We start from the raw sequence: 278,174 nt of genomic DNA, 5'->3' as shown, positions 1-278,174 counted from the left end.
CTGTCTTAATTGCTTCTCCCGCTGCTGCGATAAAAACACCCTGCCTGACATAGTCAGGTGTTTTTTTTTTTTTTTTCCAAAAATTATTTATTTATTTATTTGGTTTTTTTCTTTTTTTTTTTCTTTATTTTATTCTTTTTTACTTAAAATAGCGCCACCTTAATCCCAGCACTTGGGAGGCAGAGAACCTAGGTGGTTCTCTGCGAGTTTAAGGCCAGCCTGGACTACAAAGTGAGCTCCAGAATAGCCACGATTGTCACACACAGAAACACTGTCTTGAAAAACCACACACACACACACATGCATTCACACACACACATTCATACACGTGCACACACTCATGCACACGCATACACACACACACATGCATTCACACACATGCACACACATGCAGGCACACATGCACATGCCTACACACACACAGACACACACACATCAAAGCAACAAAAGGATTTCTTTTGCCTCACAGTTCATCTTGGAGAGGAAATCACAGAGTCAAGTGCTTCAGGCAGCTGGTCATACCATATCCACACTCAAGAAATAGAAAGCAATAAGAGTTAACATTGTCGCCAGGCGGTGGTGGCGCACACCTTTAATTCCAGAGGCAGGCGGATCTCTGAGTTTGAGGCCAACCTGATCTACAAGAGCTAGTTCCAGGACAGGTTCCATGTAGGCCCATATTTCTGTATGGCACAAAAGCCATAGGCCCGATCTGAGGTGGTCACATAGCTCTGCAGACAAGCTGTCTTTGCCTAACAGCCAGAATGTGCTGCTCCTTCTCTTTTGTTATAAATGTAGATCGCCTGAGGAGAGGTGTTGGCTGAAGCTGGTGACCTAATGGTGCTTCTTTCTTTGTAATTTGGAGGATATCTTTTTTTTTTTTTGGTTTTTCGAGACAGGGTTTCTCTGTGGCTTTGGAGCCTGTCCTGGAACTAGCTCTGTAGACCAGGCTGGTCTCGAACTCACAGAGATCCGCCTGCCTCTGCCTCCCGAGTGCTGGGATTAAAGGCGTGCGCCATGGAGGATATCTTATAGAGATGCTAATTCAGGCCTATGTGACAGCTAGCATACTCAGCAGACAGGTAGATGCGGACCTGACTAAAGGCCATTCACCTGGTTGCCTAGGCAACAGCTTAATGTGTTTTCCCACTCAATTTATGTGATGATATATAAGCTGTTTGGATAATAAACGAGAGAGATCTTCAGGAGATCGTCAGGAGAAAGTCCCTGAGATGCCCTTCCATGATGACTATGTAAGTTGCGTCTGATTATTCCTCGCGACTCTGTACCAGTTCCAGTTAGAGAAAATAATTATCTGTGTTGGAGCGACATGGGCTCCAACAGGTCCAAAGCTACAGACAGTTGGAGTTAGCATTGTCCTCATATTATCCAGCCCACGCTCAGGGAGTGATTTCACCTAGGGACCATGTGGGTCTCCCTACATCAATTTGTCTAATCAGATAATCTACCATAGACATCCTCAGAAGTTTACCCTTCTTTTTATTACAATATTTGTTTTAAATTATTACAAGTCTACGTGAGTGTGGGTATGTGCACATAAGTACAACGCCATAGGAAGCCAGGAGAGGTAGATCCCTGGGAGCTGGAGTTATAAGCAGTTGTGGGACATGACATGGGTGCTGGGACCCAAACTCAGGACTTCTGGAAGAGCAATCCATGCTCTTAATTGCTGAGTCATCTCTCCAATCCCTCAGAGACTAATCTCAATCTAGAAACTCCTTCAGAAGTGTGTCCACAGGCTTGTCTCCTAGAAGATTCTAGATTCTGTCAAGGTGACAATCAACATTAATTGTCAGAAATGTAATTGCTCAGAGAACTAGAAAAACAAAGAATCTTAAAATTCATATATAAAGCCAGGCAGTGGTGGTGCACACCTGTAATCTTAACAGTAAGGAGGCAGAGGTAGGAAGATCTTTGTTAGTTCAGGCCAGCCTGGTCTACAGAGTTCCAGGCCAGGCTCCTAATCTACACAGAGAGACCCTGTCTTGAAACAGAAAAGGAAGAAAGAAAGAAAGAAAGAAAGAAAGAAAGAAAGAAAGAAAGAAAGAAAGAAAGAAAGAAAGAAAGAAAGAGAAAAAAGCAAAAGAAAAGAAAAAAATGCCATGGACCGGCTCAGGGGAGCCACTCAGGCCGTGGGAGAAGCAGGGTCCTGGTAACAGGAAGGCACAAGTTCGGCGAATGACAGACAGACACAACACACAAGAGAGTGGTTGGAATCTGCTGCGATTTTACTGAATTCATGTTTTCATTATATAGTATTCAAACAAAGAACAAATCAGAAGGTCATGTGTCATTGGTTGGCACAGTATGAAAGCTTCTTTTAGTCACATCAGCGATATTTAAGAAAAGCATATTATCAGGAACAGGTGTTAGACATAAAGCATCCTTAGAAGAGGAAATCTTGTCCTTGAGAATGTAAACCTCAGACAAGTGGTTTCATCTAAAGAATAGAAAGTTTCTGTCTCATTATCGCTATCATGGCCCCTCCTCTTTCTAACCCTTTCTTTATCTCATCTAGTGACCAAATATGCCTAATCAGTTCTCTGCACCTGCTGAAATATACTTTTTAGTGCTTTCTTATGCAGAGGACACCATGGGGTTGGGATCTAGGAAGCCTATCCATAAAGTTCAAAGTATAATATAACAGTCTTTGTCCATCAACATTAACCCATCTATTCCCTTGCTCATCATACACCCTGTGTATGACAAGGGTTCGGCTGTAGTCTTACACATCCCCATGCTGTGCTTCCCTAACACAGAGCTGTTCCTGAAAAGAATGATCCTTGTCTTGTATATATAAAGACTATCATTATTATTAAAGAGATTGTACAAAGCCCATAACTCACATAGCCAGCTAATCGGGAAACCTGTCTATGCCTCAAGGACGGCCAATACCGGGCCATCTGCCATTGACCTCCAGGAAGCCTAGTCCCATAGGACACGTAGCTCCCGTCCGGCATAATGACATATGTCATGTCACACAGACGACACTGGAGTTGGTGTGGCAAAAAAAAAAAAAGCCCAACAACTAAACATACAGAATTAGACAAGGACAGTATATAAGAAAAAGACTCCAATAGCACAGGAGAAATTCCCAAGAACTGATAAGATCTCATGAAATAAAAATGTTTTCCATCATAAAGGAAACATATTGTTGTGAAGAGTCGGCCTATTAAGTAAGAGAAAATCCTCTGTGACTATATATTCAACACGGGGATTAATATTTAGGAGGTACAAAGAAATGGAAAAAAGCCTATTTTTAAAATCATCAACTTAAAAAAATTTACTGATGAATTATTTTGGGTGGTGGTGATACACTCTGTTAATTCCAGCACTCGGGAGACAGAGACAGGCAAATCTCTGAGTTCCAGGTCAGCCTGGTCTATGGAGGAAGTTCCAAGACAACTTCAAAGCTATAGAAAAACCCTGTCTAGAAAAAAGAAGAAGAAAAAAAATGTACTGATGAATTAAATTGGCGATCCTCAAAGAAGAAGTACAAATTTAGCCAGTAAATATTTGAAAAAAACATCCAACAACTTTAGTAACCTGGGAAATTCAAATTAATGAAAAAATGCGGATATTCTGTCTCACCCAGGTAAGGACGGCTGCATCAAGAAAACAATAGTGGAATGGTGCTGTGGGAACTCCTTCAGCCTTTAAGATAGCAGCCCGCTTTGGGAATGGTCTCATGTACTAGAAACACGATGAAAAGCTTTAGGGGGCCTCTTGGCTGCTGGATACGGTCCGGTTCCCAGTGCACACAGAGGACTGCGGATCACCCACAGAAAGTGGTCGTGCACACCTTTAATCCCTGCTTTTGAGAAGCTGAGGCAATCTCGGATCTCTGTGAGTTCAAGGCCAACCTTGTCTACAAAATAAATTCCAGGATGGCCGGGGTTACACAGAGAAACTGAACCTCTGCCTTGAAAACAAACAAAGAAACAAACAAAAACTAACAATAAAAGAAAAAGAAATCAATGACAACAAATACTGGCAAAGACGTGGGAGTCATGTGGAATGATGAATCCTTGTGCGTTGGTACAAGACTTGTAAATTTGTGCAGTCATGATGAAAACCACTTTGAAGTTCCTCAAAAGACTAAAAATAGAGCTATCATATGATTCAGCTACATCACTTCCTGGTATATGCCCAAAGGGCTGTGTCTGCATACCACAGAGATAACATGCACATCTGTGTCTACTGCCGCTGTATCGCAATAGCCAAGACACAGACCATTCACAGGTTTTGAGGAGATTTGTATTCATTACTTTTCTTTGTTTCTTTTTATTGCCCCAATTTTTCAAACCTTGTGTGTGTGAGTACATGTCTGTGTGCGGGTATGTGCACATGAATGCACGTGCTCGCTGAGACTAGGCACATTACATGTCACTGCAGCTGGAGTTGCGTGGCATGAATGCAGAGAACTGTACTCTAGTCCACTACACAAGCAGTGCATGCACTTAACCAGTGAGTTGTCTCTCCTGTCTGCCTTCATAGAGATATGATAATTTTAAATTAAAAATAGTTATATATATTATAATATATATAATTTTTCATTCCTCCTCTTTCCTTCCTCCAATTCTATGTATTCCCCACTTGTTCTTCCTCAAATCATTGCCTCTGCTTCTTAAATTATTACATATATGTATGATACATATATAGATTCCAAAATATGCAAATACAACCTGCTCAGTCTCTATAATGTATTTGTATGAACATGATTTCAAAGCTGACCACTTGGTATTTGATAACCAGTTGGGGAGGTCTTCCCTGGAGAAGACTGTTTCTCCTGATAGTTTCCTGTAATTCTCTGTCAAGGGTTAGACCTGATGGATCCCTCTTCCATGTTAACATGTCTACTGGTGTCCTCCTTCAGGTTTCGGTTGGGCAGCCATGTTGATGAAACTTTGTTAGTGAGGCTTCTCTGACAGACAAGTCTAGGAGATGGAATCTCACAGCACGCTTCCTGTTTCTCTGGCCCTTACAGTCTTCCTGCAACGCCCCCGAGCCTATGGTGCAAATGCTACACTGCGGATCTCCCAGTTAGAGCTGGGTGCTACCTGCTTACTTGTTCTCCACATTTTTATTCCTTGTGGTTTTCTGTAATGGTTTCCACATAATGCAAAGCAAAATTTCTTGATCAAGGGGTGAGAGCTCTACTTCCCTATGGGTATAAGAACATGTATTTAGAATGGAGTTAGAGATTCTGCTAGCTTAGTAAAGCGGCAGTCGTAGGTTCTTCTCCAAGATCCATGAGTTCATTAACCCCGAGTAGCTGGCTGAGTTTCCACGATTTCTCTCTGGATGGGTAGGCTTTAAAATTAATTTGAAAGCTCTTGATTACCACCAACTACACATTCTGTCACTGCACCCTTAGGGTTATTGTGCAACGCTGGCCAGTGTTGTGGTTCATAGCATCACAGCTGGGCAGGATCATTGACTGCTCCTTTCCTTTGGAAGCTTGCATGGCACTTTCTGGTATTGTGAAAACAGTCCTCGGGAAAGAGGCTTTTAGGTCATAACAAGCTTCGATCGACTGGGTCTGATGTTTGAAGCACATGGTTTGTTTTTTTGTTTTGTTTTGTTTTGTTTTTTGTTTTTTAAGACAAGGTTTCTCTGTGTCGCCCTGGTTATCTTGGAACTCACTCTGTAAACCTGGCTGGTCTCAAACTCAGAGATCTGCCTGCCTCTGCCTCCCAAGAACTGGGGTTAAAGGCATGCACCAATGTGTGTATGATGTCTTTAGCAATGGGGACTTAGCTTCAAGTTCTGGGAGGCAACCAAGAAAAGCAGCAACAGCCTGTAATGTTTTGGGAGACTCTTGAGCAACAATTTAAAAGGGCTTTTCACTCCTGGTGTTTGGGACTTTTCTTAAATAATTTGTGGCTCTTGGAGGAAGAGGCACTGTCAGCCTAGGTGGGAATTTCACTCAAACTATCTATGTAATTTTAAGTAGATAGATAATAATATGATTCCTTATGACTTTTCAGACACCTTAACAGTTATTTTACCCTTTTCTTCTGATTAATTTACGGTTCCCTAAAGTCTCTATTCTTTATTTTTTAAAAAATATTCCAATCAGGCAGTGGTGGCACATGCCTTTAATCCCGGCTCTTGGGAGGCAAAAGCAGGTGAATCTCTGTGAGTTCGAGGCCAGCCTGGTCTATAGAGTGAGTTCCAGCACAGGCTTCAAAGCTACACAGAGAAACCCTGTCTTGAAAAATAAAAAAAAAAAAAAATTACATAATTTGCTTACCTTGTATGTATGTATACATGGTATGGGTGTGTAAGTACGTGTATGTGTGAGAGAGCTCAGATGCCATGGTAAATGCGTGGAGATCAGAGAAATATTTACATAAGTTGGTTTTCTCTCTACCATGTAGGTCCCAGAATCAAACTTAGGTTATTAGGCTTGATCACAAACACCTTGAAGTGACAATTAATATTAACCAGCATTGAAATCATCTTAGCTAGGGTTTACTATGGCTGTGAGGAGACACCGTGATTATGGCAACTTATGTTATAAAAAAACATTTAATTGAGGGGACTTGCCTACAATTCAGAGGTTCAGTCCATCATAGTAGGGAATATGGCGGTGTGCAGGAAGACATGGAGCTGGAGATGTAGCCGAGTGTCTTTCCCCCAGCAGGCAACAGGAAGTCTACTGACACACTGGGTGGTATCCTCAGTGTATAAAACATCAAAGCCCGCCCCCATACTGACACACTTCCTCCAGCAAGGTCATACCCACTCCAACAAAACAACACCTCTCAATAATGCTACTCCCTATTAGATTATGAGATTAAGGTACTATGGCCTTATAGGGACCAATCATATTCAAACTACTCCTGGGATGAATGAAGAACTTGTGCTATAAGGGACTGAGGAGATGGTTTGGTCAGGAAAGTACTTTGTGGCAAACAGGAGGACCTGAGTTGGATATGAGGCCCATATTTAAAGAAAAACATCCAGATCTGGTGGCACACATTGATAATCCCATTGCTGGAGAACACATTGGCTATCCTGGTCTACAGAGCCAGTTCCAAGTCAGACAGGGCCACACAGAAACTCTTCATCTTGAAAAACAAAAAACAAGCAAATTAAAAAAAAAAAAAATCATGAGCTATTTCTAGCATCCTTTTTTTTTTTTTTTTTTTTTTTTTTTTTTTTTTTTTTTTTTAAGTTTTTCGAAACAGGGTTTCTCTGTGGTTTTGGAGCCTGTCCTGGAACTAGCTCTTGTAGACCAGGCTGGTCTCGAACTCACAGAGATCCACCTGCCTCTGCCTCCCAAGTGCTGGGATTAAAGGCGTGCGCCACCACCGCCCGGCTCTAGCATCCTTTTTTAAAAAAGTATTTTATTTACTTTTTATGTGTATGGCTGTTTTGCCGGCGTGTAAACATGATCAGTGTGTGCACGTGTGCCTGATGCAGGCAAAGGGAAGAGGAGGACACCCAGACCACCAAGTGGGTGCTGGGAATCTACTCAAACCTGAGTCCTCTAGAAGAGCAGCCTGTGCTCTTAGCTGCTGAGCCGTTTCTCTAGCCCCTATTTTTAGTACACTTAATAACCATTTGTTTGCCAGCCATAACTCTGACCTAATATCCTTTTCAAGTATTAGGTAAAACCTTTGAAGTGTCTTTTAGTCAACTACTCCTTGCTACCAATCTAAAAGTTAAGAATGCCATCAGATAGTAGCAGAGTTTATTTCCCTCACTTGTCTAATTTTCCTTCCTGAGGTGTATCTGGTAAAGACACTGACTTATTGATGTGGCAAGTTCTTCTGTATGTTGTGAATAAGTTTTATTACCATTGGTTAATAAAGAAACTGATTTGGCTAATAGTCAGGCAGAAATAGAACCGGATGGGGAAATCCAAACAGAGATACAGGGAGAAAAAGGATGGAGTCAGGGAGATGGCAGCAGCGGCTGGGGAAGGAAGATGTGAGGTAAAGCCACAGGCCTCATGGTAAACGATAGAATAATAAAAATGGGTTACTTTAAATTTTAAGGGCTAGGGACTGGAGAGATGGCTCAGAGGTTAAGAGCACTGACTGCTCTTCCAAAGGTCCTGAGTTCAGTTCCCAGCAACCACATGGTGGCTCACAACCATCTGTATTGAGATCTGGTGCCCTCTTCTGGCATGCAGGCATACACACAGAATATTATATACATAATAAATAAATAAATAAATATTAAAAAAAAAATTAAGGGCTAGTTAATAGTAAGCCTGTGCTAATAGGTCAAACAGTTTGAAATTAATATTAAGCCTCAGAGTAGTTATTCGGGACTGGCAAACAGGAGAGACCCCTCCAGTTACAATTTATTAATTTATCTGTTTCTGTAACTAATAACAGCTCTAAACATAGATATAACTGCTTCCAAGATGGAACAGTGTAGTGGCATTTCAATTGTATTTTGATAAATAAAGCCTGCCTGAAGATCTGAGAGTAAACCAGCCCCACTGGTCAGCCTTACAGACCAGATAATGGTAACACACACCTCTAATCCCAGTAGCCACAATGACATGCACCCTTAATCCCAGTAGCCACACTAGTTGCCATAGAAACCGGGTGGTGCATGCCTTTCATCATGGTGCACGCCTTTAATCCCAGCCCTAGAGAGGAATATAAAACTGGAGGAAACAGCTCTCAACACACAGTCTCATTCTAAGATTCGTAGAGACAGAATTGCCATTTCAGTCTGAGGTCGAGGTAAGAGCCAGTGGCTGACTCTTTTGCTTTCCAGATCTTCAGGTTGAACCCCAATTTCTGACCATGAGTTTTTATCTTTCAGAATGTGTCTTTTTGTATTACCTATTTATTTATTTGTGTGTGTGTGTGTGTGTATGTGTGTTGCAATTCCAGTGACCATCCAGAGGACAATCTGCATGAGTTAATTTTTTCTTCCCCTCATGTGGGTTCCAGGATCAAGTTCAGGCTGTGAGGCTGTCACCTTCAGCCCCAGAGACAGCTCACTGGCCCTAAAACTTGTATTTCACAGTAAACTGATCCTGCATTCCTGGGTCATTCATATTTGGCTCAGAATAAACTACGGTGGTGCTTGACTGTAATCCTAGCACTCAGGAGGTGGGAACAGAAGGGTCACGAGTTCAAGGTCATCCTCAGCTACCTCTTGAGTTTGAGGCCAGCCTGCACTATACATATACCCTGTCTCAAAACAACAAACGACAAGCCAGCAACAACAAAAATACTGTCTCACATTGCCTTTGAGGTGAAAGCTATATTTTTCTGGAACAACACGAAGTTATTGAAGTTAGAAAGCTTATCGTGAACAGGAATAAAGAAAACTAAAGGGAAGGGGAAGGGAAACAAGGGAAGGTACCAGAATGTGAGTAACATGGAAGCAGAAAGAGAGACTATGTGGGGTCAGCAAGAGCAAGGGGGCTGTGGAAGGTAAAGTATAATTATATATAAGATACAAGTGTGATATATCGTATATACGAAAATGTTACTATGAAACACATTACATTCCATGCTAATCAAAAAGAAATTTAATCTTAGCATGGTAGCACATACCTATCATCTCAGCACTTGGGAACCAGAGGCAGGAAGTTCACTGAAATTTTGAGGAAAGCCTGGTGTGCAGAGCAAATTCCACCCCAGCTAGTGTGTGGGAAAAACTGTTGTTAAGACAAGCAAACAACAACAGCAACAGCAATAAAAAAAAAACAGGACAATGTATGCGACTGACAAAACTCATAGTCTATTTTAATAAATGTTTCAGAGCTCTTGGAAAACAAAACAAAACCAAAAATGAAGAAAAGAGCAAAACTAATTTCTGTGATAAGTATGATCTATAATCAAGCAATACCAAATGGATATACTCCTATAATCTCAGCACAGAGGAGGCCAAGGCAGAAGGGTTACTGTAAAATAGAGGGCAGCCTGGGTCACATAGTGAGATCTTGTGTAAACAAAACAAAACACATAGTTGATTTTTAGCAGTGCAAATCTATAATTCTAACACTTGAGAAGAAGAGAGAGGTCAGGAGTTCAAGGCCAGCCTCAGCTAAACACTGAAATACTGTTTAAACAAAGCATCCAAACACCATGTGTCTGTCAATGGCTAAGAGCATTTGTGCTCTAGCAGACAACTTGGGTTCCCAGCATCCACACAGTGGCTCACAGCTATCCGTAACTCCCAGTTCCAGGGTATCTGATGTCCTCCTTGACCTCTGTAGATACCAGGCATCCTCATGGTGTAGTAGGAGATGCTGGCTGTGTTACTGCCGCCTCAGCTCCTGGTCACCTGGCTAGCTTATGCCCCGAAATAACAACACTGTATTCTTTTAAACACTGCTTGGCCCATTATATCTAGCCTCTTCTCGGCTAACTCTCGCACCTGGACTAGCCCATTTCTAATAATGTGTGTAGCACCCCAAGGTGCGCTTACCGGGAAGATTCTAGCCTACGTCCATCCTGGGTCGGAGCTTCATCGCATCTGCCCTGGGGAGCAGCTGCTTGGCATCTGGCTCTGAGAGGAGCTGCCCTGCATCTAAGCTCACTTCCTCTTCCTCCCTGCATTCTGTTCTGTTTACTCCACCCACCTAAAGGCTGGCCAATCAAACCGGCCAAGGCAGTTTCTTTATTAGCCAATGATCTTCCTCCATCACTCATGCATGGTACAAAGACATACACATGGTCAAAACACGCATCAAATAAATCTAAAAAGGAAAAAAAAAAAGAAAGTAAAAGAAAAGAAAAACAAATAAATAATCCTAGCATTTGAGAGGTTGTGTTCACAGCCAGCTTGTCTCAAAAAAAGAAAAAATAATTATGTAGGAATACAATTAGAAAACAATGCACCGCAATCAATGGCTCTCTACCTTTTTTTACCCTTGAACATGGTTGAAAATAATAATAAATAGCTGGGCCATGATAGTGCACACCTGTAATCCCAGCACTTGGGAGGCAGAGGCAGGTGGATCTCTGTGAGTTCAAGCCCAGCCTGGTCTACAGGGCAAGTTTCAGGACAACCAGAGTTGTTACACAGAGAAATCCTGTCTCAAAACAAAACAAAACAAAATAAGAAAGAAAAAGAAAAAATATAGAAAAAGAAAGAAAGGAAATAGTAATAAATAACATCCAATGATTCAACTTGTTCTTGAGAGAGGGTCTCATATATCCCAGGCTGGACTTGAACTTCCTTATATGGCCAAATACAAGCCTGAACTTTTTTCTTTCTGTTCTCAATTTATTTCACTAAACATGGTTATCTCTAGCAACCTTGAACCTTCTTCCAGCACTCAAGTGCTGGGACTACAGGCTGGTACCACCATACCTTGTTTAAGCAAGTAGACTTAATGACATTAAGAGCATTGTGCTAGCTTTTCAAAGTCCAGCTTCCAATCGATGATATGCAGAAATCTCCATAATATGTACATTCATACCCTCCATTAAGTTAGTATTTTTATATGCAGTTTAATACAAAGAAATAACAATGGGATCCTTTTTTTCCAGTGCTAGAATACAACCCAGAACTTCATCTATAAACATAAGTACTCTACCACTAACTTACATACCTAGTTCATGAAATGCCGTTCAAAGAAGTTCCAAGGAGTTGAAGAGATGGCTCGGTGGATAAGAGAATGGGCTGCTCTTGCAGAGGGCCCGAGTTCAATTCTCAGCACCCACATGGTAGCCCACAACCAATTCCAGTTCCAGGAGATCTGACGCCATTTTCTAACCTTTGTGGGCACCAGGCATGCATGTGGTACACAGACCTACTTTTGGGCAAAACACACAGTCATATAAAAAAACTGGAAAAAATTGCAACGGAGGCAGAAGGATTATGAATTTAAAAAAAAACAAAAAAAAACAAACAAGAGCTGGTAAGATGGCCCCGAGGGTAAGAGTGCTTACTGTGTGAGCTTAAGGACCTGAGTTCAAGTCCCTAGAGCCCACGTTAAAAGGCAGGGTGACTATGTGTGCCTGTAACCCCAGTACCAGGAGGCAAACCCCTTAATTCACTGGCCAGCCAACCTAGCCTATATAGCTGGAGTCGGCTTTAGTCAGAGACCTTGTCTCAGTGAAATAAGGCTGAGAACAATAGAGAAAGTGGCCCGGTGTCCTGCTCTGGCCTTGGAATATGTGTACAAAGGCACATGAACTTGAACATACGCCTCTGGGTGCGCCACACATAAGGAGGTGAAGAGGAAGTAGAGAAGAATTGAAACAGAGCTCTGGGGAGAGAGTGTGATGCATAAACAGACGCTCATGCCGTCATAAAGACTTTAGCTCCAGATAAAGAAGTATTTTACAGACAACTGCTTCTGTGTTTCCTCAGTCTCTGGGCTCACTGGCCAGATGAATGAACAACAGCCAACCAACAAAAACTTCATGGTGAAAGGCTCCTGAAGAAAGAGGCCTAACGTTGACCCCTGGCTTCCACACACAGCACAGATTTATGCACACACACACACACAAAAAAAAAACAATAAATAAATAAAATAAAGGTTGGGGAGAGATCTCAGGAGATAAAGTGACCTCCTGCCATCACAACACTTGCAAGACAAAGTCAGGGGATCCCTAAGGCAAACAGGCCAGCTAGATGAGCCAGATGGGGCAGCAAGACAGTTCAGCAGGTAGGTGTGGCTGACAAGCCTCATGAGGGGCATTAGATTCTCAGACCTATGCAGTAGAAAGAGAGAACCAAAGGGTCTCTGACCTCCACATGTGTGCTATGCTCATCCTCTAGAAAACACGTAATGAATAAATGTAATTTTTAGAAAAGAGAGAGAGGCTCTTTCCTAATAAGTAAAGTGGAGAGTGGTTGAGGAAAGTATCCTACAGGAACTTCAAGTCTGCACAGGAAACTGTACTCGTCCACTCATGGACCTGCGTGTGACCACACACACACACCCTCACACCACACACACACACACCCACCCTCACACCACACACATACACACACACACACACACCAAGGATAAAAGAAAAAGAAACTGCAGTTAAATAAAGAGTAACAGTGTTTATATTTAATTAAATGACAATTGCCAGCATTCAGCCTATAAATCAGACCATTTATTTATTTACTCATTTAATGAGACACGTCTGTTGTAGTCCAGGCTAGCCTCAAACTTAGTATGTACCCAAGGATAACCTTGAACTGCTCCTTGTGCTTCCATCTCCTCAGTATTGGTACAGCAGGTGTGTGCCACCACATCTTGGTTTTGCAGTGCTGAGGGTTAAACTAGGGCTTTGTGCATAGTAGGCAGGCAAAAACCAGATAAGCTATGTCCCCAGCATCTGTAACTTTTATTTTATGGACTTAAGTGAATTAATTTGGTAATGAAAAAAGTTTGTGAACTACACATTCTGGACATATGGAAGAAAATTTTACAGATTGAGCTTTAAAATATTATTCAAAATATTGCTGACAATAACAGACTTTGCTTCTGAGTGATTACGAGATATGCTACATAGCTGAGCATGGCAATTTACCCTTGTAATTCTAGCCCTGGGGAAGTTGAATCAGAAGGATTGCCTGTTGGAGGTCAGCCTGGGCTACAAGACAAGTGACTTTATCAGAAATCACTTAAACAAAACGAGATGTGAGATAGGCAAAAAAAAAAAAAAAAACAAAAACCATAATTTGATTATTTTGGTTCATAACTGCTGATGTTATCAGGCACACAAAGAATACTGGAAAACTTCAGAACTCTGGTTTGTTGATTGTTTTAACTTCAGAATTCTGTATAGACAATTCGCAATGCTACATCCCAGGATGCTAAGTTGGTGGTCAGCAACCTAGAATACAGAAAGCCAATGTTAGGTACAGGAAAGAAGCTACAGTCAGGAAGCCAGGGCTCTTCCCAACTGGTCCTCCACCCTCAAAATGCTCCCACCACACCCACTGAAGTCATCCCCACAAGGCAGAATTTCTTGTGTTAGGGTAGGGTTATTTAGGGAAATAGACTCAAAGGAAAATGCATAAAGGGTATTGTGGTGGTTTGAATAAGAATGGCCCCAGAGGCCCAAATATTTGAATGCTAAGTCACTGGGGAGTGGAACTGTTTGAAAGGATTAGAATGGAGGTATGGCCTTGTTGGAGGAAATGTGTTACAGGGGTGGGCTATCAAGTTTCAAAAACCCACACCACACCCAGTCTCTCTCTCTCTCTCTCTCTCTCTCTCTCTCTCTCTCTCTCCCTAAGAATTAGGATGTAGCACTTAGCGCTTAGTTACTACTCCAGCACCGTCCCTGCCTCCTGCCATGGCAGTAATGAACTAACCCCCGAAACTCTAAGCAAACCCCCGATTAAATGCTTTCTTTCATAAGAGTTGCCGTGGCTATGGTGTCTTTTCACAGCAATAGAACAGTGACTAAGAAAGTTATTTGGTTGAAGAGGATAGAAGTGGGGTGGTCTAGCAACTGCTGTCTACACAAAAAGGAGGCAGAGAACTCAGCAGCTGCTCAGTCCACGAAGCTGGATGCCTTGGCAACAGTCAGGCCTGGAAGCTCCCAGGAGAATTACAAGTCAATTCATGTTGGAAGGCCAGAGATTCTGGAGTCTGGTGGCAACAGCATTCACTTAGGAAAAAGTGGAGAAAGGCAAATGACATGGCTTTCTCCTCAGACTTCTATCTGAGCCACCCATTGGAAAGGTGGGTCAATCTCCCCTTCTCTGAAAGTTAACTCTCTCTGGAAACACACACACACACAGACATGCCCAGGGCTCTGTTTCCCAACAAATTGACAAAATACACCATCACACCTCTCGTCTATGTGCATAGAAAGTGAAGACGATTGTATTGGTTCTGAGCCACTGAGAGTTAGCTTGGACCACAGAAAGGTATTTCTCAAGTTCTGGTCCTTGCAAATCCTAATCAAGGTTTCTCCTGAGGACTCCCTCTTTGCATGATAATGTGTGTGTCCTCATATGGCATTTTTTCTGGACACATCAACCCATGTTTCTTTCCCTCTTAATTTTTTAAAATTTTTTATTTTTTTAAGATTTATTTATTTATTATGTATATAGTCTTCTGGTGCCAGTAGACCAGAAGAGGGCACCAGATCTCATTACAGATGGTTGGGAGCCACCATGTGGTTGCTAGGAATTGAACTTAGGACCTCTGGAAGAGCAGGCAGCGCTCTTAACCACTGAGCCATCTCTCCAGCCCCCTTTCCCTCTTTTTATTAGGACATAAAAACCTCAGTGTATTTAATTAGGGCCCTACTCTAATTACTTTATTTTTCCCTTAATTACTTATCTTAAAACCTGACTCTGAGTATAGTCAAATACAAAGTATAGGAGGTTAGGAATCCACATGTAAATCTAGGAGGGGTACTAGTTAACTGTTCATCACTGTGGCAGGACACTTGAGAAAGAAACTTAAGGAGGGGAAGTTACCTTGGCTCTTAGAATTCAAGGTTTTAGTCTATGACTTGTTTAGCCCCAGTAATGTGAGCTTGTACTGGGGTAGTGCATGGGGAGTGCATGCTGAAATAAACGTACTCATTTTATGAGGAGAGAGAGACACTCAGAGAGAGACAGAGAGAGACAAAGAGAAGGAGACAGGGAGAGAATGAGTCCTAGTGACCTATTCCCTCCAGCAGGCCCTTCCTCCTAATAGCACACTCAGCTACAAACTCATTCATGGATTAAACTGACGATAACATCAGTGCCTGATGATCTCATCATCTCTTAATAGTATAAACAACTGGGGGAAAAACTTTCAACAAATGCATAAGCTTTTTAGGAGGACACTTCATATCAAACCCATAAGAAGAAAGGACACAATCCAGTTCAAAATAGGGAATTCACTAACATTCTGAAATTCTGAAACCCTGAATTATTTTCTCTTTGCTATTACTATTGATGCTGCCACTGATGCTAGTATTGCTTCTTCCTCCCCTGGCCACAAGAATTGAGCCCAGGGCCTGGTGCTGATGAACCAGCCTGGCTCCATCTTAAGATTAAAACCCACCTTGTCACAAGGTCAAAATAAGTTTATTTTTTTTTTCTGTAAAACTTGGGTTTGACCATGTCTTGACCTATTTACTAGAATTTGACATGTTCCACACCCTATACCCTAACCTCCACCCTGATAAGATGTCTGCCAAATAATTTTGAAATGTTCTGCTAAATTCTTACATAACCAAACCTTTGAAAAACCCCAAGCATTGAAGTTTTGGGGCAAATATCAACCCCACCTTCCCCTGTGTTTTATGCTATTTTCTCAAACCCCACTTTAGGGAGATAACTGTGTCTCACAAAAAAAATAAAGCTTGCTTAATTCATCTAGAAGAATTTGGAAAGCCAGGCAGTAGTGGCACTTGAGAGGTAGAGACAGGGAAATATCTATTAGTTCGAGACCAGCCTGGTTTACAACGTGAGCTCCAGGACAGATTCCAAAGCTATAGAGAAAACCTGCCTTTAAAAAACAAGAAACAAAAAATAGACAAAACAAAACAAAAAAATTCCATCCCCCCAAAAAGAATCTGGGCAATGGTCTTTACTCTCATTCTGTGGGACTGACAGCACATACCAGTCATTCTACTACTGAGTTCTCTCTCTCTCTCTCTCTCTCTCTCTCTCTCTCTCTCTCTCTCTCTCTCTCTCTCTGTTTCTCTCTCTCTCCCCTCTCCCCCCTTCTTTTCCTCCTCCTATTTTTCCTTCTTCTTCTCGAGAAAGGATCTCACTATGTAGCCCAGGCATGCCTCTGTGGAGCAACTCTGTAGACAACTCACTCTGTAGAACAAGCTTCCCTTAAATTCACAGAGATCTGCCTGCTTCTGCCCTCCAAATGCTGGGATTAAAGCTGGGAGGCGCCACATTTAGCTTCCCCTTGCTTCTTGTCAAATTGATAATAATAGAGTGATAAGGGCTGGAGAGATGGCTCAGAGGTTAAGAGCATTGCCTCCTCTTCCAAAGGTCCTGAGTTCAACTCCCAGCAACCACATGGTGGCTCACAACCATCTGTAATGGGGTCTGGTGCCCTCTTCTGGCCTGCAGGCATACACACAGACAGAATATTGTATACATAATAAATAAATAAATAAATAAACATTTAAAAAAAATAATAGAGTGATAATTCAGCTCAGAATAGGATATGTGTCTCGAAGGCATAAGGTCTTGGACTTTGTGCTCAGAATTGAAGGGAAAAAAATAAAATTACTATCCAGGAATCTCCAGAAAGGAAAGATTAATAGAACATTCCTTCTAGTTTAGCAAAGCCCATGAGAGGATTTCAGAAGCCAGAATGAGGTATGAATGTCACTTCAGTTTTTATTACAGTTGATGGCAGAAGTCATTTTATGTAGCTATAATATTTGAAACATAAAAGACCCACAGGCTAATTTTCAGGCAGATCTGATTATTATTTTAACATGGGAAAGAAGATCTGTAATGAGCATTATGTTGGTAAATCATTGTATGCTTTCCAAGTCTACTGAGCTGCTGGCTCTAGAAGCAGGGTTTCCCCCTCCCACTCACTTCAGTTCCCAATATGTTTACATCAAGAGTTCTCGGAGACCCCCTTATCTGGAGAGGATCTGGGGTAGGGAGGAGAGAACAACAAAACAACCTGAGAGTTAGAAGGTAAACTATCTAAAACCGATTGTCTCTAATCCCATGACATAAAAGTGCTTACAGTCCAAAAGGGAATGGGGTTCACCCATGGGCAACTCATCCATTGGAGAGAAAGCTCGCTGGGAACTCCAACTGATAATGACGACCTCATCATCCACTCTGGCTGGGTGTCTGCAAATGCCTGCCTCGATGATGTCATCTCTCTGTTATTTGTTCTTTCACTCAGAAGGCTCACTTGAGCCTGAGGAGACAAGCTCCACCAGGAACAGAAGCCAGGAGCAAATCCAGCCCTGGGAGCCAACCCAGTCCTGGGACACTGGCAGACCAGCATTGAACCAAGACCCAATGAGTCTGAGATCTCCACTGGAACAGAGAGAACAAGCTCCACCAGGAGCAAAAGACAGGAGCAAACCCAGTCCCGGAACACAAGAGGATCACAGGAGATCGAACCAGCAACCAGATCCAGAGTCAGCAATCACCACCAGAACAGGTCCAACTCCAAGCCAGGGACTTCTGCAAGAGGAGATCTAGACGAAGATTTATAGAAACAGATCAAAGCCAGCAGCGTAGGCCAAAGTAGGCCTGAGACAGCAAACTCCAAGGGAGCAGACCAAAGCACAGGAGCACTGAGCTATCTCCAGGAACAGGAATAACCAACGGGGTAACTAGAACTGTGACACTGACTGTACCACGAGGAACAACCATCTGAGCTTTGGATCCACTGGCGCCTAGAAGATTATTCAACAGAATCTCAGACAGCCCCAACCACACTTATTAGAGGAAAAAATGAGTAGAAAAGGTAAGATCACATGCTACATCACAAAGAGCAACACAATACCAGTAAAACCTAAAGACCCTACAAAAGTAAGACCTGAACACCAAATATGGATGAACCAGAAGAAAATGATCTAAAAAATAATCTCAAGAGAATGTTTGAAATTCTTAAAGATGAAATAAGAAATTACCTTAAAGAAATGGAGGAAAAAGCAAACAAAAAATTGGAAGATATCAGCAAATCTCTTAAAGAAAACCAAGAAAAAGAACTCAAACATATAAAAGAAACTATTCAGGACTTGAAAACTGAGGTAGAAAAAAATAAAGAAAACACAAGTCGAAGGAATTATAGAAACAGAAATCATGAGAAAAAGATCAGGAACCACAAACATAAGCATGAACAACAGAATACAAGAAATGGAAGAGAGAATCCCAAGCGCTGAAGATACAATAGAGAAAATAGACTCATCAGTTTAAAAAAACATTAAATCTAACAAAAGCTTAACCCAAAATATCCATGAAATATGGGACACCATAAAAAGGCCAAATCTTAGAATAGTAGGTATAGAAGAAGGAGAAGAAGTTCAGCTCAAAGGCACAGAAAATTTATTTAACAAAATCATGAAAGAAAACTTTCCCTACCTACAGAAAGCTATGCCTATGAAGATACAAGAAGCTTACAGAACACCAAATAGACTGGATCAAAAAAAAAGTCCTCTTGCCACATAATAATCAAAACACTAAAGATACAGATTAAAGAAAGAATATTAAGAACTGCAAAGGAAAAAGGCCAAGTAACATTTAAGGCAGACCTATCAGAATTACACCTGATTTCTCATTGGAGACAATGAAAGCCAGAAGGTCATGGTCAAACATTATGCAGACATTAAGAGACCACGGATGCCAGCCCAGACTACTATGCCCAGCAAATTGTTGATTGCCATAAAAGGACAAAACAAGATATTCCATGACAAATCTAGATTTCACCAATACCTAGCTACAAGCCCAGCCCTACACAAAATAGAGGAAAATTTTCAACCCAAGGAAAATGGCTACACCAACAAAACCACAGGCAATTGATGATCTCATTACAGCAAATCCCAAAGAAGAAAAAAATTCACAAATTAACATCACCAACGATGAAAAATAAATCGACAGGAGATAGCAACCATTGGTCATTAATATCCCTTAATATAAATGGACTCAATTCACCCATAAAAAGACAGGCTAACAGATTGAATAAGAAAACAAAATCCATCCCTCTTCTGCATACAAGAAACACATCTCAACCTCAAAGACAGATATCGTCTCAGAGGAAAAAGTTCGGGAAAAAATATACCAATCAAATGGACCTAAGAAACAAGTGGGTGTAGCTATCATAATACCTAACAAAATAGACTTCAAGCTAAAATCAGTCAAAAGAGACAAACAAGGACATTCATATTATCACAGGAAAAATCCATTAAGAAGAGCCGGGCGGTGGTGGTGCACTTTAATCCCAGCACTTGGGAGGCAGAGGCAGGCGGATCTCTGTGAGTGCGAGACCAGCCTGGTCTACAAGAGCTAGTTCCAGGACAGGCTCCAAAACCACAGAGAAGCCCTGTCTCAAACAAACAAACAAACAAACAAACAAAAAATCCATCAAGAGGAAATTTCAATACTGAACATCTATGCCCCAAATACAAGGGCACCCTCATATGTCAAAGAAACACTAAACCCTACACACTAATAGCGGGAGACTTCAACACTCCCCTCTCACCACTGGACAGGTCAGTCAGACAAAAAAAATGAACAGAGAAATAAGAGAACTAATAGACGTTATGACTCAAATGAACTTAACAGACATCTATAGAATATTCCATCCAAACAGAAAAGAATATACCTTCTTCTGAGCACCTCATGGAACTTTCTCAAAAATTGACCACATACTCAGTAATAAAACAAACCTCAACAAATATAAAAAAACTGGAATAGCCGGGCGGTGGTGGCGCACGCCTTTAATCCCAGCACTCGGGAGGCAGAGGCAGGCGGATCTCTGTGAGTTCGAGACCAGCCTGGTCTACAAGAGCTAATTCCAGGACAGGCTCCAAAAACCACAGAAAAACCCTGTCTCGATAAAAACCAAAAAAAAAAAAAAAAAAAAAAACCAACTGAAATAGCCCAATGTACCTTATCAGATCACCATGCTTTAAAACTAGAAGTTAACAGCAATACCAATTCCAGAAAACCCACAAACACATGGAAATTAAACAATGCTCACCTGAATCCTCAATGGGTCAAGGAAGAAATAAAGGGGAAAATTAAAGACTTCCTAAAATTCAATGAAAATGACCACAGAACATACCCAAATTTATGGGACACAATGAAAGCAGTGTTAAGAGGCAAGTTCATAGCACTAAACGCCTACGTAAAGAAGCTGCAAAAAATCCCACACTAGTGAATTAACAGAATACTTGAAAAGTTTAGAACAAAAAGAAGCAAACTCACCTAAGAGAACTAGATGGCAGGAAATAATCAAATTGAGAGCTGAAATCAACAAAATAGAAACAAAGAAAACAATACAAAGAATCAACAAGACAAAGAGTTGGTTCTTCTAGAAAATCAACAAAATAGACAAGCATTTATCCAAACTAACCAAAAGTCAGAGACTGTCGCGGCCCCCCTCGTCCAGCGAGGATGACGCGACCACCGGAGCTCTTCTCACTGCAGTTTTATTCAGGACCTTTTGACAATTGTAAAATCTCTCTCTCTCCCTCTCTCCCTCTCTCCCTGGGCAAACCTCTCCCAGCCCTTAAGTAGGCCTGGGCCGCCAACTTCAGATTGCCAGGTGGGCACTGCCCATAGGTCCACGCATATGCAAGCAGCTGACAGTCATTGCGTGATAATAGCATAAGTCAGGCCTAGTTGATATTAGGAGTTGATTATCACAGAGAGTACTCGCTTTCGGGATCGCAGAGGGCGGGAGCCAGCACCATCAGGTGTGACTCCACACAGCTCTCTACATTGCCAATCAGGTGTGGCTTCACGCAGCTCGCTACAAGAGACAGAATATTCAAATTAATAAAATCAGAAATGAAATGGGGGACATAACAACAGACACAGAGGAAATACAGAGAATCATCAGGTTGTATTTTGAAAACCTGTACTCCACAAAATTGGAAAACTTAAAGGAAATGGACAACTTTCTGAATAAATATCACTTATCAAAATTAAATCAAGACCAGATAAGCAAATTAAACAAACCTATAACTGCTTAAGAAATATAAACAGTTATCAAAAGTCTCCCAACCAAAAAAGCCCAGGACCAGATGGTTTGTTTCAGTTCAGAATTCTACAAGACTTTCAAAGAGGAACTAATACCAATACTCCTCAAATTGTTCCACACAACAGAAACGGAGGAAACATTCCAAACTCTTTTTATGAGCTACAATTACCCTGATACCCAAACCACAGAAAGTCAATACTAAGAAAGAGAATTACAGACCAATCTCACTCATGAATATTGATGCAAAAATACTAAATAAAATACTAGCAAATTGAGTCCAAGAACACATCAGAACCATCATCCACCATGACTAAGTCGGCTTCATCCCACAGATGCAGGGATGGTTCAACATATGAAAATCTGTCAATGTAATCCACCATATAAACAAGCTGAAAAATAAAAACCACATGATCATCTCATTAGATGCTGAAAAAGCATTTGACAAAATACAACAATGCTTCATGATAAAGGTCTTGGATAGAGCAGGGATACAAGGAACATACCTTGCCACACCAACTCCAGTGTCGTCTGTGTGACATGACATATGTCATTATGCTAGACAGAAGCTATGTGTCCCAGGAGACTAGGCTTCCTGGAGGTCAATGGCAGACAGCCCCTTATTGGCCGCCCTTGGGGCATAGACAGGTTTTTCAATTAGCTGGCTATGTGTCATATGAGCTTTGCACAATCTCTTTCATAATAATGATAGTCTTTATATATACAAGACAAGGATCATTCTCTTCAGGAACATCTCTGAGATAGGGAAGTGTTGGGGACCCTTCCCCAACCTCCTCGGTTATGGGTGACCCTGGGTAGTGCCGCAGAAATCAGGACACAGGGGATGCAGAGCAGGAAATACAACTGCATACTTTATTGCAAAGCAAGTGCTCTTTTTATAATACTCAAATCATGACTCAAACTAGGTTCCCATAATACATGAAAATAGTTTCATAGACTAGTCGCTTGGTTGCAACTAATTTCAAAAGCTTCATGCCCTAGTTAATCTAAACAAAAGCTCAGTGTTATGGGAATAACTCTTGTTGTAAAATAATATGCAAAAACACCTCATCAGAAGGCAAAACACAACCTAATCAGAGCCTTTGAACTACAGTGCACATCTGTGTTCTCAAGGACTGACCATTGGCAAGGCACCCCACTGGTGGGAGAAGTTTGCCTCTTCTTGACTTGGTTTGCCAAGTCTCTCAGTAAGAATGCTACCTCAACTCTCCCTTGCACAGAGTTTCTATGCAGTTCAAAACCAGCCCTTTACAGGGAAGCACAGTATGGGAATGTATAAAACTACCGCAGAACCCTTGTTATACACGGGGTGTATGATGAGCAAGGGAATAGATGGGTTAATGTTGATGGACAAAGACTGTTATATTATACTTTGAACTTCGTGGATAGGCTTGCTAGATCCCAACCCCCATGGTGTCCTCTGCATAAGAAGGTACTTAAAAGTATATTTCAACAGGTTCAGAGAACTGATTAGGCATATTTGGTCACTAGATGAGATAAAGAAAGGGTTAGAAAGAGGAGGGGCCATGATAGCGATAATGAGACAGAAACTTTCTATTCTTTAGATGAAACCACTTGTCTGAGGTTTACGTTCTCAAGGACAAGATTTCCTCTTCTAAGGATGCTTTATGTTTAACACCTGTCCATGATAATATGCTTTTCTTAAATATTGCTGATGTGACTAAAAGAAGTTTTAATACTGTGCCAACCCATAATACATGACCTTCTGATTTGTTCTTTGTTTGAATACTATATAATGAAAACATGAATTCAGTATAGTTCTTGAGTTCCTAGCTAGAGCAATAAGACACCAAAGGGAGATCAAGGAGATACAAATTGGAAAAGAAGAAGTCAAATTCTCACTGTTTGCTGATGATATGATAGTTTACATAAGTGATCCCAAAAATTCTACCAAGGAACTTCTACAACTCATAAACACTTTCAGCAAGGTTTCAGGATACAAGGTTAACTCAAAAAAAAAAAATCTGTAGCCCTTCTGTACACAGATGATAAAAGGGCCGGGAAAGAAATAAGGGAATCAACACCCTACACAATAGCCACAAATAGCATAAAATATCTTGGAGTAACTCTAACCAAACAAGTGGAAGACTTGTATGACAAGAACTTTAAATCTTTGAAGAAAGAAATTGAAGAAGACACCAGAAAGTGGAAAGACCTCCCATGCTCTTGGGTAGGCAGAATTAATATAGTAAAAATGGCAATCTTACTGAAAGCAATCTACAGATTCAATGCAATGCCCATCAAAATCCCAGTAAAATTCTTCAAAGACCTTGAAAGAATGATACTCAACTTCATTTGGAAAATCAAAAAACCCAGGATAGCCAAAACAATCCTGGGCAATAAAAGAACTTCTGGAGGCATCACAATCCCTGACTTCAAACTCTACTACAGAGCTACAATACTGAACACAGTCTGGTATTGGCATAAGAACAGACAGGAGGACCAATGGAACCGAATAGAAGACCCGGATATCAATCCACACATCTTCAAACACCTGATCTTTGATAAAGAAGCAAAAAATATCAAATGGAAAAAAGAAAGCATATTTAACAAGTGGTGCTGGCATAACTGGATATCAACATATAGAAGAATGAAAATAGACCCATATCTATCACCATGCACAAAACTCAAGTCCAAATGGATCAAAGACCTCAACATAAAGCCAGCCACACTGAACCTTACAGAAGAGAAAGTGGGAAGTACACTTGAACGCATTGGTACAGGACACTACTTCCTAAATATAACCCCAGGAGCACAGACACTGAGATAAACAATCAATAAATGGGACCTCCTGAAACTGTAAAGCTTCTGTAAAGCAAAAGACATGGTCAACAATACAAAATGACAGCCTACAGAATGGGAAAAGATCTTCACTAACCCCACATCAGACAGAGGTCTGATCTCCAAAATATACAAAGAACTCAAGAAATTGGACACCAAAAGATCACATAATCCAATAAAAAATGGAGTACAGACCTAACCAGAGAACTCTCAACAGAGGAATCTAAAATGGGTGAAAGACACTTTAGGAAATGTTCAACATCCTTAGTCATCAGAGAAATGCAAATCAAGACAACTCTGAGATTCCATCATACACCTGTAAGAATGACCAAGATCAAAAACACTGATGACAACTTATGCTGGAGAGGTTGTGGGGTAAAGGGAACACTCCTGCATTGCTGGTGGGAGTGCAAGCTGGTACAGCCCCTTTGGATGTCAGCGTGATGATTTCTCAGATAATTAGAAAACAACCTTCTTCAAGAACCAATAATACCACTTTGGGGTATATATCCAAAGGATGCTCAACTGTGCCACAAGCACATGTGCTCAACTATGTTCATAGGAGCTTTGTTTGTCATAGCCAGAACCTGGAAATAACCTAAATGCCCCTTGATTGAAGAATGGATAAGAAAAATGTGGTACATTTACACAATTTACACAGCAGAAAAAAATAACGACGGCTTGAATTTTGCAGGAAAATGAATGGAGCTAGAAAACATTATTTTGAGTGAGGTAACTCAGACACAGAAAGGCAATTATCACATGAACTCACTCATAGGTGGTTTTTAAACATAAAGCAAAGAAAGCCAGCCTGCAAACCACAATCCAAGAGAACTTAGACAACAATGAGGACACTAAGAGAGACTTACCTAGACCTAATCTAAACAGGGAGTAGAAAGTATAAAAAGAGGGGGCTGGAGAGATGACTCAGAGGTTAAGAGCATTGCCTGCTCTTCCAAAGGTCCTCAGTTCAATTCCCAGCAACCACATGATGGCTCACAACCATCTGTAAAGGGGGTCTGGTGCCTTCTGCTGGCCTGCAGGCATACACACAGACAGACTATTGCATACATAATAAATAAATAAATAAATAAAATAAATATTTTTAAAAAAAGAAAGTATAAAAAGACAAGATCTCCTGAGTAAATTGGGAGCATGGGGAGCTTGGGGGAGGATTGAAGGGGGCAGGGGAAAGGCAGGGAGGGGCAGAGAAAAATGTAGAGCTCAATAAATATCAATTTTTAAAAAAAGAAGGCTTACTTGAGAGGACAGTGCCCAGTTCTTCTCTCTCTATTGGAATGACAACTGACTACCTTCACAGGAGCTCCTCAGTCGGTTTTCACTGCTTGTTTTAAGCAGATGACTAGTGTTTTGATCCCTCCCTCTCGCTCTTTATTTTTTAATTTTGGTTTGCTATACACATCATAAACTCATCCATTTAACATCCAAAGTATGACTATCTTAGCACAATCTCCAGTGTGGGCATTACAATATCTTACTTGAGATTTCAGAAGATCTTATGCCAAGCCACAACAAAGGTAGTTTAGTGTGGGAAAACTATAATCAAGAAGCAATTAAAATTATCAAGGGATTAAAAAATGCAATGTACATTGTGTCCATGCAGAAAAACAAAGTCTGTAAGTGAAATGCTCTGTTGCTTTCCCTTCTTTTCCAGGAGCTGAAATATTTGCAACCTGGTTTGAAGGAATTAGCCTTGTTAATTTTGGTAGTTGCTCAATCAATACACCCTCTTTCACCTCTCTTTCTCAACTTAGAAGATACGATTGACATTTATAACAATCAAAGCAGTTTCTGTGGCAGTTGACCTGGATAGCACAAACAAGCACCTTATTCATAAAACTGGGAGCTAGTCCCAAAAAAGTCCCTAGCTTTGTCTTGCCAAACTTTTTTTTTTATATATATAAATGCCTAGCACAATTTCCCTTTTCTTGAGTGAATTCTGAGAAAGTTGGACAAATCACAGTAAGATGCTCAAAGGTAAGCAGCTGGGTGTACAGAGACGGAGGAACATGTGCTTTATATACATACACAAGGTCCTGGGGTCAGTACCACGAATAAAAACAAAAGACTGTAAGAACAAATGGCAATCCATGCCATAGTTATTTAGCTGAGCATTACAGACAACAGCTTAATCCCAGCACTCAGGAATTTGACACAGAAGGAGCTTAGGTTCAAGTCCAGTCTGTGTTACACAGAAAGAACCTGGTAAGAAAGAAAGAAAGAAAGAAAGAAAGAAAGAAAGAAAGAAAGAAAGAAAGAAAGAAAGAAAGAAAGAAAGGAAGGAAGGAAGGAAGGAAGGAAGGAAGGAAGGAAGGAAGGAAAACGAAAAAAGGTAAGAAAAGGAAAAAAAGAGAAAAATGAAATGTCAAAATCCCATAATAATAATGATAATAATTAAAAATAATAATGGTAAAATATGAATAAGAGTAGAAAGTGAAGAAAAACAGGGTTTTGCTGGGACTATTGTTTCACATACAAACACAAAAGAAAGTTCTAGAACAAATCATTTTGAAGCATAGAAAGTTGGGTAATATTCACAATTAATGTTATATTAAAACTCCAAGGGTTCATAGTCTTTACATTAATCAATGAAATTCTGATAAGCTATTAATCTAGCTCGGAAGTGCACTACCACGATCATAACTGTAAGATCAAGATTTTAAATTCCCTTTGGTGGCTTCCTAACTATAGACCTCCAAGATACTTTTCATTGTGCAAAAAAAAAAAAAAAAAAATGTGTCATGGTCATTTATGGCATAAATATACTGCCGTTTATGCAATGAAAATTTCAGTACAGATTATAAACAATGGAAATGCTGATGTGTCTAAAACATCTTTTCACAAACTCAAAAAATTCTTTTAAGTTTCAACCGGCCAAATGCACCCCTCCTTCAATTACTAGGCCCTATGAGATTAAGCCTCCTCACCTTTTCCTGGTCCTGACACCCTCCCCCTCAATCACATGAACCTAAAGAAACTTTTTTCCCTAAACTTAACCTTGTCCTCTGCTCTGCCAGCACCTCGCTAGGTGTAAGAGATACGGGACAGTCCCACAGAGCTGGACAGCCGTGAAACAACCAGTTACCTCAGGATGTGGCCAGCATCCGAATTTTCTTAGGTCCCCCCAAGATTTTAACTCCCACAAATCAGCAGAAAGGAGTCCCGAGAACTCAATGCCCTCATTTCCTTAACCAGTCACACCTAACTCATCACCTTTTTAATAATAAAAATGTGCTTAATGTTAGTATCCAGGCAGATCTTGGCCCTGCCCCTTGGGAACCTGGTACAGTGTCACACTTCATTCCTCTGTGGCTGGCAAGCAGTTCCCTGATTGTATGCAGATGCAAAATTCCTTTAAGAGACAAATTCTGCCCACTCCCTGATGGGGAGGCTCAGCCAATCACATTTGGCTAGGGTATGGCCACCTGGGGACAGGGAAGAAAAACGGGGGAATCCAGGTGCACTTGTTCTCTTCCCTCGGTGTTTTGGACATCGGAACTTTTACCCCGGTTGTGTGAGTTTTCCCCGTTTCCAATTATTAAATTATATTTGGTGTTTTTGAGCTGGTCTGGTTAATTCTAGTGCACCAGTCAAATACGCCTTCAACTCCATCTCTCTTTCCTGCTGCTCTTCTGAAGAGGTGGCAGACCTTTTCCCCCTCCTTCCTTTCCTTCTACCTTCCTCTCAATACACTCAAACTCTGTCTGTATGGCGGATTTGTCACCCGCACCTGTCACAAAGGAGTCTCTCACATAGTCCTCACCTGCCATGGGACCCGCTAGGGTCCCACTCATGCCGTAAATCATAACAAATGTCTTTTTTAAAAAGATTTATTTATTTATTTCTTATGTATACAACATTCTGAGTCCATGTATGCCTGCATGCCAGAAGAGGGCACAAGACCTCATTACAGATGGTGGTGAGCCACCATGTGGTTGGTGGGAATTGAACTCAGGACCTCTGGAAGAGCAGCCAGTGCTCTTAACTACTGAGCCATCTCTCCGGCCCCAAATGTCTTTTTTTTTCTTTTTCTTTTTAATATTTATTTATTATGTGTACAATATTCTATCTGTGTGTATGCCTGCAGGCCAGAAGAGGTCACCAGACCCCATTACAGATGGTTGTGAGCCACCATGAGGTTGCTGGGAATTGAACTCAGGACTTTTGGAAGAGTAGGCAATGCTCTTAACCTCTGAGCCATCTCTCCAGCCCCCCAAATGTCTTTTTTAAAATAAAAAAATAATCAAATATGTGCCTAAAATTTTCTGATAGCCAGGTGGTATTACAGGACATCTGCCTGTAATACCAGTGTAGGGAAAACAGTGTGACAGTGGACAAGATTTAATGGATGTGGTGTTTATGGGGCTCAGGGCAGCCTGGCCTCATGTATGGGGCCCTGTCCACACAGCTGCCATGGCAGACTTGATACAGACAAGCCAAGAAATTAGGCCTGAGTTTCCATTTACTGGCAGGCAGCACCCAGTTCCAGGGAAAGTCATAAGCTGATACCACCAGGAATGGTGGCATCTAAGGGGAAGTACCTGACATTCCAAATATCCCAACCATTAGATAAGAGTACTTAAGATCACCAGATGTCCCTGAACTCAGCACATACCTATTTCCTTTCACCAAGACACCCCTAGATAAATGTCAGCCAATTAGAGTCTTGAACCCTGAAAATCCCCTCAGCCCAACCTCTACTATAATAAAAACTCTACTCCACCTGGGTTGGGCATTCTCCATTTCTACTGCTGCATCAGACATTCAGAGGGTTCGAGCCTGAACTTGAATAAGGGTTCTTTGCTTGTGCATAGGGATTCGGACTCCTTGGTAGTCTTTGGGGAACTCGCAATCTGGGCATAATAGTGTTGACCTGCATTAATAATTAGTGTTGCTGAGCACTTTACAGGATTATTGACCCTCTGTGGTATTGTGCCTGTGCCACATGGAACCCCCAAAGACCACCACAGGGCTGGCATCTGATGCAAACACACTGGGGTTTATTGATTACAAGTTAGCTAACTCGGACCACAATCTGACACTCAACACGAGCAGCTCCGAGTCTTCAGGATAGGGGATTTTAGAGGGAAAACTGCAGGCAGGGTGGTAACAAGGCAGGGTGGCACAAAGCCTTGGCATTTTGGGATTGGGTAAAAGTGTACAACTTTTGAATTTGTTGGTTGGGGTAATGGGAAATTCGAAACAATGACTGTCAGCACAGAAGAATTTCAAAACAGCGGTTACTCAGATACCTACAAGGATGAGGCAAGCAGATATTGTTTGGACACCCTGATGGGTCACTTTGACTCAGAGCTGGCACAGTTTCTTGGGAATGTTTATGACTTTGTCTGGGCTGCACTCACACTCCCCCTTTAGTAAGAGGCTGCTTGTTTGTTCCTGGCTGCTCAGCCCTGAAATAATCACACAGAAACCATATTATTTGCAATACTGTTTGGCCAATAGCTAAGCATATTTATGGCTAACTCCTATCTTAAATAAACCTATCTCCATTAATCTGTGTATCACCAAGAGGCTGTGGCTTACTGGGTAAAGTTCCAGCATCTGTCTCTGGTGGGGCTACATGGCTACTTGCTGACTCCACCCACTTTCTCCCAGCATTCAGCCTAGCTTTCCTGGCCTAGTTCTGTTCTTCCCTGCTATAGGTTCAAAGCAGTTTTTTATCAATCAGTGGTAATCACAGCATACAGAGGGAAATCCCTCATCACCTCCCCTTTTCTGTTTAAATAGAAAGGAAGGTTTTAACTTTAACACAGAAAAATTACATATAACAAAACAGGTATCAAGCAAGAGTTACAGTTTCAATATTTATAGCTACTTTATCTTTTATCATAACTAAAGAAAACTATAACTATCTATTCTTTAGCTCCATCAAAGACTCCAGAAGGATATAATATTACCTAAATAAACAGGATGTACATTGTAAGTAACTTACAAAAATCTAGAATTGACAGAGACCAAAGTTCTTCTGTACTGTTGAGGGCATCCATCTTCAGCCTACAGGCTCATAGTATCAGGCAGACTTTTCCATGAAGCAGGAAATTTCAAAAATAGTTCTGCCTATATTGGCAGTTTGTCAGTCACTTTCTTCTGTGTCCTGCAGAATGTCTAGCAGACTCTTTCATCAAGTAAGAACCCCAAAGAATTGTTTCACCTTTAGCCAAATCAGTAGTCATTTCTCTGTGGGCCCTGCATGTCCACTTCATACAGCATAGCATCAAGAAGTCCAGGCAAGAGAAGTTTCTTACCTAAATGGCTAGCAAACTCCATAAGAAGCAACTTCAATGCCCATCATCCTCTTGAAGTAGATTGGTGCTGCTATGAGATGTGTCTCATTGTCATGAAAAGTTCTAAGTTCTTAAAACATTTTAAATGCCATATTCTGTAGTCTTTGAAAAGTTTAAAGAATGCTTATCCATCTGAAATAGAAAATCTAACTAACATGACTACAAGCTTGACTATTATAAATGATTACCTATTAATCTATATTTCTTAATTATATATTACATTTTTAAATGAGCTGCACTGATGGAGGAAGGTCATTGGTTAATTAATAAAGAAACTGCTTGGCCCTCATAGGTTAGAACATAGGTGGGTGGAGTAAACAGAACAGAATGCTGGGAGTAAGCTTAGATGCCATGCAGCTGCTCCCCAGGGCAGACACGATGAAGCTCCGACCCAAGATGGACGTAGGCTAGAATCTTCCTGGTAAGCACACCTCAAGGTGCTACACACATTAATAGAAATGGGCCAGGTAGTGTTTAAAAGAATACAGTTTGTATGTTGTTATTTTGGGGCATAAGCTAGCCAGGAGGCCGGGAGCTAGGTGGCAGGAACGCAACCATGTGGTTGCTGGGAATTGAACTCAGGACCTTTGGAAGAGCAGGCAATGAATGCTCTTAACCGCTGAGCCTTCTCTCTAGCCCCTGTCATGCCAATTTGTTGTAGGAGGTTTCGGTACTGCCCCTTGGTGGGCACCAGATGAAGTCGGATGCTAAAAAGAAATCCCACACTAGCTCAGAATTGAGTACAATAAAGAGTTATTTACTTAGGGGTAGACTCACCGATCACAGTTCTCTGCTTGAACAGGAAAACAACAACCCAATCAAGTGGCTGGAAGAGAGAGTGAGCATGCACTTTACATTACATTTATAGTATAAGAGGCCACACCCAAGTGGGCGGGCAACTTAAAAGCTACTGGCTGAAGGATTTTCTACAGCACCCCACCCCTTAGTTAGGTCCTGTCTAAAATGGAGTTCTTTCTCAAAATGGAGTTTGTTTTGCTCCTTCAGTAGAAATGCCTATCAAAGTCTTTTCCATTTTAAAAACTGATTTTTTTCATTGCTGGATTTAGGGAAATGTGATATTGTTGCCCTGGAAGTGGATGCCAAGAACAGATCCTAGATCTCTCTGCAAAACCTAAAACTAGTATTTTAAAAGGTATGATGTATATGATTTTTTTTGCCTGCCTCAGCTTTTTCCTTAACGCTTTGTTTCACCTCCTGTATCTATGGAAACCTGCTTTGGCAGGGTAGGGGCATTCAGATCCCAAGGAGATTGAGTGGAATTGTGGGGAGAGACATGGGCAAGATCTGAGGGTGAATCAGGTTAGCTGCTGGTGAGTTTAACTAAAACAAAACTACACTGTTTATTGTACATAGGATTAAATGGAAAGAAAGTGGCATATAAACTGGGGTGTGGCTTGAGATCAGGGGTTGAAGAAGAGAGCCTTGATCTTGACAAGAGGCACCAGTCACACGTTAATAAAAGGGCCACAAGTTCCTCTTGCCAGAGAGAAGAATGACCCTTTATCAAGCAGAAAATTTCCTCAGGCTCCCAAGGGAATAAAGGCCCTTATTCAAATGCCTGACCTTGAGAAAAGGACTTCTGGGGAACAGATGCTATACTACACTTTCTTAGTGTTACTGTTCTCCTCATGAGACTCCCAAAAGGGAAGGTCCTAATGTATTACCCATTTCCCATCAAACTGTGTGATTCTGATTTCTCTGTATTTATTAATGGATCTCTTGCCCTAATGACCTCAGGCTTGGGATCTGAACTGTAGGCATTTCATCTTTGGGATCAGGTGTGTCTAGTAAATCTCTAACTTTCCTATTCTTGGTATAACTTAAAGGGCACAATGGAATTCCTGATACCATGGTGTCAGAATTTTTTCCAAAGAATTATTTTGTTTAGAGAGGTTACCATTGTACACATTTTTATACTTTACCAAAGCCCATACAAAATTTCCAAAGGGACAAGCATTAATAGTGAGAATCATTAAAAACAAGTAAAAAGGTGCTGGAGAAGTGTGGTCTGCGATGCTCAAATGCTAGAAGTTTGTCAAGCAGCAAGGTTTGTCTAGTCAATTAATGCTATCCATCACATAAGCAAGCTTTCTGTTTCTCAGTTTTAGGTGATTTTTTTAGCTTTTCCCCTCTTCTTAGTGAAATTACCTGGCATGAGTGAAAACAAAGGACAAAATGAAACCTACTTAAGAGTTTATCAGAGGAGAGGCACATGTACACAGTTCTGAGGAAGTACAGAAAGAGAGCTTGGAGATGGTGCATCCAGCTTTTAAAGTCTACCTAGTACATGCACATGGGGGTTGATGTAGCTGTGTCACATGCAGATGACCGAGCTCACGCATGCATGCAAGGACTCACGTAGCTGCGTCATATGTAGGTGATGCAACCATACCACATGTAGGTCATGCAGGGCCTTTTAAGGTCTCAGGGTGGCTAAGTATTTTGCCTGAGCACTTGTCTGCACAGTCATGGCCCTGGAACCCAGAAGTTTCCATTACCGTTGTGTGGCTGGAACCATAACATTCCACCCTTTTGTTTATTATAAAAATTTGGAGAGTTTGGGGTCTTTAATGGGTAAGAATGGGGTGTCATAAGGTCTTTTAAGAGTGCTTCCTGCTGATTTTGTGGGCATTGGAGAGTTGAGGTGCTTGACCACGTCCTGCTATGGATGGTTACTTTCATGTTTTTTGGGCTCAGTGGAACTGGCTGTCTGGCAGCTTGGACCTCGCAAGATGCTGGCAAGGCAGAAGATTATGTCTGAAAAAATTTAGATCCTGGTGATTGAGGGAGGAGAGTCTTAACATGGAAGATGGAGGGGTTTTCCTGGGGTTTTGAAGCAGAAAAGGGAGTGGGGTTCCCAAGACCAGGCATGGTAAGGGAAGAAGTAAATGATATTTATTCTGTACAAGTCTGGTTTGTTTAGGTAGGTCCAATTTGGCTCCCTGGAGCCTATAAAAATTTTTTAAAAAGGAAATAAATTTTAGACATATTAAAAGCTTATGGTTACGATAGTATACTGTTAGAATAGAAGATGATGGGAGGGGCTGGAGAGATGGCTCAGAGGTTAAGAGCACTGCCTGCTCTTCCAAAGGTCCTGAGTTCAATTCCCAGCAACCACATGGTGGCTCACAACCACCTGAAATGAGATCTGATGCCCTCTTCTGGCTGCAGACACACAGACAGAATACTGTATACATAATAAAAAAAAAGATGATGGGAGGAGGGAAGACAAAAGGGGGAATTATTAGAAAGGGAAATTATTAGACCCCTTAATGTTTTACCTGAAGCAAATCTTTTTTTAATATTTTTTTATATTTTATTTATTTATTATACAATATTCTGTCTGCTTATATGCCTGAAGGCCAGAAGAGGGCGCCAGACCTCATTACAGATGGTTGTGAGCCACCATGTGGTTGCTGGGAATTGAACTCAGGACCTTCGGAAGAGCAGGCAATGCTCTTAACCACTGAGCCATCTCTCCAGCCCTATACCTGAAGCAAAACTTAAGGCACTTGTTCTCTTTAGCATCATGGTATTACCTTAACATCCAGGAGACACTGCTGTAGTCAGTGATAAACCTGCTATGTCAAAGTCTGTTTTGTAGCTTGGCGGTGGTGGCTCACATCTTTAAGACCAGCACTTGAGAGGCAGAGGCATAAGGATCTCTGTGAGTTCAAGGTCAGCCCGATCTATAGAGCGAGTTCCAGGACAGGCTCCAATGCTACACAGAGAAACCCTGTTTTGAAAATCTGTTTTAGCATCATGGTATTACCTTAACATCCAGGAGACACTCCTGCAGTCAGTGATATACCTGTTATGTTAAAGTCTGTTTTGTGAGTTTTTGGAGTTTGGGGCTGTGAATGTCCCCAAATTCATTATTGTTTCTTACCACAGGGGCTCTTGGCAATCCTTGTACCTCTGGCTCTATCTTTAATGATGGACCCTGTAATAACAGCTGAGTGGTTAATCTGGAAATTTAAGCATGACATTGGAGATATAGAGAAGTTGGTAAAGCAGATAGTAGTAAGAGGAAGAGGGAGAGTATATGAAGTTTTTGGCACAGGAGAGTTAAGTACAATGATGAGACTTTTATTTTTCTGGAACTGGAGAAAGAGTGGCTGATCTTGGTGTCCTCTGGAACTTAAGGGAACAGGGCCCTGTTTGGGTTACCATATATGAGGGGATATCTTGAGCTGGAAGAGTAAAGGTTTAAGGTGAGACATGTGGATCCAATGAGAGAGTCCCTCGAGCTTGGCAGTTGTGGGAGGTACAAGAATTACTTTAAAGAGGCCCTGCCATTTAGGGGAAAGGAGTAAAGGGTGTTGGTCTGGGGAAGAGAATAGTACCTGATCTCCTATTTTAATTGGTGGTAGGCATGAATTGGCACATGGTTGAAGTAATGAGTAGTGGGTAAAATCCCATAATAAGGAGTGAAGATTGGATAACAGTGGAGTAAGCATGTGAACAGGAAGGAGAGCGGTTTTAGGTGAGTGGCTGGGGGTTAAAACTGGCCACCCATACATGAGTTCAAAGAGAAAGATGGAAAGAGGGTTTTTGGGGAGAGCCCTAAGCCTAAGAAGGGCCAGAGGCAAAAGTTTTACCCAGTCAAGGTGAAGCTCCTATAACATCTTAACAAGAACATTTTTAAAGGAATATTTAGTTTGTTTTACCTTCCTTTAAGACTGAGGATGGTATGGGGTATAAAAATGCCAGGGAATGTTAAGAGCCTTAGATAAAGTTTGAGAGATCTGGGAGGTAAACTCTGGGAAATTATCTGACTGAAGAGAGGTTAAGATTCCAAACTTGGGGATCAGTTTCTCAGAGAAGAACATCAGGAACTGTCTGGGCTCTTTTTTAGTCAGGGGAAACACTTCAATCCACCTAGACATGGTGTCTACCACATCCAGGAGATATTTAACTCATCTGACTGTGGGCATATGAGTAAAATCTAGCTGGAAGGGAACCCCTGGTCTGGTGAGTGGGAAAAGGGAAGCTATGATTTGGTCTTGAGATCTGACTTTTGACAGATTTTACAAGAGGTAGTGATAACTTTTAAGAACTCTAAGTCTACGGGAGTGGACTGGAGGTGAGTCTTGACAAAATGAAACAGAGCTTTGCTATTAGGATGAAAGAGCTGATGTAGGTAGGACAGAATTTGCTGGATGCCAGGGGGTGTCTGTGAGAATGTGGGCTGTACCGTATGAACCCCCTGAGGTGATTGAGGTAGGTTTGGGCTCTGGAATGCTGCTGTTCTAGCTGCTTGGTCAGCTTCATTATTTCCCTTGGAAATAATTTAACTGTTAGTGTGATGAGACCGACAGTGAATCATTCCTATAGCTTTGGGGAAATGGGAGGCTTTTAGCAAGTCCATGATGTTAACTGAGTTAGTTATGGATCCTCCTTTCATCGTAAGAAGCCCACACTCCTTCCAGATAGCTGTGTGGGACAAAAGGATACGAAAGGCATATTTGGAGTTTGTGTAAACATTTAAAGATTGTCCCTGTGCTCACTGGAAAGCACAGGTAAGGGCTATTAATTCATCCTGCTGATTAGTGTTATGGGCAGGGAGTGCCTGTGCCTCCACCACCTCAGTGCCTGACACTATATCATATGGGTTCCCTCACATAAAAAGGAGCTGTCATCTGTGCATCAGATATAAGTGGCCTGGGACAGTTTGCCCTCCTGTATATGTGAGGGGGGCACTAGATCCTCTAAGGTCTCTGTGCAGGAATGAGATGGGGAATAATTAATGTTGGGTTGAGGTAGGAGATTTGAGATGTTAAGGGGTAGCCAGCATTGGAAAGTGAGTGTGATATCTTCTACTAGTAACACCTGGAGGGAAAGAACTCAGGAAGAAGGTAAGGTTTGTAAGCCTTTATAAGTTAAGAGATGGGACAGATTGTGGTGGGAGAAGACAGTGGTAGGTGATTCAAAGATTAGTTTCTTTGACTCATGAACAAGAAGCTCAGTGGCCACTGAAGTGCATACGCAGGGTGCCCATCCCTGAGTGGTGAGGTGTAACTTCTTTGACAGATATGCTACAGGTGCAAAGGAAGGTACCAGCTGATGTCCTAGGACCCCAAGGGCATATCCCTCCTTCTCTGTTACATAGAGGGAGAAAGGATGAGTTAAATCTGGGAGATGAAGAGCTGGGGCCTGGATAGGGGCTTTCGGGAGTCTATGGAAGGATTTAGTAATGGGAAAGGGAAGGGGCTCATGTGGAGAGCTGAGAGGCAGGCGAGGAGATCCAGTAACACAAGGAAGCCAGCTATTCCTAGGAACAATAAAACCTCTTCTTTTGTAGAAGGAACTGCAAGGGACTGAATTAGGTTTTTTGTCTGTCTATGGTAATAGGCTTTTTGGTGGGGGTAATAGTTAATCCCAAGTAAATGACCTGAGAGGTAGAGAGTTGGACCTTAGAAGGTGAGACTCTATAGCCCTTTTTGGACAAGAAATTTACAAGAGCAGAGGTATTAGTTTTGCTAATCTCTAGGGATGGACTGCAAAGTAAAATATCATCTACACACTGTATGAGTTTAGACTATGGAGAGACAGTGAGAGTAGATCAGAAGCTAAAGCTGACCAAACAGGTGTGTGCTGTCCCAGAATCCCTGGGGAAGGACAGTCCAGGTGAGCTGTGTGGAGAAGTGAAATATCAGGGTCAGTCCAGGTGAAGGCAAAGCTATTTTGAGATTGAGAGCTGAGAGGAATAGAGAAAAAAGCATCCTTGGGTTATAGAATTGAGAAGTGGGATGTTCCTGGAGGGATAGTAGAAAGAAGTGTGTAAGGGTTAGGCACTATAGGATAAAGAGGGACCACTGTGGAGTTAATGAGCCAGAGGTCATGAACCAGATGATAGGTTCCATTAGTTTTTCTAACAGCAAGTGTAGGGGTGTTAAAGGGAGAAGAGGTGGGGCGAAGTAGCTTTTTTCTTAGAAAGTCAGAGATGATAGACTTAAGTGCCCTAAGGCTCTGGAGAGAGGGAGGTACTGAGCTTGGGTAATGCACTTAGTAGGGTCTTGTAATTGGATGACAATGGGGGAATGGTGCTTCACAACAGAGGGGTTTGGGGTGTCCCAGACTTGGAGGTCCACCTGAGAGGCTGTTAGAGGAAAAGACACAATGGACCTGGGAGGGTGGGAGGCTAGAAGGAGGAGGAGGGGAGCTGTTGGCTAGTCTGGGGTAAGGTGAATTGAAGGAGCAAACAATGTGGAAGCTCCTATTTTTGTTAAAAAATCTCTTTCCATAAGAAGTACCAGGCAGGTTGGCATGATTGAAAATGAATGAGTGAGATAAATACCCATAAAAACACAGTTAAGTGGTAGGGTCTGCTGAGGTAGATAAGGCTGTTCCCCTGTTGTAGGGGAGACCCAGCCAATCACCTTGCTAGCAGGGGGTGGGGTCCCCCGAGGATATTTTTTACTTATAAAGATTGCGGGCGTGCTCCCAGATGCCCCTTCTTCTGCTTTCCTGTTCTCCGCTGGAACTTCGGTTCTGTGAGTCTTTCCCTAATTAAAGTTGAATATTTTATTATAATTTCCGTCTGCTGTTCATTTATGCCGCGACACCTGGCGCCCCACGTTGGGCTTTTTTGCCCTGCCCTGAGCGGCTCGGGATGTAGTCTTGAATTTTAGTTTGAGAGAGCTACACGCCCCAATCTCATAGCCCTCTGCCTGGGTTCTAAAATCACAGCACGACCCCGGCCCGCTGCCAGATGCCCTGCTGTTTGTCCCGCTATTTTTTAGTTCTTGACTCGGGCCCCAGTGCTGAGTCCCGAGGTACACTAGGCACGCACGCACGACATAGCCTGTGGGGCCCATTCCGCCCCGCCCACCAGACATACTCACGGGAGCACATTGGCCCCTCCCTACCTGAATTAGCTCAGGTACCTGCGGTTTTGCAGCGTTAGGGTGGTTCCCCGTTTGCACCACAGCAGCAGATTTGGTCTGATACAAAGGGACGGCTTCCGCTACCACTCTAACTCCTCAGGCAGAACAATAACTTTCGGTTTTGAGTTGTTTCAGACCGGCTCTGACTTCGGCCACGTGGACTCAGGTGCATTTCTTTCACCACCACTGGCAGGAACCGGTCATTATAGGTAAAAAATTTTCTTTTAAATACTGATTTATTGAAAATGTCTGAAAACATTACCATTCAAGACTTTAACAGCCTTTTTGATTGTACCATGTGGGAGATTTTACAAGAGGTGTCTGTCACCCCACATCTATGGATTTTTCTGGGATTCGTAGTCTTTCTTGGTACTATATGGCTTGATAATAGAAATATGATAAAGTCTTTACGAGACAAATCCAGGATTCTTAAGGCAGAAGTTGAACACTTAAAAACAATTGAGAATGACAACAATCTTCTCAAGAATCAGTTTGAAGTTCTCCAGGAAGAGAATAGATCTTTGTCTAACATGACTCCGGTCAACTGAGCAAAATTTAGAAAAGGTACAGGCTGATGTTAAGGAGAAATTCATTACTATGGAAGAGGGAACAGCTGATTTGGATCATAAGCTTCAGTCCCTTTCTGTAGGAACTGAAACATTAACGGCTGATATTAAGGAGAAATTCATTACTATGGAAGAGGGAATAGCTGATTTGGATTGTAAACTTCAGTCCCTTTCTGTAGGAACTGAAACATTATCTGAGAGAATCAAAACTGCTGAATGTGACTATCGGATTTTTTGTAAAGCCTGTGACAGATTGGCAGAAAGATTGTCAATTCAAGAAGGCATGGCTTATGCCATGAAAATTCTGTCCAAAGATGAGATGTTATCTCTAATGGACAAACTTCATACTTTAGAATCCTCAATGAAGGCTTTGGAACATAATTCTGGACAGGAGATTCAGACATTGCAGAAGGCAATGGTGAATAGAACTGAAAAGATTGAGGAATTTCTAAATTCTGATGAAGAGGAGCTAGGGGTAGAAAGGCAAATTTTAACTCCACCTGTGGGTAAATCTCTTCGGGACAATTCCCACAAAGCTCGACCTACAGCTCTACCTGCATTTCCAGTAATAACAACAGAGAAAGTGATTGGTTCCAGAAACCCGAGGGTCATCAAGGAAGATACATGGGAGCCTGTCCGTATGAATGATCTCAAAGAAATTAAACAGGCTGTGATGACTTTTGGGATGCACGCCTCCTTTGTTACAGAGATGCTGAAATCTTGGGCCACAACAAACAAAGCCACGCCCTTTGACTGGCTACAATTGAGTTCTGCGGTCCTTGAGAGTGGACCGCAATTGAAATGGAAATGTTTATTCAGGCAAGAGGCTAGACTTTTAGAACAGCAGGAAAGAGCGAAGGGAATTGAGATTTCCATAGATCAAATTCTAGGTGAAGGACTCTTTTCCAACCCTCAGGAACAGGCTAATTTGGATGAAAACACACTCTCCATATGTACTACAGCAGCCTTAAGGGTTTGGGACAGGGTGCAAGACCCAGGACAGAAATTGGAATCATTTGTCAGAGTTAAACAGGGTCAGAGAGAACCCTTTAGTGACTTTTTACAGAGACTAACTAAGGCTGTACAAATAGGGATATCTGACCCAGAAGCAAGACGTATAATGATTGAGTCTTTGGCTTATGAAAATGCAAATGTGGAATGCAAAAGGATCTTGGGGCCTTTAAAGCTCAGATCAGCACCCTTGGAAGAATGGGTCTTGCATACACTGAATGTTGATACATTTGACTATGGCACTGAAGCATGGGTAGAAGAAGCAATTTCCAATGGTAAAAGGAGACACCAGAATACCAAATGTTTTAATTGTGGCAAAATGGGTCATATGAAAAGGAATTGTAGACAATGGATTTTCAGAAATAATAATAATGCATCTTCTAGAAATAACAGAAATAGGAGAACTCAGCCTTCAGGTTTATGTAGAAGATGTGGAAAAGGCAGACAAGAGATAGACAAGGCAACCTGATACAGATGGGAAACATGAGAGGGGGGGCCTCACAGGCCCCCATGGCAAACATGGTTCAGTCATTTCCAGTTACTGCAGAGAACGTGACTCGTCAGGACAATTAGGAAGCCCCATGCCTACTGTTACAAGCAATAATGATCAGAAAGATGTTTCATTTGTTTTGGCAAACTTCTATAAATGATCAAAGACCAAAGCTGAGAGTGTGTGTAAATGGCATTTTTATTACTGGCCTGCTGGACACAGGTGCTGATGTAGGTATCATTACCCCAGAATCTTGGCATTTGTATTGGCCTCTTCAGAATGTAAATGTTCAGCTCCTGGGAATTGGAACCCTATCTCAAGTAAGGCAGAGCACGAGATGGGTTGACTGTATAGGGCCAGAGAGACAAATAGGAAAATTAAGGCCATATGTAGCCAATATTGCAATGAATTTATGGGGTCGTGACCTATTACAACAATGGAATACCCAAATTAACATTCCTGCTACTTCTAGAGCCTATATTTCTGAGAATAATATTAAAAGATATTACAAACGGAGAAAACTGGTCATTCGGGCTGTACAAGAGCAAGCAATTGATGTCCCTTCAGAGATACCAACAGCCTTGCCCCTAAAATGGTTGACTGAGAAACCAATATGGACAAAGCAATGGCCTTTAGCTGAGGAAAAGTTACAGACTTTAGAACAGCTGGTACAAGAGCAATTAGATGCTGGACATATAGAAGAATCTACCAACCCTTGGAATTCTCCTGTATTTGTGGTTAAGAAAAAATCAGGTAAATGGAGAATGGTGACAGATCTCAGGACTATCAACAAAGTTATTCAACCTATGGGCCCTCTGCAATCTGGAATTCCTTTGCCCTCTTTATTGCCAAAAGGATGGCCTCTCATAGTTATTGATTTAAAGGATTTTTTTTCATTATACCTTTACAAAAAGAAGATAGAGAAAAATTTGCCTTCACAGTGCCTACTTATAACAATTCTCAACCTTCAAGGAAGTACCACTGGGCTGTCCTCCCCCAGGGTATGTTAAATAGCCCCTCCCTGTGCCAATATTTTGTGAATCAACCATTACAAATAATACGCAAGAAATTTCCCAAATCGATAGTATATCATTACATGGACGACATTTTGTTATCCGATTCAAACATGGATACCTTAAACAAACTGTTTGAAGAAATAAAGATACTTTTACCTAAATGGGGATTGCAAATTGCTCCTGAAAAGATTCAGAAGGGAGATTCTGTTAATTATTTAGGTTATAAAATAGGTTTGCAAAATTTAAGACACAAAAGGCACAAATTAGGAGAGATCGCCTATGGACTCTTTTTTCTTCTTCTTTTTTTTTTTTTTTTGGATTTTTCGAGACAGGGTTTCTCCGTACCTTTTGGTTCCTGTCCTGGAACTAGCTCTTGTAGATCAGGCTGGCCTCGAACTCACAGAGATCCACCTGCCTCTGCCTCCCGAGTGCTGGGATTAAAGGCATGCACCACCACCGCCCGGACTCTTAATGACTTTCAAAGACTGTTAGGAGACATTTCCAGCCTACGACCAGCTATTGGGATAACACCTGATCTAATAATTCATTTGAACAAAACCTTGGATGGTGATAAAGATTTGAACAGTCCCAGAGAATTAACAGCTGAAGCAGAAAAGGAACTTACAATGATTGAGGAAAAATTACAACAGGCGCATGTGGACAGGGTGAATCCAGAGCTCGATTGTATTCTCGTCATACTACCATCAAAAATTTCTCCTACAGGAATTTTAATGCAGAAAGATGATATTATCTTGGAATGGATCTTTTTACCACATAAACCAAGTAAGAAACTGAAAACTTATGTGGACAAAGTCTGAGTTAATTATAAAAGGCAAGTTGAGACTTCGTCAACTAGCAGGCATAGACCCAGCAGAAATTATAGTGCCTTTCACTGCTGATGAACTAAAGAAATTATGGGAAGATAATGAACCATGGCAAAGAGCTTGTGCTAATTTTTTGGGAGACATTAATAACAACTGATGGAGGAAGGTCATTGGCTAATAAAGAAACTGCCTTGGCCCATTTGATTGGCCAGCCTTTAGGTGGGTGGAGTAAACAGAACGGAATGCTGGGAGAAAGAAGCCGAGTCAGAGAGTCGCCATGATTCTCCCACTCCAGACAGACGCAGGTTAAGATCTTTCCTGGTAAGCCAGCTCGTGGTACTACACAGAATATTAGAAATGGGTTAGATCAATATGTAAGAGCTAGCCAATAAGAGGCTGGAAATAATGGGCCAGGCAGTGATTAAAAGAATACAGTTTCCGTGCAATTATTTCGGGGCATAAGCTAGCCATGTGGGCGGCCGGGTGCCGGGGACGCAGCCCTGCCGCTCTTATTACAACAGAGTGGCACCCAACGTGCTAATGAACTCCACGTAAAACCTGAGAGGGCTTAAAAAGGACACAGAGAGAATTTAAGACAGCTTTTTGCTGTTTGTGGGTTGCGTGCGGCAAAGAAATTGTCCTGACTCAGCAACAGGAAAAAACTGGCTGTTTTAAAATGCCGGCTTTCTGGGCTGTGCCGCCATCGCGATCTCTGTCTGGCTCCTGCTGGAGACAGAGCTTTTGAATGGATCATTTGGAGTAAAGTGCTACGGCTTGCTTGATGGCAATGTGGACTGCTGTGTGCCTGGAACTGTGTGTGACTCAGGGGCACCAAATGGCTCTGAGGCAGGAGCGGCTCAACTCCGCCATGCTGAACTGTGGTGGTCTCAGGCAGGAACTACCGTAATTACCATAATAACAGCACAGTTAAGGTTTCAGCTGGGCAGGACACAGGCAGTACCGTATTACCCCTACATGGTGCAACTTAAATTTTTGAGAAGTGCTTTACACTTTAAAAAATGCTCCTGGATAGTAAAAAAATTACAGATTCACAATAGAACTGATTCAGACACTGTTGGATGAATGTACGTAGGCTTGAGAGAGAGAAAAAAATATATATAAAGAATAAAGTTAATGTTTTACAAAAAGGGTAAAGTCTTTAAAGAGACAGAGTACAGATAGTTATAGATTAAAAGAAATAAAGAAAAATAAGCCACGTAAAAATGGAAAATTCACAGAGAGTCTGGATTCTTTGTATTATTGTGTTTTCTTTAAAATTTTTGACTGTAAAGGAGCTAAGTGCAGAGAGACATTTCATTATATGGGCTGCCAAGCTAATCCAGAATGGATATAAGGGTATTATGTTTTCAGAATATGGGTCTAAGGATATAATGCTTTGGAGAGGGTCTTCTTTTGTTTTCACAGAGGATAAGACTCTGTGGATTGCGTCTATCCCGATATGGTATGATAGACCACGCCCTCCTGAAAGGTTGCTGTGAACACCTTCAGAAAATTACTTCACTCAACTGCCGACTGAGATGACCCTGGCACACAGGTTACACCATGAAAAACCTAATTAACGACGACCCCATTCAGCAGGAAGCAGTTTGGAGAGAAAAAACTGCGCCCATGTTCCCAAATATTGTTTATAAATGTTCTTTTACATTTAAAGGGGGATATGATATAGATATGAATAATTTGCATTGGTGTGGATTTGAAGGTCAATTTTGTTATATGTATATGCATATTTCTAATCTTGATTAAGGTATTGTGATTGTGTAGTTCATTTAAAAATGTAATGTATATAGGTTGTTAATGGATAATCATCAATAATTGTCAAGCTTTTAGTCATGTTAGTTAGATTTTCTAGATGTGCATAGATATATTTCAGCTAGATAGGCATTCTTCATATCTTTCAAAGACTGCAGAATATGGCATTTAATGTTTTAATAACTTAGGACTGTTATAGTGAGATACGTCTGCTCCTGGCAGTACCAATCTACTTCAAGAAGAAGATGGGCATCGAAGAGGCTCCTTAAGGAGTTTGATAGCCATTTGGGCAAGAAACTGCTCTTGCCTGGACTGTTGCATAAACTGGACACAAAGAACCCGCAGAAAGAGGACTGCTGAACTTGCCTAAAGGTGAGATGTTCTTTCGGGGTTCCTGATTCATGAAAGAGTCTGTGAGACATTCTGCAGGACACAGCAAAAAGTGACTGAACTGTCTTTGGAATTTCCTGCTTCATGGAAGAGTCTGCTGGATACTATGGGCCTGAAGGCTGAAGATGGATGCCCCAACGGTACAGAGGAACTTTGAGTGACTGTCTAGGCAGTGAAATGTCTCTTTCATTTCTAGAGTTTTGGATCTCTTGTTTACTTAGGTAATATTATATCCTTCTGGAGTCTTTGGTGGAGTTGAAGAATGGATAGATAGTTATAGTTTTCCTTAGTTATGATAAGAGATAAAATAGATATAAATATTGTAACTGTAATTCTTGCTTGATAATTGTTTTGCTATATGTAATCTTACTATGTTAAAATGAAAGCCTTTCTTTTTTGTTTAAACAGAAAAAGGGGAAATGATGGAGGAAGGTCATTGGCTAATAAAGAAACTGCCTTGGCCCATTTGATTGGCCAGCCTTTAGGTGGGTGGAGTAAACAGAACGGAATGCTGGGAGAAAGAAGCCGAGTCAGAGAGTCGCCATGATTCTCCCACTCCAGACAGACGCAGGTTAAGATCTTTCCTGGTAAGCCAGCTCGTGGTACTACACAGAATATTAGAAATGGGTTAGATCAATATGTAAGAGCTAGCCAATAAGAGGCTGGAAATAATGGGCCAGGCAGTGATTAAAAGAATACAGTTTCCGTGCAATTATTTCGGGGCATAAGCTAGCCATGTGGGCGGCCGGGTGCCGGGGACGCAGCCCCGCCGCTCTTATTACAACAAACAACTATCCAAAAAGCAAGAGGCTTAACTTCATAAAGAGAACTTCTTGGATCCTTCCTCGAATCGTCCATGATGCTCCACTAACTGGAGCCTGTACATTCTATACTGATGCCAATAAATCAGGGAAGGCAGGTTACTAATCAGAAGACTTGGGTAAGGTGGAACAAAGTCCTTATGATTCTGTCCAGAAGGCAGAATTATATGCCATTCTTATGGTGCTAAGGGATTTTAAAGAACCTATTAACTATATTAATAGTTACTGATTCACAATACGCAGAAAGAGTTATTTTACATATTGAAACTGCTGAATTTATACCTGATGATACAGAACTAACCTCATTGTTTATCCAGGTACAAGATTTGATCAGGAATAGGCTTTGCCCTATGTATATAACGCACATCCGATCCCATACGGGTCTGCCAGGTCCTCTAGCACAAGGTAATGCAGAAATTGATCAATTATTGATTGGTAGTGTGCTACAAGCCTCTGAATTTCATAAAAAACATCATGTTAATAGCAAAGGCTTGAAGAAAGAGTTTTCTATCACATGACAACAAGCTAAGGAGATTGTAAAGAAATGCCCTACTTGCTCTTTCTATAACCAAATGCCACTGCCTGCAGGGGCTAATCCTAAGGGCACTCAAAGGAATGAAATTTGGCAGATGGATGTGTTCCACTTTGCAGAATCTGGCAAATTAAAATATGTTCATCACACCATTGACACTTATTCAGGCTTTCAGTGGGCAACTGCTTTAAGTTCAGAAAAAGCTGATTCAGTAATCACTCATTTATTAGAAGTCATGGCTATCATGGGTATACCTACACAAATAAAGATGGATAATGGTCCTGCTTATGTCTCTAGGAAAATGAAACGTTTTTTTGATTATTACAATATCAAGCATGTTACAGGTATACCTTACAATCCTACAGGTCAAGCAGTCATAGAAAGATCAAATCGAACTATAAAGGATATGTTGAACAAACCAGTTCTACATATCAATAAGACATATAAAAAATTAATACTTACAGAACATGTATATTTTTATTGTAGATCCTTAGTGGGTCGTAACTAGTTTCCATCCATCAGTAATTAAATATTCAGGGTCCCATAACAAGCAACAAATTTTCCTACAATAATCTTTAGAGTTCCCGATGAAGATAGGGCCCCACAACATCAACTCAATCTGGTTTTTAATGACACCATGAATTTTTTTTTTAAGCGCTAAAATTAGACCTGTTTTTTGGTACCAACTGCACGAGACAATTTCGAATGGTGCACATTTTTGACAACACTCTGGCTGGGCCTTCTCAAAACACTCAGAGACTAGTTACAATTTTCTTAGGTCAAAGGTTAATTTGGGAATTTTACCATCATTTGCTTTCACAGGAGCCCCTAAGGATAACATCGCCCCCATGTCAGCTAGAAGCAATCTTAGAGGACGATGTCCCCTCTCCCAACAGAGTTTGCCCTCAGGGTTAGGGACATCTTTTAGTGGTTGGTTTAGGGTTGAGGGGATGGAGAGATATTTTATGGAATTAGGGATATTTTCAAAAAAAGGGGGGGGGAGATTAACTGGTTTGATGGGATGATTGGTATTTGTGAATTACTGTTCTTAGAAAATTTTATTGGTACTGTTTTTTGTATATTGATATATTGAATATTGAATGTGAGTGTTCCTACCTCTATTTTTGTATAAGAGTATGCTTATAACTTTGTCTATATTATATTGATACATCTACCATATTACAATGTACATTTCTACCTCTGATACTATTTATATAATAACATTGTTTACATTTGATATGTAATGACATTGTTTACAGTTGAAGATCATTGTCTTCATATATTGCACGGTTGTTTATTCTCTTAGTCTTCAAGTTAGATAGGTATTGAGAATTATATGTTTGTCATTTTTATTTTTAGGTTAATCAGGTTTTTTAGATACATAGAGATTATATTTAGTATAGATAGTATGATCTTCAGCCTCTTTGAAGAACTGTAGAAAAATGACCTTTAATCTAACCTAGAATTCTGTGCCAACGAGATACAATTACTCCTGGCAACATCACTCTACTCCCAAGAGAACATTGAGCACCAGAGACACTCCACTGGGAGCTTGTCTTCTTGGCAGAACTGGCCTTTGGGCTAAGAAAAGCCCATACCTCAACTACTGACAAAGATACAGACTATCCCTAAGTGGATGAAACAGGATTGTCTTATCTTGCCAAGACAGGGTAGGATAGTTCTAAGAAAGTTCCTTGCCTTTAATAATGGTATGTCAGTTATGTTAGGCCTTAGCCAAAGTTGGTTGACTCAACATTGCAAACGAGACTTTGGGTGATTGCCCAGGTAGTTAGTTGTCTCTGTCAATTGTTGCACATTTTGGATATCTCTTGTTTGTTAGGTAATATTAATTTCCTTCTCAGACCTTTGACGGAGTTGAAGATTAGATAATTGTAGTTACTCTCTACATTTAGATTCTTTGAAATGGAACGTTTAGTATATTTATTATTTGTTTCTATTGTATATAGTTGTATTTGGTTTGGCTCTATCTTATTTAGACAAAAAGGGAAGATGTAGGGGAGACCCAGCCAATCACCTTGCTAGCAGGGGGCGGGGTCCCCCGAGGATATTTTTTACTTATAAAGATTGCGGGCGTGCTCCCAGCTGCCCCTTCTTCTGCTTTCCTGTTCTCCTCTGGAACTTCGGTTCTGTGAGTCTTTCCCTAATTAAAGCTGAATATTTTATTATAATTTCCGTCTGCCGTTCATTTACGCCGCGACACCCTGTCCCGACAATAGGGAAACTAGAAGGAGAAGTCGGCCCCCAGAATTCCCTCAGTACTGAGTATGTGCTTCTGATGTTCAAGAGAAAGGAGATGGACCATCCTGACACTGTTATGTTTACCTGTGGCTCCCTGTTACAGATGGCGGTTGTGGTCAGGTCAAAGGAGCCCAGGCAGCCTCACTTGTTCATGGCCAATTATAGAAGGTCAACTTGCGAATTTTCTGGGTTTGATGTCTAGTCACAATGTGCATGAGGACAATTAACTGCTCAATGTCCTTCCCTGTGGTATCTTGTACAAGGTCTTGCGGAACCAATATGAGGATTAGGGCATGCTCCGGCATCTGACCAGTTTTACCACATTTGAAACATGGGCCTGGAGGTTCTTGAGCCCTAGGGGGCAAGGGTGGACAGCACAGATGGGGAGACTGGGCAGTCTGTTGCCTTGACAGTCGGGGGACAATGGCTAGCATTCGACAGTTATGATTACAGGCTTTGTCATTCCTTACATGGTACACCTCAAAGGCCAACTCTTAAGACTTCTGCCTGTGGGGTCAAGGGGCCTTTCTCCAAACATCTAAGTTTAGCCTTAATGTCGGGGTAGCTCTGAGAAAAAGAATGAGTAATGTGTAACTGTCTGTCCTCTGTGGTTTCTAGATGTAAGTTAGTATAGTGTAACAGAGCTTTAGTGAGGTGTTCCAAAACTGCAGAAGGATTTCCCTTCACATCCTTAATAACCTCTGAGAGTTTATTATAGTTTACTGGCTTGAGGGCAGCCTTACAGAGACCTGACAGAAGGCAAGTCAAAATCCAGTCTCTAACTAAAATTCCACCTGTGGTGTTATAATCCCAGTGTGATTATCAATGGGGACCACCTCTGCCCCCAGGGGGTGTGCTGCATTAGTTTGGTGAGCCTCATCTGCATGTAGTCTGCCCTGCTCCCAAACTTGCCTTCACTCTTCAGGAAGTAGGTTATTAAATAGGATCATATAGATATTATGAAAGGTGAGATTATATGACTGGGTAATGTATTGAAATTGCTTTATGAAAGAGGTAGAATTAGACGTATAAGAACCCAGTTTTTGTTCTATATGGGAGAGTTCTGAGAGGGAAAAAGGGACGTGTACCCTGACCAATCAATCTACTCCAGCCACCTCTCACAAAAGGAGAACTGCAGCTGGCTTGACTTGGTCAGGGTTGGGTTCCTTAGCAGCACTTGAGCACATGAGAGGAGGGGTAAAGGTGGGTGATAGGCTTCCTAGCATCAGTGAGTAGGAAGGATCTGAGGGGTTGATGGAGTACTTAGTGTGTGTATGGGAGAGAGATGAAGGAGTGGAAGTAGCTTCCCGCTGAGGTCAGAAAGGTAGAGGTTTGTTAGCAGGGTTCAGAGCAGAAGTGGGGTGTTCCTCTGTCTTAGTTGGCATAGTCAGGAACATGTGAGCAGGTGAACAGTTTGCAATGAGAGAGGACTTAGACTTAGAGCTTAAATAGTAAAGGCTTGTATATAGGGAAACTCCTTCCATTTGCCTGTGTGCTGACAGCAATTAGAAAGCTCCTGTAGAATATCGGGATCAAAGGTGCTGTTAGGCAGCCACTTTAAATTGTTATCTAAAGGGTAACAAGGCCATTTGTTCAAACAAAGATGGACAAGCATGAAAATCTGTAAGTAGGGCATTAAGGCCTGGGGTTTTAGGGCCTCTAAAAGGTGGGGGGGGGTAGGGAAAAATTGGACTGATGGGCTTTGAGGATTTGTTTTCCATAGCTGAAACCATGAAAAACCGTGAAAAAAAAGAGACGATAACACAAGGCCTGTGGGAGAATTCTCTGTATAGGTTGGGTGATAATGAAGCCTGACTGGTTCCAGTCTGGGTGACTTGAAAGCCAGAGGCTAGAGGCAACCCTGGCAGTCTCTCATAGCAGGGACCACATCTGAGTCATGGCACCAATGAAATTATCCAGCGCAAGTAAAAACAAAGCACACAATGAAATCCACTTAAGAGTTTATTAGAGGAGAGACACATGTATGCAGGCCTGAGGAAGTTGGTGTGGAGAAAGAGAGCTTAGATATGGCGTGTCCAGCTTTTAAAGGCTGCCGAGCACGCACGCACACACACACACACACACACACACACGGGGGTTGATGTAGCTACATTATACGCAGATGACAGAGCTCACGCGTGCATGCAAGGTCGGAGCTCACGCATGCATGCAAGGTCTTATGTAGCTGTGTCATATGTAGGTGACACAACCATGCTGAATGTAGGTCATGCAGTGCCCTTTAAGGTCCCAGGGCAGCTATGTATTTCGCCTGAGCACTTGTCTGTACCTGGGAAGTTTCCACTACTGCTGTGTGGCTGAAATCAAAACATTTAGAATGGTTCTTCTTCCCATAATTTCTGCATATAAATACCTTCTCATTCTTGAAAAGCCCACTCAAATGTATATCTTTCTTCTTCATTTTTTTTTCCTTTTTGACACCAGGTTTCTCTGTGTAACCACAGCTGTAGCTGTCCTGGAACTAGCTCTAGTAGACCAGGCTGACCTTGAACTCACAGAGATTCGCCTGCCTCTGTCTCCTGAGTACTGAAATTAAAGATGTGCACTACCACCACCTGGCTGCACTTTTCTAATCTTTATCTTTAATCAAGTTTTCTTGCTTCCATAACACCTTTACCCAAAAAAAAAGAAAACATTCAATATACACTTACTGTAAAATTACATGTGTCCTCACACATTTGTGTGTATGTGGGCATGTTTATTCTAGAATAAATGCAGAGGTGAGATCACGACCTTAGGTATTGACCTTTGCCTTCTACCTCGTTAGAGACAAGGTCTCTTTGCTGGTTTTCTGCTGCATATGCAGGTCATCTAGTCTGGGAGCTTCCAGCTATTCTCCTGACTCCACTTCCCATCTACTTGTAAGAATACTGCTATTACAGATGTGCGTGACCACAGCAGGCTTTACTTGAATTCTGACAATTCCAACTGAGAGCCTCACACCTGCCAGGCAAGTGGTTATCCTATTGAGCCGTCTCATTGACCCTCAATGAAAATTTAATAGAAACAAGACATTTTCAAAAAGTACAATTCAGTAGCTTCATAAAGTCCATGATCCTCCTGCCTCCACTTCCCAGTGATTGGGCTCCATGTATGTGCTGCCACACTTGACTTCCTGCCTCAATTCTAATATAATTACTTTATATATTGGAATCTTATAATATTTTTACTTCAGAATTCAGACTGTTTTCCCCTTGACTATATGACTGAGCTTATGAGATATTTAATAGTTTCAGTTCATTTGGTCTCAGTGCTCTTTAGTAGCTAACTTTATCTATTCCATTGCTGATAATAATAGCATTGTTTCTGAGTCTGGGATATTAGTTACTCGTATTGGTGCTGTAACAATATATCTGAGAAAGACATAAAGCAAAGGATAACCAGCCTACAGTCCACAAGGCCAGAGAAAATAGAACCCTTATCCAAAAACAGATGGGAGCAGATGCAGAGATCCATGACTAACCAATGGGCTGAGTTACCAGAGTACAACTGAAGAGAAGGAGCAGCAATAATATGAACAAAAGGGTCAAGACCACGAGGGGAAAACCCACAGAATCAGCTGACCCAACCTATTGGGAGCTCACTGACTCCGGACTGACAACTGGGGAACCTGCATAGGACTGAACTAGGTCCACTGAATGCAGGTGACAATGGTGTGGCTGAGCAGCATTTGGAGCTACTGACAGTGGGACCAGGATCTAACCCTAATGCATGAACTGATGTTTTTGAGTCCATTCTCTATGAAGACACACCTTACTCAGCCTAGGCACAGGGAGAGGATAGGGGAGTAGGGGACAGGGCCTTTCTTGGTTCTGCCTTAATGAGTTGATGGGACAAACTTAGTTGACTTCCCAGAGGAAGCCTTACCCTTTCTGCAGTGTGGATGGGGGTGGGGGTGGGGGTAGGTGGGGGAAATGGGAGGAGAGGAGAGAGGGGTAATTTGGATTGGTATGCAAAAAAGAAAAAGAAAGAAAAAGAGAAAAACAAAAATATCTGACAAAAGCAACTGAGGGAAGGAAGAATTTACTTTGGCTTAGAGTTCTAAGAGATATAGTCCATTGTGGAGGGCAATGTATGGCTGTATTGTCGAAGGTGGGAAAAGAGGCTATGAATTTGAAGGAGAGCACAGAGAGGTATATGAGAGTGCATAGAGGGTGAAGAAAGAGAGAAATGATGTAATTATGTTAAAATCTCAAAAATAAAAGAAAGAATTTAAGGAAAACAAACAGAAAATGGTTGGTCACATTGCATCCACAGTCAAGTAACAGAGTGATAAATGTGGGTGCTCAGTTTTCTCTCCTTTTTAAAAATTAACTTTTAAATATTTAGTTTGTGTGTGTGTGTCTCTCTCTGTGTGTCTGTCTGTCTTTATGTGGGCATGTGCGTGTGGGGACCCATAGAGGTTAGGTGCTGGAGTAACAAGCAGTTGTGAGCAATCTGACATAGGTGCTGGGAATTGAACTCAAGTTCTCTGGAAGAGTAGAACACACTCTACATGAGTGAGACATCGCTCCACCCCTCTTTTTCCTTCTCTTGAAATCTGTGCCATGCCTAAAGAATGGCTTCCTTCTCACCTCAACTCCCCTAATCTAGATGATTGCTCATAGACAGGGCCAGAGGCATCCTCTTAGAAGATTTCAGATACTGTCAAATTGGCAGTCAATATTAAATATCATAGGATATTGTCAAATGGAGGTATTTTAAACATTTTTTTGTTTCTGTTTTTCTGAGACAATGTCTCATATTGTCTCTCAGGTAGGCCTGGAACTTTGTAGAACAGGTTTGTCTAGAACTTACAGCAATTCTCCTGGCTCAGCTTCTTTTCCATGCACTGAAATTACTAACATGGACAACCACAATGGACATTTTTGACATCTTTACACACAGATTTTGGTGAACATAATAAAGTTGTTTTATATCCTTCAATATTTTTATATATCTTCCCATTTTCAAGACTACTACATTGTTTTAATTATGTTTTGTTTGTCACACTTAACTATGCTCCTTGAGATTAAATAAATTTGTTTGTTTTCGGCAGAACAGGAAGCCAGTTCCAAAGAGGTACCCAGATATGTGGGGGAAGAACTCTGTCACTGAGACATACTCCCAACCACATTCAAACATAGTGGGAGTTCCAGAATATTTGTAAAGGAAGGAGCAACTAGAATAATTATTAGAAATAATAGCTGTAATGGGCATACTAATGCAAATTAGCTAATGCCCCAGCTTATGTTTCCAATAAAATAAAACAAAATTTTTATGCATTACTATATCAGACACATTACAGGGATACCAATACAATCCTACAGGGCAAGCAATTGTTGAGAGATCTAACTGCACCCTAAAAGAGATGGTTGTTAAACAGAAGGGGGATATGAGGACCCCCAGAGATACTGAATAACTTTTAAAATAATTTTTAATTCTAATTTGAAAATTTTTAAACACTAATGAAACAGGGACAGCAGCTGTTGAAAGGTATTTGATTATGGAAAAAACTGCTGAATTAGGTCAGGTTGTGTAAAAGCAGGGAAAGTATTAAGTTAGGGCTGAGGTTATACTTATGTTTCCACAGGAGATAATAAATTGTGGATTAAGAAAAAAGAGAAAAAAGACAGAAGATAGAATTGGGAGGGCTCTCAGTGAATACTGAAGAAGCCCTGAATTTATTTCTCATACCCCTTATATACCCAAAGCAAAAAGGGGAGGGCAAAAGATTTTCTTATCATGGCTCAAGGAACAAACAAGGTTAATTCCTTAATTCTCAAAACAGCTAGTAACTACACCTTTTGCCAAACAGACTGTTATTTGGCCTTGGGGAGCAGAACAAGCATGAACTCTCTGACCTTACGTCAACATGGAATAGATTCACTGTGGGCTCCCACAAATTTCCCCTTTTTAAATTATTTTTTTAATGCCTGTGTTTTTGCCTCAGGACAGATTACTAAGCCTGTCTTAGATTGTCTTTTTCAAACTTCCAGACTTACCTGTCATTGATACATACATTATTCCATGTGTGTCTTGTTTTAGATTGACTAGAGGCAAAAAGATCTTACCTGTCTTTTACTACCAGCCTCTGTTTATAAAGGATTATGGGAGAGTACATAGCTTGATGCCATACACCTCTGAACCAACTTTCTACCGACAGATCACAAGTAACTAGACAAGCAAATAATGCCTAGCAATAGGCATGCTCTTATGGCTGCAATACTTCCTAATACGGGAGTAAAGGATGACCAAGATGGTCCAGGATGTCTTCAGCAGTTATAGCTTTATCGAAATCCGAATTTGCCTTTTAAATCCCTTCGAATCTAAGGTCTCATTAGCATCATGCCAAATTCCTCTCGGATGAGTTCTAACCTTTTTCCTTCCAGTAACACTGTCACTGTGAACAGAAGAGGTTACAAACATTAACAGGTTAATACCATAATTCTAGTCTGATGATTAACAATGGACACACAATTGGTTAAACCACAATTCTTGTAAGTTCGATCCAATCAAGGGACAAGAACATGTTTTTGTTGTGGTGAGTATGAGTAACTCCACAGTTCTGAGCCTTTTCTTTCCCTCTCCTAAAATCCAGGGCATTGCTGCCACCAGCTTCCAAAGGTATGTTTCAGCTGCTCCCGTCCCGAGGACCGAACGACAGCAGCAAAACTTTTATCCCACTCTTTCTGATCAGTGTGGGGGGGGCCTCCTCGGCACCTCCAGTTTGGTTTCCTGAGCAGTCTAGTGCATATTTCTCTTTCCACAGAGGGGAAATTTCTGAGGCCCCTGCTCTCCAGGCCTTTTTTTTTTTTTTTTTTTTTTTTTTGCTAGTTTGTTTTCGAGATTGGGTTTCTCTGTAGCAGGTGCATCGAAATGAGCTTTTTTAGACCAGGCTGGCCTTGAACTCATAGAAATCCGCCTGCTTCTGCCTCTGCCTCTCAACTGCATGCGCCACTACCGCCTGGCTCAGGCCTTCTATTTCAACAGCAGATGGGCACTATACTGGCAAAGGTGACCTCTGCGTCCCAAGGTATAGTATGGATAAACAGCCAAACACTCAGTCACAGATTTATTTTTGGAAAAACAGATAGGCATTCCTCAGCTGGATCAAGAATAATCAAAACTTACAGATATATCTGGGAAATTTGTGCAGCAGGTTTATCAAGAAGCCAGGAATCATTAACTGTCACTATAATCACCTTCCATTCCCAGAGTGCAGGATGCAATACCAGAGGATCAGGAACATAAGTTCAGTAAATCTCGCTCCGACTCCTCTGGGAGAGCATCAGCAGCCACAATACCCTCGGCCAGTACTCCTCTCTTCCACACACCACACCAAGCTCAAGCAGCCATCAAGTTTCATTTTCTTCCTGTGAAAAACACAAACATGGGGGCTGGAGAGATGGCTCAGTGGTTAAGAGCACTGTCTGCTCTACCAGAGGTCCTGAGTTCAATTCCCAGCAACCACCTATAATGAGATCTGGTGCCCTCTTCTGGCCTACAGGCAGGATACTGTATAAATAAATCTTAAATAAAACAAAACAAACATGCCTCAACCCTATCAGAACAGGCTTGCAGCCCTGCTACAACCCAGTGTAAGGACCCTTCCATTTCACCTGAGCAGAAGTTGCTCGAGTGCCACGATGCCAAAATCTGCTTGCAACAGACTGTGCATGGGCATCCACATTTAGGAAATGTAAAACAAAAAGGACATGATTATGAGTCACATGCATTATGTGGTGACTGAGAATGTAACTTCCCCTTTTATATTTTTTTGAGCCAGGCGGTGGTGGCGCACGCCTTTAATCCCAGCACTCGGGAGGCAGAGGCAGGTGGATTCCTGTGAATTTGAGGCCAGCGTGGGCTACAAGAGCTAGTTCCAGGATAGGCTTGATAGCTACAGCCAAATCCTGTCTCGAAAAACAAACAAACAAACAAACAAAAAATAAAAGAAAAAAAAAGATGTATCTTGAGACTGCCATGGGCTTGATGAACAATACCTTGTCCTTGAGGATTATAAAGAATGTCTGTTTTATGTCAGTTTTCCATTGGGAATATTTCTGAAATGCTTTACCAGTATATCTTGATCTATTATCCATTTTTATAATTTTAGGAATCCCCATATATGAAAATCATTTTAAGCAATTAGCTATCACATGCATCCCAAGTTTGCATAGTGGCTATCAAGAATCCTGAATAGGTATCGATGGTCACATGCACAATCTGTTTGGCTGATGGCTCAGGCTTACTGCTGACTAGATTTTACATTTTAAATGAACACATTTCTATTATTGTATATTTTACCACAAGGCTCATGACCTGTTACCTCACATCTTGCTTCCCTAGAGGCTGCTGGCGTTCCAGACTCAGCTCCCCCCATCTTTGTTTGGATTTCCTGCTTGGCTTATTCTGTTCTGCCATAGGCCAAAGCAGTTTCTTTACTAACCAATGGTAATAAAACATATCCACATCAGAACCTGGAGGCAGGAGTTGATGATGCAGAGTCCATGGAGGGGTTGCTTACTGGCTTCTTCTTCATGACTAGCTCAGCTTTATTTCTTATAAAACCCAGACCAGGGATGGTACCACCCACAATTGGCTGGACCCTTCCATATCAATCTCTTAATAATAAAATGTTCTACAAGATTGCCAACACACTGACCTCACAGAGGCATTTTCTCAATTGGGATTCCCCCTTCTCTTAGATGACTCTAGCTTGTGTCAGTCAAGTTCACATAAAATTAGCCAGCACAGCGGCTCCAACCTTGTTTTTACCTTCTGAGATTGGACCAGATATGGTCCCATTAGGGTGGTATGCCCAAAAACTACTTTCAACCTCTCAGATCAGTGGTTTTTATTTTGCACTCAATGAGATCATGCAATACTTGTTTTCATGTGCTTGATTTATTTCATTTAGCATAATTACCAGTTCCATTCATTCAGGAACAGCAGCATTTGTGACCTCTGAAGTGCTTAGTGGGCACGAATATTTTATGCCAAGCCTGATTACCTGAATTCAATCCCCAGAGTCCCATGGTAGAAAGGGAGAACTGATTCTGCAAGTCGTCCTGCCCGGCACTTTTGTGATATGCATGACCCATCTTCCATATACACAAATAAATGGAACAAAAAGAAGGTGAGGATTTAATTTTCTTCTGGTTCATCAGTTTTCCATGTATATGTACCACATTAAAAAATCCACTTGTTGGTAGACACTTAGCTTGCTTCTACTTCTTGGCAAAGGAAAACTACTTTAAACATCTTTTACCTAAATAAATATCAATTTCCTTTATCCTTATGTTATTCTATAACTGGAAATTCATACAACCATACAATAAAATTCAGTGCAATCACCGGCAAAACATTCAGTTATTATTATCTAAAGGTCAGCAGAACTGGCAGGGCGGCTTATTACAAAAGTGTAATTAACAGTTGTCAAAATGAAGTATTAAAAATAAACACCCAACCCTCCTTTTTTTGGGGGGGGGGGTTTGTTTTGCTTTTCAAGACAGGGTTTCTCTGTAGCTTTCTGAGGCCTGTCCTGGAACTCACTCTGTAGAACAGGCTGGCCTTGAACTCACAGAGAGCCGTCCGCCTCTGCCGCCCCAGGGCTGGATTAAAGGTGTGTGCCTCCACTGCCTGGCCACCCAAATCCTTATGTTTATGAATAACTGAGTAGCCTAGGACTGAGAAGCACCTCACTCCAAAAAAAGGGCAGGTAAGGCTAAAGGTATTAAACACACAAAGCTATCTTATCTCGAGAAAGTTAGAAAACTTGTGTCTTCCTTTCCCACGATTACGAAATTCTAACTTATTGCAGATTTTATGGTTTGATTTACACTCAGCTTAAATTTCAGGACCTTGGGCAAGTCAACTTACATTTCCTCATTTGTAAACAGCCTACAGTGCTTCTGGAGGACATCAAATGATATTTGCCAAATAACAGACAGACGTAGGTGGTGAGGCACTCGTCAGCGATTCTCTCCCGATGCCTGCGCTTACTCTCAAGAACGTTTTGTCTTCTGGTTTATCAGTGAGCCCTATATTTTTTCTGGGTTACTTAACACCTGGCCACTTTCGAGTACGGGGGAAATGAGCCCTGAGAGAACTCTTCAGGTGACACTGTTCGCAACACCAACCTCAACCTGCTGTCAGGGAATACGCCTGTCAGAGAAATTACCGATATTCCTTTTTGCTCCCAGTACACGATGCGCTTCGGAAAAATCTCCCAAACGAAACCCGGAAGAAAGGCACTTCCGCCAGACACGGGGAGGGTGGGCTACAATGAGATACCGAACCGGAACAGGAGGAAGATGGCCGGAAGCGCCGGGGGACTACAGTTCCCATAAGCCCGCGGGGCAAGGTGAGGGGCAGGCGTCGAGACAAGGCGGACAGGCCTTGCCAGTCATTTGGCTATATCAAGGTAAATGCCGACACCGCGGCTCCAAGGGAAGAGTTGACTTATGGTTCGCAAATAGATTGTACGAGTAACCCTCCCAACCCATCCTAAACCGACGAAAATGACGCGTCCAATAGGGCGTCCTTGAGATTTCCGGGCACAGCACCCCACGTCCCTGCGAGCTTTCCCAGTGCCGACAACGCGGGGACTGAGGTCCCACGCGCGCTTCTTCTCCAGCCCTAGCCCCTGGCCGGGCAGGAGGTGGGCGTGAGGAGTGGGTGGCAGAGGACCTGAGTAGCAGGCGACCGCCGCTCATCTTTGCTCGCTCCCCGGCCACCCTTCGGTGGAAGCCGTCGCAGTCTTGTGCTAAGCACCTCCATCCTTGTTCTTAATCCCCTTTTCTGCCCTTCAGTGCGGTGTAAATCCGCCGGGGAGGCCGAGCGACTTCCCCTAGGTCACAGAGATTAAGTGGCAAAAAGGAAGTTTTGAAGCGAACTTTGTTGTGACTCAATACCCTCCAGAGTTTAACCCGAGCCTTGAGGACCGCGAACTTTTTTTTTTTTAATAAACACTAGCGGTATCCTGGGGGCACCTTTGGGACCCGGCGTAGAATCCTAGCGCGTCATCAGCCTCGGTCCTCCCAGCCGGAACATAAACAAGCACAGGGCCCTCCGCTGACCACCCCGCCAGCGCCGGGCCTCTTCTCCGAGCACCTCCAGTCCGCGTCACCGCGGCGGCGGAGCGGGTGGGTGGGGTTTGCTGCTCCGCGGCGGCGGCGGCGGCTAGTGGGTCCCCCGGTGACTCCGGGGCGGGGCTGTGGGGAGGGTGCCCCCCGACTGAACGACTTCTCCGGAATGGGGGGTGTGGCTGGTCGGCCCGCAGCATCCGGGTGGGAGAAAGGGTCCGCTGTTACCGGCGGCGCAACCCCCAAGGCCTGCTGCTAGAGATGCTCTTCCTCTCGGTGAGTTGTTTTGCTATTTTTGTTGGCTGGGATGTTCTCTTAGTCACGCCCCACGAAGGAGGAAGGAACAGGCCACCTTGGTCGGTGTGGCCTTGATTGGTCTGGGCAAAGGGGACTTGACCAGCTAGCTGCCCTCCCCGGCCTCCTGACTTCGGGCTATCTTAATCCGCGGCTGCGCTCGGTGTTCAGTTTCATGCAGGCTCTTGGGAAAGCTGGTGCTGCTGCTGCTGTCTGATTCCCGCGGACAGACCTTGGGACCGGGGCCGGTACTGGCAGCTGGAGATGGCGGACACAAGATCGGTGTATGAAACCAGGTTTGAGGCGGCCGTGAAGGTGATCCAGAGTTTGCCGAAAAATGGTAAGTGCACTTGGCTTCCCCTTAAAGCCTCTCAGCTGGTTTTCGTTTACCTTATTTAGCGCCCCCTCCCATTCAGTCATTAAAAGGCGTGTAATTGAAAGGATGGTATTGAATGTGCGTTAATTACCCCCATCTTTGAGGCCAAAGGTGAATGTACTATTTAAGTAGTTTATGTCGTTGAAAAGAAGTCCTCTTAATAACTGTGAATTTGGGTATGTTTAAAAAATCTGGGGTGAGCTACATCACTCAAAAGTGTGTAATTCAAACCATTAGAAACTTTTGATATGAAACATGAGGAAAGAACAAATATATTCACGTATAAAATGATTATTTTGACTATGATGTGCCTAGATACGGTTTTCTTCGTATGTGTCCTGTTAACAATTTGCAAAAGTTTTTGTAATTTTCTCTGACTAGTGTTAAGGAATATTTTCCATTACTAAGTTTTATTTTTCTTTCTATTCTAAGAGAAGCTCCAGAATGGAGACTTTCACCTTTTACATTCATATCCATTTGCATTATAATTTATATTTTATAATAAGTTAAAAATTATCTTAAGCATTGTTATGTGTGCTAGGTTTGTAAGCCAAGACAAACATAGCATTCCTATATTACTATAGTATTTCATATTTTCTCACATTTCATTTATCATCTTTTGGCCAAGTAATGAAAGTCAGCATAGTTCATTTCAATAAAAACTCTTCAAGTACACTTCTGAAAGCTTGTAGGGCATGCGTTACTATGTACAAAGCCCGATTCAGGTCATGCACACCTCCAAAACAGTGGCACAGGTTGTAATCCCGGCTTCTTTGGAGGAATAAGAGGGCTGGAGTACTTGCTCAGTAGTGGAGTACTTGCCTAGTGTGTACAAGGTCTAGGCTCGCTGTTTTGTTTTTTTTTTTAAGGTTTACTTATTTATTATGTTTACAGTGTTCTGTCTGACTGTTGCTTGCACACCAGAGGAAGGCAACAGATCTCATTATAGATGGTTATAAACTGCCATGTGGTTGCTGGGAATTGAACTCAGGGCCTCTAGAAAGAGCAGTCAGTGCTCTTAACCTCTGAGCCATCTCTCCAGCCCGGTTCAGTGGTGTTTTATTGTATACCTTTAACATTGTATTGGAGGAGAATACATGGAAAACTAAAGGATACGTACAAATAAGCTAAATGAAGGAAAGTAATAATAAGCCCAGTGTGGTGGCACACACCTTTAATCTTGGTACATCAGAGGCAAAGTCAGGTGAATCTCTGAGTTTGAGGCCAGTCTGATCTGCATAAGGTGACCCTATCAAAAAACAAAAAAGGAAATAATATAGGAATTAATTAGATATTGATATTTTAAATGTTCAATTAAGAAAATTTACAGGAAGCCGGGCGATGGTGGCGCACGCCTTTAATCCCAGCACTCGGGAGGCAGAGGCAGGCGAATCTCTCTCAGTTCAAGACCAGCCTGGTCTACAGAGCTAGTTCCAGGACAGACTCCAAAGCCACAGAGAAACCCTGTCTCGAAAAACCAAAAAAAAAAAAAGAACATTTACAGGAAAGTATGATTTAAGGGTTTTATGTAAGTAATTTTTTTTTTTTTTTTTTTTTTTGGTATTTTGAGACAGGGTTTCTCTGTGTAGCCCTGACTGTCATAGAACTCATGCTGTAGACCAGGCTGGCCTTGAACTCACAGAGATCCACTTGCCTCTGCTTCCCAAATGCTGGGATTAAAAGTGTGTGCCACCCCCGCCTGCCGTATGTTCACTTTTCTAAGCTATTCATTTTATAATTTTTTGAAAATTGATAAGCTAGACCTGATCTTTCAATCCTTCCTACTTTATTATTTTACATTCTACTCACTATTAAGACACACACACACACGCACACACACAGACTGGATACATGTATAGATAATGGATTTCAGGCCAGCCAGTTTGGGCTACATAGCAAGATCTTGTTTAAAACACACACACACACACGAACCAAAGTATTGTAAAATTAAGATAAACGTGTTAAATGGCCCTTGTGACAGGTATTTTTGTAGTTTTTTCATTTTTTGTTTTTTGAGACAAAAACTTACTAGGTAGGCTCAGGCTGGCCTTAAGTTTGGGAGATCCTCTTTCTCCTGCCTCCTAAATTTTGGGATTATAGGTATCCTTTACCATGACTGGCTTATAATATTTTAATTTATTGCTTGTTTATTTATTGGCAGTATTAGGGATTGAACCTTGGACCTTGATCCTCCTAAGCAAGTTCTCTACCGTTGTGCTACATCTCCAGTCCTTTTATAAATTGTTCGGTTGGCTTGGAATAATTTTGCGGTGAGATCTTGTGGCTTTTGCTATTTATTGCCTAATTTTTATTTAAAGCCTAAAGTAATGAGGGTTTGGAGAGATGGTTCAGTGGTTAAGAGTACTTGCTGCTTTTTCAGAGGACTCAAGTTTGTTTTCTAGTACCCATCCCACCAGCTCTAGGGGACGCGATGGTCTCTTCTGGCCTCCACAAGTACTGACATGCATATGCATATACACAGGAGCACAAATAAAAGTTACAAACAAATCCAAGTTAATGAGTTACATAAAATATGTGTTTGATAGAACCTTTGATTTTTTGGTTTTTCAAGACAGATTTTCTCTGTGTAACAGACCTTGGTGTTGTGGAACTCGCTTTGTAGACCAGGCTGGCCTGGAACCCACTGAGATCCTTCTGCCTCTGCCTCCCAAGTGCAGGGATTAAAGGCATATGCCACCATCACCTGGCATTAGATAATATTTCAAATACATATGTTATATATGTCCTAGGAGTGTCTTTAGGACAGAAGTAATGCTGCCGTATATGTAGTATATTCAGTGTATGTTTTCAGTTTTGTTTATATCTCTTATAATATGTACAGTTTACTTAAGCTAATAAACTTGTACATTTTGTTAGCTTACTGAAGAATGAGATAGTTGTTTAATTAAAATTTTTTATCACATTTATTTTGTGTGTGTATGTGTGTTAGTGCACACGTGTGGAGGTCAGAGGACAACTTACGGGAGTTAATTTTCTCTTTCCATGGTATCGTGGTTACAGGTGCCTTAGATGTGCTCAGTTGTCTCACCACCCTGCCCCTTTTACTGTTTTTGAAATTTTAAATTTACATTTGAGTTATTAACTCATTTTAACTGTGGTTTTTCTATTTTTATTCTTTGCTATATCAAGAATAACTATCTTGTTGAAATACTGTGCCTAAGAAATACTCCTAAATGTTCATATATTATATAGGTAGTTATTACTGTGATTTCGGAATTAATTATATACTCTTGGCCAAACCTGAACTACCAGTTTTCAATTTGTATATGTTGTAATTTCTAGTTAAAAAAATTCTATTAGCTTTTGATTACTTCATGTAATACTTGATATATAATCTATTATCTTTAAACTACCTTTATAATTATTGTTTTTATAACTATTTTCATTTTTAAAAGTAATGAGCAGTATGATGGAGAGATGGCTCAGCAGTTAAGAGCCTTGTTGCTCTTCTGGAGACCTGAGTTTAGTTCCCAGCAAGCATAGCAGGAGGTTCACAAATTCCTGGCATGTGACTCTAGCTTCAGGGGATCTTACTGCAGAAACCTACACTCACTTTCAGATACCCACAGACACACACGCATAAAAACCAAAACAAACAACCCTGAGATTTATTTTTTTCTGTCAAATACTTTTTTATTCAAAAGTTTTTTTTTTCATTTTACATACCAATCACAGCTCCCCTCCCTCCCCTCATCCCATCCCCCTACCTACTCTCCCACCTACTCCCCACCCAATCCTGCATCCACTCCTCAGAAAGGATATGGCCTCCCACGGGGAGTCAACAAAGTCTAGCAGGACCAAGCACCTCCCCGCTGTATCAGAGGCTGAGCAAAGTATCCCTCTATAGGAAATGGGCTCCAAAAAGCTAGTTCATGCTCTAGGGATAAATCCTGGTCCCACTGCCAGCAGACCCGCAGACTGTCCAAGTCACAGAACTGTCACCCACATTCTGAGGACCTAGTTTGGTCCTATGCAGGTTCCCCAGCTGTCAGTCCAGAGACAGCACTGAGTTTCTTTTAACAGGAAAAGGAAAATGAAATAATAATCTGTATACCTACCTACTATCCAGCAACATCCCCTTGTAACATTTTCATGCATATTGTGTTGTACTCCTTGGTAGGAGATAAACTGTTCCTCTGTAGACTGGGTTGGCCTGGAATTTACTGTGTAACCCCTGGTTATCCTATTCTGGCCTTTGTCTGTAATCCTTTTGCCTCTCCTTCCCAAGGTATTCTCACTTGGTATACTGTACTATTTACACACACACACACACACACACACACTCACACACTCATTTAGGTCTTATTGTATCTGTTTTTTTTTTTTTCTTTAATGTGTTTTACTGTTCTGCATGCTTGTATGCCTCTGTGTACCTGTCTGGTGCCCATGGAGGCTAGAACATGGTATCAGAGTTACAGATGGTTGTGAGTTGCCATATGGGTGTTGGGAATCGAACCAAGGGTCTTTGTAAGAGCAGCCAGTACTCTTGGCTGCTGAGCAATCTCTCCAGCCCCTGTTTATGGTCTTTTTCTTTTGTGAGTCAGGGTTTCTCTATGTAACATCCTTGGCTGTCCTGAAACTCGATCTGTAGACCAGGCTGGCCTCGAACTCACATAGATCCACCTGCTTCTGCCTCCTGAGTGTTGGGATTAAAAGTATGAACCACCATTGCATGGCTGTTTATGACCTTTTACTTACTTACTTACTTACTTATTTATTTATTTATTTATTTATTTATTTATTTATTTATTTATTCATTTTGGTTTTTTGAGACAGGGTTTTTCAGTGTAGCTTTAGAGCCTGTCCTGGCACTAGCTCTTGTAGACCAGGCTGGCCTCGAACTCACAGAGATCCGCCTGCCTCTGCCCCCAAGTGCTGGTATTAAAGGCGTGCGCCGCCACCACCACCTGTCTGTTTGTGGCCTTTTAAAGATGTTTTCTTCCTTTTCCTATTTAATAACAGGTCATGAAACTTCTTCTTTTTTTGGGGGGGGGGTTTTCGAGACAGGGTTTCTCTGTGGCTTTGGAGCCTGTCCTGGAACTAGCTCTTGTAGACCAGGCTGGTATCGAACTCATAGAGATCCGCCTGCCTCTGCCTCCCTAGTGCTGGTATTAAAGGCGTGCCGGCTGGTCATGAAACTTCTTATGCCATTATTAATATTTCTTTGCAATACAGATTTTAACATTTATATGTATGGCTTTTACTGAATATTGTAACTTATAATTTGAGGATTTTAAATATAAAAATGTTAAAATGTTTGAAACATAAAAACAAATATATTAAAATGAATAGTAACTCATTATGCAAAGTATAACTCTAATAACCAGAGTAGGCATGTGACTTTTGAAGATAAGAATGGGATGAGCAGTGGGGTTACATGGTAAATTCCAGGCCAGCCCAGTCTACAGGGAAACCAAGCAGCATAAGAGAAAAACTTGCATGTTTACCCTGGTCACTAAAATTTTAACAGTAAATATTAACTTGTTGGCCAGATTTTAAGTTTCCACTAGATAAAGGACTTTGGGAGAGCCAGTTAGTGTGAACTTTGGTTAATAATAATAATAATAATAATAATAATAATAATATATAACATTTTTCATTTCTACCTCTAATTTTGGACACATTTTTTTTGAAAACAGTTCTTCATATATTTCTTTTTAGTTTAATATTTCAGTAAACTGGTTATTTCAGTTGCATTTATAAAATGGTTGCTAATTTATTTATTGAACTGATACTGTTCTTAAAAGTTTAAACTTGTCAGGCAGTGGTGGTGCACACCTTTAATCCCAGCACTTGGGAGGCAGAGGTACGTGGATTTCTATGAGTTCGAGGCCAGCCTGGTCTACAAAGGGAGTTCCAGGACAGGTGCCAAAGCTACAGAGAAACCCTGTCTCGAAAAACCAAAAAAACCAACAAAACAAAACAACAACAACAACAAAAAACCCAACCAAACAAAAGAACAAAAAAAAATATTAAAGTTTAAGAACTTTCTGAAATCAAAGGAAAACGACTAATACCTGATGTTTTTCAGGTTGAAATAAATTATCTGAATTTCGGCCTACATAGCAGTTCCAGGCAAGCCTGAGCTACAGTGTTAAGACTCTATCTGAATAAATCAAACCAAAAAAGAAAACCACTTCTAGTGTGGTGTGGCTAAGCTAATACACAGCTTTATGTTATAAGTGACAGTCCCAAGTGATCTGTATTTAATGTTTGTTTCCCATAGGATCATTTCAGCCAACAAATGAGATGATGCTCAAGTTCTATAGCTTCTACAAACAGGCAACTGAAGGACCCTGTAAACTTTCAAGGCCTGGATTCTGGGATCCTATTGGAAGATATAAATGGTAATTTCACTTATAGAGTTAAGAAAGAATTTTCATTTATATCAATTAATTATACAGCTATTATGTATTTTGTGAATAAAAGCCTACTAGGTATTTGCTCACAATTTTATTCTTTAAATGTCCTTAATATACTTTTTCATAATTAGGAAAATCTTGGGGAAGATAGGAAAACAGCATTGTTGTGGGTAGGTACTCTATAGATGGAAAATGTTTGCACTTATTCTTCCTTTCCTTTTGTGGCGGTTCCTCCTTCCAACCTTAGATCAATCCCACATATTAAATGAACACATTTGCTGATGGTAGTACAATTCAGTTAATTCTAACAGTCTGAGATAGAGGCAAGAGGATCAGGAATTCAAGGCCATTTTTTGCTATATAGTGAGTGTGGGGCCAGCCTGTGCTATATGAGACCGCTTCTCAAAAAAAGCAAAAACAAGCTTCCTTATCTCTTTGACCTGCCAAAGAACATAGTAGCTTTTGCTTGTCAAGTGAGCTGTTTGCTTTGAGACTGAGGTAATGTGTAACTTGGCTTGACTCAGTGACTGCTACTTACCTTTGGTCTAAGATGACTTCTGACCCACAGTACTTGAGTTGAATATTGGCTTCTAATGTTCTAGTTAAAAGAATCATGAAATATTTAGATGCTCTACCATTTTCTGCATTGACTACCATGAACATCTTAGTATGTTTACTACTGCAGATTTACAAAGGTTAATTTTAGATTATACTTTATCAATATAGCATGGTAATTAGTGCATCATGTTTTTCAAATAATTAAGTTTTTGAATTCATAGATGGAAATTATTTTTCCCCCTAGAGTTGACCTGTGGCAGAGTTAACTGCTACAAACAATGTATAAAGAGGGGATTTGTGTTATCTTTTGAGACAGTCTCATTCTAAAACTCATATGTAACCTTGAACTTTTGTTCTGTCTCTGCCTTCCCAGTGTTGAGGTTACAGGCAAGATTATAATACCTACTTTATTCCATGCTAGGGATTGAACCCAGGGCCTTGTGCCTGCTAGACAAATACTTTGACCAACTGAACTACATCCTTAGGCCTATTTCATCTTTATTTTTAGTATATAAATTAGTTATACATTTAAATTAATAGGAAAATTTTAACCAAAATGTCTATTTCTGTACAACATGGCTTTCACAGTTCCTATGACATGAAAACTTTACTAAGGCTGGAGAGATGGCTCAGTGGTTAAGAGCACTTGGTACTCTTGCAGTGGTCTTGGGTTTGCTCTGAGTAAGGTAGCATCCACACTGGGTGTCTTACAACTGCCTGTGGCGCCAGTTCCAGGGGATCTGATGCCTCTTCTGGCCTGTCAGAGCAATTGTCTGCAAATGGCACACATACATATACTCAGGCTCACATACATATACACATAAAGGAAAAAATAAGCTAGATCTTTGGGGCTGGAGACATGGCTCAGTGGTTAAGTGTATTTTTTGCAGAGGACCTAGGTTTAGTTTCCAGCACCCATGTGGTGGCTTACAACTGCCTGTAACTCCTGCTCCAGGGAATCTGGCAACCTCTTGGCTTCTGTGAGTTCCTGCACACAATGGTACACATAAACTCCTGCAAACATACACTCATGCAAATCAACTTTTCTTTTTTTTTTGTTCTTTTGTTTTTTGAGATAGGGTTTCTCTGTGTAGTAGTCCTGGCTGTCCTGGAGCTCACTTTGTAAACCAGGCTGCCCTTGAACTTGAGATCTGCCTGCCTCTGCTTCCTGAGTGCTGGGATTAAAGGTGTGTGCCACCACCACCTGGCACAAATACATTTTTAAAAAATCCTTAAAACCTTTTAAAGGATTTTTAGGAAATATTTAAGAATAGTGTATAATCTTATGTGGTCTACACTTATGTGAATGTGTCAAATGTTTAATGTTTAAAATTTTCTTATTTTAGCCGGGCGGTGGTGGTGCACGCCTTTAACCCCAGCACTCGGGAGGCAGAGGCAGGCGGATCTCTGTGAGTTTGAGACCAGCCTGGTGTACAGAGCTAGTTCCAGGACAGGCTCCAAAACCACAGAGAAACCCTGACTCAAAAAAACCAAAAAAAAGAGCTAGTTCCAGGACAGGCTCCAAAACCACAGAGAAACCTTGTCTCGAAAAACCAAAAAAAAAAAAAAAAAAAAAAAAAAATTCTTATTTTATATTTTTAAAAATCATTATAAAAGGTTATAAAAGGCCATGTGTATGATATATACTTTGAGCACATTCCTCCCATACTTGACTACCCTTCCTTTCTCCTTCTTGTTCTTTCTTTTTATTTAATTAATTAATTTTTATTTTATGTGCATTGGTGTTTTGCCATGGATGTCACGTTCCCTGCAACTAGATTTACAGTTGTGAGCTGCCACGTGGGACCTCTGGAAGAGTGGTCAGTGCTCTTAACCACTGCGCCATCTCTCCAGCCCCTCTCCCCTTCTTCCATTAGTCCCCGGTTCCTCCATCTCACTTAACTCTCATGTCATCAGTACAGACATGATTTTGTGTGTGAAGTGTAAGATCAATAAATGGGAGAAAACTTGATGTTTGTCTTTCTGAGATCGATTTAATTCATGTCATATGATTTTTTCTAGTTGTATCTATTTTCCTACAGTTAGCATAACTTTATTATTTAATGGGTTCAGGCATGAGCTAGCATACCTAGCTCAAAAATCAAGTAGCTTTTGTTTTTACTTTTATATTTTCATTTCTAGGGATGCTTGGAGTTCATTGGGTGATATGACTAAAGAAGAAGCCATGATTGCATATGTTGAAGAAATGAAAAAGGTGGGGGAAATTATTCATAGTACAGAATAAAAAAATAATAGTTTTTTTGTTTGTTTGTTTTTTGGGACAGGGTTTCTTTGTAGGCTTGGAACCTGTTCTGGAACTAGCTCTTGTAGACCAGGCTGGCCTCGAACTCACAGAGATCCTCCTGCCTCTGCCTCCCGAGTGCTGGGATTAAAGGCGTGCGCCACCCCTGCCCAGCTAGAATAAAAGTATTCAAAACATCTTGAATTCACTTTTTTTGTGTGCCGTCAGTTGCTACTATCGAGCTGCATGTCCAGTATCTCTAGTTTTTTTGAGACAAGGCCTTAAGCAGCCTCAGAGTTGTCTGTGCAGAGATGACCTGGTTCCTTTGCCTCTACTTCCTAAGTACTGGACTTATGGACAAGCTCCTCGCAGCCCAGTTTTATGTGGTGTTGGAAATAGAGCCTCAGGTTTCCTGCATGCAAGCCAAGTATGTTAACTGACTACATGCCCAGCCCTGCCTTATGATCTTAAAGAAACTGCTTTTGAACATAAAGTCTGAAATAAGGGAGTTAGTCTCCCTCCCCCCAGAGGATTTTTAATAATTTTTATTTGGCAAATTCAGAATATTTTGCTGTTTCTTTTTCATATTGCCTGTGCTACTTATTGTGTGCCCTTCGTTACATTTTCACAACTTTCTTTAGTGGACTTTAGAGTAGAGGGTAGAGTTCATTTTTTTTTTTAGCTGTTATCTGTATCAGCAGCACAAAAACAAAGGAACCCTTCAAAAACAGAGAAAATTAAAAGCCACTGTGGTTTGATAATTCTTTTTTTAAAAAAAGTTACACTTAGGGCCAGGCGATGGTGGCGCACGCCTTTAATCCCAGCACTTGGGAGGCAGAGACAGTTGGATCTCTGTGAGTTCGAAGCCAGCCTGGTCTACAAGAACTAGTTCCAGGACAGACTTCAAAGCTACAGAGAAATCCTAAAACCTAAAACTCAGAAAACTAAAAAAAAAGTTACATTTAGTTTATCAAGGTGATCAAGTTAAAAAGAAGTTACACTTAGTTATTTTGTGGGTGTCATAGTGCATGTGTGATACTCAGGGCAGCTTGTAGGACTTGGTTCTCTCCTTCTGCTGTGGGGTCCAAGGATTAACCTCAGGTTGTGTGGTTGGCAGCAAGTGTCTTTACTCACTGAGCCATCTTGCTGACCTCTTTCTTACCTCAAATAGTGTATAACTTTCAGGATATGTTTCTATAATTCAATATAAAATTGAACTGACATTAATATTTATCCATTTTTTTCCTATCCAGTTTTATTAAATAATGGTTTAGCCAGTTTATAGTAATAAAGGGAGTTGGGAGTGCTGACTTGTGCTTGTAATTCCAGCAACCTGGACTGTGAGCAGGAGTTAAGGCCAGATTGTGCTACAGTAAGACCCAATCTCAGCAGGGCATGGTCAAGAACATCTTTAATTCCAACCCTTTGGAGGCTGTGGCTAGAGGGTCTCTATGAATTCAAGATCAGCCTGGTCTATATAGGGAGTTCCAAGGACAGCCAGGGATACACAGTGAGATCCTGCCCCCCAAACAAAAACACCCAAACCCCAAAGCAAATGAATGATTCTGAATTGTCTCATAGTTTTGAAGGTATCAAAGAGTTTATCAATGCTTTATCTTTATGTTCTCTTAGAAACTTTCTTGCTATCAAATGGCAGATATAATTTCATTCTAGCTCTACTGTTTTCTGTTTTATATAAACCCCAGATTTTAATGTAAAACTTAAAATTATTATATAATCTTTTCGTCTGAAGTCTACGTAAAATCGTCTTCAAATGAAAATATTTTTTTAAATAAAAAAGGTTATTTTAATTTATGTATATGTGCCTGAGAATATGTGGACCACATGGGTATAGGAGCCCTCAGAGGTCAAAAGTGGAGCCACAGATGGCTGTTAGCCACCGTGTGGGTGCTGGGAACCCAACCTGGATCCTCTTTAAGAATATCAAGTTTTAAGCCGGGCGGTGGTGGTGCACGCCTTTAATCCCAGCACTCGGGAGGCAGAGGCAGGCGGATCTCTGTGAGTTCGAGGCCAGCCTGGTCTAGAAGAGCTAGTTCCAGGACAAGAACCAAAAAGCTACGGAGAAACCCTGTCTCGAAAAATCAAAAAAAACAAACAAAAAAAAGAATATCAAGTTTTCTGTAACTAACAGCTTAGTCACCAGCTCCAAGAATGCTTTTAGATCATTAGTATATACATCTTTAGTATGACTGAAAAAAATTAGTTAATGTTCATTATATAACTAATGTAGTCCCTTTGGGAAGTCTGCTAATGAACTTCAAATCTGCAAATGATTGACAGACTGGGAATAGTAGATTTTGTACAACTACAGACCAAGTTAATAGTTGGTGATTTTACAGTATTTCTTTCTCTTAATTATAGATTCTTGAAACTATGCCCATGACCGAGAAAGTTGAAGAATTGCTGCATGTTATCGGTCCATTTTACGAAATTGTAGAAGACAAAAAGAGTGGCAAGAGTTCTGACTTGACCTCAGGTTGGACAGTCTTATGTTTCTTTTCAAGACATGGTCTTGTGTACAAGGTTGGGCCAGGCTGGCCTCGAACTCATCATCTTCCTTCCTCATTCACCCATATCTGGGATTACAGACATGTGTAATCCTGCTCAGCTGTTTTACCTTTTTTTCCTTACCTGAGCAGCTGATACAATATGCATGCACGAATACCTATGTGTCTAATTTTCTCTTTTACTTTCACATGCCAGTCCGACTGGAGAAACTCTCCAAATATTTAGAAGGTAGGAATAATGAAATCCATGTAAAGCCCTTGCTTAAAATTTATAGGGCAACGGTAAAGAGCACTTCCTGCTCTTCCAGAGGACCTGGTCATGTCAGGTGGCACCATGTCAGGTAGCTTACAACTGATTCTTAGAACTACAGAACAAACTATGGTGAGGTCATGATTCTCTAATAGAAAATAGACTTGAAGTTTTTGTCTTTCATTTGGTTTAGTACCGTAGCACAATGCCTGCTGTATGCGCTACAGTACAGGCAAGGGGCTGGAGATCGAAACGCATACATAGAGACATACATACATCCTTGGTAAGGCCAAGGATGTCCCGAATGCTCTTTACTGTGTTCCAGGGCAGCTTATATAGGGCCTCCTTCCATGTGGTAACTCTCAGCTGCAAGCCCACCAGAAGCCACTCCCCTGTCATCAGGAACTCCTGAGGGTCTCGTGCTCAGAGCAGCTACAAAGCAAGTTGTTTGTTCAGAGCAGCTGCAGGCATAGGAAAACAAGTTGTTTACTCCGGCAGGCAGGGGGTCACAGGAAATTCAGGGTCTGGGGATCCACAGTCCCCAGCACCCCACTGTTAAAGTGTATGGGTATTTTGGAATTTAATGTAATTGGATCTTTTTCTTTTTAATGATTGTTAAAGTTAGATTCTGTGTGTATGCGTGCACACACACACATGCCATGCATGCATGCATGCGTACATACCCTAGTGTGATTGTGGAGGTCAGCGAGCAGTTTGCAGAAATTGACTTTCTTTCCATCCTGTGGTTCCTGAGAATCGAGTTGAACTCAGATCAGGTTTGTGTTGGGTATCGCTGCCCAGTGAGACATATTGCTAGTGCCAAAGTGAATTTTTGTAAGAGAAAGAAAAAATGTTTATGGTATAAGATCACTTCTTTTTTTCTGCTTTTTGTTTTGTTTTTTTGTTTTTATTGTTGTTTTGTTTGATTATTTTGACAGGGTTCAGTATATAGACTGTGCTAATCTGAACTCAGGATTCCTCTTGCCTCAGCCTCCTGTGTGCTGGGGTGACAGCTAGCACACCTAGCCTTTTCTGCCCTCTTCAGTATCTGTTCACTGTTGGTTCTCAAAGTGTGCTCCAGAGCCCGCAGCACTGTAAAGCATGACACCCTCACGGATGTGGACAGTCTTAGCTCACTCTAAAACTACCAATTCCAGACCTGTATCCTCGTTAGATCTCAGCACGGTAAAGCATGACACCCTTACGATATGGACAGTCTTAGCTCACTCTAAAACTACCAATTCCAGACCTGTATCCTCGTTAGATCTCAGTTGATTGGTAAGCATATTGCAGTTTGTGTCTTCTCTTAGGGTGAACTTTGGCCAAAGTTTATATCACTGGTAGTGGTGGTGCACACCTTTAATCCCAGCACTCAAGAGGCAGAGGATCTCTTGGATCTCTTGAGTTCTAGGTCAGCCTGGTCTACAGAGTGAATTCTAAGACAGCTAGGGCTACACAGAGAAGCCCTGTCTTGAAACTTCTTCACAAAAAGTCAGTCAGTCAGGCTGCCTGCTTACCTATCTACTGCCTGCCAGCCTGTCTGCCTGCCTATCTATTTATCTATCTATCTGTCTGATGGTCTATCTGTCTGTCTATCTATCTATCTATCTATCTATCTATCTATCTATCTATCTATCTATCTATCTATCTATCATCATTCACATTATAAATATATAAAAATTAGGCTTTATACCTCAAGCCCTAAAGATAATACAAAAAAATGTAAAAATTTAAATAGTGCCTGATTCTGCAGCACAAATGCTGAGATTGAATAATGCAGTGATTATCATGGCTTCTGTGCCAGGATGATGATACAGATTCATGTAGCATTCTGTGTCTGATAGGAAGAAGTTAGGCGGGCATGGTGGTGTATGTCTATAATCCCAGCTCGTTGGAAGCAGAGGCAGGAAGCTTGTTGCAGGATTGAGTTCAGTCTGATCTACATAGTGAGTTCTAAACCAGCCAGGGCTGTAGTGTGAGGCTTTGTCTCAACAATTAAAATGGAGTCCAACTATATTATCAGGGAGACTGTTGGTAGGACTAAAATATCATATTGATGCTTTTGGCAGGCTAGCAAATTGTTTTTCATTTACTAAGTATAAAGGTCATTTATGTTCAACTTTGTTTTTTTGATTGATATTAACTTCAAAATTAGTTCTCACTTGGCTTCAGAAAGGATAGGTAAGACAGCATTATCATTTTTGTTGTAAACTGGTAATTGAAGTAATTTGTATAGCTATAAATGTGTAGAGTAAAAGAATAACATTACATTTATATATTTGTTTGTTTGTATGTTTTTCAAGACCGGTCTTCTCTGTATCTCTGGCTGTTTTGGAACTCTGTAGACCAGGCTGGCCTCAAACTTGCAGAGATCCACCTGCCTCTACCTCCGAGTGCTGGGATTAAAGGCGTGTGCTGCCATCACCCAATTTATATTTTTAATATATATATATATTTATGTGTATGAGTATTTTGCCTGTGTGCCTGTAAGTGGAGCTAAAGTCTAGACAGTTGTAAGCCACCACCTAGTGCTAAAACTGCACCTAGGTCCCTCGGAAGAGCAGCAGTGCTCTTAACCTCTGACTCATCTCTCTAGCTTCCATTTTTAGTATTGTAATTTAAAAAATGGTTTATTGGTTAGTAAATTTTGTTTTGCAAATTCCAACATTAAGAGTTTTTCATTTCATGATTTAGATCTTGGTAATGTTCTGATCTCTTCAAATGCCAAAGCTGTTAATGGTAAAACTGAGAGCAGTGATAGTGGAGCTGAGTCTGAGGAAGAAGAGGCCCAAGAAGAGTTAAAAGGAGCAGAGCAGAGTGACAGCAATGGTAAGTCTGGAGTAACTGGTTAATACAGTTAATAATCTTGTACCAGGTAAGATAAAAGGATGTAACATTTGGGGTTTTTGTATATTACTAATGCATGTGATGGCATTTGGAGTATTTTCAGTGAATCAAAATGCTCTCCTATGGAATATACAGGCAGCCAGCCTTATTAATGAAATAAGGGCTAGAGGAATGGCTCAGTGGTTAAGAGCACTGGCTGCTCTTCCAGAGGAACCAGGTTCAATTGCCAGCACCCACACGGCAGCTCACAACTGTCTGTAATTCCAGTTCCAGTGAATCTGGCACCTTTATACCACATGCACATAAAATAAAGTTAAATATTTTTAAAAAATTAATGAAATAGGTGTTAATTGAGGGTGGACAAGAGTAGGCTATTCTCCCAAAGCATAAAATGATGTATTGTGTAATTTAAAAGGGGTATTTACTTTTATTATGCGTATGGGTATTTTGTCTGCATGTATGTCTGTGCACCATGTGCATGCTGTGCCCTCAGAGGTCAGAGAAGGCATCAGATTTTTGGAACTAGAATTATAGATAGTTGTAAGATGCCATGTGGGTCAGCCAGTGCTCGTAACTGCTGAGCCATCTCTCCATCTCTGTATTATGTAATTTTTTAATTTTAATGTTTGGGAAACAATGCTTCACTTATCCCTGACTGGCCTTGCATATGCTCTATAGCTGAGGATGACCTGAACTTCTCATGCTCCTGCTGGGTTATAGGTGACTGCTACCATGCTCAGTTTATGCATTGTCATTAAGGCCAGGGCTTCATTAGTGTTATGCTAGTACTCTACCAACTGATCTATATCCCTAGCCCATGTATATATTAAGGTGTTATTTTTAGCATGGATATATGCATATACACTTTTTTTTTTTTTAGCATTTTATCAAAATTAAATGGACTATAGAGAATAGAATACAGGCATAAACTTCACTTCCTGAGGATTGACTCTAAGGCTTGGCATATGTAGGCAAACATTCTACCCTTGAGCAATGCACTCAGCTCTTAGTATTTTGAGATTGAGTTTCACTATGTGGCCCAGGGAGACCTCAAATTTAACAATCCTTATTCTTTCTCTCTCTCTCTTTTTTTTTTTTTTTTTTTTTGGTTTTTTGAGACAGGGTTTCTCTGTGGTTTTTGGAGCCTGTCCTGGAACTAGCTCTTGTAGACCAGGCTGGTCTCAAACTCACAGAGATCCGCCTGCCTCTGCCTCCCGAGTGCTGGGATTAAAGGCGTGCGCCACCACCGCCCGGCCCTTAATCTTTCTCTTGAGTGTTGGGATCACCTCAGGTGTAAATTTTGATGGTGGAATATTGGAATCATGGGGTACCACGTTCTGTGTTAGCAGAAGGACAATCACTGGGAAGGAAAGAGATACTTACTGAAACTGCACAGCTTTAATTTATTGGTTATGTATATAGTGTTCTATCTGCCTGTATGCCTGTAGGCCAGAAGAGGGCACCAGATCTCATTACAGATGGTTGTGAACCACCATGTGGTTTCTAGGAATTGAACTCAGGACCTTTGGAAGAGCAGCCAGTGCTCTTGACTGCTGAGCCATCTGTCCAGCCCCCACAATCTGTTCCTTATGGATCAGTTTAGCAGTCTGGTAATCTTCATTTCTTTGTTTCTAGAGCAATTTGTCTGAGATAATGTAAAAGCATTAGGACATTATTCTAGGAACTGGATAGGTGGCTCAGCAGTTAGGAGCACTGACTGCTTTTTTAGAGGACCTGGGTTCAGTTCCCAGCATGCACAGGGTATCAGATGCTCTGGAGATGAAGCTGTAGGCAGTTGTGAACCTGACATGGGTGCTGGGGACAGAACTTGAGTCCTCTGGAAAACCAGGAAGTGCTCTTAACTGCTGGGCCAAGATGCAACCCAAGATGATGATGATAGTGATGCGTTTTAAAGTCTTTTCATAAGAGTCATGGAGAATGGGGGCTTTTTCTTTTTTATGTGGGGGGTGGTTTCGAGACAAGGTTTCTCTGTAGCTTTGGAGCCTGTCCTGGAACTAGCTCTGTAGACCAGGCTGGCCTCTAACTCACAGAGATCCGCCTGCCTCTGCTGGGATTAAAGGCGTGCGCCATCACCTTGTGGAGAGAATGGGAGCATTTTGAAAATTTAACATGAATTTTGGGTGAGCTTTGGCATGCAATAATAGGACCCCTTTTGAAGAACCACCCATTTCTCCCATCCAAATAGGAAGCCCTTCAAAAAAGATTGTGGTAATTTGGGAATTGACTACAGATTCTAGAACATCTATGTACCCCTCGCCTGGTACTCTCTACTCTCTATCTAGACCTCAGGTTCACAGAGAGTGCTAGAGTGCTAGATTAAAGACTGAGTCACCATGCCTGGTTACGAGGTACTTTATGCATCTCACCTTTTTTTTTTTCCGTACAAGATAAGAAAATGATGAAGAAATCACCAGATAAGAATTTGGAAATCATTGTTACCAATGGCTATAAGGATAGCTTTGTGCAGGATACACACAATGATTTTCATACCGATTCTTCCCCAAATGTCAGAAACAATGAAGAAGCAAAGCCTGTAAATCAGAGCTTGGAGCAAACTGGAAACACTGTTGTCTATGTCCACCAAGGTATTGTTCTCAGATATTCCTTTGCCTAATCCTTTTCTTATACCTAAAATCCTCTTCTAACAATTCTAGGGTGTTGAAAACTTACAGTCTACTGTTTAGAAATGTCTTCTTGGGGTTGTTAATGCCGCTATAAGGGTTTGTTACTTTAAAACAGAGAATTAGAGCCAGAATGCTTTCTTATATTTGGTTCTTTTTTATTTGTTCATAGTGTGTAGTTGTGTGTGTACTATGTTAAGTCTTTGGAGGGTATGTGGAGGGTAGAGAATAACTAGATAGAGTTGGCTCTGTTTTTCCATCATTGGGGTTTTGAACTCAGATAGTCAGGTTTGACAGTAAGCTCCTCTATTTTACCAGCCGTGGTGTGTTTTATCAGGACCCACCTGTGTAGACCTGGCGGCCTAGAACTGCTAGTGGTTCTCCTGCCTTTACTTCCTAAGTCTAGCTGTATATATACACACAACACATATATATGTACACACTATATATATTTATCTTGACCTGGAGCCAGGTGTGGTGGAATACCTGTAATCTCAGCACTTTAGAAGCTGAGGCAGGAACACTGTGGATTTGAGGCTAACCTATGATGACTTGGTAAGACAGACTTCTTTGCCAGAATGAGTATAATAGAGGACTGATGAGTTGCGAAAAATAGAATGAAATATGTTTTTATTGTCCTAGAGTATAAATATACTGTCTGGACATTTGTTTATATTTAGATACAAATGATGATCACAGTGAGGATGCTTCAGGAATTCATCATTTGACAAGTGATTCAGATAGTGAAGTATACTGTGATTCTATGGAGCAATTTGGACAAGAAGAGGTAAAGATGACATTTTACAACTGACAAATTTTCAAAATGATCTATCCAGTATGCAGAATACAATATGACATCCATACAGTCATGCCATAATGAAAGCCATTACTTTGTATGCTAAGAAGACTAACAAAACCCAAAAAACCAAAAACCAAACCCAACCAACCAAACAAAAAAATCCCCAAAATACCAATGTATAACCTCTTTAGTAGCTAATAATTAATTTGGAATGAACCTGCTGTAGAGCAAAGTGCTTCCTCAGAACCTGTGTAAGCTAGAGGACATGTGTAACCTAGTGCCCCTTTAGTGAGATGGGAGCTGGTGACAGGAGAATCCCCAGGAGCTCACAGGCCAGCTAGGCTGCTGTATGTAGTGACGGATGACAGATGACCCAGGTTCAGGTGGGAAGGCAGCGCAGACATCTGAGGTGGTTGATGTTTAAATACCACATGTACGCTGTGACACTCACTGAGGAGATAACAGCCATGAACACACTGGAGAATACAAACACACACGTCACACACTCTAAAAATGTCTTGAAAATGTTTAAACATTTATAGTTGTGTGTGTGTGTGTGTAAATTAAAGTGTATAATGATTATAGTAAATTATAAAGTGTATGATAATAATAGCTGAGACTGGCTTTGTGGGTAAGATCACTTGTTCCACAAGTTTGAGAGGAAGGAGAAGGACTTGAGTTTGAAATCTCAATGTCCCTATCAGAAGCCATGTGTGGAGGACAGCATGGTGGCACACACCTTTAATCCTAGCACTCAAGAAACAGGCAGGCTGATTTCTGTGAGTTCAGTTCAGCCATGGTTATACTGTAGGAACCTGTTTCAAAGACAAAAGAAGCTGTGTGACTCTGTGTGCCTACTCCTCAGTACTGTGTGGAACAGAAAAGAGGAGGATGCCTAGGGTTTCCTTGTTGTCAGCTCTAGGTTCAGTGAGAGATGTGTACCAGGGAACAAGGTGGAGAGCGGCAGGGGTACAGTAGGCTCTGGTGACCCTCTGCTCTCTGCGCGTTCATGCGGGGAGCGCATGTCTGCACTGACGCATGGCCATAGCCAGCACACGTGCTTTCACACACACACCAAAAGAGAATTAGTTTTAATATAATACTATAATAGGAGAATTAGAATAAAATTATTTTATAAAGATACTATATTAGAATACCAATATAGACAATAGACAACAATATAGACAATAGACAAATGTCTATTACAGTAATACAGCATTCCATTTTAAGTTATCTTATGCATATTTTATAAATAATGTGTCATAGGTAGAATGGAGGTGCAGAGGGTAAACTGTTTATGCTGCTGTCCTTGCTAAAACATTGATTAGCAAAGAAAACTGAATAATCTTCAGCATAAATTAGTTCTTTATATTGACTATACTTCAGTCAGTTAAAACTTTTGGTTCAAGGGCTGGAGAGCTGCTGGTTTAGCAGTTAAGAGCGTATACTCTGTCTTTCTTTTTTTTTTTCTTCTGAGACAGGGTTTCTCTGTGTAACAGTCCTAGCTGTTCTGGATCTAGCTCTTATAGACCAGGCTAGCCCTGAACTCACAGAGATCCTCCTGCCTCTGCCTCTCAAATGCTGGGATTAAAGGTGTGCACCGCCACCCTCTTAAGAGTGCTCTTGCGATGACCCAAGTTTGATTCCTAGCACCACATCAAGACAGGTCACAATTGCCTGTGAATCCTACCCCGGGGATCTGATGCCCTCTTCTTACCTACAAGGGCATCACTCTCATTTACAAAAACCTCCACACAAACCCACATACAAGATGCACACATATCTACATAGTTAAAGTTAAAAATAAAAATAAAGCCTTTAAACTGGGCAGTGGTGCTGCACGCTTTTAATCCCAGCACTCGGGAGGCAAAGGCAGGTGGATCTCTGTGAGTTCAGACAGACTCCAAAGCTAAAGAAAAACCCTGTTTCGAAAAACCAAAAAAAAAAAAAAAAAAAGCTTTTAAAACAAAAACCTACTTAAAATAATCTTCAGATTTCAGTCAAGATTCAGTATTGGAAGAAGAACAAATTACACATAGGTCTGTGATTGTGTGTGGTGGCCTACAGCATTTGGGAGTAGAGGCAATTGGCAATTATATCCCCAAGTTTACTGGAAAGTTCCAGGCCAGCTAAGGGTACATAGTAAGATGCAGTTCCCTCAGGGAAAGAAAGAAAGAAAGAAACAAACAAACAAAAAACCCCCCCCAAAACTCAACAAAAGAACAAAAAGGAAGTTGGTTATTAGCACCTTTTTCTTTTTCTCTCTAAGGCAAAATTGTACTAAATAGCCCTGGCTGGCTTATAACTCCATGTGTACAAGGCTGGTGTTGATGGAGATCTGCCTGCCTGTCTTCCCCTAGTGCCTCCGTCATGCACTACTGGACAGTTCATTTCAGTCACCTTTTCTTGGTGATCCAGGAATTTAGTATTTTTCAGTAGTACAGCCTTGGCTACTGATTCTTTGGGTTCAGGCAGTACTGAAGGTTGATAACTATCAAAGTAATAAATTCAGTGTTTTCTTTCTTCTGAATTGTAACTGCCATACTCTTTGCCTAGTGTGATGGCTAGTTTTATGTTAATTTGACACAAACTAGAGTCATTTGGGAAAGGGGACCCTTGGTTGAGACAGTGTTCCTACCAAAATATCCTGTGAGGTATTTTCTTCATTATAATTGATGTGCATGGGCCCAGATTACTGTGGACAGAGCCACCACTTGGCCCATGGTCTTGGATGATATAAAAAAACAGGCTTAGCAAGCTGTCAAGAACAAGCCAGTAAGCAGCACTTCCTGTCCTGACTTCCCTCAGCAATGACTTACATGCATATGGTGAAATAAACCCTTTCATTCCCAAGTTGCTTTTGGTCATGGTGTTTTTAGCACACCAGAGAAACCCTAACTGAGACACCTATGGCTTCAGTTTTTACTTACCTGTATCTGAACCATTATCTTTCTTTTGTTATCCTACAACCTTATCTCCTGTATTTATTTTAGTATGTCACCAAACTGTCTAGTCATTAGATTTCCTTTCTCTTGCTCTCTGTGCTCAGTTTTTTAAGACCAGTACTATTCTGTTGTAAGTTCTCAAACATCTTCCATCCCAACTACATTGATGGTTCGTTGTCATTATGAAACCTTTGATATGACTTATATTCATTTGTTCTTTTTTGATTTTGTTTTGAATCGGGGCTGACTGTAACTTTGGCTGGTTCCGGAGCTCACTATGTAGAACAGATTTTCCTGTAATGCACAGAGATCCGCCTGCCTCTGCTTCTGAGTGCTGGGATTAAAGGCGTGCACCACCATGCTTGGCCCATACTCATTTGTCCTCAGTTGAACGTCCATCATCATTTTTTGATTGACTTCTGAAGTATCTGCCACATACTGTTTTTCATAAATCTTATTAGACAATCCTGCAATAATCTCTTAGGACTCCCTTACTAAGGTTATGAGCCAGGATCCTTTTTCCTTATAGTTGTCTAGAGTTAAGTATAGTAACTAAGGTGAGCATTTCTTTAAATCTTGGGTGACTGGTTGACTCTTGGGAACCCTTACTTTTTGCTCATAGAGAAAATCATGCCTACTCAATTATGTCTTGTATATGGGAAATTGAGTTCAAGTTGAAGGATATTTTAAAGAAAGGAATATTTCCAGCAGGAACATGAGAGGACCCTTTTAGAAAACAGTATTTTGATTACCATGAAAACTTTTGCTATATCAGTTATATTTATAACTTGTAACTATTGTTTTAAATTTGTAAGTCTTTAGACAGCTTTATGTCAAACAATGGACACTTTCAGTATTACTTAGGTGGTGATCCCAGTCAGCACTTGGAACGTTCTGGTTTTTGTGAAGATGCTCAAATCTCTCCTGGAAATGGCAGCACTGGGAAAATACGGATGGTAGCAATCGAGGGGAAAGGTGAAGTAAAGCACGGAGGAGAAGATGGCAGAAGCAGTGGAGCTCCACACCGAGACAAGAGAGGGGGAGAAAGCGAGGACTTCTCTAGTGTTCGAAGAGGGAGAGGTGTGTACTCCTCCTTTACCGATTCATGTCATTTCTGAGACAGTCTCATTATCTAGGTCTGGCTGGACTGGAACTTGTGATCCTTCTACCTCTGATTGCCAAGCATTGGTGTGGTAGTGCCCAACTTATTTTTTTTTTATATTTATTTATTATGTATACAATATTCTGTCTGTGTGTATGCCTGCTGGCCAGAAGAGGGCACCAGACCCCATTACAGATGGTTGTGAGCCACCATGTGGTTGCTGGGAATTGAACTCAGGACCTTTGGTAGAGCAGGCAATGCTCTTAACCTCTAAGCCATCTCTCCAGTCCCCAACTTAATTTTTTTTAATCTTTTGTGCAGTGTTCTCTAAAATAACGTGTGTGTGTGTGTGTGTGTGTGTGTGTGTGTACACTCTACATGTAATGTCATGCATGTGAAAATCAGAGGACACCCAGGTCTGGCAACACATGTCTTTATTTGCTGAGCCACCTTGGCAGTCCATGATGCAGTATGTCTAAGGAACCACGTTTATGCTCTCTGAACCATCGCTGCTCTAACTCTGCTGCCACTTTGAGTCCCAGTGTAAGGCAGTCTGAATTATAATTATTTATCTTTTCCTTACTTGACTTGAAGGAGATCTTTTTTTTTTTTTTTTTTTTTTTTTTGGTTTTTCAAGACAGGGTTTCTCTGTGGCTTTGGAGCCTGTCCTGGAACTAGCTCTTGTAGACCAGGCTGGTCTCGAACTCACAGAGATTCACCTGCCTCTGCCTCCTGAGTGCTGGGATTAAAGGCGTGCTCCACCACCGCCTGGCTGAAGGAGATCATTTAAAGCCAACAAATCAATAACTGCTAAGGAACAATGAACACTAAAAATACTGACAGTAGTGATGTGGGCTGGTGAGATGGTCAGCAGGTAAGTATGCTTGCTGCCAAACCTGAGAACTTGGGTATGATCCCTGGATGGAAGGAGATATAACTGATTTTCACTAGTTGTCCTCTGACCTCCAGTGTGCACCTTGGCGTGAGCATGCCCTCCACCCGGACACAAAGTAAAAAAAAAAAAAATGTAATAATAATAAAAAATAGTGATGTGATTAGGGAGTAGACTAGATATGAGTGTGGAAAAAGTAAATATATTTGTTATAATTATTTCTGGTAAGAAATAAAGATACTATAAAAAGAATGAGAGAATGAATATAGGATAGAGAGCCAGTTGGTGATGGTGCAGACCTTTATTCCCTCCTCTCCGGAGTCTGAGTTTGAGGCCTGGTCTACAGAGCAAGTTCTCTGTCTTGACAAACAAACAAAATGAATGTAGAACAGGAAGTGTAGCTCAGTCATAGCTATGTTTGGTCCCCACCATTGAATGAGAAAGGAAAGGGAAAAGGATTGAGAAATAACCATTTGGACAGAGTATGGATATTTTCAATTTTCAATAGAATTATGTCCCAATACAACCCTTATAAATTGTGAATATTGTAAGCTGAATATGCATATAGCCTAATGCCTTAATTATACTTGGAATACTTGCATTGGCTTGCTCTTAGGCAAAATCATCTCACACAAAGCCCATTCAAAAAATATACTATACTTCAGGGGCTGGAGAGATGAATGAGATAGAGAGATGGTAGTTAAGAGTATTTGTTGCTCTTGTAAAGGACCTGGGTTCAGTTCCCAGCATCCATATCAGAGGGCTCACAACTGCCTGTAACTTTTGTTCCAGGAATCGAGCACCCTCTCTGTCTCTTTGGGCACCTGCTTGCATGTGGTGCACAGACATAAACATTCTCTTTCTTTCTCACTCTCTCACACACAGATAAATCTTAAAAAAAATACTGTAATTCAGGTGAAAAGCTCAGTTGTTATATGGGTATACTTTTGTACCATTTAATGTTGAAAAATTGTAGGTAGAATCTTTGCCTTCAATAGAAACATTAGTACACTGAATGCATAAAAGTAGAAAGGAAAACCAATAAGGGGTTGGATTGGATTTCCTAGTACTCAGTTCATTGAATTTACATAAGTCTTGCTCTTTTCTTGTATTATAAATAAAACTGCATCTAGAGCACAAATTAACTCAAATTTCACACTTGATCTCCTTATACCTCTGGCCAAGAGGATTGGAAAGGCAAGAAGGAAAAACCCTTGACTTGTGTTATGAGGGAAGATCTGTAGCACTCCATTTCTGCAAGAATACACAGCAATACAAATTGTTAGCTGTGCTGGGGATGCAGTTAAGGGTCGAGTACTTGTCTCATACATGTGAGGACATAGGCTCAAGCCCCAGCAACACACATACAGGGAGAGAACAAACACAACAAAAACAATAAAAAACCTCTTGTTAGCCTTCTGAAAAATAAGTTGGCAATACTAAGAACCTTTACAAATTTGTTATCTTTTGATCCAATAATTATTATTATTGGAATCTGTACTAAAGGAGGTGTGATGGTTAATATTGGTTGTTAACTTGGAAGGATTTTGAGTCACCTAGGAGACAAGCTTCTTGGTATGAGTGATGTCTAGATGGGGTTAGTTGGGTAGGAAGACTTTCCTGAAGTGGGGTTCTAGATTAAATACAAAGGGGAAATTGAGCTGAGCACCCGTGTTCATTGTGCTCTGTTTCCTACTTGAGACCAATGTGGTCAGTAGCCCCATGCTCCTGCTGCCATACCATTCCTGCTGTGATGGAATTGACCTTGACTGGAAGCCAAAACCAAACCTTCCTTTCTGAGGTTGCTCAGGCACTTTGCTGCAGCAACCAGGGAAGTTACCAACATAGGAGACAACAAAAATTTAGAGATGAATTGAACACAAAGACATTTATTGCAACATTATTTGCATTAGCAAAAATTTGGTTTTGAAGCCTGAGAGATGTAAGATCACTTGCTACAACACACACTTGATGGCCTGGATTCAGTCCCTTAGAACCCACAGAGAAAGCTGGTCCTGAACCTTGTCTTATGACTTTCACACATGTTCCATAGCATGCACACACCCATACATATCTTTCAATCATACACATACACGTAGGAATAATTGAAAATTTTAAAAATAATTGTGGGCTTTTTCTTTTTGAGACAGGGTTTTCATATAGAACCCTGTTATTCTGGGACTTTCTATTTCGACCAGACTGGCCTTGAACTCACAGGGATCATCTGCCTACATTTGCCTCCCAAATGCTGGAATTAAAGGAGTGTACTACCATGCCCAGCCTTGAAGTAATTGTTTTTTGTCATATATTTGATTTGATGTCTCATTTATCCTAGGCTAGCCTTGAACTCTTTCTGTAGCCCAAGCTGATTATGAACTTCTGCTTCTCCTGCATCTACCTCCCCAGTGCTAGGATTACGAGCATGTGCCACCCTGCCTGTTTTTTTTTTTTTTTTTTTTTTTTCTGGTTTTTCGAGACAGGGTTTCTCTGTAGCTTTGGAGCCTGTCCTGGAACTCCCTTTGTAGACCAGGCTGGCCTCGAACTCACAGAGATCTGCCTGCCTCTGCCTCCCGAGTGCTGGGATTAAAGGCATGCGCCACCATCGCCCGGCTCCTGCCTGGTTTTTATATTAGCAAAAATTCATAATCACTTTAGTCAGATGTGTAGAATGGTTGGTTAGTTACTTCATGCTTCATATTAAGGGATTTATGGAACCATGTAAATGTTCTTGGAATAAGAGTCAGTGATGGAGATAAATGTTTGTAATATGATTTAAAGATAGCACATAATTATGAGGTTAAGCCAGTTTTTAAATCTGTGCATATAAAAAGGAATAAATGGCAATATAGAAAAATCTTAGTAGTTAGATATTTAATATGTATAAGAAGTATGCAGTTTACAATTAGAAAACCCTTTTATGAGCTTAAAAGGGTTTTAATTTTTAAACCAAGAAGAAATTTTTGTTTTCTAATGTAAATTTTAATAGTTTAAAACAAGTGCCGGGCGGTGGTGGCGCACGCCTTTAATCCCAGCACTTGGGAGGCAGAGGCAGGCGGATCTCTCTGAGTTCGAGACCAGCCTGGTCTACAGAGCTAGTTCCAGGACAGGCTCCAAAACCACAGAGAAACCCTGTCTCGAAAAAACCAAAAAAAAAAAAAAAAAGAAAATAAAACAAGTTACGTTTTTAGAAGCAATTTTAATTACCTTTACAGTAAAGAGGGTTTAAATTTTTTAAAAAGATTTATTATAGTGTTCTGCCTGCATGTGTGCCTGCAGGCCAGAAGAGGGCGCCAGATCTCATTACAGATGGTTGTGAGCTACCATGTGGTTGCTGGGAATTGAACTCAGGACCTCTGGAAAGGCAGCCAGTGCTCTTAACCCCTGAGCCATCTCTCCAGCCCCCTGGTTTAAATTTCTATACAAAGATTTATTTTATTGTATGAATGTTTGCTTGCATGTCTGTATGTGCCCCATGGGCATGCCTTGTGCCTGTTGAGTTCAGAAGGTAGTGTCGGATCCCTTGGAATGGAGTTACCATGCAGGTGCTGGGAACCAAACCCAGGTCCTCTACAAGAGCAACAAGTTATAGATCAGCTGAGCCGTCTCGCCAGCCCCAGTAGAGTTTTTAAACATGTACTCTGATCATGAATCGTTCTTATGAATTGTGTAAACATTGTCATACACTAGTAATAATGTACACTCTTCCCCTAATATAGAATAGATTCCATTAATGTTTTTTTGTTTGTTTTTCGAGACAGGGTTTCTTTGTAACTTTGGAACCTGTCCTGGAACATACTCTGTAGACCAGGCTGACCTCGAACTCATAGAGATCCACCTGTCTCCCAAGTACTGGGTTGAAGGTGTAAAGGTGTGCACCCTCTCCCCCCGGCTCCTAATGGTTTATTTTATGTGCTTCCTGGTTGCTTTTACTTTTCTTTGTTTATTTATGTATCAAGGAATTATGAAGGAAAATGAATAGTACACTATTTCTATTTTAAAAAGAACCCTTTATTGATAGGTAACTTACTTTATTCTCTCAATAGGGCATAGAATTCCACATTTGAGTGAAGGAACCCAGGGTCGGCAAGTAGGAAGTGGAGGTGATGGAGAACGCTGGGGCTCAGACCGAGGGTCCAGAGGCAGCCTTAATGAGCAGATTGCTCTTGTGCTCATTAGATTACAAGAGGACATGCAGAATGTCCTTCAGAGACTTCATAAACTGGAAACACTAACTGCTTCACAGGTAAGCTACTAGTCTGTTGTTATCTTCTGTTAAGCAGTGTAGAATCTGTATTGATAATACTTGCATAAATACCAGGTGTGGGGGGGTGTGATGACATGGGTAACTCATACCTGTAATCCCAATAATAGGAAGGTGGAGGCAAGAAGGATCAGAAGTTCAAGTTCAACTACATTGGGAGTTGTAGGGCCACTTGGGCTAGGGCTAGAGACCCTTTCTCAAAATAGAAATGAAAAACCCCCAAAATTACACACTTTTTTTTTCATTCATTCAAAGTTGTTACTTTTCATTTGGATTTAAAGGCGAAATTATCATTGCAGACAAGTAATCAGCCCTCCTCATCACAGGTAAGAATTTTAAATGAATTATAATACATTTATGGTTTTTGAGCTACTTAATATGAAATCTACCTTTCAGAGCTTTGAAGCTAAAAATGTGTGTTGGGCTGTGTCCCTTTGGTCTTTGGACACTCTTTTCCTTGAGAGTGCTTTACCTTATCCTGTAATAAACATTTCCAACAATAAAAAAGTTGGATATGTTTATTTAAGTCTTAGAAGTCTGCTTACTGAGCATAGAATATTCTGTCAGAGGAGAGATTGTTATTAGTTTTAAATTTATGAATTATGTATTAAGAAAGCTGGTCTGGGGTGTCTCATGCCTTTAAACCCAGCACTCGGGAGGCAGAGCAGGAGGATCTCTGTGAGTTCGAGGCCAGCCTGGTCTACAGAGTGAGTTCCAAGACAGCCAGGACTGTTACACAAAGAAAACCTGCCTTGAAAAACAAAACAACAAAACAAAACAAATGTCTTCAAGTTTCTCGATGCAGTACTTAAGAGATAAATGACAAGCTTATTATGTTTTCACAGAAACCATCTTGGTGGCCCTTTGAGATGTCTCCTGGTGCATTAACTTTTGCTATAATATGGCCTTTTATTGCCCAGTGGTTGGTGCATTTATATTATCAAAGAAGGAGAAGGTAATACTATAGTTCTATAATTGAAATGGTTCATGGACTCTTATAACTTGTAGTAGATACAAGGAGATAGGTCTGCTTTATAGATGCATTGTCATTCTGAACATCCAAGGACTAAAACTACCTTGGCAAATGTTTCTGTGGATTTCTATGTACTTGAATACAGAATATGTGATGGATTTGTACACCTTTAATTTATGTACATGACAGTGACTGTATGCTTTATAAGTTTTATGGCTAGTGAAACACGATGCTCTTAAAGACCATTTATTTCTAAACAGCGTTAATAGAATTTCAGAAGCAGCAGCCACTGTCTTGGTAGCACTTGCCCCTTCAAAACTGTGTATAAGTATGCTCTTTGCAGATACAGACCTTAGTTTAAATCACTTCCACCATAGTTACAAATTTTAGGTGCGTTTCAACGCCCTTTTATTTTTTATTATTTGTATTTTATTTGGGTATATTAGGTGTAGAACCCAGGGCCTCTTACTAGGCAAACAGTCTACCACTGTTCCGGCCCCCAAACTTCTTTTCATGTTTATTTTGTAGAAAGCCTGTGGTTAAGGCTGTGCAGATAGCTTAGCTGCACAGCAAGCACGAGGGACCTGAGTTCGATTTTCAGAACTACCAAACAGAGCGGGGCATGGCTGTGCATGTGCGAAGGAGGCCGTCCAGGGTGATAAAATGGTGGTTCTTGACCTTCCTAGTGCTGAGGCCCTTTCAATACAGTTCCTCCCGCTGTGATGACCCTCAACTATAAAATTACTTTTATTGCTACTTCATAACTATAATTTTGTTGCTGTTATGAAACATAATGTAAATATTTGTGTTTTCTAGTGGTCTTAGGCAACCCCCATGAAAGGGTCATTTGACCTGGTAAGGGATTTGGCCCACAGGTTGAGGACCATTGCTCTAAAACATGAATAGCTTCTAAAGCAATGTTCTTAACCTGTCACAGCATTAGGAAAGTTGAGAATTACTACTCCGAGGACCGACACCTGATGTTGACTTATGGCTTCTTCTGTGCATCTATCACATACACATGCACCACATACATGTGAATACGTACACGCATATATACACAAAATATATAAAATGAAGGTAGTTGAGAAATTTGGCATAGAATAATAATTATTTACTTATTTTTTAACTTAAGACTGAAACAGCTTATTCAGCTTATTACATCATGAAAGGTTAAAAAAAATGATATATCCAACCAAGCATTATAATCTCAGCACTTGTGGGGTAGAAGCAAGAGGAGCACGAGTTTCAGGCTAGCCAGTTGCATAGTGAAACTCTGTCTTACAAAAACAAAAAAGGAAGAATTTTTTTCTTTTTTGAGACAGGGTTTCTTTGTGTTGTGTAGCTCTGGCTGTCCTGGAACTAAGTTTGTAGACCAGGTTAGCCTCGAACTCAGACATCCGCCTGCCTCTGCCCCTCGAGTGCTGGGACTAAAGGGGTGGGCCATCACTGCCTGGTCTAGAAAAATTGTTTTAGCAGTTATAGAAAATTGGATGGGGGAGGGGGCTAGAGAGATGGCTCAGCAGTTAAGAGCACTGGATGCTCTTTCAGAGGACCAAGTTCAATTCCCAGCACCCACATGGCAGCTCACAACTGTCTGTAACTATAAGATCTGACACCCTCACACAGACATATATGCAGGCAAAACACCATTAAAAAATATAAGGAAAATTGGATTTTTTTAAAAATTTCTTTTTGCTCTTTGAGCTTGTGTTTCAGACTTTGCTTATGCTGGCTTGTGCTCAGGCCGGTGTCGAACTTGCAGTGGTACCCGGCCTCCCGAGTGCTGGGGTTATGGGTTTGTGCCATCACCCCCTTTGAAAATTGAACTGCTTTTGTAAAATTACTTCAGGAATTCATTTACTTTAGTACTTCATTGCTGCCAGACATCTAGTAAAGGAGGCTCACTATTTCTTCTAAGTATCCCTTTTTGTTGTTCAGAGATGGAGAAACAGAGTTTCTGCTTTATTGTTGAGTTTTTCACTGTTAAGTGCTCCTTCCAATTGCAAATTCTTCAGTACAGCATGTTTTACTGAGACAGGTTTAAACATAGTTTGGTTGTGTATGTGGCTGATAGTACTGGGTTGGAGATAGAACCAGGTAGATTAGATATCTTTTTTTTTTTTTTTTTTAGTTTTTCGAGACAGGGTTTCTCTGTGGCTTTGGAGCCTGTCCTGGAACTAGCTCTTGTAGACCAGGCTGGCCTAGAACTCACAGAGATCCGCCTGCCTCTGCCTCCTGAGTGCTGGGATTAATGGCATGTTCAACCACTGCCGGCCTAATTTTTATTTTATTGAAAATAGATTGTTTTTTCATATAATATAACCTGATTATAATTTTCATTCCTTCTATTCGTCTCAGTACTTCCCCTCTTCCTTTCCCCTCTAGATATATTTTCTTTCTGTCTGTCATTAGAAAAGAACAGGGCTACTGAGAGATAACAACTAAATATGACAAAATGAGATATATAATTTTATGAAAATGAAAATATGAATTAATCCCCCCAAGTATTAAGTGTATAGTAGCCAGTTAGAAAAGTATGAGAATTAGAAGGTAAAATGAGAGATATAAAATGAAAATTATTTATTAAAAACTGCTTGCACGCTCTTATATAATAGCTTGGTATACTAGAACATGAAAGTAGTCCCCAGCACCAGCAGTAAATGAACCAATACACAGAAAACTGTCTGATAATTTTGGCACCCGTGGTTCTATCTTTCCTGCCAAGCTGAGTAATGATAATGATTATTTGTAGTTTTATCTTGAGTTTGAATGCCGTGTGCTCACAAAATCTTTTTGGTATGAATTTGCTTGATATTCATTTATACTTACATGATTGGTTTTTACTTTCTTTTTAAAGAAAACTAAACTGAAGAAAATGGCATTTTACTCAAGAAGATTGGCTCTGGATGACCTAAGAAATGAAATGAATTGTGGATTTCACAAGAAAATCTCAGTTTGTGATGATTATATTTCTTTTCTCCAATAGTTTGTTTATATACATATGTATTCTTTGCACTACACAAATGGTAACATTTTAAGGACTAATATTGCTGATACTTGAACAATCAATCTCAACTAGGTGTTTTTTTTTTTTATTGAAAAAAAATTTTCCGCCTCCTCCCCGCCTCCCATTTCCCTCCCCCTCCTCCCACCCCTCCCCCCTCCCCCCACTCCTCTTCTTCTCCCTCTCCAGTCCGAAGAGCGGTCAGGGTTCCCTACCCTGTGGAAAGTCCAAGGTCCTCCCCCCTCCATCCAGGTCTAGGAAGGTGAACATCCAAACTGTCTAGGCTCCCACAAAGCCAGAATATGAAGTAGGATCAAAACCCCGTGCCATTGTCCTTGGCCTCTCATCAGCTCTCATTGTCCGCCATGTTCAGAGTCCGGTTTTATCCCATGCTTTTTCAGTCACAGTCCAGCTGGCCTTGGTGAGCTCCCAATAGATCAGACCCACTGTCTCAGTGGGCGGGTGCACCCCTCGTGGTCCTGACTTCCTTGCAAATGTTCTCCCTCCTTCTGCTCCTCATTAGGACCTTGGGAGCTCAGTCCGGTGCTCCAGTGTGGGTCTCTGTCTCTATCTCCATCCATCGCTAGATGAAGGTTATGGTGATATGCAAGATATTCATCAGTATGGCTATAGGATAGGGCCATTTCAGGATCCCTATCCTCAGCTGCCCAAGGAACTAACTGGGGACATTGCCCTGGGCACCTGGTAGCCACTCCAGGTAAAAGTCTCTTGCCAACCCTTAGGTGGCTCCCTTAACTAAGATATGTGCTTCCCTGCTCCCCTATCCAACCTTCCTTTATCCCCAATCATCCTGTTTCCCCAAGTTCCCCCCATCCTCTCCTTCTCACTTTTCTTTCCCCATCTCCCCTTACCCCCATCCCAACCCACCCCCAAGATTCCAATTTTTTGCCCGGCAATCTTGTCTACTTCCCATAGCCAGGAGGATAACTATATGTTTTTCCTTGGGTTCACCCTCTTATTTAGCTTCTTTAGGATCACAAATTATAGACTCAGTGGCCCCTATCCATGGCTAGAAACCAATTATGAGTGAGTACATCCCATGATCTTCTTTTTGGGTCTGGGTTACCTCACTCAGGATAGTATTTTCTATTTCCATCCATTTGCATGCAAAATTCGAGAAGTCATTGTTTTTTTACCGCAGAGTAGTACTCTAATGTGTATATATTCCACACTTTCTTCATCCATTCTTCCATTGAAGGACATCTAGGTTGCTTCCAGGTTCTGGCTATTACAAACAATGCTGCTATGAACATAGTTGAACAAATGCTTTTGTCATATGATAGGGCATCTCTTGGGTATATTCCCAAGAGTGGTATTGCTGGGTCCAGGGGTAGGTTGATCCCAATTTTTCTGAGAAACCGCCACACTGATTTCCAAAGTGGTTGCACAAGTTTGCATTCCCACCAGCAATGGATGAGTGTACCCCTTTCTCCACAACCTCTCCAGCAAAGGCTATCCTTGGTGTTTTTGATTTTAGCCATTCTGACAGGTGTAAGATGATATCTCAAAGTTGTTTTGATTTGCATTTCTCTGATCACTAAGGTGGTTGAGCATGACCTTAAGTGTCTTTTGGTCATTTGAACATCTTCTGTTGAGAATTCTCTGTTCAGTTCAGTGCCCCATTTTTTAATTGGGTTAATTAGCATTTTAATGTCTAGTTTCTTGAGTTCTTTATATATTTTGGAGATCAGACCTTTGTTGTGGGGTCTCTACTAGGTTTTAAGTAGCATATGTAGACTTACTCTTTTTGAGCTTGACAGACATTAATTTATTATCGTTTAGTAACATGTTTACCTAATTTTTTTCTCAAAGAAATATAAGCTGCTTTTCTAAGGCACTGTTATGATTATAAGATTTATAATATTTACTTTTCTAAATTAAACACAAGAAAGAATACAACACAAGTGGATTTAAATGAGGTTAAATCAATTTTGTATCAGTCACTGAACTGTTCACAGGTAGCTGCAAACTGATGGAAGAGTCCTCCGCATTCTTTGTGGTCTGCCCAGTTCAGAAAATCCTTGTCCTTTGTACTGTGGCCATTGTCTCACAAATGAGTCACTGAACAGACTTGATGAGGGAAATGAAGAATAGGCCCAATGGATGTGGAAAAGTATATTCCAAGCTGACACAGAGAAGTCATCAGATTTTTAATTCAATCATATGCACTTAATATTTTTTTTTTTTTTTGGTGAGGATATCCAATGTCTGCTTCATAGGGTGCTTTGCAATAAAATGAAAACTTACTTATACTGTTTTTACTAAGGAGCAAACGCATGAAAATCTTTTTTTTTTCTTCAAGTGGTAAACTCCAGTCTGGATTCTTAACCTCTTAGTGCCTCAGGTTTTCCTTTGGGGTGTACATCACAAGGTATTAGAGGGATTTTAAATATACATGCCATCTTTGTTCGCATAATTAAGGGATGCCTAACTAATGAAACCTAAGTTTCTTTTGTTCTTTAGATCAAAATGAAGACTGAAAATAATCCTTTTTGTATATTTCCCAAAACCTGTGCTTATACACCTTATGCTTTGAAGATGTAATTTACAAACTTTATAGCAAATTCCCCCCCTTTTTTCCTTTTGAGACAGTCTCAGTAGCTCTTGCTACTGATGTTCCCATCGTTTCTGGGACCACAGGCATGCACCACCTGACTAGCTTTGTATAGTAAAAAAATTTAATGCATTCTTGATATGGGATGTTGGGGGGATTAGCATTAGGTATTGGACATTTTCAGTAAGAGCAAAAGAATCCTTCTCTAGTGTATAGGGTTGTTCTTTGAAGAAAAAAGTATGACAACATTATTTGCTTGTCCCAGACTTCTCAATTTTTTTTTTTTAAATTGTGTATCACATCTTGGTTGAAAGGAACTACTGGTATTTGCTTAAGATATGAAACAAACAGACCCAAATCTACCTTCTACTTATTTAGAAGGAAAAAAAGGAAATAAGTGAATTATCATAGGTAAAGTATGGATCAAGAGTTTATTTTTTTTAATTAGACAAGTTGGTATCATAAAATGATGGCTTTTTTCTTACATAAATAAAATGCAAATCAAGGATGTAACAAGTTGTGATTCATTGCAAGTAGTCAAGGTAACTAACTCCTAAGGGCAACCATTTGTATCATATATCAGAATTACTTTATAGCTTGAAAAGCACTTTGCACACAGTCCCTGTATATAATTGATGTAATTATAGGATATAATGGTAATGCTTTAAAACATAACCTCATTTTAAAAATTGACAGCTATGGTATTTTTTTAATGATCAGCTTTTCTGTTTATTGTAAAACTAAGTTAAAAATAAAAGGTTAATGAGAAATGAAATATTTTCTTATTACTGGTTAACTGTATTGATTGTGTACAGAACTGAAGCGAGAGCACATAGGAGCTGCTATGAAGTAATCCTGAGTAGCAGGCAGGGGATAGCAGCTCTCCACAGCACAAGCATGTGAGGTCCCCAGCAGTTCCCAGAACCATGCAGAGAAGAAATTCACGAGACTAAATGAAGCCATATTATGTGTAATTTGATAAAAATTTCAGAAGTGAATGCAGTTTAACTCATTTGTCATCTGAGGACACCAGTAATAGTTTAAAAAGAGGTAGGGTTTTACTCTGTAGCTCAGATTGGCCTCAGCCTGGAAGCAGTCCTCTTGCTTCTGCCGACAAAGGACACAGAAAAGCCATTTTAATTTTCATAGATATGAAGCTTGGGATGTAAAGGTGTAGAGTAATGTTTGTTTCGATTCCTCTGGTGCTGTCTCTGACTCACAATAGCCGTGTCTCCAGTGAAGGAGAATTTATACCTACTTGAATGCAGGGGAGGGATGAGTTCCTAGTGTTTCTGTTTCAAATTGCCTTTAGCCCAAACAATGTTTATGCGAGAGAGGCATATTTGGGGGGACATTTCTTCAGACTGATTTCTGTGGGGAACAACCAAGATCATTTATCTCCGTTTCAGTTTCTCTTTAACAAGTCTGAATGTAGTTTATTGACAGGTGTAAATTTAGATGAGAAATCATTTATTCTCAATAAATACCATTACAACTTACCAATAATTACCATTACATTATCTGGTGGCAGAATTTTAAATGACTGTAGCCTATGACATGTCTGTGATAGCAAATTGTAATTTTCTACTCAGAGCTGTGTTGGCTAATTTTATGTCAACTTGACACTAGCTAGTTATCTGAAAGGAGGGAACTTCAACTGAGAAAATACCTCAAGATCTGGCTGTAGGGCATTTTTAAAATTAGCAATGGATGGAAGATGGCCCAGCCCAATGTGGATGGTGCTATCCTTAGACTGGTGGTTGTGGGTTCTGCAAGAAAGCAGGCTGAACAAGCCATGCTAAACAAGCCAGTAAGTAGTACCCCTCCATGGCCTCTATATTAGTTCCTGCCTCCAGGTTCCTGCTCTTGAGTTCCTGTCCTGACTTCCTTTGATGATTAACAGTGATATGGAAGTGTAAGCCAAATAAGCCCTTTCCTCTCTAACTTGCTTTTTGATTCATCACATCCATAGAAACCCTAAGATAAGGCCCCTGTCTTCTCTACTAGAATTAAGTCCAATTTTGTAATGCTTTAGGTTTTAGTGTTTTTCAGAGTGCATGTGTCCATGCCGTAACAAACATATGGAGGTCAGTAAATAGTTTGCAATTATCTCCACCCACTGTGTGGTTCCTGGAGACTGACCGTGGTCAGGATTGGTGGCAAGTGCCTTGCAGTCCTCTCCTCCCATTGTGTGGTTCCTGGAGACTGACCGTGGTCAGGATTGGTGGCAAGTGCCTTTACTCACTGAACCTTCTTGCTGGCCCTAGTTTTTGTTTTCCTGAATGTTTGATTCTTTTCATTTTTTACTCTTTTGGTTTTTCAAGACAGGATTTTTTTTGTAGCTTTTGAGTCTGTCCTGGAACTCACTCTGTAGACCAGGCTGGCCTTGAACTCACAGAGATCCACCTGCTTCTGTCTCCTGAGTGCTGGAATTAAAGGTGTGTGCCACTACTATCCAGCCAGTGTTTTAAATACTCATTTATGTATATCTCATTTAGTCAGTTGAATAAGTAGGTGATCTGAATTAGTTATTTTTCTATTGCTGTGATTAAGACAATATGACCAAGATAACTTATTAAAAAACACTTTATTTGGGGCCTATGGTTTCAGAGGGGTAGAATTCATGATGGTGGAGCAGAGGTAGCAGGCAGCATCTGAGCATTCATATCTTAACCACAAGTAGGGGCAGAGAGCACACTGGGAGTGACCTGAGTCTTTTGAAACCTTAGTGCTCACCCCAGTGACATACTAACTCTCCTTCCCAAACAGTTCCACCAACCAGGGACCAAGTATTCAAACGTGCGCCTATGGGGACCATTCTCACTGAATCCATCACACAACCAAAAGAAACAACACTGTTGGAACCTTAGGTTAAATAATCGTGAAAGAAGAAATACTTCTCTTTTATTATTTTTTATTCTTTACATTCTGTACAGACAGGCAAAATAAAACATAAATGTGCAAAGTGTTTATGACTCACTGTCAATGAAAAACACCACCAACTACTATGGAAACAGGCCAATTTATGAGAACCAAAAAGTAGAAAAAACATTTTATAAAAAATGCATTTATGGAAAGAAATGTTTCTCTTCTGTGTACTTACATATAACATATTGTTTGCTTTAATAAATGTATCCCTATGTTTATTCATCCATCTGTTGACACACTTTTTTGTCTAGTCCAGTGCTTTATTCATGTAGTCCCAAGGAGGTCAGGACCTCTCAGTAGTCCACAGCAGAATTAAATTTTACTGTAACCAACTGTCCAGTGATTTGCTTTAAGAAGCCATTAGCGGTTTGCTTCTGCAGACTCATTTTTAACTAACTGGGATCCAGAGTTCTTAGAGGCCAGACTTCCTTGGACCCCTAGTTTGTTAATCTGACTCTGCTTATTCTAATTCTACAAAGTAAGTATGTGTGTTACTGGAGCTTGAAGCCAAGGTCCTATGCATACTAGGTAAGTATTCTCTACCTTCAGCCTCCAAAGTAATTATATCAATCACCAATATATTAGTGCTCAATATTAACCTGTCCGTGGCAGCACAATTGTTTAACCAGGTTTAGATTCCAAAGGCTTTTTTTCTACTACTTGAAAACATTATAAAAGGACTATAGATTGAGTAAATAGCCTATAGAATATGCTGTCACCTGAAAAGTGTGACTCACTTTAAATGAAGTTGTAGTAACTATTTTGAATATCTTTATTTAAAAGGGTAACTGGAAAATTAAGTAGTCATTATAAAATAGGCAGAGTAAAACCTTTAGCCCAAGGATTCAATACCCAGCACCAATTATGCTGTGTCTTTTATTGTAACAGATATAGGCTTGTCTCATCTTTGCAAACTACATTATAGCTGAGCGGTGACTAGGTGGTAAAGTAGAAACACTAAAGTCAGTGTGCAAAAGGTTATTAACAAAACCTACCTATGGTACATTTAAATTGTAATTTCGTTCTTCTAGGGAAATGCTAAAAGTCTCAGTTTAGCTGATTCTTAGTATTCTTCAAAAAGAGTGATGCTGACAATCATTAGTTAACAGCTATTAAACAAAAGTAGATTATTACTATCTTTCTCTGATAAAACTGAACAAGCTACTAAAACACCCAACCTTTCCAGAACTCTTAAACAAACAGGAATTATAGAAGAGAGCACCAAAAGCAGTCAGGTAGCAAAATTCTATCACTAGGAAGGTAAGGTAAACCCTTAAAATCTTAGTTCTTTTGAATAGGCTGCATTCTGCAAAGTTTTCTAGCTTTTTTTTTTTTTTTAAGTTTTACAAGACAGGGTCTCACTATGTAGTCCTGAATGGCCTCCAGCTCAGAGACAGACCAGGCTGGCCTTAGTTTTGAAATTGCAGTTATATTTCTGTCTTGCATCTGTCTCCTGAATATGGGGGCTTCTGGCTTGCGTGTCTGGCTCAATGTCTGATATTGACAGTCATGTATTGTCTTGTATGACTGCCTTGAGACCACAGTTTTGCAGGCAACCATGTACAAATAAATTTAAATGAAATAGTCCTTTTTTATTTGTTTGATATTAACATTGAAGTGAACAGAACAATGAAATCTGCATAGAAGCTTATGGCTCATTCCCTCTGTATTGAGTAGTGGTGTTTTAGTTTATTGATACGTTAGTCTTCATAAAGTGCAGCTAATAAATAAGACAATAAGATGAAGAAAGCTGTGATGATTTATATCCAGGTTATGGTAAAGATAAATTACATATATTTCTCATAGTATTTTAATTTCGTAAAAGCTGTTGTATTCCTTAATTGAAAGTTCATTAGCCTAGGCACGATAGTGACTTCTCTCCTGTTAGGTCAATCTAGTATTGAACATAATATTGCAAAACTTAATTCTATATTACAAGATTAGATCAAAATGATATGTATGTTCTACAGACTAAACCCAGATATGGTCAGATGCTGAGCAGTATTCCTGGCTTCAAAATAGGATGTATCTGTTTCGTCATCTGGCTGTGGTACGAAAGGCATTGTTTGATGTTGCAGATTTTCCCAGTCCACTTCACTGAAGAGAGGATGATGTTTCAGTTCTTAAGGGGAAATATGTAAAAAAAAAAAAACCACCAAAAACAATATTAGGACACCATCATTTAAAAGTATCTTGCCCTATTCTATTATACCAAATTTCGCTGCTTTGTTTAATGTTTGTCTCCCTATTAGACTACGTATTTTACACTGTATCATTTTGCATATCACCTGGTAGGTGCCTGGTTTCTATTTGTCTAGCGAGTGAATAAATGACCTTAGTAGAAGTGGCTCTTTCTTTTTTTTTTCAGTTTGCCAAGCTGTGACTGTTATTAACTGACCATATTACAAAAATACCATGGGCGACTCCTTAGTTCATCCGTCTAATAAGCCTGTTTATCTTGTCTTCCACAAAATGAGTTGTCTTTTTCTTCACCACCTCATGGAGAAGATAATTTGAAGGGCCACAGGAAGTTATTTGCTTCCTTGAAGCATTTTTCCAACTGTATAGATCTCATGAATTAGATCCTCCATGCAGATGATGCCATATTTACCAAGAGATTGAGCAATCAAGGAATTATCTGTCAAGACAATTCTCTTCTTATTAATTTTGCTATAGCTACATTTGTAGATGAGCTCATTTACTGACTTCAGATTGGGGTACCCCCTTGCAATATATGGTTCCACAATCCTCAGCATGTTAACTGAAGCCTTGTTGAGCTTAACAAAGGTGCCATTGAAGATCTGCAGAAGACGGGGAAGCTGCAACACCTTGCACACCTTTGGGCTTTACACCTCTGATACCTCGGATTCTGTTTGTTTTTTTGTTTGTTTTTTTTTTTTTTGTTTTTCGAGACAGGGTTTCTCTGTGGTTTTGGAGCCTGTCCTGGAACTAGCTCTTGTAGACCAGGCTGGTCTCGAACTCACAGAGATCCGCCTGCCTCTGCCTCCCAAGTGCTGGGATTAAAGGCGTGCGCCACCACCGCCCGGCTTTTTTTTTTTTTTCTTTTTTTTTTTTTTTTTGGTTTTTTTGAGACAGGGTTTCTTCGGATTCTGATGACAAGTGCCAGCTTCGGTTCTGCTGGCATGTTGAAGTTCCCAGCTTGCCTTGCCATCCTAGCCATGCAAATCTCTGTTTACTCCTTGTGATAGTGCTTTGTCTTCTCATAGATGAGCTTCCTCTAGGCCCTTTGCAGTGACTTCAGGGCAGTCTTCTTCCAAAGGTGCTTCTCCTTCAACTCTGCAAAATTCCTTCACGTTTTCTTAAGGGTTTCTGGCACAACAGGAACCTCCTTTTTCTTCTCTGGTACAGTCTCCATGGTTCCAGTGTGGGGCAGGGGGAAGAGGAAGGAAGTGGATCTTTCTTGATGCCATCAGCTTCACATGCTCCCTCATTTGCAGACGGTTTGGCTTACTTCTTCACTACCGTTGGAGCTCATCTGACTAATGCTCCAGTTCATTTCACCTCTTCACCCACCTGTCACATGACAGTCTTTAAGCACCAGAAAATTCATCTTTTACTCTTTGCTTTGAATACTTATCTTCCTTCATGCTGATTCCACATATACACTGGTGATGATTGGCTATATATTTAACTTACTGTCCCTTTGTTTTTGGTCTTGTTTATGTGTCTGAGATAAGGTCTCAGTAGCCCAGGCTATCCTGGAACTCACTGTGTAGCCCAAGCTGAAAGTTTTTACAGTCCTCTTCCTTAGTCTTATAAGTGCTGGGTTTCCTGGCATGGACCACCATGGCTTGGTTCTAGTCTTTGATGACATTTCTCACACATTCTCTCCATATTCTTCGATTTACTTGGTTCCACTGTTACATCTTTAGAGTTTACTAGCTAGCATTACAGGTACATCTAGAATCTTTCCATCACAGCACTCCTGCTTATAAGATTTCCAATTCTTCAACTTATTGTTTTGTTTTGTTATGTAGTCTTGGCTATCCTGGAACAGGTCTCTATATAGACCAGGTTGGCCTCAAACTATGCCTGCCTCTGCCTCCGGAGTACTGAGATTAAAGGTGTGCACCAAAATACCTGGCTCCGTTGGTTTTAATTACTTCTACCTACTAAAATAAAACCATGTTCGCTTGTTTGACTAAACTGTGATATTTTGTTGCTAGAAATAAGCTCCCTTTTCCCTAACCTTCATGGTTTCTTTGCAGTGATTGAACTGTGGCCTTGCATTCGCTGTGCAAGTGTCTACTGTGGGCTACACCTCCAACCCCAACCAACTCCTCACTTTTCTTTTTCAAACTATGGAGCTAAGCTGGCTTTAAACTCACAGCAATCCTGTTGCAGGCTCCTTCCTAAGTGCTGAGATTATAGGGAGGAGCCACCATGTCCAGTTTTCAACCCTTTCCCTTTTTTAAATTTATTTTTAAAAGATTTATTATATATAAAGTGTACCATCTGCATGTATACCTGCAAGCTAGAAGAGGGCACCAGATCTCATTACAGATGATTGTGAGCCACCATGTGGTTGGTTGCTGGGAATTGAACTCAGGACCTCTCTTAACCTCTGAGCCATCTCTCCAGCCCCAACCCTTTACCTTTTAAAGCAACAGTACAAATGTTAGTAAATTAAGAAGTGACAAGGCAGTAAGTAAATAAAACCAAAAAAAGTATATACTTTTAAGGAGAATCTTGGAGGATGTCTACACAGAGTATTTATATTGGGAATCTTGATTTAGGAGACTTATATGCCTATAAATTGTTTTTCCTCTAAACTAAAAGACTGGTAGGAGCCAGGCATGAGTCTGAACAAGGACTGCTTTAAGTTCAGGGCCAACATGGATGATAGGAGTTTCTTGGTCTCATACACCTGTAATCCTGGCACTTAGGAGATGAGAAAGAACAGGAGACTATGTAAGGGACTTCTAGGCTATAATGAGACTGTCTGCAAAAAATATGAGGGATGTAGGGAGGGAAAGAAAAAAGAATAGAAAAAGGGATACAGTTGCAAAAATAATTTTCACTTCTTTAAAATAAGTACCTAAGAACAGATACATTTAAAAGTTATTTTGTATGATGGTTCTCAACCAGGGTGGCTTTTTCCTGTACAGAATATTGGCATTGTCTGAGATACTGTTTTGGTGTTATAACTGTATACTCAACAGAAGCATCTGTTGAGTAGAGACCGGCTATTCTGTTAAATATTCTGCAGTATGTAAGACAACCCCATAACACTTGACTTGAAAGTTGAAAAATTATTTCAGAAAATAGTTATATACTATATGCCCCCCAAAAAGTAAGGTTATAAGAAAATCTTCTAGCCAGTAGCAACAGTGGAGCCTGATTTTGGAAACTTTCATTTTTTTCTAATAATTTATTGTTTCTAATTGAGCTATACATTTTCCCTACTCCCCTTCCTTCCTACCCTCTCCCTTTCCACCTTTTCCCAACCCCTTATCCACCCCTCCCCCGCCCACCTCCCATGCTCCTAATTTACTCAGGAGATCTTGTCTTTTTCTCCTTCCTAGGCAGATCCATGTATTTCTCTCTTAGGGTCTTTGTTGTCTAGGTTCTTGGGCTGGCTATTCTTTGCTTTATGTCTAAAAGTCACCTATGAGTGAGTACATATATTTGTCTTCTGGGTCTGGGTTAGCTCATTCAGTATGGTTTTTTCTAGTTCCATCCATTTGCCTGCAAACTTCAAAATGTCATCATTTTTTACCACTGAGTAGTACATTTTCCTTATCCATTCTTCAGTTGAAGGACATCTAAGTTGTTTCCAGGTTCTGGCTATTACAAATAATGCTGCTATGGACATAGGTGAGCAAATGTCTTTGTGGTGTGATTGAGCATCCTTTGGATAGATGCCTAAAAGTAGTATTGCTGGATCTTGAGGTAGATTGACTCCTAATTTTCCGAGAAATCGTCATACTGATCCAAAGTGACTGTACTCCCACCATCAATGGAGGAGTGTTTCCATTACCCCACATTCTCTCGAGCATACATTGTCATCAGTGTTTTTGATCTTGGCCATTCTGACAGATGTAAGAAATAAAAATTTCAGAGTTGTTTTGATTTGCATTTCTCTGATGGCTAAGGATGTTGAACATTTCCATAAGTGTCTTTCAGTCATCTGAGATTCACCTTTTGAGAGTTCTCTATTAAAGTCTGTACCCCATTTTTATTAGATTATTTTTTCTTTTGATGTCAAATTTCTTGAGTTCTTTGTATATTTTGGAAATCAGCCCTCTGTCGATGTGGGGTTGGTGAAGATCTTTTTCCATTCTGTAGGCTGCCATTTTGTCTTGTTGACCATGTCCTTTGCTTTACAGAAGCTTCTCAGTTTCATGAGGTCCCATTTATTTTTGCTCTCAGTGTCTGTGCTACTGGAGTTATATTTAGGAAGTGGTCTCCTGTGCCAATGCGTTTGAGTGTACTTTCCACTTTTTCTTCTATGAAGTTCAGTGTGGTTGGCTTTATGTTGAGGTCTTTGATCCATTGGACTTGAGTTTTGTGCATGGCAACAGATATGTATCTATTTTCAATCCTCTACATGTTGATATCCAGTTATGCCAGCACCATTTGTTGAATATGCTTTCTTTTTTCCATTTTATAATTTTAGCCTCTTTGTCAAAAATCAAGTGTTGATAGGTGTGTGGGTTGAAATCTGGGTCTTCAATTTGATTTCATTGATCTTCCTGTCAAAAATACCAGGCTGTTTTCATTATTGTAGCTCTGTTGTAGAGTTTGAAGTCAGGGATTGTGATGCCTCTAGAAGTTCCTTTATTGTACAGGATTGTTTTAGCTATCCTGGGTTTTTTGTTTTTCCATAAGAAGTTGAGTACTATTTTTCAAGGTCTGTGAAGAATTTTGCTGGGATTTTGATGGGCATTGCACTGAATCTGTAGATTGCTTTAGGTATGAGCGCCATTTTTACTATGTTAATCCTATTTATCTAAGAGCATGGGATATCTTTCCATTTTCTGATGTCTTCTTGGATTTCTTTCTTCAAAGATTTAAAATTCTTGTCATACAAATCTTTCACTTGTTTGGTTAGAGCTACCCCAAGATATTTTATGTTATTTGTGGCTAATGTAAAGTGTAACGTTTCTCTGATTTCTTTTTCAACCCGTTTATCTTCCGTATATAGGAGTGCTACTGTTTTTTTTTTTTTTTTTTTTTTAAGTTAATCTTGTATCCTGCTATATTACTGAAGGTGTTTTTCAGTTGTAGGAGTTCCCTGGTAGAATTTTTGGGGTACCTTAAGTATACTATCATATCATCAGCAAACAGTGAAAGTTTGACTTCTTCCTTTCCAATTTGTAGATCGCTTTGAGTTTCTCTCCATTTAGTTAGATGTTAGCTGTAGGCTTGCTGTATACTGCCTTTATTATGTTTAGGTATGCTCCTTGTATCCCTGCTTCTCTAAGATCTTTATCATGAAGGGGTGTTGTATTTTGTCAAAGGCTTTTTCCTGCATCTAATGAGATGATCATGTGTTTTTTTTTCTTTCAGTTGGTTTATATGGTGTATTACATTGATAGATTTTTGTATGTTGAACTATTCTTAAATCTCTGGAAGGAAGCCTACTTGGTCATGGTGGATGATTTTTCTGATGTGTTCTTGTATTCGAAACTTTCATTTCTTAAAAGTATTGTTATTACCAGTGTAGCCAGAAAAAAGAATCTTAAGTTTCATACATTTTCTAATTTTGTCTATTTTCTTCCCTACTAAGTTAGAATTTTTAGCCTCAAATGTGCTTTAAGCAGATATGCTTTTTCTTCAACATTTATAAAAATATTTATTTTTTATCTGGACCTGGTGTTGTATGCCTTTATTTCCAGAACTTGGAAGAAATAGATTTCTTGAGTTCAATGCTGGCCTGGTCCACATATTGAGTTCCAGGTCAATCACAGATAACATAGTAAGACCTAATCTCTAAAATTAAATTTTTTTACATGTTTAAGTATTTTCCTGCATGTATGTATGTGAACCACATGTATGCCTGGTATCCAATGAGGTAAGAAGAGGGCATCATATTCCTTAGAACTGGAGTTGAAGAAGGTTGTAAAGTCATCATGTGGGTGCAGGGAACCTAACTGGCTTCTTCTGCAAGAGCAGCAATTGTTCTTAATGGCTGATGCATCTCTCCATCCCCATGATAGAATACTGTGCATGAGAGTAACTGAACTCAGGTCCCCTAGCAACAAAAACAGTGGCTCGTGATCACTGAACCACTCTCCAGTCCCTCTAGAGCCTTTTAATGAGATCCCTGGGATGCTTTGCCTCTGCTCGTGCCTCTGTCTGCTGAGCTATCTCAGCAACCTCTTTACTTAAAGTCTGTATTTACAAGGCAATGCCTAGTATGTCATAGGTATTCAATGAAAGTTAAAGGGATAATGACCCTAGCTCCCCTCAAATGATAGTGTTTTATTATTTTTTATTGCGTTTGGCATGTATGTATAATGTGTAAGTGCAAGTTTGTATGTGAGTAGAAGCCTGTGCAGCTATAGTACATGGGTGTTGGTCAGTAGACAACCTTTGCTGTCAAGTCCAAATCTTCTACTCTTTTTTTTTATAAACATATAGGTTATTTTATTTGCTTCTTTGTGTCTCAGACTAGCTAGCTCATTGAGCATTTGAGAGTTCTTAGTCTTTGCCTCCCAACTTATGTAGACACATTGGGATCACACATGTGTGCTACTACATCCCAATTTTATGTGGGTTCTGGGGATCCAAACACTGGTCCTCATCCTTCCATAGAAAATTCTTTATCTACTGAGCCATCTCCCCTGCTTATTTTAAATACTTTATTATTATTAGTTAGCTAGTTATTTTTTGAGACAGGGTCCCGTTATATAGCCTGGCTGGTGTGGAAGTCACAGAGATCTGCCTTTCCCTGTCTCCCAAGTGCTGATACTGAACATGTGTTAAACCATATCTAGCTAAGATAGCATTTTATAATAGCAACCTAACCAATATGTAACATTCAGATACTTAGATGTATTAAAAATAACATTTGAAGGATGCAAAATGTCCAAATAACAATGTATACTCTTTGGAGCTCAAATATGGGATTTCTAGTGTTAAATGTGGCTTAATTATTGCAATTTTGAAAAAGCCCAAGGGGAGTGGTCAGGTATGTACAAGTTTACTTTACACAGGATTCTGCTCAATCTCATCCCTTAAAGAGGTGTTCCCAAGAACTCTAAGCAAATTTGTCTCTAGGACTCACTTTGTATCTGCCCACTCTGCTTTATTTTTCTTCATAGTACTTATGCCTACTTGGTATTACGTTAACAACTATTTGCTTAAGGAAATATTTTAAAGTAAGTCCCACAATGAGAGAGATTTGAGTAGCTCATCCCCTGGGTGGCCCCAGGACCAGAGCAACATTCACATTCAATAGGTTTAGTTAAACCAGTAACTATTGATATTTATTCATTTGTGAGTGTGTTTACTTGTCTGCCTTATGTTTGTTCACAAGTAATCATGAAAACCGAGAAGGGTGTTGTTTGCCCTGGAATTGGAAGGTGCATGTTGTGAGCCAGTCGGTGGTGTTGGGTACCAAACTTAGATCCTAGAAGAACAGCAAGTACTTGTAACTGCGGAGTCATCTCTCTAGATCCCAAACTTATGAAAAGGTACGTAAAAGCTGATTCAAGTAATACTCTCCTCTCCTCTCCTCTCTCTCTCTCTCTCTCTCTCTCTCTCTCTCTCTCTCTCTCTCTCTCACACACACACACACACACAAATTGCGAAATTGCATGTGAACATGGGCACAGGTGCCATGGCATGTGAGTAAAGGTCAGAGGACAATTTTGATGAGTTGCTTCTGGGAATTGAACTCAGGCTGTGTAGCAAGTGCTTTGGCCTGATGATCATTTCTCCATCTGACATGACTTATTTTCAAAGTTCATTCTTTTGCATATCCTCTGCTTCATATAGAAATGCATTTTTGGGCACAATGCTTATTTGTCTATATTACAATAAAAATGTTGAAGTTTTTAGGTGCTGAAGAGTGACCCTGGGGCCTGACACAAAGTAAGCATGACCTTCATATCTTAGCCATATCCTTAACATTAAGAAAAATTATTTTAAGGCTGCTGTCAATGAGATTTACTTCAGTTTCAAAGGTAGGATCAAGTATATATACCCAAGCATTAAAAAAAGCCCCCGAATGGTTCATAATGTACTGAATAAGTCTTATTTGAGGCAACCTGGGATGGAATGCTTTGTAATGGAATCAGAAATTAAACAATAAAAAAAAATACACAACAGGATATTCATAGATGTGCTAAACTTATAGATAGTTGACTATCAGGTATAGAAAACCCAAGATACGATACAATATGGTTTCTGGTGCCTCATGGAAGGTTACAAAATTGAGTGTGTGAGTTGTGACTACACTGCATTGAGTTTAAATTAAAGATAAATATACAAATGCATTATCTCAAGAAACTATCTTTTTACCATTGAGCAGTCAGATTATTGTACTAGAACTTGATGTTATAATTACTACCTGGAACCAAGCAAGTGTAAAATAGTTCATTGACAAAAAAACCTTACCTTTCATTCCAGCTCTCTTTGTATCATCAATGGTTAACAGCATTTCCACTGCACTTTGAGCATCATCAGATAGCTTTTCTTCACCTTCTGGCCAAGGGATATCTACAGATACACATATATAAGTAAAATTATTTGATTTTCCCTTGGGGATCCACACTTGGGTATGTCTTACTTTCTGCAAACCTTGGAGAAGCTGACACCCATAATCTGGGTGTATCTAACTTTGTTTTGAATGCCTCTTATTTTCATACCTCTCTGTCTCCTTAATTTTATATTAAAATACCTGTATTAGGGGGCTAGAGAGATGGCTTAGATGTTAAGAGAACTGGCTGCTCTTCTAGAGGTCCCGAGTTCAATTCTCAGCAACCACATGGTGGCTCACAATACCAGAACATGTAATAAATACCAGAATAATAAATACCAGAATAATGTAATAAATACCAGAACATAATAATAAAATAAATCTTAAAAAATACTTTTATTAAACAGGTTTGTTAATCATTCCCAAATAATAAAGATAAATGGATTGTTTTGTTCTATGTATGGGGTCTTGGGTATGCTAGACAAGTGTTTTACAACTGAGCTACATCCTCCAACTCTGACTCTATCTTAATAGAGAAAAAAATGAGAATCACCTCTTTTTAAAATATTCTGGAATACTTGCTGTGGAGTTTCATCATTAAAAGGGGGAATTCCAGTTAGAAATTCAAACAAGCAGACTCCAAGTGCCCACCAGTCTACTGCAGGACCTGAATTTAAAAGGAGATAAGTTGATTTTGCAATCATTTTATATAAATATTTTACAACTGAAATTTGACCAATCAAGATCTTCTTGATTTAGGACTTTCTTCTGTTTCTATACAGTAAAAAAATCCAGCCGGGCGATGGTGGCGCACGCCTTTAATCCCAGCACTCGGGAGGCAGAGGCAGGCGGATCTCTGTGAGTTCGAGACCACCTGGTCTACAGAGCTAGTTCCAGGACAGGCTCCAAAGCCACAAAGAAACCCTGTCTTGAAAAAAAAAAAAATCCAGATTATCTTCAGTTAGGCAATGGGTTAACCATCACCTTAGTTTTTAAAAGGCTTAAATTAGAAGTTGCTACAAATACTTAAAGAAATTTCAAGGCCACTTTTTGAATGAAGGAGTATATTTAAAGAATATATTCTGAAATAGACTTTTTTTTTCCCCAAGACAGGGTTTCTCTGTATAGTGAAATAGACCCCTTAATTTCAAGTTAAGAAATGACAACATAGCTGGGACTATGGGAGGCAGAGACAAGCAGACCTCTGAATCTGAGGCCAGCCTCGTCTACAGAGAGTTCCAGGATAGCCAGAGCTACAAAACAAAAACAAAAAAAAACCAAAAAACAAAAAAAAGAATGACAATTTGAAATGATTATTGCATTTTACTTGTTTCACCCAAATTTTGACTAGAGGAACCTCTGGTAATTATTGAATGTCCTAAATAGTGTTTTACTATGTGTTTTGTTGATAAAAAAATAAAGCTCTAATCTCACAGGGAGTGAGAGCTATCTGTGGTCAAATTTGAAGTACCATGACTCAGGGACATGAATTCAGTTTGCTTTGAAGAACATGGTCCAGGCTGAAGAGATGGATTAGTGATTAAGAGCGCTGGCTGCTCTTCCAGAGGTCCTATTCCATTCCCAGCACCCACATGACAGTGCACAATAATCTGTAACTCCAGGTCCAGGGATCCAATATCTTCCTCTGGCCTCACATGGTGCACAGACATATATGCAGGCAAAACACCCATACAGATAAAATAAAACTAAGTAAAAATGTCAAAAAAGAAAAAGACATGCTCCACGGTAGAAGTGGTTCTATGCGACTATATTAACTACAGAACAAAAAGTTGGGGCTGGAGAGATGGCTCAGTGGTTAAGAGCACTGGCTGCTGTTCCAGAGGACCTGCGTTCATTTTCCAAGCATGCACATGGCAACTCACAGCTGTCTAGAAAGGATCAGACACCTCCTCTCACAAAGATTTATATTCAGGAAAAACATAAATGCACCTAAATAAATAAATAAACATTAAAAACAGAACAAAGTCATAAATCAAGCTTGTCCAAATACACTGATGGTGCCCACAGGTAGGCCATAGAAAGGCAGGAAAAGCTCCTTTATAGTTTCAGATGCTACCTGGTGATATTCTCCAGCTTTTGGATTGGTGAAAGCTAGTGGTTTGTCAAGAATGCACTTTTGATTTTGTCCTATAACACATTTTAGAGGTTTTTATAGTCCAGGGTATTAGGTCAGCAACAGGTGGGCAGGGAATGGCTTTCTGAAGCACTAACAATGCCCGAGACAGCTTGACTCTGGCCTGCACTACCTTACCGCTCCATAACCACTATGTTCAATCAGTTGGTCTTGCAGAATCTTTAACACAGACGTGGACTTTTCTTTCTGGGAAGTTTATTCACCAGTCCCCATAGTGGCCAAATAGTCACATTTTGTGGAGGCAAAGGCCAAATGTTTTTTGTCTCACAAGGCTAGGAAGTCTAAATAATGCTGTCTGAAATAGACCGGACTGAATAGACAGAAATGCAGTATTGGAGGAGGAACACTTACTAAAATCATCAAGAAATAAATCCACCTATTACAGCCTGAGTCTGATGTTTTTTTCTTTGTATCTGACATTATAGTATTAATATCCTTACAGTTAAAATCATTAAGAAAATAGGCAAGGCGGTGCATGCCTTTAATTCCAGCACTCAGGAGGAAGAGTCAGGTGGGTTTCTAGAGTTTGAGCTAGCCTAGTCTATACTGCAAGTTCCAGGAGAGCCTGTCTCCTCCTCTCCCCGCAATTAAGATGGTGGCTAAGATATGGAGCTCAATTTTTGGAGTGCTTGCCTTTCATGCTGGGTTCAAGTCCTAGCGCTCTAGAACTGGAGGCAGAAGGATTAGAAAGTTCAAAGTTTTCCTTAGCTACAAGATGAGTTCAAGGTCAGCCTGAGCTACATGAGATCCGGTCTTGAAATAATAACAGTATGGCTTAAAGAAGTAAAGATAGCAGCTGAGAGGAACAATCAATTTAACAGACCAGGTTGAATGTATGTTTCCCTATGTGTCTACAGTCCTTTGAACTATATGCAATGTTTTGTTTGGAGTATTTTATTTTTCCTTTTTACTAGTTTGATTGCATTGCTATGACCTCATGAGGAGTGGCTAGTTCAGACTTTAGGAATGATCAGCTTTAAATATCTACATAATTATAACTCCTGTTATTATTAACTATATTTGTCCCATTATCTTGTTATTATATTAGATTTTAATTCAGGGATATAAATGAAAAGTCACAGAAGAAATCAGATAACAATATCATTTTAAATTTTCTTCTAGAAAAATTATCTTTTTCCAGTGTGCCAACTATTATTAGCGACAGGGACAGAAATAAGAGGTTAGGTCCCTTGGAACTGGAGTTACAGAGTTGTGAGCTGCCATGTGGGTGCTGAGAATTGAACCTGAGTCCTCTTAAAGAGCACTACTGGTGATCAATTTCCCCCAGCCTATTTAAGGAATTTTTAATAAGTTTTAAAGGTTAACTATGGTAAAATTAAAGAGTATATGTATATAGTAAGTATGTTTTTATTGTTTGTAAACTTGCTCATGTTCACTTCACCCTTCTAGCTTTGTCTTTATTCCTTTTCTATTTTGAAAAAAACTTTTAGTATAAAATACATTTTATTGTAGAAAAATCTGTCCTTAATATGAGATAAAGGTAGTACATCTCAGGCAGACTTCACTGCTGTTTGGATTCTTAGAAAGGCTCTTAACACGTTTTTCTTGGTCTTTGAGTCTGAGAGTTAAAGAATGTCTCATTTCCACAAGAGCTGGCTAAAATAATAACTGACATTAAGACAAATGTCTTAATTTTGTTTTAGCAAAATACACAGGAGGGGAAAATACTGTCTGACATCTTTCTGTGTTATCCCTGAAGTTGTGATTTCAGACGGAAAAGGGAGGAGCTAACAAATGGTTACTTTTTTTCTGGAGGAAACAATGAATAGACTACTGCAAGCAGAGAAAGTGGGAGAGCATCAGAAGTCAGAACAGGTAGATCAGGTAGTCGGGAAGCGATGAGAGCACAAGAGCAATTCAGTAAAATGGGGCAGGCAGCACACAGATCGAACTACACAGCTCTACAAGGGGCAAGGAAAGCAGAGGCCTTATCCAAAAGGTGAGCCAGAAAATGCTGAAGAGAATGGCAGTCCTATCCAGAGCAGCCCACAGATCCTTCAGTGCAGTTAAGGTTCATGAGACATGGACTCTAGTGCAATTAATGAGATAGCAGAGAAGCCTATTTTCTATTGTGTAGGACTGAGTTGCACAGGGGCCATACATCAGGAAACAATCGTAAGTCAGGGATCCTAGAGTCAACCTGCCCTAGCCTTAGGGCTAAGAGACAGCTGGGGGAGGCAAAGTGGACGGGGTGAGCTGGATGACACATAAGTCAGGGATCCTGGAGTCAACCCGCCATGGCCACAGGACTAAGAGACAGTGTAGAACTCTAAAATAACTTTGAGGCCCCTCAGCCTTAGTGTTTTCCCCCTTCCCCTGGTAACCAGGAATCTAACAATTACCCACACACATACTGAAATGTTAGAAACTTTCCATCTCCCTGAGTCTTTGTGAATGTTCTCCAGACAGAACTCAGTTGTTAAAATTGGGGCAAGATAACCCTTAAGATGTTGACTCAGTTCCTGATGTTTTGACTCAGTCCCTGGAAAGGGGTCAAACTAACCCTCAAATGTTTCCTCTTACCTCACCTGATCTGGCAGCTGCCCTCCATCCCTGGCTCGGACCAATTATTGTTAGCAGCCCTTTGAATAAGCCCATCCCAATAGTTGGAAAAGAACCCCGAGTTTCCCCTCCCCCTTGTTTCTATGGCTTTTTGCTTTAAAAGTAGCCTGCACCAGGTATTCGGGGTCTTTCTGGCTTCTCAAATGCTGAAAGAACCTGTCACAACAGAATTAATTAAATCCTCATGCTTTTACATCAACTGCGGTGTGAGAGTGTCTTCTTGGGGCAACTCCTCCTAGGTAATTGGGCTCTAGGGTCCAACAACAGTTGTGGGTGGGGTGGGCAGGACGACACAAAGAACAGCTCAGGCGGCAGTCAACTCACATGAGTCAGTGAGGTGGGGCTGGAGCAGACTCCTTCACCTGTAGCCTTGGAGCCTGATGCCAAGTCTAGGTCAGAAGGAAATCAGTTTAACACTTTTCTATTTGCTCCTGCATTACTTATTTATTTTGCTTTGTGTGTGTGCTGTATGCATATGTGTAGTAATATTTTGTTTATGTTTTAACCAATAAAGCTTGTCTAAAGATCAGAGTACAGACATAGCCACACTAGTCAGTCATAGAGGCCAGGGAGTGGTGGCATACTCCTTTAATTCTAGGACTCAGGAGACAGAGGCAGAGCGATCTGTTAGTTCAAGATCACCCTGGGCTACACAAGATTGAATCTGTCTAAAAAAGAAACAGAGCTGAAACAAAGGTAATCCCAGCATTTGGGATCACACACCTTTAATCCCAGCACTAGGGAGGTGGAGAGAGAAATATAAGGTGGAAGGAGACAGGAGTTCAGAGCAGTCTGAGGTTTGGTGGAGACAGTTGCAGTCTGAGGATGAAGTCTGAGAAGACAGTCTGAAGACAGGATTGCCCCTTTGGCCTAAGCATTGGTAGAGGTAAAAGAATGCTCTAGTGGCTGTCCTTTCTACTTCTCTGATCTTCAGCATTAACCCCTATATCTGACTCTGGGTTGTTTTTTTTTTATTATTTTTTTATTTTTTCAAGACAGGGTTTCTCTGTGGCTTTTGAGCCTGTCCTGGAACTAGCTCGTGTAGACCAGGCTGGGCTCGAATTCACAGAGATCCGCCTGCCTCTGCCTCCCGAGGGCTGGGATTAAAGGCGTGTGCCACCATCGCCCAGCCTGACTCTGGGTTTTTATTATTAAGACCAACTAGAATTCGTGCTACATGTGGTGCCCAACTATTGCAGTATGAATTCATGAAAAAGCTATTTGCCTGTGACTTTGAGACCACTGGCATAGGCCGGAGCTACATGTAGTCAGAGTCCTGCCCTACCCACTAGGTTTTCCTTTCTTCTCTCCTGGTAGGCTTTGGACCTCCTTCTTAGGCTGTTGCCAAGCTAGGTAGCTGCCTTAAAATCCAGCCAGGCTTCTGCTGTTCTATGCAGCAGCCATCAGCCTCACATCTTCAACAGCATTCTAGTGGAGGAAGGTCATTGGTTACAAATAAAGAAACTGCTTGGCCCTCATAGGTTAGAACATAGGTGGGTGGAGTAAACAGAACAGAACATAGGTGGGTGGAGTAAACAGAACAGAATGCTGGGAGGAAGAGGAAGTGAGCTCAGATGCACGGCAGCTCCTCTGAGAGACAGACGCCATGCTCTCCTCTCCAGAGCAGGCGCGATGAAGCTCCAACCCAGGATGGACGTAGGCTAGAATCTTCCCGGTAAGCGCACCTTGGGGTGCTACACACATGAATAGAAATGGGCCAGGCAGTGTTTAAATGAATAGAGTTTGTGTGTTGTTATTTTGGGGCATAAGCTAGCCAGGACCAGGAGCTGGGGCAGCAGAAACGCAGCCAGCAGCTCCCACTACAGAATGGCGCCCAACGTGGGGCTTGAACCCACGACCCTGAGATTAAGAGTCTCATGCTCTACCGACTGAGCTAGCCGGGCAGCCATGAGCCGGGCTGTGGGAAGAGGCCCGCAGCTCCCCACTACAGCATTCCTAGAAACAATGGTTTTTCTAATATAATCCAAATAGTACGCTCCTCCCTTCTGGATTATGCAAACATTAGACTAATAAATACAGATCAACAAGGGACAGTAAATGTAACACTTTAGTGTTGGGGAAACTCTTTAAGGGGCCCCTTGCAGGTCCCTATGCTAAATTCTGTCAGTCATTTCCTTTCATCACAGAGGAAACTCCTTCTCAGAGCAATTAAAAAACCTAATGCCTATTGTAAGAAGCCATAGTACTCTGGATGATAGAACAGCTGTAGAAGAGAGAACAAAAAATTCAGGAAAAAGCTTAAAGCCACTATTTTGGCAAGCATTTATAAATGAACAAAAAACAAAATTAAAAATATGAATAAATGACATCATTAATGGTCTGGTAGACACAAATGTGGATGTAATAATAATTTTATCAGAATCTTGACATCTAAATTGGCCTCTTCAGGAGGTAAATGTTTAGCTTTTAGGGATTGCAATCTTAGGTAAAACAGAGCACAAGATTCGGGTCAGGAGGACAGAGAGGTAAATTAAAGTCATATGTGGCTAATATGGCAATGAATGTGTGGGGACGTGATTTTTTACAGCAAGAGAACACTCAGATTAACATTACCCAAATCTGAGAAACAACCATATATTTACATATATTTCTGGGAAAAATATTGGAAGGTATTGTAAAGAACAGTCACCAATCATTCAGGTTGTATATCACCAGGGCATAACAGCTGCTGATCTTCCAAAGGCACCAAGAGCCCTACCTCCAAAATGGCTGACAGACAAACCTGTATGAGTTGTACAATGGCCTTTAACAAAAGAGAAAATGCAGGCTTTAGAACAGCTTGTACAGGAGTAACTAGATGTTCACCATATTGAAGAATCAACCAGCCCTTGGAATTCTCCTGTATTTGTTGTTAAAAATAAATCTGGAAAATGGAGAATGGTAACAGATTTAAGAGCTGTTAATGAGGTGGTTCAGTGAATGGCCTCTCTACAGTCTGGCACTCCTTTGTCTTCCCTATTGCCTAGAAGATGGCCTCTTACAGTTATTGATTTAAAAAGATTGTTTCTTCACAAGAAAAGGACAGAGAAAAATCTGCCTTAACAGTACCTACTTATAATAATTCTCCACCTACTAGAAGATATCAGTGGAGGGTCCTTCCACAGGAAATGCTCATAGCTCCACCTGTGCCAATATTTTGTAAGTCAGTCATTAAAAATAATCCATAAACAATATCGTAAATCTGTAATTTACCATTACATGGGTGACATTTTGTTATCTGACTCAAGGACAGATATACTTTAGAAAGGATGTTTGAAGAAGTAAATAAAGTTTTGCCTTGTTGGGCATTACAAATTACAGAGAGGGCATTACAAAATACAGAGAGGAAATTCTATCAATTACTTAGGTTATAAAATAGGTTTATTGAAAATTAGAACACAAAAAGCACAAATTAGGAGAGATTGATTGCAGACACTTAATGACTTTCAAGGATTGCTAGGAGACATTTCCAGTCTACTGTTGGGATAACACCCAATTTAATAATTTGTTCAAACAAAACCTTAGATTGTGACAAAGACTTAAATAGTCCCACAGAATTAATAGCTGAAGCTGAGAAAGAATTGACTTTGATTAAAGAGATTTAAATAAAGTAGAACAAAGCCTTTATAATTCTGTCCAAAAGTCAGAACTATATGCTATTCTCATGGTACTAAGGGATTTTAAAGAAACTCTCAATATATTTACTGATTTGCAATATGCAAATAGAGTTGTTTTACATATTCAAACTGCTGAATTTATACCAGATGAAACAGAATTGACTTCATATTCATCCAGGTGCAAGACATAATCAGGAAAAGGCTTCATCCCATATACATTACACACATCTGATCCCTTATGGGTCTGCCAGGCCCTCTAGCACAAAGTAATACAGAACTTGACTGATTATTGAATGGAAATGTGCTGAAGGCCTCAGAATTTCACAAAAAAACATCCCGTCAATAGCAAAGGATGAAAGAAAGAGTTTCTATTACATGGCAACAAGCTAAGGAGATTATAAGGAGATGTCTTACTTGTTCTTTATATAACCAAAGACTGCTACCTACAGGGAGTAACCCAAAGGGTACTCAAAGGAATGAAATTTGGCAGATAGCTATATTTCACTTTGTAGAATTTGAAAAATTAAAATATGTACACCACACCATTGATACCTATTCAAGTTTGTCATGGGCAACTGCATTGAGCTTAGAAAAGGCTCATTTGCTAGAAGTTATGGCCATATGGTTATACCTGCACAAATAAAGACAGGCAATGGTCCAGCATACATCTGTAAGAAAATGAAACAGTTTTGCTTATTATAATATAAAGCATATTACAGGTATTCCAAATAATCCTACAGGTCAGGTCAGGCAGTTATGGAAAGATCAAATTGAATTATAAGGGACATCTCAAACAAACAGAAAGGGATTGATAATACCCCCAGAAATAGATTGTATAATGCTTTATTGACCTTGAATTTTCTTAATGCTAATGAGAAAGGAACAATGGCAGCAGAGAGACATTGGATAATAGGAAAATCTTCTGAATTAAATCAGTGTATTTCAAGGATGTGTTGACCTGAGAATAGAAACCAGGAGATGTGCTATGCTGGGGAAGGATTTTGCTCTTGTTTCTGTAGGAGAAGAAAAACTATGGATATCACCAAAATTAGTAAAGATTAGGTTTGAAAAGAGAAACCTCTTGAGAAAGAAACAAGAACTCATTTACAGAGGTGAAAATCATACAGGTGGTAAGAAAAAAGTTGAGATGCCTTGGACATCTAGATGACTAAAGAAGAAAAGACAGCTATCTAGAAAGGATCACCAAGCAAAGAGAAATTTGACTTGTGGTACCATATCCTCTGAAGGGTAAAATTTCATTACCTCAACACACACACACACACACACACACACACACACACACACACACACACTTTTCAGTATAATAATAAGCCTAAATCACTTAAAAATCATTGGAGTTGGACAATGGCTATCCTTCTCTAGATCCAAGCATGTTATAAGAAAAATTCAGCATTTCTGTCTCATATCAGGATCCATCTGGTATGGGACAGAAAGAAGAAAGAATTTAGGCAAAATTTTACTTCTTCTCATACCTATTTTTGTCTCTATAGTATCTTTTTTTTTGAATATATGTCTACATGAATAATGTTTGAGTTTTCCACAATGAACAATAAATTTTCCTGCAGTAATCTTTGAAGTTTCTAGGAAGAAGATGGGGCCCAACAACAACCATTCCACCTAGTAGATAATGATGTCATAAAGCTGATATTACCACTTTAAGATTGGTTTTCGGTTACAGGCTGCTCAAGATGATTCCAACTTGGTTAGCTGAGATGGTGCACCTTTTTGTAATGATCTGGCTAGAACTTCAAATTAGAACTTCAGAAAAACCCTACTGACTACTCAGAGACTATTTGCAATTATACCAGACAGTAATCTTGAAACTTAGCCATCATTTTAGTTTTTACAGGATTCCATAGAAATAAATCGCCCCCATGACAGTTGGAAGTAATTCTAGAAGACAAAGTACCCTCTCCCAACAAAGTTTGTACTCTGGGTTAGGAGATCTATAAGGTATTAGGGGTGATTATAAGTAGTCTACGGTTTGGGATTGGGGGTGAAAATTAAGTAGGCTCAGTGATCTCTTTTCAAAAAGAAAAAAGGGAGACTGGATGGGATAATAGGTAATAAAAATAGGGAGAAATATAACACTTGTGAACTATTATTTATAGACAGTTTACATTGTTATAAATTCTTGTATAATGATACAAATTCAATTATATTTGTTATATTCAATATGGCCCTATTTCTGTTTATAATATTTGTTCAACTGTGCAAAGTTATTTTGTCATATTGTATGCATACTGTTTCTATCTCTGCTTAAGATATTTTCTATCATATTTCACTATACATTTCTACCTCTGATCAAGATACTTATTTTTTTTTTTGTTTTTCGAGACAGGGTTTCTCTGTGGCTTTGGAGCCTGTCCTGGAACTAGCTCTGTAGATCAGGCTGGTCTCGAACTCACAGAGATCCGCCTGCCTCTGCCTCCCGAGTGCTGGGATTAAAGGCGTGCGCCACCATCGCCCAGCTTCAAGATACTTATTATATATTGTTTACATTTTGAGGTCATTTTCCTAATTTTCTGCACAGTTGTTTATTTTAATATGAAATCTTAGTCTTTAAACTATATAGGTATTAAGAATTATAGGAGCTTTTTTTCTTATTGGCAAAACTGGCCTTTGGTCAAAGAACTGCCCCTGCCTCCACCACTGATGAAATGAGCAGTGTCCAGACAGGACAAGCAGGATACAAACAAAAAGACTGTCAAACCTTATCAAGACAGGATAAGACAATTTTTCAATTTTTTCCTGCCTCTGAAAATGGTCTGTCAGTTACTCTAGGCCTTAGCCAAAGTTGGTTGTCCCAACATTGCAAATGAGACTTTGGGTGATTGTCCAGATAGCAGGTTGTCTCTATTATTGCACCTTTTGGAAGTTGTTTGATTGCACTTCCTGTTTACTTAAGTAATATTATTTCTCTTCTCAGGTCTTTGGTCAGTTATATTCACTTTCCTCCCAAGCCAAGCCATTTCTAATACAAGACTTAGACTCCTTAGGATGGATAACTAGTGAAACATTTAGCATATGCTTCTTGCTTGATATTGTTTATGCTGGTTGTGATTCTAATTTTTATACTTGATATTTGTTCTTATTGTATATAGCTTTGTATTGGGTTTGTAACTCTCTTATTTAGACAGATATTTAGAAACAGTTTAACCTGTCTTTCTTGAGTTCTGCAAGGTACCTGGAATTCAGGGTATTTGTCTATGCTTATCTTGCAGTTCCTATTATATAAATCCAGAGGATAAAAGAGTTGTACAACTCTTAACTGTTTTAGTTGCTTTTTTCATTGCTGTGACCATAAAATGAGGTTAAATTCTGCAGCCTGAACAGAAGTTTAGGGCTAACTTTATAGTCACAAGCACTTTAGCACAGAGTAAGGTGGGCTTTTCTGCATCAGTGAGACTGCAAAGGCAAAACCACTGGAGGTGCAGATGTGGCCCAGTGGTCAAGCTCTTCCTTAGGGAACATTTAAGGACTTTTTCTTTCTTTTTTAAAAAAAAATCATCAACCCCAAAGTGAACAAACATAAAAGCTATGGCTACATGCTCTACAGTGTTTACTCCCCTACACCCAGAGAGGTTTCTTTGAAATGTATATGTTGTGAAAAATGCATATTTGTGTGTATATGGGAGTATGTACACATGTGGTCATGTCAAAGGTTCATGTAAAATGTCTTCTTATATGCCTAAGTTTTTGAAATAGGGTCTCTGGCTAAACCTGCAACTCACTGCTCTGTTAAGTCCTCAGGCCAGCATGACCCCAAATCCTCCTGTCTGTCAGGCTAAGATTATAGGCACTGGCCACCATACCCCCTTCCTCACTTCATGGCTCATTTTTATGTGGATTACTTGTGGGATCTGAACTCGGGTCCTTATGCTTGTGTGCCCAACACTGCACTAACTGAGCCATCTATCTCCTCAGCCCACGTTATTTCTTCTTTCCATTTGACCACTTTAAATGCTATATGGCAAAGAGATGTCATGCATTCCCTTACATAAATAGCAAAGACATGTATTTATTTAAACATTTACTTGACAGGTATAGTGACACATGCCGGTAATCCCAGGACTTAGGAGGGAAGTTTGAGGCCAGGCTGGTCTACACAGTAGGACTGAAGGAACACTAGCTCACTAGAGCATGTGGTTCTGGCAGGCCTTGCTACAACTATTGAGGAGTCCAGGAATAGAATATAGAAATAAAGGGTCCAGTCCAGGAACATAGAAATATAAAGTTGTAAGCACAAACACATTTTGGAAGAAAAAAAAATAAAGCTGGTAGCCACTGTTAACCTTTAACAACACTTTTTGCCTTAAAAGCAGACATCCTGGCAGCCACTGTGTACAGAGGTAAACCTTTTAACAATTATCTCCTGCTTTCCAGCTTCCCAGCTAGGCAGGTACTGGGGACAAAGGTTAGCTTCTAACTGTTGCCTCTATGGGACCCTCTGCTTGCATTCCCTTAATTTTTAACTCTCCCCTATGTGACTCTACTCTCTGCCTTGCATTCTCTCAGGGACAGTGAGAAGTGGCTGTGTCAGTTACAGGCTTCCACAGACACACTAAGTTAACATTCTACATCCTGTAACCAAAAGCTGTAAAACTTAAAATATAATGTGACTTTAAGTCTGACCTCAAGTTTGTAAAAACTCTTTGACCCACACCTGGTACTTGATTTTATTGTAAGAGGAGGCTCAAAATCAGCCCCCACTGCCACAGCTACAGAAGCCCAGTCTCTGGCTGTGGTCATAGCTATAGCTGATAAGTTTTGTGTGCCTCATAGAGTTTTCCCCCCTGGTTTAATAGACTTGGGTGACCTGTGCTCCCATCAGTGCATGCCCCTGGACCCATCAGGTCTATTCCCTTATTTGACTACTTCTTTCTCTTGAGGCTAACTACCAAAGCCCAGCAATCAGAAGCCCCCTTTGGGTCACCTAATTAACACGCCCAATTAAAATTAAACAGCTCATCCTAACACGGAGTTTCCCGTTTCCCCTTTACCTTTATAACCGCCATCTGTCCGTGTGCCGCGTCTCTCTCCTCTCTATCCAGAGGCGTCCTTTGTCCCTCCAGGATAAATATCCCCACCGCCTCTCCTTGGTCCCCTTCTCCCTCATCTTCCAGCTCCTTTACCACCCCATCATAGTTTAACACATGTCTCCTCTTTTTCTCGCCCCCAACCTTTTTTTTTTTTTTTTTTTTTTTTTTTTGGTTTTTCGAGACAGGGTTTCTCTGCAGCTTTGAAGCCTGTCCTAGAACTAGCTCTGTAGACCTTACAGATCTGCGTGCCGCAACCTCCTAAGTGCTGGGATTAAAGGCATGCGCCACCACTGCCCGGTCCCCTTTTCTCTTCTTAAGAATGATACCTGCAAGATCACTTGCTGCTGTTTTCAGAGTCAGAAAGTAGCCACTTTAACTTTTCTTTCCTGCTTAATAAATGATCTATCCGTGCAATCAGGTTTGGGTGTGGCTTGTGCAGGAGTCCCCTTCAAAGATCCTGTCTTCAACCAGCAACAAAAGTAAACAAATAAAACACATGCCACAGTATGGATGTTAGAGGACAATTTCTGGGAGAAGAGGAACCATGTGAGTTCTAGGGATTGAACACAGATCATCAAAGAAATTTAAAACAATTTCACATAAAAGGGTAATGCAGCCATTAGTAAAAATTCGAAACCTAAGACACACAATCTACACCTTACCATGGGCTGTACCCAGTAAGAGCTCGGGTGCCAGGTAATCTGGAGTTCCCAGAATTCGTCCACCATCCACTGGGGCTGCCCCTCTTCTCACACTCTTTGGAGTTCTGTATGATGTTCCTAGCTTGACTTGATTTGGAGTCTGCTAATTCAAGAAGAGTTCAAGATACAACAAATATTAATTTCTTTTAGATGAACAAAAGCATTGAAGCAACAACAAAAAGCCTCTAGGTATAAATGACACATTCAAAACCTTGATTATGGATTTGAAAATAGACTCATTGGTTGCAATTATGAAAAGGTCCATACATAATAAAATTCAATAGCTCAGATAACATCAATCATTTCAATAAGATGACTTTAAAAGAAAAAACATTTAAAAATACCCAAGAACAAAATTTTCTTTTCTTTTGAGATAGTTTTACTATATAGCCCATACTGATTTCAAACCTACGATCCCACTGCCTTAGCTTTTAAGAGTTAAGATTATGGGATTATAGCAAGGTATGCTGTCTAAGAAAAATATCTTGACAGTCTGGATTGATACAAAGACTAAGAAAAGCCATGGCTGACAAACGATTGAATTATTAAGACAACCTGTAAGAGCTGTCTCACACAAGTGTCAGTCACCTCTTGTACTAAGTCATACTTAAAAGGCTTTAAGGTAATTGCTGCTTAACAACAACCTGTTAAAAGAAGTATGAGGGGCTTTTATCCCTTACAGGGAGATGGAAAATAGGGTCTGAGGTTAAGTGACATCTAAGCCCTTAAAGGAAAACATAAATCTTATAACCTAAATTTGGAGCTTAATCTTTTTATAATGACTCTTTAAGGGAATAAAAGAAATAGAATTTTTGGCTTATACAAGTATAGAGAATAAAGACAAATAATCGAAATATATATGTTGGAGGATAAGATAGATTTCAATTTCATATTTCAAAGTACTTGTTAAGATCAGTGAAAATATGTATTTTCTTAGAAAAGCATAGTTATTCAACTGTTATGATTAATACACATTACTATCAGCTTTAAATTTATATGTGAAAAATCTCCAGCAATCCATTGGAGATCAAAATTGTATAATTCATAGCATATAACCTAGCAGAGAGGCAAGAATGTGTTTGAGGTTGTTACTCTAACATCCAAGCAGTGCTAGCAAACTGTAATATACCTGATGTGACACACAGGACCTTCCTCTCTGAGTCGGGGTCACAGCCATGGGATAGGAGCCACTGTAGTTACAGGAAATGTCCATAGTGTCTAAAGAAGCTATGCTCATCTTGGATGGTTCTGAATTACTGGATGCATTAATATGGCTGTTAAAGCTTCGAAAAGCTACAACATTTGTTTTACAGGTTAGCGGTTTTAATGCCTGTAAAGAGGGAGCTAACATTTGGCTATTATCTTGGATAGAAGTATGACAATCATCTTTTGGCAAGGAGTTTTCTTGGCAGTTTGATAATACAAGTGGATCTTCGATATTTGATTCTTCAAAACAGCATTCTTTGTTGCTTTTATCAGGTTCTGAGGTCTGAATTTCAAGTGAACTTTCCATCATGGAAATTTCAGGAAAAGATGAATCTGAATCCACAGTTTTCGGAGCTCTCCCCTCAACAGGACACGCAGAATGAGAACTCAGGCAGTCCTTCTTAGTAGTCATCTCATAGTCTTCATCTAGCTCAGACATAAGGTTTTTTGCTATTATTGGTATATGTAATTCTTCAGGGGTTTGTTTGTCAGTAAAATAGGTGACAATGTTCTCCTTATTAGCACAGTCATTTTGCTGACTTCTGTCTACTGACAGCCTAAGATCCTGAACTTCAGTAGTTAGGCCCGTAGTTTGATTTGCATAGCAACCTACCATTCCCTTGCTATGCTTACACTCTATACAGTTTTTTTTACTTTGTATAATTTCCCGACAAGGACTAGAGTCAACCAATTGGAAATTTCTTTTAAAATTTCTTTTACCAAGGTGTTCTTCAGACATACCACTAGAATTTCTAGCCCACTGATCAGACTGAAGGAAACCAGGCTGTCTCATATCAATGGTCATGTTCTCATTATTTACATTCAGTTCTCTCCCTTCCCAAGAGACTTCCTCAGAGAAGCATTTTCTAGGGAGGTTCATGTGGTGGCTTCTCGTGGCAGGGATGGCACCGCTGTCATGAATGGGAGAAAGCGCTAATTCAAGATCTGTTTTTGTCTCAATGGCATTTATAGATTTTGTATGAGGCATTTCCACTGCATTCCAGCTCATTGTACAGTCCGATGACTTGGTACTTTCCTAAGAGAAGGAAAATGCTACTTTTAGTTATGGACCTTAGATTCTTTAAAAGCTTCTATTTTATGACCACTTATATGAGATCAGTAATCTAATGAACTAGAATGCTACCTTTCTTGTTTTTAAATGAGACAGAAGAATTGTAATAAGAGAATTAAAAACAATTATAGCATAAGCTTACTATACTACATTACTTATAATTACATTGTTTCAAATGAAACACTGGTCAAAATTTAAATAAATTATGTACTAATACTTATTTTGATACCATATTACATAGTAAATAAGAAAAATTAATAGAATATATGTAGGTAAATTTAAGGTAGGGCTACATTATAAATAGAGTACATTATCTGTTTTGCAGTAGAGGTATGGTGATTCTGTTTAAAACAACACAAAATGCAAGAGTTTAAAATCTAGTTCACTGAAAAATTAGAGGGCAAACATAGCTATTGTAAACATGTATCTCTACATAAACAATAAAATAAAAACAGAAATACCTAGGAACTAAAATCCATTGTTGGAGATATAACTCAGTGGTAGAGTACTTTCTAACAAACAAAAATAAATAAACTAATAAAAGAAAATCATCAAGAAGATCAATTGACACTGCATCAAAACAAACGCTTTTCTTTCTTTTCTCTTTTTGAGATAGTTTCATGTATCTCAGGCTTTACTTATACTAACTGTGTAGCAAGAAGATAAGCCTGGAATTACAGGTATGGTCACCAGGCCCAGATGCTGGGGATTAATCCCAGAGTGTTGTGCCTGCTAGGCACGCATGGTACCAACTGAGGTATGTCCCTCTGAGGTAGAAGCCTTTCTTGAAGCTTTTCTTGAAGACCGAATTGAAATATCTGAGGACACGTGTGTCAGAACTTAGTACCGACACCGGTACGTGGTGACTAGGATTGTTTTAAAGGACACTTTCATAGCATGAATCTTCAGCAATCTCTAGTACTGCCTTTTCTTTTTTTGTTAACCTCTTGGTATTACTGGGGACTGAAGCTAGAATCATATGAAACAAGTACTCTACCACAAAGATACAGCCCACCCTTAACAGTGTGTATTTTTATGCATAAACACCCCACCCTTAACAGTGTGTGTTTTTATGTATAAACATCAAACTTTAATAACTACCATTAATTTACGTAGTAGTGAGGAATACTTAGTTCTAAGTAAAAAGAAGATTTCTGAATTACAATTCACTGGTTTTCTGGTATAGAAATGGATGAACCTAGGGATCAGCATAGTATTACACTCATATGATCATAACTGTCTACTACATATGATCGCCTATATTCTCATCATTGCATTCTTCAGTACAGAACTAAGTGGGGGAAGGGGAGCTATGCACAGACAGAGTGCACATTATGATCTCTAGAATACGAAAGGGATTAAATGAGAGTTCTATAACATATAGTATCTATAGCACAGTTGAAAAAGAAAAAAGATCAGGAGATCTTGCCTTATCTATGTTTGATTTTGCTCTAAAAACATAAATCTCCAACAATGAGGAAGGTCATATTTCTGAAAATAAGCAAATATAACCTAAATTACTTTACTAAATGAAAGACTTATTTTCATTTTTATCAACCTTCTTTGGAGGAGAACTTAACTATAATTTTCTATCTAAGTTCCTATCACCTTTTGTATTTATTAGCACTAATAATTTTATAGAAAAAGCAAAAACAAATTAAGTAAAATAATTTAAAGTACATCCATCCATTTGGATAACAACTGCCCTGGAATATATACTTTTAAGGACATATTACTATAAACTTTATGGTCTAAAAGTTATTTCTAAAGAGTTTCCATTCCATTTAATGAGAAATTGGTGGGAAACAGTACAGGAGATATTATGAGCTTTAAAACTATGTAGGTAAACAAAAACAAACAATTATTCCCATCTTTATTATAGAAGGAAATTAAAAAGTCTGCCAGGAAGCCAAACTTTTTTTTTTTTTTTTTTTTTTGGTTTTTCGAGACAGGGTTTCTCTGTGGCTTTGGAGCCTGTCCTGGAACTAGCTCTGTAGACCAGGCTGGTCTCGAACTCACAGAGATCAGCCTGCCTCTGCCTCCCGAGTGCTGGGATTAAAGGCGTGCGCCACCACCGCCCGGCGCCAAACATTTTCTATTGGTTTACTTAATACTCACTCATCATACTTTAAGCAAGACTCATATCATAACTGAATAAGAAATGAAATAAAGATATTAAAAGAATTTGACAGAATGTCCAGAAAAATAAAGAGCTTTTATAATACTGCAACTGGCCGGGCGGTGGTGGCGCACGCCTTTAATCCCAGCACTTGGGAGGCAGAGGCAGGCGGATCTCTGTGAGTTCGAGACCAGCCTGGTCTACAAGAGCTAGTTCCAGGACAGGCTCCAAAACCACAGAGAAACCCTGTCTCGAAAAACCAAAAATAATAATAATAATAATAATAATAATAATAATAATAATAATACTGCAACTGTGCCCATATGACAATGCCACTTCCTCATGGGTTTTACACGGATAGGCATGGTGCGGCTATCACCGGTTTCACCTGTACCACCAGCTTGGGCTTCCACAGACGCCCTCCTCACCTGGCAGTCTCTTTCCCACTTGGGACTGCTGTGGCACTCTGACTCCACACCGGACACGAAGGTCTGGGACTGACTGCTAGTGTCCGATATACCCAGCCTTTTCCTGCACTGGAGCAGATTGGAGGTCAGACATTTCACAGGGGCTTCTGGATTGGATGCAAGTCTTTCAAGGCCTTGGGGGGAAAAATACTTGTTTATTTTCACAGCTATTAGTTCTTTATGAAACTTGACTCTTTCCAGGTAACTGCATATTACATTACATATGATAACTATTGTAAACATTATCTAGTCCCCAAGGATGGTAGTGTGCCTGATATGATTCTTATTACGTTCAGATTCATGAATTATTTCACATGTAGGCAAAGCTCCAACAGTTATAATAAAAGAAAATCCATTTACATTTGTAAAATAAAAGCCAGGAGAAGGAAATTTAAATATAACTAGAAGGAAATTTATTTTGAGTTATATGATTTATTTTATTTTATTTATTTTTTATTTTTTTTATTTTTTTTGGTTTTTCGAGACAGGGTTTCTCTGTGGTTTTGGAGCCTGTCCTGGAACTAGCTCTGTAGACCAGGCTGGTCTCGAACTCACAGAGATCCGCCTGCCTCTGCCTCCCAAGTACTGGAATTAAAGGCATGCGCCACCACCGCCCGGCGATTTATTTTAGAGTTATAAATAAAGGACAATTTACTGGAGTGCATTATTGAAATATGCTATAAACTTAGAATGTTACCAGATTTACCCAGATCAATTTATGTTTAATTAAAACTGTAGCAGTAATGGAGATGTTGAAATTTATGATGCTCATCAGTGTGAATTACACAAAGCCATAGGCATTTGCTTTATTTATTTATTTATTTATTTTATTTATTTATTGCAGTGCTCAGGATTGTACCCAAGGCAGTGTATATATTTAACAAACATTCTACCGATGAGCTTCACACTTATACCTCCATTGGGAATTTTGTTACATGATGGAAAACTGCTTGCCTGCCAGTGTGCACTGCAATAAGGCAGTACCTAGAGTATACTTGCCCCTTCATCCTACATAAATATGGTTAGAAATGCCTACTCCTTAGCTTTGTGTGCGTGTTCATTCGAGTTGGAGGCAGAGAGTCTGGGCAGGCACCATGTATCATCATCATCATCATCTTCATATGTAGTTTCTGATTTTTTTTTTTTTTTTTTTTTTTTGGTTTTTCAAGACATGGTTTCTCTGTGTAGCTTTGGAGTCTGTCATGGAACTTACTCTGTAGACCAGGCTGGCCTCAAACTCACAGAGATCTGCCTGTCTCTGCCTCCTGAGTACTAGGATTAAAGGTGTGCACCACCACCACCTGGCATATTTTTTGAATTTTAGTTTATTTTTAGTTTATATGTATAGGTGTTTTGTTTGCACGTGTGTCTGTACATCATGTGCATGCCTATAGTACCCACTGAGGTCAGAAAGCGTGTTAAGATATCCTAGAACTGGACTTACAGACGGTTGTGAGCTGCCATGTGGGGGCTGGGAATTGAAGCCAGATCCTCTGGAAAAGCAGCCAGTGCCGTAACTGCTGAGTCATCTCTCCATGTTTTTTAAAGATAAGATCTCTCACAGGCTAAAAGTTACTCAAGCAGGATAGGTTGGCTGACCAGTCAGCCCAAGGAATCCCTGTCTCCGTAATTCTGGGATTATAAAAGCACCATCATGCCCTTTTCAAGTGGTTTTGCATACAGAATAAAGGTCCTCACTTTACTTTCAATTAAACACAAGACAATTGTGCTTCTACTAAATTACGTAGACATCTGAAGATTTTATATGTCTGTAAAAATGCGTATTGTGGTAACCTGAATGAGAATGACCGACATTGGCTCATGTTTGGTCAGCTGGTCCCCAGCTAATAGAAGTGTTCGGAAGGATTAGTTGTAGCCTTAAAGAAGAAGGTGTGTCACAGTGACAGACTGAGGTTTCAAGCTGAGACAAGGTGTTCTCAGCTTCTTGCTTGTAAAGATGTGACCACACAACTATTGTTCAAGTCACTATGTACCAGCTCTGCCATCAACATCTCTAACCTCTAGAACTGGAAGCCCAATAAACCCTTAAACATTTTTGTCAAATTGCCTTGACCATGGTGTTTTATCACAGCAAAAGAAAAGTGACTAAACACACACACACACACACACACACACACACACACACACACGACATTAACACAATCTTTATGTTACAATTTTACAATTAGGAAGGGAATTTCCAAGCCCATCTAATCCAACTTAATTTTTCATACACAAATCCTCTAGGTGGATCAAGTTGGCCTTGAACTCAGAGATCCACCTGTTTTTGGTGTTGCTATTAAAGGTGTGTGCCACTATACCCAGCATTTTCTCTTAAATGCAAAAATACACTTACTTTGAAACACGTTGTGGAGACACATACCTGTAACTTTAGTACTCAGGAGGCTGAGGCAAGAACACTGAAATTTAAAGGCCAACCTGGGTTCAACATTAGCATGGACAACATATTAAGAACTTGTCTCAAAACACCAACAAAACAAAATAAAAAGAAGCAAGCAAACAAACAAAAACGCCAAAGCAATGAACAACAACCAAACTCAGCCTCTGTTTTGAGTTTTAAATTTAAACTATCTCAGAATCTTTTGGAAATAAATTTATAAAGACAGACACTGCAGCTACTTTATCTTTTTCATATACAATTTTCATAAGTCAAAGTTTAGTGACATTTACTCAACCATCATTCCTAAATTATAGGTAATTAAATATGATTATTAGCAACACAGTTTATTCTGTGGGATTTATAAAATCCACTGTGATCATCATTTAAGGAATAATATAGGAGTGCCACAGACTGTCTGACTATTGGCATTTTTAAGTTATTAAATTGCTAGTAGGAATTTAAAATTTTGAGATGTTTTTTAAAGTACACACTTGGTGGAAAAAAATAGTCTTTTATACTTACATGGCTTTAGCAGCCTGCTAGAATGAGAAGGCTCCTTCTGGTCTATGGACATAGGGCAAATTAATTCTTGAGAAAGTTGTGCTTCAGACTTAGGGGCTGAAAACACGGTTGCAGAGTCTTGATCTTTTTCTCCAATTGGTGTGAACTACGAAAAAGCAGAATTATTTGGGGCCAGTGAGATAGTCGTGGGTAAAGGCACCTCCCACCTGAGGACTTGACTTCAATCCCTGGGTCTCCCATGTGGTGGAAGGAGAGAACTGACTTCTATAAGTTATCCTCTGCTTCCATTTGTGCACTGTGGTGCACACACCCACACCCTCATGTGATAAAAATGTTCTAAAAAGAAAAATAGTAAAAGCAAAAATTAAAAACAAAAACTAAGGCCGGGCGGTGGTGGCGCACGCCTTTAATCCCAGCACTCGGGAGGCAGAGGCAGGCGGATCTCTGTGAGTTCGAGACCAGCCTGGTCTACAAGAGCTAGTTCCAGGACAGGCTCCAAAACCACAGAGAAACCCTGTCTCGAAAAACCAAAAACCAAAAACAAAAACAAAAAACAAAAAAAACAAATACTAAGAGATTCATTTTCAGATGAATACAGAAAATAGATGTCCTACCACCTGGTACACAAACTGCCAAAAGGAAGGCCCCTCACGTTTGATATATACATCTATTTTATTTTTATCTGAAAGCAGGTTAACACTTTAAGTGGTAATGATGAAAAGGTTTTCCTTATTAAGTACTTACAAATCCCAAAGAACTGATGAGAGATAAGACTTGTCCTGGGGTTCGTGAGTAATCCTGCTTAGGCTTAGCCATGGATGGTGTTGTAAGAATATCCATCATATTGATATCTATGCAAAGAAAAATATATGAATATAGTTAAAACCATTGCTATCATTGACTATATCAGTAATTATATGTTCTGAACCCTTACCTCTCTCTGTTTTTTGAGACAGGGTTTCTCTGTGTGAAGCTCTGGCTGTCCTGGAACTCACAGAGCTCCGCCTGCCTCTGCCTCTTGAGTGCTGGTGGCATGCACTACCACCACAGGTCCTTTGTCTCTCTATGTTATTAACTTTACCTACAAAACTGGCTAGTGTAGGATACATATATGCAGAGAACGTTCTGAACTGCAGAGGCAACATTTATAACTAATTAATTAGTTGAAATCATTAAAAATTGAGAGGTTGAGATATGGCTCAGTGGTAGAGTGTCTTGTCCAGCAGAACATGCATAAGGCCCTGGGTTCTAGCCTCAGGATGGGAAAAACATTTTCTACAACAGTCTTATAGAATAGATATAAAACAGCAAAATAACTCAGAACACTATCAGCTTTTTAAGAAACAGTCATTGGGAGGCAGAAGCAGGTGGATCTCTGTGAGTTCGAGACCAGCCTGGTCTACAAGAGCTAGTTCCAGGACAGGCTCCAAAACCACAGAGAAACCCTGTCTCGAAAAACCAAAAAAAAAAAAAAAAAAGAAACACTTAGTCACTAATTATCAGTTATTTCAATACAAGCAATTGGCTAGTCACCAAAACAAAACCTCATTGTTGAGAGCAGCACACTCTCTCACTGTGTGATATAGAGAAGTTGCAATGAAAGTGAGGTAGGAGTTCCTTCCCTGCTGGCTGGTCCTCACAGAACCAGAGGGTGCAAGGGGGCCGCTGGGGGGTGGGTGGGTGGAAATCCCTGCTGGCTGCCCTCACAGAACCAGAGGGTGCAAAGGGGCCTCTGAGGGTGAATCCCTGCTGGCTGCCCTCACAGAACCAGCAGGGCCAGGGGGCTGCTGGGGTGGGGGGAATTATCAATTCCAGGCTTACCCAGCAGTAGATGCTATATACAATAATACAATACTGCTGTCAGACTAGGCCAGGCAGGCCCATTGGTGCAATAGTGGCACCATATGTTAAAGGGTAACTTACCATTCTCTGAGTGGATTTCAGGCCTGCTCTGAGGGACAGAATCCTTGTCTGATACTTTAAACTCAATCAAAAGTCCATGTTTGGAAATGTCATAGACCTTTGGGAGGGAAGTTCCTCTGCTCTAATTCTGACACATGGATCTGATGTACCTATCAAATTGCCTTCAAAATAATTATGTTTATATCCATAGATCACTGCTGCTGTCATTTCTGGCTAGAGAAGTTTATCTTTGTAGTGGGTTCAGTAATTACAGATGCTCATAGCTGTCAAAGTGATGAGAACAAGTGACTACTGAATGCCCAGCATGAAGAGGCCATTTCTGGCACATATCCTACCTCCAGGTGCAGGGAACATCACAGACAGGACGGGAAGCACTGCTAGAGCTGGAGAGTGGGGTATGGATGATGTGGGAGGTTGACTTACAGGAATGACTGAATATTCTTGAGTTCAAACCAACTGTGATCACCTGAACAAGAACTGCACAAGATGGGCCTACCCACATCACGACGGGTAGGGAAGGGTAATAAGGTCTTCCCTTCCCAAGGATCCGTGTGCAGTTATTGGTTTCCAGGGGAGGAGAGACATTTCCTTCAGGGATGTAGCCACAGGGAAAGTCTCACACTCCTTCAAACAACCCTACTGTAACTAACTGGGCTTTTAAGAGAACACAAAAGATATGAAAACATTATAGAGGGACTAATTGGGACAAGGAAGGTAATCAGCGGAAGTGGGATAACAGGGTAAAGGGCGTGTGTGAATACGATCAAACACATTATAAGCATGTATGAAAAACATCAGTGTTATATGGAAGACCTAAAAGTTATAAGCTCTAAAAATAGACAAGATATAAATAAAGTATTGGGGTATTTATTTGTTATAAATAAAGTATTGGGGGGGAAGAAAATAAGGAGTTAATTCAATTATGGTTCCTTTATATTAACTCATATGTTAAGCTTAGGTCAAGAGAAAAACTGATCTACTTTATTAGAATGTTTCAATATATAGTATTTGTGGTGGTTTGAATATGTATTTCATATATTAGAATGCTTAGACACCAGGGAGTGGCACTGTTTGAAATGATTAGAAGGATTAGGAGGTATGGTCTTGTTGGAGTAGATCTTGCCTTGTTTAAGGAAGCATGCCACTTCAGAGTGAGTACTGAAGTTTCAAAAGGCCATGCCAGGCCCAGTCTCTGTCTCTCTCTCTCTCTCTACCTGCAGATCAGGATGTAAGGCTCTCAATTACTTATCTAGTGCTTACCAATGTACAGCCATGCTCCATGCCATGATGACAATGGACTAGCCCCCTGAAATTGTAAGCAAGCCCCCAATTAAATGCTCATTTTACAAGAGTTGACTTGATTGTGGTGTCTCTCATAGCAATAGAACAATAACTAAGGTAATACTTTAAAATAAATTCAACATTGGGACTGGAGAGAGGGCTCAGAGGTTAAGAATACTGGCTGCTCTTCTGGAGGTCCTGAGTTCAATTCTCAGCAACCACCTGGTGGCTCACAACCATCTGTAATGAGATCTGGCGCCCTCTTCTGGCACGCCAGTGTACATGAAGGCAGAACACTACATACATAGTAAACTTTAAAAAATCATAAAGAAGTCTGCTCTCTATATAAGCCCTGTTCTATACTTAAGTAATTGTAGACCTGTATGTATGTTCAAATGCTTACAATTTCAGAATTTACAAATTTAGATCCAATTTTACATTACTCTTCATTTACTAAACAAACCTTTTTGAAAAAGCTGGGTGTAGTAGCACATGCCTGTATCCCAGTGCTCAGGAGGCAGAGGCAGAATTCTCACATGTTCAAGTCTGTCTGGTCTGTACAGTAAATCACAGTCTAGCCAGGGCTACAGAACAAGAACATGCCTCAAAAATCCAAAAGCAAGAGCCAGTGAGATGGCTCAGTGGGGTAAGGTGTTCACTTCCCTAGCTTGGTGCCCTGAGTTTGATCCTTGGAATCTAAGTAAAGGTAGGACAAAACAAAGTTGTCTTCTGGCCTCTGGCACTTGCCTCCACCCCATATTATGCACATATACACAATGAAAAAAATGCAAAAGCAAAATAAAAAAAAATCTACCTTTTCAGCCAGTCCTTTAGTGTGTGTATCTGTGTTGCTGGAGGGCAAACCTAGGTCTTCACATAGACTCTAGGCAAGCACTGCCTCAGAGTCACGTTAGCACTCTGTGTACAGTTTGCTTGCTTCCTTCCTTTAGGTTACACACATGGGACTGGATTTCACCACAGCATCTTCATACATTGTGTTCTATACTTAGTTCTTCTTCCTTCCCCTCCCCAGGATCACTTTCACATCTTCCCACATTCTCTCTCTTCCTCATCTACACTCCTTTTTAAAAAGATTGATTTTTATTTATGTGTACATGGGTGTCTGAGTGCATGCAAGCCAAATGTATGTGTGTGCATGTGGAGGCCAGAAGACAGTGTCAGATCCCATGGAGCTGGATTACAAGCTGCTGTGAGCCACCTGATGCCAACGCTTGGAACCGAACTCTAGTTTTCTGCAGCAAGTGCTCTTACCTGCTAAGAGATCTTGTCAGCCCCTCTTCTATATTTCTTTTTTTTTTTTTTTTTTTTGGTTTTTCGAGACAGGGTTTCTCTGTGGTTTTGGAGCCTGTCCTGGAACTAGCTCTTGTAGACCAGGCTGGTCTCGAACTCACAGAGATCCGCCTGCCTCTGCCTCCCAAGTGCTGGGATTAAAGGCGTGCGCCACCACCGCCCGGCTTCTATATTTCTTAATAGAGAATCCACTCTACTTGCAAGATCTTTCCATAAGTCTATGATGAACTTAAGTAAAGTCTTGCTTCAATTAATTATACAATGGTACTGCAAATCATTTTAGTCTCTTAAGTTTTGTTCTCTACACTCACTGCTATAGAATAAATTCTAAAATGTAAGACCAAGAGGCTAGGAATGTAGTTTAGTGTCAGAATGCTTGCTTAGTGTACAAGAGACCTGAGTTTACTCTCTAGGATTAAGAACTCAACGCATCAAAACCAGATACAGTGGCATCTGTCTATAATCCCAGCACTTGTGAGCTGCAGGCCCGAGTTGATGGTTATTTGTGGCTACATGACAACGTTAAGATCAACGTAGGCTGTATAAACCCGGTTTTACTGATTGTACCCTCTTCTAAAAAACTCCACACAAAATCAGAGAGAATTAAAATCTTCTGCTTTCTTAAAACATAGACAATTTTTCTTTTGAAAGCACTAAGCTTTCAAAAAAATACATACTATAAATGTAAATAATCTCTTTAGAAAAACAGTGTTCTTTTGTGTAGTTTTGTTTATGGACCAGTATTTCTTTGTAGTATTAATAGTGTAAATTTGTTATTTCTTATATTAGAATTTTAGAAATTACTCAGAACAGAACTTATTTCCATATATATGAATGAATTGCATCTACCAAGGTCATGGTGGTGGCAGGATGTATTAGCATAAGTATTTTAGTAATCAACTCTGGATCATATTCTGTTTCAGCAAGGAGAAAGAGAACAGCAGCTGTCAGTTCCTCTTTCAAGATCTATGAAGTTTTAAGGACTTTTGAAAATCCAAGAATGGTTATGTTCTTTCTTATCTTTTTTCTTCTTTTTTTTTGGTGCTAGGATTGGATTCAGTTAGCAAACATTCTGCCACAGACCCCAAGGCCCCTTCTGACGGGGAAAACACTATGACACACTCATTTCAGCCTGTCTCAGAGTACCCACCACGTTTTGTCTGATGTAAATTAACAAAAAAAGTTAAGTTAATGAAATAGAATGTCTGAAGTTGGCACTTACCTGCCATTATTCTTACCTCTATTCAGAGTAACTTTGGAAAGGCCAAAATCTGTCAGCTTAATATGACCCTCGTTGGAAATAAGCAGATTGTCTGGTTTCAAGTCCCTGACATACAAAAGACAAACAGACACAAAAAGTAGTCTTAATGCTAAAGTATCAGATGGGAGGGGGTTGGGGAATTGCAAGAGGAAATGCAATTATTTTCTTTAAAATAGAAGTCCTCATGAGTGGCTCAGTAAAGTCTAGAAAACAGTCCTCAAAACCATCTATTACATATTGGAATCTACAAAACAATTATATGATTCAATACTAGATTCTGTTTGGCATTCTATTTAGATGTCTTATCCAGCACCAATTCAAATGTATATTCACCCCTTTAAAGCAAGGTGTGGTTAAGTTTTAACACAGCAGAGCTATTAAGTATTTCTCTGAGCAGAGAAGGGCATGCACATCAGCTGAGACCACAGACCATCGCTTCTGTATGGGCGTGGAAAGAGATTAATAAGCTTCATATTAAACTGTTTATGTTCAAAGCGACATTTAACAAAACATAGGGTGATTACACAAGAGCCAGTGTACTTTCTACATGCACATTACAACTGAGCTGTAGGTAAACTAGAAATACCAGCAAGTAGTTTCTGTATATATTAAAGATTCAAACACAATACATTTTAAGTAACAATGTACAGAAAAGTCAGTCTTACCTATGGATGATTCCATGTCTATGCAGATAGTCTAAAGCCAACGCAACTTCAGAAATATATTTTATAGCCATCTCTTCATCAAAATAACCATATATATGTAGGAGAGACTTGACATCTCCACCAATAAGATATTCCATTATCTATCAAAAAATTCAAAAATAATATACTTGAATGTATAGTGTTTGGAGATTACACTTTTATTTTTTAGAGGAGTTACACAATAAAACGTATTTTTTTGTTATCACTCATTGCTTTCAACTTATTTTTCTGCCTCAGTTTTCCAAGTACTGGGATGATAGGCATGCACCATCAATCCTGGCTTCTCATATTATTTTTCTGGTTAAAAACTGAACTGGTCAGTTTGAACAAAAACCAGAGTTACATGAAAGTTCAAAGACTATTATTAGAATTCTATTTTGCTAGCATCTCAGTGCACACATTTTTATAATTGGGCCAGGTTTGGTTTCTCCTCCACATACATATTTTAACATTAATATTATATATTGTGCTGGCTAGTTTTTATGTCAACTTGACACAAGCTGGAGTCATCTGAGAGGAGTGATCTCATCTGAGAAAATGCTTCCATAAGACTGGGCTGTAGGCAAGCCTGTAGGGCATTTTCTTAATTAGCGATTGATGTAGCAGGACCCTGTTCATTGTGGACGGTGCTGAATGCTATAAGAAAGCAGGCTGAACAAGCCCATGAGGACAAAGCAGGAAGCAGCACTCCTTTATGGCCTCTGTATCAGCTCCTGTTTCCAGACTCCGGCTTCCCTCAATGGACTGTGGCTTAGGACATATAAACCAAAAAAACCCTCTTTCCTCTCCAAGCTGCTTTTGGTTATGGTGTTTCATTACAGCACTAGAAACCCTAAGACATATATTAATATCTGCACTCTAATAAATTAATAGTTATTTTATATGGATGTAATTTTGTCTAGATTAAGCTTTTAAATTTAAATATTACAATTACCGCAGCAAGCTTGGTATTAGTATGTAATTTTATTTTATTTCTTTTGTGGGGGGGGATCTTACTATGCTGTTCTGGCTAGTCTTGAACTCTTGGTTATACAGACCCTTTGGCCTTCATTTCTCTTATATTTGTACTCCCAAGTGCACACCACTGTAGTGTGTGTTAGTGTTTGCTGAGTAATTTGATAATAAAGTTCAGAAGTTAGTGACCTGTTCCTGAAGCTTCTGTTTGGAGATGATATTCCTCTGTACACCTGGTTGGCCTAGGCTGGCCTAGGCTTGCGATCCTCCTGTCCTTACCTCTCAAATCTGAGACTGCAGGCTTGTTCTGTGACATCTGATGGCCATTAAACTCATCATCAATTGCTGACTAAGGCACCCTTACATAAGTACAGAGCAATAAAGTTCTAACATGTAGTATATTGATATTTCTATGACCATCTCAATATTGCCCTTCATAACTTCCCTCTCATAAGCCATAACACAAGGCAGTTTCTTGTTATATCTCTCTAGATTCCTCTAGTCCAGAGCAAATTTTCAGTGTGCATCTTTCATGATAAAAATAATGTTGAAGAAAACAGGCTTGTTGACAGAAGGAAGCTTTTTAATTTGAGATTATTTGATGAATTTTCTCATGATTTGATCCATGTTATGAATATTTGGCATAAATATAGAGGTGATACAGTCCTCTCTGGTAACGGCCACCAGATGAGACTATAATTAGATGAGTTTGAGCTTTGGTTTTCTTCTTGAGCACCTCCCTTGCACACCCAACCTCACTCCTGCCAACATACCTGGGGATAATCTCTGGGTCCTGCGGATCTTATAGGAGCACTCTACTACTGAGCTATAGCTTCAGGTCTCTGGATCACTAATAAACCCCTAGATAGTGTTGCCATCTTTGTCTATGGACCACATTTTGAGTACCAAGATCTAAACCAGTAATAAAGTAGGATATGTAAGATATGTCTATTACCAATGAAATGTCTAGAATAAATGAAAATAGAACTGGAAATACAGCTTAGTGGCAGGATTCTTCCCTATCATGTGTAGGGCTCTGAGTTTGCACCCCAGCACCACATATAAACAATAAACCCAAAACAAAAGAAATAAAAATACTATACCTGTTTAGTAATTCTAGAGTGAGAACAAAAAGCTACAATGCTGAGCAGTCACACCTACCACTTACCTACTGTTTTAACAGAATTGGAAGCTACTGGCTACCAGTGAGTTAAATCAGGGTCAACAACAGAGACACAATCATGGTTTTTATACACATACATGTAAAACAGGATGCTGTGAAGACATTTGAAGGCCTCCGGAAGAATTAAAGGATTAAGCAGAGGCAGGTAAGCACAGATAACTTATCAACCCATCTGCATCTAGCTGCACGTACAAATCCTCTCCAAACAAAGCAGTTAGGTCACCCTGACCTATATATACCTCCCTGCCAATCCTTATTAGCTCCTCTTTTGTCGCGAAACACATCTTGAAACCATAGGTGGTGGGTCAGTCCAGTCTACACTGGTGCAGTCAGACAATCCATGTTCTAAACATGAAATTTTAAAGACCTAATGCCTATGCATAATTGGGCATGTATAGAATTAAAGTCAGATGCATCACACAAAAGGACATGCATAATAGGCAAAAGCTTACGTAAGCCAAGCTTTCAATCAGAGAAGCACCACACCCCTCCTCTAGGAGCCCCAGGCAGTAACCAGGGAGCTCTGCAGCAAATTTCTCAGTGCTGTTATTCCTTCCAGCTATCTAAACCACACATCCACTGTGTCTTTGCATAACACTTTGCTTGGTGTTGGGTGGTATACGTGTGTGTGTTTCTTCAATTCTTGGAGCAAGATGCTGACAACCAGGAAACATCTGGTTCAGGCGGATAACAACTTTCCCACCTTCTTTGGACATAGCATTCAAGGATATTACCCTTTTTTACTTTTTTTCTGTGATGAGCCAGATAATAAGCACTTCGTTCTCTGTGGGATTCTGTTGCGGTTCTTTCACTCTGCCATTGTAATACTGCTGAAGACGTAGGTAACAAAAGGATGTGGTTAGGTTCCAATAAAACTTTACCCACTGACTAAAATTCAAATTTCACTGTAATTTTCAAGTAACAAAAAAAGTATTTTCTTGGTGTTGTGTGGTATACATGTGTATTCACAGGGCCAGGGGACATCAGGAATACTACTCTGTCCCTGTCTTTATTCTCTGACTCTGGAGCCAGCTTGGTGGGCAGCAAGCCTCAGTGATATTTATGTTTTGTGACCCTACATCTAGCGTTAGTATTACAGGGCCATCTATGATCACACTTCGCATATTATGAGCTCTAGGAATTTGAACTCAGGTCCTCATGGCTATGCAGCAAGAACTCTTACCCACTGAGCTATTCCAATTTCCAAAAATAGTCTTTGAAGTTTTTTCTCAATGTCCTCCCACACCCACCTTTTCTAAAGTATAGTCTTCTGTATCCAGGATGGCCTCAAACTTGTTTGAACGCCCAATCCTCTTGCCTCTACCTTCTCAGTGCTGGGATTAAATGTGTATACCAACACATCCAGTTTATTTGGTGCTGGGGACTAAACCCAGAGCAAAAATAAATAATTAAATTAAATTAAAAAAAAAAAGCAAATGTTCTTCTTAGCTCCTAACAGTCAGACTTGGTCATAGGTCAGTGGTTTGTAACCACTAGCTTAGCAGATGGAAAGTCAATTGCTCTTCTATTTGGTATTCATTTTTTATAGTGAATCACCTGAAGAACAGAATGCTATTTCACACTGTTTTATAACCTAAACATTTTCCGAAGGTGCTCTGCTTGATCTCTCTCTCTCTCTCTCTCTGAGGCTCAGGCTGACCCAGAATGTGCAATGTTCTTGCTTCTGCCCTCCAAATGCTAAGATTATAGACCTGTGCCATCTTGCACAGCTTTTAGCTTTGTTTTGGAGCTTAGCTTTCCCACACAAACTTGTATTCTCACACCAAAACTACTTCCCTAGCACCGCCAGGGATCAGCTTCATCAGTGGAGCTTATTACAACGCAACACCGAAATTCACTTGACTAAAGAAAACAGAACCAGACAAAGACCTGAAACAGTTTCATCAACAACATAATCATCAAAGAAATGATCAAATTCTAGATTAAATAATGAAATGCTTTGTTGTCAAAAGGTTGCTGCTCCCATTTGAGGAGAGAGGCAGGACTTACTGTATGATCCCGTGTACCATTTATTTGAACTGTGGCTTATTAAAAAATAAAAAGACAACAAAAATGCCTTGATTGTAAATTCATCCTGATGCAATAAAAAAAAGCACTCAGCACTATGCTACCAAACCTTCTTCCTTTCTAAAATTCCTGACTATATTATTAGATTTTTGTACCACATTTAACACTAGTCCAAATTTACTTGAAGGTTTCCTAAAGTTTGGAAGCAGACTAAATCATCAGGTACCAGACCAGTTTTTAGACTAGATATCATTTTTATAACTCACTTAAAGTATCCTTCAGGTAAACATTTAAATCAGTAAACTTTGATAAAGCACATTTTCCCCACAATGTCAACAGCCTTCAAACAATCAGTTGAAGGCCAGTAGCAGGAGAGAGACTAAAATCCTCAAAGTAAAGGAAGCCTGCCTTCAGATGGCTTGTAGAACTGGCAGCATTAATCCTTCATCAGCCTCGCAAGGAACAATCTACCTAGTAGTTTCGACTACCAACCAATTAAGAGCTGAATAATTGGATTCCTTAAAACAAATCCCTTTTACTGTGTCTTTACATACATACAAACACATCCTATTGGTTCTTTTTCTTTGGAAAACTCTCACTAAAACAACATGTAAGTTGCTGAAGGTCATTAAACTAGCAAGTGGGAGAGCAGAAAGTTAAATGCAAGCATCCTAGACAGAGCTGTGCTCTGGGAGAGCAGGACTCGGTGACTGCTGATTCACAGAGGGCATCAAGCCGTTCACTCACCAGGTAGACGTTGCTGGCTGACTGCAGTGAGTAGTAGAGATGCACGACAAAAGGGCTTTTACTCAGAGCCAGGGCATCTCTCTCAGCTTGCACCTGATGAGTCATGTTTTTATTGATCATGTCTGCTTTTTTGACAACCTATAAAAGAGGACATGACACCAAACACATTTACCCCCTTTCTTATTAGAAAGGATTCAGAAGTTTCAAAGTTGCTATCATAAAAACACCAAGATAAGAGCTATAGATGTCATTTAGATTTGACCAACATTAGAAAACTGCCAGATGAATATCTCAGTTGTTAAAGAAGAAAACATTTTTTTAAAAGATAACACTGCTTGCTGTGGGACTAAACAGCAAATGTACTTGAGAAAGAAAAGGAATTAAACTCTTTCTGACTAATCTGTTTGTTTGTAGGAAAGTTTTATTAATAACAAGGTCAAAAGATAATAATGTTTCTAATAATCCCACCAAATAACCAGGAAGATGAATAGTAATATGTTTATATGTATACATACACATATACATTTTAGCTTCTCGTTCTTTAACAGAGAGGAATAGAGCATAATTGTCGAGGACTGGAAAGATGGCCCTGTGGTTAAGAGTGTGTATTACTCTGACAGAGGACCCAAGTTCAATCCCCAGTACCCAGGTCAGAAAACTCACAACTGCCTGTGAGTCCAGTTCCTAGGAATCTCCAACGCCTTGACCTCTACAGGCATCCATGCATGTGGCACAGACTCACACACATACACATACCCTTGACAGATGGGAATAGAGTGAAAACACTGCGGGCTGGAGAGAGTGCTGAGGGGCTAAAAGTACTTTTCTTATGGAGGACCTGAGTTTGGTTCCCAGCATATGGCGTCTCACAACCATCTGTAACTCTGCTTCCAGGGAATCCAACATCTGATTGGTCCACATACATACACTCAGCCAAAATGCTCATACACATAAAATAAAGAATTCAACCCTCCCTTTTTTTAATGTTGAAGTCTGTTTGTCTCAGAAACGATGACAGCTGGTCATGGTGGCACTTGCCTGTAATATCAGCATTTAGGAGGCCAAGGCAAGCATGGACCACAGAGCAAGACTCTAATCTCAAAAAATATAAACAAAACAGAATTCTGAAATATTCTCAAGTGCTGCCTTACAGAAAAATATGAGCTATATTCTCATCCTTATGAATCTGAGGCTGACCTTGAATTTACTATGCAGCTGAGGATGCCCTTGAACTCTCAATCTTCCCACCTCCACCTCACAAGTGTCAACTGTACAGGTGTGTGCTATCACATCTGGCCAAATTATACCTTTTAAGTTTCAAGGTAATAGGTAAGAAACAAAACTATACATTCAAGTTGGAGCAGTAGATGCAATAGAAATATTGGGATCATATAATTTTCAAAGAATTAATGAAAATATTAAAATACCCACTGGAATCAATGCTTATTATAAAAAGGCATTCATTTAATGTGTTTAATAAAATGATTACTACATAATAAAATTCTAGCTTTACCTCATTTTCTTAAGAAAAACCAAGGGAGGGCTAGGGATGTAGATCAGTGACAGAGCACTTGCCTGTCATGGGTTAGGCCCAGGTCTGTCCTTCCCAGCACTGTAGAGATAAACACAGCAAACCTACGATGTGATTCTACCTGTTATCTCCCGGGACTGGCAGAATGTCCATGGAGGCCTGTTTGCTTTGTTTACCACTATACCCCAGATCCAAAAACTATTTATTGGACAGATTAATTGGTGTTTTCAGATCAACAATCATTGCTTGAGATGCTATCGAAGGAAAAACAGTTAAGGAACTGGAATAAACAAGTTCTGAGTCACAAAATATAATTCATGGTTTTGAGGAACCAGTTGGCGGTTTGGGCGTTGCTAGAACATAGATTATGTGGAACATATAGTGAAGGTCTAGGGCCAAAAATTGGGAGTATGACTGACTGCCTAAGGATTCTGGATTTTGGCCTGCACAGCACAGCCCAAGAATGGATTAAAAGTAAAAATAATGATTCGAGTTAAGGGACTATTTCAATCAACTAGGTATAGAAATGAAGGCCTGATGAACCTCAGACCACCAAGCAAATAAAAAAAAAAAAAAAGAAAAAAAAATAGGATGCAAAAGACCATACACTGTATGATTTCTGTGAAATGTCCAGAAAAAGCAACCTTGCAGAGACATAAAGTGGGTTGGTGCACACAGCATGTAATCCCAGCACTTGGAAGATGGAGCCAGGAGCATCAGCAGTTCAAAGCCAGCCAGCCTTAGCTACATCATAGTCTAAGGCTATTTGGGACAAATTCGGGTCAGAGAGAGAGAGAGAGACAGAGACAGAGAGACAGAGACAGAGAGAGACGGGGGGCAGTGCAGAGGGGAGAAAAGGGTTAGCAGTTAAAGGAAGTGGCACTAGGTTAGGCAGAAAAGGTCATTTCCTGAGCTAGGGAACTATCCTAATATTGGATTGTGATGATGGTTATACAACTACTTACTAAAATCATCACTGAACTGCACTTTTATAAACAAGTAGGGAGAAATGGGGGCCTGAACATAGCTATTAATTTGAGAATGAAAAACTAAAAATAAATAATGTCTTCCAGAGGGAAAACAGGGCTATTAAAAGATAAGCTACAGGGATGAAATATAAGAAGGAACACTGTCTCAAGCCTCTAGCCTGCAGGGTAGGTAGGATGTTGGAGGTAGTGAAGGAAGAGAAGGAACACAGGCGGCAGCCTTCGGTCAGCCGCAGAGGACCGCTCACCCTGCCCTAGTCACTCAACGGTGCACACCAGAAATCTCAATTCGTCCACAGTCTGCTTCCCTTTGTTAGTTTCACTATTGGCTGAGAACCAAGAGCCGACAGAACAATTTGAAGCTCATATGACTGTTTTTAAGATTACATACAGGCCGGGCGGTGGTGGCGCACGCCTTTAATCCCAGCACTCGGGAGGCAGAGGCAGGTGGATCTCTGTGAGATTGAGGCCAGCCTGGTCTACAAGAGCTAGTTCCAGGACAGGCTCCAAAACCACAGAGAAACCCTGTCTCGAAAAACCAAAACCAAACCAAAACAAACAAACAAAAAGGATTACATACAGATAATATGGCTTGATTTTGGACACATTTCTTTTTACTTGCTCTATAAATGATCTTAAAATCTAGATATCACTATGGAAAAATTGAAAAGGAAAAATGAAGTTTAATGAGATCTTTTGGTTGTACAGCACTTGCTCCTGCCTATTAATCTATTATCAAATGGATGGAATTAAAACATAATCTGAAAGTAACTATTACAATCTTAATGAAAGTATCGAACTTAATCCTGGCGAAGCCCAAGTCAGTAAAGAACAAAAGTTCAGATGATACATAAATGATACTTTAATCAAAAATTTCACAACATAAATCTCAGAACAAAAAAATTAATATAATGCAACTTTCTCTTGGTAAGAGTGGGATTTGAAATTAGCGTCTACAAAACAATCATGTTTGTGAAAGCAAAATTCCGTACGTCAAGCAAACAAGGAAACCATAACCAACAGGTACTTAAGGCCTTTTGGATTTTGAAACATGAGTCAGGAATCACGGCTGTGGCTCCAAGTCTCTGCGTTTAGCCTCGGTTTTATCATTTGTTAACACTGGCCAGGACAACGTTGAATAAATTTTGCTATTTTCACTGGGCAGTGATTCTTGGGATACAGGAAAGAAGGACAGGGAAAGGGAAAAGACACACCTGCTCACTGCAGTCAGCCCAAACGCGGCCGCCAGCACGCAGGACTGTGCAGGCTTCGGCAAGCAGGGCCAGGCAGCAGCCCCAGAGCCTGTCCAGCAACGAGGAAGGAGGACAGCAGGGGAGGACCGTCTAAGACCCTCTGCCTTCTATCTAGGCTTCCTACCTTCACTGCGTACAACTTGCCGCCTTTCTGCCCCAGGTACACTTTCCCGAATGCACCACGGCTAATGGGCTTCACTATGGTGAACTCCTCAATGGAGGGTGGTCTTGGCACCGGAATTCTATTCACGCACTCCTCTGTCGCTGAGCCTCCTTCATTCTCCTCACTCCCTGAAACGGACTCCATAGCCGTACAGGTCCCACTGCAGCTGCAACTCCCGCCAATTAGATTCAAATAGAGGCTTCGCCTACGCCGGACGCCTCCCGTGACGTCACCGCGCGGCTGCGCCCCGGCGGCTCACTTTAAGCCGGCACCGCTGGGCGGGGCCGATGGGTTGATGGGCGGGGCCGGAGGAGCGTTGGGCGGAGCACTGGGCGGGCCCGGCTGGGCGTTGGGCGGAGCACTGGGCGGAGCCGGCAGGTCGCTGGGCGGGGCTCCAGCTTGGTTCGCGTTTGGCCAGCTCTGCCCTATGTTCCCAGGCCGAGTGTGACGGGATGGCGCGGTTGCTGGCCAACGAGCGAAGGGACTACTAGGACTTTAATGTGGATCGAATCCAGTGGGGTCCTTCCAGGTCCCAGTCAAGATCTGCAGTTCTCCCTCCCTCTGCCTGAGCTAGAAGCCAGGCCGACTGTTAAGTGAAGCAATGGCTAGGGATGAGGTGTGGAAGCTAGCGAAGTCACAGAATGTGGAGAACCTGGGTGAGCGGGGAGCGCGGCTGGCCCCGTACTGAATTTAGAAATAGACTAGGAGAGACTAAAACAACACCCAATTTATTGTGGGGAAAAAAAAACCCAAACAAACCCTAAATCAACTCCCATAGTAAAATACTACCGGGAAGAGGCAGGAGGCTGACGGCAGTGGAGGTGGGGTGAGCGTGGGGGCGGTCACTTGCTCCGGAAGTACTGTTTTGTTAGCCTCTGGTCTTCCGGGGCAGGTGTCGTCGTAGCAGCTGTAGGGCGGGGAAGCCATTTTTTGTTTCTGGGAAGAGTAAGGAAGAAACCGGGACAAAAGCGAGGGGACAGAAAGAGAAAATAAAAGGGCTCAGCCCCTTTCCTCTGAACTGAAGCTAGGAAGCAGTTTCGGCTGGCGGCAAGGTCCCGAGGGCCCAGAGATGTTCTCCCTGTCGAGCACTGTGCAGCCCCAGGTGAGCCCAGCATTTAGCCGTTTTCCTGCGGCCCTTTTGCGACTGTTTTCCGGATGCTGCCGTAGAACCGGTTTTTCCGAAGCGAGGTAGTGAGGGAAGCGACGAGCTCAGTGTGAGTCGCGGCTGAAAGTAGATCAGGGGACAATCCTGAGACTAAAATGCAAACTAAAAAGCGTTGGCAGCCAAGCCTAAGAGGGCAGAGGCGTGATCTTACGGTGGCGGATCATATCTTATCCGACGGCTTGTGCGGGGTTTCTGTTAAAGAGAATTCAGGCATTGTTTATGGTCGTACATTCTGAGATGGTGGTTTGTGAAGTCTACACGAGAGGTAAAGAGGACAAGTAATGTTCTTTCCATCTACCTCTTTCTCAACCCCCTTTTTTTCTTCAATCCGAATGTTGCTTAAACAAACGTACCCTAGTATTTTGAATAGCCATCATTATTTTTTTTTTCTGGTCAGAATTAACTCGTGTACATTTTTGAGTCATCAGATTCTTACTATTAAATAGTTTAAGAATTGATTTGTATTCCTTATTTTTAGGGTCTTTCTTTCAGGACCCAAATGGTGTTAATGTCTTTTTCCTTGATTAATTTTTTTTTTTTTGATGATAGCAGACAGTGGTTTCTGTGACCAGATTTTCGTTTGTAGGCTTTCTCCGGCTTCTTGTTGTGTGGAAAATAGGGGAGGGCAAAAGTGGAAGGGTTACGGATTAAGGATGCCGCTGACCTAACCCAGGAAAGGGACGCCACTCCAATCAATAGTGTTCAATAATTATGGAAAAGAAATACAAATGTCTATTGTAGCACCAGTCTTGAGGGAAGGGGGAAGAGGATTAGGAATTGACATCCAGTCTATCTCAGGAAAAACAAAATAGAATTTCACTTGGTTCTAAGTGAGGAAATGGTGGAAAGTGATGTTTCTGCTTTGGTCAACTTGATACAGTAAAGCGACTGTTTTCCAGGATGGCAGTGTCTGGGGAAGTTCTAGCAATTGAAAAAACAGTAGATAGGGACTGTTGAATATGAAATTAATTAGTTTCTGTCAAGAAGACATGATGGATAGTTTACTGTCATGGAGTAGAAGACATACATGGTAGAGGGGCCAAAGAGAGCAAGGTGGGAAACCCCCTTCCGTAACAGCGTCAATTTGTTCCTCAGGACTGGACTTCCATGACTTAAATCTTGATTGTTTTGGGTTTCATAAAACTGGATCTTTCTATGTAGCATAGAACAATTGGCTTGTAGTAATATAGTAAAATAGACTCCTAGCTAAACACCTATAACACTGCTGTTATAATGGAAACTGAATTCAGCATGAATTTTAAAGGGAAGAAATACAATAATAGCTAATTTTTATGTCCTAGGTATTAAATTATTTAAATTATGGGCTTTGGTATATAATCAGAGCCCATTATTTTATTCACTCAACATCAGACCTGTTTGTCATTCCCTTATACACTGTTATGCACTGAGTACTAAAATACAAAAGAATCCTTGCGTCTTATGGAGTTTATCTTTTAATTGGGTAATATGATACAATAAAAGAAATACTTTATTTTATGGTCTTCCTGATGACAAGCTTCTGTGAAATTCTTAGAATTTCTTGAGGTATTGGTAAATAAGCCCCCATGGATTACATACATCTGTGTTTGTCCTAATGAGGTGACTTTTAATCTGCAAATAACCTCTGAGTGGAACTAGTCAGACCAGGTAATCTTAGCATCCTGTAGTTCCCACCTCTTCAGGCAGTAATTGAGCTGTAGGAGGGTGTTAATCAGAACTCCAGAGAGGATGTCCTCCACTAGGTGTTCTGTCTGGCCTTGTCCTGTGTACTTCTTCATGTTCATTTCTGTTTCTCCTTATAGATGGGCAATGTAAATAAAGTGTTTTCATGTGTTCTTTGAGCCCCTTCTAACCCAGAAAGTGAAGGGCATTTAATAAAGAACCGAACTGGAGACGATGTTCAGGTTCTACAGGTGTTAGATTTTTAAGCCAAAGGGTGACTAATTTTAATATGATCATTTTATCTCGGGCTGGGAGTGTGCTGGAGCTGGGTAAGGGCAGGAGCAGGCGAGTAGGTGGCGGGGGTTAGGACAAGATGGTGGCGGTGGGGAAATATAACATTAGAAAATTTTTGCTATTCTGTGGAAGTGACTTTTATTTTTCCACTTCCCTCATGGTGGTTCTCTTCAGCTTTCCATCTACTTTAAAATTATGCTGTTAAAATTATCTTATTAAGGTGCATGCATTTGTCAAATCATTTCCTTAGAATAAATTTCTAGATAGTAGATTTTGGAGGCTGAAACATACATATTTCAAATTTATTAATTTTTATGACATGGTCACTGTGTAGTTCTGGTTGGCTTTGAACTCTATGTAGACCAAGCTATCCTTGAACTTACAGAGATCTGCTTGTCTCTTCCTCCGCAGTGCTGAGGTAAAAAGTGTGTACCATTGTGTCTGACTTTTAACATATCCAGAATAGTATCATGAAAGAGTAAACTAATTTTCTTTCTACCGCCAGCAAATGTTTTTGTTTTGTTTTGTTTTTCAAGACAGGGTTTCTCTGTGTAACAATTCTGGCTGTGCTGAAACTAGCTCTTGTGGACCAGACTGGCCTCGAACTCACAGAGATCCACCTGTCTCTGCATCCTGAGTACTGGGATTAAAGGTGTGCGCCACCACTGCCTGGCAAGGATGGACAGTTTTTAATGTCTAGTTTTGTTGATTTGTTTTTTGCATGTGTATGTGTGTTTATTATGTCTGTCTCAATTTTTTTGTTTGTGTGTGTATGTGTTTGAGTGTTTGGTGCTGGATCTCAAGACTAGATCATCTATCTCTTCAGCTGTGCATGGCTCTACTCCTGAGCCTTATCTCAGATTACCCATAATTTTGATATCTGGTATATATTTAACTTTTTTTTTTTTTAATCAAGACAGGGTTTCTCTGTGTATCTTTGTCTGTCCTAGAACTCATTCTGTAGACCAGGCTGGCCTCAAACTCACAGAGATCTGCCTGCCTCTGCCTCCCTGAGTGCTGGGATTAAAGGTATGCGCCACCACCACTGCCCAGCTGTTTTGACTTTTAACAGATCCTAAATCCTGACCAGAAAAGAAATTGTTTCTGTTTTCTAGGTTACAGTTCCTCTCAGTCATCTCATCAATGCTTTCCATTCACCGAAAAGTACATCTGTTTCTGTGAACACGCCTGTTCAGAAGCAGCGCCGAGACACAGCTCCTGAGCACGACACTCCGAGTAGTGAGGTAATAGTTACTTGAGCTACATGAGAAAATTTTAATCACACTTGGTCAAGTGTTGTCTGACTACAGGGCAAGGTCAGTTCGGGCACCCTCTCCTCTATTGCTTAGCGTCTTAGCTGGGGTCATCCTTATGGACTCCTGGGAATTTCTTTAGTGCCAGGTTTCTTGCTAGCCCCATAACAGCTCCCTTAATCAAAGTATCTCTTTCCTTGCCCTTCATCTCTGGCCTTCACTCCTCTTGACTATCCTGTTTTCTCCAGGTCTCCTCCCCCTCCCACTCTCCCCTCCTGCTGTCCTTCCACCCTCCCTTCTCACCTCCCCACCCCATGCTTCCAGTTTTTTTCAGGAGATCTTGTCTATTTCCCCTTCCCAAGGGGATCTATATATTTTTTTCTTAGGTTTCACCTTGTTACTTAATTTCTCTGGGGTCGTGGACTCTGTAGGTTCGTTATCCTTTGCTTTACAGTTAGTATCCACTTATGAGTGAGTACATACCATGTTCATCTTTCTGGGTCTGGGTTACCTCACTCAGGATGTTTTTTTCTAGTTCCATCCATTTGCATGCAAATTTCAAGATGCCATTGTTTTTTACTGCGTAGTTCTCCATTGTGTAAATGTACCACATCTTCTTTATCCATTCTTTGATTGAGGGGCATCTAGGTTGTTTCCAGGTTCTGGCTATTACAAATAATGCTGCTATGAACATAGTTGAACAAATGTCCTTGTAGTATGATTGAGCATCTTTGGGTATATGTGTAAGAGTGGTATTTCTGGGTCCTGAGGTAGATTGATTCCCAATTTTCTGAGAAACCGCCATAGTGATTTCCAGAGTGGTCGTACAAGTTTGCATTCCCACCAGCAATGGAGGTGTGTTCCTCTCATCTTTGGGTATATGTGTAAGAGTGGTATTTCTGGGTCCTGAGGTAGATTGATTCCCAATTTTCTGAGAAACTTGTTTTTCCCTATTTGCCCAGTTTTTTTTGTTCATTTTTGTAGACACACCATTGCTTTTCTTCTCTTTTGATAACCTTGCTCTCCAGTCATACAGCCCTAGAAAACCTTATTACTGAAAGTATTATAAAGTTGAATTTATAAGTTAAACATAGTAAGAGATTAATAGCAACTAATAATAAAAATAACAATTATATTGCAATGAAAGTTACATCAAATTGATCTCTCTTAAAATAGTCTGTTTTACTATACTCCCCCCAGCCAATACTATTCTTATGAATGACAGATGATGGTTAGGTTGGCAACTAGGCCGCAATGCTTTCTATGCAGAGAGGGAAAACAATGTAAAGTCTTTCACGTCATTGGGAATCATAATGTTTAACTAACTGGTGCTTTTGTTATAGTGAGAAATGTCATCTATTTAGGGAGACTGTTAAGGGCTTTTTTTTTTTTTTTTTTGATCAAACCCATAATGAACCTTAGTAAAACTAGAACCATCAGAATATTTATATTAACTTATTTTAATAATTAAGATGTCAGTTCTTTTTTTTAATTTAAAAAAATCCTTATTGTTTTTTGCTAAGTATCTTTTAAATGTCTCATTAATGTTAATTTGGCTGTTTTGTCTTTTATAGCCTGTACTTAATTTAAGGGACCTTGGATTATCTGAACTAAAAATTGGACAGATTGATCAACTGGTAGAAAATCTACTTCCTGGGTTTTATAAAGACAAAAGAGTTTCTTCCCATTGGCATACATCTCATGTCTCAGCACAGTCCTTCTTCGAAAATAAATATGGTATGTTATTATTCTTGAACTTACTGATGATGTTTATACTATATTAACATTTACTATGGGCCAGTTCTTTTTTGAAGTGTTTTTTTTAATTTGTAATTTTTCTTACAGCTATAATGTTATATTTATAGAAAAATTGTAAAGTACAGAGAATTTATCTGTACTCTTTTGCTTCCCGTAGTATTGATATCAGGGCTTGCTCATATTATGTAAGCTTTTTAACCACTGAGCTACATGTCCAGTCTATGAATATCTTTTCTGTGGTGCTCAGTGGGATTGAACCCTTGACCTCACTGAGACTAGGGAAGCACTCTCCTTGTTGTACTGAGTTATATCTTTAACACTTTAATTAATTTTCATTTTGAGCCAGGGTTTTGGCAAGTTATTCTAGCAGGTCTTAAATTTGGTGTCTTCCTGTCTAAACCTCCTGAAGAGCTGGGATTATAGGGCTGTGCCACATGTGATTCCGCTTCCCCCCCCACCCCCACGCCAAAACAGGGTTTCTCTGTGTAGCCCTCACTGTTCTGGAATTCACTACGCAGACCAGGCTGGTCTTGAACTCAGAGATCTACCTGCTTCTGCCTCCTAGGTGCTGTAGTTAAGTTAAAGCTGTGTGTGCCATCATTGCCTAGCCTACAACCTTCTTAAAGTATCAGAATTCCAGGGCTGGAAAGATGGCTCTGAGCTTAAGAGCACTGGCTATTCTTCCAGAGGTCCTGAGTTCTATTCTCAGCAACCACATGGTGGCTCACAACCATCTGTAATGAGATCTGGTGCACTCTTCTGTCATGTAAGCATATATCCAGGCAGAACACTGTATACATAATAAAACAAAAATTCAAAATACCTGTTTCATATTGATGGAAAAACACGTTTTAAAAGTCAGTATAAATTGTAGGATTTCAAGAATAAAAAAGACTGAAAAATGTAAGAGTGAGGAAAAAGTAGAACGGTTTTAAGGCTCGAGGGCTTAGACTACAGTCTTGATTGAGTCGTTTGTCTTTGACTTCCTAAAGTGTTGGCTCATAGTAAATCTTCAGGGCACATTTTTACTTTAATGTTTTAATACTCTTATTTTCCTGTTTTTCTAATCTCTAATCTGCATTTTTACAATTTAAGATTCTTCATTCTGTGAGCTGCTTGGCTCCACTTGGGCAGGCAGAAATATTAGAAATGAGTTTCTTAGTTGGACTCGTGAGAAATTTTTGAAAAATGCCTTAAGTGTTACTGGAACATAAAAACAGATACTAACTGAGACTGGGGGTATAGTTCAGTGGTTCTGTGAGGCCTTGAGTTGCAAGCCTGGCTGTCAGAGAAAACCTTTTCATACTTGGCAATTCTTTATAATTTTGGTTTTTTTGAGACAGGGTCTCTCTATGTAGCCCTAGCTGTCCTGGAAGTCACTATGTAGACCAGGCTGTTCTTGAACTCAAGAGTTCCACCTGCCTCTGCCTCCAAGCTTTGGATTAAAGATGATTGCAAACACACCTGGCTTTACTCTAGATCCTTTCAAGTCAGAGCAGAAGCTGTGTTTGCAGTGTTCTATGATAGAGAGCTTTGAAATGGCCTTTAAGCAATAGCAGTAGTTAACCATTCTATCCTTTGAATAAAAGAGATTGCTTTTCCTGTTTTTAACCTCTAAATTTGAATTTGGTTTCATGGGCAGCTGTAAACACATGCCAGAGAAAAATAGTAACCTAAGATAAGTGATAGTGAAACGAGGGATTGTGAGATATAAAGGAGTTACATTAGTGCATCAAATGTCTTTCTTAAAATACTCTGTGATACATTGTCACTTTTCCTGGTATTTATAAATTTAAAATTTATACAGTTTTTCATGTGTTTTTGCCTTGGCTTGACAGCTGGAGAATAACTTCTTTCATTTTCCTTGCAGGTCACTTAGATATGTTTAATACACTACGTTCCTCTAGCCTGCACAGACAATATCCAAAAACTCTTCGAAGCATTTGTTCAGATCTTCAATATTTTCCAAGTACGAAAAAACTGTATATTTTGAAAAATTTGATAAGTATATTTAATAAGACTTGTTTTTGTTAATGGTGATAATTATTTATAGTGTAGTAGACTTAAAAGTATTTGTGATTATTAATTTGGTTAGTTCTGTAATTTTTAAGACAAGGTAACTTGTAATCTTCAGCCTCTTATGTGTTGGAGGTTACAGATATATGCCACCATACTTGACTTTATGAACTTTAGAAAATAAAAGTATTTCTTTTTTTATGGTTTATTTAACTTTATTTTATGTGCATTGGTGTGAAGGTATCAGATCCCCTGCAACTGGATTTTTAGACAGTTGTGAGCTGCTATGTGGGTGCTGGGAATTGAACCCGGGTCCTCTGAAGAGCAGTTAGTGCTCTTAACCACTGAGCCATCTCTCCAGCCCCCTAAAAGTATTTCTTATTTGTAAGTTGTTCTACCTGCATGTTATGTCTGTGTACCATACCATACTTGCCTGGTTTCCCGAGGCCAGAAGAGGGCATCAGGTCTCCTGAAACTGGAGTTACCGATGGTTCTGAGCCACCATATGGGTTCTGGGAATTGAACCCAGGTCCTCTGGAAGAGCATCCAGTGCTGGCAACTGCTTACCCATCTCTCCAGTCCTCTTTATAAATGCTGAGTCACAAAATAATAATAGAAGCTGTGTTATTGCTAAGAAATACAGTAAATCAGACCCGGGAAACTCATCTATACTTGTTTCAAAATAATTAATTAAGCATGTTTGTCTACTTACCTCCAAAAACCCACAGAAATGTCAGGAAAAAGTTAAAGAAAAAAAATTGGAGAATACCAGAGTGTTTTCTTTTTTTAGACTTTTATTTATTTATTTATTTATTTATTTATTTATTAAAGATTTCTGCCTCTTCCCCGCCACCACCTCCCATTCCCCCCCCCATACCAGAGTGTTTTCATTAACATCCCAGAAATCTGAGGACTTTAAATAAAGCCATAAGCTGGGTGATATCAAATTGATAGCATTGTTTGCTACTTTCATACAATTTAGGATAGTCGGTGGTTCTCAACCTGTGGGGTCCACATATCCTGCACATCACATGTTTACATTGTGATTCTTAACAGTAGCAGGATTACAGTTACCAAGTAGCCGTGAAATAATTAATGTATTAAAGGGTTGCAACATTAGGAAATGTCATAACTATTTCTAGTAGAACTTAAAAATAATAAATACCAAACTGGGAGTCAGTAGGATGGGCTTTGGTACTTGTCTTAGTTTGGCTTTTGTTGCTATGATGAAACACTGGCCAAAAGCAACCTAAGGAAGGAAGTTATTTATTTGGCTTACAGGGCCTAATCACAGTCCATCTTTGAGGCAAGTCAGGGCAAAAGCAGAAGCACAAATCTGGAGGCAGGAACTGACGCAGACGCCATGGAGTTGTCCCAGGGTCTCTGTTGTCTTTCTTGTGTGACCCAGCATCACTTGCCTGGTAGCGACAACCCCTTTGTGGACTGAGCCCTCTCAGTTGTTCTTTAAGCCAATACGTGAAGACTTGCCTCGAGGCCAGTCTTATTTCTCATTTGAGGTTCTTTCTTATTATATTGTGAAATCCTCTTTTTCCTCCTCTCAACACGAAGTTAAATGTTCAAAGTTCTTGGAAAAAAGGGTAATAGAAAAAGGTGAAGCAAATTGAAATGCCAGCTGAAATAACTGTATCTAGAACTTGGATTCTAATTGTGATGTACCGTTATGAGTCAGACTTTACGCTTGATCATTTTCTCTTGCTATAGCTACCAAGTAATTGGTACTGTTTTGTTAGTTTTCACACAGTCTCGGGGCTTTAAAACTTTGAAATCAAGGACACGGCGTTTGCAGTCTACTTCTGAAAGATTAGCAGAAGCACAGAATATAGCACCATCCTTTGTGAAGGTAATTAGTTATTTGTGGTTTAGAAAATAATAAGTAACAGATACTGGGACATCAAAACCTTTAAGTATCTCATTTTTCTGGTTGGTGGAGCGCCCACTCAGTTCTGTCTACCTACAATAATTAACTATTTGTGTATTTGTTGTGCCTCTAAAATCTTTAAAAATGTTTTCGTTTTTGTCTTTATTCTTGACAATGTCGTACATGTATACAATGAAGTATGATATCCACCCCCATTCTCTGCTTCAGCCACCTTTATATCTCCCTCAACATGTCTGCCTCCCAAACTCATGTCTTTAAAGTTACTGGGTTTTTTTTGTTTGTTTGTTTTTTTTTTTGTAACCTACTAAGTCCAGTTAGTGTTGCTTATATATGTATGGGTGTAGGAGTATCCACTGGAGCTTGAGAAGCCTACCAGGGGCCACATCCTCAGAAAAGAGTAATGGCTACTCAATAAAGGGTGGGCCCCGGAGATTGTCTACCCGACCTATGTCAGAATTTTGGTTGGCTTGTTCTTGTGCAGGTAATTTCAGTTGCTGTGAGTTCATGAAAGTTATATCCATGTCATGCCCAAAGACAACATTTCACAGCATTTCTCCTTACGTGTTGGTTCTTAAATTCTTTCTGCCTTTTCCTCCATGTTCCCTGAGCCTCTCTGGAGGAGTAGTGTGCATGAAATAGAATTCCTGTCTAGGGATGAATGGTCAGTCTCTTCTTAGTGCTATTACAGTTTTGTATTGCTGCATTGACTACTGTGCTGTGCAAAAAGAAGCTGACCAAGGTTGAAAGCAGGCCAGGTCTATGAGTATAAACATAAATTAATATTTAGAAGGTGGTGTTTGGTGACACACATCTTTAATCCTAGCACTTGGGAGGCAGAGGCAGGTGGATCTCTGAGTTTGAAGCCAACCTGGTCTACAAAGCTTGTTCCAGGACAGCTGGGACTGTTACACAGAGAAACCCTGAATAGAATTACCAAAATAAAAAGCAGATGTTTACGCTAGGACTTATAACCATTCTTACCATGGGCTTTTTGAGCAGGATTAAGGTACCAGGCATGGAACTCCCTTCTGTGGAACAGGTCTCAAACCCAGAGAGAGGTTGGGCACCCTATTGGCTGTCACGCCTCTGTTGCACAAGTAGGCATTTCTTGTGTGGCTAGTTGGTATTAGAGCATGCAGGGTCTAGATCTGGTTAAAACCACTGATGTACGTACCTTCTCTCCCTACCACCTACATTGCACCTTTCAACACTGAAAACTAGCAATTAGGGATGAACTTTATCAGTCATTTTGAGATTGATTTTTCTATGTCCTGTGTCCAAGATGTGCAGTATCTTCAGCCATTGAGGTTTACCTTGTAGTTATGGTGGGTAACTAACAGTAATTAATGGCACTAGCCTGTGTTTTGGAAAGCTCTAGGACCTCTCTGACTACGTGTACCTGTACTGTCACTTGATCGCTTATACACTCAGAGTTGCATTGGCCACTCATGCAGGACAGTTCCATTGGGCTATGTTTAAGTTAGTTTGAAATTCGTGTACTAGCTACTGGTTTTTCATAAGACTTTTGCATACATCCTTGGTTTTGGTTAACCCAACAACTCCCTCCTCTCCCCCGTCCACTTGCCCATATCTGGTTAAGTCTTCAGCCTCTTCATTCATTTCACGTGTGTTTTATTACACCTCCAAATATTTTTAATTGGCCTGTGAGTTTATAGCTTTCCATATACTTCTTGTTAGCCCTCCTTCCATTTCCAGCTTTCCCCATACTCCTTACCCTGCCCTGTTAGAGCCTTTGTGCCTCCACTATTCCACCTTTCTCCTTTTACCTACAATATACTTAAACGATATACTTAACTCTTCCTTAAGGTATGATAGTTTCCTCCCAACTCCCGTCCTCCCAAAAGGTCCCTCTTTGGTTTCTTGGTTTCTACTTGGACTTCAAGTTAAGTACACAAAACAAGATTTATAGCTGAAATCTGCATAATGGAGAGAACATGACTTTTGTCTTTCTGGGTCTGTTACCTTAGTATAATTTTTACAGTTTCATACATTTAACTACAAATTTAATTTGCCTATATAACTGAGTTCACTGTGTATATGCATCATATTTTTCTTTTTTGAGATATGGTTTCCCTATATATCCCTGGCTATCCTGGACCTCACTATGTAGACTAGGCTAGTGTCAAACTCAGAAGAGATTCACCAGTCTCTGCTTCTCAAGTGCGGGGATTAAATGCATACACCACCATGCCCAGTCTACGTTTTTCTTATCCATCCATCAACATGTGGTTGAGTCCATTTCCTTACTGTTGTAGTAGAGTAGTAATGTAACTATTTCTGTAGCAGGATATAAAGTCTTTTGGGTATATGCCCGTGGCTATAGCGCAGCCATGTGGCAGTTGTAGTTTTAGTTTTTGAGGATTCTCTAGATTGATACCCAGAGTGGCCATCCTAGTTCCCGCTTCCAGCAACAGTGTGGGAGAGATCCTTCTTGCCCACGTCCACACCAGCATTTGTTGTCATTTGTAGTCCTCAAATCTCAAAATCCTTTCAGTTTCCTTGATGACTAAGCACGTTTTAAAGCATTTAGGAACTGCTTATATTTCCTTTGAGAATTTTCTGTCCAGGTCGTTCCATTGCCCAGTTTTTGATTGAACTGTTTATTAATGCTTGGTATTTTGAGTTCTTTGACTTGTTCTAGACAGTAACTCTGTCAGATAAATTGCTGGTAGATTTTTCTCTCATTCTGTGCGCTGCATCTTCGTTTGCTTGAAGTTTCTTTTGCTGCACAGAAACTTTGCAGTTGCACACGATCCTATTTGTTGACTGTTGTTCTTCTGTGCTACTGGAGCCTCACTCAGAACTGTGCTCATGTCCACCTGTGCGCAGAGCAGAAGCGCGGGCTTCCATTCTTCTCTACCAGTTTCAGGGTATCAAGGCTTAAAGGTCTTGATTCACTTAGGGTTGAATCATGTATAGGATTCAGAGATAAGGTTTTTTGGGTTTGTTTGTTTGTTTGTTTGTTTGTTTGTTTTTTGTATGTTGTAGTCCAGATTTCCCAGTACTGTCTGAAAAAGCTGTCCTTTTTCCAGTGTACCCTAATAAGTATCATTGGGGAAGTGGTGGTCCTAGAGATTGAACCTAGGTTTCATGGTTTCTAGCCAGGTGATCTACCACTGATCTATACCACTAACCTGAAATGTTTCTCTTTTGTTAGTGTTTTATTTGTTTGTTTGGGGGGGGGGGGCTGTCTTGATTTTTAGAGACAGGATCTCAGTCTACCGCACAGGTGGTTCTGGATCTCAATGTGTAGCCTAGTCTGGCCTCAAACTTAAGGCAATTCTTCTGCTTCAGATTCCCATATCTTATTTCAAGTGTGAACCCTTTGCCCAGCTAACGTTTCTTAAATCTTTCCCTTCATCCTTGTTGCACTGCCGTTCATAGACACTTTAACATTTTATTGCCTCAATTATTCTAGCAAGTACTCATTTGATACCTTTGCTTCTCTTTGTAGTTGTGTTTGGTTTTTTTTTTTTTTTTTACTCTTTGCTCTTTGGGGGCCCACCACCCAGCTCCCAAATAATCGCACATAGTCTTACTTGTGAATGCCCAACTTAGCTTGGCTTGTTGCTAGCCAGTTCTTCTTAAATTATACCACCTATCTTTTGCCCCTGGTCTTTTACCTTTCTCTATTTCTGTATATCTTTTCTTTCCATCTTATGCTGTGTCTGGCTGGGTAGCTGTCCCTTGACATTTTCCTCTCTTCCTTTTCTCACTACTCTTCTCTTGTTCTCCTATTTAATCTGTTAAATTAAAGAGCAGCCCTGCCTGTCTGTCTCCTGCCCAGCTATTGGTCATTCAGCTCTTTATTAGACCAATCAGGTGTTTTAGGCAGGCAAAGTAACACAGCTTCACAGAGTTAAACAAATGCAATATAGAAGAATGCAACACATTTTTTGCACTATTAAATAAATATTCCGCAGCATAAACAAATGTAACACATTTTCAGCTAATATTCCACAGCATATATTCTTGCTAATTTCAATCTTGCCTCCAAACTTGTATCATCATTGTTTCTTAAATGATAACCTATTAATTTGGATATTCTGCTTTCTTACCCAACTCAGTCTTATTTAACAGAGTGTTTTATTGCACTTATTGACCATTTTTCTGTTCTCAACCTTGCATATGCTGGTCACTAAATACCCTTATTTTCTTGGCATTGACTCTTACCAAATTTTTTTGGACATTATTTTATATTCTTTCAAATTGTTCATTCATTATGTTTATTCCCTGTGTGTGTATTTGGTTTTGTTTTGCTTTCGTGTGTGTGTCTGTGTGTGTCTGTGTGTGTCTGTGTGTGTCTGTGTGTGTGTGAGGGGGGGAGGGAGGGGGGAGGGAGAGAGAGAGAGAGAGAGAGAGAGAGAGAGAGAGAGAGAAAGAGAAAGAGTTTGCATTAGTTCAGGCTGGCCTTGAACTCATAATCTTCCTTTTCAACTGCTGCAATTATAGACCTATTACATGGTGCCCACCTGTATGACTTTCAGGAAGGAGGGTGAGGAGATTGGAGACATGGGTGGTCTCATATAGCCCACGCTAGCTTCTAACTCTTTCTGTATCTAAGGATTGCCTTAAACTTAGGATTCCCCTGCCTCAGCCTCTCATGTGCTAGCATTGCATATGTGTGCTGACAAGTCTAGTTTATATAGTTCTAAACTGAAGATCTCATGTATGCTAGGCAAATACTGCCAGCTAAAATATATCTTCAATCCTCTATGTGTGGTTTTGATGTTCCATTCTTCTGACATTTTGGTTGCAAGCCTCGCCTTTAATGGCACCATCTCTCTGGCCCCAGTGTCCCATTTTCAGTAAGGTATTTCTGTTTTTTACAGGTAGCATTTATTTATTTATTTTATTGTCATATCTACTGCTTCTAGCAGAATATCAAAATTATTTATAAAGTATAGCTGTTTGACTTTGTCCAATAGACAGAAAATCTTCAGAACACTGCCTTCTTTATGTTTGCATTTTTATTTATTTATCTATTTTAGGTTTTTTGAGCAGGGTTTTTCTATATAGCTCTGGCTGTCTTTAAACTCCTTTTGTAAACCAGGCTGGCCTCGACCTCACAGAGATCTGCCTACCTCTGTCTCTAGAGGACTGGGAGTAAAGGTGTGCGCCACTACTGTCCGTCCTTTTTGTATCTTTATAACTCTGCTGTATTTTCTTTGATTTTTTAGGGATTTCTGTTGCGGGACAGAGGAACGGATCTTGAGAGTTTGGACAAACTTATGAAAACTAAAAACATACCTGAAGCTCACCAAGATGCATTTAAAACTGGTTTTGCAGAGGGTTTTCTCAAAGCTCAAGCTCTCACACAGAAGACCAATGGTATGATATGACATAGGCAGAACAGTCCTCTGTTTAAAGTGTTACAAAACATTTCTTAATTTTTAAAAAAATTATTGTGTGATGTGATCCGTGTGTGAAGGTAAGCTGCTTGTACCACAGCATGTATGTGGAGATCCCATGACCTTTGCAAACTGCTTCTTTCCTTCTACTTTCATTCCTTCCACTGTCAAACTCAGGTAAGGTTTGCTGACAGGCTCGCTTACCTGCTAAGCCATCTCACTGGATCACAGAAACTTTTCTAAGATAATCAGTCTTAACATTGGTCGTGGTCTACTGTAAAACTTACGATAGCTTAAATGTGGAAATAGAAATAAAAACTAAGGATAGAAATTGTGCCTTAGTAGATACAGGATTGTTAGGAAAAGTTATGGCTACCATCTAATTTTTGACAAAGGTGAAAAACATGCATTAGGAAAAATTAACCTTTTTAACTAGTGGTGCTGAGAGAAATGAATATTAACATAGAATAATGAAATGAGATTTTTATATTTCATCTTATACAAAAATTAATTAAAAATGTAAGATCTAAAACTCAGACTTCCAGAAGAACACACAAGTCCAGGAAAGGATTTTCTGAGATGGACTCCGGCAGGTGAGGAAGTACACAGGTGACAGGTGGGAGTGTATGCCATTACAGAACTACCACACAGCAGAAGGAATCAGGAGAGTAGACTTCACCAATGTCTAGAGTCTGTTCAATTCTTATTCACCATAAAACTTAACCATCTGATCAGTAAATGGCTAAGTGTACTGAACAGACAGTTCTTAAAGTATATGAAAAAAGTTTCAACTTCTTCAGCCACCGAGGAAATGCAAATTTAAACTCCATTGAGATTATCTCCAGTCAGAAATGGCTGTCATTAAGAAAAGGATCAACTACAGGTACTGATGATAGAGTGACAGGAACCTTTGTACAGTGCTCATAGCAAGCAAAACTGGTGGAGCCCTTAGGAAAATCAACATGAGGATTCCTTTGTAGACTAAAAATTGAACTGACTATGGTGCAGCTGTGCTTAGTGTTTTTGCTGTTTTATGCAAAGATATCTCAGCATGGCATTGAGATGTTAGATGTCCATGTTTACTTATGCTCCAGAGATCTCAGCATGGCATTGAGATGTTAGATGTCCATGTTTACTTATGCTCCAGTCACAGTAGCTGAGATACTGGAACCAGTCTAAATGCCTGTCAACAGATGAATGTCTGAGAATATGTGGCATTCATATACTGGGATTCTACTTAACCGTAAAGAAGAAGAAAATGTCACTTGCAGGAAAATGGATAGAAGTGGATATTGTCATCTTAAATTTATTAAGCCAGACTCAAAAATATTGCATGTTTATTTTTATGCAGAATCTGAATTTCTGTTTGAGGATTCATGTATGCGTGTGTGTACATGCACACACACATATGTATATATAGATATTTATGTGTATGATAAGTGGTTGCAGGAAGAGTTCTTAATGGAGGGGAAGGCATAAAAAGTGCATGTATTTCGCATGCAGAATTGAAGTTGAACTATATGAGACACATGCATATAAATAACTTGAAAGTGGAAGGTAACCAGTAAAGGGAGCACGCGTGCGCACACACACACACACAGAAAGAGAGAGAGCGAAATCTTACTCTGTATGCTAGATGGATTTTTTTAATGGCTTACCCTCAGTAAACCTGAGAAAACTATACCAATAATACTGGTTTATTGTTAACAAGCTTGCTACTTAAATGCATGTTAGTCAGGACCTGGGGGCACAGGGCAAGGTGAGTGGTAGAAGTGTACTTTCAACTTTTCTGCAAACTTAAACTTGGAAAACAATTGGTTGTTGTTCTGAGGGTTTAACCTAGGACTTTATGCATGCTTAGCAGACATTCCCATTAGAGAGCATTTATTTTCAGCTTAAAGTCTAACTTACTAACCAAATGCAAAACACAATAATAATCTAGTATTAAAGGTACCTTTAAGGCGTTATAGTTCATTAATGCCATTTAATTCAAGGCTTTTTCCTCTTGCAGATTCCTTAAGGCGAACTCGTCTGATCGTCTTTGTTCTGCTCCTGCTTGGCATTTATGGACTCTTGAAAAACCCATTTCTTTCTGGTAAAGACTTATCTGAGTTTATTTCCTTTTCAAACATCTGGTTTTTGTATCCTTTACTATTGTATCACATATTTTACTGTCCTATCAAATTTTCCTTTTGTAGAACTTAAGGTTGTTGTTACTGGAGAAGAATATTTGAAAAGTAAGATAATCCATTTAGTTTGGTTTAAAATAATTAGTGTGCAATTTTGTTTATGCTGGGTTTAAAGTAATGATTTCAAAGTTTTATTTCTGTGACCAGGTGTATCAAAATGGTAAGTTATTAAATGAATAATTTTAAAAATTAAGAGTATCACGGTTTTTGAAAATGCTGACTCCTGGACCTGACTCATACAGAGTAAGGATCTCTCTCTCTCTCTCTCTCTCTCTCTCTCTCTCTCTCTCTCTCTCTCTCTCTCTCTCTCTCTCAGTGTGTGTGTGTGTGTGGGCGCGCGCATGCTCCCTTTTCTGGTTACCTTCCTTTTCCTAAACAGTTGCCTTCTACTTTCAAGTTATTTATTCCTAAATCAATAAACCCTAAGCCTGTATTGTGGCTAGGAACCTCCATTTAATATATTCCTCATAAGATTTTTATTTACAAAACTTTGATCATCATTGATTTAAAGATTTCCTTAAATCTTTATATTTTTTTGACAAGGTTGAGTGCTAGGATTCCTGACATGTAATCGCATGTCCAGTTTATGGGATACTGGTTTTCATGCATGCTGCATGAACACCATGCCAACAGAGCATTAGCTCAGCTTTGAAAAAATTTGGTTTGAGACAAGCGCTCATGGTCCTCCTGACTAACTCCTGTGTGCTAGGATGACAGCCTTACCGCCACACTGCTTTGCTTGTTTTTACATAGCAGAATAGAAGCTAAGTACAGGAGAGCACACTCTCAAGGAGTGACAGTGGAGGATGGACAGAGAGATCATGGTGCCAGTCTCCGTTTTAGGCAATCTCCATTTCTAAAGCCTCTAAAGAAGACAGTGCTTCCTGTGACATATTTTCCTATTCAGGTGACTGAGAGAGGCCCATTTGGGTTGACCTTTACTGAGGATTTAATATAATATATTCTTTTTTAAAAATTTGTGTGTTTCACCTCATGAATGTATGTGTACACACATGTGCCTAGTTCCTGTGGAGGCCAGAGAGGGCATTGAGTCCCCTGGAACTGGAGTTAGATGTGGTTGTGAGATGTTCTGTGGGTGCTAGGAACTGAACCCGGGTACTCTGTAAGAGCAGCTAGTGCTCTTACCCACTGAGCCATCTCTCCAGCCCTCTGTATCCTTCTTCTTTATCAGCTCCAGTTAAATAGTAATCTTGTAAAGTTGGGTTTTTGGTGATGACCTTCTGCATAATTCAGAATAAGACTTAGCTCTCATAGTTTTGACCAGTAGTAATCCTTCAGTTTTAGTTCTTGGTTTTAAAAGCTCCTGAGTTTTAATGACCTTCAAGCCTGATAATATCTAACTATCAAACTAGTTACTTAGCAATACCCCTTGAACAATTGAGACCCTAAAAATCACTTAGATGGGTATCTCGGTCTAGCTTAATGTTTAAAATAGGGTATAGACTGGTGTTTAAGATCTCTACACTTAGTTATTTTAAGGCCTTAGAAATCAAAAGAACTTAGATTATGGAGTTATTTCTGCAGGGTTATCTTAGGAAGGATCAATAGCAGCAGTTCAGAGACTCACAGGGTGACCAGTGAGATTATAACAGGTGTAACCCATTTCCACCATGGAAATTAATGAGATCCAGTTCCAAACCTGATTTTATAAGTGTCCAGCGTGTGTGTTTGATGGTGTACACCTTTAATTCTAGCAAGAAGCAGGTAATCTGTAAATTGGAGGCCATCCTGTCCTATATAATAATTTCCAGCCAACCAGATCTACATAGTAAGACTCTGTCTCCAAAAACAAAGTCAATCAAACAAAAAGCAATAATAAAGTTTGTTTTGGTTTCTGGTAATAGTAGGGCTGGCATGATAACTAGAAATAAATAGGAAGCTGGTTGATCACATTTCATTTCACAGAAAGCAGAGAATAAACTGGAAGTGGGATAAGGCTTCATGTCCTGAAGTTTCCATAACCTCCCTAAGCAGCATCACCAACTGAAGACCGAGTGTTCAAATACCCATGCCTATTTAGAATATTTCTTATTTAAACCATCACAGCTGTTAGTCTGCAGAAGGCCCTAATTAGCCCTATATAGCTTGGCTACAGATTGGCTGAAAGAGCTCTGAGCTTCTAGAGTGAAGATGTGTCCTAGATATAATGTCTTGAGATAGTTGGGCCCTGGGCTTAAAGACTCAGAGTCTTTGTCACCAAGTATATTTGTTACTATTCTCACTGCTGAAACACAATATCCTAACAAAAGCAGCTTAAGAAAGGATTAATTAGTTGGCTTATGGTTCCAGGGCACAGTTCATCATGGCTGTAGGGGCTTCAGGTAGCTGGTCGCATTGCAGCTTCAGTCAGGTATCGAGGAAGGTAAAATTCTGGTGTTTCCTTTACTTTCTCCTTTTTGCTCATTGCAGGATCTTCACTTTGATTTAGGCTTTTTTCTCATCTTGACCCAATTTAGAAACTCCCTCGTAGGCATGCCAGAAGTATCTCACCTAGATCCTGTCAAATCAACAGTGATAATCATCACAGCATTGAAGTCCCCATTAGTTATTCTAGTTGGAATAATTCCAAGTTTTTATTGCTGTGATAAAACACTTTGACCATAAACAACTTGGGGAGAAAGGGGTTTATCTGACTTTCATGTCTGTGTCATATTATTGAGGGAAAGTTAAGGCAGTGTGTGAGCTTTTTCACACAGATCAGGACTACCTGTCTAGGGATGGTGCTACCTGCAGTGGGCTGAGTGAGCCCTTCTACAACAGCTGACAATCAAACAGTGCCCATAGACGTGCCTACAGATCAGTCTCATCAAGGCTATTGTAATTGAGGGTTCCTCTTCCCAGGTGACTCTAGGTAGTGTCAAGTTGACAAATCTAACTAGAACATCAGGGTTCAGGCAGGAGAAAATATTCACACTTAGGAAAAGCATGAGATAATTAGTCTGATGGCTGTGAATGCCCTACCTGGTGTGTTGGTAGCCCACATTGGGGTGTGACGGGAAACCTTTTAAGGACTGAGTCAGTCTTTGTCCTTTTAAAAATTCTAATGTAGTTCTTCTTTTATATTATTGTTAATCTAGTTTTTGTCTGTGCTTTACTGCTGGATATTTAAAACAATTACAGGTGGCCAAAATTTAGTCTATTTTCTTTTTATTGTGAAGGCTTCTTAGGGTTACTTTTAGGAACTTAGTGGAGCCCCTTGGCTTCTTTAGTTTTTTCTCCACCCATCTGTGCCATCTTCTGGGATGGGTCAGGCTCTGCTGAACACATGTATTCTCATGGCAACATCAGAGACATTCTGTCTGAAATGACCTTTGTATTTGCAGATTGTATGCTGATTGGAGTCCTGGGGACTTTCCTAGCTCTGATAGAGAGGGCAGTGAATGACTGGAGTTGTAGGACTCGTAGGACACTTTTAGGGGTGTTCTCTTCTTTTCTGGGATCTTGCTGACTTCTATCATAGGCCAATTATTGACTGTCCTCTAATGCCCCTTTATCTTCATTGACTTTGGTTCCTAAGTATGACCAAGTGCAGCCAAGGACAGTGAACATCAATCGTGAAGAATGAAGAGCTGTTTCAAATTTATATTTGTAACATTTAGCTAGGGATTGATAAAAACCCATTTAAAAGTAGCTCTAACACAGGAGGAAAACAATTGCTTATTATCCTAAGGAACCATTGGAAATGAGACTTGGTTTTTCTTTCAGGTTAATCTGAGAAACTTAGGCTTCTAAGACATGCAATTTTTCTAGATTTTGATATCAAATACCCACATGTATTTCTTCCTGTTAGTTCGCTTCCGGACAACTACAGGACTTGATTCTGCTGTAGATCCTGTCCAGATGAAAAATGTTACTTTTGAACATGTTAAAGGGGTAAGTTAAGATTTCTTTGCTTTCTTTGTAATTTACCTTATTGATATTCTGCATTGGACTTCCATCTGGTTAAACCAGTTGTCCCAAACTTTTTTTTGCAATTTAAGCCCTGTTTGAATTGCAGAAAGGGTTGAGGAAGATATTGGTATGATGATTATTTAAAACTTGAGTCCTCAGTGTGGCAGGCCCTTTCTATTCTGACTTGAGTTTTATGGTTACATGCTTGCTTTGATTTGAGTTCCTGTTGCTAGAAAAATGGTTTATTGGTTAAGAGCACTTTCTTTTCTTGACAGTACCCCCTATCCCCAGCACCCACATTGAGTAACTCATAACTTGTAACTCTCACCCCAGTGGATCTGACTCCTCTTCTGACCTCCATGAGCACCTGACTCAACATGCACATGCCCCACACAGACACACATACACCATCAAAATGAAAGTCAGTCTTTAGAAAACATAGAATTCTTGTTGAGCTGTTTTTGGTTGGGTTATTTTAAGTTTCTGTCTGCAGTGGGGATAAAGGAATGTCTGAGTATAAAACTTGAGACAGGCAGAAAACTAAACATTCGTTAATGAAGTAGCTTCTGACAACTGTAAATTCATAGGAGCAAAGTAACTTGTAGGTTTGCTATTACATAGTTTTCTCAAGTCTTCAGAATGTGCATAAGGGCTGGAGAGATGGCTCAGTGGTTAAGAGCATTGCCTGCTCTTCCAAAGGTCCTGAGTTCAATTCCCAGCAACCTCATGGTGGCTCACAACCATCTGTAATGAGGTCTGGTACCCTCTTCTGGCAGAATATTGTATACATAATAAATAAATATTATATATAAAAAGAAATGTACATAAGAATCATTTCTTGCCTGGGATTTTTGAGTATGTAAGTACGTTTATATGGAGCTGCTTTAAAAACTGAGAACTGTTTAGAACGTCATTATCTACCTTACCCTGTAGCTTTTCTGTTGCTCAACTGGAGGTACACTTGCCACAGAGATTGGGGACAGGATATTAGTTAGTTGAGAAGTGAACAGTGTTTCCTGTCTCTTACTTCATTCTTAGAATTTTAAATTGCTGTTTTACCCATTATTTTAAGTTAGATATGTTTTAGTCTTTCAATGTGCAGTAAGATGTTCTTTTTAAATAACTCAGCAAATCTTTTGAAGTTCAACATACTTGCTTAAAAATACACAATTAATAAATTTCAAGAATGAGCACATGGTTTTCATCAGTTCTTAGCCCAACAAAGACCGTTAGAACCCTAGAGCCCCCCAGCCTCTTCTGGTTATTGTCCCTACCACTGAAAGGAGGGTTATCCAGTCAGGGCCTTTACTCTAGCTCTGCTTCCATTTTTTTGCTTGTTTTAGGAGCAGCAGGATGCATCAAATATCCTCTTTTGCCCAACATGATGATTTTGGTTGGGGTCTGGCCATGCTGTGTAGAGCAGTCGTTCATGTATCCTGATTGCACAGTTTGCATTATGTGGCTATCGAAATTTGCTCTTTAACTAACTTAGGCATTTTTGGTTGTTTATAGTTTGGAACTCTATTATTATATGTACCTTGTGCATTTTGGTGAATATGTGTCCTTTTTCCTGGGGCTGGTCATGAGTAGAACTTTATTTTTAATTATTATCATTACAAAATTTTAGTAAAAATCTAAGTGATTTAGTCAGAATAACTTTCAAAGTCCATTGGAGAACTAAAACAAACCTTTTCTTGTTCTAGTAATGATGTTTTCTGGAAATAGTTTTGTGAAATTTTCTAGAAATATAATCATAACCTGAACAGTTTAGGTTCTGATTGCTCTTTCGCCTTATGCTGTCTTTCCTAATAGTTTCAGCTTAACTCTGACCAATATTTTTGACTTGTTTGCCTTCTGAGTAAAAGTAGGAACTTCACATGATTTTTGTTGGCATAATAAGGATGCCATGTAATTGGAAATAAGGATTAGAAAACCTTTAGCGTATTAAAAAAATGTTTTACCAAAAAAGGCCAAATTCACTCATATCTACATTAAAAATATGATTACCAAAGAGGAAACCTTGATAATCTAACTTTTATTTGATTGTTTGGTAAATTGCACCATTTAAGGTGGAGGAAGCCAAACAAGAATTACAGGAAGTGGTTGAATTCTTGAAAAATCCACAAAAATTTACTGTGCTTGGAGGCAAACTTCCCAAAGGTAAGATATTCTCCTTTTGTCATAATTGGTGTAAATCATAGAGTAATAGATTACAAATTTTATTTGCCCATATTAGAATTGAGTAGGTTCAGTTCCTAATTTTTGTTTTTAAAGATACGTGCTTATTCCACACGTAAAGTCTGTGCCTACTTTCTAGTAAGACATGATACCTACTTTCTAGTAAGACATGATACTTCTTTAAATGCTTAGCTGTATGTACATTTACCAAAAAGGATGTTTTTAGTTAAATTTTTAAAAAACTTTACGCGTATGGATGTTTTGCCTACATGTATTTCTGCCTACTGAGTGTTTGCCAGGTGCCAGTGGGGGCAAGACAAGAGCATTAGATCACCCAGGACTAGAATTACATGGTTTGTGAGCTGCCATGTGGGTGCTAAGAATTGAACCCAGGCCCTCTAAAAGAGAATCCAGTGCTCTTAAACACTGAGCCATCTCTCCAGTCTCACATAAAGTTGTTTTTTTTTTTTTCTGTATCTTTAAAACTAGTGCTTTTACATGGATATAAAACTGTTAACTTCACTACTTCATACAAAAGTTCAGCATTTGTTCAGCATTTGCTCTAGTAATGATCTTTCAGATGTCACTACCCCTATCTGGGTCCGGCATCAACTCAGGGTCACACTGAGCACTGATGTTTTTGTTCTCCTTTTGTTTTGTTCTTGTACTAAAGAGCAAACTCACTTCCTTTGTATATAGTAGGTAAGCACCATACCACTGAGCTACACTCCTACTCCTTAGAATTTCCTTTTTTAATGTGAGAATTCTTGAGGATTTCTGAGAAGTGGGAACTGTGGAAATTGTCCTTATGATCTTTACAGTTATAAAGACTACATACTAATTATTTGTAACATTTATACTTTTATGTAAACTATTTTTTTCTATTAAAAATAGCAGTTTGATGACCACTCTAACCCGGCTTTGTCCTTTGGCCTAATTATTTACTTGGAATAGGTTTCTAATGGGCATTTGCGTCTATATAGTTTATCCAGTATGCACAAGCATAAGATTTGATTTCCATCATGATAACACTGAGCCTGTAATCCCAACACTTGGGCGGTAGAAGCAGGAGGATCAGAAATTTGAGGTTAGCCTGAAAAACAGGAGACTCTTATCTGAAGAAAAAAGAAAAAAAGAAACAAATTTCTAGGAATGGAATTACTTCGTTAAAGATTAATTTGTTTTTTGTTTGTTGTCTTCAAAGGAAGGTCTCAGGCTTGTAGTTTTAGAAGCTTTGATCCACAGTCCTAATGCGTCCCTGAGATTTGAGGTGAAGCTAGGCATACAGTGCATGGTAGCACAAGCTTGTCTCCTCACAGTAACCAGAAATCAAGGAGTAGAGGGCAGAGTGGAGAGCATGATATAGCATCCAAGACACAATCTATCCCCTAAGGCCTGTCTCCAATGACCCACCTCTTCCCACTAGGTTCTGTCTCTGAGTTTTAACAGTTTTGCCATAGCACCAGTAGTTTAGGGAAACCTTTAACATGCAGGTATTTGGTAGCTGTGTTAAATGATCCAAAGGCACTGCAGGTTTAAGGCTAGATTTTAGATCACTGAGCATCTCTTCTGGAAACTTCTGGAAAAGTTTCCTTAAACTTTTCCCACCTAGGGGTACAGTGATGTAATAGCATAGAGAGAATATTTAAAACTATAATTATACTCAATTTCTTATTTATGGAAAATTTTTGAGGTATACACTAAGATATGTCAAACTTAATAAGCAGCTTAAACCAGTTGGATATCACTTAAAACATGGTAATACTAATGTAAACTTTATGCTGTTTTTGAGCTTGTTTTTAGTTTTTTAATATTGAAATGTAACATCACTATAGTTTTGTTGTTTTTTAATGTAATTACAAGAGTTAAACAGATCAGGAATTCTTTTCCAGCTTACTATGGGAAAAGCTTATTGGTATGAAAACTTAAGTATTTGGGAAATCTTAGAATACTAGCAGTTAATATTGATGTATTCTCACCCTATACTCAACAGTATTTGACATTCTGTTAAATAATTTTCTCAGTGTTTGCCTATATGTACATTTCATTTCTCCCTTGAATATAAGAAAGCTGTAGACATCAACTATGTGTCACCTACGAATAAAGACATTGCTGTAATCTTATCTAATTCAGCCCAAATTCGCATTATTTCTTTAATATCATTGGTTTTTAAATTTTTTATTTTATACCAAATGGCTAGAAAATATTTTTTTTGGTCTTTAATGAAACTATATTACCAAGATTTTTCCATTATATTTGACTGCATATTTTTCTTTCTTTTTTTTTTTTTGTTTTTTGTTTTTTGAGATGGTTTCTTTGTGTAGCCCTGGTTGTCCTGGAACTTGATTTTTCAACCAGGCTGGCTTTGACTTCACAGATACCCACCCACCTCTGCCTCCAGAGGGCTGGAATTAAAGATGTGTGCCACCACTGCCCAGTTTGGCTGCATGTCTTTTAGTGTGAGTTTTATGTTGTACAAAATGAGTACTCTGTTTTCCTTTGTCTTCATATTTTTTCTTGTTTTACTTGTTGATGTGTGAATTTTACATATATGTTTATGTCTGTTCGTTTGTTTGTTTGAACCAGAGTCTCATTCTGTACCTGGCTGGCCTGAAGCTCCTTAATGTAGTATGTAGACCAGGCTGGCCTCGAATTCACAGAGATCCACCTGCTTCTGCTTCCCTAGTGCTGGGATTAAAGGTGTGTGCCTCTCCTGGCTGTAAATAATACTTAGATGGCACAGGAAAATTAGTTGTAGAGAAAATCTTGAAGTGAACAGTAGAAACGTAGTTTCTTTGCCAAGTTTGGCAATATTGATCATTACTGTCATTTCTATTATAGAAATTAATAATTATTATGTTGAAGGTTCTTATCAAGGGATTTAAAAATAATGGATCATTCTTGTCTGCTTCTTTTCCTTTTAGGAATTCTTTTGGTTGGGCCACCAGGAACAGGGAAGACACTTCTAGCCCGAGCTGTGGCTGGAGAAGCTGATGTTCCTTTTTATTACGCTTCTGGGTCAGAATTCGATGAGATGTTTGTGGGTGTAGGAGCCAGCAGGATCAGAAATCTTTTTAGTAGGTTTGGTGTATATCTTAGACAATGTTACATTTTTGTTACTTAGAGAAACAGTAATGTTTTATTTATTTACACTTTTCTTGATAATTTCTTCTTTTGAATTTCTGAAATAAATGGGCTTTAGTTTCAAGCAACTTAATGATAGAACTAAAATGGATTTGTAATCTTTATTTAGTTTTATTATTATTGTGTGTATGTATGGTGTGTGTGTGTGTGTGTGTGTGTAATCCATGCAGTCAGTTCTCTTCCACCTTTGAGTTCTCGGAATTTGAACTAAAGTCCATTTTCTACTGAGTTATGTTGAAAACCCTGTATTCTAAAACAGGCTTAATAAGGCTTAGTAGGTATACAAGATGAAGGTAGGGACTGTTGAAAGTTAATTCTTGAGTTTTTGGTTTTCCATTTTATTTATCGATTCTGTAAGCATTATAATTAAAAGTTATTAACTTCAATTCCAGTTATATTAATTTGTACAGTTGGAAAGAACGGATTGCCAGCTCTCATTTTCTGTCATGTTCTTCAGTGCAGCCCTCCTCCAGCATTATTACTCTAGTAAAATGTGGCCTCTTTTTTCTACTATGACTTTTTTTATACTGATAGTCTTAATATTTTTATGTTAAAAGGTGTTAATTTTCTTCAGCTTATTTGAATCTTTTTTTGTTTTTTTAGGAGAAGCAAAAGCAAATGCTCCTTGCGTTATATTTATTGATGAATTAGATTCTGTTGGTGGGAAGAGAATTGAATCTCCAATGCATCCATATTCAAGGCAGACTATTAATCAACTTCTTGCTGAAATGGATGGGTAATTGAATCTTTGTTAAATATATGAAATAATTTAAAAATTAGCATTTATTCCATTTAATGATAATTTAGAGTAACAGGTATCTTCAGCATTTGATATTTACACACTTGATTTTGTGTAAGTTCTTATGAAGAATTTGGTAACATTGTATAGGTATTAAATGTTACTGTTATAGGCAACAGTCATCTCATGTAAGAAGTCAAATTTTTCTTTCATGTTTTTTGTATTACTAATTGATGTATCACTTTCTCTCGAAATTGTAAATGTATACTTATTTTTAATTCATTATATTTGTAAGAGAAAAACCAATGATTCAAGCTCAAACTGTCTAAAGAAAGATATGGAGGATAGGTATAGCTCAGTCGTGGATCATCTGCTTCTAGTATACTAGTATACATGAAAACCTGGGTTAACTCCCATAAAGTAAGGATTAATACACTAGTTTCCGTCTAGTTAATGACCGAGTGTTGTGATCAAGTTAAAACTTACATCTGTGTTCATAATACAGAAAGGAAGAAATGTCACTATGAATGAACTTTTTGTTGTTGTTGTTTTTTGAAGACACGGTTTCTCTGTAGCTTTGGAGCCTGTACTGGAACTAGCTCTTGTAGACCAGACTGGTCTGGTCCTCACAGAGATCCTCCTGCCTCTGCCTCCTGGATGCTGGGATTAAAGGCATGAGCCACCACCGCCCAGCTTGAATGAACTTTCTTTTTTTTCTTTTTTTTTTTTCTTTTTTTTTTTTTCTTTTTTTTTTTTTGGTTTTTTGAGACAGGGTTTCTCTGTGGTTTTGGAACCTGTCCTGGAACTAGCTCTTGTAGACCAGGCTGGTCTCGAACTCACAGAGATCTGCCTGCCTCTGCCTCCCAGGTGCTGGGATTAAAGGCGTGCGCCACCACCGCCCGGCTGAATGAACTTTCTTAATGTCAGCATGAGACATTTTGATTAAATAGAAGTCTAAGACCAAATAATTTGAATTGGTAAAGTTAAAAACACTTTTTTTTTGATATTTAATTAGGCACCTGAGCCATTTATGTCAGGTTGTTTTCCTAAGTAACTGTAACAGGTGGTTTGCGATTTATCTAAATGGTTTATTATCAGTTACAGTTAATGATGATCGCTTTATATATGGGTGTTTTCGCATGTAAGCTGTGCTTCAGTCAATGAAATGGTACTATTTTTTTCCTCCCTAGTTTCAAACCCAATGAAGGAGTAATCATTATAGGTGCCACAAATTTCCCAGAGGCATTAGATAAGTAAGTATGAAGAGTTGTGTGAAGTACTGTCATGTGCTACGACATTGTACTAAGAGAAGAAGTCTACCACAACATACAATCTTACACAGTTCCATTTATAGGGAATGTTTAGAATAAGCAAACCTAGAGACGGATTAGCTACAAGAGGCTTGGGGACTGTGACATAATTACTAGTGGACATAGAATTCCTAAAATAGAAAATTGTTCTAAAATTAAATCAAAGTGGTGCTTGCACAACCTAATATATTAAAACCCAAGTGAATTATTTACTTCTCAATAATATTGAAAACATGTATCATATTTAAACAGAAAGCATTTTGAAAGTGAAATTTATAGCATTAAAAGTTTCTGTGTTGGGAAAGGGACTAGAGATGGCTCAGTGGTGAAGAAGGCAGACTGTTCTGCAGTGGCTCTGTTTGGTTTCCATCACCCATTCCTCCAGCTTATGACCACTGTACCTCCGGCTCTTTCTTCTGGCCTCGACAGGCACCTGCCCTAAGTTGCACCTGTCCCCCTCCCATATGTAAAAATTTTATAAGAGTTTTTTTGTGTGTGATTAGTAGCTTGTCTTTTCTAATACAACAGTCCAGCATTCTAGATAGCAATTGAGAAGGGAGTGTGTGTTGTTAGTGATTGTTTTACTACTATAGCCACATCATTTCTTCCTCTTCCATCCTTCAAGTCCTCCCGTGTGGTCCCTCCCCCCGCAACACACACACAGATGCGCATGCACTACCAAACCAGGCTTTTTTTCAAATTCATGGCCTTTTTTCTTTAATTTTTGGTGTTTGTGTGTGTGAGTATTCCTAAGTATGTGCATACAACCTATTCAGTGTGTATAGTGTTACATATATATATATATATGGTTTTTAGGTCTGACCATTTAGTATTGGATAATCATTTGGTCTGCCCTTCCCTAGGAAAGACTTTTGTTCCTGTTTTCAGCATTTTACTTACCTATAGTTCTTTGTCTAGGGTTGAGACCTCATAAGCTTTCCCCCGTCCACTGTAGCAAAACATGGCATCAGCCTTGTTGAGGTCGTGTTTAGGCAACCATGGTGGTGAGACCCCCTAAGTGTAGGAGATAACCGTCTATATAGGAGCTAACACAGTCTTACAAGTTCCCTGACCCTTTGACTCTTCCGCTCACCACCCCTCTTCCTAAGTGGCCCTTGAACTTAGGGTGTAGGAGCTTTGTTCTGCATGTCTCAGTTGGCCCTGGGCTCCACAACTCTGCATTTTGATCATGTGTAGTTTTCTGTGATGATCTCTGTCAGTCGCAAAGAGAAGTTTCCTTGATGAGGAGTGAGGGTTACACTCTGTGGGTATAAGAACAAATCCTTAGAATGTGCTTAGGGATAGTGCTGGTTTCGTAAAATAGTGCTTGTAGGTTCTCCTTCACAGTTCTTTACTGACCTTGGGCAACTGAATAGTTTCCAGTACCAGGCATGACTAAGTATAGAAACCACACATCCATCTCCAAATCTTCAGACCTGAGTACATAACTGCACAAACCAAGAAAGCAGAAACAGGACCATCGGAGAAGGGTACAACTGCAGTAGAGAGGATCTGAAGTGGGAAAGGGGAAGAGGGAGGGGACTTGACGTGGGGGAGGATAGATAGTGCTGCCTTAGTTGCACATGTATCCGAATGAACCTTTGTTCTGCCTTCTGCTCATTATTATTTCACATCAGCTTACACTGCATAGTCTGGGTTGGTCTAGTACTCCTTAGCTTTTTGAGTCCTGTGGTTGTGGGTCCTTCTGAGACTTACTGTCACCGTGCTTCTGAGGGAACCGTGTGAACATTGATATTCAGAAGTCTGTCTTTCTGCCTTATCTTTGGTTGACGTTGTTTCCCTGTCACATGTTTAGTGTATGCTGGCATCTTCAGATTATCAATTTAAATGTATCTTTTTAATTTTCCCTCAGTGCCTTAATACGTCCTGGTCGTTTTGACATGCAAGTTACAGTTCCCAGACCAGATGTGAGGGGTCGGACTGAAATTTTGAAATGGTATCTCAATAAAATAAAGTTCGACAAATGTGAGTTCAATTCCTTGATTTTGATATTAATATTTCTGTAAAATGGGAATTTATCTAGCCATCCTGTTTATGGTCCTTTTTTGGTTTATGCCTAAAACTAGTTAATTTTTTCATTCTCTTTATTCCCATTTTTATGTGCATTCTTCAGTTTGTGTATATCCTTGAAAGTATTTTATTCTTGAATTCTGATCCCAAAGGAAATTTGGTTTGGGGTTTATAGACAGGCATATATATATAAAATACAAAAAAAAAAAAGACTCCATTTAGGAAAAAGCAAAACATGGAGCAAGGCACATAGACACGTGGAGTCACTTGAAAACAAGTGACCATAGCATAAGCTGCAGTATTTTCAAGACTGTCTTTAATCCACCTGTTTGTTTCCTATAATAAAGGGAGACCAAGGTGTTTGAAAGTGATATTTAAGAGAACAGAATTTGATGGTGAGCGTGCCTTTTCAATTTGTGGTCAGGCTGGACATTAGCATAGGACATATTTATTTTTATCTTTGTAAACTGTATGTATTTATACCACATGCGCAGTACCAGTAGAGGCCAGAAGAGGAGCTGCCCTGTGGGTGCTGGGTTCTCTGCAAGAGCAGTTGGTGTTCTTAACTGCTGGGCCATCTCGCCAGGCCCAGCGTAGGTCATATTTGAAGTTTCTAATTTCATTTTTAGTAAGTCCACTTTTTGTTTTGTTTCCAGAAAGTTAATAAAACCTAGAACTTTTCTAGATGTTTTATTGTTGCCAGAAATTATTATTAACAATAACATTATTACCAATAAATACTAATTAGTATTATTTGCATACAATGGCATTAGTTTCAGTGAATTTAATTTTAGTTTTAAGATATATATTTTAAGTTGTAACTCAGAGTAACCGTGCTTTTTTCTACCTCCAAACGTGAGTTCAGTGGAAGAGCTTCTGTGTAGCAATGGGAGATTCCTTATGCTGTTCTCTTTGTCTGTAGCTGTTGATCCAGAAATCATAGCTCGTGGTACTGTTGGGTTTTCTGGAGCAGAGTTGGAGAATCTTGTGAACCAAGCTGCATTAAAGGCAGCTGTTGACGGAAAAGAAATGGTTACCATGAAGGAACTAGAGTTTTCTAAGGATAAAATTCTAATGGGTATGTCTTCCTTCTCATCCCCTTGTTCTGCAGGTCATCTTTTTCTTTCTTTTCACCCTGCCCTATTTTTTTTTTTTTTTTTTTTTTTTTGAAGACTGACTGTCATGCTATAATCCAAACTGATCAGCTGGCCCTTATTTAAGCTCATGTACCTCAGGCTGCCTGTGAACTCATGGTAATCATCTTGCCTTAGCCTCCTGACAGCTGAGATTACTGCTGTGAACCACAATGCCTCCAGTCTCTGGAATGAGTCCTCATGTATTCTGTGTGTGTGTGTGTGTGTGTTTCTGCCTTCCTGTTATCACAGTGAATCATGGGCTAGCCTGGAACCTATTATTCTCTTACCTCTGGAGTTCTGGGATTATAGGCTACTATTTTAGCAGTTCCTAATATAGTATGGTATTTATCTTAGGACCAGAAAGAAGAAGTGTGGAAATTGATAACAAAAACAAAACCATAACAGCCTATCATGAATCTGGTCATGCTATTATTGCGTATTACACAAAGGATGCAATGCCAATCAATAAAGCTACAATCATGCCTCGGGGGCCAACTCTTGGACATGTAAGTTCCCAAAGACCCTACCCTACCCAGTGACTGTGGTTTGAGCCCAAGAGACTCAGGCATGGGAATCTGGCTCTCAGCACTAAACCATGTACCAGTTTAGTTTAGTTTTGCTTGCTTACTTTGTAATCGACTCTGTAACTTAACTCTATGTACCCTGAACAGGCCTGAAACTTGTGGTAATCCTCCTGCCTCACTTTTACAAGTCATGGAATCACATGTTTGAGCCACCTTGCCTTCTGTACCTCATTTTCTTGTTTTAAAATTTACTTTCAAATAAAACTTTCTAAAAAGTTGTTTAGGGAGACTGCGACTTCCCAATGATTTTTTTTTTATCCTTTTTGATTTCTTGAACAGTATTGAAATAAGATCCATTTGCTATAATTGATCAGAGTAGTTTTATAATATATTTTGGGTTACATATTTCCACAAAAATACAATTGAAGAGTGATTATAGACTATAATTTTAAATATCTAAATAAACTACTAGACATAAAGACACATCTTATGTCGTAGCAACTGGTTCTGTAGTTCTAAGATGCTTTTCAGTACGTGCTTCGTTCTTGAATCTTTTTAATGTATGACTGCTTGAATATTTTTATGCAGCTGGAAAAAAAAAGTCCTATTGCAGCATTATGTAGCTATTGTTTGTAAGATGCACCTGTACAGAGGATTTTCTTTGTTTTTCATGTGGGTTTCATGTCATAAAGCTTTCATGTATTAAGTTACTTGTTGGCCATGTCTATCAAATAGTGTGGAAACACTGAATAGCCTTGGTTATGAGTATACCGATTTCAGAAGTGTGTCTGAATGCCTTTCCTTTTTATTATGTGGTTATTATTAATCCGTATAGGTTTCACTATTGCCTGAAAATGACAGATGGAATGAGACCAGGGCCCAGCTGCTTGCACAAATGGATGTTAGCATGGGAGGAAGAGTGGCAGAGGAGCTTATATTTGGAACGGATCATATTACAACAGGTTGGTTTTTCATAGTATATTACTTGAAATATTTATATTTATTCTTTTAAAGATTTTCAGAAGGTATTTGTTTGTTTGTTTGTTTGTTTATGTCTAGGTGCTTCTAGTGATTTTGATAATGCAACGCAAATTGCAAAGAGGATGGTTACCAGATTTGGAATGAGTGAAAAGGTAGTTTATTTCCCATGTCATTCTTTGATAGACTTATGAATTGATAACATTCTTTTTCATTGTCTGGTTCCTAATTTGAGACTTAATTCTAAGTATTGCTCTGAGTAGTAATAGAGATTTTTTTCTACTTAGACCTCTTGAATTAATAAATTGCTAAATTAACTCTTTCATCTTTCTGAACTTATATTTTTTATTTCATTGTAATTCTAGATTACATTGTGATCTAGATTTGGGAGAGCTATCAGAGTTTTCTGAGAAGACACTTAAAGGACTTTAATTTTCTATCATACCCTCGTTTGCTATTTTTATTTGTCCTTATGGTTTCCATAGAATGATATTTCATTGTACTCAACATTTTTATGTGCATTTCTTGTCCCCAGTTTATATATAGGCTACTACTTACTGTGCTAAACTTCTTGGTCGTAATTTGTTCAATTTATGCATTTTGATTTTAGCTTGGAGTCATGACCTACAGTGATGCAGGAACACTAAGTCCTGAAACGCAATCTGCCATTGAACAAGAAATAAGAATTCTTCTGCGGGTAATATTTTTCTGAGCTTGATTTTTTTTTTTTTTTTTGTTATTTTACAAAATGTGCCTACGTACTTTAAAAATGGTAACGTGGTGATGGGCAGTTAACAGCTCTAGTCCAGAGTGCTTGTACTTTATGAAATGCTTTAGGTTTAGTCCCAGGACTGCAAATAAAATCAAGTTGATGATAACTACTGATTCTAAATCTCACCCTATAAAATATAGAGTTGAAGAAACCCTGAGTGTGCACAAGAGATACCGATGAAAATTTGGGGATGTGGTTCATTTGGTAGTAATTACCTAGCATGCACAAAACACTGAGTTCAATTCCCAGCACCACAGAAACGAGGCATGGTAGCATATACCTACAACCTCAGCACTTAGAAAGCAGAGGCAGGAGGATTAGAAGTTCATGGACACCCTTGGCTACATAGACATAAAATATTATGTATCAGATAAGAAAGGTAAGAGAGCTGTTGAAACCATTTTCCAGATTTCTGCCTCTGGTAACTGTATTGTTTGTGCCATTAACTGAAGAACTGGGAGACCAAACTGGGATGCAAGTTATTGGTGTGGGTAGATTGCTTTTGTTTAATAAGAAGCTACTGAATTTGGATATCATAATGAAGACTCTAAGTTAGAAATAGGGATGTTGGTCTGGAGCTTACTAGTAAGGTTGCTTTGTGTTCTTAGATACTGAAGTTACCCATCTCTTAAGGTGGCTGTTGGGATGAAGGAAAAGATCTGACTGGGTGGCAGTGTCCATTGAATGAGGAATGTAATCAGTATTAGTCAGATGGCTTGTAGCTAATACTCAGATGGTTTGACTTTCAGGAGTAGTACTTTCTGCAAGAGAGGGGTTACTAAAGATCTTAAATGATGATGGGAACAAAGAAGTATTTGGAATAAGAGTAAGAATTTCAGGAAAGCAGGTCTTCCAAGGAAGCAGCCAGGCTTTAATTAACTGCTGGAGGGTAAAGAAAGAAATGCCCAAGCTAGTTACAACAGAAAAAATGAACATTCTAGAAAGGCAGAGACTCTCTCGAAACATTTTCCAAACTTGTCTATTGTGACACATTCCATGTGCTGTTTATATTCTTACGTACAAACAGTTTGTATTTTGGAACAAAGCTTTTAAGTGCTTTTAAAAGTAGAAATCAACACCTCATTGGTTTTATTTTCTCCTTACCTATGGTTATTGCATTTCTTCATTTTTTTCTTCATGCTTTTCTCTTTCAGGAGTCATATGAACGAGCAAAACATATCTTGAAAACTCATGCGAAAGAGCATAAGAATCTAGCAGAAGCATTGTTGACTTATGAGACTTTGGATGCCAAAGAGATTCAAATTGTTCTTGAGGGGAAGAAATTGGAAGTGAGATGATAACTCTCTTGATATTGCTGGTTTTATTACAAGGATATAAGTTGCCCTGCAGTCTCTTTTTTGCTGCACTCTTCAACCCCCATTCTTGACTTGGTATATAATTCAAGGATGAGAAACACTTTGTCAGCCTTCTGTCATATTATCATATTTTGGTTATTCCCATGATGACACCCATTGGAGACTAGTAACCCATAGCAAGTACATGAAACATAATAAATAAAGAGCTGTCAGGATTAAAGACAGATTGTTTGAAAAATGTCAATCAATCATGTTGAAAGTAAGCAATCATTTTGTGGTTGATTACTTGAAGTGAGTAAAAATTGTGCCTTTATCTACTGGTAAGTATTTTTTTTTTAAATTTTCAAGCTAAAATAATTGAAAAACTATCATCTCCTGATAGTAATATTTCGCTTTGGAAAAAAAAAATGCCATGGGTAAATGGATTTCTACATACATCAGTGGAAAACATTAAGATGTACTTAATTCTGTTCTTGATTCACCATGTAAAATGGCCTTTAAAAGGAGCTATTTGAATTGTAAACATAAAGATAGCATCAGAATTTAAATGCTTGTAATGTCTTTAAAATGCAGCATGAGTGCTCATTTTCTTTCAGATTCTATTGTCTCACTGACGGAATGGTTTTAGAACAGCAGTATTTTATGATGTAAATAAGTAACAAAATATATTCTGAATAATTGTATAATTACCTTTAATCTCAAAATCACAATGAAACCAAAAACTCAATTCCTGTCAAAGTGGTCTTTCAACTACTGCCTTGTCAGATTTGGAAGGCTGTGCATCTGCACATATTACACGATTCATCAGTAGTTTCATATTTAAGTCAGTAGAATGTAGAGTGCATTGTATTGGTGTTATAACCAAATTACATTCTTGAAGGAACTATTAAAATTGCATTCAGTTTGCTCATGGAGGATGTATATGGTCTTCATTGAAGAAAATAGGTATAATTAAAGGGACCTTGTTACATGATATTCTTGGCTTTTTAAAATAATCTTAAGTTTTGATAACAATTCAAACTAAAAATGAAAATGTTGGTAGAGCTCCTTTATATATTTTATCTAGACTCATATGTTGTTTAAATTTTTATTGCTTTTTGCTGTCTCCATTGTCACTCACGTTCATGTGCTCACTCTTCTTTCCCTCATTCTCTGCATATTCATACACATACATATGGAAATCATTGGTAATGCGTTTATCTAACCTTACTTAAAACAGTTTTAGTCACATTGGGTTGTAATTTTCATGTTATAAAACTTGTTCATTATAAAATATATAGACCAAAGACTTTTTTTCTGTGCAGTCATCCCAACTCTTAGGTTTTAGAACATTTTTTTAAAGTTTTTAAAATTCATAGTGACTCTACAGACTTCCTGTGTGTTTTATGTGAGATTTATAGCCTCATTACTACCACTATAAAGTGGTATCTCATCAATGACATCCAGATTGAATTCCTCACAGTTCTAGTCTCAGCAAATTAGTTTACTGTGGCTTTTGAGTTTTAATTGGTTTATTTCTTCTACTGTATATGTATGCAAAGACTGACAAATCAAATTAGGCAAGGCATATAAGAACAAAGAACGTAGATATAGGATAATAGTATTGAGTTGGATAGAAAAGATAGTTTGTACATTCCCTATGTGGTATTTGCCCACATTCCGCCAGCAGAGCTTGAAGATACAAACTCGTTGGGGGGAAGAGGGAAGCAAGCACAGAGCATGGCTTTAGAACCACCTTAAAATGCAGTAAAGGACAGACTCCCCACCTCCACTCTTCTTTGGTGAAAGTGAGGTGGTGATGGACTGTAATGGCCATTAGCTCAGAATAACATACATTCAGAGTGCTGAGCAAAACCCTACCTGCCAACAAAACTGACCTTCAAAAATAAAAGTCTCAGAGACAAAAGCTATGAGATGACCTCACCTCTTGACTTATTAAAGAAATGCAAAAGGGAGTTAGTTATTCAAACGAAAAGAAACTTGCTAGTAGAATATACTTGAAAATATGAAAGTCTGATAAAAGTAAACACTTAAATTTAGAGCACTCTGATGACTGAGTTTAAATCAATACTTTTAGTATAGATATTAATAGGAAATATCTACAGTAATTTTTAAGAGATTGTGTGTAGTACGAATAATAAAAACTCAGAGACAGATATAGGGATTAAAGTTGAAGATCAGAGAATCAGAACGATAAGCCACTAGAGAGACCTTTACCTCTGGCGGTCCTCAGACTGCCTAGACCGCACTGTCTCCACCAGACCTCAGACTCCACACTCCAATGAGTTCCTCTCTCTTCCCCTTTATTTTCCTCTCACCGCTCAGTCATATCACTCCTGTCTCCAGCTCTCCAGTGCTGGGATTAAAAGCATGTGACTGCCAGACACTGGATTAAAGGTGTAGGTGGCACCACCTTGGATCTGTTTGTGGACCAATCTTGTGTATCCCAGAATAGCCTTGAATTCACAGGGATCTGTCTGCCTCTGTTTTCCAAATCCTGGGATTAAAGGTGTGTACTACCACTTCCTGGCCTCTAGTCGCTTAACTTTGCACTCTGATTTTCAGGCAAGCTTTATTGAAAAATACAAATAAAGTATCGCTGCAGTTGTGACAGCTACAGGTGGGTGTAAAGGGTAGAGGATTAAGTTTTTCCTTTTGAAGTTGTCATGTTAGTTTCCACTTGGCTTCCCTTGGTGATGGATTGTGATTGGGACTTGCAAACTAAGGAAACTAAAGAAACTCTTCTCACTGTGTTGCTCTTTGTCATAATCTATCACAGCAGTAGAAAGCAAAATGCTAAGTGTCCAGCAGACCAAACCCAAAGACTAAATAGCAAGTGACAGATGATAGAAAGCCGCACATCAAGTCAGGTGCATAAAACACCCAACAGAAACTAATGGAAGGCTTGGTAGGACAGCAGAGTGGCATTCCCGTGGAGTCTTTGGGCAGAGCAGAGTGCTCCTCAGGTGAGGCTTCCCGGTAAAAGAACAAATAGCAGAGACACACCAGAAGAGATGCAAGAGTATCCTGCAGAAGTGGACTGGGAGAGTTGGGGCAGTTGCTGGAGGTTCAATGGAAAGTGGCCTCTCTGCCCTGGGTCAGCTTGCTGTGACTGAACGTCTGAATTGTCTTTTTACTCTGGTCACCTCAATATTATGGAATAAACAGCAGTAAGAACTGTTGGGAATTATCTTCAGACTGATTTCAAGGACATTTTACTCCTGGACTGGTTTACTCTGCCTGTCAGAGTGGTGGGGAACCACCCCCATCTGTCAACGAGGGCCTTGGAGGACACTAAGACAAACGTGTCTGGGTCTGAAATGGTGCAGCGGGAGACTGCTCCACTTCTAGAATCAGCCGAATGACCTCTGACAACTCCTGACAATTTACCAATGTGGTGTGCATTGCGTCTGTTCTTGAATTGTGTGTGTGTTAGTATAGGATATTTCTCCCTGAGGTGGTGCGCAGCATGGGTTATTGACTGTGTTTCAAGCCTGTCTGTATGCCAGAAGAGGGCACCAGATCTCACTGTGGATGGTGGCTGGGAATTGAACTCAAAGACTTCTGAGCCATCTCCATCCTCCACTAATTTATTTTTAGAGCCCTGTTTTTATCTAGTTAATTTGGTTGTTGCACATTCAGTTGTAAGACCCATTTCTTACCCTCAACTCTTAACAAATTAGCATTTAATTTACATATTTAGCATAACATTTCCCCTTCAAGGACCTGGAGCCCTGTGTTTGGGACTGGGCTGATGATCAGTCTTGTCTGGAAGCTGAACAGGGGTAATAAATGAGCTGCATGGGTCCCTTAGGTTCATGCTTAGAGTAGGTGAAATGCAGGGCCTTACTTTGGGTGACCTAACAGCCTGTGGTAGAAGGAGATCGTGACTGGCATCCCTTTGCCAGCATTATTTGAAATTTTAGGAACTGGAATCTGGAAGGTGCCAATCATAAATGAACAGGAACCAAAGATGAAAAAATATTAAGACTAGGGTAGCATGATACTTCAGGACAATTTGATGGATAATTAAAGAAACAGACCTGATATGTTATTTAAGGAGATAAGTTTTATTAAAATGTAATTACATCATCTTCCCCTTCCCCCATTCCGTTTTTTTTTTCTCTAACTTCTGTGGCCTACTGCCCCTTGCTACCTCTCAAATCCTTGGCCTCTGTTTCCTTTGTTATTACAACACACACAAACACACAACCTTGCTAAACCCTCCTTAGTGTTGCTTTATATGTATGCCATTTCAAGGCTGACCATCTAGTATTGTATAACTGATTAGAGGGCACCTTGGAGCAGATTCCTCTGACTGTGAAAATTCCCCTCCCTCAATGGCCTTTCTATTGGTCTTGGAACCCCTTTCCTGTTGGTCTCAAGAGCTGAGAGAAGGCAAGTTTTTGGATCAAGTGTTGAGTGTCTGGAGACTGATTTGCCTTTAGGCAGCAGGAACTGAGGGGAAGACAGAAGGCTGATGGCTTAGTGTCTAGCTATAGTAATATTTTGTGTTTTAATAAATAAAGCTATTTGTTTTATTTTACTAGTGTAGTGTAGAACTGTAGCAGCTCTACCAGTTTCTAAGCCAACAAAATGAGTCCTTTACAAAGCACATGCTAAGGTTCTTGCAGGATCTGTCAGTTTGACAGTAGGTCAGTCTTGACACACTGCCAAGAATGCTTTGACACCCTCGTTTTCAAATTTTACAAACATGCTGATGTCTAAGAACCAGAACCTCTAAATCCCAGGTCTTCTCTAACACTACCTCGGTTCATTGCTGGAGAGCCACATGAGTTCACAGCTCCTGCACTTTACCCCCCTCCCCACAGTACTGCAGGTATTCAGTTAACACATGATCAAGTCCTGCTTTCAGCTCAGACTTTGGTACCCTTCCTCCAGGCTACTTCTGATGCAAGAATTACCCTCAGTTCTGTGCAAGGCTATGTATGACTAGTGTGTGAGGACTGCTGACCACTGTGACCTTGCTCTGAAAAACTCAGTTGTATTGGCTTTAAAAGTATTGTTCATTTTGACCTCTTAAACCCTCTATTGCACGTTTTTCTTCAGGAAACAATACAATGAAAATACATTAACATTTTACACTATAAAATTATAAACCCAGTGTGTAATTTGGGAACACATGATCTGACATACACTCCTAGATAGTTGAAGATATTTTCCAATGAGATAAATTCTAAAGTAAAGCCAAGAAAATGAAAAATTTACACCAAATATTTAAAATATGGCAGTGGGTGTCCATTATTTTAGAACATCAATGCTCACATTTATGTACATTTACTATGCTAAGTAGTGTGCACACTTTATATAAATAACAAAATAGTATTTCTGATATTTCCCTTACTATAAAAACCTAATGCTCAGAAAACTTCCTTCTGAAAAAAAATCCATCCCTGCTTAGAATTCTACCCTCTTAATAGCACATTATTTTTATAAAATGGATTTCATTGTAATATTGTGTGCATACAATGCATCTAATTATACTCAGCCCCATTCCATTTCATATGCTCTTCTTTCCACCCCACCCCATCTCATTCTTCTTTCCCAGTTCTCCACCTTCACTATCAATTGTATTTCATTTCTAGACTCCACTTAGAAAAGTGTGCTTATCTGAGCCTGGTTTATCCCACATAGCAAGAGGACCTACTGCTCCATCCATTTTGGAGTAAAAATCACACATGTACAAAAAATTCACATTCTTTCAAATTAATGAAAACTCACAGCTGTGCACATTGACACAACTTTAAATAATCACCCAGCCACACAAAATCTCACACACAACTAACTATACATGGTTGCACACTTTCAGTCACAATGCTCATACACACATCTGCATCCTCAAACATGTTCACACCGACAAATTAACAAATTCTCACTTTGTATACCATTTCCATTCTTGCACTTACCCACCCAACTCATACACATATACACCCTCACATCTGTTACACATTATTGCACTCCTGTGCACAAACACACACACACTTGCACTTAAATCACAAGTCCACAATCACAGCTTTACAAATACAATACACACAATACACTACGTACTCTTTGTACTCACACTATACACACTCAAATGGACACACTAATGCTTACATGTCATACAACCTCACACAGAAATCTACACACAATAACTCATACACATATACACATGTAAAAATCACTAGGATACAGTCATATGCACACTTGTAGAATTACGTACTAACACTTGACACCATTCTGCCTTCTCCCTGGTACTAACACAATAGGTAAGAAGCACTTCTCAAGCCCTACATACTTGTTCTTAACCTGTCTTGCTCTTAGCTCCAGACACTGACAGGTAGGGGATCCTAAATGTAGCACAAATAAAAACCCAGAGACAGATACTGGGATTCAAGCTGAAAGATCAGAGAAGCAAAACACCCAAGCCACTAGAGAGTTCTTACCTCTATGAAATCTTCAGACTGGGAGAGTGAGTTCCTGTCTCATCCCACTTTATATTCCTCTCTAGTGCACCACCACTGCCCCGCCTCTATGGCTTACTAGTGTAGTTGCTGGGATAAAGGAATATGGTTGACAGGAAGACAGAAGAAGAGAGAAGGAGCAGGAGATTAACTGGCTTGGAAGAGAGGAAAGGAAGAGCCCAAGCCAGGTAGTGTTTGGGACCCAGAAAGCTACTGAATCCAGCATTATAACCTAGTGAGAAAAGATGGGCTGGGACAAGAAAATGGCTAATTAAAAAGGCAAAAAAATAAGATATTATATTGCTCTCCAAAATACATCTTGAAATTATTGTAGGTTTTATTAGAATAAATAGAATAAAGCTAGGGAGAAGAGAAAAATGAAGTCAGGGCCAAAGAGAGTAGGCAACTTGCTTTAGTGGCTACTCACTGCATGGAATGTGCTGTAGTTTTTCTTCAAAGTTTGTGCTCACACATCTCTGAAACCATGAGAACAGATTGTTAGCTCCACTGTTAAATTCTCATACAGACCTGCAGGGACCCTACTGGATGCGGAAAATAATAGAAATTAAGAGGCCGTTCTGTCCAGAGAGATTTTCTTGTAGAGCAGGAATGGTATTCTTACCCCCTCCGCTTTCAAAAGCCGTACACAAGAACTGCTTCCCATGGCTGCAAATCGGCCTCGAGCAAATGACCAACAGTCATCCAGTTTTCTGAGAATGAAATTTAAAAACATTTTAAGTTTAATTATGTGTGTGAAGGAATGGGCACAGGTGAGTGTAGGTGCCCACAGTTCAGAAGAAGGTATTGGATCCTCTGGAGCTACACTAGGTTTGTGAATCAGTGGTGGGCGCTGGAAACCCAAGTTAGGTTTCTCTGCAAGAGAAATACATGCTCCTACAACTGAGCCATCCCTTCAGTCGCATCTTCTAATGTTTGAAACAATGCGGGACTGCCCTACAGAGATTTGACAGGCTGGTCTATGACCAAGAGCATTGATCTTCATTGGCTTTAGACGCACATACATGTCCATGCACACGTGCATATCCATAACTCGCATTCTGTATACCGCTGCATACTTGTGTCCACCAGCATGGCTTGACAAAAGCCGTTCTGTCAACTGTCTCTTCAGTTGATAGATATTAACCCTGGGACTGACTGGAGAGAACGTGGGAGAGACTTGGCTAATCTGTGACAAACGATAATATTTGGATCAGGAGTAGTGGGCTTAAAATAGCATTGATATTGCGACAAGGAGAGTAGACTAGTTAAATATATGTAGTATTAAAAACAGGAGGGGTGAACTTACAATTTGATATGAGACAGAGAGGGTCGGCTTGTTAAAATAACTGGTTGATACTGGGGGCGGCAGCGGTTGGCTTGCTGTAACGGTGCCTGAGATGGGAGGAGAGTACAGCCGAGGGGGAGGGTGGAGGCCTAGGGGTTCCCAAGGCGTCTCTGTGCTCTGTTGCTGTCCAGAAAAGAGTCTTGAAGAGACGCCCTTAGGTTTCTGCAAAATCAGTGGACGGAGAAACACCCCGTGCCCTGGACCTCAGGATCCTGTGTATTTAGACATGGCCTACTTTCCTGACAACGACCTGCACATGGCGGCCTGTGCGGGAGATTTACCTTTTGTGCGGTTGTACTTCACTCTGGGCAAATATGAAGCCAATCACAGAGACAAGGAGAATAGGTAAGAGGGCCTTTAGATCTGGGCGAGGGCTGATGTGGGAGAAGACACCTTTACTGGCTCCCAAGACAAGAAAAAGGGCAGGAGAGTCCAGCTCTGCTCCCTGGCACCACAGGTGCACCTGGGAGGGGACCCATGACCCAGCCAACAAAGGGAAGAATTCTGGTTGCTTTCCCTTCTCCTAGGAGCCCCTTAGAGAGTCAACAGACTATTTAAAAGTGTTAAATAACAAAATTAAATCACATCATCTTATCTTACTGTATACATTAATATAATGTTAAATACTTCGAGAAAAGTGAAAGACAATATTCTTCATAATGTATTACCTTCAAACCTAAAACTTCTTCAAATAAAATCCAATAACCATTATATATGTTAGATATATTATATATGATGGATATATACATGTATATATGTGTGTGTGTTTGTGTGTGTATACATATATATGTACATACACACACATTTAACTGATGTGTGTGTGTTGTAAGGACCTGAACTAGGAAAGTAGTTGAGTGTACCTGTTCCTGCTACTGCATTTAAAAGTTGTACACATCTCTGCTTCTTGGTTCCAGTAGGAGGGAAAAATCATCGACCTGCCTTAAAATACCAAACCATTAGAAGAACACAGAGTTATAAAAAAAATTACAGTGCATTCATTGGAAGGAATAATTCACCTTTGAAAGAGGCATAGACATAGAGAAATATTAGCATAGTCAGATGTAGCTTGTTATGCTAAGCAACAACTCAGTTTGATTGCATCCATACAAACATTGATTATGGGTTTTTATTAGCAAACTATTTGTAAAAATCTAATTTTTATTTTCAAGAATTTTAATTACAAGTGTATTTTCCCATTTTATTGCTTTAATGTTTAATTTGAACATGAGGGTTTTTGACTATATTTTTATTTCTTTCTAGCTTATTTGCAGTAATACAGAATATCTTCATTAATGTTGACATTGAATCTTACTTTTTGACTCCTATGTGGTTTATTGATAGTGGAGCTGCATGTACTTCTGTTATTCCTTCAAATAATCCTTTGAAGAGTAGGACTGTTCATGCACAGATGAAACTTTCACACTTTCTCTTAATTTGTGTGTACACATGTGTTGATATTTTATGTCAATACTTATTCTCTTCTGAGAAGAAATTTTTAATCTCTGCTTATAGATTTTCATATAGTATAAATATTATTGAGTATGCCTTTTTCTACATAGACTTATATAGGCAAATAATTGTATACTGGTTGTGCTAGATAGTTGTATGTCAACTTGACACAAGCTAAAGTCATCTGAGAAGAGGGAACCTCAATTTTAAAAAATGTTTCCATAAGATCAGGCTGTAGGGAGTTTTCTTAATTAGTGATTGATGGGAGAGGACCCAACACATTGTGGGTGGTGACATTCTTGGACTGGTGGTCCTGGATTCTATAAGAAAGCAGGATGAGCAAGTCATAAGTAGCAAACCAGTAAGCAGCACCTTTCCTTGGTCTCTGCATCAGCTCCTGGCTTCAGGGTCCTGCCCTGTTTGAGTTCCTGTCCTGACTTTCTTCAATGTTGAACAGTGTTGTAGAAGTATAAGACAGATAAACCCTTTCTTTCCTGTCATAGTTAGGGTTTCTATTGCTGTAAAGAGAAACCCTGGGAACATTTAATTGGGGTGGCTCCTTTTCAGTTCAGAGGTTTATTTCATTATCATTATGGTGGGAAGCAAGGCAACATGCTGGCAGACATGGTGCTATAGAAGGAGCTGAGAGTTTGTACATCTTGACTCACAGGCAACAGGAAGTGATCTGTCTCACTGGGCGTGGCTCGAGCATATATGAGACCTCAAAGCCCACCTTCACAATGACCCACTTCCTCCAACAAGATCACACCTACCCCAACTAAGGCCTCACCTCCTATTAGTGCTACTCCCTTCGGGGGCCATTTTCTTTCAAACCACCACATCCCCCAGTACACTTTGGTTATCGTGTTTTGTCACAGCAATAGAAACCCAAACTAGACACTGATTATAATTATGAAAATAAAAGATAGCAAGTATAATGGCTACTAATATTGCAAAGGTATTGTTGTATTTTATAAAAGTTCCTTTATAGAAATATAGTTACTAATATTGCAAAGGTATTGTTGTATTTTATAAAAGTTCCTTTATAGAAATATAACTTTATTTTCTCATTCTCTCAATCCTTCAGTCTCTGGACTTAACCTGAATATCTACTATGTACGTACTGCTGTCTTTCAGGATCCATCCCTTCTTGAAAACTTGTTTTTTGCTTTGCCCAGACTAGCCATATTGACTAAAATAAATCACACTTCCTCATCTTACTCCTGCAGTTTCTTTCTTTAGCTTAAAAGTTTCTTGAAAACCAAAGCCCTGATTACTGTGCGCTTGGCTCCTGCTTACTACTAGTGTTGTTCTTATTGCATTTGTAAAAAAAGTTAAGTGCAAATGGTATGACTAGATTGCAATGGATCCATTGTGTGTAGGATTGTGTTCTGACCCATGACCTTGAGTACTAATAAAAATCTCAACATTACTACCAATTATAACGCAGGAGGAGGGCATTCCAGCTTCAGCATCTAAGGCAGCGGCAGTGCATGAACTGCATTTCCTGCTGTTTGGAGGTTGAGCAGTGTAGCAGCAGGCCACTTGTTTGTCCTGGCCGCCCGGCTAGCTAGGCCAGAAACAACCACACAGAAACTGTATTCATTAAAACACTGCTTTGCCATTAGCTCTAACTTCTTATTGACTAACTCTTATATTAATTTAACCCATTTCTATTAATCTGTATATTGCCACGTGGCTGTGCCTTACCAGGTAAAATTTCTAGCATCTGTCTCCTGCGGCTCCATGGCTTCTTCCTGACTCTGCCTCCTTTCTCCCAGCATGCCATTTAGTTTTCCCCACCTACCTAAGTTCTGCCCTATCAACAGGCCAAGGCAGTTTCTTTATTCATTAACCAATGAAAGCAACACATAGACAGAAGAACTTCCCACACCATTTCCCCTTTTCTGCTTAAACAAAAAGGAAGGCTGTAACTTTAACATAGTAAAATTACATATAACAAAACAGGTATCAAGCAAGAATTACAGTTACAATATTTCTATTTACTTTTATCATAACGAAGGAAAACTATAGCTATAGCTATCTATTCTTCAACTCCATCAAAGATTCTAGAAGGGTATATTACCTAAGTAAATAGGAAGTGCATTGTAAGCAACTTCCAAAACTCTAGAAATGGCAGAGACATCTCTCTGCCTGGACAGTTACCCAAAGTTCTTCTGTACCATTGGGGGATCCATCTTCAGCCCATAGGCCCATAGAATCCAGCAGAGTTTTCCATGAAGCAGGAGATTTCAAAGATAGTTCTGCCTTTACTGGCAGTTTGTCCATCACATTTTTCTCTGTCCTGCAGAATGTCTGACAGACTCATGAAGCAGGAATCCCGAAGGATCATCTCACCTTTAGGCAAGTTCAGCAGTCATTTCTCTGTGGATCCTGCATGTCCAGTTCATCTAACAAACTCCATACGGAGTCTCTTCGATGCCCATCTTTTTCTTGAAGTAGATTGGTGCTGCCAGGAGCAGATGTGTCTCATTGTCATGAAAAGTTCTAAGTTCTTTTTTGTGGGTTAAAATGGGTCTTCTTTATAAGTGAATGCATACAGTCAGTGAAAAAAAAAACAATTTTACATTATTATAATTTAAATAGGTGCCAAATGTCCTGTTCCCTTTTCTTCAACTAGGAAGAGAAAACTTCTTTTCCAAATCACTTAAAGTTTGGACAAAAATGACCATTTCCCCACATCATCCTGTAGTGTTACAGATGCAGCGACAAGGGAGACTTCTTCAACCTTTCAGAGAGGACATCCCAGCTGTCATGATCTCATCCACCAGGAGAATGTTGGTGGCAATCACAGTACAGGAGTGGAGCAGCTGCTTCTTCACACAGTTGTCCCACTCACCCATCTCTGCCACCATCGGCTCACCTGTGTTCAAGTCCACACCTACTAGTTGACCCGACTCTGAATGCTCAGCTTAAACTTTAGTATTTTCTGAAGGTTAAAACCAGAGTTCTGCGCAAGATCCTTGGGAATAATGAGCAAGGCATCCGCAAAGGCCTTGACGCCAAGCTGAGCCCTGCCCTTCACGCTGGGCTTGTATTTAATCAGAGCTTCTGCCATGGCCACTTCTACTGCACCAGCACCTGGGACAACACAGCCATCATCAATGGCATTTTTGACAGCCCTCAAGCCATCTCTTATTGCATCCTTGATTTGAGTCAGTGTGTGCTTATTTGGTCTTTTAACCAGCAATGTGACAGAATGGGGATTGTTACATTTCTCAGTGAAGGTGAACTTCTCTTTGCCCAACGTATACTCATAGACAAGACCCACAGGTCCCAAACATTCAGGATTCAGGTCATCAAAGGTATTCAGAGCCATCCCACCACAAGCAAGTGTCTGCCTCTCCATGTTTCTTCTCTTGGGGTGACACAGAGCCACGATGTCTTCTTTTGCAAGGGGTCAATCACCTTTTGATTAATGATAAATCCTTTATCTGCGTCACCATAGACTTTCTTTTTCAGTTCTATTATCTTTTTAACTCTGTCTTCAATTAACTTCCTTTCAGCTTTTTCTAGCTTTTCTCTCTCTTCTGCACTCTTGTAAAAGAACCCAGAATTCACTTCTGTTTTCTCATACTCCAAAGACATGTTGCATGTTTCAGATTTATGTTTCATCTCCATGATCTCAATCATAAAGGGGTCAATGGGTTCATCTTTTTTCTTAATAGCCAAAATGGAGTCCACTACAGCCTCTGTTAAGACATCTGCAGGTTCAGCATGAACTTTAGTTCGCAGAGATGTTCTGGCCACATCGATGAGTGCTTCTCTGTCCATCTCTCTGCTTGCTTTCACTTGTTCCAAGAACTGGAGTACCCTTTCCTTTGCAGCATCAAAGCCTTCAGTTATTATCCTGGGGTGAAGACTCTCGGAAATGTAGAGGTCTGCCTGTTTTAGCAGCTCCCCATGATAAGGACATTGGATGTGGTGCCATCACCCCTTATGTCATCCTGGGCTGTAGCTACTTTTGCTATTAAAGAGGCTGTTGGGTGTTGAATTTGCATTTCGTGAAGTAGCACACTGCCATCTTTAGTAAGCTTGATGTCTCCAGCACCAGAAACAAGCATCTTCATGGTGCCCTTAGGCACCATGGTGCCTAAGGTCCTTATAACATCCTGCAGGCCCCTTGCCATGCTGATGTTCACTGCCAGTGCTGCCTGTGCCCGGGCCACCTTGACTTTAGGGTCTTCACTGCCACCATGGTTTGGCCTAGCTCACGGAGAGGCTGAGCACAACGTGCTCTAGTGGGTCTGCTTAAAAAGTCTTATGCACCTGGACCCATCCTAAGTCCTTAAAACATTTAAATGTGATATTCAGAAGGTCTCTGAAAGATTTGAAGAATACCTATCTAACTGAAATATATCTCTATACATCTTGAAAATCTAACTAACATGACTACAATTTTGACTATTATAGATGACTATCTATTAAGGAATATTTCTTAATTATGTATTACATTTTCAAATGAGCTTAACAATCACAATACCCCAATACACACACACACACAGTATAACAAAATTGACCTTAAATTTGTATTGACAAACCAAGATTCATGCCAATGCAAATCTCTATAGCATATCCCCCTTTAAACGTAAAAGAACATTGTTAATCAGGTCTTTCATGGTGTATCCTGTGTGTTTGGTTCATCTCAGTCAACAGTTGGGTGAAGTATTTTCTTTACAGGGGTGTTCACAGCAACCTTTCGGGGGGTCTTGTTCCATGAAACCATATTGGTCTAGAAGCAACCCACAGGTTCTCATCTTCCGTGAAAACAAAAGAAGAACCTCTTTTTCAAAGCATCATACCCTTAGACTTAAATTCTGAAGACAAGATACCTTTACAAAATACATGCTGGTTTAGCTTAGCAGCCCATACAATGAAATGTCTGTCTGTACTTAGCTCCTTCACAGTCAAAAAATTTAAAGAAGACACAATACTATACATAATCCAGATTCTCTGTGAATTTTCCTTCTTTATGTGGCTTATTTTTTACTCCTTTTAATCTATGACTGTCTGTACTCTGTCTCTTTAAAGACTTTTTAAACTTCTTTTTCAACTTTCTATACTCTCTTCTCTCTTCCAAGCATACGAACATTTATCCAACACCGTGACCCATTTAGTGGTCTTTTATGTCTGAATCTGTCCTATTGTGAATCTGTAATTCTTTACTGTCTAGGAGCACTTCTTAAAATGCTAACCACTTCTTAAAAACTTAAGTTGTGCCATTAGTAAGGTATATATGGTGCTGCCTGCTCACTCAGGGGAGCTGCTCACTGCCTCTGAGAGACATGCACAGTGCCCCATCTCTAGGCAAACAGCCTGTCCACCCTGCCATTAAGCAAGCTGCAGAGGTTTGCTCACAAACCCCACTCAAAAACTTGGTCTCCTGAAAGAACCAGAGGTTGTGCTGGCAGCCTGGCTCAGAAAGCTAGCATTTTAAAATGGCCACTGCTTTTTTTTTCCTGAATCAGATAAACCTCTCTTAAAGGAGCTGTGGCAGGCCGCCAGCAAACAGCAAGAAGCTCTGTTAAACTCTGTATTTTTGTGTCTAGAATTTCCTTTCAAGCCCTCTCAGGTTTTATATAGATTTAGCTAACACGAGTTGGAGCAGGCCACTTATTTATCCTGGCTGCTCAGCTAGTTTAGCCCAGAAATAACCACACAGAAACTGTATTCATTAAAACACTGCTTGGCCCATTAGCTCTAACTTCTTATTGGCTAACTCTTATATTAATTTAACCCATTTCTATTAATCTGTGTATCACCATGTGCCTGTGGCTTACCGAGTAAAATTCCCAGCGTCTGTCTCCTGCAGCTCCATGGCTTCTTCCTGACTCTGCCTCCTTTCTCCCAGCATGCCATTTAGTTTTCCCCACCTACCTAAGTTCTGCCCTATCAACAGGCCAAGGCAGTTTCTTTATTCATTAACCAATGAAAGCAACATATAGACAGAAGGACCTCTCACACTAGAGCAGGAAGAGAATGAATGTGTGGCCAGCCTGGACAGGAGCACCCTGTCTCACTTAAAAAAACAAACCACCTTACACTTGCTGAAATATAGAATCCTTAGGCCATCTACGGAATGGGGTGGTTGTATAATTTCAGCTTCCTGAAATACTACGCATGTTAAACTGATATCTAGTTATGAAGTTATGATATCTAGAATGTTATGAGTAAAACTTTCTTACTTTGTTTACATTCTTATGTAGCATTACAATGTTTTATTTTATCAGAACAGAAATGAAGCCTAGAAAGGATCAGAAGTAGCCTGTAGGTGACAGAGCTTAAAGTAGGGTTAAAACAGAGTTTGAAGATAAAATCCCCTCCCCCTCAAGACTCGTATATTTGAGCTTTTGGACCTCAGATGGTAGCTCTGTTTTGGAAGTTATGGAAGTTTCTGGGGGTCAGACTTTAGACGTCTAGCCAGTTGTTGTCCAGTCCCTTCACTGTTTCCTGAATGCTACCATGGAGATATGGCTTATAGGACATAAGATCTACTTTGTGGTAGGAGTGTGGACAAGTCTGGAGTTGAGTATTAGAGAAGAATGCTACGAGCAGAGTTTCATGACCCGTTCAAGTGCAGAAGACTGTTGACCAATGGAAGCAGACAGGAAAAGGCTGGCCCAGGAGACTTGGAAACAAGGGGTGTGTTGTAAATTGGGATAGACGTCATTTGTAGTAAAATCTGGCAAAGAATATGTTCTATATCCTGAAATTTAAATGAGACTTCCTGCAAATGAAGCAGATTGATTGTGTGTGTGTTTATGGTTTATGTATGTGTGTTTTGGAAGAAATTTCACAAATATAGAAACTTTTTAGAAGGACATTACATATTTATTTAAAATGCACATGCACAATATGCTATTTAACAGTTTCAATTACTTGAATACTTGTGCATATCTGTAATTTCTCTGTAGGAATGCCCTGCACTTTGCCTGCTTCTACGGACATCTAGAACTGGTGACTTACCTCTGGAGACGTGGCTGTGAGATTAATGGGTGTGACAATCGTAACATCACACCCTTGATGAAGGTAGATCATAGTCATTTTAAGCATGGGATGCTTTTGATTTAAGAAAAAAATGAATTCAACTTATGTAAATACAATTAATTGGTGAAACTCATGAGTGTGTAGTGTAAATTCTTTGAGTTGACCATGTTCTTCTTGTTACAATCCCTCCAGGCTGTCCAAAGCTGGGAAGAGGAAATCGTGTGTTTTCTGCTAGAGCATCATGCTAACCCGCACATTAAAGACAGCAATGGAGACACTGCTCTCCACTATGCAGTCTATGCCGGGAAGCCAGCAATAGCTGCCAAGCTACTACTTTATGGAGCAAATATTGAGGAAAGAACAAAAGTAAGGATCATGTTGCTTAGAAGCACATGTGATGTATGTAGAGCTAGTCACCCATGTTTAGAAGCTCATGCATTCCCTGAATGAAAATGCTTAGACATTTGTAATGGAATCATTTTAAGTGTTGGTACTTTGGAAAGTGTAGCTTTCTTCTGTACATTCAGGACAAAGGTATGTGGAATCACTGAATTCATTAAAGGTAAGATTTGCAATTTATTCAATAATCTTTTAAACACTTTTTGGTCAAAATTAAAAATCAACACAATAAAGCAATTTTAGTCTTCCAAACAAGCACCAACTTAAACAAAAGTATTTTGAATTAAGTTGAAACAGTAACACTGTTGATAAGTTCTATCAACCATGCTGATGGGAGAATAATGGAAACAAATTGATGAGAAATATTCAGACTAATTTAGAAGTTATGCAATCAACACAAAGTGCCAAGAAGGCTTTGCTAATTGTTAGATTTTTTTTTTCCAAGTTGCTTTGGATAGTGTAGAGAGCTGCGTGGAGCCGCACCTGATGGTGCTGTCTTCTGCCCTCCGAGATCCCGAAAGCGAGTGCTCTGACTTATACTATTATCACGCAATGATTGTCAGCTGTTTGCATATGAGTGGACCTATGGGCAGTGCCCACCTGGCAATCCGGGGTTGGTTGCCCATGCCTACTTAAGGGCTGGGAGAGGTTTGCCCAGGGAGAGAGGAAAAGAGAGAGGGTGAGAGAGAGGGTGAGAGTGAGAGTGAGTGAGAGAGTGAGTGAGAGAGAGAGAGAGAGAGAGAGAGAGAGAGAGAGAGAGAGAGAGAGAGGAGCTCCGGTGTTGCGTCCTTCTTGCTGGCTGAGGAGGACCGCGACAGGATAGGGCATTCTTCAGCTTTCAATTCATTTTTAGTTGGACTTACTGAGAGAAGGGTATTATTGAAATCATAATATTTGAACTTTTGATTCGTAAAGAGGCTGTGAGGAAGACAGTAAAGATTGTTCCTAGTAGTGTTGCTATACTTAAATTTAATCTCATAAAATAGCTTTTGAATATTCATCACAATAATGTGATGTTATTTGCAGAGAAAGGTAATCAATTTGACTATTTTTGTTTATTGTTATTTTTGAGATTGTTTCCTTTCCCCAACCCTTCCATAAATCCATTCCATTCTCATTCAAATTCATGACCCATTTTTCATTCATTGTTATGGCATTTAAATGTATAAATAACCTGTTGAGTCCATATAATGCTACGTGTATGATGTATATGTATGTTTTTAGGGCTGAACATTTGGCACTGAACAACAAATTGGTGTGCTCTTCCCTTTCTGAGGGGACCCCAGCTTTACTAAGTTGCCTGTAGTTCTTTGTGTAGGGTTGAGACCTCTTGAACTGTACCCCTTCCGATTTGACATGTTCATTGGTGTTTTCCTTGCTCAGCTCACATTTTGGACAGTCATGTTGGTGAAACTTTATATGTATAACTTTTGATCTTACTAGGAGAAAATCTCACAGCAGACTCCCTGATCTTCTGGTTCTTTCGATCTTCTTGTCCTGTCTACAACAATGCTTGCTCCCCGAGGCTCAGGTGTGGGAGCGTTTTGTAGTTGTATCCATTGGGACGGGGCTACACAACTCTGCATTTTGATTGGTTGTGGTTTTCTGTAGTGCTCTCTGTCTGTTGCAGAGAAGTTTCCTTGGTGAGGTGTGAAGACTACACTTATTTGAGGATATACAGAAGAAGGTGGGAGGAGGGCAAAGGGGAATAGGAGGATAAAAGTGGTCTGATATGGAAAATCGGAAATTGCGTGTCTTTTAGGGTGAGGCAGGTAAATAGAGATTGGGCTATTAAGAGGCTAAAATAGCCTCTAACATTCTAACTCTCCACAATTAGAGATACAACAGCAAGAGTACAGCTTGTGGAAACTTCAGCAGATGTAGCTGCTCCTGGCAGCCTCATCTTATATCCATGGCAGCTCACATCCTGCTGTAGCCCAGAATGGAGTATATCAAAGGTTTGTTTATTTGGGGATAAACTCACAGTAAGGGTAGTGATCCACAGTCCTCTGTGTGCGCTGGAAACTGGAACTGAATCCAGCAGATAAAACAAGCGGGGCCCACTCACACGCTTTTCATCTGTGTTTAAAATACAAGAGACCACGCCCAAAGTGAGCCGGCATCTTAAAGGCTATTGGCCGAAGGAGTTCCCACAACATCCCACATAGCCAGGAGTTTATCCTAGAATCTGGTGAGACTATAACATCAGGAAGGCAGATCTTCAGGGGAAAGAAGTAATTATCAAAGGCTACTAAGGAAGAAACTTCTTTATTTTACTATCTATTGGCCATATTATAATCCAGGTTTAATTAGTCAGTTTTGTTCTTTATATATGATATAACATTGATATAATGGAAGTGTTATAGCTAGCATTAAAATAATTAAAAGCATCACTTCTGAAAGGAGCAAAGATGACAGATGAGAGAGTGGTGGTCTAATTGAAGCTAGATAAGGCGCCCCACTTCACTAAATGGAGTTAAATCTAGGGGAGAGCCAATCTAATTGACTTGAGCTATTTAATTCAGATAAATAGAAAAAGATTGACTCAGAGATTAAATATGGGTTTAAAATGTGGGTGTCTTTCAGAGTGGTGGTGGCAGAAGCAGACGGATCTCTGAGTGTGAGGCCAGCCTGGTCTACAAGAGGTAGTTCCAGGACAGGCTCCAAAGCTACAGAAAATTCTGTATCGAAAAATAAACAAACAAAAACAAGACAAAACAAAACAAAAAAAGAAAGGAAAGAAAAGAAAAAAGGAAAATGAAAAAAAATAGATGTCTCCAAAACTGAGGCTTTTGCTGTTGTTAATTTAGAATTAGATCTCTTTTACCTAAATTATACCAAATAAGAAAATCTTTACAAAGACAGTAAGAACATTTGAATCTTAGGACGGGGAAAACACTTGAATAGTTTTTAAACATAAAAACTACTTAAATAAAGTAGGGGTCTGGGTGAACAAACAACCATACAAAGCACTATTAAAGTGCGGACATGATAACACTTTCACCTGCACCAGAGAGGCTGCATGGAAACATAGTGGGGTGACAAGGGAAGGATGGCTTTAATGGGGTGACAGGGAAGGATGGCTTTAATGGGGTGACAAGGAAGGATGGCTTTAATGGGGTGACAAGGAAGGATGGCTTTAATGGGGTGACAAGGGAAGGATGGCTTTAATGGGGTGACAAGGGAAGGATGGCTTTAATGGGGTGACAAGGAAGGATGGCTTTAATGGGGTGACAAGGGAAGGATGGCTTTAATGGGGTGACAAGGAAGGATGGCTTTAATGGGGTGACAAGGAAGGATGGCTTTAATGGGGTGACAAGGAAGGATGGCTTTAATGGGGTGACAAGGGAAGGATGGCTTTAATGGGGTGACAAGGGAAGGATGGCTTTAATGGGGTGACAAGGAAGGATGGCTTTAATGGGGTGACAAGGAAGGATGGCTTTAATGGGGTGACAAGGAAGGATGGCTTTAATGGGGTGACAAGGAAGGATGGCTTTAATGGGGTGACAAGGGAAGGATGGCTTTAATGGGGTGACAAGGGAAGGATGGCTTTAATGGGGTGGCAAGGAAGGATGGCTTTAATGGGGTGACAAGGAAGGATGGCTTTAGTGGGGTGACAAGGAAGGATGGCTTTAATGGGGTGACAAGGGAAGGATGGCTTTAATGGGGTGACAAGGGAGGGATGGCTTTAATGCCCTCTCCTGACTCTGTTTCATGTTTGTGCCCATTGAGTCTGCAGAATGTAAGCTGATTTTGTTGTTTTGCAGGATAACCTCACACCACTATTGCTTGCTCTCAGGGAAAACAGACTGAACATGGCGCAGTTCTTAGTAAGCACGGGAGCCAGTGTGAATGCGGTTGACTCTCAGAGAAGGTAGCATTTGACTTCAAATCCTCTGATGTTGTTCTAAACTGCGGACAGCCATGCACATAAAATAGTACATGGATAGGAACAACAATATTGACTTATAGGAATATACTGGAAGCCAAGCATATATTATCTGTTAGTATTGCTTTTCCTCCTCCAACCCCAGACAGGATTCTTTGTGTGGCTCTGGCTGTCCTAGAACTTGCTCTTTAGACCAGGCTAGCCTTGAATGCAGAGATCTACCTGCCTCTGCCTTATGCTGATTGAGATTAAAGGCATGAGCCACCACATCCAGCTTAGAATTTCAATAATTCAAAGTGAGTGATATATAATAGGGTTCATACTCTCATTAATATTGACCAATTTCTCTAATTTTTAATCTAATATTAGTGCATATGATCTTATATTAGCTAAAATGTATTAATTTTTGTTTTAATATACTTTTTAAAGAGAATTCTGTATTGAGTATAAAATAAAGCATCAGTTACTTTTCATATTGGCACGACATAATGCATGACGGAGGGAAATTAACAGAGGGATGGTTTATTTTGGCTTATATCCTCAGAATTTATCATCTGTCTTGGCAGGGAAACCATGATATAGTATGTCAATGATGGGGAGAATATGGGAAAATTCCTCCCAAGGATTTCTGTGTACCTAACATCTCCAACAACCCCAAAGTCTCCATTGTTAAGTTAGAATCCCATCCACAACTCAACATATAACTGGATTAGCAGCTCTATGCAGGCAATTCCAGCCTGTTCCTCATTCCTCACCCTCATGGGCTGATTCTTCTCCCTGAATCCTTGGTATATATCCCCACAGTCCTGCACCTCTTGCATTCTTTATACCAGCACTACAGGGATGAGGTCATCTGCTGCTGCCAGACTGAAAGGCAGCGAGCTCCCTTAGATCTTGGCTGGCATCACTTCTCAGTGCTGTGTGGCTAAACCAGGGTAAACACATTCCCAATATATAAAAACTGTAATAATACACTTGAAAAATAGTTGTAGGACCATTCATATGGGGCTGGCTGTGTAGCACATATTTTTTCTTTTTCTTCGAGACAGGGTTTCTCTGTGTAACAGCTCTGGCTGTCCTGGAACTAGATTTTGCAGACCAGGCTGAGATCCTCCTGTCTCTGCTTCCTGAGTACTGGGATTAAAGGTATGTGGCGTGGGAGGTCCTTCTGTCTATGTGTTGCTTTTATTGGTTAATGAATAAAGAACTGCTTTGGGCCAATGGCAGGGCAGAACAGAACTAGGCGGGGAAAACTAGGCTGAATGATGGGAGAAGGAAGGTGGAATCAGAAAGAAGCCATGGAGCTGACAGAGACAGACTTTCTCTGTCTGTCTGAAACTTTGCTGGTAGGCCACGATTACTCGAAATGGGTTAAATTAAGATGAAAGTGTTAACCAATAAGAAGTTAGATCTAATGGGCCAAGCAGTGTTTTAAATAATATGGTTTCTCTGTGATTATTTTGGATGGCCAGAAACCAACAAGCGGGACCCTTCTCCAACAGGCATGTGCCACTACTGCCTGGCATGTGATTGCACATACTTTTAATCCTAGCACTCAGGAGATAGATGTGGGTGTATCTCTGAGTTTGAGGTCAGTCTGAACTACATAGCAAAACAAACATATTGAGTCACGTCTGAAAAAAAAATATTTTTTTTACCTCAGTTCCCATCAGTGGTACTCAGCATCATTAACCTAAAGTACTACAGCTATTTTTGCCATTATTTTATCAATATCATTTTATATTATTACTGTTATTATACTAATCACACAAATAATTTTACTTATTTGACATGAGTATAAATTGTAATATATTACATTAAACCATGGAAGAAAAGGAGAAATCTTATAAATCTTGATGTACTTTAGGTAAATTTTCCTTATTACCATAGTTGTCCATCAGAGGATATTAAGCTGGGAATCCTATTAGGTAATAGAATTGTGGGAAAGAAGTCTATCACAGGTTTTGTTTTGAAGATAACTTAAAATGTTGAATAATGGATCTCTCAAAATACTTAGGTCTATTAACAGTTCTACACAGTTGGACGAGCTATTTGGTAAAGTGTATCCAATAACTATTCAAATAATTATATTAAGGTCTATAACTGAAGTTATTTTTATTTTAGAAACTCTCTCATGTATGCTGTAAGATGTGATTCACCGGTTATGGTCAACCTTCTTCTTCAACAAGGTGTTGACATCAATTTTAAAGATTTGTTTGGATGGACTGCTTTACGTTATGCTATTGAAGGTGATCGTGTGGTGTAAGTAATTCTAATTAATATTAATTGTTTCAAATAATTACACCAAGTGATATTTCATTGTTGGTTTAGGTAGTTTTGAAATGGAATGGAGTTAGTCCACCTCATCAGCTAGAAACCAAGAAAAATAATGGATTATTTAGAAATAGAAATGGTATGGAAAATTTTAATCCCAAAACAAGTTTCGTTTTTAATAATGGGACTGAATACAGGGCCTGAACCATTGAGTTACATCCTTAACCTCTGTGTTAACCTCTGTCTCAAGAGTTTGAAGATCTTCATACTTAGGAACTCCAGAATGATTGCTTTAGTTTCGAACATAACCCTTCGTCATCAGACGCAGTGTCACATCTTGATTTTTTTAGTGGTTTACTTTAGTCTTATAACCCCCATTTTAACAGAAAATCCCTGGAAGCTGCCTTCTACACATTGCTACTTCAAATTCCAGGAAACCAGCTAGTTCTATAAGTACAAGGGCGTCAACCCTCTCTCACAAGTCAGAGGAGGAAAGGAAGAAATTCTAGCCATGTCTTTTTTCCCTTGTAGACTCTGTTGTTACAGTTTTGTTATTAGTGGATCCTACAGTCCAGTAGTGACTAACAGCTAGACCTTGATTGCCCTTATTGATTACGATCTCTGAGTTTTTGTGGTAATAGTCACATAATCATTAGAACAGTTTCTTCATTTCATATGTTATTTTTTAAATATATTTATTTATTTATTATGTATACAATATTCTGTCTGTGTGTATGCCTGCAGGCCAGAAGAGGGCACCAGACCTCAATCCAGATGGTTGTGAGCCACCATGTGGTTGCCGGGAATTGAACTCAGGACCTTTGGAAGAGCAGGCAATGCTCTTAACTGCTGAGCCATCTCTCCAGCTCCTCATATGTTATTTTTAAGTTAGGATGTTGTGATGGTTTGAAAAAAATGGCTCCCAATTAGTGATACTATTAGGAGGTGTGGCCTTGTTGGAGGAAGTGTGTCACTGTGGGGGCAGGCTTTTGAGGTTTCTTTTGCTCAAGCTTCCCCCCAGTATGACAATCAGTTGACTTCCTGTTGCCTGTAAGATGTAGGCCTCTCAACTACCTCTCCACAATATCTACCTGTGTACTATTGTGCTTCCCCATCATGATGACAGTAATTGCACCTCTGACATTGTCAATGAGCCACCCCAATTAAATGTTTTCTTTATAAGAGTTGCCATGGTCATGGTGTCTCTTCACAGCAATAGAAACGCTAATTAAGACATTGTTAAAGTAGAAAGCACTTTGGAATAATATCTGTCTTGGTTAGGGTTACTATTTCTGTGAAGAGACACCATGACCACGGCAACTCTTATAAAGGAAACATTTAATTGTGGTGGTTCATTTACAGTTCAGAGGTTCAGTCCATAATGGCAGGGAGCATGGTAGCATGTAGGTAGAGTAGGTGCTGGAACTGAGAGTGCTACATTTTGCAGACAACAGGAAGTTGACTGACACACTGGGTGGTATCCTGAGCATAGGAAACCTCAAAGCCTCCCCCCACGGTGACACATTTCCTCCAACAAGGCCATACCCTCTCCAACAAAGCTACACCTCCTAATAGTGCCACTCCCAATGAGATTATGGGATTATGGGGGCCGATTACATTCAAACTACCACAAACAGCTAGGAGTCTTAGTTTTATCCCCACCCATCAACAGTAAACTGACCTTCCCATCTATTCACAACCTTCATCTGCAGTCATCATGTGTGCCTAGAGCTTCATGCTTGGTTACCTAAGAGAATTTTAGCTCTTCTTCCATCAAATATGTTCCCTCCAAAAAAAATCAGCTAGTGTCCAATAATTTTGCAAGACAAGATTAAAAGTTCTTTTCTTCTTTGACAATGAACAGAAACTCCTTTGTAGTCTGAATAGCCCCATTTCCAAGTGCGCCGAACCTACATCACTATTTTTATGGAAACTTGATTGACCACTTGAATTGTTTTATATTAATGAAAATCTTCCAAGGTATGTGAATTTGTTCCTCAATATTTCAATATATTTTCAACTTTTGCCTCACAAATAAGCCACCAAACAGAAGATGACCTGTATTAGCAGACCTAAGTCCCATGGTGTCTTCTTAATAGTGCACATGTATAAAATGATTCCATCTTCCTAATAAGTTGGTGATTGTCGTGACTTGAATAAGAAATATCTCAGTCTTAGACATTTGGACAGTTGGTCCCCAGTTGTTCGTGGGGCCTAAAGTGGTGCAGTCTTGCAGGAGGAAGTATGTCACTGAGGGTGGGTTTTGGGATTAAAACATGTGACTTCTAATTCACTTCCTCTGTTTCATATTTATATTTGAAGATGTGAACCCTCAGCTTCCTCCTCCTGTCCCCATGCCTGCTACTTGCTTCCCTGCTTCCCTGACATGATGGAATATATATATATATATATATATATATATATATATATATATATATATATATATATATTCTTTCATTGAAAATAGATTCTTTTCTCATATAATATATCCTGATTACTGTTTCCCATTCCTCTACTCCTTCCAGTTCTTCCCCACCTTGTCTACCCTCTGAATCCACTCCATTTCTGCCTCTCATTAGAAAAAAAAATCTGGCTTCTAAGAGACAACAACATGAAAAAACAAAATTACCATATTTTTATATTATAAAAATATTACAAATTATAAAACAAAATGATCTTATCAAATTTTGGGACAGCAGTCCAACAGAAGGAAAAGAGTCCTAAGAGCAGGCACAAAAGTCAGAGAACCACTCATTCTCACAGTTAGGAGTCCCATAAAAATACTAAGCAAATAGCTATACTATATGTGCAAAGGACCTAGTGCAGACCCATGCAGGCCCTGTGCTTGCTGCTTCAGTCTCTGTGAGCTCATATGTACCTTGTTTAGTTGATTCAGAGGGCATTGTTCTCCTAGCTGTTCTTCATTCCCTCTGCCTCCTACCTACTCTTCGTAGGATTCCCTAAACTCTGAGGGGGAGGATTTGGACTCTGTCTCTGCATAGTTATAGCTGTGATTCTCTGTATCTGTTCCAAATCATAATGAACTCATTCCTTTGTAGCTAGAAGTCAATTAAATAAATAAACTCTTCCTTCTGTCAGTTGTCTCAGTTATAGTATTTTATCACAGCATTAGAAAAATAACTAACACCATGACAGCCATGAAAACTAGGCATCCTTGTAACAATGGTCTGTGGATTAAGATTGGATTTGGCAAAGCAGAAGTATTTAGGTTTTGTAATTTAATAGTTTTAAAAAATTTGGTATGATTGTTTAGTTCAGTAATAATAAATAATCATTTTACTAATTTAAGAAGATTTTACATTAATATGAATTTTAGTTTTAAACTATTCAATAGCTATTATTCTCTAAACTGCAGACCACACATAACTGAACAGCTAGTAAACATACTAGCTCTTTATATTTGCTGAAAGCTATGGTGTTGGTACATTAGTTTCTGAGAAGAAAAACACATGTAGGTTTCATTTTGATTTTCAAAGTGATTCACTGTTAAGATACAAATTATTCTATTGCTTTTCTGTTTTCCTATTATTATTTTTATACTGTTAAGTCTTCATAGTAACTTGGTGAATTAAAGCAGTAAAGTCCTTATATTTTTTTTAGAAATCTATTTTATCATAAGAGAAACCCTGTCTAGAAATAGCTGTTAGTTATGAAGTTAGGTCATGATACTTCCCATTTTGTCAAGATGACATAGTGTATGTGTTGGCTTTGATTCATCACCATTTTTTGTTATTCCTTTACATAATTAAAAGTTTCATAAAATATATCCAAGTTCACAATTTTGATGACTATACCAAAACACCCTGATACCAATTGAAACACTCTTAATAATTTAATTTGGCATGGTTTTATACCAATATTAATGACTGTATGTACCACACTTTTTTGTATGACAGGAGGACAATACTTTTGGAGTATGAGTATAACCTAGAACAAAGCTTAAAAGAGAAGAATTCAGGTAAGACATTTCTTGGTGGTTGTATTCTAGATGAAAATGCCAGGCTAAGAAAGTTCTGATTCTAAAAGAAAAGTTTTCAAAGCTAACTGTAAATGGCATTTATCTATTTTTCTAGTTTAGAGTGCAGAATTATGAAGAAATTTATTATATGAAATTTTCAATCTGAAACAGTGTTATGAGAAAAATGGCTTACTAATTTTGGCAATTAAAATCCTTTAAATGTCTTTGTATATATAAGAAAAAGATTCTCAAAATTAGTATTTCACATGTCCCAGTAATCATCACATTGTAGCAAACTGGGCATGTTATAAAATATTTTAACTGTTTATAAGAATATATCACATCATATAGTTGAACATTGTTTACTTAGTTAAATGTATCACTAAAAGTAGATAATGTTAAAGCATTTTATTGTTTTTGTTTCCATGGTGTTAGTTTAAAAACTTGACTTTCTGTATTTTCAAGCTATTTAATCCAGACTATAATACTCGTTTACAGTTTCTGTGTATAATAAATAGAAATACTAGGTTGGCCAAATAATATTAGTTTTAAAAAATCATTAACAGATGCCGATCTAGATTACTGTACCCAGAAAAATTATCTGTCATAGTTAAAGGAGAACGAGAAACTTCCCCTAATACAAATAGGCTAAAAGACTTCAAACCCACCAAGTCAACTCTATACAGAATCCTGGAAACAGGGGCTGGAGAGATGGCTCAGTGGTTAAGAGCATTGCCTGCTCTACCAAAGGTCCTGAGTTCAATTCCCAACAACCACATGGTTGTTCACAACCATCTGTAATGAGGTCTGGTGCCCTCTTCTGGCCTGCAGGCATACACACAGACAGAACATTGTACACATAATAAATAAATTTTTTTTTTAAAAAAAAAAATCCTGGAAACAATACTTCAGACAAAGAGAGGAATACACACAGCCAAAAGAATATGGAAATAAAAGCAAGTGAAACCCATGGAGATTAAACAACTCATTACTGAATAATTTCAAGGAAGAAATCAAGACAGACATTTTTAAAATGTCTATATTTAAATGAAAATGAAAATACAATACAACAAAGCCTCTCAGACACACTAAAAGTTGTCCTGAAAGGGAAATTTATAGCCGTAGGTAATTTAAAAACCAGAAAGAGTACAACTAAATGACTTAATGATGCATCTGTATTTGGGAAAACAAGAAGAAACCAAACTCAGATAGAGTAGACTTCAAGAAATAATAAAAATCAGAGTAAAAATTAATGAAATACAAATAAAGAACCACCAAATCTATGGTGGTTTGAATAAGAATGTCTCCCATAGGCTCGTATATTTGAATGCTTAGTCATCAGAGTGTGATGCTATTTGAGAAGGATTAGAAGGTGTGGCCTTGTTGGAGTAAGTGTGTCACTGGGGGTGGACTTTGAGGTTTCAAAAGTCCAAGCCAGGTCCAGTCTCTCTCATCCTCCGCTGCCAGGGTAATCAGAATGCTTAGTAACCTCTCAGCTACTACTCCAACACCTGACTGCATGCTGCCATACTCCCTGCTATATTGACAATGGACTAAACCTCTGAAACTGTAAGCAAGCCCCAACTAAGTGCTTTATTTTATAACAGTTGCTTTGTCCATGCTGTCTCTTCATAGCAATAGAAAAGGGACTAAGAAAGAAGTTGCTTCCAGGGTGGTAGATCCTCGTGATAGGCCTGACCATGCTGATTGTTGCAGGAATATGGAAGATTTGGGAACTTGGGATTAAAGAAAAATGGCCGAATGCGACTTACTGGGCCATCTTTGTAGAAGCATAGACAATGATTCTGAGGGCAATGTGGACTGTGGGGACCCATCACAAAAAAATTCAGAGGGGAAGAATATTAGTAAGTGATGTAGAAACTGTTCTTGTGATATTTTGGCGAATAATATGACTGCTTTCTGCCCTTGTTTTAAAGTTTACTAAATTGAAGAGTTTTGATGAAGGACTTTTTTTGAGGAGATTTCAAGACTAGTATTGACTGTATTGTGGGGCTATTAGTTCCTCTTATGTAGATTTATAATGAAAGAAACAGCTGGACAAAGATAAATACAGATTAAAGATAAGTTTGTACAGTTTGAGGAGAAAAGGAGCACTCGGGGACATAATGGAGCTAAGTTCCATGCTCAAGGAGATAAAAAGTTTAAAGAAAAACCTGATCCAATATGGGAAAAAGAGACCCCACTCAGCTAAGCTCTCAAACTGTGAAAGGAATGAAAGGAAGACTTCAGCAGTGAAGAAAACCACCACCAACAGGAAGCTGATGCAGATGTAATTGATGTAGCAGGCCAGGTTCCAGCCCCATCAAGCTGCAGAACTTAGCATTATCAGTCAGCCACATGGCTCTGTCTTTAGAGCTAGGATATAAGAAAGGGATTGTGGGCTAAAGAAAGCCATGGAGGCCAGGTGTATATGTCAAAGAGGTCCCTACATGGAAGCCCAGAGAAGCCACTGTGTGAAGCTGTGACACTGAAGCCTGGATTGTGTTGGAGACTCCCAAGATGGAGGAGGTACCAGCTCATGGGATTCCTGCAAAGGAAAGCTGCAGACTGGGTGTGCGTCCAGTCCAAGAGAGACAACTGTGTTGCAGTCAACAAAGCTGAAAGGAGTTGGAGATCTCAAGAGCGGTTTGACATCAAATGTGGAGATGCAATATTCAGAATTTGCCCAGCTGGTTTTTGGTCTTGCTTTGGTCACGTATTTTCTCACCATGCCCCTTTCCCCCTTTTTGGAACATATATTCTGTGCCATTGCATATTGGAAGTATGTGATCTGTTTTTTGATTTTGATTTTACAGGGCATTACAGTTAAGAGATTGCATGAATTCCAGAGAAACTTTGTTTGAACTCTGGACTTTTAAACAGTGTTGCAACCGTGATGGAATATGAGAACTTTTGAAGCTGGACTGAATGCAGTTTTCATTATGATACAATTCTATGGAAGCCAAGGAGTGGACAAAATCTAAAAACTGGTTCTTTGAGAAGATAATTAAGATTGACAGAGCTGTAGCCTAATTGTTCAAAAGAAAGAGATAGTTCATAAATGAACAAAGAAACATTACAACAAACACCAAAGAAATTAAAAATATATAAGGGAATCTGTTTGCAACATGCATCCCATTAAATTGGAGGACTTAAAGAAATGGGTGTTAGCTGGGGTCATCCTTGAAGACCTTAAGCAATAGAGGAAAGGGTGCCTGAACTGGCCTTGCCCTGTAGTCAGACTTTTGATTATCTTAAATATCACCATAGAATCTTCATCGGACAATAGAAGGAAACAGAGGCAATGACCCACATCAGAGCACTGGACTGAGCTCCCAAGATCCAGTTGAAGAGTGGAAGGAGTGAGAATATGAACAAGCATGTCAAGACCATGAGGGGGTCACCCACTAAGACAGTTTGCCTAAGCTAATGGGTGCTCACCAACTCCAACTGGACTGGGAGTGAATGAGCATGGGATCAAACTAGTCCCTCTGAATGTGGTCGACATTTGGGGCAGACTGAGGGGCCACTGATAGTGGCACTAGGATTTGTCTCTACTGTATGCATTGGCTTTTGGGGATCCTAATCTCTTTGGATGTATACCTTGCTCAACCTACATGTAGTAGGGAGGGCCTTGGACTTGCCACTGGGCAGGGTGCTTTGTCCTCTCTTAGGATTGGAGGGGGAGGGGGAGAGGGTGGAGGTAGGGAGAGGGAGGAGGGGAGGGAGAATTTGGATTGGTTTTTTTTTTGGTTTTTCGAGACAGGGTTTCTCTGTGGTTTTGGAGCCTGTCCTGGAACTAGCTCTTGTAGACCAGGCTGGTCTCCAACTCACAGAGATCGACCTGCCTCTGTCTCCCAAGTGCTGGGATTAAAGGCGTGCGCCACCACCGCTCTGGATTGGTTTTTTAAGTAATAAAATAATAAAAAAAGAAAAATAAAAGGAAATGGATGAATTTCATTAAAATTAAACCAGGAAGAGACCAACAAACCATGTGGTGGTTTGCCTGTGAGTGTCTGCCATACATTTTCACCCATTTGAATACTTGGTCACTAGTTTGAGGTTTGTTGGAGGAGGTGTGTCCCTGAGAGTGGGCTTTGAGAGGTTAGAAGACTGTATCTACTTTCCTGTTTCCATGCTGCTTCTTCATTCTAACGTTTCAAAATATGAGATCTCAGCATATGACTCCAGCCTCCGTACATCCCTGTTGTCATACCTCCCTGTCTGGATGGTGATTGTCAACCTCTGGGATCATAAGCCCAAATAAACTCTCCCTTCTATAAGTTTCCTTGGTCATGGTGTTTTATCACAGCAATACAAAAGCAACTAATACAGACCTATAACAACAAATAAGGATATTGAAGTAGTAATACAAAACCTTCCAACTAAAAGAATTGCAGGCCTAGGTAGACACAGCAGTATTCATCAGACTTCTCAAAGAATATCATGACCAATACTTCTTAAGTTATTAAAAACTGGTGTAGGAGGTCCTTCTGTATTTGTGTTGCTTTCATTGGTTATTAAAGAAACTGCCTTGGCCTAGTTGATAGGGCAGAACTCAGGTAGGTGGGGAAGACAGAAGAGAATTCTGAGAGGAAGAAAGGAGAGACAGGCAGACACCAGAAATAGAATCTCTGGCCTGAGACAGACATAGGTTAGAATCTTGCTGGTAAGCCACAGTCACATGGTGATACATAGATTTAATAGAAATAGGTTAATCAAGATGTGAGAGTTAGCAAATAAGAGGCTAGAGCTAATGGGCCAGGCAGTAATTTAATTAATACAATTTCTGTGTGGTTGTTTCGGGGTTTAAGCTAGCCGGGTGGTGGGATGCAGCCTGCTCCTCCACTTACAACAAAAACCACCCAGAACTAAAGGAGCACTTTCAAACCCCTTCTGTGAAGCCAGTATTATTTTAACACCAAAGCCAGGCAAAGACACCACAGCAAAGTAGAGTCTAATATCCCCAATGAACATAGATGAAAAGATCCTTAATAAAACACTTGCAAAACCATTAACAACATATATCAAAATGATTTTCCAACAAAATAAAGTTAGATTTATCCAGTGAGTGCAGGGGTAGTTCAGCACACATATGTCACAAACACAATAAATCATATAAATTACCTTATGGACAAAAGCTACATGATTATCTTAAAAGGTCCAGAGAAGGCCTTTGAAGAAATCCAACATGGCTCCATGCTAGAAGTCCTAGAAAAGGACTGGAGAGAATATAACTTAAAGGGTGTACTTTTAAAAATGGTCTCCATAAACTTTATTATATAAACCTTGCTATATAATAATATAGTGTTAAATATAAAAACTGTGAATACCATAGATGAAGCTATAAGATCATTTTCTTTTCATGGATGAGTACAAATAAATCTATACATGATTGATTTAATGTTTTCCCACTACTATTTTGTAATGCTGAATATTAAATATTAACTTGGGGCCTTCCAAATGATAAGCAAGTACTCATGGACTGACCCCAAATCCCCAAACCCCAGGTAATGTTTCTCATAACTTATGTTGTTTTTTCCACACTTTACAAGGAGTGAAAAAAATCCCATTTAATTTGTCCCACTAGGGAGAGCTAACTGTGGTCATATTCCAAAAACTTGAGAGAGTTGGTGGGTATGTTTGTAATTCATATTTGATTGTCCATGTCCTTCATCCTTGGTAGTCGCACCTACCTCATAGCCTCAGTACCTGTTTGTAAACTTCCCTCTTACTATCAGCTGTGGTTTGAGGATATATATATATACTCTTAAAAATTTTAAAGTTATTTATTTTTATTTTATATGTATTTTTCGATAGAATGCGTATCTATGCACCATGTACATGCAGTGTCCACAGGGGCCAGAAGATAGCATTAGATCCCCTGGACCTGGCATTATAAATGGTTGTGAGCTGCCATGTGGGTGTTGGAAATTGAACTCTGGTCCTCTGGAGGAGCATCCTGTGCTCTAAACCACTAGATTCTTAAGGGTTCAGTCATCCTGGTAGTTCCTTCAGTAGGAGGCAAAATATCCAGTGACATTCTGGTGTGGGATAATTATCTGTATTCTGTCAATCATATTTTAAATAAATGCTGATTGGACAGGCAGGAAGTATAGGTGGGAAAACCAGACTGGAAGTAGAAATGATGCAATGAGAACGGGAGAATTCTGGGAAGGAGGAAGTTGATTCCTCTCACTCCTGCCGAGATTCTGAAGAAGCAAGATATGAGCTGCCCTGCTGAGAAAGGTACCAAACCATGTGGCTAGCATAGATAAGAACAATGGGTTAGTATAACCCATTATATGTATTATATGTATATGTATTATAACCCATAATATGTAGCCTGAGCTAATGGGCCAATCAGCTTTATAATCTTATGGAGTCCTCTGTGTGATTTTCTTTGGAGCTTGCTGGCTGTCGGGTTCCGGGCGGGATAGAAACCCCAACAATTAGGCCCCGCTCATGTTACAGAATGGCGTCCACATGGATAACTGGATCCACAGAAAGCCTGAGAAAGCTTGGGAAAGATTAGAGTAAACCATTTCAGTTTTCAGCCATAGCAGCAAAAAAGCTGAGCTGTTTTAAAATCCCAGTTTTCTAGGCTGTCCTGCCAGGGAAAACTCTGACTCTTTCAAGCAGGCAGTTGGGACTATGGAGCTATTGACACACTGTTGCATCTTGCTTCCTAGCAAAAACCTTGAAACACCATAGGAGCTTTTGAGTGTTTTTTATAGACACACTGTTGCAGCTTGCTTGCTGGTAAGAACCTTGAAACACCATAGACTTGTGACAATAAACATGGCTCTGACCAGTACCTCAGTCATGATTGCTTACTGAATTAAAGGCTCATGTGGTCAGAAAGAGAGAGAGATACAGTAAAGAGAGATTCAAAGAATAAAAAATGGCTTACAATGTGTTAAAAACATATGCAGACTTGAAAAAAAAAGGTTTAAAGCCTTAAAATAAAAAAGAAAGAAAATAGAGTAGTTGGGTGTGGTGGTACACACCTTTAATCCCAGCACTGGGGAGGCAGAGACAGATGGATCTCTGTGAGTTCAAGAATAGCCTGGTTTACAGAGGGAGTTCCAGGACAAACATACACAGAGAACCTGTCTCAAAAAGCCAAAAGTTAAAAGTAAAAATAAAAGAAATAGAGGTTAAAATAAAGTCACATAAAGATGGAAAATACACAGAGAATCTTGATACTGTATGCTATTATGCTCTCTTTAAATTGTTGAATGCTGAGGAAGGAGAAACAGCTGCTAAAAGATATTTGCTTATAAATGCTGCAGAATTAATCCAAAATAGGCATGTTACTTTGGAGAAGAGATTTTGCTTTTGTTTCCACAGAAAATGAGAAGATGTGGATTTATTCAGAGTTAAGAAAAATCAGCTTTGATCAAGGAAGACCACCTGAGAAATCTCTGGTAGGACTAGATGGCCCAGATGTCTGAGTTCTACTTCCAGAACAGATTCAAGACTGATGCCTGAGATGATCAAGACTCACAGGATACTTCAGTCAGGACTTGATCATAACTCTCAATTTTCTTTAGGTCCTCATAAGATTATCAGCGCTCCCAACCAGCTGGAAGTAGCCTGGAATACTATGCCCACATTCCCAAAAAAATGGACTATGGATATTTTCCTTTTTTTTTTTTTTTTAAAAAAAAAGAGGGGGAAGTGGTGTGGATTAATTATCTGTATTCTGTCAATCATATTTTAAATAAACACTGATTGGCCAGGCAGGAAGTATAGGTGGGAAAACCAGACAGGAAGTAGAAATGATGCAATGAGAACAGGAGAATTCTGGGAAGGAAGAATTTGATTCCTCCCACTCCTGCCCAGACTCCAAAGAAGCAAGATATGAGCTGCCTTGCTGAGAAAGGTACTGAACCACGTGGCTAGCACAGATAAAAACAATGGGTTAATATAAGCTACCCGAGCTAATAAGAAGACTGAGCTAATGGGCTAATCAGCTTTATAACTTATAGAGATTTTCTTTGGGGCTTGCCAACTGTGGGGTATGGGCAGGACAGAAATCCCAACAAACTAGCCCCTCATGTTACAACATTCAGTCTTGTTTGTTTACACAAAAGGGAAGATGAAGGAGACAGTGAAAGCTGAGTGAGTTTTTAGCATCTTTTAGAAGAGGATTAGCAAGATGGAGTCTCACATTTCTTCTTGCAATCTCTTCTCCACTGGCAGCCAGGATTGTTTGCATGACCCTGCCAGTTTATGGCAAGAAGCTGATTCTGCGACTGACTCCATGTTCTGTCAGGCTGTTGCTCTCAGTTGGGATTACGGTTGTTATAACACGGCAATCTACTTTAAGGCATCACATGTTAATAAATTCCATTCTTCTTATACACAATAAGACAAAGGGAAATAACTTTCAATACATCACTTGCCCACAGTGACATAATTCATATGCACTGTAGAAAATTCCCATGCTTAACTGCTGCACTTCCAGTGCTGGCAGTGCTATGTTATCTGCACAAGGTAAATTCAGAGTTCTGAAAACAGCTCTTCAATCAGGTAGAATTCATAAATTTAAAAAAGAATGTCAGCTGATCATAGAATGCAATGAAAGGAAACTTTGTATTGCTGTGCTTTGTCTTTGATTCCATATTGTATGTTTAATATATGTTCTTTATTACAGTCATCATGACAGTTATGCAGAAAGACCTGTGCTATTATAACTTATTTCTTTTTACTAATTAAGCAACCATCATTCAGAGTTTGATTAATTGTTCTATCAAGTCACAATCAACAAGTACCCAGACCATGATGTAAATGTCAAACTATGTGATTCTATAATGAATTATCTTGATTTTCTTCATAGACTGAGAAACACCTGTATAGCACAGGAGCAAGAAATAGATCCATATAAAGTCAATTCAGAAAATAAATTATGATTTTATGTTAAATTGTTTTAGGGTTTGTCTAAGAAACAGCTATATCCATCCATCGCTAGATGAAGGTTCTATGGTGATATGCAAGATATTCATCAGTATGGCTATAGGATAGGTTCATTTCAGGTTCCCTATCCTCAGGTGCCCAAGGAACTAACTGGGGACATTGCCCTGGGCATCTGGTAGGCACCCCAAGTTCAAGTCTCCTGCCAACCCTTAGGTGGTTCCCTTAACTAAGATATGAGTTTCGCTGCTCCCCTATCCAACCTTCCTATATCCCCAATCATCCCGTTTCCCCAAGTTCCCCTCATCCTCTCCTTCACACTTTTCTTTCTCCATCTCCCCTTACCCCCATCCCACCCTACCCCCAAGATTCCAATTTTTTGCCCGGCAATCTTTTCTACTTCCCATAGCCAGGAGGATAACTATATGTTTTTCCTTGGGTTTGCCCTCTTGTTAGCTTCTTTAGGACCACATATTATAGACTCAGAGGCCCCCTATCCATAGCTAGAAACCAATTATGAGTGAGTACATCCCATGATCTTCTTTTTGGGTCTGGGTTACCTCACTCTTGCATATCACCATAGAACCTTCATCTAGCGATGGATGGAGATAGAGACAGAGACCCACACTGGAGCACCGGACTGAGCTCCCAAGGTCCTAATGAGGAGCAGAAGGAGGGAGAACATGTACAACGAAGTCAGGACCACGAGGGGTGCACCCACCCACTGAGACAGTGGGGCCGATCTATTGGGAGCTCACCAAGGGCAGCTGGACTGTGACTGAAAAAGCATGGGATAAAACAGGACTCTCTGAACATGGAGGACAATGAGAGCTGACAAGAGGCCAAGGACAATGGCACTGGGTGTTGATCCTACTTCAGGTTCTGGCTTTGTGGGAGCCTAGACAGTTTGGATGTTCAACTTCCTAGATCTGGATGGAGGGGGGAGGACCTTAGACTTTCCACTGGGCAGGGAACCCTGACTGCTCCTGGGACTGGAGAGGGAGGAGAAGAGGAGTGGGGGGAGGGGGAGAGGAGCGGGGGGAGGGGGAGAGGGGCGGGAGGAGGGGGAGGGAAATGGGAGGTGGGGAGGAGGCGGAAAATTCTTTTTTCAATAAAAAAAAGAAACAGCTATAATCAAAGAATATATTTTAATACTTAAAAAAAAGTACTGTTAAAAAGGTGTCTTTTGCTGCATCAAAGGTTTGAGGGCAGATCTCAGCTAACTGTGGCTATGAAATCACATGTAGCACACACCAAGACGGAGAAAGTCTGTGAGAGGGATGCTCTATTGAAACTGCCTTTGCAGCATCGTCTACCTAGGGGAGTTCAAGTTTGTTTATCTACCCTCTTATTTTCTCAGTCTGGCTCTTGTTTCAAACACTTATCTGAACCTAGAAAAATAAAGTTTCCTTATCTTATTTTCTTTTTTCTACAACTACACTCTTTTCTGATTTTTCAGTCCTTTTTGCTTTTTAGTTTTTCTGTTTTTACTTTGGTTAATGCCTCTTTTTAATGCTCATAAAGAAAAGTAAAAGCATAAGGATTCCAGGATTTTAAAATATCTTTGGAAACTAATAAAGAGGCGTCTAGCTCATGAAGCTGAGCCCATGCCACAGAGCAAATGATTGCTGTGGTGAAGAATCTTCGACTTACAGAGAGTAAAGGAGCCTCTCTGGATATAGGAAACCTGCAAGTTATCTTAATTAATTCTAAGCTTAGCACCTTTATTTATCAGTTCTTGGGTGAGTGTTTTTTCTTTAATAATAGAATGTATCAATGAGTCTAATCTTCCCATTGCAAGAAAAATGAAATTAGCAAATGATCCCAGTGGCAGAGAATAAAAATGAAATTAACAGGGCAAGGCAAATTTGGAAAGTATCAGTACTGGGCCTGGTTCAAAGTGACAGGAATTTAGAGCAGACATCAGGATCCTGGGTTTTATGATGATAACGATAACACAAAACAGGACATTGAAAGTTCCACATAAAGACATTTGAACATCAGTAATACTGGCTTCATAGAAGGAGTTTGGAAGTGCTCCTTCAGATTTTATTTTTAAAAAATAACTTAAGAAGTATTAGTTGTAGGTCTTTGAAGAATTCTGCTGGGAATTCTGGGATCTTTTTATGGAAGGGCTATACTGCTTTAATTTCCTAATTTGCTATGGTCTGCTTAGGGTGTTGAGCTCTTGGCTTAACTTTGGCTTGTGTGAATCTATAAATTCATCTGTTTCTTCTAGATTTTCTACCTTAATAAGGTACAGGTTTTAAAAGATTCCCGTATACTATGAATTTCTTTGATGCTTATTGAGATCTCCAATTTTGTTAGTTTAGGTAATCTCTTTCTGGGTAGTTGGGCCAAAGGTCTTTCTATATTGTTTATATTTTCAAATAACCATCCCTTAGATCCATCTGGGATAACTCTTGGTTGTTTTCTTTGTTTCTATCACTAATTGCCACTCTGATTTTTATCATTTTGGGGGGTTTGTTTTGTTCTTGTTTTTTCACATTCTTGAACTGCCCCTAGAATCATTTATTCGTGGTCTTTCTGGCTTTTTAATGTAGGAATGCAGAGCTGCTTTTAATGCATCTCAGAGGTGTTGTTGTTTTGTCAGCTTCATTTAGTTCCCAGGAACTTAAAAAACATTGTCTCAATTTCTTCTTTGACTTATTCATCATTCAATAGTGTGTTTTGAAATTGCTATGCATTCCTGGAATTACTAGCTATTATTTTTTTTTTGACTTTAAGCTTTATAGCATTGTGTTTCAGATAGGATGCAAGGTGTTATTTAAGTTTTTCTGTATTCATCAAGATTTGTTTTACTTATCAGAATATTATCTGTTTTATAGATGCTTCCGTGGATTTCTGAGAAGAATATATATTCTTTGGTATTTGGGTGAAATAGTCTCTAGTTATCTGTTCAGTCTATTTGATGTATGATGTCATTTAATCTAGACATTTCTTATTTTTTCCAGATGACCTATTTATTAGAGAAAGTGGGACACTGAAATCTATTGTTGTTGAATCGGAGTCTAAATATGTCTTTGATTGTAGTAGTGTGTTTTTTTGTGAAACTGGACGCACCAGATTTTGGTTCATATATGTTTAGGATTGTAATATTTTCTCACTAATTTTTCCCTTTATTAAAAGAAGTGCCCTTTTAATCTATTTTGATTAGTTTTAATTTGAAGTGTGTTTTGTCAGCTATTGGGATAGTGACACCTGCTTTCTCCCTGGTCCCATTTGCCTGCAATACTTTTTCACCCTTTCACTTTATGGTACGGTCTGTCTTTAACACTAAGATGAATTCACATTCAGCTAACATTTGTCTTTTTTAAGGAGAGTTGAGGCCATTGATATTTAAAATTGTTTTTGAAAGGAGTGTCTTGATTGTAGTTACGCTCTCTCTCCTCTCTCTCTGTACATTCTTAGTACTATTTTGTGTTTTAGCAATTGTAGCTTCATTTATTTTCTTTCTATAGTTTCTTGGATATGTTTGTTCCTCCCTTCAGTCAAAAGTATTACTTCTGGTATTCTGTGTAGACCTGGTTTGATGGAGTTTAGCTTGTTTATGTCATGAAAAAAATTTCTTTTCTCCTTCAATTCTGATAGATATTTTTTGGGGTACAGGAGTCTAGGTTTACAGTGTAGACTGCCTTACTCTGGGTTCTTCTGGCTTTTAAAATTTCTGCTGAGCAATTCAATGCTATTCTGATGGGTTTCCCTTTTCATGTGACTTGTGGATTTCTTTTGTACTTTTCAATACTCTTTGTTGTCTATTTAGTTTTTTTAACTATAATATGGGGAGTTTCTTTTCTGCCTCTATCTACTTGGTGTTCTGTGGACTTCTTGTATTGGTGCGGGTATGCATTTCCTTGATTTGGGAGGAGTTTTTTTCTGTCACTGCTTTGAAGGTATGTTCTATGTCATTGACCTGGGACTCTTCTTCATCTGTGTCTATGATTCAAAGACTTTGTCTTTTCATGATGTTCCGCAGTTCCTCCATGTTCCTTTAGTTGTTAAGTTCTTTAGCCTCTTCACTGTCCCTGCTGTGAAATCTAATTCCTGTACTTCCAATCTGGAATTGTCTGCTGTCTTCTACCTAATTTATTCTACTTATGAGGCTCCCTACCTCCCTGAATTTTCTGATGGGGTTCTTGAGGTTTTTCAATCACATCTTCATTTCATCTTGAGTTCTTCTTTTACTGAATATGTTTTCAAATCCTGGGTTATCTTCTTCGTTTAATTTTTGTTTTGTGGTTGTTGTTTTCTTTGGCATCATTCAGTTGTTTATTGTTATCACTGGTTTTATTGAGCTGTTGTCTACGTCTCCCTTAAACCCCTAGAATTATTTGATGAAGTCTATGCTTGTTCTTTTAAGTTCTGTGTCCTTGAATTCATTCAGGTACTTCTCATTGGAGAATATTTTTGTAGGACTAGTGAGTTTGTGGGTCTTCCATGTTGTTTGCACTTCTCTAATGGGACATGAGGATGTGGGCTTATTTTATTAGTTGTGTGTCTATTGTGAGATTCTAGGCTGCCTCTTTGGGGTAGAAACTTGTTTCTGTTTTTATGGCCCAGTCTTGGTTGATTTCAAATCAGGTATCAGTTGGTTGGTCAATCCTTCAGATACTCACTAAACAGTGTGATTCCAGTTTAGGGGTGATCAAGAGAGCAAGCTTAGGTACATGAGCTGCTCCTGGAGCTGTGAGGATGGCATGAGTAGACTGGGATCATGCATACTCACCAGGCAAGACCAGTGTACTGTCTGTGTGACCAATGCAAGACCCTCTGAGGGTTGGGAATGGTGCCAGCAGGTAAGGTTCTTATCGCTCGCTAAGGTGGATATGCCCACCCTGGGTTAAGCCTGTCTGATGAAGTCGGGCCAGGTCCAGGGAATTTGCCAGACTCTGTGTGAACAAAGCCTGGAGGGTGATATGGCCTGGGCAGGTTAGAGCCGACTAGGCTGCTGCATATGACATGGGGCCAATCCTGGGGAGTGAGAATCATATAGACGAGACTGGTCAGACTCAAGAAAAATATTTTTAAATGGAAGATTTAATTTAGATGTTTCTACTTTTATATAAACAGCAAAAATCTGTGTTAAACTCTCTCTTTCTCTTTTTTAAGCCCTCTCAGGTTTTTAAGTGGATTTAGTCCATCACGTTGGAGTGCCAATTGTATTTGACTAGGCGAGCAGGCCTGCTTTTCGTCCCGTCCAGCTCCTGCACAGCTAGCTTTACATCCGAAATAACAACATATAAATTATATTCATTCAAACACTGCCTGGCCCATTAGCTCTAGCCTCTTATTGGCTAACTCTCATATCTTGATTAACCCATTTCTAATAATTTTTGTACCACCACAAAGTGGTGACTTACCGGGAAGATTCTAACCACCGTCCTTCTTGGTTAGGAGAAGCATGGTGTCTGCCTGACTCTGTTTTCTTCCTCCCAGAATTCTGTTCTGTCTCCTCCATCCACCTAAGGGCTAGCCTATCAAAAGGCCAGGGCAGTTTCTTTATTAACCAATGAAAGTAACACATAGACAGATGACCTTCCTACATTAGTACTCTAAATTCTCCAGTTTATAATTCCATTATCTGTAGAGATCTATAGCATTTACTAGAAGACTTATGAGTTTTCCCAAAGGTTAAAGTGCTTAGTATTGATCTGGATCCCTGATGCACACCTGAACCTATACACAAAGGTAATATACACAAAGGTAATAATGCAAGTCATGAGCTTGAGCCCAGAGCAGATGTGGCAAGGACCATTTTTTTTTTTTTTTATGGGAGTTGATGCCTCTAGTCTCTGTGGATAGCTTTCCCCACCTAAGCCAGCAGGGTTTCTCTGTAGCTACAGAACCTGTCCTGGAACTAGCTCTTGTAGGCCAGACTGGCCTTGAACTCAGAGATTCACCTGCCTCTGCTTCCCGAGTGCTGAGATTAAAAGTGTGCACCACCACTGCCCGGCTTCACTGTGGCTGTCTCTACTCAATTCCACAAACATACATGTGTGCATCATTAAAACTAAAATAACTCTTTAAATTATAAAATAAAAAGAGAAATTAAATTTAATTGATTTGGCGTTAAGTATATTCACACTCTGTGTCTAAAGTGTGTTTCACAACATTTTATGCCCCATTTAAGTTAGTAGTGTTAATCAGTCTTGTATCTGATCTGTAACCAGGAAGCAGGATGTAATATTATATAATGGACAATAGTTTGCTCACCAAACATATTCACCCATACAAATGTCTCACCTTCCTATTCCATTTATTTTAGTGTTCATTATTTTCCCTTTTGGAGCTGGTTTCAAAAGCAGTGTGCCTCACACGATAAGCACACACTCTATGATTTCAGAAGCAGTGTGCCTCACACAATAAGCACACACTCTCTGGTTTCAGAAGCAGGGTGCCTCACGATAAGCACACATTCTACAAGTGACCCGTTCGTTCCCACTGTTATTTCAGTCTTAGAATAAATGAGAACGAGCTTTATCTTAGAACAAGTTTTATCTTAGAATAAATGAGAACAAGTGAACAAAAACATTTAAATATCAGCACATGCCAAATACCAACACAAGAGTGCTGTAATCCCAGTACTAGGGGGGCAGAGACAGAAGGATTGTGGAGCTCGCTGACCTGCCAGCCTAGTAATTAATGACCTTCAGATACAGTGAAAAGTGCTGTCTCAATAACATGGTAGGCATCAATGAAGGAAGAATTCGATGTCTTGATGCAGCTCTTACATGCATTGCTCTTCACACCATCCCAGGATGGACTTGTTTCCAAGTATATTTTAAAATATGGCTTAAAATATGTTGTGGGAGCTCCTTTGGTCAATAGCCTTTAAGATACCAGCCCACTTGGGCATGGTCTCTTATAAATGCAGCTGTAAAGAGTGCGTTCCCTCTCCTGCTTCCTGCTTTCCCTTCCTGCTGCTAGAATCGGTTCCTGTTTCCGGTCCATGCAGAGGACTATGATCTGTGAGTCTCTCGTAAATAAATAACCCTTATTATATGTAATTCTGAACTAATGTGAGATTATTTTGTAACTCCTGTCATCAAAAACATATTTCCAGAAAGTTCTTTTTTTTTTTTTTTTTTTTTTTGTGGATGGCTAGATCTTCTCTGAGTGTTTGCAGATCTCAAACATGGCAACATTTAGGGTCTGCCCAAGTGACATAGTAATAAGTCACTTTACAAGTATTCTTTACAAGCGACTTTTACTAAATTCAGTAAAATGATGTCTAATTTAAAGGGAGTTGTGTTGGTGGTACCAGAAATACTTGTTTTTAGATTGTTTTTCATAATTTATTGTAATTAACAGAACCTGAGGCAGCAGCAATCTCACTGCAAGAGGAAATCAGTCGCAATGAGACTGTAGATAACTCACAGCAGGTATGTAAATATTTAAAATTAAATTGCCTAAAATACTGTTTTTCTTTAAGAACTTAGCATAGGCTAAAATAAACTGCCAGCTAGACAGTTAAAAATGTACTTCTTATCCAGTTGTTTAAGATAATAGTTTCTGACCTAGCTTCTTTCTTCTGTGTCCAAAAGAATCCTCACAATAATATTGACATATTATATCTATAGAATCTCAAAATTCTACAGTTTTTCAAATTAAAAATAAGCCTACTGGTATGAATAACAAATTGTTGTATCATATTAATACAAATGGATTTCATAATTAGGTAAATGTAATTGAACCTAGACTAAAATATGTGTTATTATTAATCAATTTCTATATCGTATGATTTAAGTTACTAAAAGTTTTGCATTTTTAGTTGCGTCACTTTAAGCAAGCTTGACCTGACCTCTGTGGTGAACATTAGATCTTTGGGCATAAAAAGATAGTATGTGGAAAACATGAGGCAAACACTAAAATGTGTCACATATTGACAGCTCTCCCTGAGAAGGACTAGGGTTTGTCTTGAGAAAGTTCTCCGTCTCCGAGGAAAGGTCTAGCCAACACGCCCCTGTGTTCTCAGCCTCTCCATTGTAACACTGACCTGCACAGCAAACTGCATGTTTTTGGAAGTCTCTTCATGTTTTAAATGGGTTGTAGGCTGACTAGAACTGACTTAGCAAATTTCTTAATTTTAGCAATGTTTGAAGTTCTAGTTCAGAGGACTTTGTGTTTTACCAAGTCTATCTCAGGTACAATAGATGCAAAAACTTTATGCGACTGCTTAAATCATTGGGGAGATGCGTGATGTTATACTGCAAATCCCCTTTGTTTCCTTTCTTACAATGTTTCAATTATTTTTTCAATTTTTCCACTTAATTGGTTCATTTAAATGCTTAAGTAGCTACTGGGCACAGTTTAGTAAGAGTAGGAATATTCACAAAAGAGGGCAGGGCTTGGTAAAGACACTGTTATGAGACAGAGTTTTATTTTGTAATAACAAAGGTGACATCATAGGCAAGTATGCAGTAGGAGTCCAGGCACCTCTGATCAACCCTCGAGAGAATGCAGGAGTCGGAGTGAGTGAGGTCTGAGTCTAATAGAACCTAGCTGTGTGGAAGAGGAAATTCAGTGAGACCCAAGAAGACTAACAGGAGGTGACAGTAACAATGAAGCCTCTCTGTGTGTAAAGGCGTTTGTGTTTGATACATTTTAACTTTGGGTAAGCTAACTTACTTTGTCTTAGATTTTGTCATTCCTGTCATAATGATAACCTTGGGTTATTGTATTAAATGAGACTTTTTTTTAACCTATGTATCTAATAATAAAATTCTGTTTATCATTCTTCATTGTACCCAGGACTCTGCTATACACTCTGCGTGACTTTCCAAGTCATCTCTCTTCAGACTCTTCCTGTTCAACCAGTGGATAAATCTTACCTAACATTTTGTAGTAGCTGTATTTTAAGCAAAATGGATGGCAATATTGACAGAAACTTCAAAACTAAGTGATCAATACTTAATTAAATGAATGAATTAAAATAAATTACAAATAATTCTGGTGGTTTGAAAAAGTTAAATAAAGAAAGCATTTTGCCATGATGGTATCACATCTATAATCTGTTTAATATAGCCTTGGGCAAAATGAAACAGCTTTGACAGTATGTTAAGTACCCTGTTGAAAACCATTAATAAATTGATTTTCTTGTTTCAATTGCATGGCACTATCAAAAATGCAAAAGTAGTGATTTTTTTCATAACATTTCTAGCGATTCTGTGACTTAGCTTTCTGTCCCTGTGTCAAAACATCAGACAGGAACAACTCGGTTAGGAAGTGGTTGCGTTTAGCTCATCAATGAGGGAGGTCAAGGCAGGAGCCCAGTACAGGAACCTGGAGGCAGGAACTGAAGCAGAGGTCATAGATGAGTGCTGCTTCCTGGCTTTCTCTCCATGGCTTACTCAACGACTTCATTACAGCACCCAGGCCCACCAGTCCAGGGGTGGCACCATCCACAGCAGGCTGGGCCCACCCACATCAATCGGCAGTCAAGGAAACACCCCACAGACTTGCTCATGAGCTCCCATGGAAGCAGTTTCTCCAAAGAAGTTCTCAGATGACCCTAGCTTGTTTCAAGTTGACAGAAATACTAACCAAGACAGTTTCTTCCCATTATTGTTATTCTGCATACTGTTTATTGTTAATGAAGTTGTTAAATGTATTCAACTCTTTTTTTTGTATTTTATATAGGTTACTACACTTTAATTTTCGAATCTCTTATGTGCTTTTCAAAAATTGTAAAGATGCAGTTTTTTTCTAGACACCTAAAATTTAACTTCTCTCCCATAGTGTTTATATAAAATAGCAATTTCTATAAGAATTCATCTTTCACTTCTTTACCTTTTGAAGAGCTCTTCAAATGATCTATAGCCATTAAGTTTAAGTAGTCCCTGAAATTCAGTCCCTGTTTTAACTGTCATTGTGGTGTAGTTACCAGTTAACAAAATGGAATAGAATAAATCTTATCAAGTGTGGCTACATTGTAGTTCAATTAAGACAGAAATAACTGTGAGCATAGGGATGTTCAATGGTAAATAAAACACAAAATAGAACTGAAGCAGTCTCATAATCAGTTCATTCTGTTCAGAAAGATGTACATTTCTTTTGCGATTAACAGAGCCCAGGACAATGACATGTACAGACAGATGCTGTCACTGCAAATTGAAGCCATGACAATGACATGTACAGACAGATGCTGTCACTGCAAATTGAAGCCCAGGACAATGACATGTGCAGACAGATGCTGTCACTGCAAATTGAAGCCCATAGTTAGCAGAGCTCCTGAAAGCAGGGTGCTGGAAAAGCTGGAAACAGTTCAAAGAGAAAAGGCACAAATATTTGATTAGAAAATGTCTACTTTAAAGAGGCCTCACAGAATCTATATTAGGGTCTTAGGGATGAGTCTAAGATTGAGGAAATATTTTAAAGAACTCTTTCAATGTTGGTGTTGCCTAGCAGTAAGTTCTGGACCTGGTCAGAATATTGGCTGTGGATATATTGTGCGGTCCTTGTAATTCCTTAGTCCCTCACCCTTAGTTTTTAGAAAATGAAAACAAAACAAAACACATATATCACAGAATGCTTATATAGATTAAAATTAAAAATTCAAATTACTTTGTGCAGTTTCCATTGATAGCTAATAATATGAAATAATAATTAAAATTATTTCTACAGAGTATGTTGAGTGCATACCTACTTCGAAAGGACTACTTATGAACAATTTATTCATTAGGTATATAGCAGGTTGATTTACTCTGTTAGTGTTGAATAGAATATTGATGACTCTATGCTAGAAACCAAGAGATGATCTTATCAAAAATTTCATAAACATTTGTAGATTTTAAAAGTTTGCATATTTAAAATAGTAGACATAACAGATGTTTAAGAAAGAACTACAGAGGGGCTGGAGAGATGGCTCAGAGGTTAAGAGCATTGCCTGTTCTTCCAAAGGTCCTGAGTTCAATCCCCAGCAACCACATGGTGGCTCACAACCATCTGTAATGAGGTCTGGTGCCCTCTTCTGGCCTGCAGGCATACACACAGACAGAATATTGTATACATAATAAATAAATAAATATTTTTTTTAAAAGAAAGAACTACAGAGTTTATCACTGTGGAAGCGATGGGTTGTTTTTAATCATCTCTCTAGATACACCACATGTGCTCTTGTTCTGTGAAAATGAGACTTTTTTCTTTATGTGCCACATGAGAACAATTCGGCAGAACCATGCACATCCACTGGTGCCTTCTGCTTATGTCTTTTATTTCATGCAGTACATTATTGAAGAGAAAGGAGAAAATTCCAGCTTTTTGTTCTTAGTTTTTGAGGCAGGGTCTCACTCTGTAGCCCTGCATGGCCTGGAACTTGCTTTGTTTACTAGACTATCCTTGAACAGTGTAGGAGGTTCTTCTGTTCATGTGTTGCTTTCATTGGTTAATGAATAAAGAAACTGCTTTGGGCCTGATCGGGCAGAACTCAGGTAGGTGGAGAAGACAGAACTGAATGATGGGAAGAAGGGCAGAGTAAGAGAAGCCACGAATCTTCTGCCTGAGATGGGTGCAGGTTAGAATCTCTGGTAAGCCACAGCCACGTGGTGATACACAGATTAATGGAGATGGGTTAAACTAATATGTGAGAGTTATCCAATAAGAAGTTAGAGCTAATGGCCAAACTATTTTAATTAATACAGTTTCTGTGTGGCTATTTCAGGTGTAAGCTAGCTGGGCAGCTGGGACAAAAAGAGTGGCCATTCCTTCCAACACTCGAATCCACAGAGACTCATCTGTTTTGCCACTGGAGTGTTGGAACTAAATAACTACACTATCACAACTGTCCAAGATCTCCAACTTTTGTTTTTAAAAAAATTCTAGTGCTGAGAATAGGCAAAGGCAGCTGCGGAGCATGGAGGTTTGACCTTGTACATGTAGCCTTTTCTGTGCCCAAATACTTTAGGATAGTCAAGTGCTGCCTAGCAGGCACAAAGCCTTGGATTTGATACCCGCTCGTGACATATGCTTGGTACTCCATACCTGTAGCCTCAGCACTGAGAGGCAGAGGCAGGATAATAAGTTTTGACATTGTCTAGAGGTGAAATATGGAGCACCAAACCTGGAGGACCTCACGACTTCAGATGGAGGGGATCTTGAGGATCTGGAGTGTAGGGTAAAACGGGTCAAGGAAAAACACCCGACCCCGACTAGTCTCAAGGACTAGGACTTGAAATCCTGCCAATCCTGAGTTTGCCCCAGCGACAGATTGTAGAATTCCACCTGAGGTTCCTGAGCACAAAGTCCCAGCAACCCCTGAGCCCAGATTTAGGCCATAAAAATCCACAAATCTTAAGCCACCCTGGAAAGCTGTGCCCGCCTCCTCCAGGAAACCCTATAGAAGCTTTCTACCCTGTTCAGTTCATACTGCTTCTTAACCTAGAGGTAAGCACCCTCCTGGATTCTTCCTTCCCAGTAAGTCTCTTGAGTGAGATGTGACACTTTCGCCAATCGGAGCCCAGCTCTAACAACTTTCACCAGAGTCTGAGCAGAGCAGTGTAACAGCTTCACTGGGGAAGACCCTCCCCTGCGGGAGCGCAATTGGTACTACGTGCATCGGGGAAACCGTTCCCTGGTGCTGTGATTCTTATGGTGACTTTGTGGTATTCCTTGGCTCCCGACTGCCAGAATGCCTTTCCACCTAAGCTACAATGCTTACATGGAGGAGATGGGGAGAAAGAGGAAGAGGAGGAAAGACGGACATATGCTGACCACCAATCTGGGATGAGGAGGCTCCTGTGTTTGTGTGGGTTGCCTGGCTGTGTGGGGTTTCTCCACCCACCACCTACAGGTGACAGAAGTCTCAGAGCTTGCTCTTGGCCTCCTTGCTGTGGTGGTTATGGGACTTGCTAGGTTTCCTTTCAGAACCACGTCTTCGCGCTCCTTCTGAGGGAGGCTGACTGGGAGGCTGGTGCTAGGGGCCAGGAAGGCCCACCATCAGCACCATGAGGAAGACCCTGGGCTTCTGGAGTCAGTCAGTTCTCGCCATTCTCTTCCATCCCGAGTCAGCCCTTTCTGGGTCCTGGACATCAGTGTGACAGTGTTGGTACCCTCCCCTCTCCTAGACACCTCAAAGGCTACACAGCTTTCAGAAAGTGCCACAAGGCTGCGAGCCTGGGTGACGTGACCAAGGTGCATCACAGGCTCATCCTTAGCAGCAATGGAAGAAGACAGGGAGAAGAGGTGCCGGGAACTGGTAGGCAGGGTGAGGGACATGCTTGGGAGGTGAAACTGTTGGCTATCTGGACAGGGGACTAGAGAAAAGAGAGAGGAGGAGCTCTAAGGTGGCAGGGGTGTTACAAGCCCCAGTGGTACACAGCTCCACCATCTTTTCATGAGCGACTTATCAGAACCAAGGGATCTGGTAAAGGCTAACCCAAAAGGCAAGGCTTTGTGCCGTTATTGTTTTGTGAGAAAAGGGGCTGTAGATTTTTCACTGTAGCTGACTTCCCTTTCTGTTACGTATTTGGGGACTAATTCACTAGTTCAGAACTGTTTTCTATGCCTTTGGGCTACATGTAAAAACAGTTTTCCACCGCCAGACCTTGTTCCTCTCTCCTAGGTAAGCACAGAGATCTGCCTTCCTGCAATTATCTTTATCAGCAGGTATTTGGTCAGAGTTTAGGGTCCAGGCAAAGAGCATCCCATCTAAGATACTCACAGGTCTCCAGGACACAGAATTACTATCTGCCCAAGCTGCTGCTCTGGCTTTACCCCATGACAGAACAGCTGATAACGGCAAAGGCCAAAACTAACAATTTAGAGGCCCTGGCCCCTGCTTTGTTTCTCCCACCTAGAGCGGTTAAGTCTCACTCCAGAGCCAGGCCCATGGAAACTGCAGCATCTGGGGTAACCATCAGTTCCTCCCTGTTTATGTAGGTTGCTTGGTTACCTGATTCTGTGCTTGTTGGGAGAAAAGAAATGTCACACTGATTTAAACAACCGTGCCCTATTCATACTTTTACTGAAAATAAACATTTTAACCTTTTACTGAAAATAAACATTTTAACCTTTTATCTACCACCTAAAAACATAGCATAGCACACTAACCTTCTTGTCTAGAATTCCCTGATGATTTAATTCCCTTTCTTAACTTTCTCCATAAGGAGTACACCATATGTGTACTAGGCACTCCCGTGGATCGCTGTGTGTGTGTGTGCGCGCGTGTGTGTGTGTGTCTGTGTGTGTGAAAATTCTGGTTTTCTTTTTTGTTTTACTTTTATTGAGTTCTACATTTTTCTCTGCTCCCCTCCCAGCCTCTCCCCTCTTCTTCAATCCTCCCCCAAGGTCCCCATGCTCCCAATTTACTTAGGTTATCTTGTCTTTTTCTACTTCCCATGTAGATTAGATCTATATATGTCTCTCTTAGGGCCCTCATTGCTGTCTAGGTTCTCTGGGATTGTGAATTGTAGGCGGGTTTTCTTTGCTTTATGTTTAAAAAACACCTATGAGTGAGTACATGTGATAATTGTCTTTCTGTGTCTGGGTTACCTCACTCAGAATGATGTTTTCTAGCTCTATCTATTTGCCTGCAAAATTCAAGATGTCGTTATTTTTTCTGCTGTGTAGTACTCCGTTGTGTAAATGTACCACGTTTTCCTTATCCATTCTTTGGTCAAGGGGCATTTAGGTTGTTTCCAGATTCTGGCTATGACAAACAATGCTGCTATAAACATAGTTGAGCACATTCCCTTGTGGCATGATTGAGCATCGTATGAATATATATCCAAAAGTGGTATTTCTGGTTCTTGAGGGAGGTTGTTTCCCAATTTTTCTGGGAAATCACCACACTGACATCCAAAGGGGCTGTACCAGCTTGCGTTCCCACCAGCAATGTAGAAGTGTTCCCCTTTCCCCACAACTTCTCCAGAATAAGTTGTCATCAGTGTTTTGGATCTTGGCCATTCTTATAGGTGTGAGATAGAATCTCAGAGTTGTTTTGATTTGCATTTTTCTAATGACTAAGGATGTTGAACATTTCCTTAAGTGTCTTTCAGCCATTTGAAATTCTTCTGTTGAGAATTCTCTGTTCAGTTCAGTACCCCATTTTTAAGTTGGATTATTTAGAATTTTAATGTCTAATTTATTGAGTTCTTTATATATTTTGGAGATCAATCCTTTATCTGATGTGGGGTTAGTGAAGATCTTTTCCCATTCAGTAGACTGCCTTTTTGTCTTATTGACTGTGTCCTTTGCTTTACAGAAGCTTCTCAGTTTCAGTAGGTCCCATTTATTGATTTTTGCTCTTATTGTCTGTGCTATTGGAGTTATATTTAGGAAGTGGTCTCCTGTGTCCATGCATTGAAGGTTACTTTCCACTTTCTCTTCTATCAGGTTCACTGTGGTCTAATTTATATTGAGGTCTTTAATCCATTTGGACTTTTGATTTGTGCATGGAGATAGTGGACAATTGGATCTATTTTCATTCTTCTACAGGTTGACATCCAGTTAGGCCAGCACCATTTGTTGAAGATGCTTTCTTTTTTCCATTGTATGATTTTAGCTTCTTTGTCAAAAATCGGGTGTTCATAGGTTTGTGTATTAATATCCAGGTCTTCGATTTGATTCTATTGGTCAACGTCTCTGGTTTTTATGCCAGTACCAAGCTGTTTTCATTACTGTAGCTCTGTAATAGAGCTTGAAGTCAGGGATGGTGATGCCTCCAGAAGTTCCTTTATTGTATAGAATCGTTTTGGCTATTGTGGGTTTTTTGTTTTTCCATATGAAGTTGGTTATTGTTTTTTCAAGGTCTGTGAAGAATTGTTTTGGGATTTTCATGGGGATTGCATTGAATCTATAGATTGCTTTTGGTAGGATTGCCATTTTTACTATGTTTATCCTTCCTATCCAAGAGCATGGTATCTTGTATTTTCTGGTATCTTCTTCAATTTCTTTCTTCAAAGATTTAAGGTTCTTATCATATAGGTCTTTCACTTCCTTGGTTAGTGTTACCCCAAGATATTTTATGCTATTTGTGGCTATTGTGAAAGGTGATGTTTCTCTGATTTCCCTCTCTTGCTTCTTTATCCTTTGTGTATAGGAGGGCTACTGATTTTTTTGAGTTGATCTTGTATCCTGACACATCACTGAAGGTATTTATCAGCTGTAGGAGTTCTCTGGCAGAGTTTTTGGGGTCATTTATGTACACTATCATATCATCTGCAAAAAAACAAAAGTTTGACTTCTTCCTTTCGAATTTTAATCCCCTTGATCTCTTTATGTTGTCTTATTGCTTTTGCTAAAACTTCATGAACTATGTTGAAGAGATATGGAGAGAGTGGACAGCCTTGAAATGTTCCTGATTTTAGTGGAATCACTTTGAGTTTCTCTCCATTTAATTTGATGTTAGCTGTTGGTTTGCTGTATATTGCTTTTATTATATTTAGATATGATCCTTGTATCCCTAATCTCTCCAAGACTTTTATCATGAAGGGGTGTTGAATTTTGTCAATTGGTGTTTCAGCATCTAGTAAAATGATCATATGTTTTTTTTCTTTCAGTTTATTTATATGATGAATTACATTGATAGATTTTCATATGTTGAACAAGCCCTGCATCTCTGGGATAAAGCCTACTTGATCATGATGGATGATTTTTTTTGATGTGTTCTTAGATTCAGTTTGCCAGTATTTTATTGAGAATTTTTACATCGATGTTCATGAGTGAGATTGGTCTGTAATTCTTTCTTGGTTGAGTCTTTGTACGGATTTTGGATCAGAGTACTGTAGCCTCATAAAAAGAGTTTGGCAAAGACCCTTCTATTTCTATTATGTGGAACACTTTGAAAGTTCTGGTAGAATTCTGCACTAAAACCATCCAGCCCTGGGCTTTTTTTGGTTGGGAGGTTTTTGATGATAGCTTCTATTTCCTCACAGCTAATAGGTCTATTTAAATTTCTCATCTGGTCTTGATTTAATTTTTGTATAAGGCATCTATCTAAAAATTGTCCCCCCCTTTTCTTTTTACATTTTCCAGTTTTGTGGTGTACAGGCTTTTGTAGTAAGACCTATTGATTCTCTGAATTTCCTCATTGTCTGTTGTTATGTCCTCCTTTTCATTTCTGATTTTGTGAATTTGAATGTTCTCTCTCCACCTTTTGATCAGTTTGATAAGGGTTTGTCAATTTTGTTGATTTTCTCAAAGAACCAGTTCTTTGTTTCATTGATTCTTTGTATTGTTTTCTGTGTATCTATGTTGTTGATTTCAGCCCTCAATTTGATTATTTCCTGTCTTCTACTCCTCCTGGATGAGTGTGCTTCTTTTTTTCTAGAGCTTTCAAGTGTATCTTTAAGTCACTAATGTGAGCTTTCTCCATTTTCCTTATGTGGGCACTTAAGGCTATGAACTTCCCTCTTAGCACTGCTTTCATAGTGTTCCTTAGGTTTTGATATGTTGTGCCTTCATTTTTGTTGAATTCAAGGAAGACTTTAATTTCTTTCTTATTTCTTCCTTGACCCAGGAATGGTTCAATAGTTGACTATTCAGTTTCCATGAGTTTGTAGGCTTTCTGGGAGTAGTATTGTTGTTAAATTCTAACTTTACTCCATGGTTATTTGATAAGACACAGGGGGTTACTTCAATTTTTTTTTTTTTTTTTTGTATTTGTAGATGTTTGCTTTGTTATCAGGTATGTGATCAATTTTAAAGACGGTTCCATGAGGTGCTGAGGAGAAGTTATATTCTTTTCTGTTTGGTGGAATGTTCTATAGATGTCTGTTAAGTCCATTTGGTTCATTACATCTGTTAGTTCTTTTATTTCTCTGTTAAGTTTCTGTCTGGTTGACCTGTCCATTGGCGAGAGAAGAGTGTTGAAATCTCCTACTATTAGTGTGTGGGGTTTGATATGCAATTTAATTTTTAGTAATGTTTCTTTTACATATGTGGGTGCTCTTGTATTAGGGGCATAGATATTCAGGATTGAGACTTCATCTTGATGAGTTGTTCCTGTTATGAGTATAAAGTGTCCTTCTCTATCTCTTCTGATTTATTTTAGTTTGAAATCAATTTTGTTAGCTATTAGGATAGCCACACTGATTGCTTCTTAGGTCCATTTGATTGGAAAACCTTTTCCCAACACTTTAGTCTGAGGTAATGTCTGTGTGTGAAGTTGAATGTGTTTCTTGTAAAAAGCAGAAGCCTGGATCCTGCTTTCATATCCATAGCCTGTGTCTTTTTATAGGTGAATTGAGTCCATTTATATTAAGTAATATTAATGACCAGTGGTTGTTAACTCTGGTTATTTTTTGGTGGTAGTGCTTGTGTATTTCCCTTCTTTGGGTTATGCTGGTGAGGGTTATCAGATGTCTGTGTTACTGTGGGTGTAGTTAGCTCCCTTGCGTTGAGGTTTTTCTTCTAGTACTTTCTGTAAGGCTGTATTTGTGGATAGATTACCCTGTAGTCTCCCTAAGAGTGATGTCCGTGCCAAGGTGAAGATTAACAGAATCAAAGGTTTGTCCTTGAATTTAGGTTTGTCCTTGATATCAGCTTTACAACCCCTCTGCACAGTACCATATCCACATTTCTGTTTATGCACCAGCATGGTCAGGTAGGCATGCTTCTCTGGTTCTGGGATCCTTGGATGTATATGCAGCCTACAATTGACAACAGAAGAAGAGTATCTTCAATTAGAATCATAATGATAATAAATAGGACTTTCATAGTAGAACATGAAGAATTTTAAAGAGGATTAATTGCTGGAGTTTTCCTGAAACACATTAGTGAATCATTTTCTTAGAAACAATAGAAAGGTGAGAACATTCTAGAATTAAAACCCCATGATGACATTTCCTCAGGTTCGAAGCACCGTTCTTCAGTGACCATTCAGATTCCAGATGCTCTTTAACTTTTTCCAAGGTCTAGCCACTTTCATTACACTTCATTGCTGATATTCCTTTTTAAGTATGATTATAAAGACAATCGATGGTAAGGCAATTTTTATTTTTTTTTCTTTTGTTTCCATTTTCTTTCTCATTATATTATTGTTATTATTGTTTTGTTTTTTTTTACCGTAATTTTATTTATTTATTTTTTTATTTAATTTTTTTTTCTTGCTGATTTTTTTTATTAATTAATTAATTTAATTATTAAAGATTTCTGCCTCTTCCCCGCCACCACCTCCCATTCCCTCCCCCTCCCCCAATCAAGTCTTCCTTCCTCCTCAGCCCAAAGAGCAAGCAGGTTTCTCTGCCCTGTGGGAGGTCCAAGGACCACCCACCTCCATCCAGGTCTATTAAGGTGAGCATCCAAACTACCTGGGCTCCCACAAAGCCATTACATGCAATAGGATCAAGAACCCATTGCCATTGTTCTTCAGTTCTCAGTAGTCCTCATTGTCCATTATGTTCAGCGAGACCGGTTTTGTCCCATGCTTTTTCAGTCCCCGGCCAGCTGGCCTTGGTGAGTTCCCGATAGAACATCCCCATTGCCTCAGTGTGTGGGTGCACCCCTCGCCGTCCTGAGTTCCTTGTTCGTGCTCACTCTCCTTCTGCTCCTCCTTTGGATCGTGAGACTTCAGTCCAGTGCTCCAATGTTGGTCTCTGTCTCTGTCTTCTTTCATCGCCTGATGAAGGTTAATATTCAGGGGGATGCTTATATGTTTTTCTTTGGGTTCACCTTCTTATTTAGCTTCTCTAGAGTCACGATTTATAGTCTCAATGTCCTTTATTTATGGCTAGAAACCAAATATGAGTGAGTACATCCCATGTTCCTCTTTTTGGGTCTGGCTTACCTCACTCAGGATAGTGTTTTCTATTTCCGTCCAACTCTGACCAAGGAAGTGAAAGATCTATTTGGCAAGAACTTTAAGTCTTTGAAGAAAGAAATTGAAGAGGACACCAGAAAATGGAAGGACCTCCCTTGCTCGTGGATTGGGAGGATCAACATAGTAAAAATGGCAATTCTACCAAAAGCAATCTATAGATTCAACGCAATCCCCATCAAAATCCCATCAAAATTCTTCACAGATCTGGAGAAGACAATAATCAACTTTATATGGAAAAACAAAAAACCCAGGATAGCCAAAACAATCTTATACAATAAAAGATTGTCTGGAGGCATTACCATCCCTGACTTCAAACTCTATTACAGAGCTACAGTACTGAAAACGGCTTGGTACTGGCATAAAAACAGAGAAGTCGACCAATGGAATAGAATAGAAGACCCTGACTTTAGCCCACAAACCTATGAACACCTGATTTTCGATAAAGGAGCTAAAAGTATACAATGGAAAAAAGAGCATCTTCAACAAATTGTGCTGGCAAAACTGGAAGTCAATCTGTAGAAGAATGAAAATAGATCCATATATATCACCATGCACAAAACTCAAGTCCAAATGGATTAAAGACCTCAATATCAGTCCAAACACACTGAATCTGATAGAAGAGAAAGTGGGAAGTACTCTACAACACATGGGCACAGGAGAACACTTCCTACGTACAACCCCAGCAGCACAAACACTAAGGACATCATTGAATAAATGGGACCTCCTGAGACTGAGAAGCTTCTGTAAAGCAAAGGACACTGTCACTAAGACAGAAAGGCAACCCACTGACTGGGAGAAGATCTTCACCAACCCCGCAACTGACAAAGGTCTGATATCCAAAATATACAAAGAACTCAAGAAATTAGACCGTAAAAGGTTAATCAATCCAATTATAAAATGGGGCACTGAGCTGAACAGAGACTTTTCAACAGAAGAAGTTCAAATGGCCAAAAGTCACTTAAGATCATGCTCAACTTCCTTAGCAATCAGGGAAATGCAAATCAAGACAACATTAAGATACCATCTTACACCGGTCAGAATGGCTAAAATCAAAAACACCAATGATAGCCTCTGCTGGAGAGGTTGTGGAGAAAGGGGCACTCTCATCCATTGCTGGTGGGAATGCAAACTTGTGCAACCACTTTGGAAAGCAGTGTGGCGGTTTCTCAGGAAAGTCGGGTTCAACCTACCTCTTGACCCAGCAATACCACTATTGGGAATATACCCAAGAGATACCCAAACATACAACAAAAGTATATGCTCAACTATGTTCATAGCAGCATTGTTTGTAATTGCCAGAACCTGGAAACAACCTAGATGTCCTTCAATGGAAGAATGGATGAAGAAAGTATGGAATATATACATATTAGAGTACTACTCAGCGGTAAGGCAATTTTTAATTGCCTGAACTGGATAACCAAACAATCAATACTGTTTTGAAGTTCATTCAAGTTCTATGAAATCAGTATCAGTCTTTTCTTGAACTTTTTATATTTTAAAATCATTTTTGACTAGGTTTTATTTTTTAAATGAGTGAGATACTGGCACATTTTGTTTTAATGCTTAGTTTCCAACTGTGTCAGTTGAAATTATGCCCATTAAAGTGTTTCAGCTACCAGTATCCCAATGAAGCTTTTAAAATATTTTCTACAAGTTATTAATTTTCTAAATATTCCACTGAAACTCTTCAAAGGCCATTATACTTCTAACTTACTGGAACCCAAGATAAAGTAGTCTGTTGAAACTCAAATTTAGTATTATTAATTGTGCTATTAATGCATTGAGCTAATTAATAGCTACTGCATGTTTCTTGAAATAAAGAATTATTCTACTAAGGACTGGGTCTCCTATGAACAACACATGAGGAGTAAAATATACAACACTCTGCATGATGAGATCCATTGTTCATACTGGGAAAAGTAGAAAGTATTTATAGTCATATTTTCTCTGCAATGGGCAACAATCACAAGGATGTATATCTTCTATATTGTAAGATAAGTCATGAAACACTAAATCACCATTTAGAAAAGCTAAAATTAAAGGGTTTATTTTCCATATCACAACTTACATGTCATTTTTGATGGGGTCCAAATAAGTTCTTACCCAAAGACCAACAAGTGATTCCTTGGAGTATTTTTTTTTAAGTATTTCTATTTATATTGAAGAAAGAATTTATTTCAACCAATAACTGCTGTATTGTTTTTTCAAGAAGAAAAGATACAAAGACATGACACAGTTTGAGACCAACTACTTTGAAAGTGCTATGGACAAGATCAATGATTTGTGGCTCCGCAAGAGGTAAAGGGAAAGTTTCATTTTTAGAAAAAGTGTACCAACATGAGCGATACCAAGGATCTGAAGGAACTTAATCGTGACAATAAGATTAAACTAAGAGTAGTCAGAAAATGATATCCTTGGTGGTTAGAACAGGAATGGTCCCTATAAGCTCATATATTTCAAAACTTGTTCATTAGGGAATGGTGCTACTTGCCAGGGATTAGAAGATAGGGCCTTGTTGCAGTAAGTGTAGCTTTGTTGGAGGAAGTGTGTCACTGGGGGTGGTCTTTAGGGTTTCCTAATTCAGCTGCCTCCCCAAAACCTTCTCCACGGCCTACCTAGTGACTTCTTCTCAGACCATCAGATCTATCCTGAGTCATATGTCGTGTACATTAGCTTTATCTGGCCACCCCTGCCTGGGTCACCATCTACCTCTAGGATTCTCCAAGGACCACATTTGCCTGCTATCTCCCAGAGGTCCCTTCTCTACTGTGTCCAACTCTCTACCTAGCATGATGTATTTTGGAAATGTCTGTAAGAAGATGCTCTCTCAGTTTGCTTTCAAAGCTCTAAACAAACACACTGCAATGAAACTCTATCTGGCTTTTGTTAAAAAGCATCTCTACAGCTGTTAGGAGGCAGAGGCTCTATCCTGCATAGATCCAGGCTCACAGAGAATGCCTGGCATACAACCATAGCTAAGCCTATAAAAAAATCTGCCATATTGGAGTTCAGACTTCTTATGTGTGGCTGTTTGGGGGAAAGTTAATCACATCCAAAAAGGAAGATAATTTTCTTTTAATAGTTTTCAATAATTTCAAAAAACTTCAATAGTTTTTCTATTCTCTGAGCTTCTTGAACACAAGAATAATTTGTAAAACATGATGAAATATTGTGTGCATTCAGCAATGTTTGTGTATCCTTCAAGTTTCACAGAACAGATTAGATTAATCTGTATAAAATATAAAAGTAGACCCACTGGTGGTGGGATATACCTGTAATCCCAGCACTCAGGAGGCAGTGTCAGGCAGATCTCTGTGAATCTGAGACCAACCTTGTTTGCAGAGCAAGTTCCAGGACAGCCAGGGGTACACAAACAAACCATGTGTGTTAGTTTGAATACATTGGTCCCCATAATCTCATAGGGAGTGGCACTAATCGGGGGTGTGGGTTTTTTGGAGTAGGTATGTCCTTGAAAGAGGAGTGTGTCATTTTGGGGCCTTAGAGGTTTCCTATGCTCAGGAAACTACCCAGGGATATAGTCAATTTCCTTCCTCCTTCTGGTCAAGATGTAGCCAACACCCTGCCTGCCTGTACACTCCCATTTCCCTGGCATGATGATGATGGACTGGAGCTCTGAAACTGTACACAGTCACTATAGTTAAATGTTTTCTTTCTAAGTGTTGCTGTAGTCATGGTGTTTCTTCACAATAATGAAAACCTAACTAAGATAGAAGTTGGTACTAAGAGTGGTGTAATCCGCCAAGTGTTTTGAAAGCTAAGAATGGAAACAATATAAATATATTTATGAGCATATTTATAAATATATAAATACTCTTATTTGAGTATTTCATTGCTCAAATTGATCCAAAGAGATTGGTCCAAGTCAGAGATGACAGCATCACAGGGTTTCTTTAGACTAGGAACAAGAATGAAGGAATAGAGTGACCGAAACTGTTTATACCAGAGTGTACAGCAAAAACACGAAAAGGGGATCATAGGAATACAGTGTGGTTTGCCCACTATCAGTAAAATGAGATTCCTTCATATTTTAGTTACAAATTTATTATTTAATGTATTCATCATAATTACATAATTTACATGTGATTACATATAATTGTAATTTTAGGTAAACGTAAACTGGAAAGTTGTTTTGAACTTTTTATAATGTTAATTATTGAATTTGTTCTTAATTTATGTTCTTTGCTTAATACATTATTAATTAGTAATACTGGTATAATATTGATATTATAAAGCAATAATATAATACTGGTATTAATAATACTGATATAATAATTAGTAATCTTTAAACTTCATGCCTTAAAATACTACATAAATAAAAATTTTGAATCTTTGCTTTTTTTTCTTTATTTTCAAGACAGGGTTTCTCCGTAGCTTTTGGTTCCTGTCCTGGAACTAGCTCTTGTAGACCAGGCTGGCCTCGAACTCACAGAGATCCGCCTGCCTCTGCCTCCCGAGTGCTGGGATTAAAGGCATGCGCCACCACCGCCCGGCTGAATCTTTGCTTTTTATTTCACTAAATTAGGATGAAAGTCTCTTCCTTCCTCTATATCACTGTTTTTTGTTAAGTATATTTCAGAACTGTCCCTGACCCTCACTGGGGCAGTACGAGAGAGCTGGCCCTGGTGGAGTGGCCATGAGATTACTAGCCCCGATATTGTGCATGCAGGGGAACTGGCCCCGCCTCTTGAAAGTAGCAGTGGTGTAGACTCAGGAGAGTTGGCCACACCCTTCACCTAGATGATAAGGGAGAACTGACCCTGGTGGAGAGGCAGAGGACAGCTGACCTCGATGAGGGTGTGGGTGAACTGGCCCCACCCTTCGCCTGAGCAGTGTGGGAGAGCAGGCCCTGGTGTCAAGGACATAGGAGAGCTGGCCTTGCCCCTTTCCAGCTGCTAGGTGCTGTAAACATAGGAGACATGGTCTGCACCTTATTGGCTTAGTGTGGGAGAGCCAACCACAATGGCGTGGACATGGAATAGATGGTCGTACTCCTGGCCATCTGATGCACTTTGGAGAGTTGGTCCTGTCCCTCACTTGGGCAGAGTAGGAGAGTAGGTCCTGGGGCCTTGTGTGAAGCAGCACTGACCCTGATGATGTGTGAGCAGGAGAGCTAGCCCTGGTGGTGTGTGTGTGAACCATAGAGCTGGTCCATTTTCTCACCAGGGGGGTGCTAGAGAGCTGAAGACAGCATGAGAGTTGGTCCAGCCCTTCTCCTAGATAGAAGGGGAGCCAGATCTGGGAGAATGGGTGTGGGAAAGCTGGCAAACTGACCAACTCAACTACTACCCAGACCCAGATCCAGGGCTTTGAGTTGGCTCAGCACAACATCTTCCCCACCTAGGGGGTACAGATCGGAGCTGCAGGATCCCTCACGACTCAGGGTGACAAGGTATCTGAGAGTCTCTGTAAGGGTCCAGTGTTGATGAAACGGAATCCAGAGGCCTTGAACTAGACCACTGATTCATTGCACCGGACATTCACAAGTAAAGCTGGTTGGACTAATTGAGTAAAAGGGTATATTGTGTGACACATTGCAACTTTCACTACCACTCTGACAAAGGAATATGTAATGGAGACGTGGGAAGAGTGGAGGCGTAAAACCGTAGGCATACAGAATGCAGAAGTTAGTAGGAGCAGTCATTGCCCAGAAGGGGTGACGGGGTGACATTTTTGTTTGGTTTTGGTTTTTTATTTTCTTTATTCTTCTTTTTGTTTTATAGTTTTTAGTAGCTTTTTTGGGGAAGAATAAAAGAGTGGAAGGCAGATAGGGAAAATGTAGTAAATGAATGGAATTTGGGTGCATTATGTAAAATACCCAAAGACTGGCTAAAAAAATGATATTCTTAAACACTAATATTTTATAATCCTAATAGGTTGAATTTGTATAAATATAAATGAGGCATGTTTAAGGTATTTTGACTTTCATTTGTAGTATTCTTTAAATTGCCCTCTGTACATCTGGAATCCAGGTGCACTACCTTTGGTGTTATTATTAATGTGTGGCTAGCAGGAAGTAAAAATGTGTCAAAAATTTAAAAATTCTCCATTTTTTTCTGACGGTGAAAAAGATTAGGAAAATCAAGAGTGAGGGCGGAGAGAGGAGAACTGGAGAAAAGGCAGAGCGTGGGGAGGAGGACAGCACAAGCTTCCACTGTGTATAAATATGAGGAGTACTGTCGCTCTGTGGTAGAGTTTGAAGTCAGGGACTGTGATGCCTCCAGAAGCTGCTTTGTTGCACAGGATTTTTTTGGCTAGCCTGGTTGTTGTTTTGTGTTGTTCTGTTCCACATGAAGTTGAGTACTGTTCTTTTGAGGTCTGTAAATTTTATTGGGATTTTGATGGGCATTGCATTGAATCTGTAGATTACTTTTGCGAAGATTGACACTTTTACTATCTTAATTCTCCTACCAAAGAGCATGGGAGATCTTTCCATTTTCTGGTGTCTTCTTCAATTTCTTTCTTCAAAGATTTAAAGTTCTTGTCATACAGATTTTCCACTTGTTTGGTTAGAGTTACTCCAAGATATCTTACGCTATTGTGGCTATTGTGAAGGGTAATGTTTCTCTGATTTCTTTCTCAGCCCATTTATCATCTCTAGAGTTGCTTTTAAAGTCCAGGTTTTAGGGGAATTTTCAAAGAAACCTGTTTAAGTTCCTGCCAAGTCCTGATGCCTTGCTCTGGTGATGCCCCTGCTTCCACCTCCTGTGCGCTGAGATTAGAGACAGGAACTACCACACTTGCACTGCTGGATGAATTCTCTAGAGCTCATTTAGTATTTAGCACTAGGGGTTGTATTGGTTATATTTCTGTTTCTGGGATCAAACACAACGACAAACATGACGTACAGCAGGTATACATAGCATTAAGTGGTAGGCGTGGAATCTGAGAGTTCACATTCTCAGTCACAAGTATGAAGCCAGGAGAGTGAAGTGGTGGGTGAGGTCACACTATACCAAAGCCTTGCCCAGTGGTGTACTTCTTCCAGCGTGCCTGCTCCTCCTACAGTGCCTGATCAGTGCCATCAGCTCGGGAGCCAGTCTTAAATCCTGGACCCTATGCAGCACAGTATCATCTGACCCACTATAGGGGTGACTCGGGAATGTGGAACTGGCCACGCCACTCTTCAGAAACTCTCTCACCCCAGTGCTTCCCCAGTGACCTCTGAGTGCAATTGCAGCTGCCTTGCATGGCATGGCCACTCTACTGAGCTCTGCCCAGGCTCTCCAGACGCTCACCCTGCAGTCCTCTGCTCCTCCCTGCTGTCGCAGCTGCTGTTCCCACCCCTCCTGCCCTCGAATCCCTTCTCCTTCTTCTAATCTCCAACACAAACAAGGGAGACTCTTCCACCTCCACCCTCATGAAGTTCCTCTGGCAGAACAAACATCTCCCCCATCCCTTGGGCCGTAAACTTCTAATGAAAGCTGTGTTGATATCACTGATCTGCCCCAGTCACTATGATGCAGAGTGATATTAGAACATCTGTATTGTTCAGTCAGGAAGCCCCGTGGTATATTATAATACCTGTCACATAGTACATATGCACGTCATATTTAAAGCGGCCACTGTGCAAAAGTGGCTAAGGGGTCATATTTGAAAGGCACTTGAAGTGTTAGTCCCTTGAGAGACAGTCCCCAGCTTTCCCCTGGGTCTTGGGATTCTCTGGAATACAAATTACCTTCACCTAATGCAATGAACCCTGGGCATTATGCTGCCCGAGGCGTTAAACCAACCTAGTTTCCGCCCTGCTCATAGAAAAGAGTTTTGTCCTTCAGGTGGACCAGTCATCACTAGGCTGAGATCAATCTCCAATCCCCAATGTGTGCTGGAATATCACACTTTCTGCTCTTCCCAAAGAGTGCAAATTCACTTACAGTGAAAGCAAGCCTCGCGACCTAGAGTTTCTAGACAGTAGATTGTTCCTTCGTGCCCAAGGGCTGCCATGTAGGGGTGGAAGGCATCTCACTAGGATATCTGAGCTGTAGATTGGGTGCCTAGTTTACAGTTGGAGGTCAGACAGGCCAAGGGATACTCAAATTGGATGCGAGAGAAAAAGACCAGTCAAAAATATAAAGATGTAAGTCAAACGCCTGGCATGGTTGCTGGGGTTTGGAAAGGGCTGTGGACCTTGCCGTCCTCCATAGGTCTGAGGCTCTGGTTGCTGGCACGGTCATCCTCTGCAAACAATGTACATTCACCACTCACTCGGGGCTTCCTGAGCCCCCTACTGTCAAGTGTGTGTGTTTCCCTATTTTTCTTCTAAATGATCGCCCCTATATCCAGCAAAGGTGCACGGTCATATATCCCAGGAACACTGGTGCAGGTCCATAGGCAGAGCCACCACCAGGAGCAGGCAAATCAACAGACGCATGTAAAAAGATTGTCTTACTTTTCCACTGCTGTGATAAAACACCATGACCAAGGGACCCACTAGGAGGAGGAGTTTATTTGGGGCTTGCATTTTCAGAGTGATCACAGCTCATCACCTTCAAAGTAGGGAGCATGGGGGCAGTTGCTAGATCAGCAGCTGAGGGTTCACTTCTCAACCCACACTCACAAAGCCCAAGAGAGCTAACGCAAAGGGGAAGATAGCTTTTGAAACCCCAGAACCCCATCACCAGTGACAAACTTCCTTCAGCAAGGTAACACTTCCTAATCATGCTGAAACACCCACCAAAGTGGGGACCAAGACTGATGGGGGTATCTTGTTCAAACTACCATTGAGAAGGAGATCAGACATCTGGCACTCACCGAGTACCGTCTCCGCTTCGGGCTGTCCATCACTGCCCATCAGGCTAACTCTAGGAAGCCTGGCCTCCGCTCATGCCCTCATTCTCCAGATGGCCAGAGAGGCTAAGCCAGTGGCCCGGAGTTACACTAGTGGCTTGGGATGGACAAGGTGGCTCTGGACCTGGGAGAGGTCTGGTCAGGTTAGCCTTTAATTAGCTTTCCTCTATTCATCCTTGACACCACTCCACACCTCCGCAGGTCTCATGCCCACCTGTGCCATGTGAATTTCTTGGTTTTATCTCATTTGTTCATCAGAAGAGTCCCCAATATGGGCACCAACAAGTCCCACATATGACAGGCAAAGCATCTTCTGGAGAAGAGAACTTAGCCAGGTTCCCCTCTAAACTGACAAGCTTAGGCCTTGGAAGAGACAGTGAGTCTAGCCACAGTAGCCATATGCCTGACCACTTTTTAGGGTTCCCTTCCCTTCTGAAGAGGCCCTCGGGATGCTGACCCAGCATGCGGGGTGGGTTTCCAGTTTTCTGTTGATATGACACATCTTCACCAGCCAGTCCTGCATGCAGCACTGGATTCACCTCCCCAGCGCTGGACACAAGTGCTGCCTGGTTCAGCAGCGTCACCCAGATCCCACCATCAGCAGAAGGCTTTCCACATCCACCCCAACCTGCCCGCTCCAGCCTGAGCAGCTCCCAGAGACAGTACGTGCAGAAGTTGGACATAGTGCGCAGGCGCAGCAGACAGCCTGGCAGAGGTTGCACAGGGACCACTTTGGCCACACAGCAGAGAGAGCATGGAGCCTGCCTTCTCTAACTGGAGCTGGCAGGAGAAGAAGCGCCTCCTGGAGCTGGTGGGACAGAGCTGGTGACCCCCCTTCAAGTGCGTCCTGAGCCTGGGGATCAGGGTGAACTGAGTGTGGCAGCCGTTAACGGCCATCAGGCTGAGCAGGAACTGGAAACTGTTGGAATGTAACGGAAGTGGGAACCCTTGGGTACCCTCAATAGCAATCAGGAGGAGCATGATAGGACCCAGTGGCAAGGTAAGACACCCAGAAAAGAGTGCAGTGTAAATCAGGACGGGTGGAGAGGAAGAAAGTAGAGGGAAGTGTGAATGAGACTTGACTCCTTGGGAGACTGTGAGACACCTAGGGGCTGCTTGTCTGAGCTCTCTAGGGAAAGGAAGATGCATTGTTCACTGGAGGAGAAGAGTGGGGGACAAGGCAGACCTTCAGTGTTCAGTGTGTCTCCCCAGGAACTGCAGGAAAATCAGAGGAGTTTGAGGACCAAGTGTGCAGGAGGAAGGGAAAAGACACCTGGGTTTTTAATGAAATTCAGAGACCTTGGAAGACTGTTTGGGTCAGAATCTAAGAATCTTGGGAGAGAGGACCCCAGTGACTACAGGGGACGAGTTCAGATCCTTTCCGACTGTTCAGCTCTCTGCTAGGGCAGGCTCACTTCCTAGGGGTGAGATGCCATCCCTTGGAGGGTCCGGTACAGGACAATAGGACTGGCAGTGAGGCAGCCTCTTGCTTGTCCTTCCTGTCTCTGGAAAGTTGTGTGGGAGACCCCATGAGGCTTGGGATTCAGCACATTGGCTAAGAAGCCAGCAGCCTATGCCATGTTCACACTCCTCCAGGCAGACCAAGAAGTGTTGAGGACAGCAACTCTGGTGTTCACAAAGGCAGGTGACTCAGGCAGCTTGCTCACTTTCTCTGCTCTTTCATTTTATCCCAGGAAAGGTAAATGAAGCCTCCCTCCCCTGCTGTGCCTGGGCTGTGCCTGTGGCTTTAGATGAGGAGGGGCTGTGGTCCCTCGCCTGCTTTCCTCTGGGAAAGAAGAGGAACTCTATTGCATGCCCCCAAGGGCTGGTTCTGACTTTCCTCCTGCTGTGCTGCTCTCCTTGGTGTGGAGAAGAAAGGGAGGCAGTCTTGCTGTGCTCATAAACATTTACAACCATGAGCTCTGCTGTGTACTTATGGCAGACCTTTGTTGAGAGCAGGGTGTTGGTTGTCACCTGGGGAAGGTGGTGGGGAGACTGTGTCCTTCTCCTGAAGTATATGATGACTTTGGAACAGAAACAGTGTAGGGCCTTGTTCCGTTTTAATCAAATGCTTGTTTTGAGTTCATTCATAGAGTGTGCTCTGCTTCTATGCCTTGTCTATACCACATTCATGATGGCAAATAGTTACTTAGGTGACTTTCAAATAGTCATTCAATTTTTTTTTCTATACTAAAACCAAGACTAATGCTAAAAGCTAAAGAACTCAGGCTTTTAGCATTTTGTAAGTAACTTCCAAAACTTTAAATTGCCAGAGACATCTTGCTGCCTGGACAGTCACCCAAAGTTCTTTTGTACCGTTGGGGAATCCATCTTCAGCCTACAGGCCCATAGTACCAGTAGACTTTTCCATGAAGCAGGAAGACAGTTCTGCCTAATTTGGCAGTTTGTCAGTCACTTTCTTCTGTGTCCTGCATAATGACTGGCAGTCTCTTATATGAAGCAGGAACGCTGAAGGACTGTCTCGCCTTCTTTAGGCAACTTTAGCAGTCATTTTTTTTTTCTGGGTCCTGCATGTCCATTTCATAAGCATAGCATCAAGCAGTCTAGGCAAGAGCAGTTTCTTGCCCAAATGTCTAACAAACTCCATGAGGAGCCTCTTCAATGCCTATCATCCTCTTAAAGTAATTGGTGCTGCCAAGAGCAGAAGTGTCTCATTGTCATGAAAAGTCTTAAGCTCTTAAAACACTTTAAGTGCCATATTCTGAAGGCCTCTGAAAGATTTGAAGAATACATATCTAACTGAAATATATCATATATAGAAAACCTAACTAACATGACTACAATAAGCTTGACTATTACAGATGATTATTTATTAATCTATATTTCTTAATTATACGTTACTTTTTTTAATGAGCTGCACAAACACAATACCTTAATCAAGAGCAGAAATATACATATAACAAAATTGACCTTAAATTTGCATCAATATACCAAGTTCCATACCAATGCAAATCTCTATAGCATATCCCCCTTTAAATGTAAACAAACACTTATAAACAATATTTGGGACTTTGGGTATAGTTCTCTCCCAAACTGCTTCCTGCTTTTTATTGGGAGAAGTATTTTCTTTTGGGGGGCATTCATGGCAACCTTTTAGGTGGTCTTGGTCCATCAAACCACATCAGTCTGAAAGGGTTCTACAGGTTTTCATCTTCTGTGGACACAAAAGAAGAACCTCTTTTTCAAAGCAACATATCCTTAGACTCAAATTTTGAAGTCAAGAAACCTTTAAAACATATATGTTGGTTTAGTTTAGCAGTCCATATGATGAAAGGTATCTCTGTATTTAGCTCCTTAACAGTCAAAAAATTTAAAGAAAACACAATAATAGACATAATCCAGACTCGCTGTACATATTCCATATTTACATGGCTTATTTTTCTTTATTACTTTTTCTATGAGTTAAATATTTATTTTATTATCTTTAGTCCTTTAACCTATGACTGTTTATACTCTTTTATATTACATTTAGTGTCTCTTTACTTTTTTCTGACTCTCCCCCAAGCCTATGTACACTTTTTAAACACATTGTATCTCATTTAGAGGTCTTTTATGTCTGAATCTGTCCTATTGTGTATCTGAAATTCTTTTCTGTCCAGAAGAGCATTTTAAAATGCTGCGGCCTGACTAGTACAAAGGCTGCTTGGCCTTTTGGTTCTGCCCAGTCCAAACTACAAACCATGCTCACAGCCCCATTTTCAGCCACACAGTGGGTCTATGTTACCATTAAGCAATTTGTAGCACTTTGTTCACAAACCCCATTTAAATGCTTTGTAGCCAGACCTCCCAAAAGAGTAAGAGTTCATGCTAGGAGCAAGGCTCAGGAAGCCACCATTTCAAAATGATGAGGTTTTTTTTCTGCTACCGCTGAGTCAGGAAAACCTCTCTTAAAGGAGCCACAGCATGCCACCAGCAAGCAGAGCCCATTTGAAAAAAAAAATGCATCTAAACTTTGTTTTTTAGTGTCTAGAATTCCTTTCCAAGCCCTCTCAGGTTTTATGTGTCTTTAACTGGCCATGTTGGAACACCAATGTGTTGTAAGAAGCTGCATATTTATTTCTCAGCAGTCCAGACTCCTGAAATAATCACATAGAAACAGTATTATTTGCAATACTGTTTGGCCAATAGCGTATTTCTGGCTAACTCAGATCTTACATTAACTCATCTCCATTAATCTGTGTATCACCATGAGGCTGTGGCTTACCAGGTAAAGTTCCAGCATCTGTCTATGGCAAGGCTATGTGGTTTCTCCCTGACTCTGCCTTCTTTCTCCTAGCATCCAGTTTAGTTTTCCCCACTTAGCTCTGTTCTACCCTGCTCTGCTATAGGCTCAAAGCAGTTTCTTTATTAACCAATGGTATTCACAGCATACAGAGTTGGATCCCACATCAGACACACTCAGCCCTATCACGTGAAGAATCACAAGGAGGTTTCCAGGATGATGTATCCCTGGGGTGCTCCCATGGAGGGGCCACCCTTCCACAGATTCTGTTTGCTTTGGATTAACAGTGGCTGGGCTGCTCTCTGGAATGGATGGGTGACTTGACTCTGGCAGAGTCACTTGTGCCTTTTCCATTATAGTATGATTCAAACCCTCCCATGGAAGTGGGTTCTGGTACTTGAGACTTGGTCCAGGGCACCCAGCCCACATGCTAGGCTTCTGTGCTGGGTCCTGGAGTGGCAAGGAGAAGCAGCATCTGCCCTGAAATGGATTGTGCTTCTTTTGGGGGGGGGGATGAGTTCCGGGTTTGTAACCCATACTCTCCTCAGAAAGGTCCTCTTTGGCCTTCTGCTGTCCTGCAGTAGTAACTAGAAGGAGATCTATTAGTTAAGACACATATTTCTGGGGAATATACCAGGTTTTGAGATGAAGCTAGAAATCTGAGAAAGTGATGCTGGAGGAATGGCATCCTTAGAGAATGGCACAGCAGAAAGTCAAGCTTTGCTGTTTGGACTCCATGCCATGCTGTCCCTCAGAGGAATCAGGAGAAAGTTACTGCTGAGACTGCTGTTGACGGACAGCCTAAGAGGGGGAAGCCTCTTGGATACAGGTGACTGTTTCCTCCTTTGTTATTCTGGGTGTAAAGATACCATATAGGGTTGGTTTTAAACTCTACCCTAAAATTACCTGCTGTTTCCTCCAAACACTTACTGTTCACTCTCCATGGAGGGTTCCAGCTCATTTGTGTGGTCTGAACACTGCATGGATCTCACTGTCCTCAGCAGAAGAACTGAAGCATGTTGGGAAGAGTTTGTCTCCAGTGTCTGTGTGTGTTCATCAGAAGGCACCTTATGCTTAGCTCCCATAAACTGAACTCTAATCTTCATTCCTTTGTTTCAATTGTCACACAGGGAGACTTTGTAATTAGGGTGTGTGTGTGTGTGTGTGTGTGTGTTTGCACATGTGTGCTGTGTGTATGCATGCATGTGCATGTGTGTGCCTGCTCATATGTGTGTGTGCCCCAAGTATATGTGTGTAGATTAGAAGTTGACATTAAGCATGTTCCTCAATTTCCCTCCACCCTATGAGGCAGAGACTCTGGTTGAACTCAGGGCACAGTGATTCTGCTGGTCCCATCAGCCTGCCCCAGCACTCCTCTGTCCATGCCTGCTGAGTGCAGGAATTGCAGGAGAGCTGCCTTGAAGGCTGGTATTCTTTACTCTGTGCTAGCATCATAACTCTGGCTTCACCTTAATGACATTTTCCTGCTCACATGACCCAGTTTCCCTCCTGGAGCACCACTGTCCCAGTGACGGCTATAAAGTGGAAGTTTTCTGACTCTTCTCCCTGTGAAAAATGACCCTGTCCTCGCTCTCTCTGGACTGCTTCCATTTTCGTTCTTCCTCATATATTTTGTTAATTTTTATCACTTACTTTTTGAATTATCCAATTAACCTTAAACTATTTGGCCAAGCATTTTTCTTGCTGTACCTTCTCAAAGGAGCGACCAAGTGGTCCCATATCAGCCTTGGCCATGCCTCCTGAGTACTTTTGATAAAATTATCCACAGTCTCACTACAGATTCTCTGATGTCCCATGACTTCTGCATCTGTCTGATAATTCAAGAGCAAAAATGGTTTGAAGAAAATGAGCCTTTATTGAGCACATTTGTTTTTTTGTGGGTTTTTTTTTTTTTTTTTCGACACAGAGTTTCTCCATAGCTTTTTTTTGGTTCCTGTCCTGGAACTAGCTCTTGTAGACCAGGCTGGCCTCGAACTCACAGAGATCCGCCTGCCTCTGCCTCCCGAGTGCTGGGATTAAAGGCGTGTACCACCACTGCCCGGCAGCACATTTGTTTTTGTTTTGTCTTTTTATCCTAGCAATGCAACAACTGCTTGTGTAGCATTAGATACTGAGAAGCAATATGGCAAGGATTTGATTAAATGGGAGGAGGTTTGAAGGTTAATGTAAACATTGTACTTTTGATTTAAAGGACCTGAGCTTCTGTGCACTTGGATACTTGGGGCAGGTCAGAAAATATTCCACAAATGATCAAGAAAAAGCTCAATTTATCTACTGTCCAACCCCTCCCCTGCTTTCTGCTCTTTTTGCCTATGCCACCAACTTTCATATTATACTTTGTGTATGTGTGTGTGTTGCATGAATGTGTATATGGAGTTAGCATGTAAGTATGCCTGTGCCTTCATTTTTCCCCTCCCACCTCAGTTTTAGAAACAGCATCTCGGGCGGGCCTACGCACGCGCCGGGGCGGAGACAGACGGGCGGGCCTGCGCGCGCAGACACGGCAGAGACTGGCGGATGTGGGATACTCCAAGCATGAAACAGTGAGGCCCACACTGAGCAGATCGTCCCACTACAATTAAAACAAGTAGGTTTCTTGGGGCCTAACCTGCAGATTGGGAGGCCTTTTATTGGCGAGATCCACTGGCCTGTCCCTGAAGACACTCCTGGGTGGGGAGAGTGTTCTTGGCCCACGACAGGCCACTGGAAGCAGAGCAGGGGCATTCCCAGACCTCCTTGACCCCTCGGTTAGTCTGTGAGGGCTGGTCCCCTCTGCTGGTGCTGCACCTCCTCTGCTGCGACCTCTCTCTTCCTGGCCCATCCCAGCTTGCGCCCAGGGGACCCCCTTCACTCTCCCTCCCTTACGCGGAGAATTGTTGGAGGTAATGAAGCAAATGGACTTAACAGACATCTATAGAACACTCCACCCAAATAGGAAAGAATATACCTTCTTCTCTGCAGCTCATGGAACCTTCTCAAAAATTGACCACATACTCGGAAACAAAGGAAACCTCCACAGATACAAAAAAATATCAGTGTCCACCTGTGTCTTATCAGATCACCACGGATTAAAGTTAGAAGGCAACAACAATGCTACCCCCAGAAAGCCAACAAACTCATGGAAACTGAACAGTCAACTACTGAACCACACCTGGGTCAAGGAAGAAATTAAGAAAGAAATTAAAGTCTTCCTTGAATTTAATGAAAATAAAGAGACAACATACTCAAACCTATGGGACACGATGAAAGCAGTGCTAAGAGGAAAGTTCATAGCACTAAGTGCCCACTTAAAGAAAACGGAGAAAGCATACATTGGGGACTTAACAGCACACCTGAAAGCTCTAGAAAAAAAAGAAGCAGACGTGCCCAGGAGGAGTAGAAGACTGGAAATAATCAAACTGAGGGCGGACATCAACAAAATAGAAACACAGAAAACAGTCCAAAGAATCAATGAAACAAAAAGCTGGTTCTTGGAGAAAATCAACAAGATCGACAAACCCCTATCCAAACTAATTAAACGACAGAGAGAGAACACGCAAATAAATAAGATCAGAAATGAAAAGGGGGACATAACCACAGACACAGAGGAAATTCAGAGAATCATTAGATCTTACTACCAAAGCCTGTATGCCACAAAACTGGAAAATGCAAAAGAAATGGACATTTTTTTAGATAAGTACCATATACCAAAGCTAAACCAAGAACAGGTGAACGATCTAAATAGACCGGTTAGTTGCGAAGAATTAGAAACGGTTATCAAAAATCTCCCTTCCAAAAAAAGCCCAGGACCAGATGGTTTCAATGCAGAATTCTACCAGACCTTCCAAGAAGAGCTAATACCTATACTTCTTAATGTATTTCACAATATAGAAACAGAGAAGTCATTGCCAAATTCCTTTTATGAAGCTACAATTACCCTGATACCAAAACCACACAACCAAGAAAGAGAATTACAGGCCTATCTCACTCATGAACATTGATGCAAAAATCCTCAATAAAATACTGGCAAACCGAATCCAAGAACACATCAAAAATTATCCATTATGATCAAGTAGGCTTCATCCCGGAGATGCAGGGCTGGTTCAACATATGCAAATCTATCAATGTAATCCACCATATAAATAAACTGAAAGAAAACAACCATATGATCATTTCATTAGATGCTGAAAAAGCATTCGACAAAATTCAACACCCCTTTATGATGAAGGTCTTGGAGAGATTAGGGATAAAAGGATCATACCTAAATATAATAAAAGCTATCTACAGCAAGCCAACAGCCAACATTAAATTAAATGGAGAAAAACTCAAAGCCATCCCACTAAAATCAGGAACACGACAAGGATGTCCACTCTCTCCATACCTCTTCAATATAGTGCTTGAAGTTCTAGCAATAGCAATAAGACAACATAAGGGGATCAAGGGGATTCATATTGGAAAGGAAGAAGTTAAGCTTTCGTTATTTGCAGCTGATATGATAGTGTACATAAGCGACCCAAAAAACTCTACCAAAGAACTCCTACAGCTGATAAACACCTTTGGGAATGTGGCAGGATACAAGATCAACTCCAAAAAATCAGTTGCCTTCCTATACACAAAGGATAAGGAAGCAGAGAGGGAAATCAGAGAAGCATCACCTTTCACGATAGCCACAAATAGCATAAAATATCTTGGGGTAACTCTAACCAAGGACGTGAAAGATCTATTTGACAAGAACTTTAAGTCTTTGAAGAAAGAAATCGATGAGGACGCCAGAAAATGGAAGGATCTCCCTTGCTCTTGGATTGGGAGGATCAACATAGTAAAAATGGCAATTCTACCAAAAGCAATCTATAGATTCAATGCAATCCCCATCAAAATCCCATCAAAATTCTTCACAGATCTGGAAAAGACAATAATCAACTTTATATGGAAAAACAAAAAACCCAGGATAGCCAAAACAATCTTATACAATAAAGGATTGTCGGGAGGCATTACCATCCCTGACTTCAAACTCTATTACAGAGCTACAGTATTGAAAACAGCTTGGTATTGGCATAGGAACAGAGAAGTCGACCAATGGAATCGAAGACCCTAGCTTTAACCCACAAACCTATGAACACCTGATTTTTGATAAAGGAGCCAAAAGTATACCATGGAAAAAAGAGAGCATCTTTAACAAATGGTGCTGGCAAAACTGGATGTCAGCCTGTAGAAGAATGAAAATAGATCCATATCTATCACCATGCTCAAAACTCAAGTCTAAATGGATTAAAGACCTCAATATCAGTCCGAACACACTGAACGTGATAGAAGAGAAAGTGGGAAGTACTCTACAACACATGGGCACAGGAGACCACTTCCTACGTACAACCCCAGCAGCACAGACATTAAGGGCATCATTGAATAAATGGGACCTCCTGAGACTGAGAAGCTTCTGTAAAGCAAAGGACACTGTCACTAAGACAAAAAGGCAACCCACTGACTGGGAGAAGATCTTCACCAACCCCGCAACTGACAAAGGTCTGATCTCCAAAATATATAGAGAACTCAAGAAAGTAGACCGTAAAGGGCTAATCAACCCAATTAAAAAATGGGGCACTGCGCTGAACAGAGAATTCTCAACAGAAGAAGTGCGAATGGCCAAAAGACATTTAAGGACATGCTCAACTTCCTTGGCGATCAGGGAAATGCAAATCAAGACAACTTTAAGATACCATCTTACACCTGTCGGAATGGCTAAAATAAAAAACACCAATGATAGCCTTTTCTGGAGAGGTTGTGGAGAAAGGCGTACACTCATCCATTGCTAGTGGGAATGCAAACTTGTGCAACCACTTTGGAAAACAGTATGGCGGTTTCTCAGGAATTTCGGGATCCACCTACCCCTGGACCCAGCAATACCACTCTTGGGCATATACCCAAGAAATGCCCTATCATACAACAAAAGTATATGCTCAACTATGTTCATAGCAGCATTGTTTGTAATAGCCAGAACCTGGAAACAACCTAGATGCCCTTCAATGGAAGAATGGATGAAGAAAGTATGGAATATATACATATTAGAGTATTACTCAGCAGTAAAAAACGATGACTTCCTGAATTTTGCAGGCAAATGGACGGAAATAGAAAACACTATACTGAGTGAGGTGAGCCAGACCCAAAAAGAGGAACATGGGATGTACTCACTCATATTTGGTTTCTAGCCATGAATAGGGGACGTTGAGCCTATTATGCGTGATCCTAGAGAAGCTAATTAAGAAGGTGAACCCTAAGAAAAACATTTAGGCGATGAAAGGAGACAGAGACAAAGACCCACATTGGAGCACCGGACTGAAATCTCAAGGTCCAAATCAAGAGCAGGAGACATAGCACGAGCAAGGAACTCAGGACCGCGAGGGGGGCACCCACACACTGAGACAATGGAGATGTTCTATCAGGAACTCACCAAGGCCAGCTGGCCTGGGTCTGAAAAAGCATGGGATAAAACCGGACTTGCTGAACATAATGGACAATGAGGACTACTGAGAACTCAGGAACAATGGCAATGGGTTTTTGATCCTACTGCACGTACTGGCTTTGTGGGAGCCTAGGCAGTTTGGATGCTCACCTTACTAGACCTGGATGGAGGTGGGTGGTCCTTGGACTTCCCACAGGGCAAGGAACCCGGATTACTCTTAGGGATGATGAGGGAGGGGGACTTGATGGGGGAGGGGGAGGGAAATGGGAGGTGGTGGCAGGGAGAAGGCAGAAATCTTTAATAAATAAATAAATTAAAAAAAAAGAAAAGAAACAGCATCTCTCACTAGACTTTGAGAGGTGTCCAGCGGGTCCCAGAGACCCACCTGTCTCTACGTTCCTGCAGCACAGAAGTTAGTGAATTCCACTCCTCACCTGGTTTTTCATGGATGCTGGGCATTCAAACTCAGGTTTTTTTGTTTGTACAGCAGAACTGTATTGTTTACTGAGCCATCACCCCGCATCCTGTTGAACTGTGTTAGCTGAGGATCTTATGTATAAAGCAGGGCTGTTTGCTGAGCTGTTGATACTTTAGGCCCTAAGGTAAGAGTCTGGGAGTAGTTGGTTGTAGGTGTGATGGTTTGCTTTAGTTGTCAGTCTGACACAATGTAGAGGCACCTGGGGAGAAGAGTCTCTGTGAAGGATGGTCTAGCTTAGGGTGGTCTGTGTTCATGACTATGAGGATCCTGGTGATTGAATTCACTGATACACAGCTGGCTTCTGTGGGTAGCATCCCACCCTGGATTTAGATCCTGGACTCTGCCAGAGTGGGAAGGAGCACAGAGTGCAATTGTGAGTGCATTCACTCTCTGTAGACTGTGGGGGTGGTATGACTGGCAGCTTCAAGCTTGCGCTGTCGTGACTTTCCCAGTGATGGACATTGGCAGAAGCTGGGATCTGGAATCCCCACTTTCTCCGACACATGTTTTCTCTCAGTGAAGGAATAGGTAACTAGGGTGATAGGCATGTCTCCAGTTTGTATTTTGACACTCAATTATCTGAAGAGTAAGAGTGAAGAATTTTACATTTTATTTTTGAAGTGATAATACAATTACGTAATTTCCTCTCTCCCTTTCTTCTGTCCAAACATTCAAATTCATGGCCATTTCTGTCCTTAATTCTGGTTATAGTCATACATGTATAAGTATATGTATACACATATACTTTCCCAAGTATAACCTGTTCAGTCTGTGTAATGCTACGTGTGTGTATTTTCAGGACTGATCGTTTGGTTGATAAGCAGTAGCTATGCATTTCTGTCATGGTGATCTTTTTATGATATATGTATGCCGTGCAACTGTTGTGAAGTAAGTAAACACCATGGGCAGAATGTAAAGGAGTTTGGCTGGATCTGATAAAGCTTTTTTTATATATACAAAAATAAGCAGTATGAATTTTTAATGTGGGTTTCAGTCAGCTTACCCCAACCTGTGGTCATACCTGGGTATGGGGTTTTGTGGCTCCTGTCCTCCTGTCTCAATAATTAAAACTAGAGCTTCACAGATCAGCAAGGTAATGTTAGAACAGAATAAGAAGTGATGGAGGAAGACACTGTCAGAAGTGAAGGAGTAGAGCTCAGAGCAGGAAGAGCAGCCCTCCCCAGGAAAGAGCAGAAGACAATGTTGTCCAGTGCCAAACAGTCAACCGTGTAAGCATATATACTGATTCAGAAGATTTTAATTAGGAACATATGTGTATATCCATCATGCATGCAGTAACAGTGAAAAGGGAAGGACATGAATTTGAACGATACCTAGAATTAGTATATATGAAGATTTGGGGGAAAGAAGGATAGGTATATTGTAATTACCTTATAATCACAAAATTTAAAAAAAAAAATACTTTGAAAGAATGAGAGTGGGCCACAGAAGTCAGAGGACTTTTTGTTATGATTTTTAAAAAATGCTGTAAGGTCCCCGGCAGTAGGCAGCAGAAATGCTGTAGGTCCCCAAATGGTGGTAGCGGGCCATATGGCAGCAGGCAGCAGGCCCTGGGAGCAGCCAGTCCCAGGCAGAGACGACTGCCGGTCCCCGAGTGGTAGCTGGTCCTAGGCAGGGAGACACATGGCAGACGGGCAGGAGACAGAGACATGGATAGACACGACTTGCAGAGTGAGGTTGAATATTTATTCAGGGGTTTATGGAGAGGGAAGGAAGAAAGAGAGAAGAGGAGAGAGAGGGAGAGAGAGAGAGAGAGAGAGAGAGAGAGAGAGAGAGAGAGAGAAAGGAAAGAGGGAAGAGAGAGAGACAGAAGGTGGGAGCAGAGAAGTGGGGAGAGAGGCAGAAGCGAAGGATGGAAAAGAGAGCGAGCTCAGGCCGGAAGCTGAAGATCAGCCTGCCTCAGCAGATGGGGGAGGGAGTGGGCGCAGCTTGTCTCCCAAAGAGACAACAATCATAACAACTTCAGGTCCCCACACTGTATGTTGAGGACATCTTTTAAAGGTCTGTTATGTGTATGTGTGTGGGGCTGGTTCCTGAGGCCAAATTTGCAGGAATTTTTCTATTTTGATTGATAGATTCGGTTATAAAATCATTTCTCTACTGGGCATGTGTGGAGGCCCAAAAATGCAGGCCCATTTCCATCTTGTCTGATGGTCAGAGAATCTGGAAATTGACGAGCACAGTTGAATGTCCTAAATCAGGATGTGATTGCTTGGTTGTTTTGAAATTAAGATAGCCCATTTTAGTAAGTCCACACCTCCGACAGGTGGTCAGGATATGGAAATGCTCTTCTGTTCCTGCTTCAGTAACTATGAGGTCACCTGGGGAAAGGTGGTCTTTAGAATAGTGACCTAGAGCACTTTCCCTACCTAGACAACAGGATGCTAATGATGTGATGTCTCAGAGTGATAAAGCCATTGACTGTGTGAACTATCCTTTGTATCATGTTAATGAAGCATTTTGTTACTTTATCCCACCCATCTCACCTCCCTCCCCATCTATCTTGGGTATAAAAGCCATGGAAAAATAAAAGCAGGTGAATTTCAGGATTTTAATCACTGGGATGCCTTCTTGATACTTTCTGTGTTTTCTCTTTTATTATTTTTATTTATCTTCATAGTCTTTACTTATATTTCTTCAATTCCCACACCCCTACCATGGTAAGAAGTATTTTTGTCAAGGCCGGTGTTGGGTCCAGGGGGGGTTGCGCAAAGATGAGAACACCACCAAATCTAATAAACCAGAAGCAAACTTTATTCCAGAAATTAGATCCTAGGAAAACCAGAAGCAAACTTAAAAACAAACAAACAAAAACGAAAAAACACTGTAGGGCACAGAAGCTTATCAACTAGCTGAGACCACAGACAGAGATGGTGTTTGTTAGGCTGTGGCCCCAGGCCTGCTTTTGATCCCACTTTTTATAGTGAGGGCACCAAGCATTAGCTCCAAACAAAGGAATTTTTACAATCTTGCCCTGACCCTGTGGGTCAGTTAACATAGACCCTAAGGAGGGGAGTCAGTTCTAACATCAGTGGCTAACTAGGTGGCTATCATGAAATATGTTTCAAGGTGGATTCCAGCGAAAGTCACTAATTGTAGGAAAACAGGTGTCTTTAGCAATTAGTCAGAAAGAGACTGCTAGTAATACCAGAAGGTTAATAAATTAGAATTAACTTGTTTTTAGGCTGAGAACTTAGAAGATAGTGGAAAGCTTTTCACACTATCTCAAGGTAAACTCAGATACAGACTGCCATACTCTATAGCCTCTGTTATCAGAGCTCATTAGTCAAATCTGTGTTTCTACCCTGTCTACTGTCTCTCCTGGTTCCTCCAGGCGTATACTGAAGCCCCATGCCTCTTCTTTGGTGACGCCAGTTTCCCATAACAGAGACAGTGCCTGACCCAGAGGTCAGTTTCTCTGTCTCCTAAAGGTTAACTCAGTTCACATCTGTCATTTATCAAGGATGGCCAGGACACTACTCTCAGTTTGCAGGGAGAAGCTCTGGCCTTGTAAATAAAATAGCCAGTTGTAAAATGAAATTACCTAAGCTGATGGAGGCTTCCCAAGCATCTGAGAAAATAACTCACTGTGAATGACTGATCTGTGATCCGCTGACAAAGTTGTTGGTAATTTACTTAGGTTTACAGCTTTATATGTCTCTCTTCCTATATCCTAAACTTCTACATTCTAATCTTTGGTGTCCATATTTCTATTTTTATATTTTCACTCTTGTTTCCAGACCCTTCAGCCGGTCCTCAACAGCCATGTCCACGCCTATTCAGTCACTGCTTATATTCACATGTGTGCCCAGTTACGCGGTTTCTAAAGAACACAGGGCTTTAGCACACTTGGAGCCAGGTCAGTTTAGGCCATTTCAGCTCTTGCACCTGCCATGCTTGCACAAGTTGGGAACAAATTGAAATGAAACTGTAATTCAGTTGCCACCATGGGCAGGGCATGTTATAGCATTCCCAGCGGTGGAGAACAGACAGCCCACGGCAGGGGATTGAGTGGATCTAGGGTTGCTAGAGGCATGTGTGGGCTAGAGGCAGGTCAAGGAAGTAGAATGCAAAAAGCATTATTGCCATGGGATGGGAGGCTAGAACCCAGAATCCTATAGGGTCCCAAGCAGAACTCCCACCTCTGCTTGCCTGTCTCAGTCTGATGCTCTAATTAGCATAAGGACAAGAATTCACAGACAATTTGGCAAGATTCAATTTTACTCATGACATCAAAAAAGGCCATAAGAAAGACTCTTGGGGAATGGACTCAAGTCATTATGAGCTACTTGTACTGCAGACTGCTTTTCTCTCTTACGTAGATGTCTGGAGAGTGCTTTCTTGTGTCTTATCTGTGTATTGCAGATCGTATTTGGATTGTGAGAGTCTATCCAGCCACGATAGTCACAATATTCAATGCTCTGCGTATTACTAGGGTGAGAGAAGAGTGGAGGCTTGGAAGAATGGATCGTCAGCGTTTTAGATACATGCCTTCACCCTTCTGCATGAAGGCCTGCTCAAGGCAGAGTCACGGAATGGGTCTTGGTCCCTGGCCCTACTGTCACCTTACACTTCTGTCTGGCTCAGCTGGAGGCAGGACAGCAGCACAATCGTCTGGCAAAGAAAAATCTGAAAATCGTGATGCTCTAGGCTCACAGGACATATTTGTTCAGTTTCCTTTAACTGATTCGTCTTTCTGATTCTAACAGAAAAGGGCATTTTACAGCGGTGACGACTGCATCTTACCACTACCAACTGTTCAGTTTCGGGGGAAGCCTGGTGAGGGACCCATGGCCTTAGTGAAAACCGCTGCTTGGTCCAGGAAAGAAACCCAGGCCTTACTGCTCTGACAGCAGGCACATGACTAACATAAAGTGCAGGTCCTACTAAAGAATAACTGATGGTGCTGATATAAACATGGTTTCCATGCCAGCTCACTTGTTATCCCCACACTCAGAAGTGGGTTTGTCCTTGGGGAGGACACGTCCCGTGCTCCTAGGCAATTTTGTTTGTGAGAGTCAGCAGCAAGTTTCTGCAGTCTTTTCTCTATGAGCACAGACAGAGCTCACAGTCAGCCTCATGGTTCTGAGAAAGCAAAGGAAGCTGACCTCCCAGTCGGAGGCCATGCAGGGCCTTCTAAGGCGTTTTTCTTAGCATTACAGGTTTTCATTTGGTTTGTTTTAGTGTGAAAGTCCTGAGATCCAGTGTCCTAGAGGATGATAGCTGTGTCTTTCCTCTTTCTGCTGCTCATGTCCCTTGTTCTACTTAATGGATTGGGGAAAGGGCTGTGGGTCTGTAGTTCCTTGCCTAGCTGCACTGGTCCCTCCCAGTGCATTAGTGAAGGGCCCCTTCCTAGTTGTCAGTCTGGAGCCCCTTTTCCTGCAGCGTGAGGAAAAGCGATTTCTACTTGAGTGACCTGTGAAGACTCCTGCCCAAATACTTTTGTCATCAGTTGACAATACCAATAATACGCTTCTGTGAATGTTTTTTCTTAGGTTCCTCAGATGGACAGAAAGTACTGGCCTCAAATGATAACACATGGGCAAGAGGAATATCCTATACCAAATACAATTACTAAACAAAATTATAATATGCCCAGCAGGTTTTAAACCACAGGCTTGCCCTGAAACACGTATCTGCCCATTTTCCACTGCTGTGGCAAAATGCCTGAATCTGAGCATGGCAAAAAGAGGTCCATCTGTTTTGTGGCTGGCGGCTAGAAAGCTTACACTGTGATACAGGTATGAGCACCCGGCCTGTGCCAACTGGCACACATGTGAAAAGGGAATTCAGATGGGTAGGAGGAGCCTAGAGTTAAGAGCAGCCCCATATGGAAACAGTACATTCTTGAGGGAACTCGGGTAGTCCCTCACCTCCTAACCTACTCTAGAGAGACAGGATGAATTCATTTATAGAGTGCTGCTCCCACGACCAAATTCTTTGCCACTATTCCCTCACCCAGCACAAAGAACCAAATGACATAATATTAACATTAAAAAAAAAAAAAAAAAAAAAACCAAGCCGGACGGTGGTGGCGCACACCTTTAATCCCAGCACTCGGGAGGCAGAGGCAGGTGGATCTCTGTGAGTTCGAGGCCAGCCTGGTCTAGAAGAGCTAGTTCCAGGACAGGAACCAAAAAGCTACAGAGAAACCCTGTCTCGAAAATCAAAAAAAAAAACCCAAATCCAAGTAGATGCAAACCCCGGCACGCACTCCTCAACATGGCCTGACACTGGAGGGAATAATACATTTTTTTTTTTTGCTTCTGAAATGTTTGACTTTGGCTGTGTTGGTGCCTCGTCATACTTCATGTCTTCTTGTGCCTTGACAATTTTAATCAACAGTGTTGCTGCAAGTTCTTAGTGGCTTTTTAATGTGACTTAGCCAGATTTGAACACTGTAAGGGCTTTGTCTAGCATCCACCCCGTTAAAAAGGTCACTCACACTCTGTACTTCAGCAAGGCTTCAGAGATTACATTTAACTCAGGGAATGCCTAGATTGAAAACACATGTTTTCATTGTTCTTCTAAGTGATCAGATTTGGGGGTTCTTGGAGATCCAATTAAAATGAAGATCAAAACTGGAAAAGGGGTGTGCTGCTGTAACAAATGGGCACACATCTAGATGGTTTCTTTACAGTCCTTGGTGAGACCGAGGTGACAGCATGAGCCTCTCTGGAAGACTGAGTGTAGAAGCTGTTGTGTCCTTGCTTGGCTTTTGGAAGTTGTCCACTCTGGGGGTGGGAGAGGCTTGTGGCACCATCATGTATCTGAGAAGCTGGCAACATAGGTTGGCATTTCTGTCCCCTCTGGACTCTCTCTTCCATGTAGAAGTTTTTGTGATTGCCTTGTGTTAATCTGTACACCTGTCCATTTTCAGGTCAGTTTCTTCTTCTGATGACTGGGACAGCAGCAGATTCCCTCAGAAGCACTCAGAACATGTCTGTCTGCACACGTGTGGTGTGACAAGACTCCTGGGCCAGGTACACAGTCCCTGGAGGACAGCAGCCAAGATTCCTATCGCAAGAAATGGTTGCTGGCCTGGCTTAGGATGCTGTTAGAGAGAAAATGCCTCTAAGGGAAGTCCTCTCCGTTCTCAGGTTCTCAGGTTCTCTCCCAGGGATCAGAGATGCCCCCAGAAGATGCCTGACCCAGAGTGCAGATTCTTACAGAAACGACAGGCTCAACCTGCGTTTCCTCTCCAGGAGACCAGCTGTGAAAGAAGATTTTGTCATAGGATGCTGTGCCAGAATTCAGATTCCCTCAGAGGATATGAAGATGCCCACAGCGGGTTCTCAACCTAGAGAGATTCCCTCAGAGGACATGAAGATGCCCACAGCGGGTTCTCAACCTAGAGAGATTCCCTCAGAGGACATGAAGATGCCCACAGCGGGTTCTCAACCTAGAGAGATTCCCTCAGAGGACATGAAGATGCCCACAGCGGGTTCTCAACCTAGAAAGCTTCTCTACTCAGAGACCCAGCCCTGAGAGGAGAGAAAACTCTGTCTAGTTTTTGATTCCTTCAAAGGCGTGGAGTCACCCTCGGGGCAAATCTGGTAGGCAAACAAAATTGAGTGCCAGACCAAAGGGACAGGACACCCTTCTGTGGAAATACTTTAAGCGATTCTGATGACCAGAGTGTATGGTCAGATATGACCACTGCTTCCCAGAGAGGAGACCATGCCATTGTACAAAGAGGTCTTCCCAGGACAGCTTTGTTAAAGGATGCCGGACAATAGCCTTACATGGGGGCCCGAGCACTCAAAGCTTCTCTCAGCTGTCATTACGTCTGGCCATGAAGAATCCTTACATATCTGATATGAAGATCCTGTTTCTGGTCATGAATATTCCTTCTGTGTACAGTCAACCCAGGGTGTGAATTCCATAGGATAATTTTATGTGTTTGTATCTATAAGTACTTTCTGGAGTAATGTCCAGAAGGCTCCACTTCCTGGAGTCATCAATGAGGCCCACTGTTGACCACCGTTCTGTGGCCAGAAAATGAAGGCATGCCCTCTCAGCCTGGAGCCTGAGAGAGGATCCAACGAAGGAGGGCTTCCTGAGTGCCAGACCTCCTGCTATGCAGCCACTGACCTCTGCTTGAAGACCCCTCCCCTCTTCCCATCTCTGGGGTTCATGCCATAGCTACTCAGAGTGACCTAGCACCGTGTGGTCTTACCACTCACATATATAGGCAGTGTGGGCTTTGTTCCTGGAGTCTACGGTAGCTGTAGCTTTCAAGGTCATCAGCCTCCAAACACAAGCAACTGTCCTTCCGTCCAATGCAGAAGCTTAACCACTTCCTGTTTTCCTCCTCCAGAAGCCAGAGAACTTCATGGTGGACGCCTAACTTCCCAGGCCCCTTTCATCCCTGTGTGCTGAGTGCACATCTATACATGACTGGTCCAGACAGCAGACTCTCTGTAGTGATGTTTGAAAAAATGGAAACTTGTTCAGACTGTGACTGCTCTTGTTTGTCAAATCCTTGGGAGGATACTGGGCATGGCCACGGGTTCCCTCAGCATGCAAGGCCCAACTGTGTATATCACCATGTGACACTGGGCATGTCAGTTCCTGAGAAGCAAGTATAGTCCAGGCCCTCAGGATGCTCAACTTAGTTTCCAAAGTCCCTCAGAAAACACATAAACTCCCCCAGTGCCCACAGTGAATGCCAAGACTTGCAAAGCCATTACTCCGGGTAATTCCAGAGGAGATATGTGTCAAGATTCCTGTTAGGAATACCCAGGAAGCACTGCTTGCCAGCAGAGCCTATTCCTCAGGGACCCCAGGCGTGGCCCGTGGAGTCCTGACAGAGAGTGAGACTGCCAGAGGACATCCTGCTCTGATGTCCCAGTGCTGGCACTGCTGTGGGCTTACCACAGGGGACACTCTGCCCTGCTTTTGGGTCCCCTCAGGCATGCATGCTCTCTTAGGTAAAACCTGTCAGAAGAGCAAAATCCTTTCAAGGGACACTTGTCTCTATTGCCACAATGCAATTTAACCTATGGCAGGAGCCCAAGAGCATCTTGGTACATCTCTTCCCTCCTGTAAGAGCAAATTTTTATATTAGCGTTCCATATTCCCCTAAATGAAAACAGGGATGTCTCTCTTAATGAAATTATTTTGAACCTTAGTGTTAATAGAAATTTAAACAGTCACATGTTAAAGTTATCTTTGATGGGATAATGGACTGAACTTTATCCAGAGGGATCTTGAAAATATATCAACACCTTTCTGAAGGAGAAACCTGGCCATATATTCTGAATCAATTTTTATGACATTCAAGATGTAATTTCTTTTAAGATACTGATGGTCTTTAAAAATACTGCGGGTCCCGGGCGGGTTGGCAGAGCAGCACAGAGACTTGTTGGTCCCAAGCAGCCAGTCCCAAGACAGAGACGGCTGCGGTACCAGAGCGATGGCCTGAGCAGGGGTCATGCAGCCGAGAGAGAGCCAAAGGGGAGGCAGGTTCCCAACAGCAGGTGGGCGCCCATGCAGCCAGGAGAGCCAAGCGGCAAAAGGCACATAGACACAGAAAATAGGCATAAACGTTTATTAAAGGAGAGAGGGGGAGAGAGAGGGAGAAAGAGAGAGAGAGAGAGAGAGAGAGAGAGAGAGAGAGAGAGAGAGAGAGAGAGAGAGAGAGAGAAAGGGAAAGAGAGAGAAAAAAAAAAGAGAAGAAAAGGGAGACAGGGATAGACACGTGAGGGGGGGACAGAAAGAAAGAGAGTTTCCAGATGGGACAAGTGGTCAGAGGTGGCTGGGAGTGGGTGTGACTTGTCCCTTAAAGGGAGAGGGACCGAAAGAATAACAATAACCTCACTGGTAGAATCTTTAATGGAATTAAAGTGAATATACCAAATTCATAATTTTCTCATCTGTGTAGAATTGTCCAGTTATCAATTAGACAGAAGGTTCTTAGGAGATGAACCAGGCAATACTACACATTGTCTACAGTGCTCTATAAAGAGGGCAAGCAGGAAGTGTCTTGCTCCACTGAGGACTTACCAGGAGAGATCTGAGTCAAAAGCTTCCAAAACTATTATTATTTCCTGTGATGACTTTTTTTTTTTACAAAAATTCTTTTGAAAAGGCACTTGAAGGAAACAGACGGTGAACTTGTCACAAATTCAGGTGTTTTCACATGCGCATGTCATGACTTCACAGAAGAAAGTCACAGCTGACACCACTTCCCCATGGAGATCAGAATTTGACAAGGATGGTACTCTAAAGTGTTTTCTGTCAGAGAATGCCTGAGCTTCTAAACATGGGTGATCAGTCGTACGCCTTCCACGTGGAGCTCTAGAGCTGTTGTTCTAGCAGTGTGGAGTCTATGAGTAGTTCACGGCCACAGACGCCAAGGTCGAGCACTGTCACCACTGCAGTCTTGAATGTGGATTCATCATAGTCTCTTCCTCACCATTGGCAGAGTCTGCACCACTGTAAAAAAAAAAAAAAAAAAAAAAAAAAAAGGGATTGTCCATTGGAGGAGCTCAGTGTGAGCCTCCCCGGGAATCACCACGACACTCTGTCTGCGGCAGCATCCACACGTCTGTCTTTCGCCATTTTGGCCAGCCCATGAGGAGGTTGACAGGGAAGAGTTTGTTGATTCAGGGAATTGACGGTAAACATCCCCTGGGATCCACCAATTGGTTATTTGAAGATGAGATGCTTCAGGTTTCTAAACATTTCGAAGCAGATGGCTATAGACTACCTTCATCAGAGTTGCGGAAGTGCTTCAGAGTTGGGTGAAATGTTTCAGCTGTTGGCTAATAGGAACGTCATAAGCTCCATGTGTCCGTGAAACCAGATAACTGAAGTGAATTCTATGGACGTGAACGGGACTTTGCAATTAGAGGGCAATCAACATAGTTACTCTTGTAATTGGAAACAGGTAAATGTATGGTCTCTGTCTTCTATACAAGTATGTGATTTCCTTCTGAGGAAAAGCAGCATTTATTCAGCTGCTGAATTTCCCTCCCCAAACAGTCCATTTCTTTGGCATTCAGCACCACTTAAATTTCAGGCCCTGGAGAGAACAGAGCCAGATTCTATAAATGGGTGTCACTGAAATGTTCTCATGTCCAACTTCCATAGGGTTCTGTTCCCCATCAGAAACCTGCCGAGGTGATCTGTCACTGCTGTCTGTGTCTACTAGAACCTTGGCCTTCTGCAGACCCCAGATTGGCTGATTTAGGTCTGCTCAGATCCGTCTAGGGCATTTCTAGCCCCCATCTCTAAATGATGCGTTTCTTCCACAAGGCAGGCATTGGGGACTACATGCTTGGTTTTCTCCCAGCAAGTGTCCATGCCTCAGTGCCAATGTCCTCTTCCTCCAGTCACATGCTACAGAATCCCAAACATTAATCAATGAGGGGAGAATGGATTATTGTGGCTCACAGTTCAAAGGACACAATCTGTCATGACAGCAGGACTGACAGGGAAAGTTCACAGTTGTGCCATGGGATTCAAAGCTGCCTCATAGCTGCAGTGCTAAGAGAGAACCGGCAACTGATTATATCCCTCACACCTTTCCCTACGGCCTTCCCCCTCTAGCACCTCCTAAAGGCTTTACAGCCTCCAAAGCAGAGCGATCTGCCAGGATCAAATATCCAAATACATAACCTGTGGTGAGAATTTCGCACTCAGAGCACAGCAGGTCTTAGCTTCAGGGTTTAGAAAAGGACCCCACGCTCCAGGTTGGGAAGAGTTCCTGACATCCTTATAGCCATGCTTCTCAGAAACCACAGATGCCACACATCTGAATAGGAAGAGAAGCATCCTGGGAATGGCAGCAAGAATGCTAAGGAGCAAAAGAAAGGACTTGCTTCCACGGTGGAGAAGCCACAGCAGAGTCCTAGGGATGCAGTCATCACATGAGCTCTGGTGAGATGTCCACACCGGAAGTGTGAATGTTAAAAATGTCTGTAAAATAGACTCACGGAAATGCCCATGACTCATTTCAGCGACTGGGATTACAATGGGGAGGGCATGTCAGGGTTTGATCTCTTTCAACCACCTTAGTACATGAAGGTGAGAAACCCTCACTAGTCACTTTCATGCATCTGCTAACTATTTTGTTAAGGGTCAAAATGTGTTTTTATACATATGTGCATGTTAATATGTATATACAACATGCCTAGTGTCTTTAACACTCAACATTTGTGCCCAAAACAGTATTAAAAATTACTTGAAATTTAATGTTGACATACATATTTCTTGATTTTATGTTATTTTTATAAAAATGAATAGAGAATAGATCATAACAGTACAAATCCGTAGAGGCGGCTGTCTTACTGGTTTGGCAGGGTTGTATCTGCTTAGTGTGCCTGCCTGTAAATTATTGTATATGAAATATGGGCCCACAATTGTGGATTAAAGGTGTGTGTCACCCCCTGGTCTTTAAAGCTGACCAGCATGGCTATTTTACTTTTCTGATCTTCAGGCAAATTTTATTTGTTAAAATACAAATGAAATGCCACTACACTTGGGTCTTCACTACTTGGTAAAAACTTCATTCCAATGTGTTCTCTGGCCATTGTTGACCTAACCTTGGGATTCTTCATCCTTCCCTGGGTTGCCTTGGGCCCCAAGCACTGCCTCTGCTGCGCTCTCCTCCTTTGAGGGTCTCACAGAGCTCAAGCTGAGCTTGAAGCCCTTGAGCTGAGGATGACCTGGAGCTCCTGTCCTCCAGCCTCCACAGACCAAGCACTGGGACTACAGGCGTGTGCTTCATAATTCAATCCTATTAGATCCACCGAGAAATGCACTTTACAAGGAATTTTAATTATTGAGCCAAGCACAGCTTTATTCCCCTGTAGTCCAAGCGTATGAGAGACCTGGAAATTCCTTCCATGTTGCAGACCAACTTGGTATGCTGTGAGCTTTAGGATAGCTAGGACTAGAGTCAACCTTTCAAAATGAATTCTAATTACTGAGCTGCTAGTTTTTATTTTATTCTGTATATTGGCTATCTTCGTACATTTTCATTTTTGAAATGTTTTTGTTTTGTAAGTTCATAATACATACAATGTATTTTATTCTTTTTCATTTCCAGTTTACCCTCTCTTCATTCATCCTTCAATCTAGAAATCACTTCCCTAGTCAGCCCTCCTTATACTCCATGTCTTGTTTTTGTGTGTGGTCTATTGAGGTTTCTGTGTCTCCTGCTAGAGGCCCAATGGGAGGTTATTCCCCGAAGTAGTGTAGGGTCCTTAGAAAATGACACCCCCTCCCTTCACAGCAGTTCATTGCCAATAGTTTTGCAGAGAGAGGTTGCACTGTGGGCCCCTCCTTCATGATGATCACCATTTCACCATGGGTTACTTGATGTCTTTTCACTTTATGTTTTCAAGTTTTCTAGGAAAACTGGATTTTGATTTTGGGGTTGGAGCACAGCTAAGTGGCACAGAATATTCCTAGGACATTTGAAGACCCAGGTTCCATGACTTGCCCAACATGCACACAAAATCACACAAAGTGGTTACTTTGAAAAGTAACTTATTTCAAAGGGTATTCTAAAATATAACTAAAGCATATATACTTGTAATATGACTACAAACACTATATTTCAAAAGCTTATGAAGAGTTAAAAGCTTATGTTTGTTCAGCTAGCTAGTTCAGAAGCACTTAAACAACACAGACATGAAAACTAACACAGACTTTTAAGGGCTTGTTGGAGCAAAATCATAGGCAGAGTCATGGAAATAAGAGTTATGTGTCCCTTTCAATTTCCCTTTCCCAATGTGAGCCTCTTATGAGTTTCAACATACCTTAGCAGACTCAGTATGGCTTACATTACTTAAGTGTATTTGTCCACATTTAATTGATATAGTTACTTAAGAAAAATTTGTTCTTCATTCAAAACCATGTATTCTTACAGCTCATAATAACAAAGACTTAGCTTAAATGAAGCCAGACCAGATTGAAAGCTTTCATCATAGCAAGCTTGACTTGACACCAAGAGACAGAACCAGAAGAACACAGCCTGAGTGCTGCCATGGGAGAGCAGAACTCCTTCCTGACAAAAATCATGATTGAAAACAACCTCCCCCTGCCCTTAGTAGAAAGTAGCTTTTGCTGTGAGAAGTGTAAATTCTGCCCAAGAATTTAGCATTTCTTCCCAAAGTACAAATTAAAATGTTTATTCTTCATATACATGGCTCTGCCTAGGAAGGGGAAAAAAGACAAGAACTCCTGAGTAAATTGAAGTGGGGGGGGGAGAAGGGGGTGGAGGGTGGAAAAGGAGTGGGAAAAATGCATAGCATGTTCCTATCCAATTAAAATGAGAAGGACTAATTTAAAGAGTATTCATTCTGACACCAATGAGGAATCACATTCTTGGATTTGTTAAATGGGTTACTGGTCTGTTTCCTTTCTTAGAAGTATGACATTGTAGTGTTTTGAAATTGTCATTTCAGGGGGATATCTGGAGAAACACCACTAGAGTCTAACCTATGGACTGTAACATGTGGGCCTGCTAGTTGGGGTTTCTGTCCTACCAAGTTCCCACAGCCAGTAAGCCCCAAAGAAAATCACACAGAGGTCTCCATAAGTTATAAAGCTGATTGGCCTATTAGCTCAGGCTTCTTATTAGCTCTTGTAGCTTATATTAACTCATTATTCTTATCTATGTTAGCTACATGGCTTAGTACCTTTTTCAGTGGGGCAGGTCACAACCTGCTTCTTCAGTGATCTGGGCAGGACTCTGGAGAAATGGGCTTCCTCCTTCCTAGAATTCTCCTGTTCTTATCGCCCTGCCTCTAATTCCTGTCTGGTTGACCCACCTATACTTTCTGCCTGACCAATCAGCGTTTATTTAAAACATGATTGACAGAATACAGATAATTCTCCCGCACCACTGAACTGTTGAAATTTCTTTCTTGCTTGCTGGAAATTGAACATGGGGGCCACAGCCATGCCTGGCAAGCACTCTGCCAGTGAGCTATATCTCCCAACCTTTAAATTGCCTGGCAGAATTTCAAAGCATTTTTTATTTGTGCTTGATTTATATTTTTTGCTTTATTACCTGATTATGAAGCTAAGAACCTAAGTAGCAGCTTGGAACATCTGGAGAAGTATTTCTAGAAGTTTCTCTCTGTTACCAGTAGACAAAGTAATACAAGAATGCAGTAATCTCTGCTTGCTTCCACTATGTGTTCTAAGCACATAGGGAGAAGCAGTAACCATGGAATCAGACATTGTTATGTGATGGATCCAGCCCTGAAGAATTTTAGTTTTAGATACACAATAGTAAAGAATATATACTGCCATATGTTATGTCTTGTTGGTGTACAAAACAGTTCTACAATAGCCTAGAACAGAGTATTACAAAGGTTTATTTATATGGGAATAAACTAACAGAAATAGTAGTGACAAGGGCAGTTCTTTGCCCAAAGGCCAGCTTTGTCAAGAAGAAAACAAGCTCCAAGTAGAGTGTCTTCAGTGTTCAACATTCTCTTGGGAATAGATCAGTGCTGCCAGGAGCAATTGTGTCTCACATCAGCAGAATCCCAAGTTATTTAAATGCTACATTCCATAGTTCTTTGAAGTGTTTAAAGATTACCTATCTATGCAGAATACAATCTCTGTGCACTTGAAGAACCTGATTAGTCTAACTATAAGTATGACAAACATGAATGACTATTGACTTCTAATTCTTAATACCTATCTAGCTTAAAGACTAAGACTTCATATTAAAAATTAAATAATATTTAAACAAATGTGCAGTGAATGAGGACAATAACCTCAAAATGTAAATAATATATAAGTATCTTGATCAAAGGTAGAAATATAATACAATATAATATATATTGCATCAATATACAAAATATCTTAAGCAGAAGTAGAAGTATACATTTAATATGACAAAATAACTTTGTATAGGTACACAAATATTATAAACATAAATAGGAGTATATTTAATATGACAAATATAATTTGAATTTGTATCAATATACAAGAATATATACCAATGTAAATTGTCTATAAATAATAGCTTACCAATAATAATCCAATCTACTATTATCCCATCCTATCCATTCCCTTCCCTTTTTTCCCATAAAGATCCCTAAGCCTACTTCATTTCCAACCCAACCCCATACCACCTATAACCATATGCTTTTTGTCTGCATTTATAGTACATGAGACCACACCCAAAGTGGACTGCTATCTTAATGTCTATTGGCTGAAGGAGTTCCCACAGCAATGTCTAGAGACAAGTGTTTCACTGGCTCTTACAGTTTGGTTTGGCAGAGAAGTGTCCCCATAGGCTCAGGCATTTGAACACTTGGCTCCAGTTGGTGAAGCTGTTTGGGTAGGTTGTAGAACCTTTGTGACATGGAGCCCTGCTGGAGGAGGTATGTCAATGGGAGTGGTCTCTGAGAATTCTTAACTTTGTCCCACTTCCAGGTTGTCCTCTCTGCTTTCTGCACTAGATTGAAGATGTGGTCTGTTAGCTTCACATGACCACCTGCTGCCATGTCTTGCCAGGAGTCATCCTCGATGGTGGACAGGTCCCAGTAGAGGATGTAAAGAATTGGCGAGTGGGGAGTGAGCCAGGCCTTGATGGTCAGGAGAATCTTGCAGCCTGACTGACTGGCAGTCAGAGTGCTTGTTTACTTATACAGTATTTAGTAAAAAGGGATACATTCATGTTGTTCCAAAACATAGATCGTATTATTTTTGGTTTTAGACATATGTTTCACTTCCTTTTGTTCATCTTTTAGTCACCATTAATGAACTATGGCAGAACAGAATTATCATTTCTAATTATTTTTCCTCAAGTTTTAACATCATTGATAACCAATTTTACTCATCAATCCCATAACCCATATTTTAAGAATCTGGAAGTATATGACAAGCTGTTTTCAGGCTGGTTGCTTTTGTGGCTACAAGGACACTAGACCAAAACCATCTTCAAGCCCTCCCATGAACACTGCTATGTCCCAAGCGATGTATTATTGACTCTGAATGGCCAGAGTGCTCAAGAAATATGCTTAGGTCAAAGTTGTTGCGGTTATCATTTAATTCTGGCATAATACAATGTTTCTATTTTATATATTTATAGAATACTTTTATTATCTTTCTACAGTCTTTGTCTATCAGCATATGTCTCTGTGTAGGACAGAGGTAGCTTCAGCTAATCTAACTTTGTTGCTGTATACGCCACACAATTGCCTGGGTGTATAGTGGGAAGAGGCTTGGGATCTGAAGCATGGTCAGCTCCTCCAGCCCACCAAATCTTGTTGTCCTTTTTAAGCTTACTTTGTTTTGATTGTCTTGTTCCTGAGTAAGTACAGGGACAGATGTTTCAAAAATGTCTCATTGCCCCATAAAGAGACCTCTGGCTTCTTTATGTGTGTCACAGCCTCCAAGGTGTAAAGAAGGCCCTCAAATAGATAAGGATATCTCCCTAAAGTGTATGGGGGGATAGTATGTTCAGGACTGTCCTGGGGAAGCTTAGAAGCAGCATTCCTGGGGGAAGGCATAAATGATTCATAAGAAATTTTCCATTAATTCAATATTCCCAAATTGTACAAATATTAAAAGTCTCTCAAGTATTCAACAGATGGAAATGAAAACCAAATGGGGCATGGTGGCCATTATGGGGCTTTGCTGGATCTTTGTCAAACAGCTGTGCTGGCTTTATGACTTCTCCCATCTCCATCAGATATGGCTGTGCTAATGCCTCCTCCACCATGATAGACTTTCCCTCTGGAAACACAAACCAAAAATAAACTTTTTCCCATGCATCATTTCAATCATATTGTTCAATCACAGAAACACAAAACTACACAAATCTCTAAAGAGCTGATAAAATTCACCTCCATGTCTCCTTTCCACAAATGGAAACAGTGTAGTCACATCTCAGAGTCTGCCTGCCCAGAAAATAATTAGGGATATCGGCGTTCAGTTATTTCTGTCTAGCTCTCTCTTTACTTGGTAACATGACACACAACAGACAGCAAACAACCCACATGTATGGAAGACTGGATGGACACACAAAGTGAACAACATTTAATAGATTATCGTTTAGCATTATTATTATGAAGCACATTCTGACATGTGCTATATATAATATGAATGAAAATATTAAGTGAATTAAGTCAGTCTAAAAAGGGGAAATATCTGATACCAGGTCCATGCAGATAAAGAGCAACAAAATGTAGAGAACCTTCTGTCTGGGCGCTATAGGACTGGGAGGCATTAGGAACCTTCTGTCTGGGAGCTATAGGACTGGGAGGCATTAGGAACCTTCTGTCTGGGAGCTATAGGACTGGGAGGCATTAGGGACATTCTGTCTGGGCACTATAGGACTGGGAGGCATTAGGAACCTTCTGTCTGGGCGCTATAGGACTGGGAGGCATTAGGGACATTCTGTCTGGGCACTATAGGACTGGGAGGCATTAGGAACCTCCTGTCTGGGCGCTATAGGACTGGGAGGCATTAGAAACCTTCTGTCTGGGAGCTATAGGACTGGGAGGCATTAGGAACCTTCTGTCTGGGCACTATAGGACTGGGAGGCATTAGGGACCTTCTGTCTGGGAGCTATAGGACTGGGAGGCATTAGGGACCTTCTGTCTGGGAGCTATAGGACTGGGAGTCATTAGAAACTTTCTGTCTGGGAGCTATAGGACTGGGAGGCATTAGGGACTGATAGGAGATTTCATTGTTTCAGCTTCCATCTTTAGATCGGTGATGCATTTGGTTCTTTTGTTTGTGGACAAAGTGATAGATACAGGCTAATTTTATGTGTGTGGGCATTCAGTTTTCCTAGAGCAGCATTTGCTGAAGATACTTTCTTTTTTCCAGTTTATGTTTTTGGCATCTTTGTCAAATATTAATTAGCTGAAGTTGCTTGTACAAATGTTTGCAAATTTAATTTTGTTTCATTGGTCTACATGTCTGTTTCTGTGCCGATGCCATATTGTTTTTGCTACTGGGGCCTGTAATATATCTAAAAATCTGTTGTTGTAACTCTTCAGCATTTCTCTTTTTGCTCAGGATTGTTTTGGCTATCCTGGATCTTTTTTGTTTCCATACGAATTTTAGGATAGCTTTTTAGTATTATTATTATTTCTGTGACAAATGAGGTGGAAATTTAATTGGGACTGCCATTCCAATTTTTGGTAAAATGACCATTAATTCTACCAATCTACAAGGATGGGATGTTTTTCCATGTTCAAGTGTGTTTATCTTTCTTCAGAGCTGAAAGCCTTACTGTGTTAGTCCTCCACTTTGTTTGGTTTAATTCCTAGGTATTTATTTTTCTCGAGGCTATTGTGAAATTTTAAAACTTTTCTTTCAGGTGTGTATGTTTTGCCTGCACGTACGTCGGTTGCCCACAGAGGCCGGAAGTGGACACTGGCTCTTCTAGAAATGGAGTTACTGATGATTGTAGCCTTTGTGCATGCTGGGAAGCGGTGCTGCCGCTCTCAGCTTCTGAGCCGTCCCTCCAGCCCAGAGAACCTACGGCTCTTAGATATCTACATTAAAGTGACTTCCTATTTTATTAGTCTTCAGAAGATACAAACACTACTTTTAGATAACAGCATGAAAACACAGGAAAATAACTTGAATATAAAAATAAGAAATAAGAGTGCCATTAAGTCTGAGCAGGAGACAGAGACCCACACCTGCCTGGGCAACTATTAATACTAATAATATTCACTATTATGGTGAGTATAGGTGGGGTATGGGAGAGACAGAATGGTTATGTCCTGTGGACAGAGGCATATCTGAAGAAGTGAAGGCAGTGAGGAGCAGGCTTGCCACCCAGGGCCATGGTGATGTCTGGACCTGGGCTGTTGCCAAAGCCCATGTCTGGGTCTGTGGCCCTGCTACAGCTATGGGCTGTGTTGATGCCCGTGGCTCAGACTACCACTGAAGGTCAAGAAGATGGGACTGTACAAAATTGGCCCTTCCCTTCACTGGCTAGAACACTAGGAAGAACTGGACTTGCCCCTCACAAGCTGCAGCACTTTGTTGAGCAGGTTTTATACCTCACCTGAGCAGCACAATAGAGCTGACCCTGATCACAGGGTCACAGGGACATAAGCGAGCTGACCCTGAAAGTGTGAGAAAGGGAGAGTTGGTCCTCCACCCCTCATCTTCCATGCGGTGGCATAGGTGAGGAAGAGATTACCTCTCCCTATCCCTCACCACCTGTGGCAGGTAGGAGAGCTGGCCCTGCCCCTCATCAGCTGCAGCACTTGGGAGAGTGACCCTGCAGCTTGCCTGGGCACCACAGTAGAGCTGGCCCTGGTGGTGTAAGAATGGGTGGTGCCCTGAGGGCATGAAAGCAGAACCAGCCCTCCTTGCTCCTCACTGCAAGGGGTGAACCAGCTGGGGTAGAGCTGCAGAGCTCACCCTGGTGGCAAGGAGAGGGGAAAGTTGATGGACTGATCAACCCTGCAACCACCCAAGCCCAGAACCAGGGCTATGAGTTGGCCCAAGCCAGCATCCAGCCCATCTGTGACCTGCTGGAGCACATGAAGGCGCCGCTCCTACAAATGCAAAGCTGCAGCGTCTCCATGGCACAGGGCGACAACAGGATATCCAAAAGGCGTCCCAGTGAGGGTCTAGAATCTATAATGTATCAGAAACCAGAGGCCTTAAACCAGACCAGTGACTCTGCAATAAACACTTGCAAGCAAAGATATATGGATAAAGGGTGTGGCCCACTGTGCCCCAATACAGCTTCCACGATAGCATGTTTTCCCTTTTTATTATTTTAGGAGGGAGGTTACAAGAGCAGAAGGTGGATACAAAGGGATGGGGAGATGAATGGGACTGAGATAATGATGTGAAAACCATAAAGAATAAATAAAAAGTTTAAAAAAGGAACAAAATGAGATAAAACAGATTAAAGTTACAAAAGATGACTTCCCCTCCAAACTGAAAACATAGCTGGTCAACTGATTAGAACTTGGACAATTATGGAGAATTTGGAGTGCTGAGTCGTAAGCCAGATTTGGTTAGGCTATAGTTATCCCTTCACTATATGTGAACAAACATCTGTGCGAGCATTATGTAATCCTTTGTGTCTCCACCCAACAGAAGGCTAAGGATCCCGTAAGATAGTATCAGAGGCACAGAGCCGATCTTTTCATGATTTTCTGGGACTTGTGTGACTTTCCTATCAGATATTTCCACCAATGTATTTGAAAAATGAGTTGCTTTATGACTTGATGTTCTGGCTTTTAAAGTCTCAGAACTGCTCTCTCAATAAAACATGAAATTTGGGTTAAGCTGAATCCTGTGTTGCTGGACCACCACCCACTCATAATTGGCTCCAAAAGAAATGATTGTTTAATCTTCTTTAGCCTAAGAATTGTGTTTTAAGTTGATACAAACCTTAAAAACACAGTGTAAAATGACAACTTGAGGCATGTCAATATCAATAAGGGAGCTGGGAGACTATGAATTGTCTGCTGCATAAGCCTGATCTCAGCACCCATAGGAAAATTGGTAATGGTGGCACATATCTGTAACCCCAGTGCTGGGAAGTGGGTGAAAGAGGGGATAGGCCAACCCCTGCAGCACCCTGCATAGCCTCTGCAGCACCCTGGATAGCCCCTGCAGCACCCTGGATAGCCCCTGCAGCACCCTGCATAGCCCCTGCAGCACCCTGGATAGCCCCTGCAGCACCCTGCATAGCCCCTGCAGCACCCTGCATAGCCCCTGCAGCACCCTGGATAGCCCCTGCAGCACCCTGCATAGCCCCTGCAGCACCCTGCATAGCCCCTGCAGCACCCTGGATAGCCCCTGCAGCACTCTGCATAGCCCCTGCAGCACCCTGCATAGCCCCTGCAGCACCCTGCATAGCCCCTGCAGCACTCTGCATAGCCCCTGCAGCACCCTGCATAGCCCCTGCAGCACCCTGCATAGCCCCTGCAGCACCCTGGATAGCCCCTGCAGCACCCTGCATAGCCCCTGCTTCTAGTTGGGTGGTGAGCTTTGGGCTCAGTGAAAGACGTTACATCAGGAGATAAGTCAGGGAGTGACAGTGGAAGACACACAACATCAGTCTCTGTCTGCTAAGTGCACGCACACGTGCACAAACATTACAAATAACCAC

At 40.4% G+C, this 278,174-nt stretch overlaps 4 protein-coding genes, 1 long non-coding RNA gene, 1 other non-coding gene and 2 pseudogenes across 8 annotated transcripts; 4 read left to right on the top strand and 4 right to left on the bottom strand.

Moving 5' to 3' along the window:
* Window positions 1-58,683: 58,683 nt before the first annotated feature.
* Window positions 58,684-95,248, top strand: Acbd5 (acyl-CoA binding domain containing 5). Of its 3 annotated transcripts, none has more exons than XM_057787311.1 (14): window positions 58,684-58,774; window positions 59,901-60,069; window positions 66,353-66,473; window positions 69,189-69,261; window positions 71,671-71,785; window positions 72,013-72,045; window positions 74,761-74,895; window positions 77,322-77,519; window positions 78,236-78,342; window positions 82,154-82,379; window positions 87,337-87,536; window positions 87,836-87,880; window positions 88,400-88,509; window positions 91,388-95,248. In XM_057787311.1, exons 2-14 carry the CDS (start codon window positions 59,994-59,996, stop codon window positions 91,398-91,400), a joined length of 1,452 nt encoding a protein of 483 aa, XP_057643294.1. In that variant the 5' UTR covers window positions 58,684-58,774; window positions 59,901-59,993; the 3' UTR covers window positions 91,401-95,248. The 3 variants fall into 3 exon arrangements, with proteins under 3 accessions (XP_057643294.1, XP_057643292.1, XP_057643293.1); XM_057787309.1 differs by lacking the exon at window positions 58,684-58,774 and adding an exon at window positions 59,536-59,711; XM_057787310.1 differs by lacking the exons at window positions 58,684-58,774; window positions 72,013-72,045 and adding an exon at window positions 59,536-59,711.
* Window positions 95,249-97,001: 1,753 nt separating this feature from the next.
* On the bottom strand, window positions 97,002-145,081 carry Mastl (microtubule associated serine/threonine kinase like). Its single transcript, XM_057788097.1, has 12 exons — window positions 144,899-145,081; window positions 141,005-141,142; window positions 136,054-136,193; window positions 135,366-135,454; window positions 130,357-130,463; window positions 129,613-129,757; window positions 126,651-126,823; window positions 122,955-124,067; window positions 121,787-121,925; window positions 108,260-108,373; window positions 107,625-107,726; window positions 97,002-99,159 (listed from the first exon to the last, which is right to left on the bottom strand). Exons 1-12 carry the CDS (start codon window positions 145,079-145,081, stop codon window positions 99,002-99,004), a joined length of 2,601 nt encoding a protein of 866 aa, XP_057644080.1. The 3' UTR covers window positions 97,002-99,001.
* Window positions 99,465-100,413, bottom strand: LOC130886187 (60S ribosomal protein L7-like; annotated as a pseudogene).
* Window positions 114,276-114,348, bottom strand: Trnak-cuu (transfer RNA lysine (anticodon CUU)). Its single transcript has one exon. It is a non-coding gene; the product is annotated as a tRNA-Lys (tRNA).
* A 754-nt stretch (window positions 145,082-145,835) lies between the features above and the next one.
* Window positions 145,836-181,494, top strand: Yme1l1 (YME1 like 1 ATPase). The gene is made up of 19 exons (XM_057787484.1): window positions 145,836-146,039; window positions 149,174-149,302; window positions 150,886-151,048; window positions 152,940-153,038; window positions 154,837-154,946; window positions 160,187-160,337; window positions 162,369-162,452; window positions 166,358-166,440; window positions 168,528-168,618; window positions 171,561-171,713; window positions 172,384-172,516; window positions 173,710-173,772; window positions 175,703-175,815; window positions 176,783-176,938; window positions 177,351-177,502; window positions 178,356-178,482; window positions 178,580-178,653; window positions 179,109-179,195; window positions 180,425-181,494. The coding sequence occupies exons 1-19, from the start codon at window positions 146,007-146,009 to the stop codon at window positions 180,566-180,568; spliced, it is 2,145 nt and encodes a 714-aa protein (XP_057643467.1). The 5' UTR covers window positions 145,836-146,006; the 3' UTR covers window positions 180,569-181,494.
* A 6,953-nt stretch (window positions 181,495-188,447) lies between these two features.
* On the top strand, window positions 188,448-209,189 carry LOC130886098 (putative ankyrin repeat domain-containing protein 19). Its single transcript, XM_057788007.1, has 7 exons — window positions 188,448-188,740; window positions 196,780-196,894; window positions 197,045-197,218; window positions 201,019-201,125; window positions 203,265-203,402; window positions 207,332-207,393; window positions 209,110-209,189. Exons 1-7 carry the CDS (start codon window positions 188,448-188,450, stop codon window positions 209,187-209,189), a joined length of 969 nt encoding a protein of 322 aa, XP_057643990.1.
* On the bottom strand, window positions 192,589-196,428 carry LOC130886066 (T-complex protein 1 subunit zeta-like; annotated as a pseudogene).
* A 14,057-nt stretch (window positions 209,190-223,246) lies between the features above and the next one.
* On the top strand, window positions 223,247-225,306 carry LOC130885444 (uncharacterized). The gene is made up of 3 exons (XR_009058174.1): window positions 223,247-223,301; window positions 223,645-223,715; window positions 225,085-225,306. It is a non-coding gene; the product is annotated as an uncharacterized LOC130885444 (long non-coding RNA).
* Window positions 225,307-278,174: the final 52,868 nt, after the last annotated feature.

The sequence above is a fragment of the Chionomys nivalis genome, chromosome 13, assembly GCF_950005125.1.
Source record: "Chionomys nivalis chromosome 13, mChiNiv1.1, whole genome shotgun sequence".
NCBI classification, from domain to species: domain Eukaryota; kingdom Metazoa; phylum Chordata; class Mammalia; order Rodentia; family Cricetidae; genus Chionomys; species Chionomys nivalis.
Note: the sequence above shows the minus strand (reverse complement) of the source record. Positions and strands in the feature narration are given on the sequence as shown.

What these genes read in the sequence shown, in the direction of transcription:
- Mastl (XM_057788097.1), bottom strand. Translation starts at nt 145,081, where the DNA reads ATGGAGTCCGTTTCAGGGAGTGAGGAGAATGAAGGAGGCTCAGCGACA. An exon ending in AGACATGGAATCATCCATAG is followed by an intron (nt 135,455 to 136,053) that starts GTAAGACTGACT and finishes TTTGTATGTCAG; the next exon opens with GGACTTGAAACCAGACAATC. An exon ending in CAAAGTTACTCTGAATAGAG is followed by an intron (nt 130,464 to 135,365) that starts GTAAGAATAATG and finishes TTCTTTGCATAG; the next exon opens with ATATCAATATGATGGATATT.
- Yme1l1 (XM_057787484.1), top strand. Translation starts at nt 146,007, where the DNA reads ATGTTCTCCCTGTCGAGCACTGTGCAGCCCCAG. An exon ending in TCTCACACAGAAGACCAATG is followed by an intron (nt 160,338 to 162,368) that starts GTATGATATGAC and finishes TTCCTCTTGCAG; the next exon opens with ATTCCTTAAGGCGAACTCGT. An exon ending in AAATAAGAATTCTTCTGCGG is followed by an intron (nt 179,196 to 180,424) that starts GTAATATTTTTC and finishes TTTCTCTTTCAG; the next exon opens with GAGTCATATGAACGAGCAAA.
- LOC130886098 (XM_057788007.1), top strand. Translation starts at nt 188,448, where the DNA reads ATGGGAGGAGAGTACAGCCGAGGGGGAGGGTGGAGGCCTAGGGGTTCC. An exon ending in GCGGTTGACTCTCAGAGAAG is followed by an intron (nt 201,126 to 203,264) that starts GTAGCATTTGAC and finishes TTTTTATTTTAG; the next exon opens with AAACTCTCTCATGTATGCTG. An exon ending in CTTAAAAGAGAAGAATTCAG is followed by an intron (nt 207,394 to 209,109) that starts GTAAGACATTTC and finishes TGATTGTTGCAG; the next exon opens with GAATATGGAAGATTTGGGAA.
- Acbd5 (XM_057787309.1), top strand. An exon ending in ATGTTGAAGAAATGAAAAAG is followed by an intron (nt 69,262 to 71,670) that starts GTGGGGGAAATT and finishes TCTTAATTATAG; the next exon opens with ATTCTTGAAACTATGCCCAT. An exon ending in TGTTGTCTATGTCCACCAAG is followed by an intron (nt 77,520 to 78,235) that starts GTATTGTTCTCA and finishes GTTTATATTTAG; the next exon opens with ATACAAATGATGATCACAGT.